At 33.1% G+C, this 288,358-nt stretch overlaps 24 protein-coding genes and 1 pseudogene across 30 annotated transcripts in view; 12 read left to right on the forward strand and 13 right to left on the reverse strand.

Moving 5' to 3' along the window:
- The first annotated feature begins 8,090 nt into the window (after window positions 1-8,090).
- On the forward strand, window positions 8,091-14,478 carry LOC123882977 (protein STRUBBELIG-RECEPTOR FAMILY 6-like). The gene is made up of 16 exons (XM_045931649.1): window positions 8,091-8,463; window positions 9,431-9,560; window positions 9,653-9,724; window positions 9,842-9,910; window positions 9,997-10,068; window positions 10,166-10,237; window positions 10,649-10,720; window positions 10,816-10,881; window positions 10,979-11,041; window positions 11,132-11,439; window positions 11,587-11,864; window positions 12,119-12,390; window positions 12,634-12,763; window positions 13,071-13,207; window positions 13,685-13,841; window positions 14,116-14,478. Exons 1-16 carry the CDS (start codon window positions 8,373-8,375, stop codon window positions 14,263-14,265), a joined length of 2,139 nt encoding a protein of 712 aa, XP_045787605.1. The 5' UTR covers window positions 8,091-8,372; the 3' UTR covers window positions 14,266-14,478.
- A 1,181-nt stretch (window positions 14,479-15,659) lies between these two features.
- LOC123882978 (26S proteasome regulatory subunit 7) lies at window positions 15,660-19,390 on the reverse strand. The gene is made up of 10 exons (XM_045931650.1): window positions 19,167-19,390; window positions 18,334-18,415; window positions 17,920-18,011; window positions 17,756-17,833; window positions 17,531-17,592; window positions 17,275-17,419; window positions 16,975-17,193; window positions 16,707-16,888; window positions 16,308-16,483; window positions 15,660-16,108 (listed from the first exon to the last, which is right to left on the reverse strand). Exons 1-10 carry the CDS (start codon window positions 19,248-19,250, stop codon window positions 15,951-15,953), a joined length of 1,278 nt encoding a protein of 425 aa, XP_045787606.1. The 5' UTR covers window positions 19,251-19,390; the 3' UTR covers window positions 15,660-15,950.
- A 1,054-nt stretch (window positions 19,391-20,444) lies between these two features.
- Window positions 20,445-23,863, reverse strand: LOC123885358 (26S proteasome regulatory subunit 7-like). Its single transcript, XM_045934634.1, has 10 exons — window positions 23,688-23,863; window positions 23,382-23,463; window positions 22,767-22,858; window positions 22,603-22,680; window positions 22,378-22,439; window positions 22,119-22,263; window positions 21,818-22,036; window positions 21,549-21,730; window positions 21,145-21,320; window positions 20,445-20,990 (listed from the first exon to the last, which is right to left on the reverse strand). Exons 1-10 carry the CDS (start codon window positions 23,769-23,771, stop codon window positions 20,833-20,835), a joined length of 1,278 nt encoding a protein of 425 aa, XP_045790590.1. The 5' UTR covers window positions 23,772-23,863; the 3' UTR covers window positions 20,445-20,832.
- A 3,948-nt stretch (window positions 23,864-27,811) lies between these two features.
- Window positions 27,812-31,818, reverse strand: LOC123884734. The gene is made up of 8 exons (XM_045933908.1): window positions 31,353-31,818; window positions 31,199-31,263; window positions 31,001-31,099; window positions 30,337-30,384; window positions 30,119-30,188; window positions 29,893-29,964; window positions 29,001-29,126; window positions 27,812-28,159 (listed from the first exon to the last, which is right to left on the reverse strand). Exons 1-8 carry the CDS (start codon window positions 31,560-31,562, stop codon window positions 28,013-28,015), a joined length of 837 nt encoding a protein of 278 aa, XP_045789864.1. The 5' UTR covers window positions 31,563-31,818; the 3' UTR covers window positions 27,812-28,012.
- Window positions 31,819-33,266: 1,448 nt separating this feature from the next.
- Window positions 33,267-36,931, reverse strand: LOC123885397 (O-fucosyltransferase 36-like). Its single transcript, XM_045934673.1, has 3 exons — window positions 35,489-36,931; window positions 34,698-34,947; window positions 33,267-33,683 (listed from the first exon to the last, which is right to left on the reverse strand). Exons 1-3 carry the CDS (start codon window positions 36,679-36,681, stop codon window positions 33,507-33,509), a joined length of 1,620 nt encoding a protein of 539 aa, XP_045790629.1. The 5' UTR covers window positions 36,682-36,931; the 3' UTR covers window positions 33,267-33,506.
- Window positions 36,932-38,966: 2,035 nt separating this feature from the next.
- LOC123886675 (PKS-NRPS hybrid synthetase cheA-like) lies at window positions 38,967-41,486 on the forward strand. The gene is made up of 2 exons (XM_045935971.1): window positions 38,967-40,757; window positions 40,896-41,486. The coding sequence occupies exons 1-2, from the start codon at window positions 38,967-38,969 to the stop codon at window positions 41,484-41,486; spliced, it is 2,382 nt and encodes a 793-aa protein (XP_045791927.1).
- A 1,447-nt stretch (window positions 41,487-42,933) lies between these two features.
- LOC123886676 lies at window positions 42,934-43,326 on the forward strand. The gene has a single exon (XM_045935972.1). It carries the CDS (start codon window positions 42,934-42,936, stop codon window positions 43,324-43,326), a length of 393 nt encoding a protein of 130 aa, XP_045791928.1.
- A 519-nt stretch (window positions 43,327-43,845) lies between these two features.
- Window positions 43,846-45,429, reverse strand: LOC123883174 (protein MAIN-LIKE 2-like). Its single transcript, XM_045931910.1, has 2 exons — window positions 44,836-45,429; window positions 43,846-44,734 (listed from the first exon to the last, which is right to left on the reverse strand). Exons 1-2 carry the CDS (start codon window positions 45,256-45,258, stop codon window positions 44,246-44,248), a joined length of 912 nt encoding a protein of 303 aa, XP_045787866.1. The 5' UTR covers window positions 45,259-45,429; the 3' UTR covers window positions 43,846-44,245.
- A 3,635-nt stretch (window positions 45,430-49,064) lies between these two features.
- On the reverse strand, window positions 49,065-72,289 carry LOC123883173 (DNA-directed RNA polymerase III subunit 2-like). The gene is made up of 37 exons (XM_045931909.1): window positions 71,819-72,289; window positions 71,573-71,694; window positions 70,882-70,974; window positions 70,568-70,640; window positions 70,353-70,440; window positions 70,211-70,263; window positions 69,796-69,860; window positions 68,968-69,073; window positions 68,753-68,863; window positions 68,386-68,445; window positions 67,656-67,700; window positions 67,442-67,492; window positions 67,180-67,278; window positions 66,245-66,304; window positions 66,070-66,162; window positions 65,282-65,383; window positions 65,096-65,206; window positions 64,757-64,873; window positions 61,083-61,199; window positions 60,892-60,972; window positions 60,158-60,262; window positions 59,997-60,077; window positions 59,779-59,910; window positions 59,621-59,665; window positions 58,565-58,642; window positions 58,357-58,496; window positions 58,173-58,254; window positions 56,729-56,850; window positions 56,502-56,634; window positions 56,286-56,416; window positions 53,095-53,220; window positions 52,963-53,018; window positions 51,069-51,139; window positions 50,703-50,787; window positions 50,085-50,188; window positions 49,623-49,751; window positions 49,065-49,350 (listed from the first exon to the last, which is right to left on the reverse strand). Exons 1-37 carry the CDS (start codon window positions 71,882-71,884, stop codon window positions 49,300-49,302), a joined length of 3,384 nt encoding a protein of 1,127 aa, XP_045787865.1. The 5' UTR covers window positions 71,885-72,289; the 3' UTR covers window positions 49,065-49,299.
- A 4,586-nt stretch (window positions 72,290-76,875) lies between these two features.
- On the forward strand, window positions 76,876-77,466 carry LOC123883175 (RING-H2 finger protein ATL16-like). The gene has a single exon (XM_045931912.1). It carries the CDS (start codon window positions 76,931-76,933, stop codon window positions 77,381-77,383), a length of 453 nt encoding a protein of 150 aa, XP_045787868.1. The 5' UTR covers window positions 76,876-76,930; the 3' UTR covers window positions 77,384-77,466.
- A 20,779-nt stretch (window positions 77,467-98,245) lies between these two features.
- On the forward strand, window positions 98,246-99,939 carry LOC123884751 (RING-H2 finger protein ATL3-like). Its single transcript, XM_045933940.1, has one exon. It carries the CDS (start codon window positions 98,644-98,646, stop codon window positions 99,580-99,582), a length of 939 nt encoding a protein of 312 aa, XP_045789896.1. The 5' UTR covers window positions 98,246-98,643; the 3' UTR covers window positions 99,583-99,939.
- A 4,687-nt stretch (window positions 99,940-104,626) lies between these two features.
- On the reverse strand, window positions 104,627-107,118 carry LOC123885031. 3 transcript variants are annotated; one of them, XM_045934255.1, is made up of 3 exons: window positions 107,048-107,118; window positions 105,743-105,910; window positions 104,627-105,422 (listed from the first exon to the last, which is right to left on the reverse strand). In XM_045934255.1, exons 2-3 carry the CDS (start codon window positions 105,812-105,814, stop codon window positions 104,994-104,996), a joined length of 501 nt encoding a protein of 166 aa, XP_045790211.1. In that variant the 5' UTR covers window positions 105,815-105,910; window positions 107,048-107,118; the 3' UTR covers window positions 104,627-104,993. The 3 variants fall into 3 exon arrangements, with proteins under 3 accessions (XP_045790211.1, XP_045790210.1, XP_045790209.1); XM_045934254.1 differs by lacking the exon at window positions 107,048-107,118 and adding an exon at window positions 106,865-106,993; XM_045934253.1 differs by lacking the exon at window positions 107,048-107,118 and adding an exon at window positions 106,016-106,181.
- Window positions 107,119-109,484: 2,366 nt separating this feature from the next.
- LOC123884620 (ubiquitin-conjugating enzyme E2 34-like) lies at window positions 109,485-116,197 on the reverse strand. Of its 2 annotated transcripts, none has more exons than XM_045933759.1 (10): window positions 115,900-116,197; window positions 112,787-112,916; window positions 112,518-112,572; window positions 111,381-111,419; window positions 111,181-111,244; window positions 111,033-111,094; window positions 110,896-110,935; window positions 110,687-110,714; window positions 110,181-110,272; window positions 109,485-110,074 (listed from the first exon to the last, which is right to left on the reverse strand). In XM_045933759.1, exons 2-10 carry the CDS (start codon window positions 112,841-112,843, stop codon window positions 109,795-109,797), a joined length of 717 nt encoding a protein of 238 aa, XP_045789715.1. In that variant the 5' UTR covers window positions 112,844-112,916; window positions 115,900-116,197; the 3' UTR covers window positions 109,485-109,794. The 2 variants fall into 2 exon arrangements, with proteins under 2 accessions (XP_045789715.1, XP_045789714.1); XM_045933758.1 differs by having other exon boundaries at window positions 112,787-112,913; window positions 115,900-116,196.
- A 6,943-nt stretch (window positions 116,198-123,140) lies between these two features.
- LOC123883121 (exocyst complex component SEC10b-like) lies at window positions 123,141-133,043 on the forward strand. The gene is made up of 24 exons (XM_045931846.1): window positions 123,141-123,526; window positions 123,628-123,837; window positions 124,529-124,603; window positions 125,032-125,133; window positions 125,290-125,340; window positions 125,421-125,526; window positions 125,607-125,726; window positions 126,669-126,760; window positions 127,149-127,317; window positions 127,396-127,472; window positions 127,580-127,678; window positions 127,779-127,869; window positions 128,434-128,519; window positions 128,600-128,770; window positions 129,282-129,335; window positions 129,432-129,560; window positions 129,665-129,757; window positions 129,845-129,991; window positions 130,213-130,310; window positions 131,290-131,374; window positions 131,818-131,876; window positions 132,069-132,167; window positions 132,251-132,334; window positions 132,493-133,043. Exons 1-24 carry the CDS (start codon window positions 123,425-123,427, stop codon window positions 132,560-132,562), a joined length of 2,469 nt encoding a protein of 822 aa, XP_045787802.1. The 5' UTR covers window positions 123,141-123,424; the 3' UTR covers window positions 132,563-133,043.
- An 8,090-nt stretch (window positions 133,044-141,133) lies between these two features.
- Window positions 141,134-147,740, forward strand: LOC123884376 (pectinesterase-like). The gene is made up of 3 exons (XM_045933461.1): window positions 141,134-141,820; window positions 142,163-142,688; window positions 146,768-147,740. The coding sequence occupies exons 1-3, from the start codon at window positions 141,263-141,265 to the stop codon at window positions 147,457-147,459; spliced, it is 1,776 nt and encodes a 591-aa protein (XP_045789417.1). The 5' UTR covers window positions 141,134-141,262; the 3' UTR covers window positions 147,460-147,740.
- A 9,506-nt stretch (window positions 147,741-157,246) lies between these two features.
- On the forward strand, window positions 157,247-160,872 carry LOC123883352 (pectinesterase 3-like). Its single transcript, XM_045932127.1, has 2 exons — window positions 157,247-158,611; window positions 160,028-160,872. Exons 1-2 carry the CDS (start codon window positions 157,528-157,530, stop codon window positions 160,711-160,713), a joined length of 1,770 nt encoding a protein of 589 aa, XP_045788083.1. The 5' UTR covers window positions 157,247-157,527; the 3' UTR covers window positions 160,714-160,872.
- Window positions 160,873-164,799: 3,927 nt separating this feature from the next.
- LOC123884089 (alanine aminotransferase 2-like) lies at window positions 164,800-171,279 on the forward strand. Its single transcript, XM_045933098.1, has 15 exons — window positions 164,800-165,133; window positions 165,981-166,031; window positions 166,122-166,172; window positions 166,731-166,796; window positions 166,883-166,944; window positions 167,469-167,547; window positions 167,641-167,745; window positions 167,860-167,970; window positions 168,382-168,519; window positions 168,632-168,706; window positions 169,099-169,219; window positions 169,322-169,476; window positions 170,288-170,362; window positions 170,507-170,710; window positions 170,853-171,279. Exons 1-15 carry the CDS (start codon window positions 164,954-164,956, stop codon window positions 170,967-170,969), a joined length of 1,590 nt encoding a protein of 529 aa, XP_045789054.1. The 5' UTR covers window positions 164,800-164,953; the 3' UTR covers window positions 170,970-171,279.
- Window positions 171,280-174,689: 3,410 nt separating this feature from the next.
- On the reverse strand, window positions 174,690-179,833 carry LOC123884827. The gene is made up of 5 exons (XM_045934060.1): window positions 179,678-179,833; window positions 178,990-179,569; window positions 177,520-178,009; window positions 177,235-177,316; window positions 174,690-174,986 (listed from the first exon to the last, which is right to left on the reverse strand). The coding sequence occupies exons 1-5, from the start codon at window positions 179,720-179,722 to the stop codon at window positions 174,765-174,767; spliced, it is 1,419 nt and encodes a 472-aa protein (XP_045790016.1). The 5' UTR covers window positions 179,723-179,833; the 3' UTR covers window positions 174,690-174,764.
- A 22,328-nt stretch (window positions 179,834-202,161) lies between these two features.
- On the forward strand, window positions 202,162-203,450 carry LOC123884576. The gene is made up of 3 exons (XM_045933700.1): window positions 202,162-202,434; window positions 202,733-202,854; window positions 203,116-203,450. The coding sequence occupies exons 1-3, from the start codon at window positions 202,267-202,269 to the stop codon at window positions 203,222-203,224; spliced, it is 399 nt and encodes a 132-aa protein (XP_045789656.1). The 5' UTR covers window positions 202,162-202,266; the 3' UTR covers window positions 203,225-203,450.
- A 1,125-nt stretch (window positions 203,451-204,575) lies between these two features.
- On the reverse strand, window positions 204,576-215,698 carry LOC123883349 (1-phosphatidylinositol-3-phosphate 5-kinase FAB1B-like). Of its 4 annotated transcripts, XM_045932122.1 has the most exons (13): window positions 215,404-215,698; window positions 215,123-215,281; window positions 213,855-214,748; window positions 212,631-213,374; window positions 211,275-211,428; window positions 210,856-211,200; window positions 209,625-210,488; window positions 209,208-209,539; window positions 208,676-208,799; window positions 208,430-208,603; window positions 206,425-207,897; window positions 205,562-205,828; window positions 204,576-205,234 (listed from the first exon to the last, which is right to left on the reverse strand). In XM_045932122.1, exons 3-13 carry the CDS (start codon window positions 214,514-214,516, stop codon window positions 204,914-204,916), a joined length of 5,460 nt encoding a protein of 1,819 aa, XP_045788078.1. In that variant the 5' UTR covers window positions 214,517-214,748; window positions 215,123-215,281; window positions 215,404-215,698; the 3' UTR covers window positions 204,576-204,913. The 4 variants fall into 4 exon arrangements, with proteins under 4 accessions (XP_045788078.1, XP_045788076.1, XP_045788077.1 ...); XM_045932120.1 differs by having other exon boundaries at window positions 208,430-208,799; window positions 215,404-215,655; XM_045932121.1 differs by having other exon boundaries at window positions 213,855-214,744; window positions 215,123-215,655.
- Window positions 215,699-235,674: 19,976 nt separating this feature from the next.
- On the reverse strand, window positions 235,675-237,056 carry LOC123884739 (protein LURP-one-related 11-like). The gene is made up of 3 exons (XM_045933912.1): window positions 236,594-237,056; window positions 236,102-236,332; window positions 235,675-235,991 (listed from the first exon to the last, which is right to left on the reverse strand). The coding sequence occupies exons 1-3, from the start codon at window positions 236,825-236,827 to the stop codon at window positions 235,857-235,859; spliced, it is 600 nt and encodes a 199-aa protein (XP_045789868.1). The 5' UTR covers window positions 236,828-237,056; the 3' UTR covers window positions 235,675-235,856.
- A 28,005-nt stretch (window positions 237,057-265,061) lies between these two features.
- Window positions 265,062-266,311, reverse strand: LOC123886678 (annotated as a pseudogene).
- Window positions 266,312-275,579: 9,268 nt separating this feature from the next.
- On the forward strand, window positions 275,580-279,818 carry LOC123885695. The gene is made up of 3 exons (XM_045934998.1): window positions 275,580-276,331; window positions 278,212-278,375; window positions 278,481-279,818. The coding sequence occupies exons 1-3, from the start codon at window positions 275,710-275,712 to the stop codon at window positions 279,555-279,557; spliced, it is 1,863 nt and encodes a 620-aa protein (XP_045790954.1). The 5' UTR covers window positions 275,580-275,709; the 3' UTR covers window positions 279,558-279,818.
- A 1,549-nt stretch (window positions 279,819-281,367) lies between these two features.
- Window positions 281,368-285,189, forward strand: LOC123885864 (translation initiation factor eIF-2B subunit alpha-like). Its single transcript, XM_045935204.1, has 5 exons — window positions 281,368-281,782; window positions 282,720-282,872; window positions 282,967-283,108; window positions 284,353-284,594; window positions 284,739-285,189. Exons 1-5 carry the CDS (start codon window positions 281,453-281,455, stop codon window positions 284,943-284,945), a joined length of 1,074 nt encoding a protein of 357 aa, XP_045791160.1. The 5' UTR covers window positions 281,368-281,452; the 3' UTR covers window positions 284,946-285,189.
- A 2,201-nt stretch (window positions 285,190-287,390) lies between these two features.
- LOC123883859 (AT-rich interactive domain-containing protein 4-like) overlaps window positions 287,391-288,358 on the reverse strand; it is a 9,544-nt gene continuing 8,576 nt past the window's right edge. Inside the window, exons 14-16 of the mRNA XM_045932797.1 lie at window positions 288,355-288,358; window positions 287,981-288,071; window positions 287,391-287,898 (exon numbers count right to left, since the gene is read on the reverse strand). The exon at window positions 288,355-288,358 is cut by the window's right edge and continues 97 nt beyond it. Of these exons, the coding sequence (XP_045788753.1) occupies window positions 287,776-287,898; window positions 287,981-288,071; window positions 288,355-288,358 (218 nt within the window). The 3' untranslated portion in view covers window positions 287,391-287,775. The remainder of the gene's footprint in view (window positions 287,899-287,980; window positions 288,072-288,354) is intronic.

Raw genomic sequence — 288,358 nt, forward strand, 5'->3', positions numbered from 1 at the left:
CTACAACCTATAAAGAAATGTCATGCATATCATACACGACACGAACATTTATATTTGTAATAATTTGAAAAATAGAAGTAATTGAATATAATCATATATGGTAGTGTCGTGTTGGTGTGAGACATTGACACATGTCGGACACCTGACACACCTTCAATCTAAAATATTGGTACTACATAGTCTATATAATTGTCATTTTTTTTGCAATAAATTTCTTATCTCTTGCCTAATGATATCTCTTGTGGTTGAGTTAGGTTCAAATCTAAAATATTGGTACTACATAGTCTATATACAAAAATTGATGAAAAAAAATAGAAACAAAGAAACGAATAAAGAAAGAAGGGAGATCGCGGTGTTGCCGCCGTAACAACCGTCGTGCGTGCGGTGGCGTTCATCTCTTTCAGTGTGGTCTCACCTCCACTGTCATACTCTCTCTCTCTCCCCCTCTGCTTGTGTGTTTCTCCTTCTCTCTTCCTCTCTAGTTTTTTAGATCTGTGCTTTTTACATGATTGCAAATCGCAGAATAAGAAAGGGATGGAAGTTTACGGCCGCAACTCCACCACGTGTGTCGGCGCGTTTTGACCGCTGTACTCTCACGCTCTTTCTCTCTGTTTATCTCCCCCTATTATTTATCAATTTGTTGATGTGTAAATTTTATAGAATGAAATCATGAATCTAAAAATTGTTCCAATTTTGTGAAATCTACAAAATGAAATTGAATTTGGGGTTGTTGATATTAACAATAAGAAATTGGTCCGAAAAGAAAAGAAGAAAAAAAAAAAACACACTAAAATTTGGTTTTGGATGTAGACATCCGGTTAAATAATCGGTTTTCGTATATGGATAACCAACCAGATGTAAATGGATTGGTTAAATACCACTTTAGAATTATCCGGATTTTTAAGACCGGATCTGGATGTGGTTATGGATTTGACAATGTAATCAGTTATTTTGCACACCCCTAATTTTATGATGGTACGAGAATTCATCATAGATCTATTGCAAACTTTGCATTCAAATATCCGGCCTTGAACACTAGGGTATGTATGATAGATCTAAATTGACTAGTCCAAACCCAAATTCTAAAATGTTGAATCTTGTCCATCTGTGAGATTGAATGATCACCATTTTAAAATACTAATAATACTATTTTAAAAATATTCAAACCGATGAAACATATGAATCATAGTTTAACTACTTTAATTAAATAATCGGTTTTCGTATATGGATAACCAACCAGATGTAAATGGATTGGTTAAATACCACTTTAGAATTATCCGGATTTTTAAGACCGGATCTGGATGTGGTTATGGATTTGACAATGTAATCAGTTATTTTGCACACCCCTAATTTTATGATGGTACGAGAATTCATCATAGATCTATTGCAAACTTTGCATTCAAATATCCGGCCTTGAACACTAGGGTATGTATGATAGATCTAAATTGACTAGTCCAAACCCAAATTCTAAAATGTTGAATCTTGTCCATTTGTGAGATTGATTGATCACCATTTTAAAATACTAATAATACTATTTTAAAAATATTCAAACCGATGAAACATCTGAGTCATAGTTTAACTACTTTAATTAAATCATTCAAATCAGAATAAAACTACAATTGAACCGTCAAATTAACTGAACTGCAATAAAATCCGGTTCAAGGTTCAACCAGTTGAACCGTCTAGAGCACTTTCAAGAAGAATTAACATCTAATGTGAAGTACTCAACTTATGTATATGTGTTTGACCATGATCAAGACCATGAGAATGCAAATGAGAATCAAAAGATGCTAACTAGATAACTAGATAGACTCATTGATAACTTAGTTAAATTGGTTAGTTCATGAGTTGGTAAAATTTAGATAGCTGGCTTCCAGCTTCCAATGATATCCCAAAAGCTTGGATTCCAAACATATATGATCTGAAGAAAGATATGTGTAGGTGACAAACTTAATTTCACCATGAAATATTTGATTCATTGCTGGCATCTAGGATCCAACACCCTAATTCTGCATTGGTTTGAGCTTGGTCAAAGTATGGAAAATATGTCAAGAAAATTTGATTCTACTTATATATGAAATAATTGTTCAAACACATGTCATTATATTTTCCAATTGCATCTAAGCTATTTATTTTACATTGATATGTTCATTATACAAACCAGTTTTTATAAAATTAATGGCATAGATATCAGAGTGGAACTTCTGATAAATTTGATTCTACTTATATATGAAATAATTGTTCAAACACATGTCATTATATTTTCCAATTGCATCTAAGCTATTTATTTTACATTGATATGTTCATTATACAAACCAGTTTTTATAAAATTAATGGCATAGATATCAGAGTGGAACTTCTGATAATTTCTATTATCATATAGTGTTTAGATCATCTAAAAATAATTTATTATTCTATTCATTTTAAGAACATAAGTTTATAATTAAATAATAAAAGCATATTAAGATAAAACATGCATTAATCCATTCCATGATACAGTGATAATTTTCAAATGGTTTTGAGTGTTCTGGCATTAATCCAAAAACATATGTATTGCCAATAGAGATGCACACCATGCACACCTTGCACAGATGAAACGGTTAAGTGTGTGCGCTCTTCAACTCTAACGAAGTTTGGACCGATTCTATATACATTATCGTTGGTTTTTTAATATGGTCGAATTTCACAATAACTTTAAGTGGAGCTATGGTTGTTTATTGGCATGGTTCGAAAGTTATGTTCCGAAACATACCCGGCGGAAACTATCTTTTTTGAATTGGGTTTAAGAGCAAAAGTCAATTTTTAAGGCGCTTATGAGCAACTTAGGAGGTCTAAAGAATAAAATTCTATCAGAAGTAGCTTAAATACTTAATGCAGTGACCTTTCAAATTGAGTGTTGTAGGAGACTAATTTCAGACCCGGCCCAAACATACTCAAACCCTTATTTTAAGTCCACCTACAACAAATATATTGAGTTATTTTCTCACCCCCCATAATACTTAAAAGTAAATTACACTACTCTCCCTTCTTTTGCAAAATATAATAGAGAGAAAATTACACTCCCTTTCTTTGAGAGAAACTTGAATTTCATTCTCTCCCTCCTTATAGTAAAACATATATTCTCTCTTTTAATAAACACTCTATTTTTGAGTTATAAGGATTGATCATCTCCAGGCTGGAGCAGTGCTGACCATTAACAAGTGCAGACAGCTCTATGCTGTTGGGCCTTCATTTTAATGAGACCTCCAAAAAATTATTATAAGGTAATAGACCTTTAAAAAAATAAAAAGGCTCATTTAAAAAAGGTCTAGTTTTTTTTTAATTTGTTTTTGTTAAAAAAAATTAAAAGACGCAATCCAAGGTTGAAGATTATTAGTGTTAAAAAAAGGGCAAATGTAATAAAAATAAGAAATTCCCTTCTCTCAACACATCACCGAGAATACGTATTAGCAGTCACGGTCTCGCTTTCATAGTCTCACTCTCTCAACACACATGAATATTTTTTATGTTAGTTACATGGGTGATTTTTTTTATATTATTAATGTTATTTACAATTTCAATGAGAACTATTTTAATTATTTTTGCATTTTTAATATATGGGGTCAAGCTACCAAATAGTCAGAATCGGCCCTGCTTTTCAGACTAACGATTTGAATGATAGTGGAGGTAAAAACATTCTTGTAATCAAGGGTTAACTCAATCAAGTAAGAGTTGTCTCTATTTATTTATTCCTTCCTCACTTATTGTATATTTACGAGAAAAATAAACACAAGTGGTGGATTAGTCAGACTCATTAATGGGTCTACTTATTAAAATGAGTTTCATTAACTCATCACTTGTGTTTTATCTCTCGTAAATAAAAAATAAATTAAAAGTAGATAAGTGGAGCAAAACCGACTTCAATTCATTTGTCTATATCGAGATTGTTACACTAAACATTTATGTTACCCGGTTTCAAACTTTGAATTTCACATTTATGTGTGTGGAATTTTCAAGTGAGCTACTTCATCCTCAGACAAACACATGTATGTAGTTCAGCCCCTCAAGTCATAGCGGGATGGGCCGAGTTACTCCATTTAACAACTCTACATTTATATAACTCACAATATTTTTACTTAACCCTTTAGCTCAAGTAGTTAAGTTACCCATCCCTTCCCATAAAATACAATAGTTTAATTAATTCTTTTTTATCAGTTGATTGCACATAATACAATAGTTTAATTAATTCTTTTTTATCAGTTGATTGCACATAAAATTAATTAGATATCATTTAGACAAATAACTTAAATAAATTACTTTATAAGTTTTTTATGGAAATTGTCATCTCCTTTATAATTAGCTAAAAAACATGGAACTGAACTGGACAAATTAGGTAGCAAGAGACAGGACAAAAAATATGGAACTTTTTTGTCCCTCACTGAACTACATTACAACTTTTTGTCTACCGTACAACTATAAAAAATATGAAAATGCTCATTTTATTGTTGAATATAAAAATATTATCGTTCTATATCTCTCCGGTATAGTTTTGTTTTGTCCTGTATTATCTTGTTTTGTTAGTCCTTACTATTTTAAGTGTGCTATAATAGAAACAAAAATCATAGGATGGTTGTATAGTGTTTAAAACTGAACACTGAAACCATTTTTGGAGATGATATAAAACTGCTATATAATATTAGATGATATTGTGAAATTGAAACCAATTTTCTAATCACAAATCTGTGATATTGATGTTGCTTGCATAAACACAACTCATTACGCGCAATGCTGACCTTATTTTTCAACATATTTAAACCTTTGTATCACCTTCATATGTCAATGTCTTACTCACCACCACCATATATTTTTTTTAATTGGCATATTACTATATTAATATATATATATATATATATATAATACATCATGGTCTCCAATATAATCATTCCAATACTCAAATTAATTATTGACCCGTCATTGTATTGCAAGAAAAGAAAAAGGAATTATAATATAAGGCCTTGTGTTGTGTTTCTTTAAGAAAATTGATGATGTTGGTTAAAAGGTCTTTCTTTCTACCATAATAAAAGATTAACAAAGTATCACGCTAAAGTAAGAAATAAGATATATTAACATTGCTTTGTTTTGTTTTACAATTTTTCCTATAAATGTTTCATTGTTTTGGTGAAGATTCAGTTTATTTCCTTTTAATTTTGCTTATGTTCACACTTGACAAAAATTATTACAGAGTTTTAGAAACTTTGAATCATTTATTTTTTAATTGTTATTTTTTATTCGATCTCTCTAGAATAAAAAATTTCGGTGGTTACAGGATCCTCTCCCGTTCATATTTCATCGGAGGTGGTCCAATTTAATCTCCACCTTTCAATTTTTTTTTTATTTGAGTGAACAGTGCACAAAAAAAAAATTGAATGTAACAGGAGGTATATTTAGGAGGGTGTATTGGATTGAGATTTTATGAGACAATTTTGGCAAAAAAAATCTGGATGATTTTATTGAATTATATTAATTTTGTGAGATTTTAAAGACTTTTTTTACAAGACATTTTTACAATCAAGATTTTTAACACACGATTTGAATGAATTTTGAGAGATTTTTTCAAAAGACTTTTTATTTTTGGGAATGCAAATATTTAAACAAAAAAATAAAAACTCTTACTTTTTTTTACGTATATGTTTCTAATCGGTAACGGACATAAGGGGGGACAAGTAGGGGTTGAGCCCCCCCCTCTTGTCAGTCATATTTTTTTTCTTCATAATATACTTGTTCTTGATACATACTACATAAATTGATATTTGATAAATGTGTTAAAAGATTAGTAACGACCGTTTGGTGCAAAACATGCACCCACAATATAGTAATTGTAACAATTTACTTTAAAATATTTTGATAATATATATTATACACTATTAAAGTCCAAATTCAATTCTTCACAAAAAAAAAAAAAAAAAAACAGTCCAAATTCAATTAAGTTAATTCTGATTGTTTGCTATAAGTGAAAGATTATTTTCTTGCTATATGAAGATTGTGAAAAATAGGTCGAGAAATAAGATAGAAAATGAATTTCAAACTAATTAATACGGTTCAGTTGTTGATGAATTTTATGATATAGAACAATGTCGTGTACAATTTAGATAAACAACGTAATGCATTTTTTATTTTTTATTAACCATATTTAAGTACTATTATAATTATTATGATTTATTTAATTTTTATTATTTAATTATTTCGGCCCCCGTTTCATAGATTCCTGGATCCGTCCCTGTTTCTAATCGCTAATAAAAATGTCACCACCACCACCACCATTGATGGGAAACAGAAGCAGATGAATGTGACGAAAAAAATTCGTTTGCTGTAAAAAGTTGTAATGAATCAAAAGTTTGTGAAAAAGATGTAGAATTTGTTAAAATATTTTTTTGCAAAAAAAATATATTTGATAGGTAATGAAGAAGAAGAAGACTGGTACAATGATGATGAAAGTAAAAAGTCTTGGAGAGTTCAAAAAAGTCTGAAGGTTTTTGGTGAGATTGTTGAAAAAGTCTATCAAGTGTATTTTCAACTAAAAAGTCTCTCATAATCCATTCCAAAGACGAATTCATCAAAATCGGTAGACTTTTGAATACCAATATACATTTTAAAAGTAGTAACAAATCTCAATTGAATACCAACGGATTTTGTTGTCCTGAAAAAAAAATCATGTTTATCTTAATTAAATACCACAAGATTTATTGAACTTTTGTAAAAGTCTTGATAGAATACCTCAAGATTTTTTTGTCATAAAAAAGTCTTTTAAAATCCCATGAAATTCCAATCCAATATACCCCCCTTAATTGGAGAGGATATGCTCTCGTGTTAATGGTATGTTCTTAAATGTCGTTGATGATCATATTTTGCAATTTTGCAATGTTGTTTAATAGTGACTAATGACTAATCTTGAACCCTTAACCACTATTTAATGTTGGGGTGCTCGCGGTGCGGTTTGGTTCGGTTTTGAGAATAAAAGTCATCCTAACCGCGAGATAAAAATGCATGTTGTTCGGTTTGTTTTTAAAAAGTCATCCAAACTAAACTAAACCGATTCTTTTCCTTAAGAATCGGGGTGTTATAACTTATAAGTAAATATGAACTATACTAGAATCTTTTTCCTTAAGACTATTTTTGTCTTTCACAAATTTTAGACGGAACTATTCAGTCCATGATAAAAATAAAATTCAAATTAATCGAGCTTCATAAATTTTTGACGGGTCAATTTAGTCTCTAACAAAAAAAACTTAAATTAGTTTCTGATATTTTTTATACCGGGTATAAACTAATATGCGACTTGTTATGACAAAGGAATTAATGTGTTCACACTATGTAAATATCATACTCCCTACATGCAATATATCTATCAACTTCTTATTTATTTACATTGTTAGTATAGTTATTGATTTTTTTTAAGTAGCTTAGTGACTAGAAAATCTACCTTAAATGTAAATAAGTGGAGTGTCCCGGGTTCAAATCTGAACTTCTGAACATATAATGCGATTTCTCTACCAACTAAACTAAACTTATAAATTGTTTAAAAAAAAAACAAACTAAGCTTATAAGAACGTTATTGAAATATTTTTTTGAATATATAAATAAATGGTAAAACTTACTAGGATACCGTAATTGTATGTTCTTTACTATAAATGTCTTCTTTTATACAGAAAATATCTTTACCTTTACTATGATCTACAAAGAATCTACAAAAAAGACAACTAAAAATTTATATTTAAGGATACTTAATGTATTTGATTTTTTTTTTTATGATGATGATATTGTTACAAAGTTTCTATCGTCGTTAGCAATGACTAATCTTCGTCGGGAAACCTGTGGGGCAAACAAGGTAGGTTTTCTCTTACCAACTGCATTTTCTTCATATGCATGAGCCAAAAGACCTGGACCAATTCATAATTGTTATTTATTTGATCTTTATTACATTAATTTTTGAATGAATAATTCCTTATATTTGCTATAGAGTATTGAACCATAATTGGTAATATTTGGCAATTTTGGTAAAACCTCTGCACTGTTTAGTTTTACTTAAAAAAATAGCAAAAATAAACTTGGAAAGAACAATAACAACAACGTTAATTTATATAGAATTTAGACAGTGAGATAAGGTTAGAAAATAAACAACATACGTGTCCTTGGAATCTACTACCTAAATCGTGCTTGCCAGCTTTACTCTTACTCAGTTATGGAACCAACATATATAAACAACAACGGAATGAAACCCATTTATTAAATATTAATCAAAATCAAATTTTGACAAAAAGGGGTGCATTGAATATTTATTTTACTTTCTGGGTAGGAAGATTTTTTTGGTTCAAAGATTGATTCAGTGAGAAAACATGTCGGTGGATCCATGGCTGATGCTGATGTTGATGTTCATCAGCAGCACTTGTACTCTTGTCATCAATGGTGACACAGATCCAAATGATGGTAAGTGTTTCTCTTTCATTTCACATCTTTGTGTCTCTTTTTGTTGCATTGTGTGCTAGAGTTAGTTAAGACTAGTTCTTTATTGCTTTGTCTTGTTCTTTTTATTTCATTTTGTTTCTTTTGATTTTTAATTATCAGCTTCTGTGGATTGTTCTGTTAATTTCTTATGAGATTAGTTTGATTTGGACAAAGTTTACTTTTTGGTTTTTGTTTTTATTGGTTTTTGTCTTGTTGGATTAATGTGAAGTTTTCTAATTGATCTGTTTAGTGGCGAATTTTATTAACCTCATTATAACTGTTTATTCTGATTGATTAGGTTCCTTATGCTTTATTAACTAATGATTTTAACAAATGATTTTTTTTTTTTTGTTTATGATGGGTTTGAGCTATTTGTGATTATTGCAATTCTTACTTAATTTCTGTGGATTTTGAATGTATGTGTATGTATCTTTAATGTAGAAACAATTTAATCTAATTATTCCATCTTGCTAGATTTTCTTGTCAGAGTGAAGTTGACTTGTATTCGATATTTTTATGTTTTCTATCTTATGTTCTAATTCATCCTTCCTGTATTATGATGAAATGTAACAACCTTATGTTTGGTCCAGATTGGATTAGTTTCTAGCTTATAAGAGCTTCTCAAATGCAATAATTATTTGTTTTTTTTTTTTTACTTGAGAAAAAGCCTTTATAAGTTTATAGGTGCTTATAAACGAAAGTTAGATGAGGGAGATTCTAGAAATGTTGACTTATATAGGTTGATTTCAATGATCAATTTGTTCCCTTACGGTTAGAAGTAATATGTTTGTGAATGTTATCATAGTGGTTTCAAATTTCAATCAATTTGAGAGGAATTTATATATCTTGAAATTATGTAAAACGGACAGGTACTGATGTATTAGGGTACATATTTCCACTATATATGTTTGTGGTTTGCTTACTATGTTTTGGTGAATGTTCAATGCAGTCTCTACTTTAATGTCTTTGTTTCAAAGCATGAACTCACCGTCCCAGCTAAATTGGCCGGCCAATGGCAATGATCCTTGTGGACAATCTTGGACAGGCATCACTTGCTCAGGCAACCGAATCACCGAAATGTAAAGTCACACTCTGTCACTTTATAAGACTTGATTGTTATTTTGTTTTGTTTCTGATTTTGATGATTTTTGTTTTTCTTACTTCTCATCAGTAAGTTACCTGGTCGTGGAATATCCGGAACTTTGAGTTACAATCTACAATCCCTGACAGCTCTGACCAACCTGTAAGTTAGGGAGCTTATATTTAAGGATTTTTTCTTTTCTTTTCTAAAGGGGGCCTATAATTAGGGACAGAGGGAGTATGTTTTAATATTGTAACCGATGCTTTGCAACTTTTGCAGAGATTTGAGTAACAACAATCTTGGTGGCACTATACCGTACTCGTTTCCTCAACAAACATTGCAGCACTTGTATGTTTCTATAGCATATATTGTTACTTTCATGTTATTTTTGTTCTGATAATGTAATTCCTAATAATTTTGTTACTTTATTGCAGAAATCTTGCTAATAATAATTTCAATGGAGGGATACCTTATGTTTTTTCTGATATTCCTTCTCTTATAAGCCTGTGTGTAATTATCTTCTTTGACTTCTTCTACTTCTCATTGTATAAACCTTTTCACAATTATTTGGATTCATTTTTAAAATTATTTTTGATAATGTAGGAATCTTGGTCACAATCAACTCAACCAAGGACTGTCTATGAGCTTTCAAAAGCTTACTTCCCTTACTACATTGTGAGATTTCTTCCTGACACTTCAACCATGTAAAAGTCGTGTAGATGTCTATCAAGTTTTGCCTTGTTTGGATGAACAACTTAACTAAGTGCTTATTTCATGAGTGCTTATCATAATTTAAGTGCTTCTTCTCTTTCTATAACAAAATAAATTAAAGTCAAACTGTTTTCATATATGTAGTGTTTTCATAAACTATCCTTGAGAGTCTAAACAATATGCGTTTTTAACGAGTAATGATGGAGGCTATGTTTGTTTGGTTTTTATTATAGAATATGCTAGAATTTGGTTTGATGACGAGTCAGGGTCACAGGGCAATGTATGTTTGTTTGAATATGCTAGAATATGTGTTTTTAACGAGTAATGATGGAGGCTATGTATGTTTGTTTGACAAATATCTATTACTTGTTTCAGGGACGTTTCTTCCAATTCTTTTACTGGAGAGCTCCCTCAGACTATGAACGCACTATCAAGCATAAACACCATGTAAATGTCCAATCTCGTTTTTTTTTTTTTTTGTCAATAGTTATGTGGTATTGATTACATTCTAAGTTGACTCGTTTATGTGTGTGTGTGTGTAGGAATCTACAAAACAACCAATTTACAGGAACCATCAATATCCTTGCTGATCTTCCTCTTCAAAATTTGTGCGTCTTTTTTTGTTGTTTCATATAACAGCTTTGAGATATCTTTCCCTGTATTTCCATAGAATTAGTTGTATTTAATTTATTAAATGTTTCTCAGGAATATCGAAAACAATCATTTTACCGGCTGGATACCAGAACAGTTGAAAAACATAAACCTACGGTAAGCATTGCCATTATGAGTGATTTCTTTAAGAATGTGTTTTTTCATCATACATTGTATAAACTTTAAAATGGTCAAATTTAATGACAGAAAGAATGGTAATTCGTGGAGCTCTGGACCTGCACCCCCACCTCCTCCTGGTACACCTCCAATAAACAAAAACAATGGTAATCACAAGTCTGGTGAACCTAAAACCTCGTCAGGTTCTGGTTCAAGTGACGGAAGCAAAAAATCCGGTATAGGAGGTGGTGCCATTGCTGGAATAGTGATCTCGATCTTAGTTGTTGGCGCAATAGTAGCATTCTTTCTGGTGAAGAAAAGATCCAAGAAGTCGTCTGGAGATGTGGAAAAGCTAGACAATCGACCCTTGGCTCCTCATACTTCAAATGAAGTGCATGGTCAGAATCTTGTATACTCTTGATAAATCCTTTTTTTTATCTTTGATGAGAATGTTTCTCTTGTTTTACGTCACTTTTATATCTGATTTCATAGAATTTAACAATGTTATTAGTCAAATTGACATATTAGTATCTGTCATAATGTAGAAATGAATTCAACGCAAACTTCTTCTGTAATTGACTTGAAGACATTTGATACTTCTGCGGCCTCAATAAATCTTAAACCCCCTCCTCATAAATCGTTTGATGAAGACGAGTCTCCAAAGAAGCCCGCTGTTGTCAAGAAGACCGTAGCACCTCCTGCAAATCTGAAATCATATTCTATTGCTGACCTACAGATTGCTACGGGAAGCTTCAGTGTTGATCAACTTCTCGGCGAGGGGTCTTTTGGACGTGTATACCGTGCTCAATTTGATGATGGAAAGGTATTCCTTATCTATCTTGCTGAAAATCTGCTTCTATGAACCAGTTTGGATTAACTTTTAGCTTATGAGAACTTCTTGGTTAACATAAATTTATGATTCTTGTGAAAATAGTCCTTATTAGCTTAAGTGTTTAATGGAGAAGCAGATTACAACTCATACAAGAATTTTCTGTAGTGAACCAATGTCTTGAACATATGTATCTGCATATAAATGGTTTTGATTTTTTTTTCTTTCTATTGCTGAAAACATTGCAGGTTCTTGCTGTGAAGAAGATAGATTCATCTGTCCTTCCTAATAATTTGTCTGAAGATTTTATGGAGATAGTTTCTAATCTTTCCCATTTGCATCATCCGAATGTGACGGAGCTTGTAGGTTATTGTTCAGAGCATGGACAACACCTCTTAGTCTATGAGTTTCACAAAAATGGATCACTGCATGAATTCCTTCACCTCCCTGATGAGTTCATTAAACCGTTGATATGGAATTCACGTGTCAAGATTGCTTTGGGAATTGCACGCGCTTTAGAGTAAGTTGTTTGCTATTGTTGATACATGATCTTGATAATGCATTTTTAAACAGGTTTTAGGTTTAACCAAGTTACACTTAATATGAAATTGCCACTTTATGGAAGAAACTACGGATTTTTAAAGACAATAGAAGTTCAAACAGATATTTTAACACAAGAAAACACAGTGTCGTGCATCATGCATCAATTTAAATTATTTCGCCCTAATAATTAATAGCCTAACTCTATTAACTTATCTCTTAGGTACCTACATGAAGTTTGTTCGCCATCAATTGTTCATAAGAATATAAAGGCAGCCAACATATTGCTTGATACTGATCTTAATCCTCATCTAGACAGTGGATTGGCCAGCTATATTCCAAATGCAAACCAGGTATTTTATAAGTGACTTAAATGCGGTTTTGGTCCCTGTATTTTAGCCGATTCACGATTTTAGTCCATTTCTAAATTGGAAAATATAGTCCTGCAGTTTTTGAAATTTTTCCCACCACGGAATTTGGGGCTTATTTTTGCTGATATGTCAAGTTGAATAATGAGCTGACAAGTCACGGTGATGTTTGCATTTTGTTTGATATATGTATGGATTTTGTTTGACAGTGCTCTTGCTGCTTGCAATTTCTCCTTTTGCCTAGTCGCATTTAATTCAAATACTAAAATTCTAACTTGTGTCTCATGTTCAGGTATTGAACAATAATGCTGGATCTGGATACGAGGCTCCAGAAGTCGGGATGTCTGGTCAGTATACTCTTAAGAGTGATGTCTATAGCTTTGGAGTTGTCATGTTGGAGCTTCTAAGTGGACGCAAACCATTTGATAGGTGAAATATTTGAATACTTTAGGCCTTAAAGTTACAGCTTTTACACTTGCATGCTTCCTAAAACAATACATGATTACGTGGACATATTATACAGTTCAATTTACAAATTACAACAATTCAATTATTTATGGCAAGTAGATACAGATACAGTGTCATGTACCTTTTAGTTGGGCTGAACAATATTGAGTACAAAGGTTTTAGACGATAGATAATGGTACATAGAATAACAAAATATTGATGGGGAGGTATATCTACTAAAGAGAAAACTAGAGTATGTCTACTCTATTCGCAATTTTACTATTTTTTATTCTTCTTCTTTGTGATGGTTCACTCTTGCTATCTATGAGGCAGTGTTTATGTCTTCTAATTGTTTTTGAATGTATGTGGAAACTTATTGTTATTACTGTGTTTGAAATTATGCACTGGTATAATATTCTAACTTTTCATTTTCTGATTATTGAAACATTCCCTCTACAGTTCAAGATCAAGATTTGAGCAGTCGTTGGTTCGATGGGCGACACCTCAACTCCATGATATTGATGCATTGGCTAAAATGGTTGATCCTGCACTAGAAGGACTATACCCTGTCAAGTCCCTTTCTCGATTCGCTGATGTCATTGCTCTTTGTGTTCAGGTAATGTCTCAAATTTCTGTTATGTTTTTTTAATAGCAGAAACGATAGTCTGTGAACTTGGATTCACACAGTTGGAGATCCAGACCGTCTAATCTTGAATTTATTATATGGTTTACATTTTGACTTTATGTTTTTTATACCTATTGTGAAGTCAAAATATAAACTTTCTTAGTCAAACGACTGGGTTGCGTGAATACAAGTTATCTAGATCCGTTTGAACGATTAATGCTAATGCATTATTATATGGTTCTAATTTATAACTTTTTTGTGGCAGCCGGAACCTGAATTCCGACCACCTATGTCAGAAGTGGTTCAAGCACTAGTTCGGTTAGTGCAACGAACCAACATGAGCAAACGTACATTTGGAACTGATCAAGGAGGATCCAACCGAGGAGGTGATGACCAAGACACCCTAGACATGTAAATGGAAACAAAATCCTTGTGTTGATAGAATGGCTTCAAAGGAATATAATATGCGTCTCATTTTCATCGTTTCTTTTTAACCCTTCGACAGTTTCTTCGAGTGAGATTGATTTGTACCATTGATCATTGAGGCTAGACAAACTATTCATGTATTTTACTCAGCTATTTATTTTATTTGTTATATATAAATCTCAATAATTTAATTGTTTGTAAACTTGAAGCTTTTTTTAATGGATAGAGGGAGGGTCAAAGTTCAGAGAAAGGAAATATATAAACTAATTGAATGTGTAGTAGCAACTCCAGTGCAATCGGCTAAAAAACACGAACGGACTTGCTCATAATAAATTAACGAATCATTGTAACATTCGATATTAGCCATTTGCACAAGAATTGACTTCACGATATGAATGACACTTATCCTTCCAACCCATTTGAAGCAATCATCCAATCCTTTGCGCCAAATTCTGACAAACCCCGGAGAAGTTTTTTAGGTTTTTGACAACTACGTGAGAGTCAACGTGAAGTTCAATAGCTCGAAACTCACAAGACTAGGCCAGCCTCAAACCCTCTGAAACATCCCTAGAGACCCAAAATTTTAGAAAATCCACTAATTATTTCCTCGTTATAATGTCGCAACAACCCTTCACAACCAGCGTTCAACTGACCTTTAGACGCCCGCCACTATTAAGCTCGATACAATCTAACCTAAGGGAGGTGGCTACCAATTATCATAAACTAGACTGCACCTTAGTACTAGTACTACAACTAGGCAATGTTGCATCAACTTAGCTTTTTGAGTAACAAAATTATTAACCTTAATTACTTCAAGCGAAGGTTTGAAAAGGAAGGTGGAAATACTCAAGAGCTTTGTTCAAAAGCTACTCATAATTGAAGCTTTGTTTTGACGGTTGCTTTTGGGTTGTTCATGGCTGTTGGCTACAAATCTTAACAAAGCTTTTTTTTGTTTACAATGAGTTGGGAATCAAACCCAAGACTTATAGCATACTACCCAAACCCCTACAAAGTTTTTTTGTTACATGATGCTTCAAAATGGAAGATTCGTTTAAGATAATAAACTAATTAAAGCATATTAGCATATCAAATTATCAATTGCTTACGAGAAAATTGAGTTATCATGTATATTAGAATGTAGTGCTATATTACACGACAATATTTACCAAAATTGCACATGATTGTATTATATTCTTAACTATTTATTACACTCTTTTTCAACTCTTGTGAATTATATCTCTCAACACCGTTCCTTAATGGATGGAATATTAAATCAAATATTCTAGATACTTCTCAAAATCAACTAATGTTCTTTTTGTTTCACCGGTCAATATATTTTGGATGTATCCTAGATTGCAGCTTCGATATAACCACAAGGTGCAAAATGTGAAAAATGAATTAAGTTTCAAACAAATGCTTAGCTACATTTCCAAACAGTGCAAGGTCAAAAGGTTCAATATAGCAAAAAGTCTCGAACAATTTTGGATGTAACATTACAAATCATTTGATACAGAAGGAGACCTTTAAGAGTCTGCAAATGAAATATGCATTCAACCAGACTAGTTTCATAAACTGCTCACCAAAGAACCATATGCCCTTAAATAATTTTCTCTTAAGAAAATAAATATTGTTCATGCATGTTATGGTCTCTGGGAAAGTAGATGAAAAAATAACTCAATTGTAGACCATATATTTGGGAGTGGCACTGAACTTCTGGTACCCTTTGATGACTTTATTCACTGCATCAAGGAAGTCTTTCTCTGTTACAGTCTTCCTTCGGGCGCGGATAGCATACATACCAGCTTCTGTGCATACACTCCTTATATCAGCTCCTGGAGAGAACAAAAAATATCTTGGTCAGAAAAGAAAACTAAACATTTCATGACAGAAAGCAAGTAGCAAAAATACCTCAAAACCAGAACAAGTTTTGCTTAGAAAGGATTTAAGCCAGAATATCAAAGTATTTAAAAGATCAATGGTCAGAAGGTAAAAGCTAAATTAAAAATTGCCCAGTTGTTAACTTGTTCTTACCGGTAGAGTTTGGGCAAAGCCGAGCTAGAAGTTCAAAACGAATATCCCTTTCACAGTTCATGGTTCTTGTGTGAATCTTGAATATCTGTGTCCTACTCTCTAAATCAGGAAGGCCAAATTCAACTTTACGATCCAATCGTCCAGGTCGTAATAGTGCTGGGTCCAGAGTGTCGGGCCTAGAAATTTTGGACAAAAGCCATTAGCAATAAAGCTAGCATAATTATGGAAACTAGCAATGCAACCTTGATTTTATCTCTATTTATTACAAGAGGGTTGGCAGACATTATGACATCAATTATACGAAATACGACAGTGAATACAGATAGTGAGACACTTTGTAGCCATATACAGTTAAATAGAGAACAAAGGAAAAACCAAATAGTAGTAAAATCAACCAACCTGTTTGTTGCCATCAAAACTTTGATGTTTCCTCGAGCATCAAACCCATCAAGCTGATTCACAATTTCAAGCATAGTTCGCTGAACCTCATTATCACCACCAACACCATCATCAAATCGTGCACCTCCAATTGCATCCACTTCATCAAAAAACACAATGCATGCCTTCTTTGAACGAGCCATCTACAGGAGGTAACAAATTCTGTCAATGGTACCAATCAGGGAACAATGATCAAAGCAAAGCTTGAAAACAAGACTTAAATATTTACCTGAAATAGTTCACGAACCATCCGAGCTCCCTCACCAACATATTTCTGAACTAGTTCACTTCCAATGACCCTAATAAAACAGGCATCAGTTCTATTAGCAACAGCCCTGGCTAGAAGTGTTTTGCCAGTTCCTGGTGGACCATAACAAAGCACGCCCTTTGGAGGATCAATTCCAAGCTTGACAAATTTCTCTGGATGAAGCATGGGAAGTTCAACAACCTTGCAGAGAAATAAAAAAAATTAGTGCCACGTAACTTATTTCCTTTGGTATATGAAATGTGGAAATTTTCAAAAACTTACTTCACGCATCTTTTCAATCTGTTCCTTACAACCACCAACATCATTATATGTCACATCTGGTTTCTCTTCAACTGTCATCATTGTAACACTTGGATCAATTTTTGGAGGCAAAGGAATCTGAATCTGATATTTGTTTCTATCAACACTGCAATGATAATCAAATAAAGGTTAAACAAACACAATCAAGGTAATGATGTTGTTACTCTTCTTTCAATGGGTGATATTTTATCATAAATGGTTATTTTTGGATACATACCCAACACGCATTCCTTCCTCTATGTCTGTGGGGGAAACCTTGTCTCCGAGCCCAACAACAAACTGTTATCATCAAAGCAAACGGAATATTAGACCGAGCGTAAAAAATGCGTGAAAATCTTGGCATATTAAACAGCACATAAACAAGTGATGCCTGACATTTGCAAACAAATATCAATATAATATACAATGGTTAAATGAAAATATTGAAGTGATGTATAAGCACCTTAGCAATTTGCTTCACATTGATAACATATTTGGCATCCTCGGAGTTTGGATTTATAATTTTTGTGCATCTTGCAACCTGTTCAATAAATACTCATTGTTAGCCATTCCTACAAATAATAGAAGCGCTTCGAACAAATTCTAAAAAATGAGAAAGAAAATCACCTGAAGAGGCTGCTCCTCCTGCATCATCTGCTTATCAGAAACAAGATCCCACTGACTTGGTGCAGCTAAACCAGTATCAGACTCCTTGATACCTATTATTACAACAGGAAGTTAAACATCTAAGGAAGTGTGCATGTGTTAACAGCATCCAACTCTAGCAACTAAGACAAACCACTATGAAATATGAATGCCACGAAAATAAAACGCCTAGAATTAAATTTGGAGATAGATATATACCCAATTAAGGGACTACTTGTAAGCATGAAAATGAAAATAGACAACAAAGGGGCATAGAATAGGCCACAATACCAAGGGAAAAAAAATATAAGATGTATTTTTGTTTGGTTTAAACAATTTCAACCATGTACAAAGCAATCAAGAAAAGCAGAAACAAACTAAACCTTTTTCACATACCACATAAGTCATTCACTTTCTTTGCCATATCTTTGATTTCCTTCTCCACTTTTTTTATGCCTGTGGAATAAGGTCCCAAACCCTGCAGAAAGTAGAGCAAATATTTCATACAATGACTGATAAATGCACTAATAATGAGAAAACTACTGATTAGAGAGAAGCATTTTCAGTACAACAACTAAGAAGGCCGGCAGGTAAAGTACACAGTTCAAATCCCATCGGGAACAGTTGTCATACAGCCATCAATACCACTTTAGTAAATAAATATTCCCCCTTTACCCAATTTTTTGGAATCAACATGAGCAAAACATCACCATAGCTTTCTATATGACAGAGCAAATAGACTCCACTAAATACATAGCTAAGCTACGCACACGAGTAGCACTCAGTAACTCTCAATTAAACCTATTCATTTCATTGGCCACACTTAATCGCCATATAAAAAGTTTTGAACTTTACATCATATAACCACGTAATACGTAGTTTCCAAGTATAGTGTTCATGGCTAATGCAATCCCCAATTTACATAAACCCACACCCAACAAATCAAAACAAAATCTTTCTTCCGCATACACCTTCACCTCTATAGAGTTATAAAACTAAAAAAAAAATTTAAAAATTGACCTTTAAGTAACCCTAGATCCAAAATCATAAAATATCCCAAAAAAAAAACACAAATTGATCAAAAACCCAATACCCACGTACTTAAAAATAAATTGATAACAAATTAGACCATATTCCAACGAAATAGAACCAAAAAAAAGTAAGTCTTCAAATTGGTAAACCTAAAAAAACAGAATTTGACAAAATTAAGGTTTTAGAGAGAATTTTACATAGGTTTTAAGAAGAGCGATGTCATCCTCGTCGAGTGGGCGAGGATTCTTTTCGTCCTTCAATTCTTCATTATCGATCGCCATTGATGGAGGTTGATTTTTGAGTGAAAAAGAAAAAGAAAGCTTCGATTTGGAATTGTGTGTCTGGTCTTTGATATTTATAAGCGAGTTTATTTTTTGAACAAGAAATAAATAACAAAAGATGGTAACCCAAAAAAAAAAAAGATAACAAAAGAAAAAAAAAAGATTTCTATAAAAATATATAAATAACTCCTTCAAAAAAAAATATATAAATAACAAAGATTTTTGTTTTTTTAAGAGATACAAATAGCAAAAGATATCTTTTTTTTGTCAAGGCAAAAGATATCTTATTATAGATTATAGATTATAGATGATTCCAAATTTTGCATCCTTCATTATAATTCTACTAAAAAAATATAAAAAATATTGGAAAAATATAAGATAAATACAATAAAAAGATAATATACTTAAAAATATGAATAAAATATATTATAGATATGTTAAAAAAAAATTCCCCACAAAAAAAAAGCATAAAAATAGGAAAATCTACTACTCTATTAAGCTACTAACTATATATTAAAAGTAATTATAAGACAACATTTTTTTCGTTGATGAAATATAATATTTTAACATCTACTAATAATCTACCAAATATGATAACATCAAATAAATTACTCCACGATTATCAAAAAAAAAAATTTACTCCACCATCTATTTAAATAATTAAAAGCCAAGTAAGCGTGTCATGTCATCATTTTTCACAGTCAGTGTCTAACTTGCCATATGAGGGTCCTAAGTGATGGAATCTTCATATTGCAGAGGGATCGCAAAAAAATAAAAATTATGAGGGTTAAAACAAAACTCGCCTACTTTATATGGGTAAAAATTTATTTACCCTATGTTTTATTCATTTTAGAGGATTTAAATCCAAATCATATTCCAAAATTGCTATTTTAGTCATGTGGGTAGAAATGGTGAGATTTTCTTTTGGCACCCTATGTGTTTTCTCAGGCGCCCTTCTAACTTATCAAAATACCCCTTAAGTAGCTGACACAATCCATTACATAAGTAGTGGATGAATAAAAATTTCTAAAGTTTGGATGATTTAAGATTTCACGCGCCCCACAAACCCTAGGAGAAATTTACAATTTTTGCCATCAGCTACTTATGTAGCGGACAACCATTTTACACGAAAAAAACAGACGAGAATTACGTTTGAAAGAATTAATAAATGATTTACATTACATTGGAACATTGTTAGTTCAATAGGAATAATTTTATTACATTCAGCAATGAATATTATAACATAAAACAAATTCAAAAAAAAAACAAAAATACATTCGGTTAGTCATAGTGATCAGTCTTCTTGGGGTAAAAGGCGACTTTTGGGGGACCCGGACAATCAGCCCTCTGAGTAAAATTAAATATAGCAAACAGTCTCAAAACAATTTTGGATGTAACATTACAAATCATTTGCTACAGAAGGAGACCTTTAAGAGTCAACAAATGAAATATGCATTCAACCAGACTAGTTTCATAAACTGCTAACCAAAGAACCATATGCCCTTAAATAATTTTCTCTGAAGAAAATAAATATAGTTCATGCATGTTATGGTCTTTGGGAAAGTGTAGATGAAAAAATAACTCAATTGTAGACCATATATTTGGGAGTGGCACTGAACTTCTGGTACCCTTTGATAACTTTATTCACTGCATCAAGGAAGTCTTTCTCTGTTACAGTCTTCCTTCGGGCGCGGATAGCAAACATACCAGCTTCTGTGCATACACTCCTTATATCAGCTCCTGGGGAGAATAAAAAGTATCTTGGTCAGAAAAGAAAACCACAACAGGTTTTGCTTAGAAAGGATTTAGGCCAGGATATTGAAGTATTTAAAAGATCAATGGTCAGAAGGTATAAGATAAATTAAAAATAGCCCAGTTGTTAAGATGTTCTTACCAGTAGAGTTTGGGCAAAGCCGGGCTAGAAGTTCAAAACGGATATCCCTTTCACAGTTCATGGTTCTTGTGTGAATCTTGAATATCTGTGTCCTACTCTCTAAATCAGGAAGGCCAAATTCAACTTTACGATCCAATCGTCCAGGTCGTAATAGTGCTGGGTCCAGAGTGTCGGGCCTGAGAAATTGTGGACAAAAAGCCGTTAGCAATAAGGCTAGCATAATTATGGAAACTAGCAACGCAACCTTGATTTTATCGGTATTTATTGCAAGAGGATGGGCAGACATTATGATATCAATTATAGGAAATATGACTGTGAATTTCGATAGTTGAGACACTTTCATGATAACATCTACAGTTAAATAGAGAACAAAGAAAAACCAAATAGTAGTAAAATCAACCAACCTGTTTGTTGCCATCAAAACTTTGATGTTTCCTCGAGCATCAAACCCATCAAGCTGATTCACAATTTCAAGCATTGTTCTCTGAACCTCGTTATCACCACCAACACCATCATCAAATCGTGCACCTCCAATTGCATCAACTTCATCAAAAAACACAATGCATGCCTTCTTTGAACGAGCCATCTACAGGAGGTAACAAATTCAGTCAAATGGTACCAATCAGGGAACAATGATCAAAGCAAAGCTAAAAAACAAGACTTGAATATTTACCTGAAATAGCTCACGAACCATCCGAGCTCCCTCACCAACATATTTCTGAACTAGTTCACTTCCAATGACCCTAATAAAACAGGCATCAGTTCTATTAGCAACAGCCCTGGCTAGAAGTGTTTTGCCAGTTCCTGGTGGACCATAACAAAGCACACCCTTTGGTGGATCAATTCCAAGCTTGACAAATTTCTCTGGATGAAGCATGGGAAGTTCAACAACCTTGCAGAGAAATAAAAAAAAATTAGTGCCACCTAACTTATTTCCTTTGGTATATGAAATATGGAAAATCTCAAAAACTTACTTCACGCATCTTCTCAATCTGTTCCTTACAACCACCAACATCATTATATGTCACGTCTGGTTTCTCTTCAACTGTCATCATTGTAACACTTGGATCAATTTTTGGAGGCAAAGGAATCTGAATCTGATATTTGGTTCTATCAACACTGCAATGATGATTAAATAAAGGTTAAACAAAACACGGAAACAAGGTAATAATGCTTTTACTCTTCTTTCAATGGGTGATATTTTATCATAAAGGGTTATTTTTGGATACATACCCAACACGCATTCCTTCCTCTATGTCAGTGGGGGAAACCTTGTCTCCGAGCCCAACAACAAACTATTATCATCAAAGCAAAAGGAGTATTAGACCGAGCGTAAAAAATAAATGAAAATCTTGGCATATTAAACAGCACATAAACAAGTGATGCCTGACATTTGCGAACAAATATCAATATAATATACAACGTTTAAATGAAAATATTGAAGTGATGTATAAGCACCTTAGCAATCTGCTTCACATTGATAACATATTTGGCATCCTCGGAGTTTGGATTTATAATTTTTGTGCATCTTGCAACCTGTTCAATAAATACTCATTGTTAGCCATTCCTAAAAATAATAGAAGAGCTTCGAACAAATTCTACAAAATGAGAAAGAAAATCACCTGAAGAGGCTGCTCCTCCTGCATCATTTGCTTATCAGAAACAAGATCCCACTGGCTTGGTGCAGCTAAACCAGTATCAGACTCCTTGATACCTGTTATTACAACAGAAAGTTAACATCTAAGGAAGTGTGTATGTATTAACAGCATCCAACTCTAGCAACTAAGACAGACTACTATGAATGCCACGAAATAAAACGCCTAAATAATATCAACTATTGAGTCGTTCCTTCAGTTTAGAATTAAATTTGGATAGAAATATACCCAATTAAGGGACTACTTGTAAGCATCAAAATGAAAATAGACAACAAGGGGGCATAGGGGTCGTTTGGCCCAGCTTTTTTTTGAGCTTATACAAACAGCTTATGCAATTTTTATATATTATTATAAGTTTGTCATGGTAGTTTATGATAAAATAGCTTATAAAATTACAATTTTCACTAGTGTGAACTTATAAAATAGCATAAAACCTAATTTATATTGCATAAGCTCTAAAAAAAGCTAGGCCAAACTAGCCCATAGAATAGGCCACAATACTCTTTGGTTTAAACAATTTGAACCATCTATCTACAAAGAAATCAAGAAAAGCAGAAACAAACAAAAACGTTTTTCACATACCACATAAGTCATTCACTTTCTTTGCCATATCTTTGATTTCCTTCTCCACTTTTTTTATGCCTGTGGAATAAGGTCCCAAACCCTGTATAAAGTAGAACAAATATTTCATAAATGACTGATAAATGCACTAATAATGAAAAAATTTCAACTTTAACATCACATAACCGTATAATTAATCAGAAGGTACAGTGTTCACAGCTACTACAATCCCCAGTTTACACAAAACCCACATCCAAAAACCAATAAAAATTTGAATTGAGGGTCAATCAAAAAAAGAAAAAAAAATTAAAAAGATGAGATTTTTACATAGGTTTTTAGAAGAGCGATGTCGTCCTCGTCGAGTCGGCGAGGATTCTTTTCGTCCTTGAGCTCTTCATTATCGATCGCCATTGATGGAATAGAGGTTGATTCTTTGAGTGAAAAAGAAGAAAGTGTCGAGATTTGGAATAGGCTATTAGTCACATATATTTATATTTATAAGCGACTTGAACAAGACATAATAACAAAAAGATTTTTATAAAAATAAATAAGATATTTGTGTTTTTTACTTTTTTTAGAGATATCATTATTTTTTTAAAAAAAAAAAAAACTTATAACATAGAAGTAATTATATTTTCCCTTTTTTTTTACAATTTTGAATTTTCTTGAGTTTTTTTTTTTTTACAATATTAGCAATGAGGATCGAACCTAGGACCTTATGCATACTACCCAAATTTCTCAAACAAACCTATTGGCTTCAATTTTCTTGAGATTGATATCTACTAATAATAATAATCTAATAAAATTAATTATTCTAAGTTTACTAATTTAGCCTCATTAATTTTAATAATATTTCAAACATTCTACACTTATAGGTAATTTTATTCGATATTTGAGTTTGTCGCTATATTAATGTAGAAAAATTATTTTAAATTAAATATTTTAAAATTTGTTATATAATATTATTAAAATATAAGTGAAATTATTGTGTTAATTATTTTTTGTAAGTTTATTTATTCAATTTTTTATATTTAAGTGAAAACTAACTGTCCCGTGTATATTTTAATTAAAAAATTTATTATGAATATTTAGGACAATTTAGTAAGTTTGATACTAATTAACTTTATTATATTATTATTAATTATTTTTTCCCCTATTTTTAGGTATAGATTGTTATGTTTTATTCCTATCTATAATCTATTTTGTTCTTATTTTTAAGCATATCATCTTTCAATATTTTTTTTTATGTATATTTATTTTAGTGAAATTACGATGAAGGATACAAAACTTGCAACGTGGTTATAAGTAATAAGGATAAAATAAGAACTTTGGTGGTAATCGATTTTAATATATTAGTAATAGATATCAATATTATGCCAACTCCATGTTTATTCTCAATTTTTTTTAAATGATTATTTAATTTGACATAAATATTTCAACAAACATTTGTTTCTTTTTATTTATAAATGATGATTTAATTTGTTTCTTTTTATCAAACTGATTTTCTTCTTCTTTCTATTTAGCACATATCTCTCAACAAACTAGTATATTTGCTTCGTGATATTCACTCTCTATTGTCTACTTTTTTATATACTTTTTATACTAATCGAATATTCATCTCACCTATTATATTTACTTTTAAGAAGATATTTGTAAAATTTAATAATTTTCATCTAATATATCCAGGTCCTCTGAAGTGAGTAATTCACTCTAGATTATAAAGTGGGTAATCTTAGTCATTACAAATCAAAGGTAAACATTATAGAGCTTCTTCAAAAAAAAAAAAAAAAAACTATTGATTTTCTCACCTTATATTTTACTATTCACTTTAGAGGATTTAAATTCAAATCATATTCCAAAATTGCACTTGTAGTCATGTGGGTAGAAATTCTAAGATATTCTTTTAGCACCCTACATGTTTTCTCAAGCGTCCGTCTAAATTATCAAAATACCTATGTTTGTTACTTAAGTAGCGGATGCAATATGTTACATAAGTAGCAGATGGATGAAAATTTCCAAAAGTTTGGACGAAATAATATTTCACACCCCCAAAAAAACTATGAGAAATTTTACAATTTTTGTCATCCACTACTTATGTAGCGTACGACCATTTTATAGAGAAAAAAAAAAGAAGAAGAAGACAAAAATTATGTTTGAAAGAATTAATTGACGATTTTCATTACATTGGAACATTGATAGTTCAATAGGAATAATTTTATTGATTTCATTAAATTCAATAATAAATATTATAATATAAAACAAATGGTTAAATATGCAAAAGGTCCCTGCACTTACGAGTCATTTGATTTTTAGTCCCTGCATTTTTAAAACATTTCATTTTGCCACTGCACTTTCATTTTACTTTAAAAATGGTCCCCATACCCTTTTTTTTTGTTGAAATGACACATTTTTGCTGATCTGTCACTGTTGGCTGGACTTTAGAGTTGATGACTCGTTTAATTTTGCAGTGAATCGATGAAAATACCCTTAAATAAGTAATTTTTTAAAAGTAAAATAAAATTGACACATCATAAAAAAATGTGTCACTTCAACAAAAAATGGGTTCAGGGACCATTTTTAAAGTAAAATGAAAGTGCAGTGGCAAAATGAAAGGATTTTAAAATGCAGGTACTAAAACTCAAATGACCCGTAAGTGCAGGGACCTTTTGCATATTTAAGCCTAAAACAAATAAAAAAAAATTACATTCGCTTAGTCATAGCGATTTGTCTTCTTGGGGATAAAAGGTGACTTTTGGGGGACCCCGACAATCAGCCCTCTATGAGTAAAATTAAATTTTGGCGGATCTCTTTTGATTAGCCATAACGTTCTCATTAGGCCTCAAAAAGTCCATCGTCGATTAACATAACTATCTCAACTGTCGTTACCAAAGAACATGGATGATATCGTTATGACTAATTGATATGAAAATAATAAATAAAATAAAAAACAATAAACTATGAGAGTATGTGAGAAGAAATGCAAGGAAAATGTTCAAATTTATAGATTTTTGGTTGAATGTCATTCGCCGAAGCAAAGTGGAAATCGCCACCGGTGGCCAATCAAAATTGACCACCGTCCTTGACCATTGACTGTCATCAAATACCCAAAAACTTTAACCATTGATCGTCCACTACTTAAGTAGCGAACTATCCAGTGCAAAAAACCGCTGCTTAAGCAACAGACTCAATCAGAACAGGATTGTGTGACCCAAAACGCACCAGCGCCTGTATAAATAGGGGTAGGTGTTTAGATATCATGGATGAGATATACTTACTTAGGCACAAATTATATTTGTTAGACACACTCACAAAAAATTTAAAAGAAATAAAGATAAAGTGGTTAAAGTGGAATTGATGTGACAATTTTATTTATTTATTTATATTATTTGTATGTGTGTGCCTAAAGCTTATGTCCAAATGGGTGTGCTTTTATGTCCAAATGAGTGTGCTTAAGTAAGCGTATCTCTTGATTGAGAATTTGATTTTGAACTTAATTTAAAATGGGTTAAATATATTTTTGGTCACTAGTTTCCCATAATTTCGTTTTTAGTCCATGCAGATTTTTTCCGCATTTTTTAGTCTGAAGTTTTTTCCGTTATTGTTTTTAGTATCTACTTTTAATCAAACTCTTGTATACTTTCACATTTTTAAACGGTTTTTTTGTATTCATGTCTATAATATTATAAGAACACATCCTATAAAATTTACAATTTTTAATGTCAATTTAATCTATTTTAAAAAAAAAAAATTTCAATTTAATCTAAAAATGTCATTTTTACCCCTTTTAATTGTTTTCACTTTAGTATTTTCAATGTACTTCACATTACTTGTGTGAAGTTATAAATGTGCAAGCTGCTCAATCTTAGGCTCTTAGCCATGGTTGCTGTTCATTTTTCTATGTGAGAACATATCATTTCACTATGAAGGTTTAGGGATAAAAATTACAACAAGTACTATGTTCTGTTTTTTTTTTGTAATTGGCAGATTTTCTCTCTTTAGTTTGTGTACATCTCGTGTAATTGGCAGATTTTCTCTCTTTAGATACACGTCCAACCTAATCTTTCTTGAAGACCAATGATGTTAGATTTTGACTTCAAAATTGCTTGCCTCATCTCAAATTTAATAGAACTAACAATTCAGGATGAATAATTCTTGTCCCTAACTCAACTCTAACATTCAACTAGACTAATAATTCTTTAAACTTCAACTTGTCACTAAACCCAAACTAACTTTATTATAGCAGCATCCCACATCCCACAAAAATAATAATGGGATCATACATATAAACCTATTATATTGAAAGCTAAGTTTAATAAATGATGTCTAGAAACAGTTAATTTTTAAATATAATAACAACTTAGAGGTATGTTGTTTATTATTTATTCACAAAAAAATGTTATTATACAAACAGCCCGTGTAAATGTGTAATGGCTCTAATTTGATAAACTGCATTGCAAAAACATCATTTGATATTTATACCCAAATCACATTAATATTCACCAAAAAACAAAACTATTTTTGTACAACTTCGTACTGTCAAAGATTCTTTATTGACAAAGAAATTCATTGATAAGTCTGAGTAAGTTGGTGTCTCCCTAAAAACGAGTCAAAAAATGTAAATGCAAAAACCTGTATTACAAATCTGGTGGTAACTAAAAAATAGACTTTTCGTATTTGATAACATCTTTGGTGTTCAAATCATATATCTTGCAAATTTCTTCGATGGTATGTCTACTAAGGCCATCGTTCCCATCTTCTCGACGAACAAGATTCTCAAGCTCTTGGGATGGACTCAATACCTAATTGATCCATCATTTAAAAAGAAAAATAACATATAAGAAAGTAGACAATGAAATATGAACGCGCTAGCACATAAAATAGTATTATCATATTTGTTAAGAGTTGGATTATATTATAAAGTGGACAAAATTGTCGACTTGTTCCTTAAGCAAAAAGTGCATAACCACAAGATGTAGAGAGATTGTTCACCAAAATAACAAGTTATGGGATTCTGTGGTTCTGTGCATGCATGTGAAAGACCAATGGTATGGTCAATAAACTTGTAGCTCAATCGGCATGCCTATTCTAAGACTCGATGGCAATAAAAAGAGTAAATCACTAATCTAGTCTCTCAAATTATGTGTCGGACAATTTGACCACTGAATTAATGAAATTCCAAAATAATTTCTAAGCTTGAAAATCCTCAATCACTCGTCTTTTTGGGTCAATCAATCTAGGTCCTAATCACCCTAGAGACTAATGTGATCAAAGATTTCATTTTCAAGGACCAAATTGTTAGACCACTATAAGTTTAGAGAATAACATGGCGATAAACTAAAAAAATATAGATGATTACATATCTGATGTACCAAAAGATAAGAAAGGTGACGACAAGAAATGCAAATTACATAATTTTAAATTGGTCAGCAGTAAATAAAAAAGTATTGTAAACCAACACAATGAATGAATATGCCAAAAGCTTTTAAAAAAAATATTTTAGCTTATGCATGAAATAATTTAAAGAGACTAACAAATGCGGAGCATATTTGTAATTGTTTAACACTTTCCAATATCTCAATTAATATTAGAAAAGAATTTCCAATATCTCAATTAATATTAGAAAAGAATATGTATACTTACCCAATTTGGTTCACGTGAAACAAGACTTTCATTTTTGGAGTCATCATGCTCAGTTTCCTTCTTATCGGTGCAAGTATTTGATGACTTGCCGCTATCTGAGACTAGTTGAAACAGCTTCTCACTTCCCTGATAATTGAAGATAAAACCGAGCAGATTATTAAGCAAAAATCAAGATAAAAGAACTTAGAAGCCAAGCTCCAAACAATATATGAAAAACCAAAGGACTATAAATGACAACATCCTAATGTAAGGACAACATCAATGAATAATCCTCCATGACAAATTGACAACTATTCAAGAACAGTATAGCTTCTTTAATTTCCTCAAAATAAAACGATTTTCGTTTAGCATTGGTAATTCTGTGATTTACAGTACCACCACCCTAAATTTAACGCAGATATAAGTGGGTCAATTGGATTTACAAATAAACATCTTGTGAAGATTAAAGGAACAATAAGCTTCAATATATAGCAGGAAGCCCTCATTATTTCAAGGAATAACCGGCATCCTTGGACAGATTTGAAGTCTTGTTTTTCTGAGTTTGGCAAGAATAGTGTAATCAATTGCGAATCACATAAAAATAGAGGTTTGTTCAAATTCCGCTATGCAACAACTGAGCTATGGCACCACTATTTGACAACATTTTCTACGAAAATGCATATTGCGGGACAACAGTGATTAGTTCAAATTCCACTACGCTATAGCACCACCGCAGTCACTATTTAAAAACACTGACATCTATAAAAACAAAGCTCTTAATTGAAAATTTGAATGTTGAGACAGGCAAAAGGAAAGTCCCTGATTGCGATGGCAAAAACAGGCAACATAACATAAATGAGAGAGGGAAAATAATAAAATGCAAGTGCCAAGCACATTTATCAACAGTACAAACCTGAAGGGCCCTCCAATGAGAATACGAGCGATATAAAATCCAGAAGAATGGGACATTAGGCAAAGGTAAAACCTGAAATTTAAAATTAATATGAATTATTATCCAGTGAAGCAAAGAAATAACTAAACATTAAACTAAAGGGCATAATCACAATCTATAGAATAGAAGAATCATTGCAAAAAGACATACTATATACGCAATTAACATTCACGGAACACATACGTACGCTAAATGCAGATGACAATGGAATCAATGAAATTGAACCATAAAAGAATTTCCTGTGTATAATTGTGCCCCTGTCAACAGATAATAGTTCATATTATATCATATCAAATAAATATTAGCAATTAAAAATAAATCACCAAGCTGAAGTGACACATTTCAGTTTAACACAGTAATTTGTTCCAACAACATCATGTGTGAGGAAAGAGAGAGAATTATTACCTCATCGCAATATGTCTTAGTCTGCGACGAACAAGTTGAGCATTCAAGCTGCAAAAAAATCACAATTGACGTAAAACAAAAGCTAAAAGAAGCAAAAATACTATGATAAATTTTGTTCTTCATCCACATTATGTCCCCACATATGACATTAGAATCAAAATTATTCCACAGACTTTACCAACTTCAAAATCTACAAATAGATAAAAACTAAGCTGATTCTCTCAGAAAAGCACCAAGAATACACAATCATGTCTCTCATTTCACAGTCCATACAGTTCCACATTAAACATCAAAGAATCGAACATGGATTGAATAACATCAAAAACTGAAGAGAAGTGCTAAATATTACCAACACTTCACACAAGAAAGGTAATGTTAGAAAGGTGTTTTACTTTTTAAAATGGAAAAAACCATCATTTCTGTTTTTGCCGGAAACCAAAGTCTACATGTGCACTAAAATGGGTCTTAAATATGCCTCCGCGTGTTTGTCTTTTACTTGTTCGTAACAATTATCATTTTCCAAAACTAAATAAGAAAACTATGTATCTATGATCACTCAATATATCCATCACAAATAAGGACCTAAGAACCCTAATGCGAAAGGAACATTTTTAACAGCAAAAAAACCAAACAGAACAACACATTATTATGATTAAATACCAACCTTGATGGGTAAATGACTTCAACACCAGTAACTTCCTTTGATATAGATTTCAAAAAAATCTCTGATGGCTTAACCCTAGACAAAAGCCATAACCCTAATCTGCAAAAACCCAAAACCACATTTAAGAATCAAGAACAAAAATTTCCCAAAAGAACAAAACTTGACAATAATAATGAAGCAAAAAAGAAAATCACTGACCCATGAATCTTCTTCTTGAAAGATCCATCAGGTGCCTTTTCCAAACCAACCCAACCATTATTCATCTGCATCAAAATCATAATAAAAATGAGGAATGAACAAGAAAATGAAATACCCAGAAAGAGAAATTTGCAAGAAATGTTAAAAATGTGACCTTGTTAGCGACGTAATCAGTAAAAAGTTCAGCTTTTGCGTTAATGGGTTTATCACCAGTGTTAATGGATTTCCATAGTTGTTTGAGAGATGAAGGCGATTGAGATGAAGCGGTTGAAGAAGAAGAAGAAGCAGAGAGAGTGTGATCAATGGATCTGGAGAAACACCAGTTTCTTCCTCGAATTGGGAAAACGATCAATTTGGCTTTCATGGTGAAAAATGAAAAACCCTAATGAGTGAAAAACCCTAATAATGAAGAAAGTGAGAAATGTAGGTGGTAGCGGTGAAGTGAGGAAGAAGAAAAAATGAGATTGAAAAAGAGAATGTAATGAAGAATGTGAAAAGCGGCGGGGTTTGCGGTTGTGGTCCACAAATGGAGTAATGTAGCCTTTTGCACTATGAATTGGTACTAACGTATTGCTTCTTTTCTTTTTTTTACTTTCTAGATTGTTCCAAAACCTAACGATGTGTAATCTTTGCATCAATGTATCTAATTTATAATATAGATGTATTTATAAATCTAATTTTTTTTTCTTTTTTAATAAATACTAGAATTTTCTTTCATTCTTGCGACATGGATATATATTTGCAGGACGTGAATTCAAAAACTTGCGACTCTCAACTCGGCAGAACCATACCCTGACTCATCTTTCATTCTCGCAACATGGATATATGTTTGCAGGACGTGAATTCAAAAACTTGCGACTCTCAACTCAGTGGCAGAACTAGAACCCTGACTCAGGAGGTGTAGACTACTAAAATTTATAACGGTGATATTTGAAAATCTTTCATTCTCATACACTTATTCAACGCCTCGTTTTATTTGTATGTCTCTTCTTTTTTTTTTTCTTTTCACAACACAATTTATGTGTATTTGAGGCAACGTTAACAAGTGGTGTAAAGCGGGAGAGTTAAAGTGTAATGTAGATGCTGTAATTTTTGGCCAAGTTATAGGCTACAAAATTGGCATGTGTATCCGAGACGAGAAAAGAGATTGTGAAGGCCAAGTCGTTACGGAAAGAGGTAAATATACCACCTCAAGATGAGGTTGAAGCTATTGGATTATATTATGAAGCAATATTGTGGCTAAGAGAGTTGGGTATTTGGCGCGTTACCATCGAACTTGATTGCAAATCGATAGTGGATGGAGTCGTTGTAAATCTTACAAATGTAGCTGAATATGACTAATCTCCACGAGAAACCTGTGGGGCACACAAAGGTGGGTCCCCCCCCCCCCCAACCGAGCCAGGAATCGAATCCCCTGACCACATATTTAAGGGGACTAATACCCTTACCTCTTGGACCAATTCATCATTGGTAAAATTTTAAGCCACTAACTATGGATGTATTGGTCCACAATAGATCGTATAATATGTGCTACTTTCCAACTATAAAATTTTCCTTGTTGTTTATGGATCAAAGAGATTAATGGAGTATGGAACTTCTAAAATGCTATACCATATATCAACATTGACGGAAAATTGTTTTTAGGCTCCGTAAGTTAGTTTTGCTCTCAGGCTCCCCAAAAATCTCAAAATATCCTCAATTTGGACTCATGATGTTTTGTATATATATTATGGCCACAAAAAATGGATCTGGATTCACTGCGGTGCAAAGAGCACGCAGTTCCACACCTAAGAGTGGTTGAGTAAAGGTTTGGATGGGTGAAATCCACTTTGGACACAGTATACTACTAATGCACAACATTAACTTTATACCAGAAATTATAGGATAAAAGCCAGAGATTCAATGTGCTTACATTAACTTTACAGTGAGATGCTTTCATAATGCTAAACATTTTCCCTACATTTTCAAAAATATTAAATACGTTTTTGAGCTTCTCCTTCTGTTTAATGAAACAGTTGAAAGCTATATATGGGTAAGGTTCATTTCAAATGAGAAGAGAAATGGGAAGTTGAAATGCCACAACTGTTATGTGGCAAAATTCAGAATCATCGTGTATATATTTTACAAATTACAATCAATGTGAGAAAAGAATTATGTATATAACAAGCAAAAGTTATCAATAAAATCGCTAATTCTAATATCATACAAGACTACTCATATGAGAAAAATACAGCCAAACCTAAGGTAGGACAATCAAATGTCTGGTCCTGAGCCACTACACAAGAAAACCATCATTATCTTTGATCTTTCATTCATTTTCCGCTACAATATTCGGTTCTTCACCTTGGCAAAGGTACTCATCACACAACGATGCTGATCCCCAGTCCTTTCTCAATCGCAGGATGTCTTCGGTGAAAGTGGAACCTGGTGCTCCAATGAACACACTAGACATGGCACATATAGTCTTGTCCAGCATAGCTTCGACCTTCAGTGTGAAAATATTCATAATGAACATCACCAAATATAAATTGAAAGAGAGTAGTTTTACTATTTCCTACTAATAGTTAAACATGAAATAGCAACTAAGTGGTTTGACAGATACACATGGATGAAATTGAGTGAGAAACTGAGAATATGAGTAGAGGTGATTTAAAAATTGGGCACTTAGCTTTTGTGCTAAAGTTTTTACCTACAGTTAAACTAAGCATTATTCTTTAAAAATATACCAATGATATACGAATATATGAGAAGATAGAAAACAGCCAAATCAATAAAGAGAGAAAAGGTGTAAGCTAGAGAAGAAGTATTATATTCTTATTCAATTATAAGTTCATACAAAAGTCCCAAATTGTTTTTAGTTCAATTCAATATGAACATTATCCTTTCATTATGAGCCTGCAAACAATTCCGGCAACTACACCAAATCAACCCAAATTTGACTGGATTCTCAAACTTATTCTCAGGCCTGAAGCCAATCCCACAACAAGACAAGTTAGGCGACTAATGGCAACTCTTAGAATTGGGAGTTGGGCCTAACTCGACCCTTGAAAACCGGCTTGTAAAGTGAGGATAGCCTCTACTTATAAATCCATCTTCAGGCTATTTCACATCCGATGTGGGATTTCTTAACAACAGCAAAGTTAAATACCATAGGGCCTACAGTTCTTAAATTTTTATTTTCCTCCAGACAGTTTTTTATAGCAGCAGGACAGGCTGAGAATAATAAGATTTCATTTACTAAGCAAGCTATGGTAAAAGTTTTAGTCTTGAAATCATGAAAGAGCTTGAGTCATGAAATGGCAGCATGACGAGCTTGAGTCATGAAATCAGTCTTTTGTAAATACAAGATAAGACTACCTCGAATAAACACACAATGAATCCAACTCTTCTCTAAGCTATGGTAAAAGTTTTATAGTTCCAAGTTACCAATTTTCAATTGTGAATTGTAACCTTAATGATCAGACATGAAGAAAAAAAAAAGGAAGCACTGTCATCTCACCTGTGAATCTCCCTCAATACCATGTCTGTATAACAAAGCATCCCACTTTTCTGCTGAATTCCGGGCTGGCCGAATTACAAGTGGAACAGGCTTGCCATTTAGCACAACCAGTTTCTGAAGCAGACCAGTTTCACTTTCTGCTGCATCCGTAGAAAGATATATGATGGGTGCATCGGCCCTTTCAATCACCCTTAAGATGCAATCTGCTGCTTGAGGGATGGGGTAAAAGCAACTTGGTTTTTTAGCATTACTGTAAACATAAAAATGGATAAGTAAGTCAATCTGATAAAAGGGAAATAGAGTGAGAAAATTGCAGGATAGTTTCTCACGAGACAAAAGCCTTACACACATCACTTTTTACATTATTTAAATAAGATTGTGCTGAGCATTGAATGAAACAAACAAAAAAATAATCATGACTCATGAGCCATGAAAATGCAGTTGGCAATTCATTCGAATTTGGATCCCTGCAGTCAGAAATTACATGCACTCACGTAGTTAACATCTCAAAAGCGTTGGATCAAGATAGAACCGCTTTGACTTCATGTTTGCTTTCAAAGCTAATTCTCTTAGCTTAAAATCAGAGCTGATCTTGATTCGACAAATTTGAGCTGTCGACTATATAAATGTGAGGAATCACTGATCACATGGTATTTGAATTCAGTTCATTTTAAAAAAATATAATGCAGAAGCAGGCAAGAGTTTACTCTAACACATCAAACTCAGGTCATCAATTCATACAGCCCATAATCTAATGCGAAATTAAAAGAGAAAGGGAATAAAAGTTGCACCAGAATTTCAAAAAACCATGTCTCCGAAAATGCAACGCAATGAAATTCCTTCCAAGGAATGTCTGAATAAACCGCTGAGCAGTAAGCAAAATAAGGCGATTAGGTTCAATCAGAGTCTTGCATTGATGAGCAATCGGTCCACCCGGTTGCATAACCCATTCATGCTCCACTTCAGCATAAAAAACATCACCAATCGCCATAACATCATCATCATAAGAAAACTTAGCCAAAACATCCTGAACAGTCTTCTTCTTCGGATGCCGAGTATCCTCATCATCCCAAACAGCCTTAGGTTTACTCATCGAAAAACCCAAACCACTCAACTTCTTCACCTTCTCATCATCCAAATAACAAGGTTGCGGCAAAGCGAAATAACAAAGAAACTTATCAATATGCATGTGATTCTTCTTAACATTAGAAAATTCATCAAAAGAAATAACAACTTTTTTCCCTAAACATTTATTAATATGATCAATATCAACAACTCTATCATATTGATAATCAACTTTAGAACTTGGAATCACCAAAACCCTATTAAGAAGAGCAGCAAAAAACATATGCTTTTCCAAACAAATCAAATGGTTTGACATTTGACCCGAAACACAAATAGCTACCAAAAATTTCCCATTTTTAGGGTTCCATTCAATTGTTTTTCTCTTTGATAAATTCTGATCAATTGTTCTACACCTATCATAATTTCCACTAGTAAAATTCAATTTTCGGAAATTGAATTCAGGATCAATCAATTTGCCTGTTCTATGCGGATTCAACAAAATCTGTTGAATTTCATTGTTGATTGAAATTTGCTTATACAGTGCAGATTTCAGATCTTCGATATCGGAATCGTTGAAAGCGGTGGAAAGAGCGAGTTGTTGTTGACGCAAGAGGTAAATGGCGCGTAATTCAGATTCCTTCATTTTATCGGAAATTGAATCGGAGATGAATGATGCGGTGGAGAAGTAACCACGGAGATTAGGAATTGAGAATAGGAGAACGACGATGAGGATAACGAAAATGGCGATAATGTACTTTTTCTGGAAGGTGAAATTGGTTCGCCGGAGTCGTGAGTTGAGATCTTCGACGTGAAATGCTGCGGCGGAGGTGGTGGTGATGGAGGGAGGAGTTCGAGGTTTTGTTGAGTTTTGGTTGATGAGGTGGTGGTGGTCGTCTTCTTCGTCGGAAGAGGAATCCATTTGTATTGGTTTGTGATGAGCCACGGTGGCGATTGAGTCAAGGAATGAGTGGGTTAGTGAGTGAGTGTCTCGGTGGTTAGAAATAATGTATAAGTAAGCGAGTTAGGTGAATCGTTGGGGTTGGAGAGAGTGAGTTGGAAGTGTGAGCGAGTTAGAGATTTGATGAAGAATGTGAGAAGTAGAGTAGAAGCAAAAGAGAACGTGTCGGTTGTTCAAAATGAAATGACAATTTACTTGCACTGTTGCACATAAAACATATTATATTTTACATTCATATAAACTAATAATATGATTAAATACATTATATTTTCAATAAATTTATAAAATAAAATTTATCTTATATTAAGAATTGGAGGGAGTATTTCAAAACACACATTTGACTAGTGTATTTAAAGTTTGGAAGTTCCTACAATAAATTGCATGCTCTCCAAAAGTGTTGAGACACGTTTTATGACAAACAATACAAACCTCATCCTTAGGGAATAACTGAATCATGAGGCGGTATTTAAGGATAGTATGATACTCAACCGGGGACATGTGTTGGCCTAACCCATCAATGGAGATAGCGAGGAGAAAGTCTTGAACATTTGCCACTTTCAAACACCCAAAAACTGTATTTTGCTTTATGGTCATGACAAAATCAACTTTCATGTCAAGAACAATTTTACCAAAAAGAATACTCGCCAAAACATGTTGAGCTTTAAGGGAGACGGTGTCCTTGCTAGCAAAGTCGGAATTGTATCCCAAAGACTGTCTAAAACATTGTCAAAATTCAAGTCCAGACCACATTATTCACTGTCTCTCAATATATGATCTTGCAAAACCCAAGAGTAGGCCCTGGAAGCCACAAAGGCATATGAGGTGGCCCATACTGCTGAATACAAACTTAGCCCCTCAAACATAATGAGTAAAGAAGCAATCCTCCATTGAAGGTCTCCAAAGAATGGCCTCCTCAACCACATGTTTTCAACCGCCGCTCTCAACTCTTTATCAAACAAAATAGTTGCCTTCTCCATGTAATTGGTTGGCATGTTCTGATGCTGAAAAAAGTTTGGCGATTACCCATGCATGACCAAGGTAGAAGAAGCTCACTATATGGATCTCTTAACTTAGGAAAAAGATGAATTAACTCGACAATTCTGACAACTCTTTTCACGACAACATCCTCAATAAAACCTCTATCTCGACTGACAGCACCTCGAAAATAATATAAAATTAATAAAATCATTGTAGATCAAAAGAATTAAGAAACAAACTTACGCGTGACCAACACAATTTTGTAAGATCTATGTGAGTTTTAACCAATAAAAAAAATATAAAAGTGTGTTAAAATGTAAGTACGAGAGAGTGTGTTGCTAGCTAGCAATATTCATTGTATGTTTATTTTTGCAGCTTTTTTTTTTAACAATAACAAAGTTATATAATTTTATTTATCAAAGTAGAAACAATACAAGACAGAAGCAAATCCAACGTTTGACGAGGAACACAAAATTTTGACGTTCTAACCAAAATGTATGAGCAACAAAATGATATTTTCTCTCCCCACCCCCCACGTTTCTTTTATACCCCCCTTAAATCCCAGTTTGCCCTTCGAAAATGACCAAATTTTCGGTTAGCAAATTCGGGCTTTACGAATCGAAAAAATAAAAACTTCGGGTTTTAAAAACCACTCGCTTCCTTCTTCGAGTTTTACGAATCGAAGTATGTTTATATAGAAAGCAACCTCTCACATTCTTCATCACTTTCAATACTTCATCCCCACACTACCAAAAGAGATCCCAAAATCCAATCCGTTTTTCACTCAAATCGCTGCTTAAAATCAAGTTTGGAACGTTTGCTAAGGGTTGGAAGGCGATTTGAAGCACAATATTAAGGTAATCTTCCATTTAATTTCTTTTATTTTCAACTGTCATATATGCTAGGTTGGTAGGTTTCTGACACAAAATCGTTCGATTTATAGAAATCGAAGGAATCCTTCGGTTAATACGAATCGAAATGACTGGAACTTTTGGTTTTGTGTTGGTTTAAACGTGTTTGCTTGCCAAGCCTAACCGAAGGATTCATTCGGTTGATACTAACCGAAATTACTAGAACTTTAATTTTTGCACTGTCTTTACTTGCCATGACTGTCTGTTTTGCTTGCATTGCATTGCATTGCCTTAGGTCTATCTGTTTTGCTTGCATTGCCTTGGCTGTTATGGATTATAGAATGTGCTACCAATTTTATATGTATTAAGTATTATATGTGGCTAATTATGTGTTTATCCCTCTTATATTATGTAGTTATGGCGGGCAAACGAGAGCTTGTGCTAGGTATCTGTGCTCCGGGAATTGTTGAGGTTCCACCTGATAAACCTCCATCTAGACCTGTTGCATATGAGATTGATACATCGGATCATTTTTACACTGAAATGGTAACCCCTGACCGAGATGAGTTGATTAGATGGGCTCGGGAGATTGCCTTAAAGCTAAAGTTTGCAATTGTAATTGGCAAATCCGACAACGGCAGCGATAAGAGGAAGCAATATTTCAGGTTGGATTGCGAGCGGGGAGGCCGGTACGTGTCAACAAATAAGAAGCTAAAATCTGATCAAACCGGCATGAGGAAATGCGGCTGTCCATTTCGACTCCGTGGTTATTGTCATGCCGATAAAACATGGCATTTGACCGTTGTAAACGGCAAACATAACCACGAGTTGGACAAGGCAGTTGAAGGCCATCTCATTGTCGGTCGTCTCAAACCGGAAGAAAGGCAATGTATGGAGGAAATGTCAAGGAATCTGGTTCCGCCTAAGAATATAATGTCCACATTGAAAGATAGGGATCCAAACAACAAGACAACGGCAAAGCAACTCTACAATTTAAGTCATCGATTAAAACTTAAAATGAGGGCATCAATGACTGAAATGCAACACCTCTCCAAAAGACTTGTCGAGAACGGGTATTTTTTCAAACATAGAACGGTTGTTGCAGACGGATCCGAACATGTTCAAGACATTTTCTTTGCACATCCTAAATCTATAAGTTTGTTCAATTCTTTTCCTACTGTGCTTTTGATGGATTCGACATACAAAACAAACAAATACAAAATGCCGTTATTTGAGATTGTCGGATTCACATCAACTGGGAGATCTTTCAATGTTGGATTTGCTTGGCTTACCAATGAAAGAGAAGACAACTTCACTTGGGCTCTAGAGCAGTGTGTCAGTCTCTTAAGGAATGAGGATGTTAGACCGAAGGTGATTGTCACCGATAGGGATTTGGCTCTGATGAATGCAGTTTCCGAGGTATTTCCAACATCGGCTGCAATGGTTTGTCGTTTCCATGTAAAAAAGAACGTGAGCTCTAAGATGAAGGAAATTGTGAAAATCAAGAATGGAGAGAATGAGAAGCAGACTGATGTGTGGGATCAAATCACCGATGCTTTTAATGATGTCTTAGAGTCGACAACGGAAAAGGAATATGCTGACAATGTTATGGTGTTTAGGGAGCTTTGTGCGAGATGGCCAAAGTTTTTGCGTTATGTTGAAGAGACTGTCCTAGACACTGATAAAGAAAGGGTTGTCAATGCTTGGGTAGACCAACATATGCACATGGGGAATCACACCACGAATAGAGCTGAATCATGTCATGGTGTGTTGCAAGGTTACTTGAAGGATGGTAACGGTGACTTGGTGAAAGGATGGGAAGCGATAAATAAGATGTTGATAAGTCAGTTCACCGAAGTACAAGGTGAATTCGGTCGGAGTATGTCTGTTGCAGAACACAGATACGATGATGATCCTCTTTACGCATTCTTGTTTTATAAAATCTCAAGAAAGGCTATGGATCACATTTATGACGAAGCAAACAGGGTCGAAGAATGTGGTATGGATAGCAAAAAGTGTGGCTGTGTTATGAGAAGGACATACGGGTTGCCATGTGCATGCTTGATTGCGAAGAAGATCAAAAATAACAAACCTATCCGACTTGATGAGATTCACCCTCAATGGAAGAAACTGTGTTTCGAAGATGAGCCGGCACCGGGCGACGTGGCTGACGATTATGATTGCTTGGCTGAGTGGAAAGCAATTCAGGTTATTACACCTTCATAAATATAATGGTTACATTTCGTATACTTTTTTATTATGATTTTAATTTTACATTATGTGTATAATGTTACACTTTGTATACAATTAATTTTAATGAGTTTGATTTTTTTTCTTTCTTTGTAGGAACGATTAAAAACAGCCGATGTTAGCGTGAAGAATGATATTAGGAATCAACTTCGTCTCATAGCATATCCAGAAACCACCTCTGTGAAACCTCCGCTTCAAAAGGCCAAAACAAAAGGTGCTAGAAAGAAAAAATCAGTTCGTGTCACAAGATCCACGAGCAGGGATAAGTCTCGGTGGGAGCATGTTGATGATCATATTGCAGCTACACAGGCATCTCAGTCGAAACCAACAAAGTCAAAGCCGTCGACTTCACAAACAGTGCCTGAGGTGCCTAAAGAACTCGTCATCAGTACTTTGACTCCAGCACCTCCAGCACCTCCTGAAATTCCTTTTATCAACCATATGCCGAAGTTCATGCACCCATTTATCGAAGATATTATTGACGTTGAAGGTGACGGTTATTGTGGATACCGTGTGGTAGCTTTGCACCAAAAAGGAAATCAACAAGATTTTGAGTTGATCAGACTGAACATGGAGAGGGAGCTGAGATTGCATAAGGAATCATATGTGGAGTTGTTCGATACTGAGCGTTACAAGTATGTCACGGATGCACTTTTCCCACCACCGAGAAGGAGTAAACATGCATAAGGAATCATATGTGGAGTTGTTCGATACTGAGCTGAGATTGCATTATTTTTTGAAATGGTAGCTAAGCGCACTATTTTTTGAAAGGGTAGCTAAGCGCATTATTTTGTGATGTATACCATGCCGATTATGCGTTGTAACATATTAACTTTGTATGCGCAATTTACTCATGAACTTTGGTTATGAAATGTGGTATTATTGTATATTGAACTTTGGTATTATTGTTATGAAATATGAATATGAAACTTTGGTTATGAAATGTTGTAACAAATTGTATTTAGCCTGATATAATATTGGAAATGAATTGAAAGAAAAAACAGGTTTTGACCTCGACGATTTTGAGGTGGTTCTGCAAGTGATTCTGCATAGCCTGGCCTTGTTTCTGCATAATTCGAGCTTTATCAACCGAAATGTTCCAGTAATTTCGGTCTTTATTAATCGAAACTTATGTTTCGGTTTCTGCGGGTCGAAATAAATTTAAATTTTGCGAAACAGAATATAGGGGGTATAAGAGACTTGATGGGGGGGATTGAAGAAAGGTAGGTATTCATGTGAAAAATGATCGAAATTGCACCGACAATTTTTTGTGGTCGATATTGCACCGACAATATTTTGTGGTCGATATTGCACCGACAATATTTTCGTGGTCGATATTGCACCGACAATATATGTGGATATTATTGATTTCTATGTATTATAAATACGTATAGGGAGAGTTAGAAAATAATTGAAATCGTTTTCTACAAAATGAGTACTTCAAAACGGTTTGTTAAAAACAATTTAGCGACTTCTTATCCATTTTCAATCAAGTTTCGCGGTAACGACGAGTTGTTCTGCGTTGATTTGAAAAACACTTTAACAACTCTTCAAACTATCAAAAATACGATTGAAGCCATGTATCGCTTCAAATACGCTAGACAAATCAAAATAGACAAACTAGCGTATTATGAGTCATATATCGATTTGGCAGCTGACCATGTTGGAGGATATGATGATGCACCACGGAAATACGAATGGAAAGAGTTGAAAGATGATGAAGATGTGAGAAAAATGTTCGACTGGATTGAAATTGATCCGAAATATCCACGTTTGTATGCTACCTTATGTTGTTGATTTTCCGTTTATGTTTTGATTTTCCGTTTATGTTGTTGTTGAATTTTATATTATGTTACGTAATTTTCAGTTAATGAATGTTTGAATTAAAATTGTAAGTTGTAAGTTTTTTAATTAATCAATTTAAGAATTAATTAAACACAATTTAAACTTCACCTAACTCATTTAAACCCTATCTACCACATTTAAACTTCACTTAACTCATTTAAACCCTATCTACCACATTTAAACTTCACCTACCACATTAACCATCACCTACCACAATAATGTGCAACAATATGATCTATAAATTAATGTACATTACCACATCTTTTTTCAACACTCAACTCACAAAAAAATGGATGTCTCACTCACACAACGCATGAGATCTACCCTTGCAGCAGTTTACTTCAACCACGAAAAACCAATTTTGTTTCGCATTAACGATGATGAAACGTTCGATGGTCTGAAACAACAACTGAACGAGCTGAATCGTACCACCAACAACCAGAACGATAACAGAACAGTTTCAAGTCTCAAGTACCGTAAGCCGTCGATCGGTTCCGACGGACGCATTACCTTCACCGATATGATGCTTGAAAACAATGATGATATTCAAACTATGTTCTCAATTTTCAAGCAGTATAGCAACAGGGGGCCTATCGAATTAGATGCAACGCTGACAAGATCTGTCGAAGCCATCCTTGCTAGCCTTGTTCGTCCGGAAGATCGAAATCATGTTTCCATTTGATGCGTTGTAACAATTTCATTCCGATGTAATTCCTAATTTCCGTTTATTGTGTTTGATTTGTCTAATTTCGTTTTAGTATTAAAGTTCGTTTCAATATTAGAGTTTTATCGAAACAATTTTAATAAATTTAAATATTACAAGTTTATCGAAACAATTTTAATATCGAGTTAAATCCTACCATTCTTCAATCCCCCCCATCATGTCTTTTATACCCCCTATATACATGAATTTCGCAAAAATATAACTTATTTCGACCCGCAGAAACCGAAACATAAGCTTCGATTGATACAACCCGAAATTACTGGGAATTCAAACAATTTCGAGCCGTATAAACCGAAGTATATCAGGCCAAAAAACCAGTCAATGTAGTCTCTGCCTTGCACCACCTCTACACATTTGAGGTCCAAACCTGTTTATAACACATTTTAGTATGTTATATATGACAGAGCATCAACATATTAACCATCAAATCTAAAAATATTTTAGCGATTAATAAAAAACGTAACAACCGGTAACAAATTACGAATTAAACGATACTAAAATACGTAGTGTACTACATCCGATTGTCATAATCAAAGTTACATCAAAAATAAAAACAAACATCAGAGTTTATAAACAACCACGTCAACATTAAAGTTACAAAAACAAACAAAGTCTACCCCCGAGTGTGGTAGTGTGTCCCCTTCCCCCGCTTAATTCGCCTATAAGCAAGTATCGGATTAAACAAATTCAGAATCCGCTGCAAAGTACCATGAATTGGAGTTCCTTCAACCGCCTCACCATCGCGAACTGCCCTTTCGACCTCAACCTTGACACTCCGGCAAACTTGCATTAGATTCGGGTCATTTCTTGCTTCCGCCGCCTCTATTAACACCTCTAAATTAGGTGGCCTTGGTGGTGATTCAGGAGCTTCTACGGGTCACATAACTGGATGCGACACTCTATAAAACCATGACATATATCCGGGTTCAGTGTCCCACGGGCTTGTAACAGGCCGACCCCTCATCTCTTCATCTATCATCCTCAGCTCCAACTCTTCCGTAAACACACGATCTATCTCACACAAGTTCATCCCCGGCGTTGCAGACATACTCGGGTTTCTTGGAATGCCTTGCACATGTTGAAATTGTCTTAGCACACGTTCCGGCAAATGCTTGGCTTTCAATTTACCACACCTTAACCATCCAGAAAACCAACATGCATTTATCAAAGGTCGCACTTGTCGGTGGGCATCATACGGGCTGAACACGCAATCGTAAGTTTGAATATTGTCCAAACTGCTTCTATATCCAGCTGCATCCTTATGTCCTTGCCCATGAACAACCTTTGAATTTAGTGGCATGTTCGCTGTATATCTAGGAGCCTCCACCCACACACTAAGTCTCGGAAAGTGCGCAATAATCCATCCCTGAAAGTATGACGAACAAGATTCATTATAGCCAAACATAGTCTATGTGACAACTTAGACAAATACAAATAATATCTTATATAACGCTCATATATTTTTACCTGAAGAAATGACATGTAGCCAGCCATCTGAGTCGTGCTAACCGCAGACCCGTGATCCAAATAATGCTGCAGATGAACAAGAGCAGCAGTACCCCAATTCCATTCATGAACGCATGACAAATCTTGAAAGTACTGCAAATACACAACATCCGCGTAGTAACTGCTCTTGTTGCTGAATATGGTACAACAGACCAAATGTAGCATAAAAGCCCTTACGCTCCTCTCCCTGTAAAGCCTAACAACATGCGCCGGCTTATTTTCAGCAATCGCTCTTTCGGCAGACGTCTGGTTTGTTGTGTATAGAGTTTGCAGAGTACTATGCTTCAAATGTACCCCGTTGGTCTCGGCAAATGCCATATCAATCTCCTCTCGCTCAACTCCTAGATATGAACTAACCATGTCAGCCCCTTCTCCCCTTGACATCTTCGTATGGTTCAAAAACTTTCCTTGGATTGGAAGATGTAACAGACATTGTACATCGTCCAATGTGATGCCGAGCTCACCTAACGGAAGGTGGAAAGTACTTGTTTCCGGATGCCATCTTTCAACAAATGCCCATATAACCCCATAGTCAAGTACGCTAAAATTGACACGGGTAAGTGTAACGACCCATTTTTCGTATTCGTATATTTTATTAAATGTTATTTTATTTATCAATTGGCTTTTATTATTTTAGTGAGCGGCGAATAATTATTTAGCCGAGCGTAAGTTATTAGACGCGAGAACCGTTGTTTTGGGCTTAATGGGCGTGAGAGGCATTGGGCCTAAGCCATTTGGGCTTGGTTCATGACAATGGAAAGTAGTATAAGTAGCAAGTCAAACACATGAATAGTATCACAATTCATTTCTTTGAGTTTTGAGTGAGTAAGAGCAAGAGCAAAGCTAAGCTAGGGTTTTGGCTAGGAGAATCACGAGCAAGAGAGGAGAGGAAAGGCTTGGATCATCATCTTTGCTTAAGGTAAGAGATTAGAATTCATGATTCTTGAGTGGCAAGGAAAGGGGAGAGTGTCTATGTCTCCATTCCCGAACTCTCCCACTCAATTTCTTTTAGACTTTTGATTAAGCTTTTGTATGTGAGTGTGATGTTCATCATCATCACTTTGTATGTGTTAATCACTAGCTTGATTTCATGAAAAATATGCATGTGTTTGGATCATGTTGAAAAAGTTTATGAAAGTTGCTTAAAACCCAAGAAATTGGCATGATTTTGATTGTTAGAGGTATTTGGATGTTTGGAAGGGATGATTAATATTCCTTGATACCATATATGCTTGAAATAGCTGTTTATAAGAATTTATAACATGTTTGAATGAATTTTTGAGTTGATTCAATGTTAAACCGCCTTATTGAAACTCAAGAACAGATATTTTTCTGGTATAGTTCGCTAAGCGACCAGGAGTTCGCTGTAGCGAACATGTTCGCTGAAGCTCGCCAATGCTCGCCATGAGCAGGTGATCCCCTGGTGATGTTCGCGTAGGCTCGCTAAGCCTTCGCTCAGCGAATAGTTCGCTGAAGCTCGCCAATGCTCGCCATGAGCAGGTGACTTCCTGGTGAGGTTCGCCATGTCTCGCTGAGGCTTCGCTTAGCGAAGGCCTCGGTGACAGCAATTTTTGTTGATGTTTGTAAGTGTGATTAGGCACTTGTAACATGGTTTAAGAGTATCCTTACATGATTGTTGATACATGTTGATACTGTTAATGCTTATTGTTAATCGTTATATGATTGATAAACGTGTATGCAATAAGTTGTAGCTTAAAATGAGCAATGTGATGTTTTGGCATTAAATTGTAATGTTAAGTGAATGTGTTAGGATTGTGTTCCCGCATTCATAAAAGAGTAGCTTCGAGCTAGAGAATATCATATGGTTGATATGTGTATGCATACATGCATTCATGATTGTATGTGAACATTGGAAACTTGGGTTCCAATAACGAAAATGGATTATGTGTCCATAATGAAGCCGAGGATCGGATTAGATGAATCCATGAGTCCGGAGTTGCTATCCAACAGGATATAAAACTGTGTTGGCTTATCCAAGGGAGATAAGATGGTTCGGTAAGTTCCGACATATCCAGCAAGATATAAAACTGTTCTTGGTCCACCGTTGGTGAGACACCTTGGTACCACATGCATTTAGTTATGTCTAGGGATGGCATGACAGTGAATTGATTGGCATTAGATACCTTAGGGTAAATGCGCATATATTTGATAAATGATATGTGACATTATCTGGTTGAATTGTGTTGAACTTTATTAATTGATAATTGTTTAGTGAGATGTTTTGGCGTGAGTTAGAATATGTATGATGTAGTTCGAAAGTGTAAGACCTTTCTTATGCTCGTATGTTATGCGATTATGTTTTCTAACTCTCTGCTTTGTGTTATTTGCTGGACCTTTGGGGGTTCAGATATTCAGGCTGAGGACTGTGCCGACGTTTAGACTGTTGTTTTAGCTTGGTGTTGAAGTACCTTTTGGTGAGGAGACTTAGCATAGATTTCTCCTTTTAGTACTAGCTTTTGACTAGAGGTTGTAAATAGTAAATGCTCTGGTAATGTAACATCGAGTCGGGGTTTTCGCTTGGCTTTCATCGTATATCGGTGTTACCTTTTTGATATGCTAGTTCTTGTATAAGTGACATCCTTAGGGATGAATATGACTTATGTATATATATATGTATATATATGCATGCTTGGTGTGATTGAATCCGCTGTTGCTTTTCATGTTAAACTTCATGACGCTCTGTGTGTATGCTTGTGTTTTAATTACCGCGTGACACTCTGCCTTTACACTTGTTGAAAAGTTTTTAAAATTACGTTTTTAAGGGTAGTATGGGTTAGGGTGTTACAGTAAGCGGCTCCAATCCCGATGCTTCAATTGGATCCCAAAACCACCTCTCACTACGAGGCGGTTTGACGATGTTTATATCCTTTTTACCGCTAGCTTGGCAACGCAGCGTGCTCTTTAAAACCTGAAAAATTCCAACAACACAAAACATTGAAAACTTAATTAACATAATCACAGTATTTAAAACAATTAATATATTTAATAAAACAATTAATACACTTAACGGTACCTCGTGATCATCTGGTTCTGCATCCCATATCGGAACCGCCCTATGATTTCCGTATTGTGTTAATAATGACATATCACTTGGTCCTCCTCCATAACCCTCATTTGCTGCATCTCGTCGTGGTTGCCGTGGTCGCTGTTGCGGTCTCCGTCGTGGTGGTTGTTGCGGTTCTTCAATTTGCGGTTCATCAGGTTGCGGTTCTTCAGGTTCGCCATACTCGGCATCGTGATTTAGAAATTGATCCGCGTCAAAATCATCATCCTCAGCAGCATTTTATGCTTGGCCTAAACGTGACCGTGTACGCGTACGCGAACCACCCGCCTCAACATCATGTGTCCCTCGCGCCGGAATTGGTCCTTGCTGCTTACTACGACCTCGTTTGGCAGGGCGATTTGCAGCAAGCTCTCTACGAGCGGAAGCATTTGCATTGCTTGGCTTGCCATGTCTACCTCTCCCAACATTTTCTTCCATATTTATCCTAACATGGAAAAATATCTTCACACTCAATACAATCTTATAAACTATGATAAATTCAAACTATAATTCAATCAACATTTAATCCTAACACATATGGTTAACATTATTCATATGGAAGCATATTGAATTTTACTTACATATTTTGTCAAACACTTAGTGTACACCATAATACCATCTAATTGCATACACAAATTAAACCTAATATCACATGCATTCATGTTAACATCTAACTAAACTAACAACTAACCATTAATCAACAATTCAAACATAGAATTTTGAGATAGAAAATTACTCAGGGAGGGAAAAAAACGTAGAAAAGAGTGAATGTGATAAGAAAAACATGGAATGAGAAAAGAGTGAATGTAAATGCATGGAACTTACTTGATTAAGAATGGTTTGAGATAGGATGTTGAAGTTTTCCACAAAATCGCTCTCAAGAAGAAGAAGGAGTGGTGTTGTTGGTGTTTAGAAGAAAAAACATAACTGAGAGGAGAAGTTCAGCTTCTGTTTCTATATCAGTTAACTTCGGTTAACAAAACTCGAAGGGAAAAGCGATCGATTTCTATTAACCGATTTTTTTTAAAGTTCGATTCGTATAACCCGAAACACCGTGCAGGGGCAAAAACGTAAGTAAGGGGGTATAAAAGAAACGTGGGGGGCCTAAAGAGAAAATATCCAACAAAATTTTGTTAATTTAGAGTGAACAATTCAATTTAGCTTCAACTGTAAACCATTTCTTTCACCTATAGTGAAATTCAATTTCAACATAAAAATGAAACCATATAAGTCAAAATAACTTATCTTTTTACAAAGTGCAACATCAACTAATAACCCTACAAAATTATTTCTATAGTGAAGTGTCTAAACAAAATTCTGCTTCTCGATAGCTGCATGCATTTTCATAATGGGACCATCTCTTAGGCATCATCTAGTTTTAAGCGTGGAACAATATTCATTGATTGGAGTTCCTGAAATTTTGAAATAGAGATCAAATTGATCAACATGCATTAGTAATATAGGTCCTCATATAACTAAACTAAAATTGTTTTTAATATGCAAAACTACATAAGAAATCCTTTAACTTAATTTAAAGTTTCAAACATCTCTTTAATCATTTTTCGTATCAAGTTAGTCGTTTATGTTAGCAATGTCGGGTCAAACTTCATTTTATTTTATAAAATATATGCTATTCCTACTATAGTAATTAGTATCTAAAATATTATGATTTCCAACACATTACCTGAATCAAGAGTTTGCATGCATATGGTAGCTTCACGGTAGAAATCTTTTCTCCATTCTTACAATATGAACAAATACCAGTTTTCAACTTATGGTTGTAATATCCTAGCAACCCACATTTTCTACAGACCTGTGTAAAAAGGGAAACTATCATCAGCAACTATAAAATTAAACAGTTTTATTAAAACTTATATTCAGAGCTTTCCCAAAATCAAAGCCTAACAATTAATTTCATAATCTTTCAAGTGGTTACCCTTGCCCATATCTCAACATTATTCATAATTTAACATAATTGAGCGCATTATATTTGGAACCTATATTGTCTACAAAAATGTCTTCCCCTCTAAAGTTGTAAACAATTCTACCTGTGATGTCCTATAAAATAAATTGAAAATGGTACAAAAAGAAACTGTTGCTACAGACATATGATGTAATATTAATTTGAAAGTCTAGATTTTTTAACCTGAACTTCATAAGGATCACTAGATAACATGAGTCGCTCAAAAATCAACATACTAGCACCATATGCAATTAAGCAATCACGTTCCATTTCTCCTACTCGTAGACCTAAACATATAAGGAAAAAAACTGATGTTAAACTCATCATTAACCAATCTTTATTAATGAAGGCAACATTGAAAGTGAACATATATGAAAGTAACCAATCTTAATAGACTAACTAATTAAGATGGAGGCAATTTAAGAGTTAAAAGAGAAAAATAAATGAAAATATATGCTCTGGAAACCAATGATAAAAATTAGTGTGATTTATTCAGCAATCTAAAAAAGTTTAAATATAAGGAATGCATTTAAGTCTAATTCCTTTAGTCAAGGAATGATAAGAAGGAAATAAGAAATACACATAATAAAGGAAGATCTAAATAAGATAAAATAAAATCTAGGAGAACATGATATCACCATTTACAAGAAACAATAAATAAGCCGAGGCAATTCTTAAAAACTAAGAGGCTCGCATAATTCTTGGAACACATCATTTAAATACAGAAATTAACAAAATAGCAGAAAATATTTTATAACATGTAATAAATTCGAAAACACATCAAAAGCATAAATTCAACACCTCCATTATTAGCTCTCCCTTCTGTAGGCTGTCTAGTTATCAAAGTACGCGGGCCATTACCACGCGCATGCATCTTATCGAGCACCTGATCATCAACAGAGGTTTTGCTAGTAAGTTTATTGATACAGGGTAAGTTACCACTACGATGAGGAATACCTTTCCGTAAGCAATATATTACAATGCCATCGGATTAATAGGTAATAAAATAAAAAGAAACGTCTTCGTATTCATTTAGATCACAATACTAACAGTAATATTTCACCACTTATGCACATCAAGTGTGAAAGGACTGCTAAGTATTTTTAAAATTATCATACATTTACATTAAAACTAATCCAATTCTTAATAAAATGATTTCGAACTCACCATATGTTTTAATTTCTGGTAGTATATTGGCCCCATAAAAATATATGCTTGTAATGGGCAACCCGTAATACCTAAAAATAAATAATTAACCAAAACACCTCTTAGATTGATAAATCCAAAAAGGAATACCATACTGCTGGAGTATAACTAAAACATTTAATCGTGAATGGAAAATAAGATTGATAATTTAATACTGTTCAGAATAGCCCCATAACTTAGCATGTAAAATCTCATATAAATGCAACTGTGCTTCACGATGCTGTGAAAAATCATGGATTAGGTTAACATCACCTATAATCAGAGCACTCGACAAAGACACATGAATTGTTTCCTTATTTGGTTAGTACGATTCTAGTATTTGTTTAAATAAGGACTGGTGCGCAACGTTTTGCACCAAATAATGCCTTCATTAGTCTCTACATTCCTTGTTCGCTCATTTCTCATAATACATTGTGTGAAAAAAGTTACGATTTTACTATCCTACTCTATTAAATTTCTGTCTAAGTAGATGCTACCTTCTTTGAGTTTGTTCCCTTCTTTAGATCCTCCTCCCCACCTCTAAGAAACAATGTTACTGCTCGTTAGTGGTTTTATCTAGATATATTATTTGTCAAAACATAAGCTAAGGCACCAACCTTGCCTCCTAAGCCTAACCTCGAAAGGTAATTTCTTGTAATCCCTATACTTGTGAGTTGTGATTGTAAAAAAATGACGAGGGCCGGAATATGATTGTGAGTTGTGATTGTACAACAGACAAGCACAAACAATAGGCAGCTCCAGACTTCTAGGCAGAGGAATACAAGCATAAACATAATTATTTCAGAACGAGAGAGATACCAAGGTTGTCTGGAAATAAGAATAGTTTAGAAAAGCAGAAAAGAATAGATTGGTACTACCTATATCAGAAAAGACGAATTCATTTTTGTAGACCTTAACATAGGAAATTCAAAGGAAAGGATGCATGATTTGGACCAATACTAAGATGGGCGACCTTTCCCTATGTTATCAGAGATATTGAAAAGAGTGAAGTAGGGTAGAAGAAACTATTTCCCTCTTTGTTTTTCTTCACTTGCATGTGATTTAAGTGGTACAAGGCTGCTTAACCACTTTTGTATATCCTATGTTACATCTATGTTCGTGGGACTATAGGTTAAGCACTTTCCCTTCTAGGATGACTACGGCTATGGCTGATCAAATTTGTTCACTTCATAGTGTGGAACTTAGAACTATGTTCCCCTTCCTCCAACAAAGATAGTAGTGGGATGTTCGTGAATCTTGATGACAGGCTTAAGGCTCAATTAGTTGCTAAAGGTTATCCCAGGTTTTTGACTTGAATATGGTGACACCTTTTCCACAAAATGCATTCACCCATGGTAATCTCAATCAAGATTTTATATGGATCAACCTCCTAGATTTGTTGCTCAAAGGGTATCTTTTCAAGACAAGTTTTTCATTTTTACAAATCTCTATATGGCTCCAGCAATCCCCTAAGGCTTAGTAGGGTAGATTTAGCACTTTGATTCAATAATTTTGTAAGATACAGAGTGAGGATGACTACCCGGTTTACTTATACTTAGTTATACATTGACAACATTTTAAAACAAAATTATTAACATTTTAAATTTTTTAAAATAAAACATCTAGAAGGGATATGATTCCTCTGGGGGAGAGAGGCGATGCAATCCCGTAATTTTGTAAAGTAAGCGTGCAATAGAAATTCAAGAGGAGACAACCTTGATCAATGCTAAGCCTATTGACACTCTTATGAATCCTAATGCTAAGCTTCTGCATATTAGGTAGAACCACAACCACTCTAAACAAAATATATATCCATGAAAGAAAAAAAAACACTCATCGACAACTAGAAACGAGAATTCTTAAGTGAAATGAAAACCTGAATAAATGAAATCTTTCCCACTGTAGTTGAAGCCATGGTTCACAAGAGTTTTACTGCCAGAGTAAGAAAACCATGAGAACACTGATATAGATAAACCATAACAAAGTTACCAAGATTGAAATACAATACCTTATGGTTTTAACATTGTCAGCATGACCACTTTTTTCCCCAAAAGCACTGCCATAATGAAATTTACCACACGAAACCCCTGCTTTCCCTCCAAGAAGCTCTATCATCTTTCCAACTGTCATTCGACTGATGCCATAAAAAATATTAGTTCACATCCAGAAACATGTAACATTGTCCAAAAAGATTACTTAAGCATTGACACACTACCACTTAGCACAAACTCCTTTTAGGGCCCAAACACATACATAAAGACTGCATATTTATACATCAAATAAGTGGATCTTATATATACAATAAATATTATTAGAAATGCAACTATTCCTATGATCCCAAGTTTCATTCTTCAGGAGTATGATCTCTGACGGTGCATAACGAAAATCATCTTTCGAGAGAGATCAACCCCTTAAATGAATATTTGTTACCTCGAAGGATTAGTCTATGCAGTTGCATGTGAAATGGGGATACTTGGTTTACCTAAAACCAATACCAATGATTCCTTACCTTCCATTATTTCTAACGCTACCTTAATAGTGATGTAGGAGGATTTCTTCAGTATTTTATTATTTTAGTTAGATTTAGTTTTATTATATTTTAGGTAGATTTCTTATTTTTATATTTCACCTAGATTAGTTATTTTTATATTTTAGGTAGATTTGTTATTTTTATTTAGCTAGGTTTGTTATTTTTATTTTTACAATCTTTTAGAAGATTTGTTATTTTTATTTTTCACTACTATTTAAGGTAAACTATTGTAGCCTTGAAGGGAACTTTTCATTCAATAAAATTATAGAGAATTTTCTCAAATTTGGTGGACTCCAAATTACTCTTTCGGTGGACTCCGAAACCCTATTTTGACAAGTTTGTGTTTGCGGCTTGTCTTTATCCATTAGGTTTAGCGTTTTGCTAAACCTAGCGCTTCCGTACTGCGTCAGTTGGCATCAGAGCAGGTTTCCCCTGTTCTTTCGTGAAGTGATCAGATGGGAGATCAACCGGTGACGAAAACAGAGTTTGATGGTGCCATAGCGGGTTTAACCGGGGCCATCACCGCTCTGACAACACAGATGACGACGTTATCCAACAACGTTAACAACAACAGAATCAATCCGAATAGGGGAGGAGAACGAATTCCGGTTATTAGGGTTCGTAATAACAACCAAACTATTGTTACCTACATAAAATCAGAACATACGCGTGGTGAATCTGATTTGGAATACTATGAGCGTAGATACTACAAAAGGTTGAAGGATGATTACTACACGTTTAAAATCTCTGATTCGACATATCGTTGTCCGTTTTGTTGCAACAAAGATTACTCCTTGTCCGACCTTTTGAGACATGCTTACAGAATGTCAGGTAACTTGCGTAAGACGATTAAAGATATTGCTAAACATTCTGCTTTGATAACGTATATTAATTGGTATGTTAAGGTTAAATTCGATGAAGCATGGAGCCTCATCAATAATTCCAACAACAACAATCATGCCAACAATTTTCAACTACGTCACATAGCTAATGAAACCCTAGATGATAACCAACCATCTCATCCCGAGAAACTTGACGATTCTGCTGATAAATCCAAACCAAAAGAAACTGAAGTAGTTGTTGAACCAGATGTTTCAGTTGAAGGTGAAGAATCCAAAGATGAAAATAAAGAGGCCGATGAAGTCGAGCAAGTTCACGATGTTATTAGAGATTCCCAACACGATGAAGTCGTGGATTTTGAAATCGATAACACCAAATCAGCTATGGTTTCAAACGTCATCAATCCCAATGTGCAATCTGCTCCTTTAATCTGTGTCCAAACAGAGGCGACGCCAGTCACAGATTGCATAGTACCAGCGTCTAAATATCACAATGAATCAATGGTTGCGTTTGAAAGGATCATGGATGCAGCAACCGAGATTCAAATAAGTGAGAATGAGCCACTTGAAGTTGATACTTGGAGTTCTCAAACTTCCCTCATTCAGCACCATTATTATTACCTAATTAGTGAACTTGATGTTAGTGACACTAACTCATACATGTTAACTAAGGTGGGTCAAACATCCTTCTGTGATAAATTTCCAACTTTGTATGCCATCTTTGAGGAATGGGACCCCGGTGGTAATTTGGATGTGTTGGCACAAGACGGGTCCTCTCACTTCACTCAATGGGATCCAGGAGGGTGGTCTCTTGTTCATTGGAGGAATCAACTTGCAAGGGAAGCTCCTTATCAAGATGAGAACTCGGGGTCGAGTTCTTTTGAGGTAGAGGAGACTGATGTAGGAGGATTTCTTCAGTATTTTATTATTTTAGTTAGATTTAGTTTTATTATATTTTAGGTAGATTTCTTATTTTTATATTTCACCTAGATTAGTTATTTTTATATTTTAGGTAGATTTGTTATTTTTATTTAGCTAGGTTTGTTATTTTTATTTTTACAATCTTTTAGAAGATTTGTTATTTTTATTTTTCACTACTATTTAAGGTAAACTATTGTAGCCTTGAAGGGAACTTTTCATTCAATAAAATTATAGAGAATTTTCTCAAATTTGGTGGACTCCAAATTACTCTTTCGGTGGACTCCGAAACCCTATTTTGACAAGTTTGTGTTTGCGGCTTGTCTTTATCCATTAGGTTTAGCGTTTTGCTAAACCTAGCGCTTCCGTACTGCGTCAAATAGTTGCTTTTTATTTGAAACATAAGTTTTTCAAAGATCCCAGTATCTCTGATACTATACTAAATACTACTAGTACTACCAATGTAATCAGCACTAACAGTTCAACAACCATTATCAATGAGGGACTGCAACCCTGGAAATGTGCTGAATAAGGTGTTCTTGAAAGGTCATAATTTAATGACTATACACAAGTTTTCTATTAACAGATATACATTCTATAAAGTTCATAATTTTATTGATGAGTTGGAAGATAGCATTAATTTTAAGTTAGAATCCTGCTCTGTTCTCTACTGTCAAGATAAACTGCACAAGTATTGGGCTATGGGTTATAGTAAAGCTATCGGACTAATGAAGTATCTTTAAAGGCTAAAAAACTGGAGTAGCACATATTATTTTAAAATTAGAATGATTTCATTGAGAAAACAGAGGAGCATTTGGAGTAATCAATAAACTAATTCTTTCAATCATTTACCGAAAATGAGGGGTTCCTGTAATGTTTCCACATATAACTAGTGAGAATGATATGAATTACCTCGGAAACCCATGAGGATTCATAATCAGATCTGGACAAATGCCTTTCTCAGAAAATGGAAAGTCTTCCTGCTGGACAATTGTTCCACAGACACCTTTCTGCCCATGTCTGCTACTGAATTTATCACCAAGCTAAGGTAACAAATACAGCCATAGAAATCAATCGACTATTTCAAACCAAGAACACAACCTCATAATAAACTAAACAAAACTTTACCTCAGGCCTCCGAGTGTGACGGGCTAGAACTTTGATACACATGTTGCTATCCTTATCATTGCAAAGAACTACTCTATCAACTACTTCACCTCCATGACATTTTTTGAATGATGAATAACTAGACTGATATGCACTGTATATAAAGAAAACATTTAGGAAAAACAGGAAGAAAAATCTTTTTAACACAAACATATCCACAGTTAAATTTAAATGTTAATAAAACAAACCTATCAGGCAAGTTAGCTGTGGATCCCGTACTCCTTGTGTCACGTGGTGATTGCATGTTGACATAAATGTCATTTGGCCTAATAATTTCGCCAGGAGAAGCAATTCCATCATCATCAAGTATCTAGAGAAAGCAAGAAAACAAGGAAAAAAAATTATTTACTTTCGGGAGAATTGATTTAGGGATCAGACAATATATTTAATCTCAGCAATAAAGTCAGACTATTATTTCCTAACTGGTAAATAAAGGAAAGGAGAACTTCCCAACCAAGAAAAGTATGATTTCCTAACATAAAGAACGTCTGTATACGCTGATTTCAGTTCCTGTGGGATGCTATAACTTTATAAATGCTTATGGAGAGGATGGGCAAACAAGTTTCTGAAAAAGTTGAAGTGCATACGCTGATTTCAGTTCCTGTGTGATGCTATAAGTTAGAATACTAGTTGTTTAAAAACCATCTTAATTGCGTCCACCACTAGCCGCCTTAATTGATGCTAACCATATTGTTTAGAGATTTGACCTAAAGTAGAGCTTATAAGACGGTTTTATAGGATTAAGTTAAGCACTAAGTCCATGTTCCATAAAGGTAAGCCCTACATTAGGGTAAGCACTCTAAATTTTGACCTTTAATTTAAAATCAAGTAATGGCTAGGATTTATTGGTATTAATTGTTAGAGTGAAACTTATTTGTTTGCTACACTGAAAAATTATTATGATTGTCAAAAGTCAAAACATACTTAAAATAGAATAGAATCAATTAATTATGGACATTAATTTTCAAAACAAGGATTCCCTCCCTTGCTTTATTTTTTACGCATAGAATATTAAGCAAAAATTAAAATACAAATGATTGAAAAAGAATACAAAATAATTACTTGACTAAAAAAAAAATTGGACTCGAAAAAAAATAAGCATGGTGGATTTTAGATGTAGAAATATCTCATGAGAATATTTTAACAGGTTCTCCTAATTATGGCGAGGAATTAAATAGTGAACCATGTATTGCAACAATTTTTTTTTCTTCTTTTTCTACTTCAGCAAATGAATTTTTTTTTTTTATTTTGTTGCTCAAGAACAATTATTTATCTTTTATACAATCATTTGCTTTTTTTTCAATCATTTATATTTTAATTTTTCTAAATTTTTATGCATATAAAGAAATATGCTAGAGAGAGGAATTCTTGTTTTGACAATTAATGACAATAATTAACTCATTCTATTCTATTTGAAGTAGGTTTTGATAATCATAGTTTTCTAGTGTAGCAAACAAATAAGTCTCACCCTAATAAAGGTTAAGATCGGGAGTAAGTTATAAGACTCACTCTTGGAGTCAATATATCCCCCCTCATATATATATACACATTTTTTTAAAAGTATGAGAAATATTCAATACATATGTAACATCAATTAAAAATTAAGTTCTATGTATATTGAAAGCAAATCACCTGCATATCGTTTCTAGCTCTATTGGGACGCATTAGTCGATCTTTTGTGCCATTCGGATACTTGTGTCTGACGGCGACATACCTAAACATTCAAGAACATCAAGCTTGGCGTTGCTACCTTCAAAACATAACAAGGAAATATGTTGCAACCAAAAAAGTGAAATCACAAAATAAAATAGCATACCTTTTCATAACTATACAGCGGCCAAAGCCTCGGTCAAGAGATGACTTATTCATGACAATTGCATCCTCAATATCATAACCACTGTAACTCATTACAGCTACAGTGGCATTCTGACCTGCTCCAAGCTTATCATATCCAACCTAAAAGACTATAGATTAATAAGAGTCCTTGGTTCGTCGAGAAATAAAACAAAGTAAAAATTACTAACCAGCTCAATTGATTTTGTTGTGAGCAAGGGTCGTTGAGGATAAACCAGTAGATAAAGTAAGGTGTCCATCCGTCGTAGCTAAAAATAAAAAAATGTAAACATCATCACTAAGCATGAAATATGGAAGTTTATCTACCATAGGACCATGCTCTACAAAAAAAATAGTGCAGCAACATAGTTACACTACACACGAAATGCAAGAAGAATAAACAGCTAGAACTTACAAATCATCAGGTATTGGAAAAAACCAAGGCCCGCATTGAAAAGTTATAAGAGTGGCACTCTTTAATTTACAAGCCGGTTTTGTAAGGATGGGTTGGACTCAAAATAAACACCCAAATCCTATGTTGAAGAATGATAAGGTCTGTAAAGAGTTAGGCCTAATATAAAAACCTAATATCAGGTCCTTGTGTGGAAATAAGGAGATTTCAGTTGACAGGATTGTTGAGTAGATTAAGAACCATGCTTGGTGTTGGATTTGAGTCTTTCAATATAATTCTTTGTTAGCCGTTTAAAAAAAAAAGGTCTTTGTGTATACTATTTTTCTTATATAGATATTCATTTCTAAACTTGCACCTGACGCCCTGACTGCAAAAGCTTTTAGGTTAATTACATGATTGATACATTACAAGACCTCTACAATCACACGACTAGCATGCAATGCAAACTTCACAATAATCAAAATAAAAATAGTAGAACATATACCTTGTCAAACCTTGCATAAAAGTCCAGGCAATAAAGTTCACAATAACATAAAAGTCCTCACTTCAATATTGAAACAACTCAATTGAAATTCATGCAGCATATTGTTTTGAAAAGAGACCATGTGATTCGGTATATTTCCAAAACAATATTCTCAGACATGAACCTATATGTTTGTATTTAATTCCACACACACACACACTAAAGAATAAAACTATTAAAAATTGACTCATTAAAAAAAGAAATATAAATTTAATAAATTTGTTTACAAATATCCGGAAAATATTTTCATCAAGTTTGCTGATCATTCAATAGTAGTATTTAACCTACATAAACAACAAACTTTTTACTTGCCTGGTTATATGCTATATTTCCCATAGCTTGTTTTCCCATTGCACACTACAGTAAACAAAATAAAAGTTATTTCAAGTTAGAAATGAACACCATCTATTAATACAAGTGCAATATCTCAGTTACTGCCTTAAATCCAAAGGGAAGCAAGGAGGGAAAACCTGATAAGTGTTTCTGGGAGATTGATTATGATGAGGGTATGGAATTAGCCCCGCACAAACTCCTAAGATAGTGAAAGGCTCAATCTCAATATGGGTAGTTTCCAATTTCGCTTCATCTTCATATAAAGCAATCTATAAAAAAAATATGAAGCTGACTGGTTGTAAGGAATAAAATTTCAAAGACAAAAGAAGCTAGATGTAATTATAGCAAAACATACCATAGCATTGTTTTCCTCATTGACATCAAGATACTCAATCAAGCCATTACGTAAAAAGTCCCTAAATGTGCACACTCCATCCTGAAAGCACATTTGAGTTAATATTCTCATAAACAGCTTTCATTCTTTATTTTCAAGATAAAAGCATACGATATGATTACCTTTAACTCTTTCATATGATGAGCTTTGACTCTTGATATTCCCTTGTCAGCAATGACAAGAGGACGGCAAACTCTACCACCATCTGAAGCTAAGTAAACACAACACTGAAAACATGTTTTTGTCATTAATATCAGTTTTAACCCCACAAACCTTCTAACATTACAATAGTTGAAGGAAGCACAATAAGTATAGATTGAGTAACACATAGCTGCTGGCAATGGAAAGCAATTGTTGTAAATATAAGTAGAATTGCATATGTGATTATTAGGAGCATAATAATTATTATAGGTAGAATTGCATATGTGATTATTAGGAGCATCATAATTATAATTACAATAATCAGCATTAGTGTATTTACTATTTCCTTAGTTCTTAATTTAGCATTTAATAAAATTAGTCTATATATACATATTAAAGCTTTGTACACTTCAACTCATTCAATAATATTCGAGTTTCGCACTCAGAAATAAAAACTAGAGTGAAATAGTATAGTCTTGGCATTCACTCTGCATGAGTACAAAAGTTAAAATTAGACTATTTCAACATAAGAATAATATGTACGAACAAAATAACTATTACCATATTTTTAAATATGAAACACAAATTGAAACATCCACCAAATAAGAGAACTCACCAAACAAAAAAATGATTGAACTGGAAAATATGAAATAGTATAAAGTATGAAACAACAAGAAAAAATGGAAAAAGAATCAAATGCAACAGAAATATTCACCTGCTTTTCATTGACATAGACACTCACAAACTCGCCAATGAGACAAGCTCTCCGCAACTTTCTCAATGCAGTAGCAAAACGCTTGAACAATAAACATTAAGATTTACAATAAATGAGAAATAATTATGAACACATATTTGAATTAGATAATAAATGATAAATACATATGATAAAAGGCAGACCAATAATACCTGTGGTCTTCTGTGCTTGCCAAGGATCAAACCATTAAAAATGACAAGAAAGGAATCGGGTGTATGAAGCTCTTCTCCAGAGAGATGTTCCATGTTTTCAACACCCAAAAGATAGCACTGTAATAGAAATAATATAACGTAAAAAATGTAAAACGCCTAAAGTAACCAACAATGTATATGGAATCATGTTTTATCTTACACCTATTTTGAACAATACACATCAAATTGAACCATAATAACTAGTCAAATAAAAAAAATGAGTTTTATAGCGCAGGAGGATAAAGAACAACTGGAGGGATATATTGACTCCAAGTGTAACTCTTTAGAGTTACTCCACATCCTAACCATTGATTTAATTTTAATCCAGGGGTTACTAATTACAGGCCACATGAGTCTACTTCAGACGATTTTATTCACAAAGAGTTTGCAATTGGCCGTTTTCATTGCTCTAACTCAATCTCAAATTCCCTTGTAAGAAAACCTGAGTCTATCACATATGAGCTATAACTATTTTTTAGTTTAAAACAAATAAAGGCCAGAATCTCAGTTTCTCACCACAAAATTTCAATTGCCTTCATGTTTACATTAGTTTTATGTAGTAAAAACTAAACTTTGACAATTTATGAAACAAGTATGCATAACTCATGATTATACCAATTATAAATTGAATCAAATTTATAGATTTCACACAGAAATAATCATGGGGATAGGCACCGAACACTTAGACAAGAGAGAGCCACCCGTACCCATTGTTTGGGGCATGAAAACATGGATTAATTATTATCGGAAAAATCACACCGTTACAAGAAAATAGTTTGAACCCTAGCTTTTTCAACGAGGGGAATTTGAGATTCCTTATTGACACTGCTGATTGCAAATGTGATCTAGTGATATTTCGTGAAAAGTGGCCTCACATTAAAAACCATAGTAGTTAATCCCGGATCGCGGAGCGGCCAGCCCCAAAACTGGGATAGCGGCATCCCGGGGAGCGGGATGGCCGGGATGCTGCTATTATTTTTTATTTATTTATAAATTACATAAATAATACTATAAACATATAATTAATGTAAAATTAAACAAACATCTCAAAATCCATAAAACATTCATAAATTAAAAATTAAAAACACAAATCTCAAGCCTACAACACCTTCTTCATCTTTGTCAAAAAAAAAAGAAAAAAAAAACACCTTCTTCATCATAAAGTAACTAAAAGTTACCAACAAACGTCAAGCAACATAAATAAGCAAAAGTCAAGTCTCCAACACTTAGATTAATAAAGTAACTAAAAATTAAAACTCGAGTTCATCATCAAAGTCTAAGTCTAATCATCCGAGGTTGAAGAAGAAACAACAGATGAAGGTTGAAGAAGTTTGGATCTTGAGAGTGAGAGAAGATAGTACGATAGCGTGAGAGAAAGAATGAATTGCGGCTAGGGTTTAGTTAGGAGTAAGTAACAATTTTAAAGGTAAAAAACCAATTTTACCCTTACTAAAATGAGTGAGATTTCAAAAATATCCTTTAAAACCCATGAAAACAAAATCTCAGTCCTAACCCGGGACCCGCTCCGGTCCACTGGGAACCTGTTGGGATCCCACTGGGAACCTTAGCTGCGCCACTCCATCCCGTCCCGACAGAGCTCCGCTCCGCTCCACCGGGATCCCACGGGATTGACTACCATGTTAAAAACATATCTAAAACAGTAGGATTAAAACTAAATCAATGGTTAAGAGGTGGAGTAACTCTAAAGAGTTACTATTGGAGTCAATATATCCCTCCTCGTATATATAAGAGGCATATCAAGTGAGAGGAAGCCTTGTTGTGAGGGATGAGAGCATTAAATATTAAGCATTAGATTTAAAGGAATGGTTAAGATTTTGTTTTCCCTTAAAATAGCAATATCCTGTATCTTATTCTCATCTACTGCGTGCGTACATGCTTTCTCCCTCTTCTCTCTCACACTACCTTTCCCCGTTCCTCTTCGTTTTCATGCTACCTTTCCCCCACTTTCAACCATTTCATTTCTCTGCTCACTATATTCTAAGCCACTGAAAATTGAGATTCTTGTATTCCTAATTGCATACTATTTGTTTTCTCTGGGGGATAGTGGTTTTTGAAAACAAATTCTTATCTAGTAATAAATCTTTGTGAGGGTTTGGACGGACTTTGTCAGCGTTTGGCTGCATATAAAAACGTTTCGGAAACACGAATTTATGCCTCGTATTTTTCTTCCATTTTTGGTATTCTTATTTCTCCGAGTTAGTATTTGGGTTTGGATCTCTGAATCAGTATTTGAGTTTGACTCTCAAAAATTGGTTCTTCTAATTCCATTTTCGTTGAATTTGGGTCTTCACATCGGGATTTCACATTGAATTTTGGTTTTACTCCCAGGACATGGATCAAGAGATTCGGGAAAGAAGAATGAAAAAGTTAGCAGGCATGTGGGGGAGATAACAAGTTGAGATTTAGGTTAACAGAATATTAACCATACATTTAAATCTAATGGTTAATATAAAAAATATAGTTGCGACACTTTTTAGACTGGTAGGTTGGTCTAGTGGCAAGTCTGCATTCATATACAAAGCAAACTAGCAGAATTTAAACAATCCCTATTGTTCCGCAATATGCTACTTAGTGCAGAGTGTTGTTTAATAGCAACTATAGCACTGTAGCATAACGAAATTCAAACAAACCGCCATATTCCACGATCCACGATTTAAAACACCGATTTCGTAGCAGTTTCTAAACTTTAAAGTCTTTTAAAAAGCAGCTTAGAGTAATCATAGAACATTGGAAACAGTTTATTAAGTGTGCATGCTATTAGAATAAAAACTCAGAAAAGGAAAACTGAAATTTCTGAATATTATCTATTCTAAATTCTTTAATCTGTAACAGTTAGATCATCATCAATGTTTATTAATTCTCTCTTCTCTCTTCTCTAAATTCTTCATTCTCTATTCTCTCTTCTCTAAATTCTTCATTCTCTTCTTCATTCTTCATTCTTCATCAATCTCTTCTCTCTTCTCTCTTCTCTAAATTCTTCATTCTCTATTCACTAACCTTCATTCGCTTAGATGCTACCTTGCACCCTCTGTAACTGTCTAAAAACAGTTACAACAGTGCTTATGCAGCACTTCACAAACTAACTATTTAGTACTTATGTGGCACTTTACATGATGTTATGAACAACTAACCCATGCAGTTATGGTGCTTTAAAATTGCAGTTCCTAAAATACCCAATCAAAAAGCCTTAATGTTTATTATAAGGGTTCTTTGGAACTTTTTTCTCATTCTGAGGTGCGGCGCTTTAGCAGCCACCATAACCACACTACACTAAACTGCTCAGCTACTGCTTGTCTTATAGTGACCAGGAGCTGCTATAGCAAGCTATGGACAAACTTATTAAATAGAAATTTAGTCACAGTGAAAATAGTGAGGAGTTCATGAACACCAATAAATTGTTCACAAAACAGTCATACTATTAAACAATGCCTTTTTCCTGGTAGATTACACAACAATGCCATAATTCTCAAATTGTTCCTTTAGGTGTTCAATTGATATATATGATTAAACAACCAAGCCATTACAAGCTATAGTAGCTAATCACAACTAGTGATATTAATAAAAATAAATGAAAATATTTCATCATCCAGTGACATCGAACACATAAAACGTACCAGAGAAATCAGGGGGGCCTCCTCTTCATCAGTAGTGACATGAGTCATCAAAGCCAGGTTCTTTACCAGTCCACAAGCTTCACCTTCAGGAGTATCACAGGGACAAAGCATGCCCCACTATATCAAAGAAGAATTTAGAAAAAAAAAGGTATAAGTTCATAAATAAATAATTTTTTTAAAACAAATTAGAATAAAAGGCCTAAGCAACATAAGAGTACAACAACAATAAAGCCTTTAGGTCAGCTACAAAGATCAAACAATGTCATCCAGTTCTATCCAAAAACCAAGGCAACATAAGAATGATATATAAAGAAGGCTCCCAACTGGATTGGAGCTTACCTGGCTAGGCTGCAAAGCTCTGGGGCCGCTTACTTTCCTGGACTTCTCAAATTGTGGCTGGACTCTTGTCATTTGGCCCAAAGCACTTATAAATGATAACCTCTGTAGCACCTGGAAAAAAAAAATCCATTAGAAGAAATATTTGGAGATAGAAAGGAAACATTAGAAAGGGAAACAATACACAACCTGTGTCACTCCACTCTTGTGCATCTTGAACCTTTTAACGTCAAAATTACCAGTTGAAAGAGTCCTTTCCATACCAAGAGTGATAGTATCTCGACTAAGAATCTATGAACACACACAAAGAAACTAAGTAAATTGAAATCCAGAGATACTAAGATCAGGTTGGATTAACAAACCAACGACACCAAAAATGAATACATAGGATGATGAAACCTGTGAAGTATGCCTTTCATGTGTACAAACAAACCGCATTTAAAAGATTTTACATTGATGGATGTGAAAGAGAAAAAAATGAATAAATAAATTTCCAGTGCCGTCTATTTTTTGGAGCTTCCCAGGAAAATACAGCTCTATCAAGATCAGAGACTTGCAAGTAAATCACACTCCATATGTTTTTCTTAAATTCATCTGTGCTGAGGCGTGTATTACTGGTATCCAACAAAAGTATATTTGCACTTTGATGCATGTTGTAATTGGTAGACAATCATAGATACGGAAAAACAAATTCAGTAACTTGTGGTTTTTATGAGGAACAACTTGACAAGACACCAGAGGAAATTCCCATGCATAATAAGCATAAATAAATGAGTAAATAAATAAAGGAATCATCTTGGCCAGATATGTACAAATAAATATGAGGAAAATGCATGAAAAGAGAATTGAGTAAAAGGAACTCTTAAAGTGTGACCAGCCGGAGACTTATGAACAGCTTCAGCAAGATTGGATTTGATTTAAGAATGGTTTGATTTCTTTCATATGATGTTTGATTATAAATATTAAAGAGAGCTTACAGTAAGGAAGTCAAACTTCTTAGCCTTGTCCGACTTTTCCAACAATTTGTCAGCCGCAATCCTAATTTCAGTTGTCATCGACTTAAAAAGATCCTAAAAGAGAAAGAAGAATAACTTATATGTGCAAAATATACTTGCAGAAGGTAGATGCATATTAAAATAAACAAGATAGTACCTCAAAAAGAAGAGAGATTAACTGGCCAGATAACTCCAATCGCTTGTTACCCACATAATCCTATGAGTTGAAAGAAACAGTCAGCTGATAGTAACTATTGCCAAAAGCCCACAGTCCCACACATGCATGCACAATTCTACACATACAAAGTACATGTTATATGGTTTAAACTTAGAACTATATCAGTTTCGTTGAGAAAACAGACCATCTCACCACAATCTCCAATTTTCTAATTTGTTGTATGGTTAGTTAATTTCTACAAGTTCTAGTGATAGTCGTTTTGATGTTCCAACCTAAATAATGATGGGCATCAAATAAGCAACAAGCCAAGGACCTCAAGATGAATAAAAATGCCACGCTCAGGTCATTGGATTTAGAACAGAAAATTAGCTTGATTTTCCTTCGGATAGTTGTTATACAAGAAGATTAGCCCGATTCTCCTTTCAATAGTTGTTAAACAAGATGTTGTGTTCTTGTGAGAGTTGTGCCTGACTTAATCCTACAAAACCGGCTTGTAAGCTGAGGATTGCCTCTACTTATAAACTCATGTTCAAGCCATCTTACATCAAATGTGGGCTTGGTGCGTAGATATCAATGGCGGGTGGCCCGATAGAAGAAACCTGATAGCAGGTGGCCCAACATATCTTGGAGGAAGCTCTGATACAGTCTTAGAATTGGGAATCAGACCTAACTCAACCCTACAAAATCGGCTTGTAGGTGAGGATTGCCTCACTTATAAACTCATCTTCAAGCAGTCTCACGTCCATTGTGAGACTCTTAACATCATTTGACACTAATTTAGTTCCAACACCTCTTATGAACCATTTGAAAGTTTCAACTAACAGTGATAGTGATAGGCTATAACAAAAAATTATGACTATTGAGTAAAACGAGTTCCAGCAGCCAAAGATCAAATGTTAAAAAGAAGATACTACCTTGTCATCCATCGCATCCTTATTTAGAATTGCATCCATTATGCGTCTCATCATAACAGCAACATATATACATTTCGGCCGAAAATTATCTTCGCGCACCTAACGACAACAGAAGAAGCAGCTAATCATACCAAATTTAACACAGCTAAGGCAAGTTACATGCATTACAATAAAATGAAATCAAGTTGTACAGTGATGAAACTTTAAGAAAAAGAAACACCATTAAAACTCAAAAGATACTTATAATTTAAAGAAAACTTACTGGTACATTTGCAAGAAGTACATCTCTTAGGATAGAAAATGCTCTACTTTCCTACAGAAAAAGTTCAATTAACATGTCAGAAAATTGTTGAGGAAAAACAAAAATCTCCACATTATTGTATACATAGAATGAGAATGTACAAATAAACAATTTCATTACATGGAGAGGAAGAGAGAGAGAGAGAGAGAGAGAGAGAGAGAGAGAGATTTGAAACCTTTTCAGCTTGCATGTTATTAAACATGGGATGTTTTCCTTTTGCCTGATGTGCACACATGCAATAAGCAATCAATTAGAAACAACACTAAATGTTAATTAACTATACTTACGTAAAATTAGAAACAGAAGTATATAATTAAAATTGGAAACTGCCAATGAAGTATAATTATCAGTACATTACTGAAAAAGTATGCCCATAACTTACTCTGCAATCTTCCTAGAACAATCCATATAGAATAAAAGGAATTATTCACGTAAGAGAAGAAAACAATCTATAGAATAAGCAATCATCCTAGAACACGACATTGAAAGGAACACAAAAACAGAAAGTAATAACTAAAAAGAGCGCAACAATGCCGTTGTAAATCAGTTGGAACATACAATTCAAGCTCAGAGATGAACAGATACACAGACGGAGGAAAAGGCAATTTTGACTACCATACGTCTATATAATGTAAATTACCACTTTGCAGTTTTGATCAAGCAAACATTTAGAAAAATTCTTTCAAGTTGGTACTTGTTTGTTAGGATGGATCATTAGGACAGGATAAGGACAACAACTACTCAATTAGCTAGTTAGACTATTTAGTTAGTCGTAAGGCATTAGGAAGGTGATGCATAAAAGAGATCAGAATTGACAGACAAATATTGTAATTGGATAAATTTTGTGTGAAAGGAGAAATCAAGGAGAAATCCTTTGTGAATGGGAATAAGAAAGAAAAACTCGCCTGTTTATCAAGGTACTCCAATGCTTGGGCTTGTGTAGATACACCAGCTTTTGTACATTCCTGGTTAGAGGGCAAACATATTTGACAGATCACGGATAGCATAAACAATAATACAATATGCTTTGTTAAGCTATGAAAGAGCAGATAAGTATGTAATTATTATACAAGCCGTTAGCTTCTACCACCCTTTATAATTTAATGTGTGCAAACAAATTTTTATATTTGACAAAGAAGGCATTTGGAAGAGCTTATCTATAATTTTAAGTTACCTTAATTCTCAAAACATAAGTATTTATATTGATGTTTGGAAGTCCTTAATAAGTTGTTTATCCTAACACATCCAAAGCCAAATATACAAGTCAATTACCTCTATGGATGGCATAAGTAGGAAACCGTAACGAGGATCTCTTCCAATCAATTGTACAACTTCTTGATCGTTCTCCATCCCCATAGCTTTCATGACAACCATAAGAGGAACCTATTGGATATAACAAGAAGAAATAAAAATTACCAAAACATAATTATAATGCAATCAAAGGGCTAAAGGTGGATAAGACCAAATGAAAAAGGCCTAGTAAAAACCTTTTTTTGAAATGCATTCAATTCTAACCACATCTTCTCCTTTTCCATCACAATGGTAGTTTTTGTTTTTACTTTCTCTGTGCTGCTTGTAACAGATGCAGTAATGCTGAAAGCCAAAATAGGAACCAAAATATACTTTTAAAGTAATATGAAATAGGACAACCGGTAATCTAATCTAAGATAGAGGAATGCACCACCACATACAAAGCTAATAATAATAATAATAATAAAAGTAGAGAGTTTGCGGAGAGATAGAAGAAGAGCAATGAGCACAAATGAGTGATTAATCACCCTAGAAACCAAAACTAGAAAAAAGAAGAAGGAAGAAATAAAAAGGAAGAAAACAGCATCCGAAAGAAGTTTATGAAGAAAGGAGAAGAGGAAGCAGTTTGGAGGACACCAAATGGCACGGGAGGAAAATAAATTACTACTGGATATGAACTGAAAAGGAAAGAACTGCAGAATGATATACAGAGCTTATAGCTTTAAAAGAGGAATTTCAAGCTTCTCAATTTACAGATGGAAGGCTACAAAAAAATATAAAAAACACTGCCAGATGTAAGAGGGAAAAAATATAAAAAACACTGCCAGATGTAAGAGGGAAAATATAATACCTATTGTAAGAGGGAAAAAATCATCCAAATGGATGATACCAGAAAATGAACCTTACAATTATTCTGAAAACACTCTGACTTGCCTACCAGGTAATGGTACGATAAAATGGGAAGTAAGGAGAGGACGAAAATCATAATTTTATTCATGCTGGTATGTATATGCATAAAAGAAAGATCAAGATAAGCCTTCATCATACCAGAAGGAATTACTTACTTCTTTTTCTTGTCGGTATCTATAATTATTCTATTCTTCGAAAGTTGTTCTTGTATTAAAATTACCTGAAACAGATTTGTGGAAATTTTATCCAAACAAAAATAAAAATTGTCTAGAAGAAAGATAAAGGGAGACATATTTAGTTGAGACAAGAAAACAAAAACAAAAGATACTATCAGGGATTCTTTAGTAAAACACCTAATCTCACGCAAGTTCGACAAGTCAATGAAAAATGTATATCAGTTTATTCTTGTAATGATATACATCAATTATTTCTGAAACTATTTCTTTAACCATTCAACAAATAACTCAATTTTTTTCAAAAAAAAATAATTTCCCAAGCAGTTGGTCTTGAACAGATTAAATAACAGTCAGCGCCTCTAACATTGAGAAGTATTTAGAATCAGAATATCACCTTCTCAGTCCCTTTGATTACAAAATATCCTCCAGGGTCAAGGGGACACTCGCCTAATCAAAGAAAAACTAAAGGTAAGATTTTATTTAAAATAATGAGAAATGCAAAAGATTAATAAAACAATTAAATAAATAAAACGAACCAATTTTTGCAAGCTCAGCTTCGTCCCTCTTATACAAAACACAACAGCAACTCCGCAACATAATAGGCAATCTTCCAATAATAAGGCGCTGTGGAAAGAAGAAAAAAATGTTATAGTTAATAAAATATATCATTGTCAAATTCAGATGATGATGATGATGATGATGATAATAATAATAATAATAATAATAATAGGGGTCAACTACGGTCAACTACCTTTGGCACTTTATTTAGGTTATCAGGACTTCCTTGAGTGTATTCAATATCAGCATATATCGGAGCCGCGTACCTTTTTATTAGATAAAATGAAGCATAATTCACAACAGGTTAGGTACAACAGAAACAAGTAACATATGGTCTGCCTACAACTTCCAATCAGTAGTATACGTAAACTAAAAGAAATGGAAACATCATGGAACTTAACAAGCAAATTAAGAGAATACTTTTGAGCATTGTTAGAAATCTATCAATAGCGTAGCAGTATCCAATTAAAAACATTAGATCATTATTCTAAGGGAAACAATTCATACGTTGTGTCAGATAGCCGACATGTCTGTGGGCTAATGGTCTCGACACTACCATCCGTTATTAATGACGGTTCACCAACTTTGACATCCAGAAACCTGCAGAATAGGTCATGTTGTACATTAGCACATTAGTAAATCAACTTAAAGTGGTTCAAGCCAGCCTCACGAAATAAAGAACAATCGAAAAAGTCGGCTCCAGTTCAAATTAATCAACTATCATGATTCATCAAAACTAACATATTAAGAAAATAAAAGGACTCAATCATAATCATTTTTTAAAACTTGTACCAAATGCAAACCACCAAATTAGTCTCTGACTTTGTATGTAACTCTCAAATAAGTCCCTGAGATTATAATTACCTCAAAATGGTCTCTGACTCTATTAAACTGACAAATTGGTCCATATATTTAACCACTTATTATCAATTAAGTCCCTATATTTTAACAACTTACTATCAATTTGGTCCGTAAGTTTATTCATTTATTATCAATTTGGTCCCTAACACATCTCCGAAGGACTAATATGAGTAAAATTTGATAAAGCCAAAGATCTATTTGAAATATTTATAAAATCAGGACCATTTCAGAGTGTCCTACAAAGTCACAGACTCATTTGGTGGTTTACTGGAATTTAAATTTGTTCGTTCGAATAAGTAACTTCATAGGCATTCAAACAAACACAATACAATCATACCTTAGATATAAATGCGGGTATCTAGTGGCTTGAATGCGATCATTAGCACGAACAATTTTCTTGATATCAGTTCTAACAAAATAGTTAAAAGAATCCAAATGTTGCTTCACCAATCCTCTAACCTAAAAAAAAAAAAAACAACGAATTCGGTGACGATCATCGGTTAACGAAAAGAAAACTGTTCATTCATTCATTCATTCATCGTGACACAATAATAACGAATGAGTTAGTTAGTTAGTTAATTACCTTGAGGAACTCGGGAACGAGTTGAAATTTGTCAACAGAAGGAGCCTTTGGAGACTCCTTATCCATGGTAGAATGAGCAAAAGTATTGCTCTGGGTTGAAGAACGGAAATGTAATGTAGTCTCTTCTGCAAAACAATACAGAGAGTTATGGACAGAGATTAAGAAGGTAGAGACGAAGGTGCGATTTCGGCGGAGGAATGGCGAGATAGTTGCCGCAACGACGGAGGTGAAATTGAATTTAGACGGCGGCAGAGGGAGAAAAGCGGTTGCGGATTTGAAGCTAGAGATTTTTCACTAAAAGAGAAACCGTTTCACTTTTGTAAGAGCCCTATTTCTAAACGGACCAAAATTGTTCAACTTGGAGATCAATTAGTTGATATATAGTTTTAAACAAAGTTATCATATAGGACCGGTCATCCAACCTGCATGCTTACTAGTTCAAGATTCAACTGATCGGATGGATAGAGGTTCAACCGGATCGAACCGTTTTAATTAATTTTATATTTTTATATAATTTTTATAATATATAAAATAATATTAAACGAATAACTATATACTATTCATAGTTTTATACTACTAAAATCCCATTAATTTCACATTATTAAATATATTAAATATTTGGTTTAAATGCAGTTTTGATCCCCCTATTTTGAATTTTTTGAAGTTTTGGTCCCCCTATTTCAAAAATCAACTTTTCAGTCCCCCTATTTTAGATTTTTTGTACTTTTGGTCCTCAATTCATTTTGAGTCAATTTTCATGATGTGACAGATGACACATGGACACTATAATTACATGTGGCATTATTATTTATTTTATTTCAATAAATCATATTATTTAAAATTGTTTTGATTACAGTAAATAAATAATTAGTTGGATTAATAAAATATTAAATAAATAAATTAAAAGAGATTAATCACAAAAATCCCTATTTTTCATAGAATTTTTCACCATCATAGTTGTGTTCATCCTCTCTTCTTCAAATTCAAATTTATTCGTCTATCAACAAAAAAAAAAATCCAAATTTATTCAACTTCATCACCAACCCCACCAAAACATTTCTCCATTTCTTCCACTTAACTCCTCGTAACCAAAAATCTCACTAATGTGAACAAGAAATTTTTTCATGTTTTTCAATCAGGAAATCGTTCATTGTTTCCCAATGTAGTTTCCATGTGTCATCTGCCACATCATGAAAATTGATTCAAAATGAAGTGGAAGACCAAAAGTACAAAAAATTTAAAATAGGGGGACTAAAAAGTTGGTTTTTGAAATAAGGGGACCAAAACTTCAACAAAATTTAAAATAGGGGGATCAAAACTGTATTTAAGCCAAGAGAGTATTTGGGATACCCTAAAATTTATAAGCAGCCCAACAAACATTGTATGCGTGCCTAATAAAGCAGGCTCAAATAGAACCACCATGGATAGGGTGGATTCTAGCATGGGACACTTAAACATGTCTCCCACATGTGGGAGAGCTAAAATACTTGTTATAACAAGTGGAGCCGGTAATAAAAAATACTATTTATATATATTTTTAAAACATAATTTATTTACAAATATTCTGGTTATAAAATTTTCAATATTCTAGTTAAAACATAATTTATTTCCGTCTCTTCCTCGTTCTTTCATTTTCCTTCTAGAATTATTTTGGAAGTCTATCAAATTTGTCATTGAATCCTATGAACGCAAAAAAAAAAAAAAACATTGAGGTCTCTATCCTCCTTGTACAATATCTAAATTTGAGATTTGTTTTTAGATTTAAGTTTTAAGGTATTCTTTATTGAAAAGAAGTTTGGAAAATCATATGAAAATAGATTTCGTAAGATTTATGCGATTTTAAACATTAATTTTAGTGTTAAAAATGTCCAGAAAAGTCGGGTTTTAATATGGGTCAACGGGTCTGTTTAGACCCGGCTGGAGGTTGAAGACAACACATTTTTGTCAAAAAAATTAATAACGTAAGCGTATATATATAGTCGGTATAAAGACATTACCACTAGCAAACTTTAGCTTAGTGGATAAGGTTACTCTCCATTAACATAAGGGTCATGTTTCGAGTCTCGTTTTTGCCATTTTTATTACCTCTATTTTTTTTTTAAATTATTCTGTCTATTTTATTTTTTTTGTAAGCATTATTCCGTCTAAGAGAATATAGAATACTTGGCCTCAAAAAATTATGTTGGCCTTTAATGTAAATTATGTCCAATGTATAAATGTTTTCAATAAAAAAAAAAATTAAAATATATTAGTATGACTCATATTTATATACTGAATATTTGAGGCTTGTTTTTCAAGCTTCGTTTAAAACTCGGGCATAATAGGGGTATACTTCAGTTGTGTAAATGACCGATTTAGTTTGATGGTTTGAGTCCAATGAAATGATCATCGAGCTCAACTAATTGAAATGACTTTGGTCATGAAATACAAAATTTCTCAATTAAATTGTTCAACCTCACATAATTGGAGTAACGATTAATTAGGAGTTTGAATTTTGGCAATTTAACGGTTCAGCCTAAATTAGTTTAATTAATTGTGACTCGAGAAACCTAGTTCCTATGAAGTTAACGTCAGGTCTCGACTAATCTGATTGGCTATGACAAATGAATCCAAATTTTCTCAATCACACAATTCAATCTGACCTAATTGGACTAACAATCAATTAAGAATTCGGAATTTGACAATGCAACGGTTAAACATGAATAATTCGCCTAATTGTAACTTAAAAAATCTAGTTCCTATGAAATGACTGCAAGTCGCAACTAATTGGACTTATTGAGATCAAATAATCTAAATTTTCTCAATCAGGATATTGAGTCTCACTCGGTTTAACTAGCAATAAATTAGGAATTCGAATTTTGACAATTTAATAATTTAAATAAAACTAGTTTGAGTAACCGTGACTTAAGAAACGTAATTTATATCAGATGATCCTCAAATCTCAACTAATTGAACTGATTGTGACTAAAGAATCCAAATTTTCTCAATCAGACCGTTCAATCTCATATAACTAGACTAACAATCAATTAGCTAGGAATTGGAATAACAATCTAACAGTTCAATCTAAACTAGTTTGACTAATTGTGTGACTTAAAAATTCAAATTTTCTCAATCAGACTGTTCAACCTCACCTAACTAGACTAACAATCAATCAGAAATTGGAATTTCGACAATTTAACGATTCAATCTAAACTAGTTTTTTTAACTATGACTTGAGAACTCCAATTTATATAAAATGATTCTCAAGTCTTAATCAATTAGACTAATTGTGACTAAATAATTCAAATTTTCTCAAATAGACCGTTCAATCTCATCTAACTAGGCTAACAATCATTTAGGAATTAGAATTTCGGCAATCTAACGGTTCAATCTAAACTAGTTTGACTAGTTGTGACTTATAAGAAATATAGTTTCTCTAAATGATCCTCAAGTCTCAACTAATTTGATTGATTATGATTAACGAATTCAAATTTTTTCAATCAAATTGTTCAATCTCATCTAATTGGACTAAAAGTCAATTATGAGTTGGAATTTCGACAATCTAATAGTTAAGTCTTAACTAGTTTGACTAACTGTGACTTAAGAAACCTAATCTCTATGAAAAAATCGTCAAGTTTCAACTAATTCTACTAATTGTGACTAAAGAATTCAAATTTTAAATAATTTTTAAAACAAATTTTCTCATTCAGACCATTCAATCTCACCTAATTGAACTAAAAATCAATTAAAAGTTGTCAATTTGAGTGGGCTAATTTAGCTTCTTAAAAAAAAAAAAACAATTTAAGAGTTGGAATTTCAACAATATATAAATTTAAATATTAACATATAAGATATTGTTCAATTTGTTTTGATGAGTATTTTCAAAATTTTAATTTTTATAATTTTTACTAATAGAAAGTTAAAGATATTAGTGATCAAAATTAAATTGTATATTGACATACATGCAGTGGTCAAACAAAGTTTTATAATTAGGGACGAAAATAAGTTGTACTTATTAATTTTTGGTCTTCTTCAACCTTCAGCCGGGTTAAAATATGATCCGGATACCTTGTTCAAACCCGGTTCGCTCTGGACATTTTTTAACACTGAACTTAATGTTTACAAGTTTTTAAATCATACAAAGTATATTTCCAATGATTTCCAAGTGTATTTTCAATAATAATATCTTCAAACTCATATTAAACAACAAGTCTCAAAACGTGGAGCTTATAAAATAAAAAAAAAAGTCTCAAAACGTGGAAATAAAAAGAAAATGAATCAGATCTATGTTGATGAGGGGAAGAATTTGTGTCTTCTTTGAGTGATTTGTTTGAAATAATCAATTTGTTGTGAAATGGGAAAGGAAGGTGAACACAACAACAATGATAGTGCAGAACAAGAGTATATGACGACAACAAATTTTTTGCCCCAGTTCTTTGAGATTTATGTTTGTCGAACTCGGTTATCTAAGTTATTGTTAACTAGCACAAAATTTTTTATGGGTTTGTTCATCTTCTTCCATGGTTAGTATAGGACCAGGAGGATGGGGAGGTGGGGTGGGGGAGATGAACCTGGAATTGCTGACATTTTCTTCCATGTTTGCCCGTGATTTTTTTGGTAGATGTATAAAAAAAAAGTGAAATAGATTATTAAAGTAAAATAATAAATTAAATATAAAAAACCTGCTATTGTACTGTAGCAGTAGGTTGCCTATACTGCATTACAGCCACTTAAGTGTTTTTCAATCCATCACACGGCTAGAAGTTAATCTCCCACCAATAGGAGACATGTCTAGGTCCCCCATGCTAGAATCCACCCCAATGATAGTGACAACAATAATAACATATTTTAACACTCCACAATTTCCATGTTTTAAGTCTTTAAGTCATATTTAATCTAATACACATATGATTTAGCATCCTTACCCCAACAACCAAGTTAGAATATTCTTAAACCAAAGTTTTTCTTACTTTATAATAATAAATATATAAGGTTCACTTGACATATTATATTTTTTATATATATATATATATATATATATATATATATATATATATATATATATAAGTAATTAAATGTTCAATTTTGATATCTCCACCTCTTCCCTTTTCTCTTAGCTCCACAAAACCAAACATGTCAACAAAAACCATCCTAAAATTCTTCACAATGATTGCATTCATGGCAAATTCATTTCAAGAAAACATATTCAAGATTCTTCATAAACTCTACAACAATAATCATTTCTATGTTGGTAATTCAATGAAGGAAATAGATCAAAGTGAAAGTGAATGTTGTTCAGTTTGTTTAAGCCAAATGTGTAAAGGAGAAAAAGTTAGATTATTACCTTTATGTAATCATAGATATCATTCTGATTGTATTGGTGTTTGGTTGAAGAATAATACTACATGTCCTCTTTGTAGAAGCAAAATCATTGACCATAGTATTAATCAGAATCAGCAAAAACAGGTTAAGCCTTTTGGAGAATCTATGGTTGGTCTTATACAAAGTTTCTCTGATGTAATTGTAGCTATTCTTTATATGATTCTTCCTTCTAGTATCACTGAAAGTTTCCCTATTGTTCATTGATGCTTTTTTGTTCATAATTTCACATAGTTTATGTAATATGCAGATTAGTTAATCAATCAGAATTAGTCTTATTCATGCCTCAATTGCATATATTTAATTTGATTCTTTTATTATTTATTTAGTTTCATATATATATATATATATATTTCCATTTGGATCCTCTTCAGTAAGCTATCTCTGCAGTCAGAGATCGTTGTTGGATGATTTTACTGACTACACTCTGACTGCAGAGACAATAGAGGATCCCAAATTTTAGATCTAAGGACTAATTTTGGTATTGTGCCCGTTAAATTAATGTCAAAGACCCAAAAAATTGGGATTTTGTTTTTTAACAGCAAAAATATGTATATAAGGTATAAGGATTTAGGGGAATAAATTTGGGATAGTTGAAATGATGATATGTGTAAGTAAGTATACCTCCTTATTCTAGATGTTCATGATAAGGATTTTTTTTTCTTTTTGCATTTTTTGAGCATGCATTGCATATTGTTTAATAAAAAATTCATATCCACAACAGAGAGACTGCAGGTTGGTGGAAAGAAAGCAGTGTTTGGCTCAAATTCTTCGGATTTCCTGCTCTAACTACGTCATAGTTAGAGTTCTCAACCGTCTAATCCGAATAGTCGGTTGATTTAGATCGTCTGATCTAAAATTAACGGTTCAGATTTATAACCGCATGAAACTACGTGAATTGTTCACAGCATGAAATCCTGATTCGAAATTCTTTTAATATTTTCTCTCCAATTTTAAAGATATTCAATAGTAAGGATGATTAGTCAGGAAAGTTAATAATAATTAAAAGTGGTGGAAACTTTTAAACAAAAAATATCCGATAGAGATTTGAAATTAATACTAACATTCTACTAATACACGCATAACTCATAAGCAAAAAACACTTTTTAGATTTATTGAAAAAATAATATATCGGTCAGATATATTATTGATCAGATACATTACTTTTTCAATGAGTAGTTTTCTGTGTCGCGAGGACTACAGATTAAGCTATCCATTTCCATTCTAAAACCTTGCTATCTGTCGGTCATTATTCATTGTAGCATTCCCTCTGCCCGCCGACATGTTTGTGTTCTGTTTTCAAACATTTATTGTTACAACATTTCATGATCATGTGCCAACAACCTTGTTCACAGCCTGTACCTTATCCTCTCTCTACGCTATTGCCGTGAAAAATTTGTGTGGATCTGTGGCTGTTTTTAAAAAATCTTTAAAATACTAATTGTTAATTGTCTAATGCAAATGCGATCTAAAGCATGTTAAAACCATTTGATGTTAAAATTGATCCTGAAACCAATAGTTGTGAAAACAAAACAGAAATATGGTAGGATCATGATAGTACTTCTTCCTTCCATCTCATTTATTTAAAAAATAAGGCTTATATGCAATTTTAATTCTTCAAATTTTACGATTGTTTGATTTTGACCCTTTAAATTTTAATTACTCGATTTTGATCTCCAAAGTTCTACAATTGCTCGATTTTAATCTCTAAAAAACAATTGGCACATAGGAGAAAGAACTTTGAGCCCACATTTCTTCGAACACAACTATAATGCACTATAATTTATAAAAGAATATGAGGACGCACGTGGATAGACAAGTCTGTCCATGTTGGTAGTTTCGAAAAACCATTTTTTTTGCTTATTTACAGTTTTAGTCGTTCCATTTTTATTCACTCACACGATTAGTCTCTCTATTTTAAAATCATCAAATTTTTATATATTATCTTCATATTTTTGGACTATAAACATATGATATATCATATATATAGATTGAAATTTTTAGTTTTTTTTTTTGTTATTCCATGAATTTTGATAATTTTACATAATTAAATTGTATGGCACGAGTCATTTAAAATATGTCGCATCAGCATTTTTAATCCAAAAATTTGAGAAAATTACCAAAATCGGATGATTTTAAAATGTGGGGACTAAATTCGGTGAATGGGTTTAATTAGTTCAATTGGTGTGAAATTATAAGGATATTGTATTCTGCAGTGATAAATATTGATTTTGTAAAATTGAATTTGACAAAAAGTGACCGAAAGATAAAATAATTTAGTCTTCGTGAGCAAAGCTCAATTGATAAGGATATTGCATTTTATATGCAGAGTTGTGGTTCGAACTTGAAATCTCCAACTTATTCACATCAAGAGATGAATATCTTGCCATTAGACTATTTGACCCAAAAAAAGAAGATAAAATAATTTATTTTTATTGTTTCAAAAAAAAAAAAAAATTAGATACATTGAGTTGAAGAATAAATTTGAGTACAAAAATCAATTGTAAAATAAAAAACTAATTTTAGCTTCAAGGTAGAATAAATTTTAAAGACAAAATCATTTTTACTCGAGTGCAATCAAACATGTCAAAATTATGAACCTTTAGAAATCTATTTTGGCTCTTGCAAAAGCGGAACCATACATATATAATAGATTTTTGTAAGTCTTATCTCAACTAACAATATCAAAAGATATTATAAAAATGAACATTTTCATTTGGTTCGAACCCAAAACCTCACGATTATATACATATAAATTTCATCTGATATTTATTACTTCATCTAAAAAATATGGAAAATTCTATGGTACATTTTTTATTTGGACTTTTTTGATGCAGTCTTAAATTTGGCCAATGAGAAAGTGGTGTTGATTGGGTCAATGACACTTTAAATTATATGGTACATACTATTTATGTGGTACTTATCATGTATTTTATATCTATTAATATTGCAACTTAGTCCCTGTCATATTAAAAATTACAAAGTTATCACAATCTTTAAATTTTTTATTTTTTTTGACAAAATCTTTAAATTGTTTTTAAATTTTAATTGTTATTGCAAAAAGAGAAATGTTAACTTAACAACTTTTTCCAAATACCATTCCTGTTCATTTATACCTTCATATTCTTTTTTATTTTTCATTTCCCTTCCTTCGTATCTACTCTCTGCAATTCTCTCTTATTCTCCGACCAGCTTCTCTCCAGCCGCCGTGTCTCTCTCTCCGACCGTCTTATCTCACTCTCTCTGACCACTGTTGATGTCTCTCACTCTATGCTTTTCGAGGTGTTTTATTATTATGTCAAAGAGTACAATTTATACATGAAAAATAGGAGAACATTAAGCATATCTCTATGTTGTTATCCCATGATTATTGCCTTGACTATAGCATATTGGTTACTAGCTGTCATTTAAGGGATTTGTTTCCATTTGTTGCAATCCTAATATCCTCCCTTTTAGCAGATTTCTCGTCCTTATTTATCATAGAGTCAACACCTATTAATTGATTTTGATTTGGTTCCTTATCATACCCCCTCAAGCTAGTGGGTGGACTGGGATACACGCCTAGCTTGCTTCGAAACTTGAAGAATGAATCCTTTGCTAGTGGTTTGGTGAAGACATCTGCAATTTGGGAAGATGTAGGAGTGTAGCGAGTAACAAGAGCTCCCATGGCTACTTTTTCACGAACGAAATGGTAGTCAAGCTCAATATGTTTGGTGCGAGCATGAAACACCGGATTGACCGACATATGAAGAGCACTAATATTATCGCAAAACAGTTGTGGAGCACGAGGGAGAGAAACATCTATGTCTTGAAGAAGATAGGTAATCCATGTTAGTTCAGCAGTGGTGTGAGCCATGGAGCGATATTCTGCTTCGGTGCTAGAGCGGGCAACGGTGGGTTGCTTCTTAGAGGACCAAGAGATGCAATTGGCACCAAGAAACACACAATAACCTGTAGTGCTTCGTCTTGTCACGGGACAACCAGCCCAGTCTGCATCACTAAACCCATACAAGGAATGTGGAGTGTTATTGAGGTAACGAAGTCCCCAATTTTGTGTGCCTCTGAGATAGCGCAAAATACGCTTAACTGCCTTTAAATCTGTCACAGTGGGCTTGCTGAAGTGTTGACATGCACGATTGACAGCATGGGTGATGTCTGGACGAGTGAAAGTCAAATATTGAAGTGCACCTACAATGCTGCGAAATTCAGTAGCATCAACAATAATATCATCGGAAGATGATGACTTTTCTTTAAGAATCTGTGGTGTGGCAATGGATTTACATCCAAGCATTTTTGTTTTCAATAACAGATCATTAGTGTACTTTTGTTGAGTTAGAAAAAGACCATCCTTGAAGCGAATGAATTCTACACCCAAGAAGTAGTGCAAAGGCCCAAGGTCTTTAATGGCAAACTCACGACCAAGTTGTTGTACAAGGTTTGTAATAAATAAATCATTGTTGCCCGCAACTAATATGTCATCAACATATATCAAAATCAGTGTGGTCACTGAACTTGTTTTGAGGATGAAGAGTGAAGAATCCGCTTTACTACAAATAAAACCATGATGGAGCAAGAAAGTGGATAAACGATCAAACCATGCACGAGGTGCTTGTTTTAGCCCATAAAGAGATTTCTTTAATAGGCAAACATGGTTAGGTGTTTTAGGATTCACAAACCCGGGAGGTTGCTCCATAAATACAGTCTCCTTGATTTTTCCATGTAAAAAAGCATTTTTTTACATCAAGCTGTCTCATACTCCAATTTAGAGAAAGAGAAAGAGCAATGACAAAACAGATGGTGGTGTGTTTGACAACAGGGCTAAAGGTTTCATCAAAATCAATCCCAGGAACTTGAGTAAAGCCCTTTGCAACTAACCTTGCCTTGAAGCGGTCGATGGAGCCATCTTCCTTGAATTTGATGCGATAGACCCATTTTGATCCGACAACATTAGCATTGGTAGGTCGTGGGACGAGCTCCCATGTCTTGTTTGAATGTAGAGCACAAATTTCTTCTTGCATCGCATTAACCCAAAGAGGATCTTTAAGGGCACTTTTTAGTGTTTTTGGTTCAGAGTATTGTTTGGGCGATTCTGTAGCAAGAGAAACACAATCTTTGAGATAAGACGGTGGCCGACGCGGTCTACTTGACCGACGCAACTCTATTGTAGAAGTGGTTTCAGTTTGGTTCAATTCACTTTCTACCATTGGTAACTGCTGCTCGGGAACAACCTCTTGTGATTGTTGCTCAGTTTGAATGTGATCACCTATTTCTTGGTTATGAATTGGATGTGCACCAGGTCCTTCTTCTTGATTTTGACTTGGATGTGCACAAGGTCCTGTAAAACAATTTTGATCACAGAATAAGAATGTGTTAGCATCATATGGAATTGATTGATCTGTTGGAAGATCTTTATTAGCCTCCAAAGTGGAATCAACTAGCTGGCTGCTGGAGCTAGTAGACAATGTTGCACACAACTTAGAGTCAAACCATTCATCAACATTTGGAAACTCAGTGAGTTCTAGATTTGGAGGAGAGACTACAACACTTGATGGCTTGAAAGGGAAAGTTGTTTCATCAAAGACAACATGACGAGAGATGTAAACACGTTTGGTCTTTGGATCTAAACATCTGTACCCTTTATGCATTGGACTGTATCCTATAAAAACACAAGGATAAGTTTTTGCAGAAAACTTATTCTTCCCTTGATACCTTAGTGAAGGAAAGCACTGACATCCGATCACCCGCAAGCCACTGTACTGTGGATGTCGTTTGAAAAGCTTGAAGTATGGGGTTTCATTGTTCAATGTAGATAAAGGCAACCTGTTTATCAAATAAACTGCTGTGAGAAAGACTTCGACCCACAAAGGTAATGGAATATTGGCATGAAACATCATGGTTAATCCAATCTCAACAATGTGACGATGCTTCCGTTCTGCAGTGCCATTTTGTTCTGGCGTCCCTGGACATGAAACATGAAGCTCAATGCCGCAAGTGTGCAAATGATTTATAAAAGAATTTGAGTTAAATTCTCCTCCCCCATCACATTGAAAGATCTTAATCTTTCTATCAAGTTGATTTTCTACTAGTCTTTGAAACCTTAAAAAACACTTCAAAAATTCAGATTTTTTCTTTAAAGGATAAATCCAAGAGAACCGTGAATAATCATCTATAAAAAGTGCATAATATCGAAAATTTTGATTAGAAGCTGTAGGTGCAGGACCCCAAAGATCACAATGAATTTTGTCAAGAGGAAATTCTGAAATTTTATTAGAACTTTGGAATGGTAATTTACAACTTTTGCCCATTTGACAACTAACACAAACAACAGGTTTTGATACCCACTGTGTTACTTTTATTTTTTCTTTCAACAAAGATAGTATTTTGAAGTTTGGGTGTCCAAGTCGTTGATGCCAAACCGTGGAAGATGAGCCTCCTCTTATTGCACTTAGAGCCTCTTGACAGTCTCCTTCAAGCGTGTACAATTGTCCTTTCTTATGCCCCCTTGCAATCATCCTTTGATTCTGGTCCTTAATAACAAAGCCAGAAGAAGTGAATTCAAAACTACAATGGTTATCAGAAACAAATTTTCCAACAGAAAGCAAATTATTCTTTAAGTCAGGAACCACAAGGACATCTTTTAATTTTAAGTTTCCAGTAGTTGAAATAACATTCACATCACCGGTATGTGTTATTGGTATGCTATTTCCATCACCCACATATATTACATCATTTCCGCGATAAGGCTTAACATAAGACAAATTACCTGCATCATTTATCATGTGGGATGTAGCTCCAGAATCTACAATAAAGGACTGGTCCTTTGTATCATTGAGAGCAAGAGCAGCAAAAGCTTGTGGGAAATCTTCCGATTGATAAGAATAATCATACCTATACCAGCAATCAACAGCTTCATGGTTTGGTTTCTTACAAATTTGGCAGTCACTATTACTCTCATTGGGTTGGGTAGTTGGACGTGATTTTTCTCCCTTTGAGTTGCGGTTATGCTTAAAGAAGAACTCGTTGTTTTGCTGTCTATTATATCGACCTGCAGGAGTGAAGCCTCGTCCTTGAGAGTTAAAGTGACCTCTGCCGCCACGTGCGCTTCGACCTCGACCGCGTGCTCTTTGGCTAAAGAAAGCTTGGGCATGCTCCATTAAGTTCTTTTCTTCATCCTTTCGGACATTTTGTATCTGCTCATGTCCTTGGAGAGCTACTAGAAACTGACTAAATGAAGGGTAAGGTGGTTTAGTAAGCATAGCAACACGAAAAGTTTCATACCTTGATCCAAGGCCATAAGCAAACTGAAAAACTTTGTCTTGGTCAGAAACTGGTTCTTTTATAGCAGCAAGATTGTCACAAATTGATTTGAACTCTCGAAGGTATTCATCAAGGGTTCGTGACCCCTTTTTGATTGTCATCAGCATGTTTTTCAAACTTCGCGCCTTCTCAATCGTGGCCGGCAGTAGTTGTTCTTCAATGGAGGTCCAGATCTCATACGCAGTATCACCATCAATTATGGTCAGCACTTCTTCCTTCATGGTTCCAAGTAGCCACGAACACAGGAGACCATCATTGGTGATCCACTTAGAATAGTTTGGATTTGGACTCTTTTCACCTGTATCACCTTTAACTTCCTCTTCTGGTTTTTCTTCACATAAGAGATGGTGGAGAACACCGAGACTTCGAATTAAAGGTGTGATTTGATTGCGCCACAATATGAAGTTGTTTGGGTTCAGTTTCATGGAGATAAAACTTGAACATTGGTGGAATGATTGGATTGTTAGCTCTGGTTCTGTTTTTGGGAGGGATGTGTTGGTGGTACTGCTTGATGACATGGTGTTTTTGGCTTGCAGGTTTACAAGCTCTGCTACCATAAAGAGAATTGCAGAAGCGATGTTTTATTATTATGTCAAAGAGTACAATTTATACATGAAAAATAGGAGAACATTAAGCATATCTCTATGTTGTTATCCCATGATTATTGCCTTGACTATAGCATATTGGTTACTAGCTGTCATTTAAGGGATTTGTTTCCATTTGTTGCAATCCTAATATCCTCCCTTTTAGCAGATTTCTCGTCCTTATTTATCATAGAGTCAACACCTATTAATTGATTTTGATTTGGTTCCTTATCAGTTTTTGCTGTAATTTTTGCAGATGGAATCAAGCAAGGGGAAGAAAGGATGAAATCAAAATCAGATCTTGAAACTAGTACTGTTCTTGTTTTGGGATCAAAATCCGATTTTGACAACTACAGTCAACAACGATGAGGGTGGTGGTGTGAACAGTGGTGGCGGTGTGGACAGTGGATGAAGAAAGTTGGGCAGCTCCATGCCTCCATTTTTGTAGGGAACAAAGAAAGAAAAAAAAAATTGATGGAAGAAGAAAAAGCTGTTTTTACCAAAAAAAAGCCCTTATTTTTAAAATTGAAATGACAAAATTGGCCATGTTGTGGTATATTTGTTTGAAAAGTGTAGTTCAAATAACACATCTCTCGTAAAAAACTAAAAATCAATTAAAACAAGGAGATAAAGTATTCAATTTTGTAAGACCAAAAAAAAAAAAGTATTCAATTTTGTATGAACCAAAAAAAAAGTATTCAGTTTTGTAGTATTAGTTTTTTTTTTTATTTTTTTTATAATAATACTGAATTAAAAAAATAACAAGGACATAGAGTAGTTCAACTCAACAATCTCACTTTAAAAAATATATTAAAAAATTATAAAAAGAATATAATAAATACAATAAAAAAATGATACACATAAATAGCAACAAAAGAGATGAATACGATCAACTCAACAATTTACTACTAATATATTAAAATTGATTACCACAAAGTTACTAATTTATCCTTATTACTTTTAACCATGTTGCAAGTTTTATATCATTCATTGTAATTTTACTAAAAAAAATATAAAAAAATATATAGAAAGAATATAAGATAAATGCAAAAAAAAATATATACTGAAAATATAGAAAGAACAAGATGAGTACAAAAAAAAATTATATAGGAATCTATGCATAAAAAGAGAAACAAAAAAAAACAATAAAAAGATTAGAGAGTTTATTCAATAAAAATAAATTATGGAAAGAATATAGAAAAAATAAATTGAATACATAAAAATAGGAATAAAGAAATAGAAATATAAACGATAACTATATTAAAAAATAATAATAAACATAAACAATATTTTTTATCAAAACCATATTTTTCATAAAAAATAAAATAAAATAAATAATATTACTACCAAGTTTACTACTCCCTCCGTCCTAAATCTTTAGTTTTTTTAGTTTTTTAATTTTGTCCCTAAACTTTAGTCCTTTTAAGAAACCAATGTATATTTAGTGATACTTTACCATTTGTACACTTACAAAAGTTAAAACATTAATTAAATATATTTTTTCTTTCTTAATAAAGTAAAGGTAAAAATGATTTTCCTTATCATTTTTTAATCTCCGTGCAAAACTCCAAAAAGACTAAAGTTTTGGGACGGAGGGAGTACTAACTATTAAAAATAATAAAATAAAGTTAATTAATATAAAATTTCCTAAATTAACATAGATATTCCTAATAAAATTTCTAATTTTTTAGTGTTAAGAAATATATACGGGACTATTATTTGTCACTTAAACATAAAAAATTGAATAAATAAGTTTTACAAAAAATAACGCAATAGTTTCACTTATATTTAAAAATATTTTATAACAAATTTAAATATTTTATTATAAATAAATTTTCTATATTAATATAATGATAACCTTAAATATTGAATAATAGACACAAACAAGCGCGGAACGCGCCCTGTTTGGCCGCTGGTAGATATAAAGAGCACACAAAAAAAATTGGCGTAGACTTTTCATAATACCAACAATTCCCTTGATTTTATTTTTTTTAGCAGCAAATTTTTTTTATTAACAAACTCACCATAACATAAGACATGGCTTTTTTTAGGACAAAAAATCTTTTATTAACAAACTCATTATAACAAAATATTTTATTAACAAACACACCATAACACAGACAGGCGCGGAACGCTCCTTGTCTGGTCGTTAGTTAAAAATAAAATAGTCAATTCTATAATAAAAAATAAAAATGAATAAAATAGTCAATAAAAAAATTATAGAAAACATAAGATGAATATGCATAAAAATATGAATATAGAAATAGAAACAATATACTATTAAATATTAATAATAATACAATAAAGTTAATTACTATTAAATTTACACGGGACCATTATATTATGGTATAAAATTTATTTATAATAAAATATTTAAAATTTTTTTATATAATATTGTTAAAATATAAGTGAAACTTTTGTGATATTTTTTGTAAAACTTATTAAATGAATAAATTTGATTATAATTATCAATGATAAATTATCCAATTTTTTATATATCTCTCACAAATAACAGTCCTGTGTATATTTTTTAATAAAAATTTAGAAATTTGATTAGGAATATTTAGGATAATTTATTAAATTTGATAGTAATTAACTTTATTATATTATCATTATTATTATTAGTTAATAGTATATTGTTTATTTTTATTTTTGATGAAAAATATTGTTTATGTTTCTATTTTTTCTTTTTACTATTATGTTTCTATTTCTATATTCCTAATTTTATGCATATTCATTTTATTTTTTCTATAATTTTTTTATTGACTATTTTATTCTCTTTTTCTTTTAATAGATTATTGAGTTGATCGTATTAATCTGTTTTGTTGCTATTTTTTTGAGTATGAATTATTCTATTTTGTTCTAATCTATAATATGTTTTGTTTATATTTTTAAGCAAATCATTTATTTGTATTTATCTTTTATTCTTTATATATATATATATATATATATATATATATATATATATATATATATATATATATATATATATATATATATATATATATATATAGTGAAATTACAATGAATGATATAAACCTTGCAACATGGTTAAAAGTAATAAGGATAAATTAGTAACTTTGATGGTAATCGATTTTAATATATTAATAGTAGATAAATAAAATTATTAAAATGACAACTATTACAGCCAGATAAATCGAATTATATACCCGACGGAGTGCAACAATTAAAACATGTTTACCATAACCCAACGGTTAAGTATTCATCTATTGTCCAGAGCATGCGGCTTCAAAATCTGTTGGTGCCAGAAACATTTTTATTTTTTTGTCCTTCTGAATTTTGAAGGATAAGTTGTGCTGACAAATACATTATGTGATTTTTATAAACGAAGAGTTAATAAAAATATATTAAATTAAATAAATCTTAATCTTCGACCTTCAGTCGGGTTACTTTGACCCGTTTCAGATTTGCAATCTCTAGCGTTAGACCCGGCCGTTTCAAGTTCATTTAGATGTTGAAAGTAACGATTAGTTACCCATAAACATCACAAAAACCATTTGCAATACAATTATGATTTTAATTTTGATTCAAATCATCTACGACAAAAAACTTAAAATTTTCAAAACTTGAAAACTAGATATTGCCACCGCCGCATATGCCACAACTGACGATGACTAATTTCACCATATCAACTGTTAATGTTACTCGATTTATTTGAAATCTTATGATGAGTTAGACTTTTTGTTTCTTTTTTTTCGTTTTCACTTTTATTATCCAATCACCTTTAAAGAATCTTGCTCACAGTTATTATTAGTAATATCCAAAACATCTGTTTTGGTCATCATGTCTTCAATGTTTTTTTCCCTTTTTTTCTCTTTGACAATTACTCACATTAATTTCATAAGATTATTATTAACTGTGAGGAATTTTTTCCGTTTTTACTCACATTAATTTCCATTTTGTAAATTATTATTAACTAAATGAGGGACTGATGTGCAATAAATAAAAAACTTCTAAGATTCACCATGAACTTGCGCTGATGTGGAATTAATTGATATTCTATTGGTCAATTAAATGGACTGCACCAAAACAGTCCAAAACAGGACTGCACCATAGAATCTCCCAAAAAATATATAATGATCACATAGCTGAAAACCCTCTTATGAGTATCCCTCATAGGTTTATACTTTATATCGGTGCTACAAATGAGAGCACATAGGCTGTTGAAGTTGAATCTTTATCCATCAAAGTGAAGATGTGGGAACCATTGGGATGTAATCAATGTATCCAATTAATTAGTCTTCTTTCGGTCTCAAAAATTTACAAATTCTTTAGTGCTTGAGTTAGAAAACAGAATTATTATTTTTTGGTAAAAGAAAGAATTATGGTCCAATGCACTTCCATTTTAATGGAAAATCATATAGAGGAAAACAGAGTTAAAGGTTTTCTCCAAAAAGTTAAAATTACACCATCATTAGGGTTGAGGATATAATCATTTTGTCCAAGAATATACTACTAAGCCAATTCTAGCACAAATTATGGCTGAAAACGTGTTTGAAAGGGCTATATTTTATGGTATAAAATGTATAATGTTTATGTCACCCATAAAAAAATGTATAATGTCACCCACTTTTGCTGTTCACCCATAATTACACCATTTAGATTTCCATCTCACTCACAAAAAAAGATGAAAATGAGCTTCTTATGGTGCATCATTTCTACCATCATGAAATTAATCAATGAGCACATGTTATATCTAATTTTAATTGTTTTTCTAGATTCTAGTATTGTTTACTATGAGTCTTGTCCGACTCAAATTAACCATTTGTTGTTTGTTGATATAACAAGAATCTCTATCTCTCAATTAATTTTAGTGTAGTCATTCTTTTTTCTTAGGCTTAGGTCATACATATTTGAATACTATATCTTCACCCATAAAAAAAAAATCATAAAAAATGCCATATAGTATATCAAAGAAAAGCCATGCAAAATAAAAAGGGAGTATTTTTTGTTGATTAAAACAATTTCATTTTGCTTAAAAAAAAAAAATTCATTTAAACAAAAAATTAAATTGATTACGTCAACAGAAGTAATATAAGAATGACTTAGTTGGAACTACAATTTGTATTTAAGTAAAGGTTTTAGTAAACTTTTTCAACAACTTTTTATTTAGGTTGATTTGGCATCAATATGATAATGCGCATTACTCATGCACGCATGTCACTATGATTTTTAATTTTATTTAGTTTATCATATGTATCTCATTGCCACTTCCTTGAATAAATTAGTATCAAATTAATTAATGAAGAAAATGTCCATTATTATCTGCAGTTGATTTCATACTCATCCAATATATATGAATTATTCTTCAAATAAAATAATATTACTACATTTCTACAACTTTGATAATGACAACCAAGCATTTCAATCCTTATTAGATACTTAGATGGAGACAACTATATTTAGGTTTTAAAAATAAACCGTTTACTTTTAAAACTTTATTAAAATATCTGAACCACAACTTGACCAACCATTGTGCTAAGAAGGGACACAACAATTAATTACAATTCCATTGGTCCGTCTTCTTGGTCCACCATATATCACGGCTTAAAACTATCAGAAATTTTAACGACGGTCGATAATATTTTTTAAAAGTTAAAATCATAATTCTTTTTTTCTTTATGGCTAAAACAACGATTTTTTATGTCAACTTAATATGACTTACATATTTATACATTTATTTATTGTTGTTTTAATTAAATTCCTTGTTCTATTTTATCTATACTAGACGCTTACTGTTGTAAAACGGTTTACTGACTTTATAAAAAACAGAAAAACGAATTTTCAAAATTGGCAACGAATTAAATTATTGGCTGAGTCGCGTACTAGGTCGCTTTCTTTAAGACGTTTCGCGGAACTACTCGAAGAAGTGCACTGTAGTATATCGACCGCGAAGTCCCCAGGATAAAACAGCCGTTTTCAAAGAAAATACCGATAAACTACTGCACTGTAGTATCGGTCAGAATAACACCAAATATGGTACGAAATATCGAACCACTCTATTGATATACGAATATCAATTCTACGGTTTACAACCGTTCAAATTTTGAAACAACAAAAATTTAACGAAGAAGAAAAAATAGAGAGGAAAGAAAGCAGTTTCTCAGAATTCAGAGAAAAAGAAAAGTGATCTAAAACTGAAGAGAGTAAGTGGTATTTATAGGCAAGCAGGGAGCTGGAATCAGAGGATTTTCAGGAGCTGAATTAGCTCAGTCAAAGTTCCAATCGTGGCACAAAAATAGGGACACGCGGGACACATCATTGTTGACCGTTTAACAGATAGAAATCCGTTCAAGACTTGGTCGAAGCACATTTAACATGTGCGAATTAAGGGACACACATAAAAGAAATTTAAATTCAAAAATCTCTTTTTTCTTAGTATTAAAAAATTAATATATCACCCAAGCCCAAGCCCAAGCCGAGCCGAGCCGAGCCGGCCGGTCGGACGGACGGCGGCGGCGCGCGCGTGTGATATTCGACATTGTGTGTGGTCTCCCTTTCTTACAAAAGTGGGTACCCCAAGGGCACACCCTTGGTTGCCAACTTGTGATATATAAACACTACCAAGTGGTGTGATTTTTCCAATGTGGGACTCAAAAGAGTCTTTTTTCAATTCACACTTCACATGGTTCTAACAAATGTGTTTACTTCAATACCAAGTTTCCTCTTATTCCTTCATCATGTTCCAACACTTACCCGTGCGATGCACGGGTCTTATGCTCTATTTTATATTATAATGTCAAAAAATTATTTGTATAAGTCGTAATTTAAAATTGAAATAATAGGTATTATCAAAATAATAGTAACAATAAAAGTTATCTAATTGTGATATAGATGTTAAATATGTATTTATACATTTAAAAAACTTATTTATTTATACATCACATTTGAAGTTACTTTGGTATTTTCTTCGTTAACATTGGTTAACAATATTTTTAACTCATTCTTTAAAATAACTTTGAAAATGACAACATATAATTGACCATGAAAAACAATTGGCGTTGAATAATGCATGATTCTCAGTTGGATAAACTACTTCATTATCGAATTTGTCATTTATATTAATTTGAATTTCATTGGAGCAAAGATAAACCAACTTAATTCATTCTCAAAATCGAATATGATAAAAATCATGCCGGACATACCAACCATTAGTAATTTTTTTTTTTTTTTACTAACATTAGGAAATAGTCCTAACAATTGACCAACTCCTTATATACACAAATAATGGACAAAAGATTATTAGCAAAAACATTAACTATTTTGAACAAAAAACAATAAAATACACAAAATAATAAAATTAAAATGGATAATAACCAAAAACAATTATAATTATAATTATAATTATTAGTACCACACATTAAATGGATGTAAGTGATGTGGCTAAATGAAAAGTTTTGATTGGTTTGTGGATTAAGGTTTAGATAGACAATTGGACAACTATCTAGGATTTATATATATAGATATATCTTTTTTGAGGTAGTAGCACTTTGCTACTCCTCCTTTTTGGCTAAAAAAAAAAAATTGATATTGAAGTCTTATTTCAATCGTAAAAATAAAGATAAGAATTAACTTATACTCTCTCCGGCCTTAATTATGAACAATTTTCTTTGGTAGTAAAGAAATAAAAAATTACATTATGAATTTTATCAGGCCTATGCGGCCATGGGATTGAATCCTTCATTAACAAATTATATATTGTCATGCAAAATCTAAATAGTTTTTTAGCTTAATTTTATTTTGATTTTTTTTTTATCTTAGATGGAGTGATAATTCACTAAAATTAAACTCACATATAATTGTGAGATCCCGGATTCAAACCCAGATTTTGACGTCCAACCTAAAAATTTCGACATTTTGTCAGTTAAATTACAACTTATGGAATGATTTTCTATTTTATTATACTCGCAAAAATAGTCTACGTTTTAAAATTAAACATTTTGGTCTTCATGTTGAGACTTCTAAGACAACTTTAAAACTGTGAGCGTGGATCATCAAACACTTCTACTCGACACATCAACACAATATTATCATTTTGAATACGATGAGAAAATATAACTTTTGGGTCCAAAAGTCACCATTTTAGACAAATATTATCATTTTTCGGACAAAAAGATGGGATAGGACCCAAAATTGGGACAAATATGATACTTGATGGATCGATCATTTCAATTTAAAAAAGAATAGATTATTTTTGTGAGCGTGATAAAATAAGGGAATAAATATGCAATTAGATAAGAAATTTTTCAATAATTTAATTCAATGTGGCGCTTACGTACGTGTGAAACTCTTTAAATAATTTAATCAAATGTTACGCCTATGTGTCTTCTCTTTACAACCTAAAAGTACATGATTTGATTCCCACTAACAACAAAATATTTTAATTTGACTTTAATTTTTCTTTTTTGTCATTCCTTTTTTTTAACATTTATTGTTAAAAAATATAGATATTAGGATTGCCTTTAATTTGAATTACATACAAGATTACATTGAATTTTTTATCATTTATTCAATGCATTGTCAAACAAAAAAAAAAACGAATAAGATAACAAAACAAATAATTCAAATAAACAATGTAACTCAGCCTATATAGCTTCTAATGGTTCATATTAGGATTAGGATGAATGATTAGTACATATTAAGATTATGATAAGTAACATAAAACAAATATTAGTATAAGTTTTAGGAAATAAAATCAGAGTTTGATTGTTATATAAAAATTAAGTTAGTTATATATCTTATATTTCTTGGTTTTTTTTTTCCATAATGTTAATGGATTAATGCTGAGCTATTTCTTTAATTACAATTACGATCTATAATTTATAAAAAAAAAACCTAATTTTTATATAACAATATTATGTAGAAACAATATTCAATCTTTTTTTAGTCAAATTACAAGTCACAGACATTTTTGGTTGTAAAGAGGTTGTCTCGATTAAGATGTAATACCTAAGGTTATAGTCTTAATTGTTTAACTTTTTACAAGAACTTTATTTAGTTCTTCACAACGTAAGAAATTACTCTCTTCTATTAGATCAAATCACTCTTGAAATTTTAATTGAACTTTTTACAAAAATAGTTAAGACGTGAGACTTAAAAATATGGTCTCAATTGCTTTACTTTTTACACGAACTTTATTTATTTCTTCACACTATAAGAGATCACAATCTTCCGTTAGAACAAATTTCTTTCGATATTTTGATTGATATTTTACAAAAATAATTAAGTTGTTAGACCTAATTAAGATTATGATCTCAATTGTTTTACTTTTTACACGGGTTTGATTTAGTTTTTCTCTTCATCAGAGATTATCCTCTTCCGTTAGATCAGATCTCTTTGAATATTTTCATTGAACATTTTACAAAAATAATTAAGACGTGATGCCTAAGGTTATGATCTAAAGTGCTTTACATTTTACACGGTTTGATCTAATTATTCATACCGAAAGAAATTATTTCCTTCTGTTGGATTAAATCACTCTGATTGTAGAAAAAAAGATTAAATCACTCTTGAAATTTTAATTGAACTTTTTGCAAAAATAATTAAGACGTTGATCTTAAGATTATTGTCTCAATTGCTTTACTTTTTACACGGACTTGATTTTGTTCTTCAAATTGTAAAAGATTACCCTATTTCGTTTTACCAAATTTCTTTCAAATAGGGTAAGAGATTACCCTATTTGATTTTGTTGTCTCAATTGCTTTACTTTTTACACTGACTTGATTTAGTTCTTCACACCGTAAGATATTACCCTATTTTATTATGTCAGATTTCTTTGAATATTTTAATTGAATTTTTTAGAAAAAAAATAAATTAAGACGTGAGACTAAGATTGTGGTCTCAATTGCTTTACTTTTTACGCCGACTTCATTTAATTCTTCACACCATAAGTGATTAACCTCTTCTTCATATCAAACTCCTTTTGATATGTTTATTGAAACTTTTTACATAAATAATTAAGATACGAGACCTAAGATTATGATATATGTTGCTTTACTTTTTACACAGTCTTGATTAGGTTCTTAATCCCATAAGAGATAACCCTCTGTCGTTAGAACAAATCTGTCTTGATAGTTTAATTGAACTATTTACAATTACAACAACAAAAATTCATCAAATTTTTGCAACAAAATAAAATAATTAGCAAGACAATAATAATATACATATATTTGTACATTAACGTCTAAAATTATTATTTCTAACAAAAGAAAAGTCCAAAATTATTATATTTTTATGAATGCAAGCTAACTCATGCATGACGTTGATTTGAACCCCCAATTTTTCAATTCTAAAACATTCATTAATTATATATATTACAAGTGTTTGTTAATTTTTTAAAAAAATTGAATTTCTAGCCCGTGCTTGGCACGGGTGTCCAAACTAGTGTTAATATATGTCCTTAAGAAACGAATATGAAAAAACTTCTTCTTCTTGTACCAAAAAAAAACGAATATGAAAAAATTATTTTAAAATTTATTTAATATTTTAAATATTTATATTATTAAATACAAAAAAATTATATTTAATTACTTTCAAATATGTCAGGGCCGGCCTAAGGGTAAAACAACTCAAGCAGGGATTTTAAGTCTGTGGAAGAGAACAAAAATTAGTACTAAGAAAAAAAGTTCCTTATAAGTCATACGTTTATTAGTTTATAGTAAGAAAATACAACGGAGAAAACAAATTATAAAGATGAGACAACAACTTCGCAACTCTTCTAAAATTCAAACAATTATTTTTATCTTCACTTTAGACCTTATATAGTGCCCGAAATATGTCAATAGGATACATGTTGGAAAGATAATTACTTTAAAAATCTTATAATTACTTAAAAAGTTGAGATGCATGCAAAATCAAGAATCCATGGTTTGCTAGATGGCCAACACTATCTAAAAGTTGGGTCAAATATTGAAGTTCAAATGTCAATTTAATAGCAAGTTGTGTTAATCCAATACATTATCACTTATGATAGATGGCTTAATTAGTTTTTGTTTCTCTTTCAACCCATTTTTTAAGTTGAAAAATCCAAATTCAATTCCTTTTTAGTAGATATAAATTCATTAGACAGGTCAAGGGGAAGTTAAATCCCTATCATTAACAAGCCTAATTAGCAATTAACAAAATAAAGGTGTAACAAAGATCCCGTGAATTGTCTTGGAGCAGTTGATGAAATGACAAAATGGGGTTAGAAAGTCAGAATTTTGAACCCACCCCTTTATTCTTTCTTTTGAAGTGAATAGTAGTATTAGTATTTTAATGACTGTATTGTCTGTATTCAAGTTCAATTTTTCAACTTTGTGAGTTTGTGTTCTATTCAATTTGTGACTCTATATCTTTTAAAATTATTTTACAAATTTGTTTTCTATTAAGAATTTATGATAATACATTAATATTGTTGATAACAAAAAAAAAATGTGTGTTAAGGATCATTTGCTATTATCACGAGGTTGAACAATAAATGGCAGATTTGAAAGGATTTGCTCGAAAGATCGAAAGTTGTGATGCCCTCAATGCAGAGATGTGGGGAATGTACATTTGCATATATTTGGTTTGGGAGCACAGGATCACTCGCCTAATAATGGAGAGTCATTCTAAGATGTTGGTTGACATGGTAACAGGGACCTACAACATCAATGGAAACACACCCGTTTTGATTAAGCGCAATCGTGACTTCATGGTTTTTTTTGAACAAGCGTGACTTCATGGTTTTGAATTGACATATTTAAATAAAGCATTTTTGGCGTGAAGGAAATATATGTGCGCTGATTGGTTGACTAATTTAGTGTAACCATGAGTTCTTTCAATGTTCATGTTATGAAAATTTCTCTTTCAGCGCTTCAAAGTTCTATCTTTGATGACATCTTCGAAACTGCATGCCTAGAAGAATTCGTTTAATTTCGTAGTTTTTTGTTAAATTTTACCCTCTTTTTTTACCAAGAACAAAATATTGTGTTGCTAATTAACTTCAAAAGAAAAATAAAGATCATGTTGCTAACATTATTTTATAGTTTTTGATAATATACATGAAATAAGCAAATGTTTCCCTCGTGATGGTAGAACGTAAGGGTGCTCAAACTAATATGATTCAAATAAAACTACAATTAAATAAATTTTTTTCTTTTCTGTATGACGCAGTTACTGCAAATAAATAAATAAATAAATAAATAACTTGCATAAAATTGATAGTTATTGTACGTGTTTGAATGTTTTTTTATGAAAATAGTTTGAATCATTTTTTAATTCTTAATTGTTACTGAGCTATCTAAAATAAATCCAAAATAAATCCATTTGAATATTGAAAAATAAATCCAAAATAAACCTCCTTAATTTAGACCAAACCAAATCAATTTTTTTAAATTAGTTCTCTAAAACTATTTTTTTTTTTAAATGTAATATATATTAATAAAGACAAAAGTGAAATATGGGGTCAAGTCAAACCCTCAAAAACTAACAAAAACTATAACTAGGAAGGCCAAGTCTATTCCTAGTAAGCTACTCTCTGCACAAATAGGAGGTGAAGTCCACCAAGTGTATTCATTCATAGCCAAACCTAAAGAAGCAAGCTTATCCGCGCAGTGATTACCCTCCCTATAAATATGAGATATCAAAAGATTCATCTAGCTAGCTTTAACCAAACAGTTCTTCCATCTGAATTTTAGTTGCCAAGGCACAATGCTAGGTGACTTAATAGACAAGAAAACTAACATAGAATCACTCTCAATCCACAACTGATTCCATTGTCTATCAAATGCACATTAAATAACAAGAATGGCTCCTATTAGCTCAGCAAAAAGAACATTGTTGATACCTAAATTCAATGCAAATCAGCCAACGGATTCACCTCTATAGTTTCTAAAAATACCCACACAAGCAGTTGGGCCAGGATTCCCTAAAAATACTCCGCAAATTGTATTTTAGATCAGACAAAAATTGGTCTAAATTACACCGCAAAAACTCCAATAAGATACAGAAAGTATTAAATATAAATTTTGAAAAGTACAAATACAAATAAAATTAGTTTATTTAGTAAAAAAATATACAAATAAAATTAGTAAAAGGGACAATTTTTCTCCAAAAAAGTTAAAATTGAAAGTGAAATGAGAAAGTAATTACTAGTCATTTGTACTATCCAAACAAGTCTTTGACCATTGACTTCAATGCCATCACCTTCTTCCTTATGTTCAGAGACAAGTCCAAGTCTTTAGTCAAATCTTCACCTTCAACCTTATTCTTCTTCTTATTCCATTCACAAAATTTCTCTTTATCTAGTACCAATTTTTTCTAACCCAATTCACAAACCAAACTCAAATTTTCCTTCTCTTTCTCATTTTCATTTTCACACCCCCCTTTATTCTGCAACACCCTCTTCTCCATTTTCAATTTCCCTTCAAAATTCAGAAACTTTACACTGATTTTTCATCTGGGTTTTCTCCATTCGTGTTTAAATTCAATTGGGGTGTTCTTAAATTTCCATCTAAACCCTAAAGTTTCCATCTTTACAAAAATTCATTTTCACAGGTAACAAGCAAAAAAAAAAAAAAAATCATGGGTGCAACTGCAATATCAGGAACAAGTGATACATTGGGTGAATCTAATGCAATTGAATTAACAGGAAAAATCATGGTGGTTGCTATAATTTTTCTGTTCATGGTTGTTATGTTTGTTCTAATACTTCATCTTTATGCTAAATGGTTTTGGTGGCGTTTTGAGGAAAGAACAGTTCCTCAACCACAAAACCGCCGTCGTCGTCGACGGCGGTTTGTTTTTGCTCCTGGTCAAGATCCTGTTGTCTATGGAACTCACCAAATTGGTCTTGAAGCTTCAATTCTTAAATCTTTGCCTGTTTTGGTTTTCAAACCTGAAGATTTCAAAGATGGTTTAGAATGTGCTGTTTGTCTTTGTGATATTGTTGAAGGAGAAAAAACAAGACTTTTACCTAAATGCAATCATGGGTTTCATTTAGATTGTATTGATATGTGGTTTCAATCTCATTCTACTTGTCCTCTTTGTAGGAATTTAGTTTCTGTTGAATCCTCAAATGGTGAAGAGAAAGAGATGAATGTGTTAGTTTCATCAGAAAATGGTGAAAATTTGAGTCCTATGAATGGTTTAGAGTCTTCAAATTTTCCTACAAATGTATTGGTTTGGGGGAATCATCAAACACAAGTTAATTCTTTTAGTGTTTGTTTGGATGAAGGAAGTTCTCAACAACAATCTTATTCAACATCATCATCATCATGTTCTTTAGATGGTGAAAATGTTAACAATAGTAGATGTAATGGAAATGGAATGTTGGTGATTGATATACCACAAAATGAGTTTAGTTCTTCCTCTTTGTCATCTTTTGATAGTAGATGTGTTGAAGATGAAATGAAATCACCAATGTCATCAAGGTTGAGATCATTTAAGAGGCTTTTAAGTAGGGACAAAAAGTTAAATCCTTCAAGTCCTAGTTCTATGGATGTTGAACTAGGCTCGAGCTAGCAGAGACTTCTAAAATCGTTATATTGCAGTCACAATTGCGGGATTTCTAAAACTGTTATATTGCGGTCGCAATTGCAGTTGGGGACTGTAATTTAAGAGTTATGCTACTTTCCTTCCAATACTTGTGCACATAATGATGGTTAAGGATTGATGCTATATATGATGTCTTGTTATTTATTCAATTTAATTTTTTGTTAATATATGTGCTAGCACATTAAGTGAATCATTTGAAGTGATTATATTGTATAAATGACAGGTTATTTAGTTTATTCAGAAGATGAGATTTGTAGTGTTATTGTTAACATTTTGAACTTGCAATTAGTTTGACTACTTTTATGGATGAAATGGAATGAAATACATACATTTTGAACTTGCAATTAGATTCAAATTTTTTTCCTAGTTTCAGATGGGATCATTATAGATTGTGGGTTGTGGCAAGAGATAAAGTTCAGATATGATGCTGATTGTGCTCCTAAAAATGAATAGAATTTGAGAAAGATTAGGCTTTGTTTAGAATTTGAGAGAGCATGCAAAGGCATTACAATAGTCAATAGTGGCTGAAATTTCAATTAGGTTAGCACCACAACCACTAACAATCATCTGTCGTACATCCTAAATTATTTTAAAAGAATAAAAATAAAATATAAAGAAAGTTTGGGGGACTCCAAACTCAAAGATAAAACAAAGGAAGAAACAAAGAGCACTCATTACATGGTGTAGAGTGAATATTCATTACATGAGTTTAAATATGTAGTAGTTTTGTCCATAAGTAGCTAAAATGGTAGTGATGAATCCTCATCATGACATGTTATCTGAGCATGTTTAAGGCGATTTCTAGGAAATAATGTAAAGAAGTTGAGTATATTGAGTGAAATTTAGCCGTATATTAGATTGAGTGTTGCGCAAGCAAAACAGGGGAATAAGTGAGTTCATACTGCGCCAGGGCGCAGGAGGTTGCGCATGGCGCAATGCTAACTCTTTTTCAGACTCATCTTCCCCTGAAGGCTGCGCCATGGCGCCAACTGGCTGCGCATGGCGCAATGGAGAGCTATTTAATTAGGTGTTTTCTCTGTAGGCTGCGCCATGGCGCCACAAGGCTGCGCATGGCGCATTGTTGAGCTTTGGTTGATGGAAACTGCACTGTAAGCTGCGCCATGGCGCAGGGAAGCTGCGAATGCCGCAATGTTGCCTTGTTTAGGAAGTTTCCAACGCTGTAAGCTGCGCCACGGCGCAGAGGAGCTGCGCATGGCGCATGATGAACACCTGAGAATTGATTTCTTGATCTGGAAGCTGCGCCACGGCGCAAGAGGCCTGCGCCACAGCGCAGCTGTAACTGCCTCTTTGCGCCAGGGCGCAGGGGCCTGCGCATGGCGCAGGTGCGATTATTATAAATACTTGTTCTGTTTTCTGGTGCAGGTTCGACTTTTTTTAGATCCGGAATTGAGAATCAAGCTCTATCTTGTACTTTCCTCTACTCTTTTAGCTGAAGATGATGAAGATAATGCTCGATGAAAGCCAGCTGGTGATTATGTGCAAGATCATGGCACACTAAGCACCAAGATTGGGAGTTGGAGGTGAAGACTATGGATCAAGCTCTCGCGTGAATTCTTCCTCAATTGTAATCGGTTTAGTTTATTCAATTCAGAACTTCTTAGATTGTAATGCTTTTGTGTCTTTTAGCTAATTACACAAATGATTTTAACAATTGAATGCATGTGAGAATATGATTTAGTTGTAGAATTGAGAATTATGAGTAATCAATTTGTGTTTAAGAGATTGAATGTTAATTGATTATGTTAATTGAATCCTGTTTGTCAAAACCTCAAAGAATCACAAATCACTTAAGAGAATAAGGATTTGTGATTGATTGAGAGAACTGGATTGCAAGAGATTGAATCCACTTATAATCGATTGTGTGTGAATTCGCGTGTAGCTTGTGAAGTAGTTTGATCCGAAAACTCTCAATCATTTCAAAACCGTTGAAACTAAGAAATCATAGATTCTTCTGAAAATTAATCCCCAATCATGTTTAAAAATAGTGTGTTAAAATACGATATTCGCGATACGAATTCATCCAATCCCTGAGGACGATAACTCTTAATTGTACTACTTGACATCCTTCGTACACTTGCGAAAAGATTCATCAGGTAGCTACCAGTACCAGAGATACTATTGAAGTGGTCGGGGTTCAAATTCCGGATTTCACATTTCTCCACATTTAATTGTGTGAGAGTCTAGCCACTAGGCTACTTGAAAAAAAAATATGTAGTAGTTTTTTTTTTTTTTTTTTAAGTTTTGGGTTTGATTTAATTCAACCTATAAAATAAAATCGTAAATGATGATTGGTTCTATTTATAAACTCATATTCAGGCATTATTTTATCTGTTATTTTTAAATTTAAATATTTGGTTTAGAAAATTTTGTCATTGAAGAAATTATCGCGTCGAATCGCGGATGAGATCGCTTTTTTTAAAATGTTTTGTGACACTGTTTAAAATTGTGCAAGATAGACAATCAACCACGTCATCTTTAGGATAAAACAGCTCAGTTCAAACTGATACTAAATAACTTCTGCACTGAAGAAATTGGTCAAGAATTACACCCTCTGACTAATATGGCCACTCTGATATGGTATCAAACCACTCAAATATGGCGCATCGACCACCCTAAAATAAACAGAAAAGAACAAACTTGTTCAGCACACACAATAAAAATGTATGCACTTATAACATACAAAAAACTTATAATTGATTATTGGGTCTAACTCATCCTTAAAAAACCGGCTTGTAAGGTGATGATTGTCTTTACTTTATAAACACATATGTCATCTCGCAACCGATGTGGAACTTGTTAACACCCCCGCTCACATCCAGCGCTATTGGGCTTGAGGCGCGAATATAAATAGTGGATCGCCCGATCAGTAGTTGACAGCAGTCCAGTGGATCGTGGATAGACTCTAATACCATTTTATAATTGAGTAAGCACTAATTATTAAAAATAATTAAATTATTTTTTCAATTTCAGATATTAAAAAATTAATACATCAAGAGTTATAACGTTTTTTCCTGTGGAATTTATTGATTTTTTTTCTTTCTAAATTCACATTATACACATTAATTTTCAACACTGTTCATTTCTTACTAAATTTCAAACAACTTTCCACCAAATTTCAACCTTGTTCCAACATATTGAATAATGTGATTTTGAATAAACACTTTTTTAGTACATGATGATGATACCTTTACCTTAGAACACGGATTAGAAAATAAATGAATAAATTAGTAGCCAATTTCAACATCAATACAGCATATAAGCTAATGTTTAAGGTAGGAGTTCACCCTCTATTCTATTGTTTAGATTCCCCTTTCTCAACTCTCAAACTCAAGGGACCCAAATCCGACAAAAATGTTTTCTTACAAATAATCTTTTATTCTCAAATATAATCTCTCAAAAAATTATTTTTGTTGACTATTTAATATGCATACCATATTTATCATTATTACTATTATTATATATGATTGGGAAATTTTGTAAAAATAAAAAATCGGAAAAATATATTATCCATCTTAAAATAACTAATATTTATTCCTACCTTAATATTTAGATTCTCTTAATTTATAAAAAAAAAATGTGAGTGGTTAAGTCTCATATAGAATGTGAAAAAAAATATTAGATTTATAAAAAAAGTGACTCATTCACCTAAGGTTCTGTTTGACCCTACTTTATTCTTTTCCTTAAAAGTAGTAAACAAGTAAAAAATTGTGTTTGACCAAATTTCTCCTTATTTTCTACTTCTGTACTTTATTTCTATGATTCTTTTAAGGAGAAATATGGTCAAATACAATTTTCTACTTCTCATGTGACATCTCACTCTCTTGTGATCTTGGAACATTTGACCCGATTTTTCGCTTACCCAACACATTTACCGGCTTATTTTAATATATTGATTATTATTTTTTTAATAATACTCTCTAATTATATTATTTGCATCACTCATGATTCAATATCTTCAACTTTATATTTTTACGATAAAAGTGAAGAATATTTTAGTAAAATAATTTTCTCTCTTATTTCGGTTTCCTAGACAATGGCAGGCACATGTCCATTTTTTTTGTTAATAATGTTGTCTTTTCTTTTTCACACATCCCTTGGTTATTGACTATTGCTACCCAATATAGTACTACCTTTAGTTTTTTCCTCCTAACCTTGACCCTTTAGGTGATTCACACTGTGGATCAAAATCATATGGCTTAAATTTTATATCTATCTTTTAAAAAATTACTGTATTTATCATTTTTTTTAAAATTTGGAGAAGGGGAATTTAAAATTAAAGTAATTGACTAATCGTTAATAGGTTCTGTGGTGATTGGCGTTGAACTTGGTAGGAATGACCGCGGTTCAATCCCCCGCAACTGCGATCGGGAGAAGGATGAAACTACTTGATGTCATAACTAACCCCTGAATTAGATTCAACTGGTGGTGAAAGCCAAAAAATAAAATAAAATTGAAGTAATTGGATTTTTTTAATACAAGATTTGAGTCATTAGATTTGCCCCTTCTGTACAAAGTACAGGCAAAACATTATAGTATGTGATTTGCAGGTCACATGTAGTAGACAACCTTGAAAGTAAAGCAAATTGGAGTCTCTTGCCTTCATAATGCCTAATTTTTGTCAAAGCCTCAATGCCTTATTGTGTGCTTCCACTTTACCTAAAGTAATCAAAACTTGTAAGATCTTAACCTCTAAGAAACCCCTTTCCATGTAAATTTTACTATATACCTAATGGCGAATAGATTCTGTCTCATGAAAATTTTCTCCATTCGAATTTAGACCATTCATATTTTTTTGTTTGGAGGTTATTCAATGATAAAAAAATTGAAAAGTCGAGATCACAATTGGAGCCCCTCCAGTGGAGTTGACACCAAAGACTGAGACTATTGCAGAGCAACGTGATAGGAATGACACACGGTTAAAAATTGAAAATTCGAATCAAATATTATAAAAAAAATAAATAAATAAGTCGAACCAAACATATGCTAGATGTTAATTACTTAGTCTGATTTTGTTTTTCCTTAATCAAATACTACCAAATACAAATCATATTCAAAGTAAAAAAAGTACAAAATCATTCTTCTTGCTAGGGTCTTTTCTATTGCATTAGTCAGCAAAAATCTCTCAACAAAGCCAATGCACAAGACCCCATTCTTTTAGCCAAAGATTAACCAGAATTTGCACTAACAGACGTGAACTCCGGATATGACACTGACACTAATACGTAGATATTGATAATTTAAGAAAATAAAATGATCGAATGTAACAAAATATGTCAGTATCTTGTCCGTGTCAGACAATGATACGTGTCGCCTTCAATCTAAAGCGTTCAGTGTTACATAAATAGTGATACAAAGATTCAACTAACCAGATAAAGGGGACCATAGTTTCGAACAGGATGCGAACTATTTTGTTCATCTAGAGTCATATAAGGTATCTCATTCTCTTCTATCTTTGTAGGTTTAAACAAACTTGTCATTAGAGGTCCAGAAAATGGACGCTTCTGTTGTTTTCCATGATCATAACCTTTGTAGGAGTTATGAACTGGACCAGAAACATGACCATGTTTTTTCTCAGAAACTTTTGATTTAGGATTGTTGTTGGACTTAGATGTTTCTTGAACCTTGTTTTTCTTATCAAATTTCAACCATGAAGTCAATAAACTTTTCCATGATTTCTTTCTTTTGGTCTCTTTCTCTGATCCTGGTTTTTTAGATCCTTCTTCAGGGTACACTGATGAACTCTTTAGCTTTGATTCATGTCCATGTTCCTTTGCTTCCTCCAAAAACTAGTAAAAGACAAAACAAAAAAATATATAGTGAGAACTATGTCCATGTTTCGCGCGTGTTTAGATAAGCGGTGAGTTTGACAGAATCACAATGTGCCAAAGTGGATTCCGACAAAAACTACATTTTATAGCTTCAACAAAATCACAGTGATTTCGCCAAAGTCAGTGGCAATCCAAACTCGCACGAAACTTTCACATTGTAGAATCACACAAAACTAAATACTTATACAAATTACAAACCCTGTAATTCTGACAAACTCACCGTAAATCCAAACATGTATTAACTACGATAAAAACCAACAATTGAAAAAAATTAGTACCATGGAAAAGTCTTGATGCAGATCAAATCCATAATCATCAAAATGGCTTGGTTGTGCTGAAGATTTGTTCATGATTATCAACAAAAACCATAAACTTGAGAAGAATAAAATTTGCAAGCTATGAAGACCTCAAGAGAAACTCTTGTTTGGTATGATATGTTACTTCAGCTACACAAAAGAATAATGTCTGATTGTAAAAAACAGCATTAAAATGAGAAATAATAGCTTCTAACCTTTTACAGCAAATTAATACACATGAGATTTGGAATTTACTATGTTGAATGTACAAAAGGGAAACTTCAACAACTCTTCAAAAGATATCAATATCACATGGTGAGATATGGAAATGACAGGAACTATAAAAGGTATTGCAATTTTGAACTTTTCATTCACTTTTTTCTTATGAAAGAAGAAATTGCCTGAATATGAAGGTGCATTAATACAGTGATGATTTGTCTTATATAACACAGTACATCAAAATTAAAGATTCTCTGTATCAGATCAAATTACTTGAGTAATATCTATTGCCAATAAAAATAATAACAAAATTGAATCATTCGGGAGAACCCGAATACAAATTCAATTCATGAAATGAATAATTTATTGGCCAGATTTTACTTATTTCGTCCCTTACTTAAGAACTAGAGGATTAACACAGAAAAAATACTAACAAAATGGTAAAAAAAATCCATGAAAATATTGTAAAAATATAAAATCAAATAAGATAAAAAAAATGGCAGATGAAATTCATTTGAGGAGAGTCTAGTCTCATAATAGGTTTAGAGATTCATAAAAGTTTGTAATCACCAATATCTGCGGATAAAATAAACGAGTATTTCTTGTACACGCAACCGGACAGGGTTAAAGTATATGTACATGTACCCTATTGACTTTTAACAAAAATAACTGTACTGTTTCATTTGTATTTACCCGTGAGGGTATGAAGCGGCCACATGTAAATTTATTATCAAACGAGTACGATAGTCAGAGATTAGTGCCCGTGAATATCCATTGACATCTCTAGATTTTTAGGGAACTAAGTTATTTGCCAAGTAATTGGAAGAACAAAAGGTGAAGGTGAGTTGAGTCCAGAGACTCGGCAAGACTAAAGAAATTACTTACATATTACTCACTAACAACGTCTTCCTATCGGCAACAGAAGTTAAACTATAGCTTCTTACGAACTAGACCAACATCGAGCAACTTTTTTTTTTTTAGTGTATCAAGAACCTTAATTGTAGAATAAATTTTGATCATATCCTATACAAAATATCAGCAAAAACTATTCTAAATGGATGAAGTTACCTCTCAAAGAAGAACTGAAAGTTATTGAATTAATTGGAGTTAGATTATGAAAGTAACGTTTAGCAACAGAAGTGGAGAAACATTATTAATCATTATGGTGTTACAATTTCTTCCCTCATTTGGGACCATATTTAATCAATCCGTTTTACTTTACCTTTGCTTTTTGAAGCTGTTGGAAGCTCGAAGTAATAGCAAGCGTTAATCCTACAACAAAATACAAGTATCGTCACATAAAATTCTGAAATCCACCATATTTCTGAAATTCACCCGAATAATTTGGAATTCACCAAACTTAGAAAAATCTCTATAATTTTATTGAATGAAAATGTTGCGCTAGAATAGTTTATCTTAGGAAAAATAAAAATATAACAAATTTGCCTAAAAGATAGTTAAAAAAAATAACATCTAGCTAAAATAAAAATATAACAAATCTACCTAAAAATAGTAAAAAAAAATAACACATTTAGCTAAAATAAAAATATAACAAATCTAAATCCCCAAAAAAAAAAAATATAACAAATCTAGCTAAAATCAAATCTGCACTATTTTCGTTTATGCGTCACTTCATCTTCAATTTCTTTCTTTTTATGACAAAAAAAATTCCTTTTTTTTAGCCAAAAAAGTCTTCTTTTTTTTTGATAATTATGAAGGAAAAAAAAGTCTTTAGCCAAATTAATTTTTTATTCATTCATGCTCTTTTAAAAAATAAAAAATTACGGCACTTCTTCTCTTCGTCTCCACATTTTCTTCTCTTCGTCCCATTTTAATGCTATCGTTTAACATTCATCATTTTCCTTCCTTCGTCTCCATCATGAGTTTTGCTTCTAGTAATCCAAAAAATGAACAAGTAAGCCACTCAGAGGGGGCGCCGGACGTGGCCATTTCGAGTATAATCCACCGGAAGAAACTTCAAACAAGTAAGCTAAAACTCCAAATAGGCAAGAAACATCGATTGTGGGTTACTCGTCTATTAATAGGTAAGGTGGCAAAAAAAAATCTCTCTTTGATAATGATTCTACTTGTCCTTGTCTCCGTCAAAGGGATCCGTCAAATTCATAATTGCTTTGAAGTTTCATCCGGACAAACAAGCTTACCGCCTTTCTGAGAAAAGTGAAGCTGCAAAGGAGGCAAAGAAGGATGAAATAGAAACAAATTTCATGGCAATCCAGAAGGCATATGAAGTGTTGATTAGTCTCGTAAATATTCTCAAGCACGAACCTTTGTTCTAGTTGCAAGACACAGCCTTTATTAATAACATAGAGACTAAATACATCATATTTTAGGAGGGTGTATTGGATTGAGATTTTATGAGACAATTTTGGCAAAAAAAAGTCTTGATGATTTTATGAGATTTTGTTGGACTATATTGATTTTGTGAGATTTTAAAGACTTTTTTACAATCAAGATTTTTAACACATGATTTGAATGGATTTTGAGAGATTTTTTCAAAAGACTTTTTTACAATCAAGATTTCATAACACTTTATATATTAGGAAACTTTTGTATATTAGGAAAATTTTAAAAGAATCAATAAATTTTAATAAAAGAAATTATATTTTTTTGGGAATCCAAAGATTTTAAAAAAAACCTTACATTTTTGTTACGTATATGTTTCTTTTTTATTTTGGTACATTTTTACGTATATGTTTCTAATCACCAATAAAAAGGTTATCACTACCACTACCATTGATGGAAAATAGAAGCAGATGAATGGGTGACGAAAAAACTTTGTTTGCCGTTGTAATTAATCAAAACTTTGTAAAAAGATGTAGAATTTGTTAAAATATTTTTTTGCAAAAAAACATATTTGATAGGTAAAGAAGAAGAAGAAGAAAACCGGTATAATGATGATGAAAGTAAAAAGTGTTGAGGAGTTTGAAAAATTCTCAAGGCTTTTGGGGAGATTGTTGAAAAAGTGAACAAAGAAAAGAAGAAAAAACTGGGTGCAGTGATGATGAACTGTGAAAGTAATAAAGAATAAGAAGAAATTTTATACATATGAAAGTAAAAAGTCTTGGAGAGTTCAAAAAAGTCTCAAGGTTTTTGGTGAGATTGTTGAAAAAGTCTATCAAGTGTATTTTCAACTAAAAAGTCTCTCAAAATCCATTCCAAACAAGAATCCATCAAAATCGGTAGACTTTTGAATACCAATGGACATTTTAAAAATAGGAACAAATCTCAATTGAATACCAACGGATTGTGTTGCCCTGAAAAAAAAATCTTATTTGTCTTGATTGAATACCACAAGATTTATTTAACTTTTTTAAAAGTCTTGATTGAATACCTCAAGATTTTTTTGTCATAAAAAAGTCTTTTAAAATCTCATGAAATCCCAATCCAATACACCCCGTAAGATTTTAAATCACAGTCGCAATCTTTGATATTATAAAGAATCAGTCAAATACGATTGCTACGACCACACTCACGGTTGCCCACATTTTTGAAAAAACTCTTAATATATATAATATATCCATTCTAGAGTAGAGTGTATACTATAATGGAGTCCATAGTCAAACAGTGTTTTAACCAACCAAGACTAGAAGAAGACAAGCCTCAAAAACATTATAAGAGGAACATCATGACATGACAAGTGGCAACATAGACACAAAGGAGTAAAATCATATCTTTAACACAGCCTCCATGTCCAATATTTCCTATACAAATCCTGTTAGACATGACAACCTAAGCAGAACATAAAGAACTAGTACCATGAAAACCCTTTACGGATTCTTATACCCGTAAGAGATTCACAGCTGAAGCAGAGGTAATGCCATAACAACTCCAAAGATGGAGAAGAGCAAAAACATCAACCATGTTGGAAATGGTTGTTTTTTGTTTCTCCTCACAGCATTCAATCCTTCTACCTTTTTCATGTCTTCTCCGGCTGAGTCTAAATTCGTTTCTGAAACAGACCTTGAACTTTTATCCTGATGAGACTCTGATGAGGCATGCTGTTCTGAAGCAGCTTGCTCTTGCTGCAGGTTGTAATTATCAACGTACTCGGGGAACATTTTCCTGAATGTTGCACTGTATGGAAACAACAGCATTTAATTGTGGAAGACAAATCACAGAGATATTACTCAATGCTCGATTCCATCATGAATGGCTAGTGCAATATAATGGTTATACTTACTTTTTGCAATTGAAAGCGAGTGAAGATTTTGCTAGACGCTGCTTCTCGGCAGTAGTGGTGGTTACACTGCCAGTGGTTGGACTGGTGTCCATCTGTAAAAGAGAAGTCAGCCATATATATCAAAAGCTCTAAAAATAACATAACACTGCATCTGTCATGAAGTATTATCGATTGCCTATCATTTGCCATTTAAAAAAAAAATGTATTTAATGGACTCTATCAACAACTGCACTACCGTTATCAACACCTACAACTAGGGAGTCCACCAAGTTCTAAGGATGTATGCTTTTGTTTAGCTATAATATAATATGTAGAACAAAGACAAGACTAATATGGCTACTCCGAACTTTAACTCCCCTTCCATCCTCACCAACCCACCCAAAAAATCGCCAAATGAGGCAATTTGCAAGAGCGATAATAACTTCTGAGCACACAATTACCATACCAGAGGGTAGAAACTAGAGTTCAATTAGAAATTTAAGAAATATGAAGAAACCATAACATACCATGAATGAAAGAAGCCCGGTAAGTATGCTGCATTCATAAATTGGAAACATCAGTACAAAACTATAAAGTAATCATCAGCACCTACTATTAATCTCAGATACATATCGCGTGAGCAAAAGAATACAAACAAATTTCAAAAGTCAGAATAAATAAAAACACAAAAGGGAGTAAACCACGGAAAAGAACTTCAAAATGTGAGCATTCTGACCTTGATACAGACCACATTGGATTCCAAGTTTCAGGATGAACTGCAAAAACAGAAAACCCCGTAGAAAAATTAAACTGTAGCAATATGGGTAACTATGATAAAAATTAGTTTGTCTTCAGATAGTTTAAAGAACTTACAATCACTCATTGATAAACAGATCTTTTTCTGTGTCATGAACCTTCCATTAGGTGTTGTCATGCTACATCATAGAAAGTATGAACTTGGTTATAACAGACCAAATGAATGAAAATTAGAATGATCAAGCATACAGCAGCAAGAAGTCACCTGATTCCAGGAGGTTTATATGGATATTCTGGAGGAAACTTAATTTTTCCATAGTAATATCCACCTAAAAAGCAACCAAAAAACATAAATACAATATAAATTGAGATAGCAATAAATTGGGTGTTGGGACATGCAAAATTAAAGCACGTTATGGCTGAAGCCTAAAAACAAAATGGCATCTGGAATATTCAGCGTTAAACCTGCAAAAGGTGTTCCCTCGCTTCCTTCCAATACATAATCTGAGACATAAACACATAATAAGATCAGCAACAAGTATCAATCACTCCTTGACCAATAAATTAGAATTAAGTTGCTGACAAGACAATACAATATTTTCCTTTCTTACTGACAATATAGAAGCATTAAGGAAAGAGCGCTTAGGAGCAAAAGCAAGGTTGCTGCGTTGTGACCACTGACCAGTTAGCAGTGTTGTCGAATATCTGCCATCGCAGATATCGGTGGCGGAATTTCAACAGGGCGCCGTAGAGAAGTGGTGGTGTGGCGGATTTTGCATGGCGGCCACCACAAGGGTTACAGTCATGGTGGCGTTGCGGAAAAAGAGAAAATAAAGCGGAAAAGGTATTTTTTCTCACAAAAAACACGGGCTAGGACGTGTAACCCGACCCAACCCAAGCTCAAAATGGGTTTAAATTCTAATAAACCCTAAAAATAGATATTTTACCAGTTTACTCTCTTCTTTCTACGCACTTCGCTTCTTAGCTCTCTGCCCTGCTCTCTTCCTCTACGCCGTGTGCAACTACTTGCGGCCACCACCACCACCCAACTGCGACCACCCGACGACCAAGCTGCAACCAGCAAACCACCACAAAGCTCTATGTTCTCTCTGTTTTCTATTTCTTATTGATGAGTATTCTGTTTCTTCGTTTTTTTCTCATTTATTTCTTTATTTGCTTTTATTTCTTCATTTTCTGGTTTGTTTTGTTTCTTCTATATTTAATTCTTTATTTTCCCTGTTTAAATTTCTTAAGTATTTTTTTTAATTGTTTATTGACACCCAGTTTTTAAATTATTATCTTAAATCAACTGAATTTGGTTCTTAGTTCTGTTTTTCAATTGTTCTTTTATTTATTTCTGTTGTTTTTATGTGCGAATATATATAATACATAAAATAAGTTTTTGTTTGTCCGACGTGCATCAGCCATTTCCCGTTAGGCCTTCCGCTATATGTTTATGGTGGATTTTGGCTCGCCGCCATTAACCACCATCCACCATCGACAACACTTCCAGTTAGTCACGGGTTCAACAACATTCATGAATACATGTACCAAAGATTCAAGATGAACCATATATGAAATGTAACTGTGAAACAAACTTACGCCACTCAAGAATATCACTTGGTGAAGGGCGAGCCACAATATGAGAAACTGGCTCCTGCAAATACAATAATAGAATTAAGCATTATCTACTTGAAATACTCTTTAAATACCATGATCTAGGCAATTGATACAGACCCAAAAAATCTACCTTAGTAAAATACATGTAGATTGATCAATCATAAAAAACGTATTAAGAAACTATAGACGCATTGTATTAAGAACAAAAATAAATAGTGGCTAGTTAGAAAAACAAAAGATTATGTACTTACTTTACAAAGGGCTCTATACTCCTTCTGAAGACGCTTAACGCATGCTTTCTCCGCCATTCAACTAATTCAGAGCAGTATCAAGAGGCACTACACTATACTCTGTTTCTTTATTCTCAAAAGAAATTTCCTGCTAATCATTGATTAAGAACGTACACATCAATATATTGAAAATATAATTAGGACCTCATGATAAGCAACATTACAAACAAGCACCGTAACAAAAAAAGAATGGAGTAACTAAACCATAAAAGGTGGTGCAGATACACATACATGCACAACACGACGTGCATAAACACAATATAAGCTGTTATCAATTCAATATATGATCCACCGCATTTTTTAGTATTCAAGAATTAGTACAAGAGCAAACCTAGAATAAGGTGGTAATAATAAGCAATCTCTGTAAAATATTATAAATCGAAACAAACTGGTACCATAATGACGGTAAAACAGAGTTATTAGAAGTAGAGAAGTAGAGAAATAGAAGGAAAGTCGAAGAGAATTCCAGAGAGTTTGATATGAAATGTTCTTGTACATTCATTCTGATTGTATGATAGTGGAATTGTGTAGTTATAGTACAACTAGATGTAATGTAACTAACTCCTAACTGAAACGCCAGCTGTTTCTAACAGAATTCTGACACACGGAAAGGATACTGTACATTCCCAATAGGAGTAACTTCTAAGTAAAATATGAATATGGTGGAGATATACGTGCACTGCTAACATTACACGAATACACACTTGTACAATATCATCATTTAAATTTTAGGATCAACCTAGGATGTTAATAGCGGCGCTATAGCGCTATAGCATAGCGTTTTACCACCTCTCTGCTATGCTATAAGACTGCTTTCCGCTATTTAGAGAAGCGGAAATAGCGGCCGCTATTTGCAGGAAAATAGTGTTTTGTTAGCGGTGGCGTAGCGTTTTGGTAGCACTATTTGGCCGCTTTAGCGTTTTGGAGGGAAAAAAAATTGATGAAAATCTTTATTTTGGAAATAAATCATAAGTGAGGGGTATTTTGCACTTTTCTACACATCAAAAAGCTACCAACACATCACAACACGTGATTTACTTTTCTATTTGAGTTGTTTCTTCTTTCTTTTCTCACATCACGCTCTTCTCCCCTTCTCCTTCAACGGACTCCTTCACCAAATCACCTCTTCTCCTTCAACATCTCCTTCACCAAATCGACTCCTCTGTTTCCTTTCTCCAAATCAACTGCTCTTCTCCTCTTCTTACAAGGTTTGTTCCTTTCTCAAACCTTAATGTGGTGGAGCTTAGAAGTGAAGATGAGGCAGAAGCAGATGTGGTCTCAAGGGCTTCAAAAGATTAATGGCTTGTCATTATTTTGTCTACTTTTAGAACTTGCTTATGCTTTATTTTAATGGGATGTCATTTTGAGTACTTCTAGAATTTTAATGGTATGTCATTTTGAGTACTTCTAGAATTTTAATGGGATGTCATTTCGAGTACTTCTAGAACTTCATGGAATGTTATTAGTCTTTATTTAAAACCTATTTTGATGGTAAATGACAATATTTAGTATAATTATTAAGTAAGAAAGTCCTTTTAATTTTGTGTATTTTCCTATTTTAGTATTTATGTTTGTTGGAATTTATGTTTAATTTGTACATGACCGCTATACCGCTATAGCGCTACCCGCTATACCGCTATACCGCAATAGCATTTTTGAGGTTCGGCGCTACACGCCGCTATCCGAGATTAACAACATAGGGATCAACATTATTTAGTATGAAGAATTGATACAAGAGAATTCATGAATTATGTGGCATGAAATCAAGGGAGCTGTCCTTTAACTATCTCTAATGACTAAAAGTCAATCTATTAAAACTGGTGATCTCATTTGTAAAAGGACTCAACAAGATAATTCCCTTGTTGTTTAAGATTATAACATCTGGCAACATGACTGAGCTGGTACCAACAGTCAACTCAAATGCAAAAAAGAAGACGCCAACTTAGTCAGAACCAACATAACTGCATCTGCATGTATATCTTCTTTTTTGGTGTGATAATCGTTTGTGAATTTTGAGGAGGATTAGCTATCCAGATGACTTTATAAGACCCTCCAACCAGAAACTAGAAATACCACAGAAGACATACAACAAATGATAGGTTTGTGTATGAATTATGGAATGGAATGGAATGGAATGGAAATAGAGTTTGTATTGATGAGAATAAGCAAATACAATATGAAAACAGAATGAAGAAAACAAAGTAACAAACTAGCAGAGAGATTCTACTAGCCCCAAAGCACTAAGTGCCCCAAATCACTATGAAAGTGATCCACACAAACTAACAAAATACGTGAATGAATATTCTCTTTCTACTAAGCACTATATATATAACCAATTCCTTATGCAGCACATGCACTCCTCATGTATTCTTTGCCACCTCATCGTTCCTTTCCCTCTCCTACTATAACAAAAATTATTTTTTAAGTTCATTGAATAACTGATGCATAGGTCAGACACATCAGTTACTCAACGAATCTAAAAAGTAATTTTTTTCTTATAATAGGGACATGAGGGAGTAGATTATAAAACCTAGTTAGAACAACAATCACATCTGAACATCAATAACCAACAAAGTAACAAACCACAGCAATCCAAATCCATTCATCTCTCAATATAAACCTATCTACACCGACAAATTCTTATTGTGCAGAACCTTGCCCAGTCTATACAAACATTTCACCTAAATTATAGAATTCCCTTGAAATATACCTTTCAATGTTATACCTATAACTGAAGCAATTCCACCTAAACACCATGATCCAAACAAAAATTAGGGTAAATAAAAATTGGGGATGGAGGATGGTAAATTAATTCTAGGGTAATAAGCATTTCCCATTATTTCCCACAACGAATCTCAAAATCAACAATGACCCATAAATCAAAAATTAAAAATTTACACAAACAAATAATAAAAATCAAGCCTTGGTCAAATCCCACCATAAAAAAAATCTAAAACAAAAAATCCCAAAATCAAAAAATATAACAAATCAAGCCTTGCGATTCAACGTGAAGCTGGAATTATGAAATTCGATTTCCACGCGAAATGAAAAGAAGAAGAAAGATAGAAATTTACCTGAGATCTGATTTCCCCAATTTAATCAGGTGAAGAAAAAATTGGTGGCAAAATCGTGTAATTGCGCGTAAATTATTTGCCCCTTTCCAAAACGGCGGCGTTGAATAATGAAAGAGAAAGAGAGAGAGAGAGAGAGAGAGAGAGAGAGAGAGAGAGAGTAGAGATAGAGTGAGTCTATAACTGCGTTTTCATTTTTCGTTTTGTAGAAAAAATAGAATCGATTATAGAGAGAATCGATTTTAGATCGTCGCTGTTATACACCGCCAAACAACCCTCTTTCGCAATCAAAGTGTAACCTGACTTTTTATCTAGTTGACTATTTTAACCCTTAAGTTACTTTGTAGATATTTTGGAACACATAGGAACAGTTGTACTTTTGATTCATGTTGACGTGTTATTTTAGTCATCATGACTTTTTGGTCCATTGTTTGATTTTTTGTTGGGGGCTGACAAATATTTAATTTAAAAAGTAGTAGTACAGTATAAAAAAATTATCTTTCATTTTTATAATTCATTTTTTTGAATTTTAAATATAAGTAAAAAAAAACATTTTTTAAATTTATTTGATAATTGATGAATCTGAAAAATTGTTTTTTTTTTTCAAGTAGCCTAGTGGTTAGATTCGCACATTTAAATATGGAAAAATGTGGAATTTGGGATTTGAACCCCGGCCACTCCAATAATATTTCTGGTAGCTACCAATTGAGCTACAATTATTATGGTATAAAAATGACTTATTTCTTATATTGTATTTAAAATTGAAAAGAGAGCAAATGATAATAAGTGCCATAATGAACCATCTTCATAAAGGCATAATTATTTATTACACCCATTTAAATTCTTTAAGTGAGTAATCTCATTCAATTTCTAATATTATTTCATACTTTCCGATTATTTAAACAATTCAACCACATTTTTTAAACATCCATACAACTCATCAAAAACTCTTAGATGGATCTCACCGGACCTACCAAGTTTTTCCACATTTACGTATATTTTACATTAATATTATATTGAGTAAATGTAATTTAATTTTTTTTTTTAATTCTAATTCATTACCATTCATTGCCAGCAAAGCATAAAAGATACGAACGTTGTTTCATTTTTATAAAAAGTAGTAGTACAGTATAAACAATTTATCTTTCATTTTTATAATTCATTTTTTTAAAACTTTAAATATAAGTAACAAAAACATTTTTTAAAATTTATTGGATAATTGATGAATCTGACATATCGTTTTTTTTTTGTCAAGTAGTCTAGTGGCTAGATTCACACATTTAAATGCGGAGAAATGTGCAATCCAGGGTTCGAACTCCGGACACTTCAATAATATTTCTGATAGCTACCAATTGAGCTACACTTATGGGACAAAAATGGTTTATTTCTTATACTGTATTTAAAATTGAAAAGAGAGCAAGTGATAATAAGTGTAACAATGAATCATCTTCGTAAGACATAACTATTCATTGCATTATTTCATACTTCCCAATTATTTAAGCAATTCAACCATATTTTTTAAATATTCATACAACTTACCAAAAACTCTCAAATAAGTCTCACTGGCCCACCAAGTTTTTCCACATTTATAGTTTACATTAAGAGGAGTGCTAGCAACACACTCTTTAACAAACACACTCTAACACACTCTTTTCTATTGGTTAAAATTTATATGGGTTCCATAAAAATTATATGGGTCCACATTTTTTTATGGGACCCATGTGAATTTTAATCAATAAAATAGAGTGTGTTGAAGTGTGTTTATTAAAGAGTGTGTTGCTAGCATTATTCTTACATTAATATTATATTGAGTAAATGTAGTTTAATTTATTTTTTTTAATTCTAATTCATTGTCATTCATTGCCACCAAAGCATAAAAGAACGGTGCATATGCAGATGAACGTTGTTTTTTTATACACGTTCTTTAAATCTCAATTATCAGTTCAGCCTGACAAAAACACATTGAAAACAGTGTAGGAACTCTTGAAAAGTAGACGATAATGTTGCTCTATGTGTTTCAATGTAAGTTAGTGCTTAAATATATTATTCTTTATAAGTAAAAATTCATTAATTTTTTGTCTTTACGGCTAAAACAGTGACATAATTCTTTGAACAACTCGAGGATGTGCATGGATGGGAATAAGCGGGAGATGGTGTAGCGTTTGTTTTATTGGGAGAATGAGTTGGTTCTTAAATGTTGTGTTGTTTTGAGAAAAAAATATATTTTTGCAGGTAAATGTACCTAATAGATGGGTTTGACACATTGATTTCAATGTAAGTTACTCAGTTAAAAGTGCTTATCATTTTTCATTCATATCAATCTGTTGAAAGTGGTGGTATTATTTGGAATAAATATGTTTTTTTAAAGGTATCATTATGTGCGTGAAGATTTTTAAATAACAGATTATTATCAACTAACCCACAATAGTTTTTCTTTGGTGGTTTTTGGGTGTTTCCTTAAATGGTGTTGATGAAAATGACGAAAACGTTGACAAAAATGATGAGTTTTTGGATTTTAATTTGTTTTTTTACAAATTTTGTAAAAAGAATAATACAAATTTTGTAAAAAGAATAATAATGTCAATCCAAGTATAGAAACAATTGGAGGAGGTATCTAACGATTTGCCAACTCCCCTGATGGTTTGAGAGTAGTAGCTTGACACTCAAAATATCTTAATGAAAATATATTTATCAATGTTATTTGTGAATTTCTTATCAACTACGTACGAACTACCAACAAATTATTTCTCATGGATAAATGTACGCATGAATAATGTAATCTTATAATGTGGGTTAGTTAAGATTGAATTGAGTCATACCATTAGAAAATAAGCATAGAAATGAACACCAGACACGACACTGACACGTCGACACCGATAATAATTTGAAAAAATAACATAATTTAATATAATCATAAGTGTTAGTGTTGAACACTGATGCATGTCGATACACGCCTAATTCGAGAAATATACATGCTTCATAACTAACAAATACTTTATGCATAGATAAATCTTTTCAATATATTGTAAAGAAATTTGGTAAAAATAGATCGAGTTTCACAATGCTCAAAATAATGTTTCATTGTCTTAGTAAGTATATAAAAAAAAATTGTTACGTCAATCTTCTATTTGTTTACTAGACAAAATTTTGACAACATGGACCAATCTTAGTAACGGACATAAAATGTAAGGATTTTAAAAACTTTTACTTTATAAAAATATATTCAGGTCATCTCAAAACCGATGTGAGACTTCTTAACATATCTCATCCCTTGAGCAAAAGAATACAACCAAATTTAAAACGTCTAAGAATAAATAAAAACACAAAAGGGAATGTGAGCATTCTGACCTTGATACAGACCACATTGGATTCCAACTTTCAGGATGATCTGCAAAAATAGAAAATCCCATAGAAAAATTAAACTATAGTAATATAATATGGGTAACTATGATACAAGTTATTTTAGAATGGTCAAGTATAGTTCAGCATAAGGAGGTTTATATGGATATTATGGAGGAAAGTTGATTATTCCATAGTAATATCGACCTAAATACAGGGCAATATAAATTGAGATAGCAATAAATCGGGTGTTGGGACATGCAAAATCGGGTGTTGTGACCAGTTATCAGTGGTGTCGAATATCGGCCAAGGCATCATCGATGGCAAAATTTCAATAGGTCGCCACAAAAGGCTGGCGTGGCGGATTTCTGGCTATGGTTGCTGCCACAAGGAGGGTTATGGTCATGGCCGACACAATTGGTGTTTTATTTATTTCTCCCATTTTTATGTATAGAATAAGTTTTTTTGCTTGTCCGCCATGCTATTTTTGGCTCCCCACCATAAACTCCCATCCGATCGACAACACTGTCAGTTAGTCACGGGTTTTACAACATTGATGAATACATGTACTGAAGATTCAACAAGTTTCTTTTTCCCCTTTTGGACATTAGAGCACAACATAAAGCCATATATGAAATGTTCAACATAAATCCATATGTGAAATGTAACAATGTGAAGCAAACTTACGCCACTCAAGAATATTACTCGGTGAAGGAGGAGCCATAACATGGGAAACTAGCTCCTGCAAATACAACAATAAAAGCATTATCTACTTGAAATACTCTTTAAATACCATGGTCTAGGCAATTTATACATACCCAAAAAATCAACCTTTGTAAAGTACACATAGATTAATCAATCATGAAAAACTTATTCAGAAATTATAGGCACATTATGTTAAGAGGAGAAAGGTAAAATATAGAGATAATGTGTTCACTGCCATTCATGCTATTCATGTTTTATCAGCCACAACATCAAATAACCAAGCCTAGATACATTCACAAATACACCCAAAAAAGAGGAGAAAAACCAGTGATCACAGAACAAGCATAACTATTTAGATGTAAAACAAAATAATCTAATTAAAAACAAATCAATAAAAAACAATTTGTAATTTATAAATCGGTTTCAAATCAGTTCTGAACTGGTTTAGAACTAAACCATTTTTTATAAAAGTGGTTTTATGAATTGAACCATACCAAACTATTAATATAGTTCAGTTCATTGCAGTTCATGAGCCGTGAACACTTATGTGAATCAAAATAAGTAGTGGTTAGTTAGAAAAACAAAAGACTATGTACTTACTTTACTTTCTTTTGCACCACTAAGAAGCTCAAGAACTCAAATTTTGAACCCTCTAGATCTGATCCATATCCTAGCTCTACCAGACTACCACTACATGTGAAACTCCAATGCCAAGACAAACGAAACCCTTCTTTTGGATCTCAACAATATAAGTCGAAAGTTCTGTTTTGTTGATTTTTTTTTTAGTAAAACTTAATTTTGTTTCTTAAGAAGATTAAACAAGATTATTATTATTTTTTTGACATAAACCAAATTAACTCATTTCATTCATAACAATATATTCAATACAAGATGACATATGATCATGACAATGGAAACTAGCATATGACAATGACGCTCTAAGAAGATTAAGCAAGACTATAAAAATGCAACATTTAATATATATATATATATATATATATATATATATATATATATATATATATATATATATATATATAGGGGGCACTTCAAGTGAGAGGAGTGCTTTATTGTGAGAGATGAGAGCACTAAATTATGGCCACTAGATTAAAATCAACGGTTTGTATATGTTTTCCACTAAAATGTGCATGTTTCAGCCAAAGCACACGAAACAAACTAACAAACGTTTGGACTTCATCCCTTTCCTCTAGCGCACACAGAGAAAACTCGTTCAATTCTCTCTTCCTCCGTTCACAATCAGATCATCATTCCATTAATCTTGAAAAGAAACATGGTTTAATTTTCATGAAAAAAATAAATAAACTATTATCCCAACTTCACTTTAGTGGTTGGATTAAAAAGGGTGCGACTCATTTTAATAGAAAATTTGAGTAGATTCAACCAAATACCTTGCCCAAGAATTGGAAAAGTCAAATTTGAAAAACAAGTGTATGAGTGGTACAATGAAATAGGTGGTGGGTGAGGATCAGATCTAATCTAACAATAAAATTCCAATTGGTTCTTTGAATGTTTTCATAATTACCCTAGTTGAAAATATGTATGTTTTAATTTTTAAATTTGGAAAAACAAATATACAGATCGTGGCTGGTGAATTTTCTGATGATTTAAGTTTGAGGTGGAAGGCAGTTTCAAACAATTAGTAATTGGAAGAGAAGGGGGAAATCGGAAGAGACGGGGAAGGAATGAAAGAAGAAGGAAATCAAAAAGAGATCACATGTGTTGTGCCTTTTTATCTTGAATTTAATCTTGACCGTATATTTTGATCCAACAGTTGATATTATATCCTCTCATCTCTTACAATAAAGCACTCCTCTCACTTGAAGTGTCCCCTATATATATATATATATATATATATATATATATATATATATATATATATATATATAATTTTTTTTTATAGGGAATGAGTTATATGATTGAAGCATCATCTGTCCAATAACTTAATACCATTATCCAAAAACTTAATATCATTATCGTGTCAACTAATTTTTAAAAAACTCAATCAAGCTATTCAAAAACATTTATTTTTTGTTTTTAACAAATCAACGATGTCAACAAAAAAAAAACTCTCCTATTATGGGCTCGTTTGTATTTGACTTATTTTTTAACTTATGAAAATAATTAATGCAAATAAATAAAATTTTATGTTAATTTATAAGCTTCTATTAGTAAAAATTGTTTATATAAGTTATTTAAAAAACTTATAATATTGCATAAAAGTTTATTTATTTATTTATTTCGCATTAACTAAAAAATAAGTAAATCCAAACGCATCATATATATATATATATATATCCCTCCTATAAAAAAAAAGTGTCCACAAGTATTATTAGAGTCAATATGACTATTTGGTAAACTTAAACTATAAACATAAACTATAAACAAGCTGATAGCCGTAAAACTACGGTAGCTTTTGTAATCATAAAATGACATAAAAGTATATGTATTTATGTGAGTGAGTAGTGATGACAGTCAATTATATGATGTTTTAGTGTATGATTAAAGCTAAGTCAAGAACGATAAATTATACCGGAAGTTAGGGTGAGGACTAGTTGAGGCACACATGACAACTTTGCGAAGCAATTGAGCCTTAAGGGTAAGGATACCTAAGTATAAGTTACTACGAAAAAGTGGAACCGAATGGGGCGATGATACATATAAGCAGTAGAGGTAACCTAAACTAGGCTCTAACCAGTTTTTAATAGAAATAGGCGAAGAGTACTCCTGAACCTATTTTATAAAGACTAATCCTAAGAGAGGGGAACAAAGGAAATTAACCATCAAGTAAGAGTAAGTGAGAGATTCGAAAACACTTAACCACCCCGCATGGACAGACACACACCATTTTACTTTTCTAGTCATTTACTTTCCTGCTATTTACTTTTACCCGCACAACTATCTCTAAACAAACAAAGCGAATGCAAAACTATCTAATTCCTAAGCGAAACTAGTAATTTTGGCACAATCCCCGTGGAGAACGATAACTTATTACTTTATTACTTGGTTGCGATTCTGTGCACTTGTATTAAATAATAATGTTAAAATTGGAATAAAAGGTAAAAAATTATAAGTTAGTAAAAAAAGTTTATTTCCAAACACCTCTAATTTTATAAAACAAGCTTATAAACCGGTATAATAAACTATTATAAGCTGACTTGTGCATGAGTTTTAGTGATATTTGGTAGAAAAAAATAGTCTTGTAAGAAAATTGAAGATAAATAAAATTTTAAGAATATTGCTTCTTCGGTTCTTCCACAGTGGTTGTGTTCTTCGTCCACTTTCACTCAAACGCGTATTTTTCATTTTTTTAATTTCAATTTTCACTTTTACAGTTTTAGTTTCCATCCAAACGCGCCACAACGATACAACCGAACAAGATCGCTTTCAACAACTCCTCATAATCTCCGCTAGATCGGAAAATCGCCACCGTCGCCTCAACCACCACCACCACCATCGCACCGTCATGAGAGAACCCAGAGATGCAACCAAAACCGATGTCAAAACCACCAAACCCGCTACATCCACTACTTCTTTCCCTCTCATTCTCGACGTCGATGACTTCAAGGTTCGTTCATTCACACTTTCACTCTTTCAATTCTTCAATTTCGTTTTCGCAAATTTCAAAAATGTTATGCAATGCAATGAAATGAAATTCGATTATGTTAGGGAGATTTCTCGTTCGATGCTTTGTTTGGGAATTTGGTGAACGATCTTCTTCCGTCGTTCAAATTAGAAGACCTTGAAGCGGAAGGTGCTGATTCTCAACCTAATGTGAATAAATTCTCGCAAGCTACCAATCCTTTGTTTCCTGAAGTTGAAAAGCTCTTGTCTTTGTTCAAGGATTCTTCTAAGGAATTGATTGAGCTACGTAAACAGGTTTTTTTTTTGCTTCCTCTTTCAATTATCTAGAAATTTCTGTGTGGAAATTTTAATTTGGTGATTTAGGTTGATGCAATGTTGTTTACTGTAGATTGCAGAGAATAGTCGTCTGTTCAAATTCTGCTATGCTAAGTTGCTATTGTAGTGCTTCTGTAGCTGCTACTCCCTCTTGTTCCTATTATAAGTAGGAAAAAAAACATTTTTAGGTTCGAATATAGGTTAGATACATCAATTATTCAATAAACCTAAAGGGTGTGTTTGATTCGTAACCGGACAGAACAGTAACAAGATAATACAGGACATGACAAAATTGTACCGGAGAGATATAGGGTGATAATATTTTTATATTAAAAAATAAAACGAGTATTTTTCGTATTTTTTATAGTTGTACTGTGGACAAAAAGTTGTAATGTGGTTCAGTGAGGACAAAAAATTCCTATAAGAAAAAAAAAATTCATTTTTAGGTTTGAATATGGACCAGATACATAAGTTATTCAATGAACCTAAAGAATGATTTTTCCCCCCTTATAATAAGGACTGGAGGGAGTATTTGACAACACTTTGTAATAAATCGCAGATTGGAGAAGATAGCTGTTTGTTTTGCAAACGCTTTAGGGCTATTTGAGAACATTGGGTTGATGTATTGATTATATTGTGTTAATGTTATTTTTGTTTTTTTGGATGGAAGATTGATGGGAGACTACATAATCTTAAGAAAGATGTTTCTGTTCAAGACACTAAGCATCGGAGGACACTAGCTGAGGTTTGTTTATGAACTATTTTGTTTGTGTTATTATATTGAAATTTGCAAGTGTTTTTGGTTTTAAATGTTATGAAATATAAAAGGAAAGAATTTTGTTACCCTCATGATGTTTGAAAACTTGTTTTCCTTTTATAATACATTGGATTGGATTGGATAGGTCTCCCATTTGAGTTTTGTTTTCTTTCTATTTCTGGGGATGAAAATTGTTAGTAACACACTTTTTATCAGTCTCGTTATTCAGTTTCCTCGTAATTTGATCACCTTTTGAACGGACCTATAATAGAAACTTTGTTGAAAAGAGTTGTTGCTACAATTCCTCTTTAGAAGAATCGGGGCGTTCTAAAACATGTTATGTAAACAGGGATTGATATTTTGGGATTTTTGAATTGGAATGATTTTTTAAATATATGCTTCTGTTTCCTTTTCAGCTGGAGAAAGGTGTAGATGGGTTGTTTGAAAGCTTTGCGAGGTTGGATTCACGTATTTCAAGTGTTGGTCAGACAGCTGCAAAGATAGGAGATCATCTCCAGGTAGGGATTAGAGTTCTTCCACCCTTCATCTGTGTTTGATAGAGGAACTGTGATCTCACATTTACTTGTATTATGATGCTTTATTGATAAGTTGATTACTCCTTTCCTTTGTGTTTGAAATATAATCTCATTTGCAATTTTATTCTTTCTTGCCAGAGTGCAGATGCTCAGCGAGAAACTGCCAGTCAAACTATTGAGCTGATAAAAGTACAAACCAGCCAACTCATTTGGTTTATACCATCATTCATGTTGGAAAATTTACCTTTATGGTTGATTAATTTCTGCAGTACTTAATGGAGTTCAATAGCAGCCCTGGTGATCTGATGGAGCTTTCTCCTCTTTTTTCTGATGATAGCCGTGTTGCTGAGGCTGCTTCAATTGCCCAAAAATTGCGTAAGTATCAAGAGATCTCTTAAATTTTATAATGCTTTGGCCAAATTATGCCAGTGCTGAGTCAATTCTTTTAATTTCAGGGTCATTTGCTGAAGAAGATATTGGAAGACATGGTATAAATGTCCCATCTGCAGTGGGAAATGCAAATGCTAGCCGGGGATTAGAAGTTGCAGTTGCTAATTTACAGGATTACTGTAATGGTCAGTATTTTACGAAAAATCTTGTACAAATTAACTTTCCATTAAAAATGAAGAAATATAGTCCGCATGAATTTTTTATGTTTATTCAGTCAAACTGAATAATTAAGGGAACAAAGGTTATACATATTTCCTGTTAAAACTGTTATGAACTTATAATGTTGTCCATCCACAAGAATTACATTAATGACAAGGTACATGATTCAGGATCTAAGATTTTTGTGATCCTCCAAAAGATGATCAACTTTGTCAAGGTGAAATTTCATAGACAATTTGACTTATCAATGACGTAGACAGATTTCAGTACTTATTAAGTAGGCTCTTGCTATAGGGAAACTAAATAGGTTTGTTGTTGATCACACATGTATCTCTATGGTCTTTTGCATGCACTGTATTCCATACAACTTACAAAAACAAACAATACAATTTAACTTTACTAAACAACACTGAGGTAATGTTTGAAAATTTTCCCTTAAGGAGTTCATTGAGCTTGTGTTCTGCTTTTATCCATTCTCTGTGTTTTTTTTCTATTGAAATGCAAATATCTAATTTTGAAGGACATGTTTGTCTATTGCCTCTGGTCTTTCGTAAATATGGTGTGATCCAAATACAAATAATATTGAGGAATGTGTGATCAAATACAAAGAATATTGAGGAATTGAATTATATAGAAAATTTTATTTACTATCCCTCTCTCTCTCTAGCCTAGAAGACATATCAATAGTTAGCTCAATTGCACCTTTCCTTTATACCAAGGCCCACGGTCAGTCTTGTACCTCTCTCTGCTCTTTAAGAACATAAGAATAAATAGATCCTTTTAGAGTAACTGTCCTTTTTACATATGGGTAAGACCAAAATATTTTGCAGCAGTCCATGAATGATAAAGTCTGACTTTTAGGTTTCTCTAGCAATAAAAGTTTCATAACCCTTTAACCATTTCTGCAGAACTGGAGAATAGACTGCTTTCTCGGTTCGATGCAGCGTCGCAGAAAAGAGAATTGACCACAATGGCAGAATGTGCCAAAATTTTATCTCAGGTAATAACATTTGTTATAACTGATTACCCCTCTCCTGCCGCCTGCTACTCCATCCCTAATAATATATGTCCATTGCTTGTTATAATTTTTTTTTTGTGAATTTGTCAATATTGCATAGAATTAGTGTTGTATTCATGGTTCTGCATACATATTCAAATCACATTTGTCATGGAGCACTCTTTAAATAGAACCCTGACTTTGGTTTATGATTTGTACAATGTTGTGGTTTGGAATGTCTCTCCTTTGCTTCCCATGCTTGCAGTATATGCTGCTCACTTGCTTATAATAATGGAGATAAAACAAATGCTTTTAAAAATGTATCAAATGTTTAATATTTGATTTGATAAATAAGTGCATCTATTTAACTAAATTGCTGTCTGCAATACAGTTCAACAGGGGCACAAGTGCCATGCAACATTATGTGGCAACACGTCCAATGTTTATTGACGTGGAAGTAATGAATGCAGACACGAGGCTTGTTCTTGGTGACCAGGCTGCACAAACTAGCCCTAATAATGTTGCTCGTGGGCTTTCCTCCTTGTACAAAGAAATCACAGGTTCGAAGGATACTTTCTTCTCTTAGTGAAGCGATTATTTTCGTAAAAGAATCAGCAATGACAGGTAATTTGTTGCAGATACTGTTCGTAAAGAGGCTGCAACAATCACTGCTGTATTCCCTTCACCGAGTGAAGTTATGTCAATTTTAGTTCAGGTACCATAAAATGATCCTCACTGAGTATTGTGACTTTGAATAGGTAGTTTCATTTGGTGCTTTCATAAAAATGAACTTGTAATTTTTTATTGTTATTCTGGATGCAGCGAGTTTTAGAGCAGCGAGTCACCGCCATTTTGGACAAACTATTAGTTAAACCATCTCTTGTAAATTTACCTTCCATGGAGGAAGGTGGGCTCCTATTCGTGAGTATAATTAACCATCTGACTTCATTACTATCATCCAAGTGCTAGTTTAGACCGCAGGCTGATCTCTATGTAATTTGCATTTGGTTTGAGGCTGCAGTATCTTCGAATGCTAGCAGTGGCGTATGAGAAGACCCAAGAACTTGCCAGAGATCTCCGAACTGTAGGATGCGGTGATTTGGATGTTGAGGGTAATGAATTGACTTTGAATGTGCCTGATTTTGATGAACTCATCTCTAAAAGGAATAGTGGTTTAGAACATAGATGCAAATGGTACTAGAAGGAATCATTTATCTTCCCATTAGACGTATTTTATGACAATACTTGAGTATTCAAAAAAGGTTTTGTTTTTGTAGTGATACAATGATTCTGGCTTTTTTCCTTTTGCATCCTTACAAAAACCAAAAACATGAATTAGAACCAAAGTTTTGAGATAAAAAATAAAAAGCCAAAAAGACCAAGATTATGGACGGAGGGAGTAGTTACTAATATGATTATAAAAACTGATTATCATTTTTAATCTCAGTTTCACACTTAACAGCTTGCTCTGGCAATAAATTTATTTTTATCAAGTATTTTTAATGGTAAAACATAGAAGTTTAATTATTATATTAGCTCAATGGAAAATATTATATTTAATCTGCGGATCCCAAAAGCTCTATTCTTGCCTCATTTTAACTTTTTTAGTTTTATATTCTCTCACCATCTCATAAATTAGCACCGATGTTTGACATGTTTTATTCTGTACATTTCAGGCCTGACAGAGTCCCTGTTTTCAAATCACAAGGATGAATATCCTGAATATGAGCAGGCAGCTCTTAGACAATTATATAAAGTGAAGGTATGCAATTGTGTAAAATTTTCCCTCGTTCCAAATTGGATTTGGTTTCAAAAACCTTTATGTGGATAAGTGCAATGCAGATGGAAGAATTACGTGCTGAAAGTCAGATTTCTGATTCATCTGGTACAGTTGGGCGCACAAAGGGTGCTACAGTAGCTTCTTCTCAGCAGCAAATATCTGTCACTGTTGTAACAGAGTTTGTGCGTTGGAATGAAGAAGCAATCACAAGATGTAATCTCTTTTCTTCCCAGGTAAATTCTTCCACGATTACTTGACCGAAAAAAAATTCTTCTACGATTGGAATTCGGGAAGGCATTTTATCTATGAAGAATCCTTTGCATTATAGTTGTTGCTTTGGGTAACTTCAATAAGCACTTTCTGTTCAGTAGGTTTTGTTTAGTTGGATTAGAAGTGTAACTGCCTGGATGTAAGAAACATGATATATGAAGTTTACTTTATCAGATATAAGCTTCAGCAAGTTTTATTTTTCTTCCATCCTCCGTTGTCTCTTTCAATTCAGTTTTAGCTAGTGAACAGATTAATTATATTAAATCCATTTAATGTCAATAAAACATTTATCTAAGTTTGTGTGTTATAGTATCATCAAAATGTATCATAAAGAATTCATCAGTCCTTTATATTCCTATGTGTCTCCGGCACTTACAAACTTTTTGGTAATTAAGATGCTAATATTTTTTCTGAATTTGATAAATTAATCCTTGGTAAGTGCAATTATAATTTAAAACTACTTTTGCTTTACAGGCTGCTACACTGGCTACCCATGTAAAAGCAGTGTTCACTTGCCTCCTAGACCAAGTAAGTACATTTCACATTTTGTCACCATTCAGATATTTGATACATTTAGTGGGCAGGAGCTCATTCTTCTGGGGTCATTCATGATATATTTTACAGGTTAGTCAATATATAGCAGACGGTCTTGAACGGGCTAGAGACGGTTTGACTGAAGCAGCTAATTTGAGGGAAAGATTTGTGCTGGGTACTAGTGTTAGCCGTAGGGTGGCTGCTGCAGCCGCATCTGCTGTAATTACATGACTTTTTTTGCATGTTGTTGTTCAAGTTCTGTGTAGTATGAAATTAAAGGACATTAAGCCAAACATAATGGAGATTTACTTGTTGATATGCAGGCGGAGGCTGCAGCTGCAGCTGGTGAAAGCAGTTTTAGATCTTTCATGGTTGCTGTACAACGTTCGGGAAGCAGTGTAGCTATTATTCAACAAGTATGATGAGTATTAATGATTTTTAATATTTTTTTTGACCATAAACATAAATAAAACCTCATAACAAATATGAATTCTTCTCTACAGTACTTTGCCAATTCAATATCTAGGCTTTTGCTTCCTGTGGATGGTGCACATGCTGCTGCTTGTGAAGAAATGGCTACAGCAATGTCCAGTGCAGAGGCTGCTGCTTATAAAGGACTACAACAATGTATTGAAACCGTCATGGCTGAGGTCAGTTGGTACTGTAATATGGCGAGTGATATCCAGTGTTCAATTACTTATTGTAAAACTTCTATCATGAGACTACACACTATCCACCCACTCCTAATGGCTACCCTGTCTTTGCATAGCATAATTTATCCGTATAATAAATTTAGTCTGGATATTTCTCATGTACTTTTATATATAAAAGTCTTAGTTCCTAATGTATTCCACAATAAACCCCTTTGCAGGTAGAGCGATTGCTTTCAGCTGAGCAAAAGGCTACAGATTACAAAACAAATGATGATGGAATGGTTCCTGACCACCGGCCAACTACTGCCTGCACAAGGTTGCCGAGACTGGAATAGTTGAAACTAGCATTAAAAATGATGACAATTATGTTTTCTATAATTTATACTACCTCTGGTCCTTTTTATAAGAGACAACTGGGTCAACAAAAGTTGACGTATTTAGGCCAAATACATCAACTTTTGTTGAGCCAGTGTCTCTTATAAAAAGGAGCAGAGGGAGTATATCGCATGGATGTGAACTTAGTTGTTTTTACTTTTGAATATTTAAAATTTTATGATTTCATTCTCGATGTGTATTTTGACATAGCAGTGTTTTTGAAAACTGGGTTGATCTTTGAACCAAGAAAAGGAAAGATCCTATATTTTGTGTGTTCAAAACAACGGAAATATCCAAGGATTGGAGATCAAATTGTTTTTTTTTTTTTTTTTTTGTGTAAACTAAAAAGAAATATATAATAGGTTTCAATCTGTAGAATAAAACACCCAATATATATATATATATATATATATATATATATATATATATATATATATATATATATATATATATATATATATATATATATATATATATATATATATATATATATATAGCTCCGGTTCACTGGTTTCTAAGCTTCTGGTTTTAGATGAATGGCCAGCCTGGATAAAATATCGGCTCCTGATTTTCCTTCTAATCAAGTTTTTAAAGCAGGGCTATATAGATTATCATGAGTACCGATCTCGTTGCTGTTTAAGGACCAAGATTAATCTTATGTATCATATGTGACTTGGGGATGATTTATTTTCATATCAGATGATGCCTTGAAGTGATATTAACATTGTTAAGAGTCTCACATTTGATGAGATAAAGCATGAACATGAGTTTATAAGTAGAGGCAGTCCTCACCTTACAAACTGGTTTTGTAAGGTTGAGTTATGCCCAACCCAAAATTCTAAGATTGTCATTTCTGCTATATCTATTTGATCTTTATAGTATTATTAGTTCCTAACCACTATACTGGGTTTCCTTGTCAGGGTTGTGGCTTATCTTTCGCGGGTGCTGGAGTCTGCATTCACTGCTTTAGAAGGTCTTAACAAACAAGCATTTTTGTCTGAATTGGTATGGTGTTTTATTTCTGATCATTGACTATATATTGTTTGATGTTTTCTTAACAAATCAAATTGTTAAGATTCAAGAAAATTACTGGATCTTGGATTGAGCATATTTGTTTGAAATGTATGAACAAGACACATTGCACCAAAACTATTAAATGAAAATCAACTCAGTTAAGATAGCCTTTTGATTAAGCTAACTGTGCATTGGTTCCAATACATGTTTTACACTTCCATAGTTCCATCAAGTGATCTGACTTGTACTGAATAATCATCATGGTGTACTTTGTTAGTTTTATTACCAGTTTAATGTTAAATTATAGATACTAATCATACGGCATGATTATTTCTTAGGGTTTTGAGATGGTTATGAACTTATGATAAATAGTGCTATTTTCAGTTTGTTATCCTAATTTCTATCATAATAACATAGTTAATCTGTCATTTCAGGGAAATCGCTTGCACAAGGTTTTGCTAACCCATTGGCAGAAATATACTTTCAATCCAAGGTATTTTCCCTGGTTCTTTCATATTACACACCACAATAATACACTGTGTTGACCTGGAAAAAGTTGTTAACATTCTAGTCGCAAACTGATTTTCCTTTGTGTGTGTAAGTTGTAACTTGCAAGGGAGGTGTTTTTGTCCTCAATTTTTCAGTTGCTGTGCTGACTGTTGTATGTTTATGAAACCTTTTGTAGTGGGGGATTGCGGCTGAAGCGTGACATTACTGAGTATGGAGAGTTTGTACGCAGTTTCAATGCTCCTTCTGTTGACGAGAAATTTGAATTGTTGGGCATGTAAGCTGAACAACATATTTAAAAACTGAGTTTTAGCCTTTGCCTTCCATTATATACAAACTGATTCTGAACATTTTCTGTAGAATGGCCAATGTATTTATTGTTGCTCCTGAGAGCCTTGCAACTTTGTTTGAGGGCACACCCAGCATTCGGAAAGATGCACAAAGGTATAATTACACTGGACATGAGACTAATCTGCACTCTAATTAAATCTCAGTTAGGATTTTCATTACTCACAAGACAACCCTCCCCTGCAAATAAAGAAATAATTGAATGTTGTTGATCTTGTTTGCTGATAAAATGTTCATTCCTATGTGATCTCCAGATTTATTCAACTTCGGGACGACTACAAGAGTGCCAAGCTTGCATCCAAATTGAGTTCCTTGTGGTCTTAAGAAAAGTGGGCTTGTGATCTTAACTGCCTCTCAATCTTGGTAAAGTATACATTTCAACTTTTTTCTTTGGGATATGAAACTTGCTCTCAGACCAAACCGACCCATTTGGCCGTGTTGGAAGACTGGCGCTGTTAGAAGATATTTTGGTAGTTTCCCCTCTTACAGAACGTATCTGAATGCATGGCTTGGAAAGAAGAACATGTAGAGCTGTATTTTAATATATTCATTGTTTATTTCAAATTCCAAAAGTTTCCCTTTGTGAGAGTATTGTGTTTATATTTTTCATATTTGAGTTGTTGATTTTTAGTGCTAAGTGAGTGAACTCTGTTGAGACTGAGTAAATATAGGTTATACTTTACCTTTAATTAATGTGTAACTTTAATTTCCATGTGCTGTTTATGGATTATACGTTGTAATATGGCATCTCTCTTGCTTTCTTTTTTCCATCTCTCTTTCTCACTAAACAGGAACTGTTTTCTTATGAACTTCTTATTCAATTTTTTTCCCATCTCTTTAGGCCTCATAATCTTATACTAAGCTTATATATAAAAATACTCTTTAACATTTTTCGCCTTTGACTATAGAAATCAAATTACTTAAGCGTTTGCTAATAAACACTTGATTAAGCTTTCTATTCAAACATATCCAAAATATTGTAAATGCATGCCATTATGTTAAATATTTATTGGTCATTTCAAATTCCAAAGTTTCCCTTCGGATGCTTAGTATTATGTTTAGGCAAATGCTAAATAGTGCCCCCGAGGCACTCTTTAAGCCCTTAAATAGTAAGCTTTTTATAGAATTTTTATCGGAATGCGTAAAGTTAACGCATTGGAAATTGTAGTGTTTAACTTTTTGAATAAAAAGTTTCTTTAAATGGAATGCTTAAAGAGTGCCCCGGGGGCACTCGTTAGCAAGACCCGTTTGTTTATACTGTATTTTTTATATGTTTTGACACACAATTGCTCAATTTTAATCCCATAAATTTCAATTCCCAAGTTTTATAAGTATTGATTTCAAGCCTCCAAGTTTTATAATTGTTTGATTTTGGCCCTTCAAGTTTTAATGGTTTAATTTTGACACTCAAATTTTTCCAATTGACACTCATCTTTTATAGGTTTGTTCATAAAATTTAGTCTCAAATATCTATATGTCATGATTTGATTTGATGCATGTGTAAACTAATTTTACACAATCGGTGTATATAAATTAAATCATATTATCATTTTATTTTCAATTCAAAAATTTAAGAGAAAAAGTAATATGTACAGACAGTGTAAAATAATTTTGCACCGTTAACCAATAGCCCTCATGTTTTCTGCCACATCACTCAACTTTCTTAATATGACATGACAAATTAATAGTTTGTCTTGGATGATCAACTAATTTACACTGTCAATACATTTTTTTTTACGATACTGTAAATACATCTCTATTAAACTGAAAATTTAAAATCACATATTTCATAGTATGCATGTGATATGTGTGTGTGTCGGTGTAAATATTTTAAATGCTCTTGAACCGTCATGCCATTTAAAGAGGATCATTTTCCTGTCAACTTTTGTAATAATAGCAAAATGTAGTTACATATAAAGTGGAAGAAAATAATTCTTTTAGCAATAATTTTACCCGCAATAAAATTTCTAAATTATACTAAGGCAAATTCTATGGTACATATGCTAATTTCTAATGTACCGGTACATTGGATAATTAAATTAATAGGTAAATGAATATTTTTTAAAGTAAATTAATTCTCTTATCATTAAAATAATTATAGCAACTAAATATTTTTCATCAAAACTGTCAAAAATATAAAATTCGATATTTTTTGAATTTTTATTCATCATAATAGTCAATATTGAATTTTTTAGAAAACAAATATTAGAAAAATTCGTATAATGCTTATAAACAATAAAATTGTGTTTTTTCTTGTGAAATTATTATTTCTAAAATACAATAATCGGCTAATAGTTTTTTAGTTCATAAAAATAATCGCTAATTTATCAATTTACCGACCTGATGTACCGGTACATTCAAATTATTCGAATGTACCGTAGAAGCTCCCAATTAATTCACAAAATCTATCAAGGCTAGGAAATGGGGAAATTAGTAACAAAATTAAATAAAATATTGACTCTATAAAATAAAGTTTGTTACCTATAAAAAAACTTCATGATTAATTGCTTCATTTACTCAATCAAACAAAACCAAAGTTAATCATCATATATACATATTGATGAACAAGTAATATAGTGGAAGTGTTTTATCTCTTCTTCCCTTTTATTGCATACAGATCCAAAATATGGTATGCTTTCACTATCATATGGATGAGATTAAAGTTAACTTTTGCTATTGTCTCCAATATGAAAATATAGTGCACAAAAGTTATGTTTCTACCTTATTTCATTTTTTCAAATGTATAAAGTCATTGACTTTTTTCACAAATTATAAACTATTGTTCTAGTTATAGGAAAAATGGAGCGACACAAAATTTATGATAGAACCAAGCTAAATATGATCTAATCTAATTCTAATCACACTTGGTGGTTAGGATAAGAGATTTAAGTAATGAAATAAAACAAAGGAGAGTATGATCTCAACCACCTATCATAACTAACATGAAATTTGGCGTGTTTGTTCAGCAACACGAATTTCCTGCACACTGTAAGAGACATTGTGATCGTTGGTCGATATTAAATATTTAATATCGACAAACGATAAATATTAATGGTTTACATTTCAAACATATTTTGATTACTTTTAAAAAAAAAATGCTATTATTGAACTCGGGATCTCATAAGGTCAGTCACAAATCTCCGACTGCATTGCATGGAGTTAGTGAGTGCAGACAATCTGCATTCCTTGGTTTAGTATGTATGTCCAATTCATAGAGGGATATGATATGAACAAAAAAAAGTTAAACAAACAAATACTTCGTTCTATATTTGTTAATTAGTTGCCACGATTTGTTGCAAACGTTGAATGTTTTTAGTTTGGTTCAGTTAGGATATACGATCATCCCTCTGATCTTAAGTATTTAACCCTATTTTTAAGTCAGATTCATCAACTTTCTTTTATTCATTTTTGCTTATAATTAATATTAGAATAAATATTCATATTTGTGTTCGAAAATATTTAATCAGATTGTTTAGTAAAAACGAGGGGGGCTTTTCTCTGCTGTAAAGTCCAATTATTTTTGCAAATGCTAGAGTTATTTATGTTGTTCAAACTATATATACTTCAACATATAAAAAGTTTTATCGTACACAAATCATAGCTCAACGGGCAGAAATGCCAAAATAGCTAATGACGGACGTCAGGATTGGGGTTCGAACCTTGACCACTTCATTCTGTGTGTGTGAGTTTTCAATGACTTTTCCATTTCGTCTATTAAAAAAAACATGCAAAAAGATTTAGAAAAATAACATAAATATGTGGCAAAATTAATTTAAAAAAAAAGAAAGAAAGATCGCACATGGATGATGGATCCCATCGCGAAGGAAAAATAAGATTTTTGAAAAAATGACAATGTTAAAGACAAAAGTCACAACAACATATCTAGATTGATTAGTTCTTTCCAAAGGAGTAAAATGCGGTTAAAAGGCTCGTGGATGCTAAGTTTTGAAATTTGGATTGACTTATAAGGGCCAAATTTTATAGAGATTTCTTTTTGTCATCCTACCAGTTACTTGCGCGTTCTATAAGTTTTTTATTTTACCATTCCGCTATTTAAGTAGTAGATATGTAACCAAAATTTTTATAACATCCGCTAATTAAATGGCGGACATTATAAAAATTTTGGTAAGGTATTTTTTACTCAAAAAAATCTCATTTTTATAACGTCTAATACTTAAGTATCGGAAAGAATTCTGAATGGTGCAATGAAAGTCTCACATTTAAAGTAAAACTTTCATATATAAAGAAAATGTCTCATATTTAAAGGACAACTTTCATATATAAAGCAAAAAGTCTCACGTTTGAAGTACAACTTTCATATATAGTTAAAATATTACAAAAGTTATAAATATGAGAAATTTTATAACATCCGCTACTTAAGTATAGGACGTTATAAAAATCTCGGTAGAGTGTGGGATCTCAACTGATTCAAAAACTAAGAAATTTTAACACGTTCGTCACTTAAATGTCAGACAGTATTCCGAGCACTATATCTGAACATTGACTTTTTACACCATTGGCTATCCCCTGACATTTTTAATGATTTCCTCGGTATTTTTGCTCTTTTTTTTTTCTCTAATGTATTAGATGAACTTGTCTAGGTTTGTTCTACTAATGATATTTTATAGGTGGAATCAATTATATGAGTCTTATTCAAGATCATCTTCCTTGCAGAGAGGTTGGGGTTGTTCCTTTGGAGTATGATTAATAATTTACATTCTAGCTTCTTCTAAGGCATTCCGAGAAAAAAAATTATAAAGTTAAAGGAACATTCCGAAACATGCAAGTGCCAGATATGTCATAAAAAAAGAGTCTATGAAGATCTCTAGGAGGAGTCTCCAAAACATGCAAATCAAAAGAGTTTAAAGATAGACTAAAGTTAGTTAGCCAATCAGCTGATTTGTTTCCTTCACGCCAAGTATGGTTGATATGAACCTACCAGTTCATATTTTTTAGATCACGAATACGTCGAACCAAGGTAAGAATGTTTACATTAATGGTCCAGTTTCCTGTTACCATATCGACTAACACCTTTGAGTCACTATCAACTTGAATGTGTGTAATTTCTTGTCTTATAGCCAAATTCATACTAAGATACACGCTCGACATTTCTGCATGGAGTGCATCACAAGTTCCAAATTTGTGGACATAACTAACTAGACAAACACCGCTATTATCTCAGAGAAGAACTCCACAACGTGAAAGGTTAACTGAACTTTTGTGTGTGCCATCACAATCGAGCTTGACTCACTTTAACCATAAATATTTATCCTTCAATCATCAAATCATTTTACTCCCTCCGATTTTAAATATAAGCAAAAAAGCAACTTTGTACGTTCATTGAATAAAACATGTATTTGAACCACATGTTTTATTCAATAAACCTAAAAAGTTTTTTTTTCTTCTTTATATGCAAAACCGGAGTAGTATTACTTCTAGTTAAATGTACTTCAAATTATATATTCCTCATAGATTTATGTAGTTACATTTTTTTTTTTTCTTTTTCTGATATACCTTCAAAATTTCCACAAAGTTTATTAAACTTCCTAGTTCCTATAAGTTTACGTTAAATGAATTATTATGAATTAAAAATAATAGTGTATGCCCTATCAATATTCTATGCAAAAATATATTTATATACAAGCAAATAAAGCGGTTGCTAGTTGCTACTGTCTCATACTCTCATTTTATTATTTAACAGAATGTGATATTCTTTTCTTCTTTTTTTTTGACGAAAAAATGTGATATTCTTAGAATAAAAAAAAAAAGTGATATTCTTATCCTAATCCCACAACAAGCACAATCTAATTTAAAATTGTTTGTATTCATAATAAAGATAGCAATTTTATTCTAGCATGTTACTAGAGGAATTTCATACACACACGGTTGGTGGTTACATATCAAAAGATGAAAAAGTTTCAACAATATTAATTGTTAAAGATGACAATAATTCGTTGATTAATCTCAATTAACGAGCAAAAAAAGGTGAAGATTAAAATAATGCAACTTGAGTTGAATATTATCTTTACACATAAACAAAACTAAAACAAATAATTATGAAAGATTAAAATAATGCTTTTCTTGACCTTGTTTTGGCCCGTGATTCTACAAACTTTCTCACGGTTTTGCTTTATTTTTCTTTAAATAAATACTTTATACTAATTTAAATCAGAGATATATATTCTTCCAGCAGTTCAAAAAATTATTGTCAGTATTAAACACCATACATAATAATCTCTCTAACCATAGGTGGTTGATGAAGGTGTAAGTTTAGAGTAGTGGAGATTCGATAGTTGTCTTACAGCAGTAGCGGAAGTAAGGTGGAAAGATCTTTGATTAAGAGGATTTACCACTTACTCAATTTACGGTGAAAAGTTGATCAGTGCGCTTTATCGTGAAGTTAATCAATATGTAGATACATTAATAAATAGAATTGATCAGTGCGCTTTAATTGGAGATTTTTTTTTTTTTTTTTAGTTTTGTTGAAAAATTTGTGAGGCATATATACAAGGTTTCAAGGACTAAGGTGGATTGTCTCCACCAATCGAATTTTTTCATGCGCAAGAGACAATGTTTAAAGTCGTGATATTATTTCTTATGCATTTTTTAATTTTTTTAATTTAGTATTGAGTTGTATTTTGAATATTGTTTGAAGGCACTCACCCAAAAGTTGCCCCAATATTATATTTTGAGAGCAATTTAAATCCAATTATCAAAAGGAGGTAACTACAATATTATAGATGAATAGAAAAGTGGTAAGAAAAATTGAAAACAGGAAAGAGACTTTAGTTAATTTAAAATATGAATTCAATCTCCATGATCCAAGGAGAGGTTCCTATTTGCCAACCTTTACTTTGTTCCTTCATTTCAAGGACAGCTAAGTTATCAAAATATTAAAATCCCTTACTCAAAAAATTGTATTAAAATCTCCATCTCCTCTGTATTTTTGTCTTATTTGTTGTTTTCTTAATTCAAAATACCTTATACAAAATTAATAACCAAAAAGGGAAATTAATATTACACAAGGTCAAAAAAAATATCAATTAAGAGAAAGATACCTGAGAAAGAAAAAAAAACGGAAATTTTCCGGACTAAAATTTTTCATAGAAGTCTCGCACTTAAGTTCTGTTTAGTAAAAAAAAATTATAAGTTAACCGATTGTCAATGGTTGATATTTTATAGCTGAAAAATTAATATAATGAAATTAAAGTGTTTAATAAATTTAACTGTTGGAAATACAAAACGACATAAAATTACATGGTTAGTAGGTAGTTATTATATTTTAAAAAAAAATAAAGAAATAATAAATGAAAATAATAAGAGTAAAATTGGAATAAAATGTAAAAAACTATAAACTATATAAGTTCATACGCTACTTGAAATAACATATCAAAAAACGATATAAGGTAATTAAATAAGTTTGTTATCAAACACATAAAGTTTTATTAAACAAACTTATAAATTAGTCCCAATAAGCTATAAGTCAGCTTATTAGACTTACCAACCAGAGCCTTTAGGCAAATCAGTGTTATTATCGTAAGATTAGATTTTTTTTTGTTACCAATAACATCATGATTTTGTTGTTGGTATGATCCAGATAATATCTACGGTAAAAATTGATCTTTTAAATCAAATGAGACTATATATAGGGACAAAGTTTCCCTCAAAATATTTAGGGTAGGGTAATGCAACAGTGGACCACTTTCACTATGGACAAGTGATCTACCGAATATGAATTTTACAAAATTTACTATTGGATTGAAAGTTTATATCGTATAGATCATCCATAAATTTTTTAATTTTTTTTTTTAAAATCATTTGATGTGTTATTGAGACCTATCAAGATTTACGTTATTTAATAAACCGTTAATCTTGATGTGTGCCTCAATAACATATCAAATAATTTTCAATTTTTCTAAATTTTTCTATGAATGATCTATATAATCTAAATTTTCATTCCAACGATAAATTTTATAAAATTCGTATTCGTTATAATGTTATTCGTGACTGATCTACCATGGACCACGAATTTACCAAATATATAATGATATATTTTTAAGACTGAATTCGAATTCAAAATTTTGATTAAATCGACAAAAACTAAAATATTTCATCCTAACACTATTGAATACGAAAATCATTATCATAAGAAGGATGATACTATATATTTAACTATTTAATCTCAAACCTCAATTGTCACCGACAATAATTTATGCTATCACTTTCAATTGTAGTTGCACTAACAGGAAATCCAAATCTCACTTGATGTGTTATACTAACTTAATTACTAACTGTTATACTTTTTAAGCTTAATTAGATTTTTAGTCCTTTAAATTTCTTTTTAAAAAACAATCTATTTAAAAAAATAAATAATAGATTTACAATAACAATCTAAAATTGTTTCATATTGTCATCCAATCTAATTCAATCATGTCAAAAGTAGATTATCTATTTTTCTTTTTGACAAGGTTAGATTATCTATTTTTGTTGACAGAAAAAACATAAACCTTATAATTTTAAGAAAAAGCAAACCTCTCATTCTCACACCACTTGCACTGATAGAACTAGCTAGCCTTTTTTAATTATGATTTTTCTAAATCCACATTATTCACATGTTATTCCATTACTTATCATAGTACACATTGCACAGTAAAATGTAAACTTTTTATATATAAAAAAACATTTTCAATTAAAAATTTATTATAATTAATTAATTGATATCAATGATTAATCTTCGTCGAAAAACTGTAAAATACACTAGGTGATTTTTTTTTTCTTCTAACCGAATTTTCTCTATACACAATATTAAAAGATCGATGCTCTAACCACTTGCTTGAAGATTCATAACCCAAATTACTAATTCATTATTTATATGATTAATTAATATATTAATCAACAACAATTGTACAATTATTATTCTAATTCCAACAATATAAATAACTTGTTCTTCCCCTTTCTTTCTACACCACACCTTTCTCCTTCTCCTTCATCTTCTTCTTCCAATACATTTCCTTACAAACCAAAATGATGAACAAAATAAAACAATCTCTTGCCGGAATCTCGAATTCCGGCAACAAGAAAAAACTCTTCATCTCCCTTTTCACAACTCTTCTCATTGTAGCTTCCATTATTGCCATTGTTGCATCAACAACAAAAAATTCCAACAAAACCAAAAACAACAACATTTCTTCATCTTCTCTTTTACTCTCTCACCATTCACACACCATTATCAAAAAAGCTTGCACAACCACACTCTACCCTGAACTCTGTTTCTCAGCCTTAGCCTCTGAGCCAAACATAACTCACAAAGTCACAAACCACAAAGATGTAATTTCATTGTCTCTTAACATCACAAAGAGAGCCGTTGAACACAATTACTTCACCGTCGAAAAACTTCTCTTGCGAAAAACTCTCACAAAAAGAGAGAAAACTGCTCTTCATGATTGTTTAGAAACCATTGATGAAACACTAGATGAACTCAAAGAAGCAGAGGATGATCTTGTACTTTACCCAACTAAAAAGACACTTTATCAACATGCTAATGATCTTAAAACGCTCATAAGCTCCGCCATTACCAACCAGGTAATTTTTTTTTTTTTTTAAACTGCAAAAGTTAGTAGCATAGTCGAATACATTATATTCATTTTGATCGGATAATTTATAATTTATATTCACTAATAAGTGGATAGATGTTCGAGCGCAAGAGATTAAAATGTAGTATTAAAATTCTAATCCATAAAACTATAAACACAAAGATATATGTATCTGGGCCAACAATATATGAATTTGGGCCAGATACATATATTATTTTGTTTATATTTTGTTGTAAACGGAATAATATGTGATAAATTGTGTGCGTTTATTTATCTGTTTTCTTTTGGTGTTCTAACGTTAACACTCGTGTCTTTCCGCCTAACAAACTAGGTAACTTGTTTGGATGGATTCTCACACGATGGTGCCGATAAGCTTGTAAGGAAGGTTCTAGAAGCAGGACAAGTCCACGTGGAACACATGTGTAGTAATGCATTAGCCATGATTAAGAACATGACGGACACAGATATAGCTGAATTTGAACAAACCAATACGGTGTTAGGAAGTGGAAAAAACAATAGAAAATTATTGGAAGACGAAAATGGGGTGCAGTGGCCGGAGTGGATGTCAGTAGGGGACAGGAGGCTACTTCAAGGGGCAGCGGTGAAAGCGGATGTGGTTGTGGCAGCGGACGGAAGTGGGAACTTTAAGACGGTGTCCGAGGCTGTGGCTGCTGCTCCTTTAAAGAGTAGCAAGAGATTTGTTATTAAGATAAAAGCTGGGGTGTATAAAGAAAATGTGGATGTGCCAAAGAAAGTAACTAATATAATGTTTTTGGGAGATGGTAGAAGTAATACTATTATTACCGGTAGTAGAAATGTTGTTGATGGAAGCACCACTTTTCACTCAGCTACTGTTGGTAAGTTTTTCTTCACTTCACTTTTATTTTTATTTTAACTTAAAATACATATTTATAACTTATAGTACATATTTCATACTCATAATATGAGATCAAGATTTACTACAGTAAATTATCACTATTTTCAATCTGAGCTATTAATTATATATAAGACGATACATATTAGTTATGCTATAAAATCTCTAATTATATATAAGACGGTCTTAATATAGTACTACGTGAAAATTGTGTTAATATATTTTTTTCAATTATTGGATTTGTGTGGGATTTTATTCTTGTTATTTTACTTGATCATGGTTTCTCAAAAAAGAAATGAAAGATAATGTTGTAACGGTCGTATATATATCGGTGTGGATTTCCTGCTGTCAATATTGATGCAGTTTTCACGCGGTAGTCATTTATGACCGTTTGATCTGACATGTACGGCAGTGATTATTTTCACTAATTTTATTACTTTATTAATTTAAACCGTCTGATCAACAATCAACAGCTGAGATCGAAAACCGCGTGAAAACTGCGTGCTTTTCGACTGCAGCAAATCTCAATCCGTATATATATAATGAGTCATTGTTTAAAGGAATGTCCCTACATGGATACTGAAATGGTCATGTGCATGTGGGGTGGTGTCCTTGGAATATGCTTTGTTGGTTTGTTTTCACATTTCAATGACACAACACAACTAGGACTTAATTTAGAAATTTCTTGCTAAATACCAAAAACCATGTTTCAATAAAAACCAGAGTGCATGTTCTCAAAATAAACTAAATTATAAAATAGATTTTTTTTTACGATTAAATTATAAATTAGTATTTAAAAGAAAACCATTCATCCAAAGGTGATCTATTTACTTTTATAAAATGAGTTCTTCTTGTGTTGAATAATATACAATTTTTAAAATTTTCGCTTGGAGACATTAGTCACAAGATAAAGTACCAAAAGTCTTAAAGATTACTATATTTAGGATCCGAATTTGCTACGGTAATAAAATCACACAATTTCAATCTCAGCCATTGCTTCTTGATTGGACGAATCTGATCAAATCAGCTATAAAATTCATCAAAATAATCACAACCATACATAACAGATCGGACAATCTACAATCATAAAAACTTTGTGGAATATTACAGCAGGAAATCTGCTTCCTATATTTTGTGCAAACTAACAAAAGTGCCCACCATAAAATTGGGATAGCATACAACAAAAATAGGAGTGTGACATCACAAAATAGATATTGAAAAAGTTGTTAAGCTAACCAATTTTGACTCATATGTGTGTGACTTGTGATATTAAAATTTTAAATGATTAAAACCATTTTAGGCAAAATTGTAGCCAATAGCTTGAGTTGGCTAATAGCTTCACATGGCTGGACCTAATAGTGATTAAATATGGTTACACTAATTAACATGTTGAGAAATTTTTTTTGTAAACAAAGAAAAACATTTAGAGGAAAATTATGTGTGTTGGGTATTATATAATCACTTTAACACCTATAATTTGGGGATATAATGTGGTCCCAGATGTTTGAACAACAATTCTAAGGTTCATCATAATTTTTATTTTGACTAAAAGATTCATTTTAATTGTTATAATTATAAGACAATCTGTTTCTTTCAATCAAATGGGTCAGCATGCACATGTATTGTTGGTTGTTGGTTGTTTCTTGTTCTGATATTTGCTTGCTCAAATATTTGTTTTTTTTTCTTTCTTTCTTTTAAATATTTAATAATTAGAAAATTCACTTTAAAGGTGAATAAATGAAGTGTTTGACATTTGAACCGAGTTTTGTATATATAGTGTAATATTTCTGCCAACTGAATTAATCTTATGAGGACAAATATTTGGTCTTTTAGTCACTAAAAATCAGTTACTATTGACTTTAGTCTTTATCTTTTTTTTTGGTCAAGTAGTCTAATGACTAGAAATTCCACCTTATAGGTGAATAAGTGGAGTGTCAGGGTTCGAATCCTGACTCCTGCATATATATTGTAATGTTCATACTAACCGAGTTAAGCTCACGGGACCATCTTTATCCATTTTTAATCTTCATAGTTTTAATATATTTTAGTTTTTATTTTATCCTCACATTTTTTTTGAGGTATATTCTCTTAATTAACTAGTTAATTTATTTTTAAAAAATATTACAAATTTAATCTTCAACTATAACTTTGTTGTTAAAAATTACTTTTTCTTTTATAAATAAAAGAGTAGCTAGTAGAAAAGAGTATACCTTTATTAAAAAAAGATGTTATATCTGAAAAGGGTTGTAAACTTGTAATACAGCTAAGACAAATATTCATTAAATTTGGCTTTATATATTCGATTATAGTTCTCAATCTCTTTCAACTTTTGTCTTCACAATTAAGTTTGAATTTTCAATCCATGAACATTCCATGATGGTTCCTAATTTCCTTCAATCATGCATGGCTCCCTATCCATTATAGCCACACCCTTGCATGACATTTCTATATTAATTCATTTAATTCTAAAGTTCCCCTCCCTTTCACATTAAAATCTTTAGTCCACCTATGATTATCTTATGTCATATAAAACATCTTAGAAACATATATCATCATTAGTCCAAAAAAAAAAAACAAAACTAATATCATCTCATTATTTAGTTATTAATTAGTATAACTAAAACCAAAAGTCCAATCTTATATATCTCATTAGTCAAAAAAATCTTATATATCTCATGTCATACATGCATATCTTACTTCTCTAATTGTCCTATATTGTAGATGGTTCTTTCCACTTTATCAAATCTTAGACTAACCAAATAATATATATTTACACATATTTAATTTGTTGAAAAAATTAATTTTAAACTTGAAAAGAATTATTTTTAGGCATGTTAAATTTTTAGTGTCTTTATTTTTTTTTATATTTAATTAAAGTGGTATTAGTATTAGAAGTATGTCTTTGAAGTTTCTAACAACAAAAAGAGTATTTAATTTCAATTAATACTTTAATTAATTAATATATGTTTAGAAGATAAGGTCTTCTTTATATCTGTCCAAAAAAAAAATCATGTCTATGTCAACAATAATTGACACAAAGTCCTTTTGGTGCTGTAGTTGTACACTTGTACTATGGACTTATCTCATCATCATGTCCTCTCAAGTTTCAACTTGTCCTTAGAAAAAGTTTAGTTTATTGATAACAAATTTAATAGTCATGCTAGATTTTAAATGTGGAAGTTAATTGCCACCAAAATTTGTGTTCTATTTACTCAAAACTAACCAACTCAACTGTTTTGGTACCTATATTTGAATTCATTTAACCACCATAGTTTAATATATAACATTATTCTTATAGTAGTACGTTATATTAAACATACGGGCAATCTCAATCAAGAGATTTCTTACTTATAATTAGTCAATGAATAGAAATTTAAATATGATTTACTAGAGGAGTTATAATGTCAACATTTCAAAATCTCTTTTTGTTGGAATGAGCCATATTAATTTGATGATGAACATGCCTCATCTTTTTTCTTTTGGATTGATACTTGGGAGCTTCAATTGAAAGTTTAGATTCATCCTTGAAATAATGAGATCCAATTTAAAAGATTAATATATTTAAAAAATGTTCGTATATACCCATATGTTTGAAATTGAACTTCTAACCACCAGAATGGATCCTCCGTCGAAGGATTTTCACGAGAGGGATGTAAAGCGAAAAACCTCTTAATTCATCAACTCCCTCTCACTAAAACTTTGATCGACTAAAATCGAGCAATCTAAATTTTAAACTTAATATTTTAAACTGTAAAAAAATAATAAAAAATTATTTTAAAATATAAAACGTCTGATTAAGCAATATTAAGTAGTCGATTGTGTGCGAATTGTGCCGGCACACAATCATGACAAACAAGTTGAATACAACTCATCATCAAACTTTATTCACAAGCACTTACAACTTACTAGTGTGCCCACATAATTGCTTTTTAAAATTTTTGTCCCTTTATTTTATTACCCTATTGTATTGTCAATTTCCACACATTCCAAAAATAAACATGTGAAAATGAAACCAAAACTAAAAACATTGTTTTTCTTGCATCCCTTTAAATGTAATTGCAGCCATAGTTGGAGGGAACTTTTTAGCAAGAGACATAACATTCCAAAACACAGCTGGCCCTTCAAAGCACCAAGCAGTTGCCCTAAGAGTTGGTGCTGACCTATCAGCCTTCTACAATTGTGACATTATAGCATACCAAGACACACTTTATGTTCACAACAATAGACAATTTTTTGTAAATTGTTTCATCTCTGGTACCGTTGATTTCATCTTTGGCAATGCAGCCGTTGTGTTTCAAAATTGTGACATACATGCTCGGCGTCCTGATTCAGGACAAAAAAATATGGTCACGGCGCAAGGTAGAGTTGATCCTAATCAAAACACCGGAATTGTTATACAAAAATGTAGAATTGGTGCTACTAAAGATTTGGAGGGTGTGAAGAACAATTTTCCTACTTTTCTTGGGAGACCTTGGAAGGAATATTCAAGGACAGTGATTATGCAAAGTAGTATTAGTGATGTTATTCAACCTGTTGGGTGGCATGAATGGAATGGTAATTTTGCATTAAATACTTTGGTTTATAGGGAATATCAAAATACTGGAGCTGGTGCTGGTACTTCTAATAGGGTTACTTGGAAAGGATTTAAGGTCATTACTAGTGCTTCTGAGGCCCAAAGTTTTACTGCTGGAAGTTTTATTGGTGGGTCTAGTTGGTTGGGCTCAACTGGGTTTCCTTTCTCTCTTGGGCTATAAATTGGTTTTTATTTGAACCTTTATTTTTATTTTTTATTTTTAATTAATTGTCATCTATTAAGTGACGGGGAGTTATAAAGTTAACGGAATAAAATTGTATAAGAGAGGAGAAAATGGATAACAAGAGAGAGATCATTGATTAAGATGAAGTTTTTCTTTTACTTGTATTGGTTGGATTATTTTAGTAAAGTGTCATGTGCTCTATATGTGACTTTATTTATTGTGATATTGCCATTGTTTAAATGATGATTAATGTATTTTTGAGATTTTGGTTTGGTCAAGAATTAATTAAAAAAAAAAAAAAAGGACATGCAGAAGCATCACAACATTGATGGACATTTCAAATATGTTGTAATCTACTACATTAACGATCATATGCATTGCACTATAAATATATTTGAAAAACGGGAAATTGAGAGAAAATATGTCAATTGTTAAGAACCATTTTTTATAATGATGAGGGCTAAAATTAAAAAAAAATAAAAAATTAGACATAAATCAAACAACGGGTAGTAATCTCCAAGATAATAGCTAAGAATAAATGTCTATATCAAAAACATCTAAATGTAACTTAGAGAGCAACATATATTTGCTAAAGTATCGTCACATTGGTTTTCATGATATCACAGTTACTTATGTTTTTGTTAAGATTCATGATATTAGAGTAAAAGGAGAAAAAAGTTTGAGAAATTTGTAATGGAACTAATAGAATTGATACAAATGAATGTGTCAAATCACAAATGAGTACAACTTCTATCTTATATACTAACCAGTTAATGGACCTATACTAACTAGCTAATGGACCTATATATTAAAAAGAAAGAAAATTAAGTGAAAATATATGTGAAGAACCAAATTTTGTTTTGTATTTATAAATTTTAGAGGTAAAGCTACTCTGTTCCATGATCAGGTTCATAAGTCCCAACAAAGACTACGAGTAGTACTTAGTGTGTGTGACCTCAAAAAAATTATTCACCTAAGTCTTGCAAAAAGTTCTTTAAATCCTCCTACCATATATCTTACTTTCTTCGTTTCATATTGATTGTCATTTTATATTTTAAAAATTTGGGTTAGATATTTGTTTTGGTCTAAAGAAATTTGAGTTAGATTTAACTCAATCATACAAATGAAAAAAGATTCATATGGAGTGTTATTTTACTTTTTTGATGCAACATTATTTTTATTTTCAATTACAATTATATCCTTTTAAAAATATTCTATGCATTATTCTTATGTTTTTTTATATCAAGTAATCTAATAACTAGAAATTCACCTCTTAAGGTGTGTGGATTACTCTTAGTTATTGTTTCGGACTGAGCCAAGAACCGACACACGTGGCCAGCTTGCACAAAGATCTAGTCTATATTTAGTCTTCTCAAGTAGCTTTGCACACAAGCTAAGGGTAATGGACATCATAGTTCCTATGCACCTCTTATAGCCAACACTCTCCTCTCAACGCTCCTGAGACCGTTAAATCCCTCTCGACGGCTCCCACTGCTCCACGCCAGTTGTTGCCAGCTGTCACTGAGAGTTATAATCGTCTCCCTCTATATAAAGGTATGCTTTGACGCCAATGTACACAATTTCAATCACTTTCACTTCTCCTTAATTACAGACTGACTTGAGCGTTGATTTGCTAACATGTTTGCAAGTACCTTCCTCACCGTACCAGAAATCTATATCCACCATAACCATCTCAAGCCTCATCGTCGGAGTCATCTAGTTCTACTTTCAGCTGATCAATTATGATTCTGTCAAATGCTCTAATGATTAACGATAATTTCGTAAAATTGTTACATTTATTAAGCTATTTCCTCCCCTTAATCTATGTAATAAACCTAAATGTAATGAAGACCTAAATGTAATGATAGATTTGCATTCAATCTGGTTGGCCTCTTAGAATAAAATCAGGAAAAACAACTGGTACTTAGGTCCAAAAGAAATATATGCTTAGACACTTGGTGGAATGGTGGGTTGGAGAATTGCATGACCGTCTGTCTGTACATTACATTTTGTTTGGTCGGGTTTTGAATTATTTTTTTGGCAAAAGGACTTAGATTATTTTGATCGGTAGACAAGATACATTTTATCATCCGCATGAGTTGTCTACCAAACATCATAAACCTCAAACTTTGCCATATGTTATCCTATCTTGTATTTTTCTATTCAGTACTTAGTTAACAATATAATTGGTAACATTAAAATGTTAGTCTGAAAATATTTAGTTTGAAAGGAAAGTATTACAACATTGTTGCCCTAAAATAGTAATGAGAATAATAACATGTAGACATGTGGGGAACAAATGGCATGCCTTTTTAGCGCAATTAGCGGATAGGATACTGTATTCTCTTCATTGATTTGTGCTACGCGGGCCGGCCTGCTATTCTTAAATTGCCATTTGCCCATTTCCAACAATACTATTATTATTATATACTTCCGTTGAATTTATTTGTTTTAGTTTTCACATATGAGGATTTTTTTTTTTTTTTTTCTTTATGATAATAAAGAACTTTTTTTAATGGCGAATATAATAATAATAATTATTATTAATAATTAGGTCTCTTCACAAGACGAACAGAGACCAGTAAAAAAGTGTTGTATATAAGCGGAATACCGATGAAAATAACAACACAGACACTACCTAATAGTGGTCAACTTCTAATCTTATTCTTAGAAGGACACTCCTCAGCTTTCAGACCACCAGAGAACACATCAATACGACCCATAAAGATGTCACCAGACTCTAATTCTCGAACTCGAATCAAAAGTGTTCGGCCAATCAGAATCCAAAAAGCAGCTCCATGAGCCAAAATTGGCGAGACAACGGTAGAAAGAAAACCTAGGCAGATAAGTCTCAGCTTGCAGTCCGTCTCCAAATAGTCAACACCACAGTAGAGGTCAACCAGATACAAAGAATTCTGCAAATCTCAACAGATTTGAAAAACATCGGAGACTAAAAAAAAATCCTGCAAATCTCAACAAATTTGGACGCGGTCAGAGAATCAATATTGAAGCAGACCTATCACACACGTTTTGTCTCTAATTTTTTTTAAGATGTAATTTTAGTCAGTAAAAAAGAAGGATATATTTTTTTGGTATTACCAATAATGAATTGATTTAAGTGGTAATGGTCTTGGTCTCTTTAAGTATGTAGTCAGAGATTCAATTCCTGACTCATAAGTATGGAAAAAATTTGGTTGGGAGTGGAGAACCCATCTTTTGTGCCCCACAGGTTCCCTGACGGAGATTAGTTATCGCTAGGCGGTGAAAACTCTATACTAATATCATGGTAAATAAAATAAAAAGGATATATTTGGACGGTTGATATATATAAAAAAAACTGAAATAGATGGCATCTTATAAAAATAAAATAAAAATAGAATGGTTAACAAAGTAAGAGTTTTTTTTTTTTTATAATTAAAAATGTATTATATCGGAGTACAAGGGTACTCAAACCCTTACAATACAAAACATGTTATTATAGACTTTGGATACATGTTAAAGGATCAAGAAACCAATCAGAAAAAGATAATAACAAATTACGGCAAGAACGACCGCTAAACCAAATCCAAGAAATAGCCTTAACATCATCCAATAATTGGGAGGCATTCTGCAAAACTCCGTTAAAGACCACGTTGTTTCTAAGCTTGCAAATACTCCAAGAAGTAGCTAACCAAATCAAATGCCTTAATCGGCTAGCTTTTTTCGATTTAATCAAATTACCGAAAGATAAAAAATGATTCCATCCTTCCAAATTAGTCGGAATGCCTTGTCCTAACCATCTGTAAATGGCAATGAAAGAAAAGATGGGAGCAATCTTCACTATGCAGAAAGCAAAAAATGCAAGGAAGGTTATGCGGGTTAAGCAATATACCTCTATGGTTAAGAGCAGCCCGTGTCGGTAGTTTCTCTAGTAGTAATCTCCAACCAAATACATTAACTTTGGACGGAACATCGTTCTTCCAAAGCTTTTTGACAGCTATTGCTACATTTGAATCCAGAACAATGGTGTTGCAAGACTGTAACAACAAATTATAGCAGGAATTAACAGAAAAGAGACCAACTGAATCCGGAACCCAACACCATCTATCTTGAGTATTTGATGGGAAAATAGCGTCAACCAAAAGATTCTTAATCTCATCAAGTTGTTGTTCATCACAGCTGGATAATGTTTCAGTCCATTGCCAAGACCACACGGGAAGCTTGCCGTTCCAACTCAGCCTATCTGCAATCATAATAGTCTGATGTACTTCTTTAGCAAAAAGATTAGGGAATAAGTCACAAAAAGCAAGATTCATACTTCACAAACGTGTGAGTTCAAAATTCTCACAGCCAGTTTTTAAATCTTGAGCTATGCCCTTGACTCACGTAAGTTTTATCTTTTAAAATAAATGAAGTACAATGAAATAAAGTAGAGAGGAATGAAATAAGGTAAATTATTTGACATTTTGAAATTTAGTTGAATACCGATACTCCATAGATAAAATTAATTAATTAATATAAAAACCATGATATAGTGTTTCTGTGAGCTTAACTCGGTTGGTAAGTACATCACACTATATGTGTAGGAGCCTGATGGTGGCTCTGCAAGTGCATAGAATCACAACCAAGTAATAAAGTGATAAATTATCGTTCTCCACAGATATTGTGCCAAAATTAATAGTTTCGCTTAGAAATTTAGAAAGTAAAGTTGCTTTGCATTCACTTTGTTTGTTTGAAAGAGTTTTGCATTAGAAATAAAATAAATAACAATAAAGTAAAAGACGAGAAAGTAAAGAGCAATAATAATAAAAAGGTTGTGCGAGTAGATGCACAGGGTGGTTAAATGTTTCAAATTCATCCCTTACTCCTGCTTAGTAAGTGGCGTTATACTATACATCATTATCAGTTATAAGCTACCAGATTAATTTCTATTAAAATAAGCCTAGTATTCCTATACTTATTTCTATTGCAATCTGACTTAGGTCGAACCAATTAAGCGTGGATAGGTTTAGCCTTCGTTATTTCGTATCATTACCTTTAACGGGTTCAACCTCTAAAGAGTGCGTCCTAATCTTTAGAAGTTAAGAATTTAACAAGTTCTCTACCCTAACTCGATTTCCTAATATCATTGCAGAATTTAACTACGTGCGATTCTTAATCTTGCTCCCGTACCGTCAGATACTGAATTTAATGGTCTCATATTGGTAGGATGAAATGTCTTTTTAGTCTGGCCTATTAATTCTGTTGTCACAGGATCAACTAATTTCCTCTAGGTTCATTCAATTAATGTGATCAATATTAAAAATGAATAATTAAAGCTAAAACAAATATAGAAAATAACGTAATAACAATTGAGCATAAACTTTATCAAACCACCCAGGGTTACATGTCTCAAGCATTCGTAAGAGGGTTCATCTACTCGACCTAACCTAGGAAAAATAAATTACAAAGACAATAAAAGAAAAGACCTTTATTGGCCTTGGAGTTCATTGGCCCTCCTTGCCTCCTCCTTAGAGTTCTCCTAACTCTAGAGTGGATATTGAATAGTTCTCAATATTTATGAATGAATAATACTGAAAGAAGATGACTCTATTTATAGTTTTTCAGCTGGATTTGGTATTTTTCTGCGCACCCATCGTATCCATCGTGGCCACGATGGCATGTAATTTTGCCTCATCGTGACCATGATGGATCATATCGTGGTACGATGGAAGATTTGATCAGAATTTTCTGTTTTTCTTCAACTACCTTCATCGTGCCACGCAGGTATGTTATCGTGGGTACGATGTGTGCGCTGTTTAATACATTTTTGCCCTTTTTTTTTATGTTTTTTCACTTTTCTTGCTTCTGGGTCAAGTAACTTCACTTTTTCAGGTATTTGCTTGTTTTTGGGCTTCAATTGATATTAAAACTACCCTAAATTACTACTAAAAACATCATATAATTGACTGTCATCAAATCCTGAGTTTGAACCCGAGACACTTCACTTATTCACCTTTAAGGTGGATTTTCTAGCCACTATGCTAACTTGACAAAAAAAATAACATAGTAACTTGAAATTTGAATTTATTTTAATAAAAATTAATATAAAAATATGACATAAAATTGAATTTTGCTTATAAGGGTATGTAACTAAACTAGGGATACTGGATTGCTCACCATAAAATAATTGTAGGAATTGGTTTTTTAATAACCTCAACACTCAACATGAAAGGGGGCGAGACAACAATAAACACTTGACATTTGACACCCCACTTTTATGAAGACGAGCCGGTACTTGTGGAAGTGAAAGAATACAACAACATTTGAAGATCACTTCAAAAGACTGAGCAAGCCAACCTTGGTCATTTATAATCCGCTAGAGATATTAGATATTGTAAGCTGCAACATCAACATCTAGCTCTTCATTTGAAGGAAAACTATTTACATTAGATGGAAGCGACCGCAAGAGGGATGAATCAAGCTCAACAATTACGGTGCTTACAAAGATAGGAGAGAAATTCAAAGCTATATATAGTGGGCTTCTTTGAGATTCAGATGGAAGATATTTTAAACGCTACACTAGAAAGTTCGAAACTTGTGATCTTCTTCATGCTCAACTAACTGTCAGAATTATATACGAGGTTAGAGATTGTTTGGCGAGAGAATATATCTCATCTCGTTGTGGAAAGTGACTCTAAAATTCTTACAAACATGATCTCCATTAATTACAAGTTTAACGGGAATATCCAGATTTTGGTTCATCGCATCTATAAATCATACTAAAAATTTTGTCCCTCACTCAATCACAATTTTTTTCCTAAATAAAAGTTGTCTAAAATACCAAAATCATTTATGCAGCAGACATCGTTAGTACAAGAAAAATAATTGTTTAATATCATAAAAATTTATTGTGTTATTCTGTTATGCGTTGTTTTATCTGGTGTTTATCTTGGCACACTCACAAAATATCAATTTTTCATTTTATTCTTTTAATTCTTTTATAAATAATAATAATAAAATAATTTCAAATCATTTACATCATTAATAAATATAGAATAATTACACATGAATGAAAGACAAACAGACAATAAGCTACACCGCTAATCCTTTTTTAATAGCAAAACCATCCGCTTAAAAATAAGATCCATAAACCTAGAAGACACAATATTGATGCATGACATTTTGAAACTCTTTGCAAAAAAATCACGGCATTTGGCGTTAGGGAGCCAAAAATGTCAAATGGAAATGATATATAAAAACATGTTGATTATTATAATATATTTTTTCATGTTTGTCACTTTGCTTGAAGTAGCTTTGAGGGCCGCATGTCCCACCGACAGTCAAGTCCACAATGTTGGGTCTTGAGGGGGTCCGGGGGATAATCACATCGGGCCTTGAACAACTTCACAAGTGAGTTGGACAGTCCACACTTTAACCCAAAACCTTAAGTTGTTAGGTTTACGAGTCCTCTCACTTATAAATCATTCAACATTCATTGTTTCATCCGATATGAGACTCAACTCACACTTGAAATATCAACACACACATACATGTTTTCCTAATACCCATCCACCCATGCACCATAACACCCTTCGGCCTGAGAGTCGATCTTCCATTTTATAAGTCAGTAAAATTATTCACAACCACTTCTTTTTTCATATATTTATGTGCGTCTTAAAATATAAAAAAGAAAAATGTTAACATGTGTATCAAAGTCACATGTTAAGATTCTAAATATCTTAACATTTGAAATTTGTGTATTTAATTTCTTAAACATTAAATTTCTTTTCTAACATTAAATACAATTTTATATATTTAGAATATTAACATGTACAGGTGTACATGTTAACGTGACCCTGTAAAAAATTCACATTTTACTTTTACGTACTCAAAAAATGTGCACATGCTGTTATATGCTTTAGTTTGATGGTTTGACTAAAACTTAAGGCGTTTTATGAAAAGGAAAGTTGTTCTATGTAAAAACTCAAAACCGTTGTGATGATAAACTTATGGATTAGTAAAACACAGCTAAGCCCAGGGCCGGTTCCGAGATTTTGGAGGTCCAGGGCAAATAAAAAAAATAGACCCCTAATAAAAAGATTATATAATTTTTTTAAAAAAAGAACATCATTTATATAAAATATAAATAACATCAATAATATAAAATAGTTATATTCTAATCAATAATAACAAAATATATTTTCAAACTAATATCATTAAAAATTGATATTGTTTTTAATAAAAATTGCAACATAATTTTAGAAATTAATTCTTTATTTTAAAAGAAATAACAAAATATAGTTTAAGAAAAATAAAGTAGTAAAATTATCTATGGATTATAGAGTGATTGTATTTATAGAAAAAAAAAACTTATTATTTTATAAAAAGAAACACAATTGTATAAAAAAAAAAACACAATTTTTTAAATAATTTATGTAAAGTTTAATATGAATGGATACAATTATTTGTTGGTGGTAGTGGGCTCTCAATTCCCTTCATCACTATTTCTATTCTCTTAGAATAAAAGAAAACAAAACAAAAAAAGTATAACTGCTCCTACTCGAACACAGAACCACTTGTGTGCAGGAACAGGGTGCTAGCCAATGCGCCAAATTGAATTTCTTGTTATATTTTATCTTCATCAGCTACTTATTCTATTATCAAGATGATGGGCTTATAAAAAAAAATTGGGGCCCCAATTTTTTAGGGGTCCTAGGCTGGGACCCTGCTTGTCCTGGCCCAAAACCGGGCCTGGATAAGCCTCACTAACAAAACCGCGGCCATTTACTCTCTGCCAGTGCCAGCCTTTCCCAAACCGTGTGAATGATAAAATTCACACCTTAACCACATAATCATCACACTTGGCAACTTGCATGACCAAATTCTAGGTACAAACACCAATCACTCACTCCTAAACTAAACAAACAAAGAAATGTAAGTAACACACTCAACAATTATTCAGAATGTGCTTACTTTTGTTGGTTAAGATGCTAAGTATAGATTAATTATGTGCTGCCAAACACTATGATGTTAACTTGTTACTCATAATTATTAAAATAAAGATGCTAACCGGTGTCCCGGGGCACCGGTTAAGAAAATCAAAAAGAGAAAGTTTTGAATAGAAAATAACATTTTTTAAATTTGGGTCTTGTTAACATGTGCATATAGGGCACGTATCTTAATATAGAAATTTATAATTTAATGATACAAGACATTTAATGCTTGAAAAGTTAAAATGCACAAATTTTAAGACATAATTTCTATTTTTACTACCTTAACATGTGTCATATATGCACATGTTAACATTCTCCTTTAAATTTTTGAGGAGTTGACTGCACAAACTCCAATGTTAAATTACTATTTTTGCTCCTTTAACCAATATTTCGCGACACTATTTACCATTTTCCTAAAATAAAAATGAATTTGTTACCCGTTCTAGGTATTGTTCTAAGTGATAATAAATTTGAGTAGTAGTGAGATGTACAATCTCTAAATCTTATTATACATATAAAATTATACATATAAAAAGAAATTAAATATTTTTACCAAAAAAAATTAAATAAAAAGAGAATTCATCTTATATATCCTATAGATTCACGATTGTCGACACTAACCTAATTTTTCGATTATTTCTTATTAAATGTTGTATTAAAAATCTTTGTTTTAAGTTGTTGCATGTCTAAAGTATAGATCAAATTTAAAACTTTAATTAAATTAGAAGAAACTCGTGTTATCTGATCTAAACGATATTTGTTGCTTACTCTGAATCTTACTAACAAAGAAGCATCTTAGAGAGAAGTCAAGAACAATTCAACACGTTCTCATCCCAACAATCATTAATATAAAAAGCATTTACTTCCTCACCTAAATATTATAGTACTGCGTATCATCCTATCTTTCCCATATAAAAACCCAACTAAAGTCCCACAATAAACCCCAACCCAAACCAAACCAAACCAAATAAACAAAACAACAACAACATAGAACACTCAAACCTCAAAAAAGACACACATAGTTAACAACAACATTGTTCTGTTTTCACTTTTCACTGTACACACACTCTCTTCTCATCTTCTCTTCCAAACAGAGCACAAAACAAACACAATGGATACTATGAAATCTTTCAAAGGTTACGGCAAAGTAGACGAAATAGAACAACAAGCATTTAAAAAAAAGACACGTAAGCGCATCACAATCATAATAATCTCCACCGTTATTCTATTAGCGGTTATAATTGCTGCGGTTGCAGGAATCCTCATACACAAGCGCAACACCTCATCATCCTCTTCCTCTGACTCGCTCCCTAAAACTCAGTTAACACCCGCCACTTCACTCAAAGCAGTTTGCGAGGCAACTCAGTACCCTAACTCGTGCTTCTCCGCAATCTCATCTCTTCCAGATTCCAACACTACCGATCCTGAACAACTCTTCAAACTCTCTCTCAAAGTCGCCATTGATGAATTATCAAATCTCACGCGCGGTTTCAGTGATAAAATCAAAGCGAGTGGTGACACGCGCCTTAAGAAAGCGATTGAAGTTTGCGGTTCGGTTTTGAACGATTCGTTAGATCGGCTTAACGATTCAATGTCGACGATTGTTTCCGGTGAGAAGATTCTTTCTCCGACGAAGATTCGTGATGTTGAGACGTGGATTAGTGCGGCGATAACGGATCATGACACGTGTTTAGATGCCGTTGGTGAATTGAACTCAACCGCTGCGAAAAATATTCGTAGTGAAATTGAAACCGCGATGAGAAACTCGACGGAGTTTGCTAGTAACAGTTTAGCGATTGTGACGAAGGTGATTAGACTCTTATCGAATTTCGAGGTTTCGAATCATCACCGGAGATTGCTCGGAGATTTTCCGGAGTGGTTAGGAGCGGCGGAGAGGAGGTTGCTTGCGGCGGAAGGGAATGGGACTACGGTGATACCTGATACGCCGGATGCGGTTGTGGCGAAGGATGGAAGTGGTCAGTATAAGACGATTGGGGAGGCGTTGAAGATTGTACCGAAGAAGAGTTTGAAGAGATTTGTGGTGTATGTGAAGAAAGGAGAATATGTAGAGAATATTGATTTGGATAAGAATACATGGAATGTGATGATTTACGGCGACGGTATGACGGAAACCGTCGTAAGTGGTAGCCGGAATTTCATGGATGGCACACCTACGTTTGAAACTGCAACTTTTGGTAAATTTTTAAATTTATTTTCTCTATTATAATATGCATTCAGAAATGATATTTGTTTGATTAAGGCAAGGCAATTTATAATTTCAGTTTTTTTTTTTTTTAACCAAAGTTATTGATTTAGTTTTACACCGACTTTCGTATAGGTAGAAGTTTTTTAATTATCGGTTTAAATGCAGTTTTGATCTCTCTCATTTTTAATTGTGCAATTTGTCTCCATTTCGGAAATTTTGATCGATGTATGATTTTGACGATCTAATTTGATAACGTGCAATACGTTGTTCACTCCTAGTCTTTGCCTCTTGTATCATTTCAATTAATTTTCTTTTGATTCCGTACGCTTGTTCACGATTCATTTTAACACCCCATATTTGAAAACTCTAAAGTCTAAACAATTAGAACCTTCATTTTCATGTTAATTCACCATACAAGATGATAGGTTTAGGATATCTTTGGATTGATGATGAATTTGGCAAAATCATATTTATCACTGTGATTTTGATAAAAGTTACATTTTTGAGTTTCTACAAAATGATGGTGACGATATGAATTCGCCAAACTCACCACCAAATAGAAATATACACTTAGCTTAGTATGGATTTGTACAAAATTGTTGCCTTGTTGATTGTTGAAGGGACGAAATTGTTAGTAATCAACTTGCCTGTTTCATTATCATGGGAATAATTCAAGTTTAATGGAGAAGCATGTGGCATGTGCTTTAGTGGGAAATTTCTGTTTTGTTTGTCTGGAATCTCACATGGTTACTTCAATGCTATCATGTGAGCTTGATCTGAACTTAGGGTCCATGAAATTTGTTGCCTGACCCCCTCCCCCTTTCATTTTCTGAGCCACCAAGAATCATTGCTGTTTTGATTATGAAAGGATATTTTGTTTAGATATTTTTTCCACCTTCAATTTGCATACCTCCCATGTGGATACTAGTTTTATATCCACATCATCAATAATATCCTTACTATTCACATACGCAGTCTGGATACATCAAACGCGGTTTACCGGTGTTTTCAAATAGCTGCTATAGCATAGCGGAATTTGAACAAATCACTATTATTCAGCAAATGAACTTTTTAATAATACAAAGTTTTATCGAATAGCGGCTAGTGTGGCACTTTAGCAATGTAGCATAGCAGAATTTGAACAAACTATTATTTTCTGATATCTGCGGCTTAGGAGCTGACCTTTTCTTTTGCTTGAAACTAGATATTGATGCAAACTTTTGCAAGAGCTTTCCTAATGTTAACTAGTGAAAATTTTATTTGCAGCATCCCTTTCAAATAGGATTAAATTAAACCCAAATTGCACACCATACAGCATACATATATATATGATACAATAGTTCAACATAAGATCTTGATATCTGCAGCTGTTATACTAATTGGGATTCTGTTGATTTTTTTGCAGCTGTTAAAGGTAAGGGATTCATTGCTAAAGACATACAATTCAAGAACACAGCAGGTGCATCTAAGCACCAGGCTGTGGCATTACGATCCGGCTCGGATGAATCTGTGTTCTATAGGTGTTCATTTGTGGGATTTCAGGATACCCTTTATGCACATTCAAACCGTCAATTCTACCGCGACTGTGACATTACAGGTACAATAGACTTCATATTCGGAAACGCAGCTGTTGTGTTCCAAAATTGCAAAATCATGCCTAGGCAACCAATGGCAAACCAGTTCAACACCATCACAGCTCAGGGTAAGAAGGATCCTAATCAAAACACTGGAATTGTGATCCAGAAATCAACTATCACTACACTACCTAATGATAATCTCATAGCACCTACTTACCTTGGTAGACCATGGAAAGATTTCTCCACTACTATTATCATGAAATCACAGATTGGATCATTCTTGAAACCAGTAGGGTGGATAAGTTGGGTTTTCAATGTGGATCCTCCAAGTAGCATCCTCTATGCTGAATACCAGAACACTGGGCCAGGAGCAGCAGTAGACCAGAGAGTCAAATGGGCCGGTTATAAGTCCGCTCTCGAAGACGGAGAAGCTCTGAAGTTCACTGTGGATTCCTTTATCCAGGGTCCGGAGTGGTTGCCAAATGCTGCTGTGCAGTTTGATTCTACCTTGTAATTTTAATACATTACTGACACAATACCCTATAAATGCATGAAATTTATTGTCCTATCATACCCTTGTAAGTTGTAACTTGTATTGCACTCATTTTTTTTGACCTGCTTTTGAATTGTTGTAAAATTAGTAGTTAATGCAGTGTGGAAACATATTTCAAAACTAGAATATTTTAAACATATTTAAAAGACATGTAAAATTGTATTGACTTTTGATTATATAAGTAAACTTTTGCTGCTTCAATTTAGACTGATATAGGAATTTCTATTGATTGGATGATATACGCAATAATATTAACTACGAAGATTTAAGCCAAAGTTACCTTTTCAACTAAAGAAAGGAATTTTGATTTAATATCGAGAAAGTTTTTTCTTCATCATATTCAAAATGTAACGAGAAGAAGGTTTTAGAAATCTTTTGGTAGATCATAGACGCTCCGATCTATATAACTAAATATTTAGTGATTTTGATATGAATAAGAGACGTGATATGATCATTGTGAACATTGCTAGAGACAAATACTTGTGATTCTGTCATAATCTTTTCTACATTTAGTAATCAATGTGAGAAGATTTTGGTTGATGTCTTGAACCATCTGGGGATGCTGGAAGCATTTTATAGCAAAATTGAACATGGAGGGACCAGAGATTTGAAAAACCACTCCACATGATAACCATTAGGGAAAGGAGCTTTCAAGTTTGGCATATTGAACATGGAACATTTAGGGCATGTTATCCATATGCTCTTGACTTATGCAACCAATATCTCTCTCTTATTCATGAATAATATCAACATAGTCATACCAAAAATTTTGTAAAGGAAATCAGATTTGTAGATAAGATTAGGGCCTCTTACTAAAATGAGCTTATTTATCTTAGATATTAATCCCAACCTGAAGAATTTCATATGAAATGACAAATAGCTTGGCATGACCTAATCTTATGTTAAATCATTTTCATCATCCGCTAACATCAAACATTTTATTTATTGCTTCTCAAGTTTGGAAAGATTGATTTTGTAAATGTTGTTTTTCTTCTTTATGGGAAAAAGTATGGATCCACTTGTTTAATTTGACTAACAATTGGCCATCTTTTCTTATTAAAAATGACATCATAATGAATGTCGCTTAATTGCCTTATGTTCAGTAAATTGTGTTTAGTCCAGTGAAATATTTCTTGTAAGGGAAGGAAATTGTTACCTATGCGGCCAAAGCCTAAGACCTTACCCTTTTGGTTCCCTCCAAAGCCTATGTGTTATGAGCATGTCCAAATACCATGTGAGTGACTTGTAGTAAGTTAAGTGTTGAGTGCCTTTATAGACGGGACACATGATCCGCGTGTGAACCCGACTCCAATCCCTTCTTCCACCTGACCCTCAACTTGCTTTGTCAGAACAGGTTCACAAACCATCGGGCCGAGTTTTGAAAGTTTTGACTTCACAACTTTCAAGAAAATAGTTTTAAATTTGAATTCTTAACGAGTATTCCTAAGACATTTATCGTGATTAGACACATTATAGACATTTTGTCTTTTTTAAGCAATATATAGATTTTTTGTCTAAATTATAGTAATATATTTGAACATTTAATTTTGAATATCAACACAAATTAACATCATTACAAGAATTCCAAAAAAAAAAAAAAACGGTCTAGTCTTTTTTTTTTTGGTTACATAAGAGAAAAAAGAAAACCAAAAACAACAAAGGAATTACTCCCTAATAAATTCTACGCCCCAATCATCCTCCAAAAATCACTGGGCGGGGCAGATATCTTCACCAAAGGCGAGCTCGAGATGGTACTCATTTTTGCTAAAACATCCGCACAAGCATTTCCCTCACGTAGCGTATATGTAATAATCACCTCTCAATCACTATCTAGCATCTTCCGTATAGTATGAATCTCATTAGCAAAACGGTCATGCATTTCCAAATATCATTTAATTGGAAGATTTGTGATTTTTTTTTTTTTGTGTTTTTGGTATTGCGGAATTTAGTGGGATATATTTTTTGTGAAGATACGGAGAAGACAATATATTTTTACATGGAGAATACTCTCATGTTCTTATTTTTCTTTCTCATATATTATTCATAACAATATGACTATATATATATATATATAGATCTACATAAAAACAAATCATATATTTTAAATAATAAACTAATCCTAAATATTCAAAACAAAAAATATTAATCTTAAACCCTAATATTATTTTATTTGAAATATAAAATATAAAATATATTTTAATCTAAAATCTTCAAAATGGAAACCTTTGAAATCAACTGATCTGCTTTGTTCTCAGCTGGGATAGTAACTTGTTTAATAAGATATGTCTTCAAAATGGAAATCTTTGAATCACAGATGCAGGCAAAATCCAATTTCCATTGGAAATAAAATCACACACCTTTGAGCTAAGCATGTGTTGAATGTTGACAGGAATCTGAAGAGAGCTAGAGAGAGTAGAAACACATCAATTGTCTGTTCAAAAAATCATACACCTGCGGCCATTTACAAACATAATTTTCAGCACTTTATATATCATATAATATATATACATTGATATGTTGTTTCTCTTGTAAACAATGCACAAGAATAAAGGGAAAAAAAAATTGGTTTTATATTTAATTTGTCAACAATATGTACATTATCTTTCGATAAATATTCTTCAATTATTGAGAGAGACAACTCGTCTTTTAATTCTCTCCTCTTATATTCTACTCAATGCAGCATTATAGTGTTAGAAAATCATTGTGGCAAGTATTTAAAGTTATGTAGTCAATCCACGATATAAAATGTTTCTATATGAAATCTTCCAATTAAATGATATTTGGAAACATTGTGAAAAATCTTGGACCCCTCAATCCAAAATTATGATCACGTATGCTTTAGTTAATATTTTCGACACAATATGGCATTCTAGAAATCAAGCTAGATTTAATGGCATAAAAATTAATTGACAATATGCATTGCATCCATTATTCTAGAAATCAAGCTAGATTTAATGGCATTCAAATTAATTGACAATATGCATTGCATCCATTATTTCTAATCCCTCATTGTCCGGCAACAAAACCAAGCATCATGTCTCCAACAAAAAAAAACAAAGCATCATTCCTTTTGTATAACATATTTTCTCACACTAGCACGTTAGCAATTTATTGTCTTTGATTTTGTCTGCATTAACCATGAAAGCCAAAGATGAGTTTATGGTTTGATTGATTTCTATGAACTTGGAAAACCAAGAAGCCAATAAAATGTTTTCTACCAATTGTGGCAAAAAAATCAGAAAAATAATTCAAGCGTGTTTTAGCATAAACTAATTTTACAATCAAATTAGTCCATGTATACGTGAAAAGTGACATGAACGAACACGTCAACATTTAACATTTCATCATTCAACATCTAAATTTTACGGTAAGACTCATTTGATTAATCTGAAGTATTTTAACCATTTACAAAAAAATATTATGAACTAAATTAATCAATCATCAGAAATTCAACACGAAGGCTCTATTTGGTAAAAAAATAGCGGATATCTGATAAGATAGTTTATAGCGGATGCGCTTATAACGGATAGCTTATAAGTTAACTTTTTTATAGCGAATAAGCTAGCAGATTGAATTTGTAATGTTTGGTAAAATTAGCGGTTGAACTAGCTTTATAAGTGTGAAATGACATAAAAAATTAATATTTAATTTTTTTCAAGTAATACGATAGGGGTAAAATTGGAAGAATCGACATAAGCTATAAGCGCATACGCTACTTGAAATAATGTTTGAAAAATAAGTTATAAGCTAGTAAAATAAGCTATAAGTTCTTTTATAAAAACTGTTACCAAACCGAGCTTTTAGTTTATAAGCTACTGTAAGCTACTACTCCCTTCGTACCACAATATATATCGTTTTGACACTTTTACACATATTAAGAAAGATAACTAATATTGTATAGAAAAAAGAGATTATGAGTTAATTTATAAAATTGTACTTCATTGCTAATATAAAACGATGTATATGTAATAAAAAAAGGGAAGAAAAAAAAGGGTACAAGAACAGTATAAGGAGGTATATATTCGATAAAAAAACGTGGGGCGGCTCATGGACAAGTAAAAACGTTTCACCAAATCATAGGTTGTTTTGTTGTCTTGTGCTACAATACAAGAGCTTCTAGAGACACCACGTTATACTTTTCAACACTATCACACACAAAACCAAAACAAATCTCTTATATATACTCCCAACCAACCATCCAATGCGGAAATCCGCTGCAGACAGATTCAGGCACCTTTTCAACCGTTCACTTGTTTTTGTTCGGAATCAACAAAATCAACAGCATCATCGTCTTTCTCCTATTCCATTGTCTTCTTCTCCTTTTTCATCAATGGCTTCTGATTCACCTTTCCCTGTCACCGCTCAAAATATTAACCCCCAGGTTGTTATTTTATCTTTGATTTGACTTTTTCAGTGATGCCCTTTTTGTTATTTTTTGTTTTTAGATGTTATAGAGTTTAAAGTTTTGAGCTTTATAATTTTTATGATTTGGGTATTTTTTTTACCTTTGATTTATTGTTTTTCAGTGATTTTTAGTGATGCCCTTATTGTTATTTTTTGTTTTTAGATGTGTTTGAGCTTAAAGTTTTGAACTTTATGATTTTTTATGATTTGGGTTTTTGATCATGTGTAGTTTGATGCTTATAAGGGTTTTGGGTCTGGTTTTTTGTTTTTTAACCTTAATTTATTAGTTTGTTGATGTGTGACGTGGTTGGGGGTTAAGTTTTTGATGGAATTATTGGGTTTTTGTATATTGGGGGTTGATAAGGATTAAGGATTGTTCAATATTATAATGATGGACTGGTAGCTGATTTATGTAGTATTATGCTCAATTCAGTGTTTTTTGCGCTGCTTTTGTGTACTACCATGGGATCAGTGAAATAATTTGTGGCAAAACTCAAAAGACATGTTTTATTGTTAAGATTATACTTTCAATAGGAGCAAGTTTGACTAATAGTTTTATGGGATCATAGTGAAATCTTACGGACACCGTGAGTTTGTTGAAGCTCCAAAGTGTAGTTTTTGTCCGTGATTCTATTAAACTCAAACTCACCGTCAATTTAAACATGCACTTGAACTTTGGCTATTTAAGTGAATTTTTCTTATATCAACAAAGAGTTTCTTGATTTGTGAAGTATGATTTTGGATCAGAATAATTGCTCCACTTTATTGACACCAATATTTAATCTTCTGTTTCATGTCTGAAACAATGGATTTTTCCTGCGTAGGTTCTAAAATGTCAGTATGCTGTTCGAGGAGAGATTGTTACACTTGCCCAGGTACATATAGCTTAAAAATTTAAATTGTCTTTGCTGCTTAAAGTTTGAAATTGACGGACTCTTTTAACTTACGATGCTTTAATGCTGCAGAATTTGCAAAAAGATTTGCAGGCCAATCCAGGCGCTCATTCCTTTGATGAGGTACTTTTCTTTTTCAATCTCATCGTCTGAAGTAGAACTCTTTGGTTTTTGATTCTCGGGATGGCTTATAAAAGGCATCATTATGGTGCTATAAAGCTACTGATAGGGTCATTGGAAGGGTTGTACTCTCTGTGAGGCGACAACCTTTAGGGTATATGGTGTCAACTAAAACTGATGTGTCTAGGTTCTATTCCTACGATTAATTACTTATGTTTAATTCACTGAATGATTGTGATATTCCAATTTATATGACATGTTATCATTTTATCTAATGATCGTGATATTCCAATTTATAAATTGGTGTAGAAGTTCAAAAAATGGAAAATAGAGAAAACGTAAAATATACAATTAGAAGCATTTGGTATGAATGTGAATCCAACACAGCCATTGTGTTAAAATATGCCGTGGTTCTATCTTTGGGATTTTGTGTGAAAAATTGGCCAATGAAATGTACCTACCGCATAGATTTTCTTCACCAGTTCTACTCCATGAAGTTATATTTTTTGACATTTGTTGTTTTGGTTTTTCTCGTCTCACTTCTCTGTCATTTGAAAATAGATAATTTACTGCAACATTGGAAATCCTCAGTCTCTTGGCCAGCAGCCAATTACTTTTTTCCGAGAGGTTTGTTTCTTATAATTCTGTATAGTGAATACAACTGGCTTGATACAAATTGAGCAATGCTTATTTCATGTTCTCATCTCTGTCAGGTTCTTGCTTTATGTGACTATCCAGCTCTTTTGGACAAAAGCGAGACACAGGGTTTGTTCAGGTATTGTGATAAAATAAAACTAAGTAGCAGCATTTAGATTGCTAATCATAGTGGAACAATAGTCTTAGCGGTTTTGTGGATGGACAATGTATTAGTGCTTGAATAGTTTATCCATAGTATCAAAATTGAATTTGAACATGTCAATGAATATCAGATTTTTCTACTCCATTTTTACAATGCTATAGTTTATTTTGTGAAGCAAAGTAAAACTTGCTTTTGTTACTGATGATTCTGGTCTAACTTGTAGGTTTTAATTAGTGTTGTCAAATAGTGGATATAGTAGTGCTAGTGTACTCTATCGTAGTGGAATTTGAACGAACCGCTATTGTTCCTCAATCCGCTATTTAGTACAAAGTGTGGTCAAATAGATGCTATAGTGGCTGTGTAACACTGTAGCATAGTGAAATTTGAACAAACCGCAATTTTCCTCAAACCATGATTGACAACATTGGTTTTAATGTGTCCCTTGTAGTCTTTATAAGTTATGTTTTCGTTGTGTGGTTGATCTTTGACATATATTGCAGTGCTGATTCAATAGAGCGAGCTTGGCAGATTGTGGATCAAATTCCTGGGAGAGCAACTGGTGCCTATAGTCATAGTCAGGTACTGACTGGGTTATCCAATTTGGTTTATTTGATTATTATCCCTTTACTATTCACTGGACGGTCCATGAAATTGTTCATATTTGCATATCAGGGTATTCAAGGGTTACGTGATACAATAGCCGCTGGAATCGGAGAGCGTGATGGTTTTCCTTGTAATGCCGATGACATTTTCTTGACAGATGGTGCAAGCCCAGCAGTATGTTTCTACTTTTCGATAATTTTCTTTTTGGTTTTATATGTTTACAAAGTAAACTTATAATCATTTGAAAACTGTGTATGTTTTTAAAGACTATCATTTCTTTATTTTCAGGTCCATATGATGATGCAATTACTTACTAGATCAGAAAAGGATGGTATTTTGTGTCCCATCCCTCAGTATCCTCTCTACTCAGCCTCAATTACCCTCCATGGTGGCCACCTGGTAATGTTTTCTATATACAATCACATAATTCATAATTTAATTTAGGTAACTATTTAGTTGCATTTTTGATCAAGTATTTAGCAGTGTTGTTAATTGGCACTGCAAAGTGTAGTTAAAATTGCAATACTATAGTTCCACGATTTAGTACAAAGTGTAGTCAAATTGCTGCTATAGCGGAATTTGAACAAACTGCTATTCTTTGTGATCCGCAATTGACAACATTGGTATTTAGTAGGCTATATACCATCTTCAAGAATACAAATCTGAAAAAATGGTCTATGATCTATGTATATGTTGACAACTTGATAAGTATACGTGTAACTTGTTTCTTTGAAAATTTGATTTGAACTATGCTCTTATACAACTTAGGTTGGTTGGAATATCATATTGATTTTTATATTGTTTTTAAAGGTACCTTATTATCTAGATGAAGCAACTGGTTGGGGACTGGAAATATCCGAACTCAAGAAGCAGTTGGAAGATGCTAAGTCCAAGGGCATCAATGTTAGGGCTTTAGTTGTTATAAATCCCGGAAATCCAACAGGGCAGGTGAGCTACAAATTACTATGTAGTGTTAATATGAGAGGATGCATACTGATTAGAATGTGACGCCAAAGTTGATCATATTTGATAATATGGAATTTCTGTCATGTCTCTCTAGGTTCTTGCTGAGGAAAATCAACGGGCTATAGTAGAATTTTGCAAGAAAGAAGGTTTGGTTCTTTTGGCTGATGAGGTAACTTGACTATCTTTTTGAAGTTTATGACGTTGAATGGTATCGAAACTTTTTCAGATATCAAGATAAGATACTCCACTCTCACCCAGTGTTGTTAAATAGCAGCACTATAGCACTATATGCTATTTATTTAGTATAAAGTGTTGTGAAATAGTGGCTATAGTGGCGCAATAGCACTATTGTGTAGCGGATTTGAACAAACTGCTAATTTCCACATTCGCTATTGACAACACTGATCCCACCTTATGTGTGTGTGTCTATATATATATTGACAAATAGCACTATAGTGGCGCAATAGCACTTATGTATATATGTTTTGAACAACTGTTTTTGTTGAAACTATGTGTCATAATAATACCAATCTTATTCTGCGGATGAATTTCATTTTGTAGGTATATCAAGAAAACGTTTATGTTCCAGAGAAGAAATTTCACTCTTTCAAGAAGGTATCTCGATCCATGGGATATGGCGACAATGATCTCTGCTTAGTATCTTTTCAGTCCGTCTCCAAAGGTAAGTCGGTATATCATTCAACTTATTATATCGAGAGAGAATAGACTTTTATGCTAGCATGTGATCCATACTGATTGAAAACGTCTTTCTGTTTGGCTTCAGGCTATCATGGGGAGTGTGGAAAACGAGGAGGTTATATGGAGGTGACTGGGTTTTCTCCAGATGTGAGAGAACAGATTTATAAAGTGGCATCTGTGAATCTTTGTTCCAACATCACTGGTCAAATTCTTGCAAGTTTGATCATGAGTCCACCTAAGGTTAACCCTTCTCTTAAATACAAATTTCTATCTGGTAATAACTCTTCATTTTGTGCATATAAAGAATATTAAATATAACACAGACCTTGATTAAGATGGGTACACGAGCGGCACATTAATATATCAAGAGTACACTATACCGGTTAGTGTAAGGGGGGTGAATCGTAAAGTATTCTATTCGGATAAAAGTATACCCTCCTATAACAGAACTCTGAATTGTTTGATGGCAATGATGCATACATGTTATAGAATGTCCTGTGCCACAACATTTTCTCGAGCTTTAATATTTTGTGCCATTGGCTTGCTAAAAGCAAACCTGAAATACTCGTAGAAACATGTTCAGTACCAAGTATTCAGACTATAGGAGGACCGACCATAGATGCATGTTAAGGACTGGCCATCTAAATATGCCCTGCCGTAGGATGCCCAACCAAGAGTCCTACACTATGTCATATGTTTGCTGAGTTAGACATAGACAGGGGTGTGTGTTAAATGAGCAAAGACCATAATACAAGTTTGGAGCTACCTATGACCATCATACTTGATCGGTTAGATAAGGCTCCACAGGTAAAAAGATCCCCTCCACACACAATGAGTCGCATGTCCATCTTCCGTACCTCACCTAATTATTGCCAATCATGAGAGAAATCTGGTAGGGACTATGCACCTTAATTATGATAAACAGAATGTAATACACCTTCAAATTATTCCTAACAAAATTATTTGTTATTAATGAAAAAGACATGCATTACTAGTTTGATATTGAGTTCCACGTCGTGTAACATTGAGTGAATTCCATGGATATCTGCAGGTTGGAGATGAGTCCTACGAGTCATTTATGGCTGAGAAGAATGCTATTTTATCTTCCCTCACTAAGCGTGCAAAGGTTAGTTACCCGGCAATTTTTTTTAAGAGATTCTCTCACATTAGGAGGCCACAACAATCGTATCAGTAAAATATTTACAAAATTTTATCAACTCATCCCAACCAACTTCCTGATCACCTTTTGGAATTTATATTCTTTGCACAGTCACTGGAGGAAGCTTTAAACAAATTAGAGGGTGTAACCTGCAACAAAGCAGAAGGTGCAATGTATCTGTTTCCTCGGATCCGCCTGCCCGAAAAAGCTATCAAAGCTGCAGAGGCTGAAAAGACAGCACCAGATGCTTTCTATTGCAAACGCTTACTTAATGCCACAGGAATTGTTGTTGTTCCTGGTTCTGGTTTTGGACAGGTTTGTTCATTTACTGTTTTATTTCTAAATGCAGCGTCCTTAATTATAATTAGTGATTTTCTTAAGATGTGTGCATTATCTTAATCATAATGACAAATAAAATGAGGACTAATTGTATAAATTATTATTTGTTGTCTTGAAGGTTCCTGGCACATGGCATTTTAGGTGCACCATATTGCCTCAGGAAGATAGGATTCCGGCCATCGTCACCCGCTTGACAGAGTTCCATGAAAAGTTCATGAATGAGTTTCGTGATTGAGTAGTCCTTATTTGAGTTTTTTTCCCCTATAAATTTAGGGATGCCTATTTGATATTTAACTTTGATGAATTTTGTACTTTATGAAACTAGGCTCTCTTAATTTAGTTTCTTGATGAATAAATTTTGCTATAGTTCAACTTTCAACTTATAGTTGCACGTTGAAAATCCAAGACTTGAAATAAAATATACTATTAACAGTGACATGGGAAATTAATCAAAATTGAAGTTGCCATGTGACCTGTTCTTTGGCCCTGCATTATTTATTTAGCATGCAAATATATGATAATGATGTGAGAATGCATTTATTGAACCTTTGACCTGGAATTCAACCTTTCTCAGTGTGGAAATTTTAGATTTCACATCCTTAATATATTATAGGTAAAGTTTGTGTGTTACTGCAATTTTTTACTAATGCTATCAATCACTTGTAGGCTTTTAAGAAAGCATTTAATTTAATAGAAGTCCGTAGACTAATTATAAATCACAAGTCATAGTTCAAATGACAAAAAACTAGAACTTTGACTCATGCGGTGCATGGGTCTAATTAGGTGTAATATGTAAAATAAAAAATACAATACAAAAATTCTAAGAGCATTTTCAATAAGAGTAGTATAGGGAATTTCATGGACTAATTATTCTATATTTGTTTATGTGCTTATTTCATATTTTATATATTTTTTAAATAATTTTGGAACCCCATCATTTTGTTTACTTATTAAAAAAAAATTGGTGATAACTAAAGGTTAAAAAATTGATGATAATTAAAGGTTAAAAAAAAAATTAAAGACATAATCAAGAACATAAACTTAAGTAGACATTCATAAATAAATAAAAATTGTGATTAATTCCGCCGTTCAAATTTATTGAAACCAGGGTTAACATATTAGAATTCCTAAATTCTTTCATAATTGAAGCACATGTTTTAGCGATTGAAAGGTTTTATTGTAAGTAAGGGATGCAGGTTCGATGACAAATCTGTATTTTTTTAATATAAAGCTGCAATAAAAAGAAAGAGAAAATGAGAGGGGAAAAAATTTAGTTTAGGGTTAGCTTATGTTAGCAAGCTTATAATATAAGAGATTATCGGTTATTAATTGTTTAAATTGTGCAATGAAAATTGATGGTGCTTAATTGTCGTATGAAATCTTTCCTATGAAAGTTGATGGAGCTTAACACTTTGTGGACATAATTTAAATCACAATTGGTCTGCTAGTGCATATTGTATCAATTGATCATCAGTTAATATTAAATCTGCAATGTTAAAATCAAAATAATGAATGTGATTAGTGACATGACTATGGTTGTGTTTGGTTGTATTGCAAAAAAAAATTGATTTAGCAGAATTGAGTTTGATAATAACTTTCTAAATTACACGTGATAATAACTTTCTAAATCTCATATGATAATTATTCTCTAAATTTATGATCCGGTAGAAAAAAAACATTGATCAGGAAAGACATAAAAATATTTCGTGATGAATAATATAGTCAACAATAATTTTGATATGATATACTTTTAAAATTGATGGTGCTTATCAATTATTGCACATAATTTTAATCACAATTGATATATTTGCCATAATGGGAAATATTGCCTTGCACTGAAGGGTTGCGGGTTCGAATCATAGTCAAGACAAAATTGTATTATTTTTTAATAAAAATTGCAAGATAAAATGGAGGGAAAACAGGGAAAACAAATTAGGGTTTAGAGTTTTGCTTGTGTATACAAGCTTATAATATAAAAGATTGTAGAAATTGTTAGGTCGGGCGCTATGACCGTGGTTCGGCAAAAAATTGTCGAAATTGTTAGGTCGGGCGCTAAGACCGTGGTTCAAGCCCCTGCTGCCTTTTTTTTTTACTGTAGTTTATGATGGTTTTGTTTATTTCATCTATGTGAAAAAAAACAAATTTCAGGAGAACCAAAAATATTGGGTTTAAGTAGTTAATGAGTCTCCTCCCCTAGGTCGAATTGTTCGGGAGAACTCGTGTTTGATTTTTGATAGGAACAATTTTTGACTAGGTTTTACTTACCTTGTGGCTGAACTCTGGTCTCCTTCTTCGAGAACCAGAGGGTTAAAAACACAAAATAAATAAAGCAAAAATAATTGTGAGAGAATATATCTGAGATAAAAATTATTTGATGTCGAAGTAAAAATTTAAACTTTAAATATTGAAGGGGAGGTAACAACAAAGAAGAGAAAAAAAAATGGTTTGGGTTACTCTATTGGGAGGAAAGGTTGCATAACAAGTAAAGTTAGAGAATGAGAAGGTGTGTGAAGAATTTGATAGAAGAAAATGAGGATAACACCCAAATAAAACTAGAAAACAGAAAAATTAATTCACTTTTATTTTACTCAAGATAATGAAAAGTTGAAGGATCCGATTACTCACGCGCCCTATGTCTTTCTCTTTTTATCCTTTCGCTACTTAAATAGCGGACGTTATAAAAATATGGTGTTTTGAGGGTGTCCGCTACTTAAGTAGCTGACAGAAGTATTTTCATAAATTTGTAGGGCGCCAGAATGAGTAGGGTGACGTTGAAAAGTGAAAATGTAGTGAGTGTATAAGTGTAAGATAATGGACTTAGTTAATTTTGTTGGGGGCTTAAATATATAGATATTTCCTTACGATAAAAATATATAATAATAGTATTATTAAAGTCATTTTTTCTTTTCTTGCGAGGGCATAGCCCCCAAAGCCATGGCCTTGCATCCACCCTGAATTTAGTAAATGTTTGATGTTACGGTAAGTATATTAAAATTATAGTGATTCATTGTAATTTTCTAAAAGTTATTACTATAATTTTTTGAAAAATCATGATAAATCACCGTAATTCTAATAAATAAACCGAAATATCAAACATAGACTTACTAATATAAGGACAATATTAGGTAAAAACAAACACTTCTTTTTTATTTACTTTTTGGGAAGGGTAAATTGAAGTAAAAATGAATGTCACAATGTCACACCACGAGATCTAATAGTTTACTACACGCCTCTCTGCAATGCATAACAGTGAATGGCCATGTTCATGTAATTTCACCAGTCATAACAGAGAAACTGAAAAAGCAGAATACCCTTTATTTCTTACTCATCATATTTTTACTATAATCCTAATAGAAAATGACACATGCATGAGAACAACCACATAAAAACACCAATAACCATCACTTCCTTTTTCTAATTTTTCTGTTTTCAGAACCGTACTGTTCAGTCCATGAACCTTACCTTACTTGCATTTATCTTATACTAGTTCTTACTCACAAGTCACATATTCCATCATTTTTAATGGAAAATACTATTCCCATGTTCTTATTACAAGATTTTTTTTAGGGTTTAGGGAATGTTGGATGCATCTGTCCATATTATAGACCAGATACATTAAACATTCTATAAATCTAAGAAATAATTTTTTTTTGTTTACAGTGAGTTGGAGATCGAACATATTATAAGACTAAATTAATGTTTAAAATATTGAATACACAAATTATTAGAGAATGTTCTAAAGACAAATGTCGGTTTAATGTAAAATAAAATGTCGGCATGATCCTTTTAAAAACATGAAGAGCTAATGTGAAGCTATGAAACACTATAGCACACACGAGACTGATGCGTCAATATTGGTAATAATTTAACAAAATGAAATTTTTTTTCTTTTTCTTGACAGTTTTAACAAAATGAAATTTTTGAATGTAAATCATGAGATAAAAGCGATTAAGCTAACTTTCGATTAAAATCAATTTCATAAAATTAATTCAGTCAAAATCAATTTTTGTTAACACAAAACTAAATACATTTAATAGTTGTTATTGCAAGGGAAGCATCCACATGAATTGTGCCTAGAAAATTGAGAGTTATGCCTATGAATAATCTTTTTAGCATGTTGAGTTGATTTTTCCATTTGCTCTAAGTGCTGTTGCCTTGCTGTTTCTCTCCATTCCTCAGCTTTCCTATGAACCACTGACATCCTCTTCATCAACTTTTCTTCTAGGTTTGATCTCATCTTTTGGATTTTCACCTATAAATAAATAAATAAAGCATGCTTAGTTTCAATATTTTCAACTTTGAAAGTTAAGAATTTGCTTGGTAATGTGTAATGCATTTTTTTAAACAGATTTGTAGTTTTCAATGATTTTGATGACTATGAAACATTTTATAGTATTGTATTGTTAAGGTTTGAAAAGATAATATAGTAGTTTTCAACTTGGATTTTGTTTTTATTACCATTATTAACATTATTCTTATGGTCTGTATATAGTACATTGATTCCCTAGACTACAATTTATAGTCTAGCTGTCCAATATATATTTCAATTTTTTTAATAGTTCACTATGTGAAAAAAGTTAAATAAACAATGCTCCTTGCATGAAATCACTGTATAGAGTGATACTCAAAACAAAAACACTTGATATTCTTGAGTGGTCACGTGACCAAATGATTTGGATCGTCACGCTCACAAAAGTGAAATAAAATAAATAAATAATATTTTCTTTTTTAAATTATTAAATAATTTGATATTATTTTGTGAATGTGACTAAATCCAAATTATTTGGTCATGTGACCACATAAGAGTATCTCAAAAAACACTATCTAAAAAGTTAAATATTGTGCTACCCAATTTATATTGTTGAGTAGTATACTCCCTCCGATTACTTTTTAGACTCATATAATGTTAGACGTATCCAGTCCAATTTATTGACTAGTACATCCAACATTCTATGAATCTAAAAAGTAAAGTTTTTCTTATAATAAAAATCGGAGGGAGTATTAAGAGCAAACCACTTGGTTAATTCTTTTGTTGTTTTAAAATGCATATGACAATTCATATTGTGCAATAATGGTTATATTTGACGGTACATTTTGTATTCAAGTTGACAAAACTCTAGCTAACTCAAATACTCCAAGTTTGGCACTAATTTCTGTGTAATGTTCACATGTGCACTTCAATTAAAAATATCTAGTAAACATTAATTATTTTTATGGGTTTTTAAGGATTTCTTATTATTGAAATTAGGGAAGCATGTTGAGGAAAATCAGAAGTGGACTATAATATTGACTGGTCAAGAAGAAAATACTAATAATTAATAATGGTATGGTATCCATTAATTGGGGGTGGTGGCTCGAGGAATTAAGCCAACAACATGCCCTTCTATTGTAGTCAAAAGTTCATACTAGAATAGAATCTTATGTATTAGTACAATACAAAACTTGTACATGTATATATAATGTATAATGTACTATTATGTACTGAAAAATGGCCTTGGATTCTACATACTTTTGGACAACATGCTACCATATGTGTATCACACAAAAAAAAAAATGTCACCTAGATGGATCAACATTCTCTGCACTCGAAATGAAATGTCCTAAATTGACGGACCAGGATTCCATGTATTCGATTTTTGGGTGCAGTCGTGCAGTCATTTCATTTATAGCCATCCGATCAAGATCGGACGGTTATGATTTAAAACTGTATTTGTTAACTGAGTTTATTTAAACCGTTCGATTGTGATCGGACGGCTATAAGTCAACTGCATTGAAATTTTGACTGCACATGATCCATTTCCTAAATTGACACAATCTTTATCTTGAGTATTGTGAGATCCGGATTCTTTGTAGTGTGACTGCATGTAGTCGTGTAGTCACATGTTTCTGACTGTTTGATCTAAATCGAACGGTAAAAAACGTGAGACTGCATGACTGTACGTAATTACTGACTATATAGGATTCAGATCCTACCGTTCGGTCCATTTTTTAAGATTGGTATTTTGGATTTTTAAAATATTGACATCTGCGTATTTTTGTCAACCGGCATATCTTAATCCAACGTTCATCATTGCATTGATTGTGTAAATACAAGATACTCCGAACTACAATAAATCCATTTTGATAAACTATCGTATAGTATTTTTGACCTCGATAAACCCTTGGATCGAGATCAAAGATACATAGAAAAACTTAATGTTGGAGTAGTTGAAGCCACAAACATTTTTTTAAAACCATTGGATAATAACCAAAAAAGTCTCATAAAAGAGGTCTAGTAATGTGGTCAAAGATTCTAATGGGGTATAGGTTGGGCATGATCCATCACCAAACTATCATTAACAATAATAAACATATTGTACTTTAATATATTTATTTATTGTTATTTATAGCTTAGAATAGTTTTTGGTATGACATTATTGATATTTTCAAGTGAAATTTAATAATTGGTTAACTAAAAACCATTGAAAACTAACCAAAATTCATGAAAAGTAATGAAATACCTCAAGTTTTTTTGACCTGGCTTCTGCTTTAGCATTTTGGAGGTTTATCCAAGCTTGAATTTTTGCTTCTTCTCTTTGATACCTGCATCAATTTAAATCACAATATTTTAAAAACCGAACATTAGACCGGCGAGACCTATTGGTCAAGGTTCAACCACTTTAAACTGCTCGAATCAGGATAAAACTTTGATCAAAATGCTCGAATATATCGTATCATAGATAATATTGGTTCATGGTACCATCTGGTTCGGTTTTTAAAACATTGATTTTGTGAGGTTTAGTTACCTAAGACAACACTTGTTCTTCTCCTCTTCTTCCCAAGTTGCAGCTATACAATCAGAATCAGCTTTCAAACTAGCATTATGTCTCAAACTTTTCGATATTTCCTTTTCCTCCTCTTCACTTGAACTCCAATTTGGTGCAACCAAATCATACTTTGTTGTTCCATATTGTAGTTTATCAAAATGACACTCTTCTAGCTGAATAACATCGTTGCAATCGGCGTTAGATAATGCCAACGGTCCTGATCTACTAGCAGGAGTGTTATGGCGTGCAGGCGACGAACTCTTGAATGGTGTGTGACATCTTGAAGTTGTGGAACTTCCTAATGGAGTCATCTCTGTGCCAGCATCTTTGTGTTTAACTTCATGAACCACTTCTGTGAAAGCATCATTCATGGAATCACATGCTTGATTTCTGAATAAGAATCCTTCTTTTGTCGGTTCCGAATATCTGAATTTCGGTAAAATTGGCTCTATGCTGTCTGTGAATTTATCTGCATTGCAAAATAGTTGTTGAATTGATAATATAATTTGAACTTCATTATTTAGACTCAAGATTTTAGAAGAAAAAGGTCTGCAACCATAATTTGGGTCGCGGCATCGAGGTTTTAGGTCACATCGACTGCAAGCATTAGACTACAATTCTTTGTGATGCGACCATAGCCGTTACGACGGCCACTAGCCCTGTCATTCCAAAGCCCAATTGAAAGAGAAACTTGGGTTCTCTTCCCATTTTCATACATCAGCTAATGCTTGACATTGGAACAGAATGAGTACAAGCTCATCAACAGCTCAAAAGCTATGAAGCACCGACATAGACACAATCGCCGAACACAACACTAATGACACATTGACCCTAGTAATAATTTCAGAAAAATATATTAATTGAACGTAAACACAGGTATCAGTGTTGCATACAAACATATGAAGAACGGACACAGATACAAACACCAGACACGACATGGACACGCCGACGCCCATAATAATTTGAATTTTTTTACATAATTCAATGTAATCACAAGTGTCGGTGTCGAATACCACCAACATGTGTCTGACACCGGGACACATATAATCCATGGAGTGTCCGTGCTTTATAGATACCAACACACATTAGTACCAACACACATTAGTACTACATAGTTCAAAACACAAGGAGATTAGAAAAACTAGAATTTTTTTAACTTCAACCTACCTACAATTTTGGGTCAAGTCAATGAGAATTGAGTGCTAATAAACTCATGATAAATTAAGACAAATTCATAATTTGCCTTAAAGCAAATGAAACTAGTAAAGATGAAAAACTTTTAAGAAATACTAGTAAAAAAAAACTTTGGAATTTAAGAAAGACAAAAAGAAAAAAAGAAGCATAATGATAAAGATTGCAAAAAGTGTAGAATGATAATAACAAAGAAAGTAAATGCAAAGTTGTAAAGAAGAAAAAGGTCAAATTTTGAAGTTAAGATAATGAACCAACCTTTTAGTACTATGTCTGTTGGACATGAGATCCCATTGAAAGCTCCAACAGTACTATTATTGTGGTCCAAAGTTGAAGAAGAACATTGAAAATTAGGACCAACTTTAGACAACACTTTTTCTTCAATGACCCTTGATTTTACTGAAAAATCTTCACTTTTTTGCTTAAAGCTATTATCACATTGTCTTGAGGATTCTGAAGATGAAGCTTTATGAGCTGGTGAGTCATGACAAGAAGTGCTTATAAGCCATTTTTCAGCATCATCCCATTTAGATGGAAAACTTTTTCTTGGAAGATTGTTTCTTCCAACAATAGAAGAAGATGAACTGAAGCTGAAAAGTGGTCTACCAGGTGTAGAAGGTGCTTCTAGTTTTCTTATTTGTGTTATAGAATCATTGCTGAATCTTCTGTTTTCTGCATTGATATTTGGAAGTGGTAAAGATTTGACAAACTCAGATGTTTCTTTTAGGTTTAGTTTGCAAAGAGGGTCAATGAAATCATCAATAAAAGGGTTATTGTTGTTAATGTTCTTGTTTTTAGTACCATACATGTTCATGTTCTTGTTTTCAAGGGTTGGTTCCTGAAATTAGAAGGAAAAAAAAAAGATAGTTAAAAAAAGAAAGAAAAGATGAAAAGGAATTGAAGGTAAAAGATATGATTTTTAGTATGTTTGTGTAAGAAGTTGTACCAAGAAAGATGAAGGTTGAATGAATTTGTGGCTAGGGAGATCCATGGCCTTAGTTTGAGGGGTCACTGATCAGTGTTAAGGAAATGGAGTTTCTAACTATGGAGGGAAGTTACTATGGCTAGTTTGGTTGGTTACCTATCTTTATTGGTTAATAGCTTTTTATTTATTTTGACTTTTCATTATATTAGTAAGAAATTTCATTTTTATTAAGTAGTTTGTTGGCTAAAAGTTTTAAGTGTAAGGTAGATAAATGGGATGATTGAGTTCGAGCCTGACCCCGTACATATATAATGTAATGTCTCTGTCAATTGAATTAAATTCACGTGACTTTGTACGAAATTTCTACTGCATATAAAGTGAGTTCTTCTCTTCCAACCAATTTTTTAAACACATGAATCATAAATCAAACTTTTTATCACATATTTAAAATGACCAAAATTCTAATATTATAGGTAAAAAAAAATAATGTTATTGATTAATCAACAAAACTTTTAATTAATTATATAACAATAATACAATGTGATTTGATATTTATGTGTATTTTTAAAAAATGTGTAATATGAAGAATTAGAGGTAAAAATTAAAAGATAGATAGATATAAATACATTATGTAATATTACATACAATACTTATAATTTTTTATTTTTTAAAGACTCAATATCTAGCTAAAGGCATGACTAATTCGAGAACATTATTTAACCGGTGGAAGTTCATTTAAAGTTAGTGTCCTTCTACTCCGTATAGATTAGTCCAATACAACGGATGCAGATTATGTGCAATCAAAAATCATGACTGCATGCAGTCAGCAAAATCTGGAATGTCCGATTGAAATCAGACGGTTCAGGTTTTAAAGTTAGATTTTTTATTATTTTAAAAAATAAAACTGCATAAAATCTGTGCCGTTCAATTTTGATCGTACGATTGGAAATTACTGACTGCAGCCTGATCGCATGGTTCCTGAATTCATGGAATCCAATTCCTCTCCTCTCACCTTCACTAGATGAATTTATGTGAGTTTTACCGTACACGTTTAAACATTGAACTTAATATTATGATGATGTGTGAAGTTTGAACAGTGAGTCAGCAGAAATTAAGTAACCATGAGAAACAGTGGAACAAGATAGTGAAGAAGAAAAAAAGTACAGACATAATTGGAACCAGGGGACTAATAAAATGAGTCACATGTAAAGAAACCAAAAAGACAGTCCTATTTAGACTTTGCTTGTCTTCTCTCTTTCCTATATCGAGAAGAAGGATTGGATTGCATGAGGAACAAGACAAAACTGTTCATCATCAAAAGAAGAGGGATCTTTCTTTTAGGACAAATAATTTACTAATTTTATATATTTTTAATATTTTTTAAATGAAAATACTAGTACTACTACCAATGTGGAATTGGATGGCTGTCATGACATGACATAGATAGAAATCTCATAGGAGTAAATCAAAATCAAAGGAGAATGAAAAATGATAAAGAAATCATAAGTAGTTCAATATTGTCAATAAATTTCATCTAATCTAAATAGAATGTATTTATGAGTAAATTACATTTTTGATTTTTCTATACTAAAAGAAGTATAAATTATCCTATTCTTAAATAAATAAATAAAATCATGGGAGATTAATTCAATTGACGGAGACATTATATTATATATGCAGGAGGTCGGAGTTCGAACTCCGATCATCTCATTTATCCAAGAATTCCAAATATTAATGACTCACTCATTCTAGAGTTAGAAAATTTTACTCCTACTCTCACAAATCCTGTAAAAACCAATTTTACCCCAAACATTTTTAAGAAAAAAAATTATCATCGCTTTGTGTTTTCTCAAAGTTTGAATTTTCCAAACACATTTATATTCTAGAAAAGTCAAAATTTAAGTTTGCTTGAACACAAATGTATTTCGATAAAGTTGAATTCGAGTATATCAATAAATCTTAATTCAATTTTGCCGAAATAGAAATAAGTTATGACAAACATATAAGAAAAATGAAAGGTAATTTAGGTATTTTAAATGATTTGTGAGGGTAAATGTATAATTTAAATGTTAGGATGGAAATTATTTCAAAGTCAATGAGCATCTTATAAGATAGGCCCAAAAGTGAAGCCTGTCCGGCCTTTGCTTCATGGTCCCTTACATGACCTCTAACTTTTTGTTAGGCCTCTTTAGGAAACAAACATTAATTTTTTTTGACGGAAGCAAACAAACATTAATTGAAATATACCTATCACGTTAAAAACATTGCTATATACTAGTCCCACACCCGTGCGATGCACAGGTATTATGTGGTATTTTATATTATAATGTTGAAAAATTATTTGTATAAATTGTAACGATAAGTGTTGTGAAAATAATAATAATAATAATAATAATAATAATAATAATAATAATAATAATAATAATAATAATAATAATAAAGTGATGTACTTATCACTTCCTCCAACCAATATATTTTCAACCTTATCTTTTGATCCTTCTTCAACCAATTTTTTTATCTTTGAAACCAAACTATTTCCCAAAGTAGCAAGAATCTTATATCACACGGGATGATCAAAGTAAAAAAAGGGAAAAATTCAATAATAATAAAAAATATCAATAGAGATTTTGTGAAAATGTGAGAAGTATATCAAGATAGTACATCACTTTTTCATCAACAAACAACATATTCATAGACGTAACCTCAGTTTGGTTTGTATTTGTCTGTTACATTTCACACATGAACAATTCGAACTTTCAACTTTAGATTTGTTTTTCCAGCTACTATAGCAGACACGTGAGGGTAGATAGGAGCTATAGTTTGAAAGAGTAATTTTTTTTAACTAAAAACTAAACTCAATAGAAATGTAATTAAGTCAATAATGTATACACTCTTCGTATTTTTTTTGTGTGACTAAATTATAAACTCTTTGTTGTTTCTATGAAAATGGTTGACATTTAAATAGGATAAATGTTGAAAGAGAATTCAACTATGCTCATCTTCATTGTCACTAAGGAGTGTTATAATAATGTAGAAAAGTGTAACATCTTGTGACATCAATTGTTGGATAATTGGAGAGGTATAATTCAATAATAATGTAGAAAACTATTTAGATGTTACACTTTTCTACATTATTTTATATTATAAAATAAGGAAGTGATGTGGCATTATTGTGTGATTTAATTGGATGTAAGTGGGTGATGTAGATTAAGGTTAAGATGGATAGTAGGAGAACTATCTAGGAATTATATATATAGATTTTAAAGGTTTAAATGCAGTTTTGTTCCTCTTATTTTACAAAATGCATAATTTTGATCCTCTTATTTTATTTAATTTAATTTTGGTCTTTATATTTTATTTTGCGCAATTTTGGTCCCATATTTTAAAAAATTTAGTCATTTAATCTACCTCTTCATTTAACCTTCAATTTTGATGATCTGACGTGGCACATGATACATGTTTATGTTTAGGAAAAACACGATGAAGAAGAAGGAAAATTGGAGGATCAAAATTGAAGGATAAATGAAAAGGGGGACCAAAAATCGGAAATAATTTTCAAAACGCAAAAAAAGATAAGGGAACCAAAACTTCTCATTATTCAAAATAGAGTGACCAAAATTGCGCAAAATAAAATAGGAGACCAAAATTGTGCATTTTGTAAAATACGGTACCAAAACTGCATTTAAGTCTTTTTTAAAACAATTTTCTGATCTCTATACATAGTTTGAACCTCTATTATGGTGGCAAAGAGCAATTTCAACATTTATAATCTACATCCAAATTTTAAAATGCGGATTTATAAAATAAAGTTTTTGTTGCTAGACTGGTTTGGTAGATATTGATATTCATGGAATGTCATTGCCATAGCCTAGAGTAAACATCATTTAAAAATCAAGCATTAAAAAATTACAAATAAACATCACTAGCCATTCAAAAAATAAATAAAATACAAAATAATATTGGATTTTCTGTTCACACCAATTTTTTTGGTAGATATTCACATCATTTATTACAAGTAATATTATGAGTGAAGAAATGAGAGGAAAATCATGTAATTTCCTTAATAAAAAATGAGTACATAACCTCTATATATAGGAGAGTTACTTAGGATAGTTAAATACATTATATTTGTACATAGGATAGTTACTTACTTGTACTCTAAGTAACAGCTATATACTATCTCTTAACTAACATCTATCTTCTCCAATTCTTTCTCTTTATCTCTTTGAACCTCTTGGTGTAAATAACTAATTTTTTTGGGTGTAAACTAGACATACTAACCTTCCGATCGAATTGACATTTTGCATTGCCAAGTTTTTAGTTAGGGTTTGTCATTCAAAATAATATGAGAAGGATATTGGAAAGGGTAAATATTACCCCTTAATACAAAGACTTTGCTATTTAGTATGAACAAGAAAGCACAAACAGATAACAACATGCACACAATAACTCTATTATAATGTTAAAATAAATTAAATTATAGTAAACATGACAAAAATGAAGCATAATCCAGTAGTTAGTAGCTCTCACAACTATAATTTGATTTTTACGTTTCAAATGATTATATCGAGGAAGGAATTATGTATACAATTTTAAGTTGGTATCAAAGCCTCTATAAGATCTGTGAATCCACTCGTAATACCACACGTCTGAATCCCAAACTCCAAGCATACTTCAGACCTTCAAAAATACCCCACAACTCAGCCAATATCTCTCTACTTCCTACACTTGTTCACTCAGTCTCTGGAAATTAAGATTATGAATACCTCTATTGCGCCAACCCATATCGCATGACAAGCAGTAGCCCAGAAATCCGACCAAGTTGTACACTATTCTGATCACCACCAGCTCTTTGTAAATTATGACCAGTCCACTCCAATAGACTGAGATTGAAGAAAATTTCTTGATCTTGACTATCCACACTATTAAGCCACAAACCCATATTGTAGGCGCTTGAACTTGTTTTGCATATGGTTTAGAATACTTTCTAAACAAATTAAAATATGGTATATATAGATTCAAGAATTCTATCTTGTGGATATGACTTATAAAAAAATGTTGTAGAGGCACAATACACATGTACGTGTAATATTACAAAATATGATTACATTATTTACATCTTAATTATTTTTTATTTATTTCTTCTAAAAGAAATTGATAAGCGACTGCTTAGGATCGTCTTGAAAACAGGTAAAAGAGGAACTTGACCCTAACCGCGACCTGCCGGTAGAACCAAAGTTATCAAGATATAGAGGAACTTGACCCTAACCGCGACCTGCCGGTAGAACCAACACTATAAAGTTCTTATCTCAAGAACAATGTTCTTATCACAAGAACAAAGAAAAAGTTCTCACAAGAGAAACTCTCAAATTAGATTATATTCCAAGTTGTCCTTTGAGAAGTACATGATAGTCCTATTTATAACATATCCTTACATAGTAGGATTTATTGTCCACTATCATTCATTCATTATAGACCTTAGAAAATTCCCACTAACTTGCTTATAAATTCCTACTAGCCACTATAATGACTTAGTGCACCACTAGGAAGCATTTAGAAAGGCTAGAAGGAAGCTAAAGGTCATCTAAAAACCTTCTTAATACCAAAAACGAAAATTGCCATAAAAATAAAGAAAATTGGACTTAATTGTTTATTTATTTAGTCCAATATTATTAGACACAAAATAGTCCAATGATGCTTCTCAAGATGTGAATTGGGCTTCAAGTTGGGCTCAAGCATCTTCATCCAATTGTAAGAAATTGAGCCAAGTTGGTTCAGCCTCCGAAGGATATCGATATTCTTTTTCTTTGATCTTGATGACTAGACTTTGTAAGGCTTGATTCATCCTCATAGTCTTGGTAGGACCTCCTATCTCATGCAAAGGATCTTTAGATGAGTTGGTTCCATCAGAAATAGTATTAGGCTTCAAAATTTCCATGCTGGCCTGGCAAAAACATCTCATTGATAGTTAGTTGAGCTGCCAAGACCCCATCCTCCACCATCAACAAAATGTACTTATATTTATTATTTTACAAGTTGTGGATTAAAAATAATATAAATATTTTGTCAACAAAAAATATAAATATTTAACTATTTTTATCATTATTTATTGATGTCATTCTTAAAAACTACTACTAGATTAAATTATTAGATTATTTATTTTTCAAGGATTCTACTACTCATGAAAGAAATTCCTAGAAGTGACACTTTTGAAAATGCACAAATTTTTCAAAAAAAAAGAAGAAAATGCACAACTTTTATAAGATCGAGAGGATTAAGCGTACTTATTAATTTTTATTTTTAATGAATAACATTTTTACTTAATTGTGATTGGATATAGTGCCAAATTATAAACTAAGTAATTAAATTCAAGTTGTTAGTGAAACTCTCCTTAAGACAAATTATTGAGAAGAAGATGTTCGAACCCAAGATATCTAATATACTAATAAAAAATTCTTTCAAAATAAAAATAATACAATAAACAACTAAATGAGAGGCAGAGAGAGGAGCGCCGCCCCTAAGGCTCACTTAGGGCGGCCGTTTCGGTCACCGCCTTCACCGGAAGTAAGGCACAAACGGAGGGGAGAGTCAGCGGATAGCGGGGATTGGACTGAGGTGAGTTATCGACGTTCGAAAGCGCTCCGACAGGTAGAAAGAGGTCATGACAGGACAGAGCTGCATTCGCGTTATCAGAGAAGAAATCCAACGCTTTCTAATCCTGGGATCAATTCCTTGAACGACGATCAGCCGTGGCCCATCAATTTCGCACGCGATCACGTCCATGATAGAAGGAACCATTCGCGATTCAGCAGGGACCATCACCGCCATCGCCTTCGATCAAGATTCTCCCACCGGCGGCGATCGCACTCTGTTTTTTCCCGGCGGCGATCGTACTCTGTTTTATCTAATAACGATCTGAGATTGGATAATAGACTGCAGGCAGGACATCGGCAGAGCAGGGCTTCGCGCCGACAGCACGTTAGTCCCAATCGTTGGCAGCAAAGCAAGGATCGTCAACATAGGCGTGAGAATTCCCTTAGTAAACAGCAGCGTACCTTTGGCCATAAACGTGGTGATAATTGGAATCAGAATGGTAATGAGAAGGATGAATGTGGAGAGGATAATTATGAAACTGTCAAGTTGGGGTCTGAATTCAAAGGGTACGTTTCCTTCTATTTTACAAATTTCCCGTATCAATTATCAAACTTCTATCTTCGAAAGGGTTTCGAAGTATGTGGTATGCTGGAGGATGTTTTTGTTCCCAAAAAGAGAAATAAACGAGGCCAACCTTTTGGTTTTGTAAAATTCTCTAACGTGAGGGATGTTTCTAAGCTGTTACGTGCTCTTAATAATGTTCATTTTGGCCATTATTGTGTTCGAGCTAGAGTAGCCAATTTTGACCGCAATATGGTGTCGACGGGTCAGAGACGGATTACAGTGGGACCTGATTTGACGAAGGGTAATAATAAGTCTGTTTCGAAAGAAGGCAATGTTATTGTCTCGCAAAAAGAGACTTTATGTGGTGTTGATGTCCGTGTTGCTCCTATGGGACTGCAGGTTAAGAAAGGAGTTGTCATGGATGCTGACACGGAAACCAATGATTCTGGAGTTCCGGGAGCTATTCGGGTGGGTGAAGTTGTAGTTCCGGTAGGTGCACGTAAGGAAAAGGCAACGTGTCGTAAGGTCCAGATGCAGGAGGGAGGGATCAATCATAGTCCTACGACTCCGTTGGAAGCAACTGTTAAAGGAAAAGACTGTCAAAGTCTCATGCGGAGTTACAGGACTGAGGCCGACGATGTGACGTGGGCACAAAATGGATTGGTGGCGACAATTTGTAATGGTGAGGCGGTGTCAGTTGTGCAGAGAAGAATATTGGACGCCGGTTTTAACGTTGTGACCCTCATTCCTTTGGGGGCTGACAGGGTTTTCGTTCGAAGCTCGGCAGGTGACGATGTTTTGGCAGTGTTTGAAAGTGCTAAAGAGTTCTTTCAGCTCATCTTCTCGAGCTGGACGCGTTGGGATAATATTGTGCAGCCCTACAAACGTGGGGCCTGGGTACGTTTGTATGGTATCCCGCTGCAAGCTTGGAACGTGGATTTTTTCAAGTTGTGCGTTTTTGAATGCGGTAGTTTTTTACGTGCGGACTTATGCTCGGTGGAAAAGGAACGACTTGATTTTGCCCGTATCTTGATTGCAACGCCCGACTTGGAAATTGTCAACAGAGTAGAGTTTATTTTGGTGGATGGACTTCAGGTTGAGGTTAAAATAGTAGAGGAATGGGGTTGCAACCTTGGTGAGGATATTTGCCTTTTTGAGGATGACGGTGAATCGGAGGTGTACCAATCTGATCAAGAAGAGGACCAGGGGGACCCGGAAGTTCGATGCCATGTGGACACTATGGTTGATAATCTCGTAAAGGGTATGGAGGAAGGAGATGATAATGGGTCTCAAGAGAATTTTCAATTATCTTTTTCGCGAGGTGGCGTGGGGGGTGAGAATGAGGATGATGGAGAGGCTGGTGCGCATTCTTCAGCTCCAGGGGTGGAGCATTCTGTTCGGAGCACCGGTCCCGCCTCTGAGGTAGGAGGTTATCCTCTTTCTTCGGGAGGACAGGGTAGTGTTGAAATTTGCTCGCCAACTAATGTTCGGGGGTGTTGTAACGGCGTCGGAGGGCAAGTTGGGTCAGCCCCGACCCCAAAAAGGGGTGACCGTGCAAAATCATGCCCACCAAGTGTGAATCGATCTATGTTATCGGGGCCTTGGAGTCTGGAATGGTTGCACGACCTTAATCAAGGGGATGCAGGGGTGATTTTCTCTGCTAGGAAATGTTCCCTTAGAGGAGATCGTAAGGGCAGATGCCTGAAGAAGAGTGGGCAGGAGGACTCTAACAGGAGAAAAGGAGGAGGCGTGTTTCGGCATACGGTATCTAGCGTTAAGAAAATAGCCAGAATGCCTGATAAGGATCGTGCCGAGGTGTTAAAAGTTCTGAAAAAGAATGAGCGAAGCCGTCGAGTCGGGGTAGTGGTACCCAAGGCGTCCGGTGTGAGCCGTCAAGTTTCTTCTACCGTGTCCTCATCGGCGACTTCTGGCACTAACGATTGGCAGCACTGGGTGGTTATGCGGGGGAGTGAGCAGGTGGTTGCGGACGATGTCAGAGCGGTAGGGGAAGCTATAGGTGTGCACCTCAAAAGCGACGATGCGAACATGTTTAGTACGCTTTCTAGGAAGGGTAAAACAAAGCATACGACATCGGGGAAGACACAGGGAGTGAGTAGTGGTCGATGAAGATCGTTTCTTGGAATATTAGGGGCCTGGGGGTTTAGCGAAGAGGCAGGAAGTTCGTAAGATGATGGGGCAACAAAATCCTTTCTTATTGTGCCTCCAGGAAACTAAGCTGCAATCTTGTGATGATTTCATTTGTTCGTCGCTGTGGGGAAATTCTTCTTACGCGTTCTCCTATCGCCCATCGGTGGGTGCGTCTGGGGGCTTGTTAACTTTATGGGATTCAGCTGAGGTGGAGGTGTGGTCTTCTGAGTGTTCTGAATATGTGTTGTGGTGCCATGGTCGTTTCGTTAGGTCTGGGGAGGAGTTTTATTTGGCTAATGTTTATGCGCCTTGTGATTCTGGGGCGAAGCAGGCTTTGTGGGACTCGCTTTTAGTGAAAATGCAGGCGTTGGGGAGGTCAAGGGTGTGTGTTTGCGGGGACTTTAATGCTGTCATGAGTGTTGAGGAACGTCTTTCGGTTAGAGACGGGTATCGTTCCTCGGACCATATTCCTTTTAATCGCTTTATTGATGACAACTCATTGATTGATTTACCACTGTGCGGACGAAAGTACACTTGGTTTAAAGGGGATGGGCGTTCCATGAGTCGCTTAGATAGATTCTTGCTTTCTAGCGAGTGGTGTTTGTCTTGGCCTAATTGTACACAGGTAGCCCGTATGAGAGGATTATCTGATCATTGTCCCTTGGTTCTGGCTACTGATGAGGAGGACTGGGGACCTCGTCCCACAAGGATGTTGAAATGCTGGAAAGATATCCCTGGGTATAATATGTTTGTGCGTGAAAAGTGGAATTCTTTTCAACTTGATGGATGGGGAGGATTTGTGCTTAAGGAAAAATTTAAATGGATTAAGACGGCTCTGAAAGATTGGCATACGACTCACACCCAGAATTTGCCTAGTCGGATTGAGTCTCTGAAGGACCGGTTGGCTATGCTCGATGAGAAGGGCGGTGAAGAGGCTTTATCTGAGTCTGAGTTAGCGGAGTTTCATGGGGTTTCGTCGGATTTGCATTCTCTTTCTCGGTTGAATGCCAGTATCTCTTGGCAGCAGTCTCGATCTCGGTGGCTCAATGAAGGGGATGCTAATACTAAGTATTTTCACTCGATCCTGGCGAGTAGAAGAAGGGTCAACACTATTTCTTCTTTGCAGGTGGATGGCACCGCGGTGGAGGGGGTGGCTTCTATTAGGCAGGCAGTCATATCTCACTTTGCGTCTCACTTCAAGGCCGTTAATGTGGAGCGACCAGGGGTTGAGAATCTTTCTTTTAAGCGGTTACAGGCAACGGAGGCGAGCAGTTTGATCAAGCCTTTCTCTTTGGAAGAGTTAAGGGCAGCTGTTTGGGACTGCGACAGTTATAAAAGTCCGGGTCCTGACGGTATCAATTTTGGTTTCATTAAGGACTTTTGGCCTAAGATGCAAGTTGACATTATGCGTTTTATCTCGGAGTTTCACCGTAATGGTAGGTTGACAAAGGGTTTGAATGCCACTTTCATAGCTTTGATCCCAAAAGTTGAAAGTCCCCAAAGGTTGAATGACTTCCGACCTATATCGCTTGTGGGTAGCCTTTATAAAATTTTGGCTAAGGTGTTAGCGAATCGTCTGCGTCTTGTTTTAGGAAGCGTGATCTCTGCCTCTCAGACGGTGTTCGTGAGGGGTCGGCAGATTCTTGACGGTATCCTTATTGCGAACGAGGTGGTGGATGAGGCTCGCAAGTTCAAGAAAGATCTGCTTCTCTTTAAAGTTGATTTTGAGAAAGCTTATGATTCTGTTGACTGGGGTTATTTGGATGCTGTTATGGGGAGAATGGGTTTTCCAACTCTGTGGAGGAAGTGGATTAAAGAATGTGTGTGTACGGCTACAGCATCTGTCTTAGTCAACGGTAGTCCGACTGATGAGTTCCCTCTTGAGAGGGGCTTAAGACAGGGGGATCCGTTATCTCCCTTTCTCTTCTTGTTAGCTGCGGAGGGTTTACATGTGATGATGGAAACGATGGTGGAGCACAATCTGTTTACAGGTTACAAAGTGGGTGAGCTGACCCCGGTATCAGTGACGCATCTTCAGTTTGCCGATGATACACTGCTTTTTGGGACGAAGAGCTGGGCAAATGTTCGTGCGATGCGGGCTGTCCTTGTGTTGTTTGAGTCTATGTCTGGTCTACGGGTTAACTTTCACAAAAGTATGCTGGTAGGGGTTAATATTCATAATTCTTGGTTAGGCGAGGCGGCGTCGGTTCTGGGTTGTAAAGTGGGAAAAATCTCTTTCCTTTATTTGGGCCTTTCTATTGGAGGTGATCCGAGGCGCTTAGGTTTTTGGGAACCGGTTTTGAATCGTTTAAAGAATCGTTTATCGGGTTGGAGGAGTCGCTTTCTTTCTTTTGGTGGCCGTCTAGTTCTGCTTAAATCCGTGTTGACCTCTCTGCCTGTCTATGCTCTTTCCTTCTTTAAAGCTCCCTCAGGTACTATCTCTTCTATTGAATCTATTTTGATTAAATTTTTTTGGGGGGGTAGTGAGGATTCTAGGAAAATATCTTGGATTAACTGGAAAACTATATGTTTGCGTAAGGAGTACGGGGGTTTGGGGGTTAGGCAGTTGAGGGAGTTTAACTTGGCCTTGTTAGGGAAGTGGTGTTGGAGGATGTTAGTGGATAGGGAGGGCATGTGGTTTCGAGTGTTGGCAGGACGTTATGGAATTGAGAGGGGTAGGTTGTGTGAGGGTGGAGCGCGTGTGTCTACGTGGTGGAGGGAGTTGGCGCGTATTCGGGATGGTGGAGGTGAGATAGGGGGAGGGTGGTTCAGGGATCATGTTTCGAGACAGGTGGGGGATGGGTCCGACACTTTTTTCTGGACCGATCCCTGGGTGGATGGGACTTCGTTGCAGGAGCGGTTTGGGCGACTGTTTGACCTGGCAGTAAACAAATCGGCTTCAGTGGCTGAGATGTTTATGCAAGGTTGGGGGGCTGGAGGGGAGGCGTGGGTGTGGAGGCGTCAGTTGAGGGCGTGGGAGGAGGAGATGTTGGGGGAGTGTCAGTCTTTACTGCTTACCCTTTCTTTGCAGGATCATGTTTCAGATAGATGGTTATGGCAGGCTGACCTTGACGACGATTACACGGTTCGTGGTGCATATCAGCTTTTGACGTCACAGGATGCGGTTACTTTGGATGATGCGTCAGGTCTTATTTGGCATCGTCAGGTTCCTTTGAAGGTTTCCATCTGTGCCTGGCGACTTTTGCAGGACAGGTTACCTACCAAAGCAAACCTGGTTACTCGAGGGATTTTATCTGCGACGGCCCATCATTGTGTTTCTGGTTGCGGTGAGGTTGAGACGGTTCAGCACTTATTCCTTTCGTGTAGTACTTTTGGTGCCCTTTGGTCTCTTATCAGCTCATGGATTGGCTCTTTTTTGGTGACTGCTCAGACTCTTGCGGATCATTTTGTTCAGTTTACAGCTTCAGCGGGTGGTCTTCGAGCACGACGTTCTTTCATGCAGATCATATGGCTTGCTTGTGTGTGGGTTGTGTGGACCGAAAGAAACCATAGATTGTTCAGAGGCTCAGCATGTTCGGTGCATCATATGTTGGACAAGATCAAAACTTTTTCTTATAGGTGGTTGAAAGCGACGAGTAGTACTCTAGTTTTGAACTGCCATAGTTGGTGGTCTAGTCCTTTGACTTGTTTGGGCTTTGTTTAGTTTCTTTTGGTTCTTGTGTTTTTGACTCTATTGTAACACTTCTTAGTCTTTCGTGGCACGTCTTTTGCTGTGTAGACTATTTGATTCAGTATATATATATATATATATATATATATATATATATATATATATATATATATATATATATATATCTCATTTTGGCTTGTTCAAAAAAAGATATCTAATATACTATTCAATTTTTTTATAATTAGATCAAATCTATGGCTTATTACAATCTTTTAATACCAATTATTTGATTTTTGTTACAAGACCAATATTTGATCTTGAACATCGATATCAATTATAAAAACATATTTCCACCAATTAATTGACTTGACACATTTGGTAAGTGTCCATTTGAAACGGCGCCTTGCAAGCATGGACTACCATTTCGTATACGACTCATCCATTGATTATTTATTTAACTACAATAACAAAGTTAATCCATTACCTCAAATAAAAAGAAAAAGTTAATCCATTAATTTTGTACTATAATTTGTTAGAGATATGCTAAGTTCTCCTCACAATCAATACACATAGTGGCTGGAAATGTATCCTACGAATATATATCATAAAATCATATATATTATTGACATACGCAAGAATCTAGATTTAAATATGAGATTATTCACATATAAAATATGCGAGTTTAGCTACTAAACTACTTACAAGAAAAAAACTATTCATATAAGTCGAAATTTACAACATGAAATTATGTAAATTTTGGATGAGATACTTATGTTGTTAAGAAGCAATAATTAAAATGCAAGGCTTCTCATACAAGAAATGGTTTATTAAGAAATCAATCGTTAGTTGGTTCAGTGGTGATTGACGCTGAACTTGGTAGGGAGGACCGCGGTTCGATCCCCCGCAACTGCGATCGAAAGGAGACTGAAACCACTTGATGCCAGAACTGGCCCCCGAACCAGATTCAACTTGTGGTGAAAGCAAAAAAAAAAAAAAGATTAATTAAGAAAAGAAAATTGCACCCGACCCAACCGACTAATAAACCAAAGAATCTTTTTGTTTTTCTATTTCTAGGAAAAGTGAATCACAAACTTAATTCCTTAATTTTAATAGCACGTAAAGTATACTATCACTATCCCATATACACATAAAAAATTTGTATTTATTTCATCCATAAAAAGAAATATAAATGTATAAATGTAAATAGCACGTAAAGAAACTTATCATTATGAAACTTATCATTATGAATGAAATGCACTAAATTTGCTTGCGTCAAAAAAAAAAAAAGAAATATAAATGTTCTTTTTTTTTTTTGACGCAAAATATAAATGTTCTTTGAGAATCCGTAAAAAGAATTATCTCTTCTAAAAATATCCATAAAAAGAATTATTTTAAAGAATTTATTAAAAGTATATCTTTAAAAGAATTTATTTTAAAAATATAAATCAAATATTTGTTAAAGTGATAAATACAAAAAACACTCATTAGCATTTCTTTATTTAATTCATAGTTAGATGCAATGGCATTATGGCATGCTAAGTTAGGTATTTAAATTCCCTTTCAACAATAGGTTAATGAATTATAAATGCCAAGTGGAGTACGATAATTAATACGTTCTACTATTTCTTTCAATGTATCAACGACTTTAGTGCACAATAAACAATTAATCATGTACACCTCACACTGCATTTGCTTATGAATTTGGTTTTCCACTAATTTCCTTGTAGATTCGAGGTGTATATAATTAAGGTATCCAATTAAAAAAACTATGATGTATTGACAATGACATTGTTGTCACTAGCAATGCCGATGTCATCGTTATTAATATTATCATATTCTATCATCAAAAAATATATTATCATGATGTTTTGTTTTATTTAAAAAATCACGATCGATCATAATAATAATAATATCAAACATATACCGAGTCGTTGTCACAATATAATACTATATTTCACTTTGTTATTTTGGATATATAACTCCGTTATTCTTTTTGTAAAATTTATTTTGCATTAAGAGATCAAATTGATAGACTCTGATATTATATTAAATTTATATATATTTAACTTTATTGTTCATTTTTTGTAAAAAAAAAACTTTATTGTTCGATTTTTAGAAGAAGGATTTATAAGATAAATATATCAATTATTACGGTGAACATATCAGAATTATAATGATTTGGCATAACTTTTTAAAAACTACACTTTATAATTTCTATAAAATCATGGTTGATTACCATAATTATAATTATAGTGGATCACCGTAATTCAAATATACTATGCCAAACATTCAATTAATTTTTTCAATACTTTGATCGACCCACAATTGAGTGTTTACTTGAAGTGTTTTGTAATCACACTCATCCCACTTTTGTAGCTCCAATTTCAGCCACAAAACCACAAACATATAAGTTACTTTACCTAAATCTAATATTAACGATATAAATAAATTACCACAAAATAAGTGGAGTCACATTTCAATAACTTTTACACGAGTGCGAGTTTGATGACAAAAAATTGTGGGTTTAAATGATTTTATTTTTAGATAAATAATCTAATCAAAACTTTTCTTTAATTGTTTTTCCAGGGTATAATTATATACTACTTTTAAAAAAGTTAGCATGCTTTTATATATATATATATATATATATATATATATATATATATATATATATATATATATATATATATATATATATATATATATATATATATATATATATATATATATATATATACTCCCTCCGTCCCAAATTATAAGGGAAAATAAAAAAATCACACATATTAAGAAAAAGTAAACATTGATAATTTGAAGTATGTTTTTGTGGGTTTTTCTTGGAATAAGTTGCATAGGAAGATGTAAAAATTGTTGCAAATTTGCCTTGAAAACGTGAAAAAAAACAACACTAGTCTGCTGTTTTCCGCCCCGGGCGGAAAAACCTGTGTTTCAGGCGGAAATTTGAAGCAGGAAAAGGGGTGCTCTCTGTTTTGGCGCCCCAGGCGGAAATTTTGGTGTTTCAGGCGGAAATTACGCCTCAGGCGGAAAAAGCTGTGTTTCGGGCGGAAATCACTGCAGGGTATTTAAAGGGTCACGTTTTCTGTTTTTAAGGGCAAGTTTTGAGGGTTTCTTTCACCAAAAACGGCGGCTAGGGTTAAGAGGGTTACTCTTGGTTCATCTCTAGGTTTTGGGTGTTGATTCTTTCATCTTGTAATCACTTATCATTGAAATCTCTTGGTCACGGGAAGAGATTTGGGAAAAGGGTAGAATTAGGATTGAAGTCTAATTCTTGCAACTCTTTTGTATTGAATCGTTGTAATCAAGATTTTCATTGATAGTGGAACGGAGAGTGGCTCTCTCCCCCAGAGTAGGTCGGTTTTGACTGAACTGGGTAAACAATTGCTTCGTGTTCTTTACAATTTTATTACTTATCTTTTGTTCGTGATTATTATTGCTATTTCCACGTTTTGATTGCTTATTCGATTTGCTCCACACATCAAAAGTATTATTGGTGTGATTATCAATCCGAATTCACAACAATTGGCGCCCACCGTGGGGCAAAGGATCAAACGAATTAAGTATCATGGGTTCTAAGTGGGAGATTGAGAAGTTCACCGGTAAAAATGACTTCGGTTTGTGGAAGGTGAAGGTACGGGCAATATTAACACAACAAAAGTGTGTTGAAGCATTGTTGGGCATATCGAATATGCCAAATACTCTCTCGAACGCAGAAAAGAGCGAGATGAATGATAAGGCTTTGAGTGTCATTATCTTGTGCCTTGCGGATAATGTGTTGAGGGAAGTAGCTAAAGAAAAAACTGCGGCGGCTATGTGGACCAAGCTGGATGCGTTGTATATGACGAAGTCTTTGGCACATAAGCAGTGTTTGAAAGAACGATTATTTTTCTTTCGAATGGTGGAGAACAAGCCTGTGGTGGAGCAACTTTCAGAGTTCAACAAGATCATTGACGACTTGGCGAACATTGACGTGAATTTGGAAGACGAGGACAAGGCCTTTCATTTGTTGTGTGCTTTACCCAAATCACTTGAAAATCTCAAGGATGCGTTGCTTTATGGCAAAGAAGGTACTATCACATTGGATGAAGTTCAATCAGCTTTGAGGACCAAGGAGTTGACAAAGTTGAGAGACTTGAGGGTTGATGATAGTGCGGAAGGGTTAAATGTGATGAGGGATAGAAGTGAGAACGACGGTAGAGGAAAGGGGAAGAAATATGGGTCCAAGTCTAGGCCAAAAGGTGATAATGGTGGCAGGTTCAGATGCTTCTATTGTCAAGAACCGGGTCACTTCAAGAAGGACTGTCCTCAGAGAAGGGGCAGCGGTAGTTCGTCAGCTCATGTTGCCGTTGATGAGGAGGAAGGCTATGAGAGTGCGGGAGCACTCATAGTCACCTGTTGACACTCATAGCTTGTTGATCAGCCTGGAGAGGCGGTGGTAATAATACTCAACATCAGCCTGGAGAGGCGGTGGTAATAATACTCAACATCAGCCTGGAGAGGCGGTGGTAATAATACTCAGGATTACGTTCGAAACAACAACCTTATTACTGTGAGAATGCGGATGTGCTAGTGTGGTGAAGTTGGGAATCAATGGAGTTGAAGTCATGGACTTTGGATGCTCCGATCACATGTGTTTTGAGGAAGGAGTACTTTGAAGCCCTGGAGCTAGTTGAAGGTGGAGTTTGTTCATCTTGGCGACGGGAAAAGCTTATAAGGTTCAAGGTATGGTTGAATTTCTTTCACACAATGCGAGGTATTGTTCTTGAGCTTTGTTACTAGTTGTGATTCTCATGGTGTGGATAAGTTGTGAAACTTTGGTTGGTTGTTAGTGACATTGGTTGGTTTTAGTTGTACTAGTGAAATGAAGTTTACTAGGTGGTGGAACTAAACCGGGAAGTGTTGGAGACTAACAATGACTTGATGTGTGTTTCGAAGTAGTTGAAAAAGTTTTACGTTACAAGGTGGAAGACATGGTGGATATACCGGTTTAAGGCTTTGGTGGAGGAATCTCGGTTTGAGGTGGAGGTACACCAAAGTGGTATGGCTATGAAGACCTTGTGTGGAAGCAACGGTGATCAAGCTTGGTAACTTGCTAGACTGCTGGAGGTAGTTGGACACAAGGAGAGTTTGAGGTTGCAGCTTGTGAAACCACCTAAAAATTCCAAGGTTGGTTGGAGGCAAGCATATCTTCAAGAGTACGGAAAGCTACAATCCGGGGTTTGAAGAGGGTATGGTTTAGCTTGTGTATTGTCCTAAAAATCCGAGGGCAATTGGAGGCAAGCATTTTTCGGGAGTACGGAGAGGTAGACTCCGGGGGCCGAAGAGGGTGTGGTGTAAACAAGTGGAGAGAGCAGCACGGTGGTTGATGGGAAGTTGGCATCACCATCGTTTTAAAGGCAAGGTGGAGATTGTTGCAAATTTGCCTTGAAAACGTGAAAAAAAACAACACTAGTCTGCTGTTTTCCACCCCGGGCGGAAAAACCTGTGTTTCAGGCGGAAATTTGAAGCAGGAAAAGGGGTGCTCTCTGTTTTGGCGCCCCAGGCGGAAATTTTGGTGTTTCAGGCGGAAATTACGCCTCAGGCGGAAAAAGCTGTGTTTCGGGCGGAAATCACTGCAGGGTATTTAAAGGGTCACGTTTTCTGTTTTTAAGGGCAAGTTTTGAGGGTTTCTTTCACCAAAAACGGCGGCTAGGGTTAAGAGGGTTACTCTTGGTTCATCTCTAGGTTTTGGGTGTTGATTCTTTCATCTTGTAATCACTTATCATTGAAATCTCTTGGTCACGGGAAGAGATTTGGGAAAAGGGTAGAATTAGGATTGAAGTCTAATTCTTGCAACTCTTTTGTATTGAATCGTTGTAATCAAGATTTTCATTGATAGTGGAACGGAGAGTGGCTCTCTCCCCCAGAGTAGGTCGGTTTTGACTGAACTGGGTAAACAATTGCTTCGTGTTCTTTACAATTTTATTACTTATCTTTTGTTCGTGATTATTATTGCTATTTCCACGTTTTGATTGCTTATTCGATTTGCTCCACACATCAAAAGTATTATTGGTGTGATTATCAATCCGAATTCACAACAATTGGCGCCCACCGTGGGGCAAAGGATCAAACGAATTAAGTATCATGGGTTCTAAGTGGGAGATTGAGAAGTTCACCGGTAAAAATGACTTCGGTTTGTGGAAGGTGAAGGTACGGGCAATATTAACACAACAAAAGTGTGTTGAAGCATTGTTGGGCATATCGAATATGCCAAATACTCTCTCGAACGCAGAAAAGAGCGAGATGAATGATAAGGCTTTGAGTGTCATTATCTTGTGCCTTGCGGATAATGTGTTGAGGGAAGTAGCTAAAGAAAAAACTGCGGCGGCTATGTGGACCAAGCTGGATGCGTTGTATATGACGAAGTCTTTGGCACATAAGCAGTGTTTGAAAGAACGGTTATTTTTCTTTCGAATGGTGGAGAACAAGCCTGTGGTGGAGCAACTTTCAGAGTTCAACAAGATCATTGACGACTTGGCGAACATTGACGTGAATTTGGAAGACGAGGACAAGGCCTTTCATTTGTTGTGTGCTTTACCCAAATCACTTGAAAATCTCAAGGATGCGTTGCTTTATGGCAAAGAAGGTACTATCACATTGGATGAAGTTCAATCAGCTTTGAGGACCAAGGAGTTGACAAAGTTGAGAGACTTGAGGGTTGATGATAGTGCGGAAGGGTTAAATGTGATGAGGGATAGAAGTGAGAACGACGGTAGAGGAAAGGGGAAGAAATATGGGTCCAAGTCTAGGCCAAAAGGTGATAATGGTGGCAGGTTCAGATGCTTCTATTGTCAAGAACCGGGTCACTTCAAGAAGGACTGTCCTCAGAGAAGGGGCAGCGGTAGTTCGTCAGCTCATGTTGCCGTTGATGAGGAGGAAGGCTATGAGAGTGCGGGAGCACTCATAGTCACCTGTTGACACTCATAGCTTGTTGATCAGCCTGGAGAGGCGGTGGTAATAATACTCAACATCAGCCTGGAGAGGCGGTGGTAATAATACTCAACATCAGCCTGGAGAGGCGGTGGTAATAATACTCAGGATTACGTTCGAAACAACAACCTTATTACTGTGAGAATGCGGATGTGCTAGTGTGGTGAAGTTGGGAATCAATGGAGTTGAAGTCATGGACTTTGGATGCTCCGATCACATGTGTTTTGAGGAAGGAGTACTTTGAAGCCCTGGAGCTAGTTGAAGGTGGAGTTTGTTCATCTTGGCGACGGGAAAAGCTTATAAGGTTCAAGGTATGGTTGAATTTCTTTCACACAATGCGAGGTATTGTTCTTGAGCTTTGTTACTAGTTGTGATTCTCATGGTGTGGATAAGTTGTGAAACTTTGGTTGGTTGTTAGTGACATTGGTTGGTTTTAGTTGTACTAGTGAAATGAAGTTTACTAGGTGGTGGAACTAAACCGGGAAGTGTTGGAGACTAACAATGACTTGATGTGTGTTTCGAAGTAGTTGAAAAAGTTTTACGTTACAAGGTGGAAGACATGGTGGATATACCGGTTTAAGGCTTTGGTGGAGGAATCTCGGTTTGAGGTGGAGGTACACCAAAGTGGTATGGCTATGAAGACCTTGTGTGGAAGCAACGGTGATCAAGCTTGGTAACTTGCTAGACTGCTGGAGGTAGTTGGACACAAGGAGAGTTTGAGGTTGCAGCTTGTGAAACCACCTAAAAATTCCAAGGTTGGTTGGAGGCAAGCATATCTTCAAGAGTACGGAAAGCTACAATCCGGGGTTTGAAGAGGGTATGGTTTAGCTTGTGTATTGTCCTAAAAATTCGAGGGCAATTGGAGGCAAGCATTTTTCGGGAGTACGGAGAGGTAGACTCCGGGGGCCGAAGAGGGTGTGGTGTAAACAAGTGGAGAGAGCAGCACGGTGGTTGATGGGAAGTTGGCATCACCATCGTTTTAAAGGCAAGGTGGAGATTGTTGCAAATTTGCCTTGAAAACGTGAAAAAAAACAACACTAGTCTGCTGTTTTCCGCCCCGGGCGGAAAAACCTGTGTTTCAGGCGGAAATTTGAAGCAGGAAAAGGGGTGCTCTCTGTTTTGGCGCCCCAGGCGGAAATTTTGGTGTTTCAGGCGGAAATTACGCCTCAGGCGGAAAAAGCTGTGTTTCGGGCGGAAATCACTGCAGGGTATTTAAAGGGTCACGTTTTCTGTTTTTAAGGGCAAGTTTTGAGGGTTTCTTTCACCAAAAACGGCGGCTAGGGTTAAGAGGGTTACTCTTGGTTCATCTCTAGGTTTTGGGTGTTGATTCTTTCATCTTGTAATCACTTATCATTGAAATCTCTTGGTCACGGGAAGAGATTTGGGAAAAGGGTAGAATTAGGATTGAAGTCTAATTCTTGCAACTCTTTTGTATTGAATCGTTGTAATCAAGATTTTCATTGATAGTGGAACGGAGAGTGGCTCTCTCCCCCAGAGTAGGTCGGTTTTGACTGAACTGGGTAAACAATTGCTTCGTGTTCTTTACAATTTTATTACTTATCTTTTGTTCGTGATTATTATTGCTATTTCCACGTTTTGATTGCTTATTCGATTTGCTCCACACATCAAAAGTATTATTGGTGTGATTATCAATCCGAATTCACAACAATTGGCGCCCACCGTGGGGCAAAGGATCAAACGAATTAAGTATCATGGGTTCTAAGTGGGAGATTGAGAAGTTCACCGGTAAAAATGACTTCGGTTTGTGGAAGGTGAAGGTACGGGCAATTATTTTAGGGATTAGCTTTTCTAGAAATCCTATTTTCAAAAATATTATTTCTATAAATGTGTTTGATAAATTCTTGATAGTTCTAGAAACTATAAACTACTCTTCTAGTACTTTTTTTAATTACTCTAATAGCTAGAATTTCATTCTTAAGATGAATAAATGAAAAATTTCATATTCGAACTCATACTCTTACAAAAGGACCATATTTGTCTAGTTTATATTGCACTAAATTTTAAATTTGTTAAAACGTAACACGTCGACCTGTATCACTCTCGTAAGTGTTTTTTTTTACAAAATCACTCTCGTAAGTTATTAAGTTAAGTAATTATTTTTGAATAAAAATATATAATTATAAAAAATTTCACTAAATTTTAATTTAACCTATTGATTCAACAAATATCATCTAATTTAATATCATTCAAATAAACAATGATTGGCCTACTAATTAATCAATACTATGGCCTTATTACCATGGGAATGGAGTAAGAGTTCCCTGGGCAACACAATGTCAATAAGAGATAAACAAATGTTGGACCCTACAAACTTTATCTTTGTCCTATACACCATCCGCCGTGACAATATATAAGCGAAAGTCACATTTCTAGGTTCATTGCATATTTAATGTATTTGGTCTATATTATAAGACAGATACAATAAATATATAATGAACCTAAAAAGTTAATTTTTGCTTATATACTGTCACAGAGTAGTACTTAATTAATTAATGCATCGTGACAAGACATGATAATCCACAATAATTGAACTATTATTATATAAACAGAAGTAGATAAAAACTATGCTCACTAATATCACTAACATAAATTTCATTATTTTTTTCTCTCCTTATTATCACCTAGCTCCTCTTCCTCTCATCTTTCATGTTCTTGAAGAATTAGATTAATGGCTGTTCACTGCAATTCAATAGCTCAAATCCCACTTCAGAAATATAATCATTCATTTGTGAAATATTCAAACAATTTGTTGTTGTCCAAACGATGCTATGGTCCACAAAAAAAGTCATCAGTTGGTCCAATAGTATTGAAAATCACAGCATCCATCAAGAACAAGGTTAACATCTTATTATCTTTCTTAATTATATTCTTTAGTGATCACATATATATAGTAGTCAATTTATATACATATATAAAAACTTGAATTAAATATGAAAATTTAGAGACAAAAATATAAAATTCTTCCCTAGTTAATACTCCATCCGTTCCAGATTTCGTCATGGACGGAGGGAGTACTAACATACATCAATTTCATTTATTTTTAGAGGTAATTTATTTTTTTTCTAGTAGAAACTAGGCTAAGACTGAGATTATGGAACTTTTTCATAATTAGTGTCTAATTTGATAATAAACAGGTTTATGAGGATGAATCTCAAGGCATGATTTGCTACCAAGATGAAAATGGAGAAATAATTTGTGAAGGGTATGATGAAGGGCCTTCTTGTAGACAAATTTCAAGACCAATCCAACAATCAAGGTAACATCATAATTACTTTTATCCGCGGCTTTCTTAAAAATCACACTCTTTCCGATTTATTAATTAATCCAAGCAACGAGAAAATATAGTTCTTTTCTCGTGTCCAAATGGATAAATTTAAATTTTTCATACAACTTCGAACGAGTGTGGTTTTTAAAAACTATGAGGTGACAAAAGAAGCTTCGACATAATATTCAACTAAAAATTTTGTAGTTTTTATACATACTTTGTCTTACTAAAGGAATTTTTTGTTGAGCTTAGGGATGTGGAAATTGTGAATCTTCTAAAGAAAAGTTGGTTTCAAATTGCAAAAGGTGAAGAAATTGATGATGCAGTTGAAGGTGGTCGTTTGCAAGAGGGTTTAATTTGAATTTCACAATCAAATGGTTTAACTTGTTTTGACTAATTAATCTGGCTTTTGTCACACTCTTAGCTTTGATGTTTGAATAGTGTGATAATAATATGAGTATGTATTATAAAGTGTGAATAGTGAATCAAATAGCACATGATGTGTAGTAGGTTTGTTCCTGCAGCACATTTTTTATTTTTATTTTACTTGCAAGCTGTGCAAATTAATAATAGCAATGTTTTTCTCAGTTGCTTTTTATCAATTATAGTTGTATAATATAATTTTAAATTATCTCCAATAATTGAAAGCAAATTAAGATGATTATTAAGTCTGCATCGATGAAGAGAAGTTGAAAACGTGTAATTTCTATAAAACCAACTTGTAAGATAAGATTGTTACGATAATAGATGATTCAATGAATTTTAAATAAACTTGGATATTATATTATGTTTTATATTAAATCTAATTTATTCTTTACAAAATTTACTTATAAAATAAGACTTATCTTCTTCACTTATAAACTTGAAATGTCATAGTGATGGGTATAGTCAACACACAATCTCTACTTTCCAAATAACTACCCTACCAACTTCTCATTTGCATCCCATCTTTCCATCATCTACCTTATTTTGTCTCTGCTAGTTTATTTTGTAATTTTTTTTTTTGGGTAGATAGACGAAATGACAAACCATTATAAACTCACATACACAAGTGGATAAATCGGGGTTCGAACAACGATCATGTCATTCAGCCTAACACTTTCAGCATTTTTTGTCAGTTGAGTTAAGATTTGCGGACAATTTTCTATGTTAATTTTAAGTCTCAAATCTTATTAGTACACTAAAATGAGCACATAGAAAATTTAACAAAATAAACGGAACCTAACTTAACTTTTGGATCTAAGGTCAAATGAGAAGTAACCAAAGTAGGATCCAACAGCTGCAACCTGCATGTACAATGTTGTCCATGCTAACAAGAACTCAGCAATCTATGACTCACCTCTTTGTATAAGTCAAAACCTACTTGTACCATCTTAGAAAAACATTGTTTCCTATCCGGATTAAGGTTACGTCGTGGCCTCATTTTGAAATCATCGATCCTCACCTTGAGTTCTGCAAAGCAACATATGGAGTACAGGATGGTTTTGAAATCATCGATCCTTGCCTTGAGTTCTGCAAAGCAACATATGGAGTACAGGATGGTTTTTCGACATGAGGTTGCTCCGTCAAAGAAAGTGAAAGGGTATCTTCCATAATTGATCACTTCAGATTATAACAAGGAGCACCCTAGATCGAAAATCTCCTAAAGCATTTAGGACAAGCGCGTTCAATATGAAATAAAAAACATCTGAATCCAAAGACATGACTGAAGAGCAAGTCTGAAAAATTATACATGTATATAACTTGATGCTGGAAACATGACTATATGTTTTTTTGTACATACATAGATTTCATCCAGAGGTCATCAAATACTTTTTACCTCAGACAAACAAACACCATGTGGCTTCTAACAGCCCCTCTGTGTATATACCTTTCTATGAATTTTTTGTAAATATCTATAGTTGACCAAATTACAATTGAACCAAAAGAATTCCTATATAATTTGCAAAATCATAAACAAAAAATATGGAGGGAGTCGATGATTCCCAAAAATGGAAGTAAAATTTACAAAAAACCATAAAAGAAAGAATCATTCAGCTAAAGTCCTAGACTATGTATTGCTTTCTTTTTCTTTTTCTTCACCTAAATCAGACTGAGAATTACTAGGTATCATAGATGGCGGAGACCATTGATCCGGAAGCATGAGAAAGTAAGTTGTCATTGCTTTCCTAAACCTTTTCTTGTATTGCTTTGGTGATATAACTGTTGGTGATGTGTTCTTTGGTCCTCCAAGGATTCCTGAAGCTTTCACCCATGTTTCAAGATGCTTGTCCCATGTATACTGCCTCATGAAATCAATTATTCCGAGAACTAACTCGTGCTTTTCTTCATCCACTCCAACTAGTAATGAATAGTCCATTACATCAACTGACTGCAAAACAGGAAAAAACAGATGCATGCATGTCAAATGGACTTACGTGAATAAAACCCCCCACAAGAAAAGCTTATGAAAACAACTTATGACATGTTCATAAATTGTTTTCAGCTTATTTCTTTAAGCTCTCTTGGATAACTTATGAAAACAGTTTGACTTTATTTTATCTGTTGCTAGAACTTATATATAAACACTTATACGATAAGCGCTTATTCTATAAGCACTCAATGAAGTTATTTATCCAAACAGAGCTTAAGAAACAAGAAAATGAAATGATACAGTTAAGTATAAAAAGAATGATGTGGGTGAAGATTTGAAACTTACTGCAAGAAAACCCGTATCATTCCAGACCGCTCTTTCTAACAGTCGTTTTGCTTTGTTTCCCACAAAAATAGGAGAAGTTGGCATTGCTTCAATCAAGTTCTGGTCCAGCAGAACTTTGTTTTTCCCTGTACTATCTGCGTTATACCGAGACCTGGAAGATCCTTTGAGATCATAAAGTCGTGTCACGGTCCTCCTATATAGAAGATTCTCCATAACCAAAACATCCATCCTTGTCTCTTTACCTCCTTTAAGATGCTTTGACGTAACCTTTTTCCAATAGAATGTCATAAAAAAATTATGTGGTTAAGATGATATACACACATACACACAAAATTTCCAATACACTCAAAGAGATGATTTATTGCATGATTCTTCCATTTTTATTTTTGTCATCGTACAATTCAAGACATTAAAAATCATTTCAAGTTTCAGAAACTTGTATAAAGCACCTCCAGAAAATCAAATGAACAAAACAAAGAATGATTTTTCTTTATTTTTTGGTTGAACAAGCTTTTTTAGAAAAATATCTTGTAGTGTAGATGATTAATAGTCCAAATGGCTAGTTTTTTTTTTTTTTGAAGCAAATGGTTAGGTGTTGTCAATGATGAATTGTGTACATATGAGATGCTTTGACAGAAGAAAATGGTTGTTTCAGACTTCTGTTACCTCATGATTATGGGAGATACCTTTTAAAAGGTAAATGACCATCTAAAACTTCATTCGAAAATTTAGTTAGGCATGTATCTTGCTTGGTTTCTAATAAAATTTCACAACTAGTCTCGGTAGTTTCCATTTTTGCAAACGAAATATGATGACTTAAACAAAAACTAGAGAAAACATAAGTCATAAAGACAAGTTGCTACCTGGTATATGCCAAGAATCTTTGCCAGGCATGTTGGACTTCCTGTTCCTATGGATTCAGAAAGGTACTTGAAGTATTCAGGACCAAATTTAATGAACGATTCAAGTTCTGTTTTGGTAACTTGTTTGATGATAAATCGATCATCCAAGGTTTTTGCAAAGAATACATTACTCTTCCCACCTTGAGCTCTCCATTTCTTACAGCGACTTAGAGACCTTATGTAGTTGAGCTCTGAAGGACAACAGACTCTTCTTAAGGCTTCAAATCGCTTCGCATAGTAACCAGTCACAGAATATTTTACCTTTCCAAGGGGACCGTCTTCTCCGAAGGAAACTCTAGCATGCATAGCTTTACTATAAGACAACGAGTCCAACATTGACGAGTTACGAGACCCAGACATGGACAATATCATATCGTCGATCGACCCGAAACTTTTCTGAGAATCAAAAGCAGATTCATCGGCAGATGAAAACGACTGGAAGGCAACAGAGTCGGTAAAAAAGGATGATGCCAACTCAATTCCTTCTTTCGGTCTCTCTCCTTCGTCAGATAATTGGGAATGATACTCCGGTAACATCAAGGCATAAGCTATAATACTCGAGGGTTCATCATCATATATTGGAATTACAGTCTCATTAATACCGATTGGCAGAAGCATCCTTGCACCACCTTGGAGTTCCAGCTTCCCGAAGGACGATACAAAAACAGGATTGTAGTCCGCTAGTGTTTCAATCTTCTGGCTACTAGCAAACAAATTCTTGTTAAATTGGCGATAAAAGTTTACAAAGGGCATTCCTAACCAGCTTAAAGAGTCTTCTATATTATCGTGACCTTTAGGAGCAGAAAAAAAACTCTTGGAGCTGCTCTGGTCTTCTGTGCGATCCCCAAGATAGGATGTTTCTCTTTGTATAGTGGGCGTTAAAGCATCTGCCATAGATATATCAGGGTTTACAGATGTGCTATCCTTTTGGTTTTCACCTGTCCATTTTGCATCAAGTGTATCAGACAAACTAGGTACGACAGGAAATGGCCCCTCAGAGAGAGCTCTTCGAACACCCAATTCAGGTTCTATAAGGTCAGAATGGTCATTTGTGCTTTTGCTGTTTGAAAGATTAAGTTCTTCTTTCTCGTTTTGCTTATTTTTGGCCATGTCAACTTCTTGATGAAATGCATCTGACTGAGAACTTTTGGCATCAACTACTCCATGAATAGAGTCGGCACTACTGAATCCCCTTCCTGCCAAGGAGACCGCAGTCGTCACGTTTTCATCATTAGGTATTTCCTTATCCTCTGAAACTGGACTGCTTTGACCAGATTCATTGTTGGAATTAGCTAAGCTGTCTGCATAAATAAGGCGGTGATCCCACATGTATGATTGGAAAAGTAACTGCCTCCACAATCGATTAATTTCCAGAATGTCAATCCCAGGTTGGCCATTTCTCTTTTCTTGGTTCAAAATCTTTTTAAGAGTTTCCTAAGTAAACAGAAGAGAGAACCATTAAACCACAAGCCTTTAAAGATATGTACATGTTGCTTCAATAATAGAATTCATGGTCTGTTGCTTCAATAATAGAATTCATGGTCTGTTGCTTCAATAATATTTGAGCTTATCTACTAGCATAAGCACTTGTGAGACTGTTTGGGATAGCTTATAGAAACAGCTTATCTGTTATCCATAAGCTGTTTTCAGCGTAGTTCCATAAGCTATATTGGAGAATGGAAACAGCATATTTATATGTTGTATAAACATAGTTTGACTTTATTTATCTTTGGTTATAGAAATAGCTTATACATAAGCACTTATATGATTAAGTTGTTTATCCAAACAGGGCCTTAATATGTCTTCCACCCTATATTATAAATTAATATTCTAAAACAAGAATGATCTTATATCTCTAAGACTAAAAGTTACTGAAAACAAAATTAACCATTGTACTTGTACAGGGACACTAAGGAACTTGAATGAATGAAGCTATAAATTCATGTATAATTACCGAGGACCTCACCTCAAATTCCAGTTTCTCCCTTTGCAACAACCCTTCCAGATCACCAACTTGGCGTCTTAATTCAGGTGTTTTATGGCCACTATTGCCTTGGGCTACACCCGGAGATCTTTTCTCTCCAATTTGACTAAGACCATTGAGTACTTCGGAGAATAAAAGCTCTGCCCGGTTGACCATCTGTAAACAACCAGAAATTAGATTCACTTTCATACAACCAAATTTTAAAATCCAAGACTTCAAATATTGAACCTCGTTTGATTCTTTTTGTATCCAATCTTCATTCCCGTAATCAAAAATCAGTTTGTGTGGGGGAAGGTAGACAGAGTGTACATCAATTGATGCATATCGAAAACAAGCAACCATTTTCCCAAATCTGCAGGAGAAACATGAACATGGTGAATTAATGCATCTCTCACAAAGGAGGTTATAAGATTATTTATCTTACATAATCAAGTTCAATAAATATACATTGACAGTGTAAATAAGTTTTACACAGACGTCCAAACTTATTTCACCATCCTACTGGTGTAAATAGGTTCACAACTAAATATTATGATGTGGCAAGGTGGTGAAATATGACTATATATGTGTGTATAACTTGTTTACACTGTCGGTGCATAATTATTAAACACAACCATGTATCTTAAATCATGAAGTTCATTTACCAATAAAATAAAGATCAAGGTCACATGCATGAGAGTTTTGTTATAAATGGTTAACATATAACTTGGAAAAACTGATTGTTTAGTTCAAACACAAAAATAGGGGAGACTATAATCACCCATAAAAACGAAGACAATCTCTGTGTAGAGAATGGCCACAGCTTGCCACCCTGCTGGCTGCAGCATGGTTTGAGAAACTGAGCTCCAAAAACTTTCCAAATGATAAACCCCAAGCAGCATCAGACATTACTATTCTCTGTGTGGCAGGAGGAAAGCCATTGATTCTTGGACATCGCAAGCACCTGTGCCACATCCAAATCTTTCCCTCCCTTTCACCAGGAAGGATAATTTCTGGTAGTTTCTTGACTGATATGGTAAGTGTTCCCTGCCGATGAGTATAACAATGCACATGTGCTTCTGATGGCATATCACAAGAATGGCATCGATAACTCTGCAAAGTAAAGACATTTATTAATTGTAAAAATTGTTGACATAGTTCTAACAAATACACATTTTTCCCGTAACAGACAATTTACCTGATCAAATAAATGGTCTCGCAGAAACCGACCCAATGGTTTATCAAAGCTTCCATAGTATTTAATTCGAAATAGATGGGACCTCTCACACACAGTTCCCTTCCATACACACCGCGAGGACAATGACACCAAAATGCTTTGATGGTCAGAGGGTGATGGAGGAAACTCTTCTTTTTGAGGAACTTCTTCATTTGTGATTACAATCTTCTCAATATGGTTTTGAGCATGATTTGGAGATAACGACTCTGAACCACTTAATTGATTTGCGTAGATTTGGCTATGATCATTTTCATTTTGAGATTTTCCAGCTAAAATGCCTTGATATATTTTCTCTGCAGTATCAGAATCATTTACAAAGGAGTCATCCATGACTACCGGAGTGTTATCCACCACAGAAGTTTCTTTCACCAGAGGTTGTTTGGAAAGAAGATTATTATGGTACAACTCGGGAATGTCATCTCCTGAGCCAACAATGGAGGAGTACAAGATACTTGAATCATCAAGAATTGTTCCAGGTGGCAGTGATCGAGAAGAAACATTAGACAAGGATCCTGTATTGCAAATTGAGGAGGCTAGTTCAGCAACTGTGACACTTTTCGTTCTTCGTGGTCCAGTGTCAGGTTCAAGGGCCTGGGGATTTTCATTGCCAGGAACAGTAAAACCAGGAACTGTTGAGATGGACCTTTGAATAGATGATGACTTATTCGGAAGAGCCAGACTGTTTAATGGAAGTTCTGGTAGGGAGACTCCTTCATCAGCAAGAAAAGATGTCTCCATCGCCAAATGGTAAGCTGCAAAAACTGCATACTGAACCACATGCTTCACCTTTTTCAATTCATCCATGTCAGCTCCTCTAAGTAAAATCTGTTTAATTATAAACACGAGAACTATGAATTCTTACACTCCAAATGACAAGCAAGTTATAATAAAATGACATCTAAAAAATCAGTAAACATATTAGCAGCGTTGTCGATTGCTGAATTGTGTATCACGGTAAATTACAGTTTGTTCAAATTCCACTACAGTGCTATAACGCCATTATAGCTGCTATTTGACAAAACTTTGTACTAGAAGAAGTACATGATTACAATCATCCATGTGGTTTGGTTGCATAGCACAAACGGGTTATCTTTTTCCTTGAAAGATTATCTTTAATTTCAACTGAGTTGCCTTCATATTTTGTTCTTACTATGTTAAAACTACATAAAATAAATAAATAAATAAGACTTACTGTGCAACCTAATGGTTTTGGGCAACCTTCAAAAAACATCAATGTTTTCACTGGTTTTTTCCCACCCTGACTAACAGGAGTTAGGTCTTCGGGAAACTTTTCAACATGAAATATTTCACAGTAACCCAACTTTTGTGATGAAAGATGATCAATTGAAGGCACTATTTGAGTGCCTGTGCAACGTGCTATGCGCTCTAAAAGAGATCTCTTTACATTCAGAACCAGTGTTATGTCTTTTGCAAGAAGATACTCCTGTGCATATCGAGAAACTGATTTCTCTACCAGAAGGATATGTGGTTTGAATGAAGCTAACTTTGCCACTGCCATTTTCAGATGGTCCGTTTCCTACAAAAAGAGTATAAACCATTAGCATAAACTCATAACAGACCAAGTCTTAAAAAGTAGCACACACGATCAACCTGCTGCAATAGGGTATCTACACTAGACAAGAGATTGGTAACACGCTGATATTCAAGAGCCCCTCCAAGGATCAACATGCGAGGTTTATCCACTTTTGACGTCATTCGCCGATGAGCCACATTTTTCTTACAAACAACTCCTTTAACCACCACACTGTCAGAACATAAATCCAATAAGTCAAGCAAATGGAATACTAGGACTGTGACATAAAAAAAATTCTCTTTGCCCCATGGTAGAGTTTAATAATATATTGCAGGTATAACAGGAAATAAAATCTAGTGATCAACATAAAATCATGCGAGTTAAAATCAAGTATCCCAGTGGTGTAAATTTTAGTGAAATTTATTAAAACAACTTGTCTACAAGTTCTTATTATTTCTACTATTCCCATGTTTTGAAATAAAGTAAAAAGATACAGGAGTGAAATAAAGTAAAACAGCTTCCATTTGATTTCAACTCCCACCTTCTAATTTGTTGTTTTTTTAATACGTTACCAAATCTCCTGTATCTTTAGAGAGGTTTGTGTTAGGAACCCAAGATTTGAATTCCATAACAGTTTGTGTTTTTTTAATTAACTTCTATAATTTCCCTTTATTCTATAATCCTAACAGTTTGTTTTCAATGTTTTCATTTAGTTTATTTTCATATAACCAGAGTCCAGAAGTAAAATATACAAAAGCAACAACACCATTCCTCTTGAATATATTTGTTTAGCAGGTTATGACAGGTGTTTTTCCACACTAAGACACACCATGCATTTATGAATGAGAGAAGCAGGATCATGAGGTCTTAATACCTGTGTAGTCAATCCCAGATAGCGGAGCGGCCGACCTCAAAACTAGGATAGCGGATAGCGGGATAGCCGCTATTTGAATATTTACTTTTATCTAATTAATTAATTTATATTATATTATATATATATATATATATATATATATATATATATATATATATATATATATATTCCAAATTATTATTATTTTTATATTATTTTTATCATTTATACTATATAAATCTGAATATTTTTATACTAAAAATGTTCAAGTAATTATTTTACTATACGTATTATTATTATTATTATTATTATTATTATTAATATTCTTCTATTATTTTTTTGACAAAAGGTATGTTATTTTACTGGGATAGCGGGATAGCCGCTAACCCGGCTGTAGCGGCCGCTAAGGCTAACTGCACCGCTCTCAGCCATCCCATAGCGGTGAGCAACCGCTCCGCTCCACCGGGATCCCGCGGGATTGACTACCCTAAAAGCCATCTAGAATGACAAATTGCAACAACTGATCTAGAAGAATATGAAACAAAACTATATAGAACATCGTATAAAGCATGAAATTTACCTTTCAATGCGGCTCCCACATGCTATGCATTTGACTTTCGAATAACCAGCCGGGTCCATCCCTCCGCCTTTGCTCATATCTGGTTTTAGTAAATTAGCAGCTTCCCATGACAGAGATATGATTATTTCCAACCAACTGTTTTCGTTATTGTCTTCAACCGGTAGGTTCTCAACTTGTAACAGCTGCGATACCAAAGCCCTAAAATGTCCATCAACTACATTCTTCATTACCTTCTTGTGCTCCTCATTTGACCTATCTTTGTGTCGAAACTCCCCACTTCCAAAACTATTTGAATTGCGCTTATAACTCCACTCTCCAGTGTTATTCCCACCATCATCCTCATCGTCATCAAACAAAATAGCTTCCCGATCATCTTCTTCATCTTCTGGTTCTGGAGGGAGCCACAGGAGTCCATTATTTTCAAAATCAACAGGTTCAGCATCAACATCCTCTGAAACATATAACGAGGAAGGTGCTTCATTTTCATCACAGATATCAGGCTCATCTTCATTTTTTGCAATAACTGGTCTTCCGTCCAAACCCCCTGCATCAAAATTGTAATTTGAAGAGAGTTTTGCATCAATATTTTCTCCATCGGGATGCACTTTCTGTGAGCCATCAATGTTGCTTATCCCATCAAGCACAGCTTGTCCATAGTAGCTATTCACTTGAGGATATTGCCTCGTATCGGAATCAGACGGATATACACCATAATCATCCTCCTCATCATCATCATCATCACTCCTGAAGGAAGATAAAAGCATATGATCCATGACAATCTTAGAAAAACTAGCAGCACTCATTGGGGCAGTAAAATCATTGGTCTAAAAAAATGGGACTTAAAAATGGAGGGAGTAAAAAAATGAGACTTATAGAGAATGCATGCCCTAGTTAAATAAATTACAGATCCTTTAGTAAATAACATCTACACATTGAGATTTGTGATTCCTAAATCCTGGTGACTATGATGCCCATTAGAACAAGAAGATTTATTTGATCACTTATCCGATCCCCATCGCAATTCAAGTTATTAAATTAAATATAATGTACGGTTAAACTCCTTTGAATTTTTCCATAAACATGATGAAGAATATGATTTATTAAAAACAATATACAAACAAAACTACATTAAAAATGTCTGATTAAGGAAATATCAATGTGAACAGTCAAGCATTAGTTGAGTTCTTTCTGCTATCGATGAATGCAAGAGAAATAGTGAAATACCTGCTCATGGAGAACTCACATTGCTTTGGTAATGAGTCCCCTAGGTCTTCTACAGGATCAATATTCCTCCCTCCTAAGGATGACAAACCTCCTAAGGATGATAAACCTTCCCTATCAGTTTCTTTTCCCTTCTTAGGTGATTGATATAGTTTATTCACGCATGAACCCTGTTGTATTTGATGATAAGAACCAACTGAATAAGGCATGGAGCAAAGAGTAACATTACTACTATTAGCAGTGGCACTAGATTTACTACTAGCCACACTCGAAGCCGACATTGTACGATCTAGATTAGAAACCTGACCACTGTTATCAAAAGAGACTTTGCCCTCCTCCCATTGCGTATAACAAAAATTGCATACACGGATCTTTTCCCACTCGTCCCAAGAATTCCTTTGGCTGCTAAATGGGGCAGGAACCGAGTTTGTTGTACACTTGGAACAGAAAATTCGTCCACAAAGACGACAATGGTGTCTGCGATTAAATAAGGTGAATTGGGAATCACAATCGTAGCATACTGCACAACTGTGATCCGGCATCCAAAAATCACGAGACACGTTTGCTGGCTCAGATTGCCAGGGTATCCATGATTTAATAATGCTGACAAGCTCAGAAAAGGTCTTGTCTAATGCATCCATCGACAAACAATCTAGCTTCCGCATTCATCATAATTTTCCCATTTGCCAATCCTAACAGACCATGTTCAGAATAACAAGATATAAACAACTTTGGAGATCCCAAGTTGCTATACTTGTAAGTCGCAACTCAAGTTCTGAAATCAATCAGGCAATCTGTGGTTCTATGCAACAACTTTGTCAGCGAATCCGAATCCACACTTGAATAAATATCAATCAAAATTCACCTCTATCAAAGTAGTCAAAATCAATATCCTACCTAAGATCAGAAAGATCAGTCAAATTCGTAAATCACAAGCACATAACACATATAATAAGATCCTACCAGAAATATTAAAATATATTTTAATACAAATATATGATGATATAATTAACTAATAGTATAAAAATGTAAATATAATTTCAGTAAGAATAGAGTTAATATTTTATAGTTATTTAACTATCACACTTGTTGGTTTCAAGAACAAGCAAATGAAGGATAAAGGAACCCTGATTGTCCTACAACTCAACAAATCACTCTTCACTAACTATATAACAGTCTCAACAATATATTAATATAATATATTTCAAATTTCAAAAAACCAAACTCAAATTAAATGCAATAATAAAGAAAGACAAAAAAAAAAATCATACCTTTCTGCATAATCACATCAAATACAAGAAAATGAAAAAGGCTTCATTCAAAATTGCCAACTGAAAAGGTCAACCCCATCTCCAAAAAAAAAAAAACTAAATTCTTGAACCGATCAAACAAACCCAGATGAAAATTCAACCATATAGTTCCATGAAATGCTGATCAAAATCACAAATTTACACACAAATCACAATTGGATCTCCTTAACTCAATCAAAATAAAAAAGGGGATTTTTGGGAAGTAGCTAATAGAGATTATATGAAGGGAAAATAACACCGACCCAGAAACGATTCGTTGAAGAATCAATCATCTATAACTTCAAATTTGGATCTTGATTGTCCACAAAATTATGAGTAATGTCTGAAATTCAGGGGAAAATTACAAAAAACAAAAAAAAAGAAAAAATTTATGAAATGATTGTAAGAAACAACTCTCTACAATTCTATCCATTTACACCAATTTGGAAAAAATCAGATTTTTTTTTTATTGAATTTGAGTAACGCGTTTTTTTCATTTTGCTTCTTGTTTTGTTCCATCAATTTTTCTAATTTCATATACCAGTGACCATTTTTTCCATTGACCAATGACAGAGACTTTTTTTTGATAAATAAATAAAAAATAAAAATAAATTAATGTTTTTTAATAATTTTTTTAACAGAGAATGGTTTAAATAAATAATAAAAAATTGTAATTAAGGTTTTTTATTTCACTAAAAACGTACATGTTCTAAATTTTTTACTATTTTAAATAATAAAAAAATTATATAAGAAATAAGAAGCTCAGTCTAAAATTCGGTACATAAACAATGATATATTCATTTTTTTAAAATGAAATTAGCTGAAGATTTCTTTATATATGTTAAGAAATAAAATAATAAATTTTTTCATAAAAAAAATTAAGTGTAATAATTTTATATATAATTATCACTAGAAATTAAACATTCTCATAAATATGAGCTTAACAATTTTGATAAATAAATTATGTCAAAAACAATTTTGATAAATAAATAAAATTCTATATTAAAATTTCAAGCAAATTAAAATTTTATATTTCTAAACTCCCTTTTTATGAAAGGGAGAAAAAAAATAGTATAATAGTAGTATTATTTATCCACAAGAATTAGATAAAAAAAAACACTATATTTTTATATTTTATGTGGAGTAGTTTTTTTTCCTTCATTTTTTCATTTTCTCAGCATGTCGTTTTTTAGAGTAACATGTCACCTATGTCTTGTCATAGTTTATAACAAAAAAAAGTCAAAACAATAATGAGAATGGAATAAATCTTGCTTTTTCTTTATCTATCTTACAAACTTAATTTAATTAACTTATGTTTTAAATTACGGTAAATTCTAATATGGACCACTTCATCAAGTGGTTTATGGTGTACCAGTCATGAATAACATTATAACGAATACGAATTTTATAAAATCCACCGTTGGATTGAAAATTTATATCATATAGATCATCCATAGAAAAATTTAGAAAAATTGAAAATCATTTTATACGTTATTGAGACACATTAAGATTAACGGTTTATTAAATAACGTAAATCTTGATGGGTCTCAATAACATATCAAATGATTTTCAAAAAAAATTAAAAAATTTATGGATGATCTATACTATATAAATTTTCAATCCAACAGTGAATTTCGTAAAATTCATATTCGGTAGATAATTTGTCCACGATGGACCACTTGTGAATGTGGTCCACCGTAGCATTTGCCTTGAAATTACGGTATGCTCCGGCAATATCACATAGTAATATTTTAGTCTTCATAGAGATATTGTCCATTTGATTTAACCATTTGTTATTTGGTTTTCTACGACGGAAAGAGAGTTAGTCAGAAAATGAGTTTGCTTTTGGGAAATAAGTTTTCTTTGCAAAACACAAATTTATATTTATAGATTATTCTTTCAAAGTGTTTAATGTTGGCATTTTCGTGTATTGATAGTCTCAACATATTTATAGTTGAGAGAATTGATTGTATTTTAGGAGAGTTACGCAATATTGTGGACAATTCTTTAGTTCAGGTGATAATGCGCCTTCAGTTATTAGTTTCCAGTCATCCGCAATAACAGTTTAGATACCATATTCAACAATGTTTAGTTCGGAGTACTAAATAATCTTAATCAATGAGATTTGCTAACATACATCTACTTATTTTAAAGAAATACTTTAGTCAAATAAAAAATAATTAAATACACTCATAAGGTGCACTTCGTTAAATTATTCATTCTAAGAAATACTAGGTTATAAGAAATACTAGGTATAAGTTAGTTAGTAACTTTTATAACCATTTTTCTAAAAATACACCCACTTGTTTTTGAGGAGTATAATAAATTAATACAAGTGATCACCAAAAATGCATGTAGCTAAAATTCTGCTTCATATATGTAACCGAACCTATATTTGTAGGCAATCGTTAAATATTGTGGATAAATGATATAGATTATTGCGAAAATTTCACACGTTCAATTTAATAGTCGAGCGGCTGAGATATGAGATATGTTCCTAATATGTAATAATATATATATTTGACGTGCAACCTAATAATTTCGATATTTCTAATAGTTAAGTTAAGATTTATGACTACATCCAAAAAATATATATTCCTTTCAATTATTAATTATAAAATGTAAAATTACAAAAAATAATAAATATTAAAAAGAAAACAAATTAGAGTGAACAAGGTTGTCATCATAGTCTAAAAGACAAAAAAAAAGAGAGAATCAATTGCTTATTTATTTACCACCCAACATGTCTTTCTTCTTAAGTAGCATCCCATGTTTCCTTTTCTATTTGCTTTTTTATGTTTCCATTTTGGTACTCGAGTCCTTAGGAGTGTCACATTGAGTATATTAAAGTGTTAATTTGTCATGTGATTCTTTTATATATTGGATTAGTTTTTTGGGTAGGACTTTCCTTATGTGATTAATGTTGACGCAAAATCCTTTTTGATATGTGTTTTAATGACAACAAACCTTATGGAATAAATGTTAAGTTTTATGAATGATGATCTACTGATGGTTGCACTTGAGTTTTTGTTTAAAGACAGATAATGATAAAAGTGGACGAGCTAGATGCCACTCACATCAACAAGTGCATTTTATATACTCAAACAATGAAAGAATTGGAGTATCATCAGATAATTACAACAATAGTATCACAAGCTTCATGAAGATTTTTAAAGACTGTTGTTTGAATCATACGAGGATTCATCGAACGTTCAAGCAAGAAAGTGAACTTCATGGTTAATAGTCTTCATCTTCACCACAAGGTTTACAATGGGAATTAAATATTCAAGGAAGATTAAGAGGATCGTAGTTGAAGAATCAAGATGGAAAAACCTGCATCACAAGCTACAAAAGAATATATTTGATGTTGTGTGACAAAACTTATATTGAGTTTTTTACTACATGCTTTGAAGAATTACAATTGCAATTAATATCAAAAGGAATGATGCATGTACGAAAGATCGTCAAAAGCTACTCAAAGTATCATCCTACCAAAGCTTGTCAAGATGACAATGTTTGAGAATAATCTTCCACGATGTTTTCAAAAGAGCTTATGCACAATGCATAAAATTTTAATCATTCTCAATGATGAGTACACTCACGCCTCCACTAAATAATCTTAAAGATACTCATTGAACAAACAACAATGTGTGCAAAACGTCAAAGAAGAATTATGAGAAGTTTGCAACAACAAAAGAATTCAAAGTTGATTGACCAAAGAAGATATTATCTTCTCATAAAGAAAAGAAATATTATCAACTCTTATGAAACAATGTTCTCATCATGAACATGTTTATTTTCCTCAAGAGCATTCATATCAGTTCAGCACAATTACAAGAATCAACTTTGAAGAAGAAATCATTTCAAAGGTTGAATTATTTATAAGTCAGTAGAACGTTCTCAGAACGGTCTCCCAAGTTTGCGTGTTCAAGGATAATCACTTTTCATAAGTCAACTTGGTACAAGACAAGAAAGAACTTTTAAGTTGGACTTATTAAAGGATCATAACAGTGCAAATAAGTCATTTAAGGTAAAGAATTAATTTTGGTTCTTGAGCTTACTCGAATAAGCTTCTTTAAGGAATAATAACTTCACATCTTGCAACAAGGCTTTATGTTCTCCAAGAATATCATTAAAGAAGTTAATCTAGACCAATGAGAACTCAGCAACAAGTACATACAGCTTGCATAGAAGTTTCACATCTGATCCAAGTACAAGCTTATGACATGGGTGACTACATTCTCCCATAAAAGAGTACTTATCTCACTATTCATGTGTCCTTTGAAGGACAAGTGAACAGTTGCTACTCTATGCCTTTATTGAGTGTTTACAGCTGTTTGACAACTTGCAACAGCTCTTTAAGCACATGGGGATTATCTACACCAGTACAGAGAATGATCTCCAGAATTCTGGAGAATGATCTCCCAGATTTTTGCACTTATGTGGCAATCTTATCCAAAGCATCCCAATCTTATTTCCACACATGGGGAATATATTTGCAACGGATATATGTCAGAAACAACTCATTTACAGTTGGCAAAACGAATATCTCTGTCATCTAGTACTATGTCACAGTCAGAGACCATCGGAAGAATGATCTCCCAGATTTTTGCACTTATGTGGCAATCTTATCCAAAGGCATCCCAATCTGATTTCCACACATGGGGAATATGTTTGCAACGGATATATACTCAGAAACAACTCATTGACAGTTGGCTAAAGAATATTTCTGCCATCAAGTACAATGTGACAGTCAGAGACCATCGGAAGAATGATCTCCTGAAGCATCTAAAGGACAAATTCACATGGACTGTTTTGTTTCTCTCACAACAGCTATTTCTATACTCTCAACGGTTATAATTGATGTTCAAACTACAGAGGGACATCTTCATCTATAAATAGCATGGTTGGTTGCACAAGAAGAGCAAGAGTTCAAGCTACAAATCATAAAACACTTGTTTTTGTCTACAAGTCATAAAACTCTTCTACACTCAAAGATCTTCATTCTCATCTATACTTCTGGTATATTGAGTGTTTTTATTTGCTTCTCAAACTAACCTTTGAGTTTCAACAAAGCAAATATCTTAAGAGACCACTTTGGTACACAACTCACTTTTAAGTGGTTGTATCTTTGTCTCTTCTTTTTCACTCATACTCCAAGCTCTCTAGAAAAATAGGATCTATATTTCATGAGTATTTTGAGTGTAATTCATTTGTAAGCTTCACAACCAGTTAGGTGTGATTAAAAGCTTAGATCCAAGAAACCATTGATAAATCCTTAGGATTCTCTCAAATCAATTGGGTATAATTGATTGAGGTTACCTTGTAAAGGTAGAGCAGCTGGTTATAGCTGGTTACTTTGTGATCTTGGTTTAGATCGTAAAGGGTCTTTGATTTGGGCTTAGATCAAAGGGAAGTTTCTGTAATCTTGGTCTAGATTATAGTGGATAATCTCACGCAAGTGGGGACTGGAGTAGCCCATACTATTAAGGGGTGAACCAGGATAAATTCTTTGTGTGATTCTCTCTTCCCTTACTCTTTTATTTGTGCAAACACTAACTCACACAAATCACTTTATTGCACTTACATTCAAGGAGAACGTTCTCCGGTTAGTCTAACCATTTACTATCATAGTGTGTTATTGTGCTTAAATTGTTTTGCAGTTAAATTTTAAAAGGTCACAATTCAAACCCCCCTTTCTTGTGACAAACATTGTTACTTCAATTGGCATCAGAGCGCTGCCTCTAAAAGCTAAGCATCTAACAAGTGCTTGAGGAAAAGATTCAGGAATGAAGTAATGTCTAAACCTGCAAATCAAGAGGAAAAAGAAAGCACGTGTCTAATGGTAAATGAAGAGGTAACAAATTCTAAACCTTGTTTTTTATGTATAGAAAGGGATGTTGAATTTGATAGTCTTCTAAAAGACTCAATCTGTTTATAAAAAAAAATGTACATTTTTAGAAAATCAATTGTTTAAGATAAAGAAAGAAAATGAGAAACTACAAATCTTGAATGATAAATATTTTAAAACTATTCAAGAATTGCAATACTCTCATTTGAAAATGTTTGAACAACAAAATATTAGTAATGAGAAACAATTCTCAAATCAACTTCCAAAATGTTCTAAAATCCGTGAAGAGATTGTTGTTTTGAAAGAAAATGTTTTAGATTTGAAAAATGACACAACAAGGTTTATAAATTCTATACGAACTTTTCAAAACATAAAGGAATTACAAGTAGTAACTTTTGGAAAAACTAGTTTAGGTTGTAAAACTTTTCAAAAACAAGAGCCATCTGAGAATTTTATTGCTCATCATAAAGATCAAAAAATACAAAGATACAAATGCTCATATTGTTGAAAATATGGTCATATTGAATCCTTTTATTTTAAGAAAAAATTCAAAAGAAAAGAACATTCTCAGAACATTCTACAAAGACATTCTTACTCCAAAACTTCCTATAAGAAGAGATCAACTTATTATCATAAGAAGAAATCTTATAAGAAGAATAACACTAACCTCCAAGGACCCAAATCATTATGGGTACCAAAATCATTACTAACTTGTGTTGCAGGAATGTTTCCAAGTAATCAAGAAAAAACTTTGAAGCTTGGAAAAGTAATACTCAATGAGTATGACTTTAGAAAGACAATATTTCCTCATATTTAAAAAGGAGTAACGGTGAATCTGCGGCCTTTGGAATCATTGACCAAAATCAAACCAAAGGTACATGTATCATTAGTAAAAATTTTTTTGCATAAATTAAAGATGATTGATATGGTTAAAACTCAAACACATAACTTCTCTACATGTTATCAAAATTAAAATTGAAGTTATTTCACATTCATTCTTCTGATCATGATCTTTCTTTTAAAAATCTTTGTTTATATAATTAGATGAATTTTAAAACCAAATCATGTTTTCATGTGTTTTGAAAAAGACAAACGATTTTGGCATAAAAAGAGTTTGTCAAGTAAGTATGAAAACTATAGCAAATTTATTCAAATTTGGTCTAGTAAGATATTTTTCAAACAAACTGATTGAGAAAAGGATTAAGTTTATGAAACTTGTATTTATTATGACAAGAGTAGTGTTCATTTCAAAAATTCTTTTTCAACCATAAATTCTTGAAACTACTTTATACTAATTTATTTTGTCTTTTCTAAACTACAAGTCTTATGACTTTGTAATACTTGAGAATTTATTCAAAGATTCACTTGGAATTTATTTTTAACGCATAAGAGTGATGTCTTCTATACCTTTTGAGCTCTTTGAAAAATGATTCAAATTTTAATCTCAAAAGTCATTTTGTATAAATAGTGATCATGAGGAGATTTTGAAAAACCTTCTTTCAAAACATGTTTTGATCAAAATAAGTATTTCACTTTATTTTTCTTGCTTTAAAACTCTACAAAAGTATAGTTGTTATAGATAAAAAATAATTGATTGAAATATTTTTAATCTAGACTTGAAAAACACTTTTGAAAGAAACCATATATATTGCATGCTATGTTTTTGAATCATGTTTCTATCTTGAGTAAAATCCATGCCATTTTAAAAATATAGAAATTCAATCATATCATAATTTTATATTTTTGATGTAATTATATTTTTTACATAGTAAAGAAAACATTGAGAAAATTGTTTTAACATAACAAAAGCATAGTTTTAGGGATACTACCCTCTTTACATTCACTAAAGATTATAGAATATACAATCTCAAAACTCATATTTGAAAAACAAATGCATATTATTTTTGATGAGTCAAACAATAAGATAAGACATGTTAATGGTGTTAATATATTATAATATCATATCTCCATATTTTAATAACCTTCTCCATTGGAAATGGTATTGGTACAACACTTTGAAATTTTGAAGAAATTAATTAATCATGGAGATGTTTAATGCTTTTGGTACTTAAATGAAAGAATCTTCCTCGTCAACTCTCAAGAAGGAAATGATCAAATCTTGCATTATCTTTGACTTTGAAAATGTTTTTCATATATATACATATATATATATATATATAAAAAGGAGAATAATTTGAAAAAGAAAGTAACTTGAATGAGTCACTTGAAGTTGTGTTCCAGCAGATCATTCTAAGAATGTTCTCCCTACCAAAACAAAGAAGTTTTACTTGAAGATAACCAATTTCATTCCTACCCTTCTTTTACCTTTGCATCTCATTGATTTTACCATTGACATTAATCTTGGATTAATCTCTTTTCAAATCTTTGCTATGACATTTGAAGGTTTTACTTTTACAACCTACCCGATTAACCAATCACTCTTTTCACCATTGGTGAATTCTACCCCAAGAATCTTTAGAATCTTTTTTATCAGTTTTGAACTTTTAAAGGAATTGGTTAAAAACACTATTGATGGAATGAGAACTAAATTTTCTTTTGAATAAAGTAAAAGATGAATATACATATGGATGTCATTCTTGAAAAATCACAACGTTCTTAAGGAAAATCAAATGGTGATGAAATCACAATGTTTCTGGCTACAACATTGTGTCATGAGTAAATTGTTCTAAAAATTAAGGTCCTAGTCATCCATATTACCTAAAGTTACTCTACAAGGATGATATTTCTTAGAGAATATCTAAGAGGATGAATTTACTCAACATTGGAGAATGCATTAAAGGATAAATCTTCTCTCCTCAATCATCAATCAAGGGTCCTCTATTTACAATGATGAGCATATGGTGGAATTACAAAATAATTAAAGATTCTCTCATTATTGAATCTCACTTGAGGAAATCCATCTAATGAGGTACACTTTTGAATCTTATAACATTTGCATCATAATAAGCTTGAATATCTTTATGCAATGTTAGTATGTGATTGATTGGATAATCTTGATATCTATAATGCATCATGAATTTTCTCCATGCATATATATAACTTTAAAGCTTAAATGATACATCATTTTTTGTCATGATTTGTATATGCATATGCTAAATTCATAGCTTAAATGCAATAAGTTTTGCAATCTTGATTCACACATACTATGATTTCTGTTCACACATTGCAAAATTATCTCTTTAAATTATCATGATAAGTGAGAAATGAATAAACATCATTGTTGTGCAAAATCACCTTTTAAACCCTTATAAGCAATACTATTTCAAAAAGATTATACTTATATTGCTATCTAAATTTTGTTGTTTTACCAAGTTAGATTTTCTCCATATACTTGGTCATTTTTTTTAAATGATCAGTTTTTATTTTGACTTGCCAAAAGACAATTAAATTAACACTTGTCTAATTTTTTTTTTCTTTGTCTTGAGAAAAATGTTTTAAAAAATTGGTGCATTAATTACATCGTTGATTAATATTTTTTTAAGTGCAAGACATGTTATGTGTTTAATGAAAACTTATTCTTAATGATCAATGAATAATTTTTGGAGTTAGTCTCTTAATTATCCTTCATGATAGGCCAAAAATTTTAAAACAATAAAAATGACAAAAACTCATGATTTTGATAATCAATTGTATATGTCGTATTTCGTTATTACATAAGCTTGACTGATAGTACACCTTTTATGAAAAATATTATTTCTACAAGTCTTATGTATGAACACTTATCTCAATATAAAGCTTTGGATGAAACCATTTTTGTTACACATCTTGATTAATATATATATATATATATATATATATATATATATATATATACATTGCTTGATGCAAGTGTAACTTGTTGAATATGGTTTTCAAAAAATTGAGATTTTGATATGGCTTTATCAAAAGATCATTTTTCAATGATTTTAAACGAATATCCATTTTTTGTTGGATTTTTCTTTGAAGGATTTTAACAAAAGACCAAATGACCGGTCTTCATGAGAATAACTTATGTTTCTACTCTCCATAAGATTACAATTTGGTCTAAGAAGAAAAATTGTTACACATTATCTTTTTAAACTCACAATTTGACTATTTCTTAACATCAAAGTGTTGATTTTAATGTTTGATCATATTTCTAGACTTGTGTGTTATGTTGTCAAAGTTGACACGTGAACAAACTTTTTTTTTACAATTAATCATTCTTTCAATATTTTGCTTTGAAAAATAATCATCTTCAATGTGAGAATATTCGAAAAAGAGAGAAATCGTTTTTGACATGTTTTCAATTTACTCTGATTTCACAGCTTCCTAATATGCGTCATTTTCTTTCTAATTTTAAAAGTTCATGGACAATTTTCAAATAATCTTTTATTCTTTAAATAACTACAACATAGTCTTGTTCATCATTTTTAGAATAATCATGTTTTAAAGGAAATGTTACCTCTACCCAAGAAATTGAAACATTTAGAGAATATCTATCTCATAAAATTTAGGGGGAGTTTTCTAAATTTTAAAATGTGTGTTTCTTTACAACTTTCATTGTCATTGAGATCAAAACCACTTTTTCTAAAAATCGAGAATGTATAGCATCTATTTTTTTTTAAAATCAATTGCTTGCATGTGTTTACATATAATATAATCATTATTCATGTTATGATTGAAATATTGATTGAAATTATTATTAATCATCGTACATGATATGTGCTTTAATGCTTAAATGCAAACTTGATAAGTTGATATGTGAAAGAACTTCCCAATTATCTTATTTCTATATGCAATATATTCTTACTTTTGATCTCTATCATTGCACTTCAAATTTCATACTATTTTTAATACTTTTTGATAGATGACAAAAGGGGGAGAGATATATATGATGGGAGAGAAATGTGAGATGGAACTAATCAATGAAGAATGTTATGAATTAACCTCTTGCATGTATTTAGGGGGAGTTTAATTAAAATGATAAACATTAAACTCTTGCATGTGTTTAGGGGGAGCTTAATTGCATATCTATGAACATTCTTGCATTTGTTATTATATCCATCCATAAAACATAAGATTTATTCAATAGGTTTGTCATCATCAAAAAGGGGGAGATTGTTGACGAAAATCCTTTTTGATATGTGTTTTAATGACAACAAACCTTATGGAATAAATGTTAAGTTTTATGAATGGTGATCTACTGATGGTTGCACTTGAGTTTTTGTTTAAAGACAGATAATGATAAAAGTGGACGAGCTAGATGCCACTCACATCAACAAGTGCATTTTATATACTCAAACAATGAAAGAATTGGAGTATCATCAGATAATTACAACAATAGTATCACAAGCTTCATGAAGATTTTTAAAGACTGTTGTTTGAATCATACGAGGATTCATCGAACGTTCAAGCAAGAAAGTGAACTTCATGGTTAATAGTCTTCATCTTCACCACAAGGTTTACAATGGGAATTAAATATTCAAGGAAGATTAAGAGGATCGTAGTTGAAGAATCAAGATGGAAAAACCTGCATCACAAGCTACAAAAGAATATATTTGATGTTGTGTGACAAAACTTATATTGAGTTTTTTACTACATGCTTTGAAGAATTACAATTGCAATTAATATCAAAAGGAATGATGCATGTACGAAAGATCGTCAAAAGCTACTCAAAGTATCATCCTACCAAAGCTTGTCAAGATGACAATGTTTGAAAATAATCTTCCACGATGTTTTCAAAAGAGCTTATGCACAATGCATAAAAGTTTAATCATTCTCAATGATGAGTACACTCACGCCTCCACTAAATAATCTTAAAGATACTCATTGAACAAACAACAATGTGTGCAAAACGTCAAAGAAGAATTATGAGAAGTTTGCAACAACAAAAGAATTCAAAGTTGATTGACCAAAGAAGATATTATCTTCTCATAAAGAAAAGAAATATTATCAACTCTTATGAAACAATGTTCTCATCATGAACATGTTTATTTTCCTCAAGAGCATTCATATCAGTTCAGCACAATTACAAGAATCAACTTTGAAGAAGAAATCATTTCAAAGGTTGAATTATTTATAAGTCAGTAGAACGTTCTCAGAACGGTCTCCCAAGTTTGCGTGTTCAAGGATAATCACTTTTCATAAGTCAACTTGGTACAAGACAAGAAAGAACTTTTAAGTTGGACTTATTAAAGGATCATAACAGTGCAAATAAGTCATTTAAGGTAAAGAATTAATTTTGGTTCTTGAGCTTACTCGAATAAGCTTCTTTAAGGAATAATAACTTCACATCTTGCAACAAGGCTTTATGTTCTCCAAGAATATCATTAAAGAAGTTAATCTAGACCAATGAGAACTCAGCAACAAGTACATACAGCTTGCATAGAAGTTTCACATCTGATCCAAGTACAAGCTTATGACATGGGTGGCTACATTCTCCCATAAAAGAGTACTTATCTCACTATTCATGTGTCCTTTGAAGGACAAGTGAACAGTTGCTACTCTATGCCTTTATTGAGTGTTTACAGCTGTTTGACAACTTGCAACAGCTCTTTAAGCACATGGGGATTATCTACACCAGTACAGAGAATGATCTCAAGAATTCTGGAGAATGGTCTCCCAAATTTTTGCACTTATGTGGCAATCTTATCCAAAGCATCCCAATCTTATTTCCACACATGGGGAATATATTTGCAACGGATATATGTCAGAAACAACTCATTTACAGTTGGCAAAACGAATATGTCTGTCATCTAGTACTATGTCACAGTCAGAGACCATCGGAAGAATGATCTCCCAAATTTTTGCACTTATGTGGCAATCTTATCCAAAGGCATCCCAATCTGATTTCCACACATGGGGAATATGTTTGCAACGGATATATACTCAGAAACAACTCATTGACAGTTGGCTAAAGAATATTTCTGCCATCAAGTACAATGTGACAGTCAGAGACCATCGGAAGAATGATCTCCTGAAGCATCTAAAGGACAAATTCACATGGACTGTTTTGTTTCTCTCACAACAGCTATTTCTATACTCTCAACGGTTATAATTGATGTTCAAACTACAGAGGGACATCTTCATCTATAAATAGCATGGTTGGTTGCACAAGAAGAGCAAGAGTTCAAGCTACAAATCATAAAACACTTGTTTTTGTCTACAAGTCATAAAACTCTTCTACACTCAAAGATCTTCATTCTCATCTATACTTCTGGTATATTGAGTGTTTTTATTTGCTTCTCAAACTAACCTTTGAGTTTCAACAAAGCAAATATCTTAAGAGACCACTTTGGTACACAACTCACTTTTAAGTGGTTGTATCTTTGTCTCTTCTTTTTCACTCATACTCCAAGCTCTCTAGAAAAATAGGATCTATATTTCATGAGTATTTTGAGTGTAATTCATTTGTAAGCTTCACAACCGGTTAGGTGTGATTAAAAGCTTAGATCCAAGAAACCATTGATAAATCCTTAGGATTCTCTCAAATCAATTGGGTATAATTGATTGAGGTTACCTTGTAAAGGTAGAGCAGCTGGTTATAGCTGGTTACTTTGTGATCTTGGTTTAGATCGTAAAGGGTCTTTGATCTGGGCTTAGATCAAAGGGAAGTTTCTGTAATCTTGGTCTAGATTATAGTGGATAATCTCACGCAAGTGGGGACTGGAGTAGCCCATACTATTAAGGGGTGAACCAGGATAAATTCTTTGTGTGATTCTCTCTTCCCTTACTCTTTTATTTGTGCAAACACTAACTCACACAAATCACTTTATTGCACTTACATTCAAGGAGAACGTTCTCCGGTTAGTCTAACCATTTACTATCATAGTGTGTTATTGTGCTTAAATTGTTTTGCAGTTAAATTTTAAAAGGTCACAATTCAAACCCCCCTTTCTTGTGACAAACATTGTTACTTCAATTAAGTCATAACAATTGGTTCTTTCATTGAGAGTTGAGTTATGGAAAAAGTTACATATAGATTGGATTAAAGTGCTCCACTGAATATCGATAGGTGATTGAAGTCATCGAAAAGGAAAGGGCAACCTTTGAGTAAGTGTCGATAGAATGAAAGTCGTCGTTGACGTCGACTCTTAAAGAACGTGACAATATTATCGAATGTATCAAAGTGTTCAATGTAGTACTTAAAGCATGATGCTCTCCCATTTATGAGACTAATCTTTATATGAACAAGTAAGTATGAAAAATAGAAGGTTTTTTCTTCTCTACCCTCACATAAATTGACTAGGCATGTATGAATGTTAATTCCACAATTGGCCGAATTACCGTATATTTTATTATTATACTAGAGTTAACTTGCCCTTCAAGTCGTCGGTATAGTTGTTGAGGCAAAATCCATTTTAGTGTTTTAATGACAACAAACCTTATGGAATAAATGTTAAGTTTTATGAATGGTGATCTACTGATGTTTGCACTTGAGTTTTTGTTGAAAGATAGATATTAGCAAATGGATGAGTTAGAGGCCACTCACATCAACAAGTACATTTATATACTCAAACAATAAAAGAATTGGAGTATCATCAGATAATTACAACAGTAGATCACACGCATCAAGAAGATTTTTAAAGACTGTTGTTTTGAATCATAAAAAGATTCATCAAAGGATCAAGCAAGAAAGTGAGATTCATATTTAATTGTCTTCCTCATCACTACAAGGTTCACAACAAGTATTGAATAATCAAGGGAGAATTTGAGGATCATAGTTGAAGAATCAGGATGGAAAAACCTGCATCACAAGCTACTCAAGAATATATTGATATTATGTGACAAGGCTTACAATGAGTTTTTTTGAGTTATAAGCGTTGAGGATTTACTACTACAATTAACATCAATGGGAATGATGAACTCATTAAGGATCTTCAAAACCTACTCAAAGTATCATTTTACCAAGGCTTCTCAAGATGACAACGTTTGAGAATGATGGTCCATGAGTTTTTCAAAGGAGCTTATGCACAAGTAATAAAAGTTTTAATCATTCTCAATGCCACAACTAAAGAATCTTAAAGATCATCAATGAGCAAGCAACCATGTGTGCAAAACATCAAAGAGGAATTGTGGGAAGTTTTGCAGCAGCAAGATTTCAAGTTAATTGATCAAGATCACGTGTCTCACTCCTTGAAGAAAATCTTGAATGCTAGTTCAAGAATGCTCTGAGAACATTCTACAGTTCATGCTTCATTTTCTCCAAGAACGAGCTTCATAGCAAAAATACTTATTTCTTTAAGTCAACTCTGTTCAAGACAAAGAAGCACTTTTATCTTGGTTTTAACTCACAAGATCACAACAGTTTATGATCAATTAAGGCAAGGAATATTTGGGAGAAAAGTGACTTTCCCTTTGGCCATAGTTAAGGATCAAGCACGTGCAACATGATAAATTCTCAAGGCAAGATCTCATCAGGTGTTTCAAGTGTGTTTAGACAAAGTTTACATAGACCAATGAGAATGGGACAACACATCTTCAACTCATAGTTGTCCTGTAATTTCAATTTCATTATTAAATGAACATTCTCCAAAGAGATTAATTTTTAATCAAGAAAGAAAGTACTTGGAAAGGACATCATGAACAGTTCCAAGAAGGACAATACAGCTGCTTCATCTACATATTACAGCTGGTTTCTGTCATGCATCAAATCTACTCCAAAAGAACAAAGTCATATGTTACCCAGTCTAGAGAACACTCCGAGAACGATGCCGAGAATGACTGTCCTTTACATTTGAAGATGCAAACTCATCTACAGCTGGCCAAAACGTGTTTAAATGATTTGTAACGGCTATACTTGGTGGAAAAGCAATGGACAACTATCTACAACTCACTACAAGCTGTCAATACTGGCTCTTTTATTTGAAAAGTTGAAGAACTGCCTAGAGAACATTTTGAGAAAGAACAGTCAGCACTTATCTCTTCAACAAATCATCATGAGCTGTCTTATTTGAAGAAACTAGCCGTTAGAGACTTCCTTTGGGACCAAGGAACTGAAGACACAACCTCAACTATAAATAGAAGACATTGGTGCCTTTGAAGACCAAGAGTTGAAACTACAAATCATCAATCACTTGTTTTTGTCTACAAGTCATAAAACTCTTCTTTTATCACTCACACTCAAGATCTACATTCTCATCATACTTCTGAGTTTAGAGTGTTTTTATTTGCTTCTCAAACTAACCTTTGAGTTTCTAAAAGCAAATAACTCAAGAGACCATTTTTCAACATAACCCATTTTTAAGTGGTTACATCTTTGTCTCTTTATTTAAATCTCTCACACTCCAAACATTGTAATCTCAATACTAGGATCAGTATATCATTTGAGTGAACTAGGAGTTTTTTCCATTGTAACAAGCTTCTCAATTGTTTGAGTTTTTGTAAAAGCTTGAAGATCCAAACCATCATCATTTGTAAAAGATTGGCTCAAGTCAATACGTAACTATTGATTGAGTGACACCTTATAAAGTCTGGAGGACTTAGGTAGATCAAGCGAGTGAAGCTTGGAAGATTATGATCTTGGACTAGATCAAGGAAGAAGTGTAATTTGAGATCGGTAGTATCTCATAGTGGATAATCTCACAGGAGCGTGAGGACTGTAGTAGCCCATACTATTAGGGGGTGAACCAGGATAATTGTTTGTGTATTGTTTCTCTTCCTTATTCTCTTTTATTTACTGTAAACACACATCACACAAAGCACTTCATTATATTTAATTTGAATTCTCACGCAGTATAGAACGTTCTCGGAACAATCTATTTTATAGTAAAGAACGTTCTCAGACCAAGCTGTTCTATAATTCACTAACATTTATCCAAGTATACACTTGAGATCAATTTTATAGAATGCAGGATTAATTTTTAAAAAGGGTCACAATTCAAACCCCCCTCCCCCTTTCTTGTGACTATTTCTTCCACTTCAATAGTCTCCTGTAGGAATGCCAAAACAAAAAGACTTTAATTAAATGAGTTTAAAGATGGTAAATTCTAATATGAACCACTTCATCAAGTAGTCCATGGTGGACCAGTCATGAATAACATTATAACGAATACGAATTTTACAAAATCCACTGTTGGATTAAAAGTTTAGATCATATAAATCATCCATAGAAAAATTTAGAAAAATTGAAAATCATTTGATATGTTATTGTTGAAAATCAAGATTAACGGTTTATTAAATAACGTAAATCTTGATGAGTCTCAATAATATATCAAATGATTTTAAAAAAAATCTAAAAAATTTATTGATGATCTATACGATATAAACTTTCAATCCAACAGTGAATTTTGTAAAATTCATATTCGGTAGATCACTTGTCCACGGTGGACGACTTGTAAAGATGATCAATTGTAGCAATAGCCGTTTAAAGATACAATGATATAAATATCTATTATTAGATTTCCTTTTCTGAGTAAAAATATCTACTAGTATATTATATTGTATGCGGTCAAGTTAGAGGAAAAATATTCCATGCAGTAGTTTTTTGACACAATTTTTTTAAGCAGTTTTAATTACATCAGAACCGTTTGATCTAACATATGGCAATAAGGCGGGGATAGATTTTACCATTCCCAAATTCAAATCTATAAAGTTTGAGTTTTCCCAAATTTGTTCAAATTCTTAACGAGTATGAAAAGAAGAACCCCAAACTCATATCCAATAGGGTTCGGGTATCCTATCCTCATTCAGTCTCACCTTTATATGAACTTGGGTTGGATGTTGGTATTTTTTTTATTAAAAAAGAGGTAAAAGTCTAAAAAAAAATTTGTTTCGACAATATAATTGTTTTAAAAAAAGAATATAAATAAAAAACAACTTTATTTAATAATCAACTTAAAAATAAAAACAAACATCTTTAAGACTTTATTTAAAGGTTTATAATTTAAGAGATGTAAAATATAATTAGCTATAAGCGGGGCGGATTTGGGGATAAGTTCGAGGTGGGTATCAATGTCCTCATTACCCACCACACCCTTGTCTTTTAAAAACAGGGAAAATCCAAACCTGAACTCAAATCCAATCGAGATGTTTAAAGAATTATTTTACATAGTTAATTTAATTATAATTAAGTTTGAAATTAAGTTATTTTACTTCGATAAATTTATTAGATGTTTATATTGAACCTAACTTATCATTACAAAACCAGTTTATATTACGCAAAATATGTTTTTTTTTATAAACTTTTACTAGATCTTAGTATATTTTCTATGTGGGATTTGAATTTTCAATACACTATCTCATCTTCATTCAGGGGTGGACTCAAACATAAATTATCACTAGGACAAAAATATTTAATCCAAGAATTAAATTATCTTAAATTTACTAAAAAGTTATCTAAAATTAGTCGTAAATTAAATTTACAACGAAAATTTAGTTACAAGACGATCATTTAACAATTAATCACCCATCTTTACTTAATTGATTCTTCCCATATTTTATAGCTGTGAAAATACGTTCAACACTTACAAATGCCACAGCCAAAACCAGAGCCAACGATCAGTTGCCACAAGCAAAACCATAACTAACTTCATAAACTTTGTACACCACATCAAAAGTAGTGCACTTGTTTGTTTTGATAAACTTTGCACAAAAGTCTAAAAGTCCTTCCAACTTTAATTTGTAAAATTGGGTCACCTAGAACATAATTCAAAAAATATTTCAATTTCAATATGAAATCGAATTTTTGGTGACAAAAATATTTTTTTTGGAAATGGAAGCCAACACCTATGTTTCCACTAATTTGACAAAATTTAATCAATTATTGTATAATGTACTGTACAAACAAACACCTATGTAGTATGTAGTAGATTTTACGTCACATATTGATTCAAATTTAAGCCAATAAACAATATGAGATATTATCTGTATCCAATTAATTTATTTTTATCTAATATTAGATATGAGATTTCGTCATCATATGCAAATTTTCAATATGCCACTTGGATCAGGGTTGGCAATTTTTCCATAGTTAGCCAAGGTACCTAGTGTGTTTGGTATATTTAAATTAGGGTATGCTAACAAATAATCTAAAAATATTTGTTATTTTTTTAAAATACAAAATCAAACACTAGTCAAAGTAAACATGGACCTAATTTTTTTTTTGAAGAAGCTAAAATGAGATATATATTAACTAAAAATAGTCACCTCAGCACAAGGTGTGCCTAGATGAGCTACCAGAGTTTACAAAGAGACAAAAAGAAAAATATAAAGATCAAAATCATACAAGACCCAAACATAACAAAGGACTCGACCACCAGCTATGGTAGTTTAAAACCAAAGTAATATTCTTTGACTTCAACCACCTATACGAAAATAATTTGATCTTGTCCAATAACTGAAGAGAAGTGCTAGTTGAGCCTCTGAACAATCTATGATTTCTTTCCGTCCATATGACCCATACGTTGACAAGCCAAATAAGCTGCAAAAAAGACCGGCGTGCCCGAGAACCGCCCAATGATGATGTGAAATGAACGAAGTGGTCCCGGATAGTACTGGAGTCCGTCAAAGAAATGTCAATCCACGTGCATACCAAAGCCCAAAGAGAACCAAAGAAACTACAAGAGATGAATAAATGATGAGCAGACTCTGCCTCCCCACAACCAGCTACGCACACCTGTGCTGAAGAAGATATGATGCCTCGAATAACCAGGTTTGTCTTTGTAGGTAACCTGTCACGAAGTAGACACCATGCAAACATGGACCTAATTAAATTAAAAAGTGACATATGGACCGATTCATTTCACTCTCAAGTACGCCACACCATATTATAAGGTATTGTCCGCTTTACATGTTGTGTGAGGTCTTCATGATTTTATCCTTTATATAAAATGTGTCTCGTTTGATTGAAGAGTGTCAATGCTATATAAAAAAACTAAAAGTAAACTATGCTTTATATAATTCCAGGTACAAACCCAATATATATTTAAGTTTCAAGAAAAATAATTGCGACTTTAGAAAAGATTTGGCTCAATTTTTGAACGGAAGTAGAACCAAATTTACATATTGATTCGAGTAATCTCGATATTAGATGGTCCGTATATAAATGTTCTTTAAGTCTTAAAGTTTTCTACAACTATGGTGAATCTCCAAATCTTCGCTTTTAGTATTCTTAAAGTATGTGATTGTATTGACCTAATATCTCAATTGAGTTGATGACCTATCTAAATTTTGAAATACTTATTTCACCACAATTTTTCTTCTAATCTTCAATATAGAGTTTTTTTTTCCATCTTCAATATAGAGCTGTGTGATCGAATATAAGCATTCAACAAAATCGTTCGTGTGATAATTTTTTTACAAAGTCACTTTCAACAAAGTAAAGCTATTGAGCAATTAATACAAAAGATTAATATATGTCATCTAAGAGATGAATCTTTGCATGATACAATTGGGATGAAAAGTGATACAAGTAGGAAGAAATTTGCTTTAGCACACTAAATACAAAAGTGGCTTCTAGGTAAAAAAAAAAGGTTCTATAAAAAAAGTGCTTTAGCCTAATACAAAAAAAAAAGAATTTAATTTTTATGCACCGTCGGTGTAAAGTTATTTTGCACATGCATCCAATAATATTCCGACACATCATGTATGGTAATTAAAAACACATGATGTGTCACATTCATTAAATGATGTGGCAACATGTTATTGGATGCATGTGTAAAAAAAATTTACACCGACGGTGCACAACAATTAAACTAAAAAAAAAATGCTTTAGATTGACCAGAAGAAACAGTTGCACGCAAGTTACAACATTGGAACCACTTTGGTTACAAGCACCACAAGCCATTTCCAAAGCTTAAACTTAATCTTTGTAAGCCAAAAAGCACTTCCTCAAAATTCAAATCATATTTGTGTTGTGCACTACTCTTTTTATTAAAATATTTTTTACATTTTACTTTTGATAAGGTTATAAGCTACAACAACTCCCATAATTAGAGAAAGATCAATGTTTGGTTCCACCACCATTGTGAAAACATCATCTCCTAAATCAATTCCACAAGTTGACTTCTTTCTCCTTAGCTGCTCATAGGAAAAAACAAAAATTATTACATGAAGTTTAAACTTTAAAACATATATATTATTTACCAAACTTTGCTAAAAAATGTTAGAAAAGTGAAATGAAATCTTACCTCAGCAATTATCACTCCAAACTTGTCAGATATTTTGTAAGATGATTTGCAAGCACTTCTTTTTATTTTGTAATTATATGGTTTATTTTGGTCCAATCCAAGTTCAACTTCATAAGTTGAATCCCATTTAGAGATGCTATAAGTTTTAGAAACTCGAAAACTTGGTCCTTTCCGATCATTCCTTGTCGCCGGAAGTTTGTAACCCTCCCAAAACCTAGATAATTTATATTGCTGCACACACAAACATACGTACACATGTTAAAATTTACTTATCTAAAAGGCCGAAAACTTAAAAAATTTTAAATTGCAGTTGTATCGCGATTTTCTATATTGCAAAAAATTGTAGTAAAATACAACTGATGCAGCATCAATTGCGTCCGTGATTTAGTGACATAGACAACAAATAAAACGGTGTTGCAGCCACACTTACGGCCGCGAACAAGTTTTGCTAGTTTATAGAAAATTGACATATAGTTATGAAAATTTTCTTACCTTTTTAAGTATAGCAAACAAAGTATTTCCTCTTTGATCCATGAGATGAACTTGATCTCTATGATTAGAGTTATAATTATCAACTCTATATGCAATTTGACCATTGGAATCAAAGACTGTACATCCTTTTCCATTCAATACAAGAGATTTCATCCATAGAGTGAAAGTCTCTTGCTTGGAAGTGATATTGTAAGTAGGAGATGAAACTATTGCTTGAGGATGAACTTTTCCCATGGTTAAAATTTTTATAAGGATTATACAAAAATAAAAGGCTTTTATATACTAAATATAGGGTTAACCCTAGCCACATGAAAGTATTTAATCATATCATGAAATGATTAGTGGTTTAAGAAATAAAAGTCTACATTAGTAATTATAATATAGGAATAATTATTAGTGGTTGAGATGAAGCAAGAAAACAAAATAATTAAACAAAACATGTATGATATAAATTACAATATCATGTCTACTATGCTTTTGTCCTTCATATTCGATATAATATCTTGTAATGTTAGTTGGAATTTACCAAAATTCCACACCGGCAACCATAAGTAGTTTAATACAAATTTTCCATTCAATCTTATCAATATGGTCCCACTTTTGTGGCTGATGTTGAAATGAAGGCATATTATTATGGATGGATCTTATACCATTCAACTTTTATATATTTATATAATATATTTCTTTTTGTAGTGGTAGGATGTAAAAGCTTTTCATTGGTGCATTCTTTGAATATTTTTCTATAGTTTATGTCAATGTTGATGGAGCATTAAGGTTTTAGATATTATAGCATCTTTTGAATTTTGATCCATGTATAGTTGATCCACTTTTTTTCTTTGACAAGGAGTTGATCCCACTAATTAGCAAGATGTATATTTATTTTGTTTGAAAAATCACTATTCTAATGGCAGAATGCCCTGCATGTCTTAGAAAATAACAGTGGAAATTCCATAACTAGAGAAAAAGTCACTACCGTTGTCAAAACCGACACTCAGAAAATAAATAGTATATAAAAATTGTTACAACATATAGACTTCACTATCAAGTCTCAACCATCCCATGAGCTCAGTACACTCATACTCCAAAGTAAATATTTGAATTATATCTCATAATACTCTGAAACAAGAGCATAAAAGAAAGAAAATGACACAAATACAAACTTAAAGTGTTTTCAAGTATTACGTTTGGTGTGTTGAAACAAAAGAACTTGATGAGGTCTCTATATATAGAATTGAGCTCTTTCACCCTTCACTTCTCTAAGCAATGTGAAACTTCTCCAATATAATTTTCTTGATTTTTTTCTTTCATTAGCAATGTAAGATTCACATTGCAATCAACATCAACACATATGTCTAAATAGAAACTTTATTTTGGAAACTGTATGATGAATTCTTTGAGTTTTAAATGGGTCAATGTTCCAGGACCACAAGAGAGGAAGACGCCACATCCTAACCCAAAACCTTAAGACATTAGATTAATGAGTCACCTCTCTTATAAATCCAACATTCTTCTCATACATAGTCGATGTGAGACTTAACAAACACAACCAACTCTATGGTGTTGGGCCTCAAAAATTAGGGGTCCAATTGTCTTCTTTTGATGGCTAGGTAGTTGTTATTAAATATTTGATTTGATAATACAACAATATTCACTATAGATCTCATGGTCGAGCAATTCCCTGCAATTTTAAACATTATTTATTTTATTTATAAAAGACACTTTAGAGGGATTCCAAACTCCTCTTTACATGAACCATTTCATCTTTTATGATGAATATATTTTACATAGATATAATTTTGTAAATTTTGAAATTTAAAAAGTGTGTTGTTTTCCTACAGACATGATTTTTAATAATTAGTATTATTTTCAAAGAAGAAAAGAAGACCATGGAAATATAAACAAGTAGTTATATATGGTAAGATTTAGACAAATTTCAAGCTATAGTTTCAAGTAGTTATGGTATTTTCGGGTGTGCTTGATCTGCTAAAAAAGAAGGGACTAGACAGGACAACTCCGGTTGTACTGTGTTTGATTGTAAAACTATTTCAGGGATTGGACAAATTTGGAGACAAGGGACAGCACAAAAACAAAATTTGTTGTCCCTCACTAAACCACATAACAACTTTTTGTCTCAAGTACAATTTGTCTAAAATACCAAAATATCATTTTGTTCACCAAATATCATATAAAACAAAAAATTGTTCAATATCATAAAAATTTGTTCTATATTGTTGTGCCATATGTTGTGCTGTTATGTCTTGTGTTATTCTGTCCAGTACTTAATCTTTAACGGATCAAACACAAGGCTTAAAGTATTTTTTTTCTTTGCAAAGCAATGTGGGACTTAACACAACAACATATTCAACACCCACCATCACACCTAGCGTGGTCCTGGGTCAAATGCCCACATTGCAGTCCTTAACCCGGCTCTGATACCACGTTAACAATCCATAGAAAGAGAAAACATAAAGTGGCTAGGGTTTCATTAGGAACAACCAAAAAGTGTTTGAGTACAAAACAATAGAAAGATATAAATACTAAAGTATAAAAGACTAAACTACCCTTAATATAATATATTATTTATATATTATATAACAGCATGTAAATCTTTTATTTATCTACCGTTGATATATAACAATCACAAATATGTCGTGTGAAATTGAATATTTATTGAAATCCTACCTTAAATAATGTGAAGAAAAATAGAAGAAAAAAAAATACTTGTATTATATTATAAGTAGTATATAAAGAGTTAGTTAAGTCAATAAGTTTGGTCTAGTAGTGAGAGATTTAGGTAGTATGCATGATGTTCTAAGTTCGATTCTCATCGCCAACATTGTAAATTAAAAAAAAATATGTTGGTTGAAATTTTTTTTCACCACGATAATTTTAATCTTTTAAATGTATTGAGAATTAATATACCTTTGAGATTATTTACAATTTTCTGTATAAAAAAATTGTAGTCGAAAAGATTTACTAAGTTTATCCCTAAAAAATTATAATTGTGTGAGAGGATTTACAATTTTATTTCTTATAAAAATTGCATGTTGAGAATAATAAAATATTTTTTTGCTAGTTGTTTGCGTTTTTGTTTCTTCTTAGGTAGAAATTTCTTTGATCTTATTATTTTCTTGTCAAATAACCGATTATCCCAAAACCTTAAGGTGTTAGGATAGAGCCATATCAATGGTTTTATATTATTTCTAACACGCCCCCTCACGCAAGAGCCCACTTGGGCTTGAAGCGTGGATAATGCATAGGCTCACCTACCATATGCTTAAATTCCACTTTTTAATTAGAAAGTGAGGGGAACGGGGATCGAACTCTAGACCACTTAGTCATAGAGGCTCTGATACCATGTCAAATAACCGATTATCCCAAAACCTTAAGATGTTAGGATAGAGCCATATCAATGGTTTTATATTATTTCTAACATTTCTCAACATCACCATGTCAATATTAACATATATGATTAAAAATGTCATGTGGACTACGTACACTCATATTTTTTCCTCTTCTCTACCGTCCAAACACCATAATAGGGATTTTACAAAGACTAAAATATTTTATAAGACTTGTTTTTATTATAATTTTTTGAAAAACGACTACTAATTTACTATACTCTCTCTGATTATTATAGATAAGTTTAATTTTTTTAATACATTAAAGACTGATATATATTTGGTCTATAATATAAACTAATATTTTTTTTATGATTTGAATGTATTTTGAAACTTATGTAATTTTGATAATTTGGATGTATTTTTTATCTTATTATCTTGTGATAAGAATCGTTTACTTTTATACCATTGAAGTTGTATGAGTTGTAAATTTGAGGGTTCATATTGCCTTATAGGTCACTCATCGTATTGGAAAGGAGAAGATGAAGTATTTTGTCAGATGTCAAACAAATTTAAGAATTTAGTTAGCAGTTATCCCCAATCATGTCGGGAGTCCAACCATTAGATTGATTCGATGGAATGCCCAAGGTGGTCTTGGTATCATCCTGAATATGGATGGAAGTAGTATTTGTAATTCTGGAGTCTTCAATTTTGGAGAATTGATTCGGAACTCTGATGGTGCATGGGTTCACGATTTTGTTCGTAACATAGGATTTTCGAACATCTTTTATGCGGTATTATTGACATTATACCACAGGTTAAGTTTGGCTAACTTTGGTGATATTCTGACTCTAAGACTGTTATCAAATTGTTATTTGAACCTGTTAATGCATGCGACTATCATTCATAATATCAAAGAGCTCCGCAGGAACTGGAGGGTACTCTTCAAGAAGGAAATACCTGTGCCGATGTCTTAACTAAGATTGGAGCTTGCAACCTTAAGATTTTAGGGGTAATTTGACTACTTATTCATTTAAGAATACATGTATATATATAAGTTGTTTTTATACAGCATGTAAATTAAATACTTCAATATTAAAAAAATAAAAATTGGCCACCCGAGGCATCATCGTCCTAGAAGCTCAGTCTTGTGTGGCCGGTTGTGGGGGCATGGAATCAACTCAGCACTTATTTCTCTCTTGTCGTGTCTTTGGCTCTCTATGGTCGTCAATTAGGTCGTGGATTGGCTTGTCGTCGGTAGATCCTCCACTTCTATCAGATCATTTTCTCCAGTTTACTTATTCATCAGGTGTTTCGCGAGCTCGACGCTTCTTTTTGCAGCTTATTTAACTTCTATGCGTTTGGATTATTTGGAATGAAAGAAATCACAGATTATTCAGGAATTTAGAGATGTCCATTCCTCAATTACTGGATAAGGTTAAACTTTATTCTTACTAGTGGTCGAAGACAACACATTTCGATATAGTTTCAAACTTTCATAGTTGGTGGTTGAGTCCGTTTACTTGTCTGGGCCTAGATTCACTTTGTCTATCACGTAGTTCTTCCGATCGTCTCATTTGTAAACTTTTGTAGTCTTTCTTGATACATCTTGTACTGAAGAGATCAACTATTTTGTTTGATTAATATATTTCATTTTTGCTTGTTAAAAGAAAAACAATTGAAAATGTGGTTTTGCTGCTATGCAATATTATAATCTTATTCCAAATTATTTTGTTAATTAGGCACTAAATTGTCTTATGAGCTTAACTCAGTTGGTATAATATTGCATTATATATATAGAGGTCGGGGTTTAAACTCCGATCATCTAACTTTTAATCAATAAACTATTTGACAAAAAAAATTATGCACTAATTTATTTTCTTTTTGACTAATTAGGCACTAAATATATATATATTGGCCATTGCTTATATATATATATATTGGCCGCCAAAATGACACACAAGTTTTGGGATATGGTTATTAATTGTGTTTTAAGGGAATAAACTAATCAGCATTTTGGAAACCATCAACCAGGCTGTGGGGTATTAATACCTTGGCCAACTATGAAAATTGGCAACTCTTATCCAAATGGCATATTGAAAATTTAAGTATATACTCCCTCCGTCCCTATTTATAAGAGTTAGTTTGACAAAAAATTTATCATTTTTCACAAGATTTTTTTGCAATTATCAATGACATTGATTATTTCTTTTCAAAAATACCCTTATTTACTTTACATATTTTTTTTAATAACATTTAATTCTTTTTTGTAAGTGGGTACTTTATTAATTATAGGAAAGTCATTATTAGTAAATATGAAAAATCAATATAATTTGTCAATTAAATCTGTCTACTCTTTACTGCAAAATGGTAGAACTGCGTGGGAATTGAACACAAATGTATTAACATCTTTGCAGGGGATGTGGAATAACGATATCCCATCAAAAGTTGGTGTTTTTGGTTGGCGATTACTTATTGAAAAATTACCTACAAGAGCAGCTCTTGCTTATCAAGGTATTTTATCTAATTCTCATGATTTATCTTGTGTATTTTGTTTCAAGGAATTAGAGGACTGCAAACATCTCTTTTTCAATTGTAACTTGATGCAACAAGTGTGGAAAAGTATCTATCAATGGGTAGGCTGTGCGTATATCATCATTATGAGGAAGGATGGAAGCATTTTAATTTCTTTGGTGATATTGTTAAATCGAAAAAGGGATCGAAAGTGAAACATTTGATATGGCTAGCAACCACTTGGTGTACTTGGAGGGTACGGAATAACATCATTTTTAGGGGTACTATATTTGATTGTAATCAGTTGGTAGATCAAATTAAGTTCATTTCGTGGTTTTGGTTTATTGGTCGGTCGGGTAGAGATTGCTCCTATTTGTACTATGACTGGTGTATTAATCCTTTAGAATGTATTCTTAGCATTTGAGGAATTTCATTGTATTGTAAGGATTTGAGTACTTCTTGTACTCCTTATTAATACAATTTTTTGCTTATCAAAAAAAAAAAAAATTTAAAATAGATTAATGAATGCAAATCATAAATCTCAAATTATTAATTTTACTCAGCAATTTATCATTTGTCTTAACTTAATTTCTTCCTTTTATTTACTAAGTTTTAGAAAAGTGAAAATCACTTGGCATACTCACTTGAAGAAAAGTGAAAATCATTATTAAGAACTTAATTAAACCATTGACTATCTTTACTCCCTCCGTGATATTATATAAGCAAAAAACACATTTTCTAGATTCATATATTGTTTTATTAATGTATTTGGTCTATAATATAGAATAAATACATTAATAAAGCAATAACCTAAAAATGAGTTTTTTTATTTATATAGTGTCACGGAGGGAGTAAATTATAAACAACATCGAACGCCATTCATTTAATTTGTCCATGGTACAAAAAATCTCACGAATAACCTTGATTTCCACAATCATTAGTTACTAGTTTTTGGTGCTGGATTGAACGTTAGCTCACTCGTTTGATTTGTAAAACAGCAAGTACATGATAAAATAAAATAGTACAGGACATGATAAAATTGCACCGGAGAGAAATAGCGAGATAATATTTTTTATATTCGAAAATAAAATAGATATTTTTGTATTTTTTATAGTTGTACTATGCACAAAAAGTTGTCATGTGATTCGTAAAAGATAAAAATTCTTGTTTTTGTCTTGTCTCTTACTACATGTTTTATATTGTCCCATATATAATCGGTTTCTGAATCAAATAGGGTACATAAAAAATTATCAAGTCCTCTATTATTTAGCGTATCAAATATTACACCCATAAGCTTAATTATAGGCTATGCTTACCCTGTGGTTTGCTTCCTTTGTCTAATTAAGTATAAACATAGTAGTTGGTACGTACGTAAGATTAGGACAAATTATAAATTTTCAAGACAGTGTCTTTGGATAACTTTTTTTTTTCTTCCTTAATTTGTAGGTCCATGTAAACAAACAATTGTCATTCATTTCTAACATTTGACTCCTTTTCCGGTAAAAATGATGTGGTTCCTTTTTCAGTTATTTCTTTTAAACTAAAAGTATCTAGTCATTAATCGAATCCAAGATCAAATGGTCAAGGGATTCAAGTATCTACTTGTGCCATACTATGTTAGTCTTTTTCGGTCAATCTTTGTTTCATAAATATGATGCGTCAAAATCATGTGCAGTAAAACAACCTATTATCAAAGTCAACTTGTTAACTAGGCAATATATTTATTGGCAGCAAAAATACTCACGTTTTAGGATATGCTTGTTAATTGTGTTGAAGGTAGGGTGTTCATGGTTCATGAACTGCACTGAACTGAACCACTTATATGGTTCAGTTCAGTAATTGAAACTATTTTTTATAAAAATCAGTTTATTTTTAAAATCAGTTTCAATTCAGTTTAGAACCGACTTAAAACCGGTTTATATTTTAAAGCAGTTTAGTTTCAGATAACTTGTTTTAAACCGATTTTTTTTATTAAAACCAGTTGATTTTTGAAAAGACTGGTTTTAAATCAGTTATTATTTTTTTTTTTGTTGAAGAACAGCTTTTTTATTTTGTAAAGAAGAACTTATTTTGAATACCAAAAAAGAAGAACTTATTTTTATTATTAATAGTTTTTTGTTAATTTTAAAATATTTTATTTTTATTTAAATACATTAACATCAATTAAATTATTAAATAATAAAATAATTATATAAAGAAGTGGTGGCTGCCGGTGGCTGTGGACGGCGGACCGGAGGCGGGATGACGGCGGCGCTCCGGCGACCCAAGGCGGCGACCGGTAATGTTTCCGGCGAAATGTGGCGGTTCGGCAGCGGAGCTCCGGCGGAGCATGGCGGCGGTCAGGTGACTATTGGGCGGAGCTCCGGCCTGAGGTATTTAATTAATTTAAATTATTATTTTTATTAATTATATAAATTTATCTATTTTAAATAAAAATTGGCATAGATGGTTTTAAATAAAAATTTATCTATTTTTATTAATTATAGTATAAATACCTATCGTATTTTGTACCGAGACCAATCGTATATGGCATTATGGCCACTCTAATATTCTGAAACAAGAAAAGTGACGGTGGTTCTGCAAGTGCACAGAATCGCTACCATGTAATAAAGTGATAAGTTTATCGTTCTTCACAGGGATTGTGCCAAAGTTACTAGTTTCGCTTAGAAATATAGTTGCCTTCGCTCTGTTTGTTTGAAAGGTATCTTTTGCGGGTAATAGTAAATGACAGGAAAGTAAATATTGAAAGTAAATATTGTGTGTGTGACCACACAGGGTGATTAAGTGTGGTCGGATCTCTCCCTTACTCCTGCTTGGTGGTTATTCTCTTCTTTCCCTCTATCAGGAATTAGACTGTTGAAAATAGGTTAGAAGCAATATCAAGCCATATTTCTATTACAAACTGTACAAAGCCTAGTTAGTGGTTCTATTTAAGTTTCATTGCCTCAGGTACTACTTTTTTGTTAAAAACGTTGGTATCATTACCTTAGTAGCTCCATGTGTCATAAGTCGTCACGTGTACCTCTAAGTAGTTATAACTCTGTCAGGTAGAAATTATCGTGCGTTCTAATCGTATACTAAGACCTCAGATACTGAATTTAATGGTCTCAACTTGGCTCTAGCATACTGTCATTCGTTCGGGATTACTAACTTCGTTTCCTATGTGATATCCACTAGGTCCTTAGATTTTATTCTAATGTGATCAATATTAAAATAAATATAAAACCGGACAATAAAAGAGTTTGCAATCAGAAAGCAAGTGAATTTATACCCAAATTGTACAAAATACAAAACCAAGCATTCGTCAGGGAGTTCCTCGACTCCACCTAATCTAGGAAAAATAAATTACAAAGACAGAAAGAAAATAACCATATTGGCCTTGGAGTTCCTTGGCCTCCTTGCCTCCTCCTTAGAGTTCTCCTAACTCTAGAGTGAATATTCAATGTTTCTGAATATTTTTGAATGAATAATAGTGAAGGAGAAAGACTCTATTTATAGTTTTTCAGCTGGGTTTGGGCTTTTTCTGCGCGTCCATCGCACCTATCGTGGCCACGATGGCGTGTATTTTCGCCTCATCGTCGCCACGATGGATCATATCGTGGTACGATGGAAGATTTCTTCAAGATATTTTGCGTGCTTTTCAAGTCATCATCGTGCCACGATATGGCAAGTCATTGTGGTACGATGGAATAGATTTGTTGCAGATTTTCTTCAATTTAAAACCGCCTTCTCATCACGCTACACTGGACTTCATCGTAGGTACGACGACTTGCGCTGTTTATTACGTTTTTGCCCCCTTTTTTTGCTGTTTTTTCCTCTTTACTTGCTTCTGGGCCAAGTAACTTCACTTTTTCAGGTATTTGCTTGCTTTTGAGCTTCAACTGCTATTAAAACTACCTAACTTACTACTAAAAACAACATATAATTGACTGTCATAAAAAAGAAAAGATGAAAAGAGCATAGAGAAAAAACAACAATTTAGAATTATGGAGTAAAACAACATTTTAGAATTATGGAGTAAATTGTAACTTAGGGGAGACCTCTATTTATAGAGGAGCTATGAAACTGAAAAATAGAGAAAAAGGAGCGAGCTGAAAACGTGCGCGTAACATATCAATTTGTAACGAATAAGCTCTGAGTCAGCACACGTTAAACACTTTTATTTTTCTTTTGTAAATAGTATAGTGACTAGAATTTCACCTTTTAAAGGTGAATAAATGGGAATAACAGAGTTCAGACTTCGGTCCATGTAGCCAACTGAGCTATGCTCAGGAGGACCCTTGCATATTACATGAATAAGGGTTTAGAGTCACACATTGTATTGAGCTTTTGGATTGAGTGTTCAGAGTTACACATTGTATTGAGTTATTTGTTTATATAAGTTAGTTCTAACCTAAATATTTTAAGATGGTATCTCTAAGATTGTTGAAACACTCGCTTTCATACCTTAACATTCTTACATGCTTTTTTGTTAACAAAGAATCGGTTGACCTTGTTAACGTCCATGACACACGTTTAACAGATTGGGTGAAAATTTTCTCCAATTCATCCATTCCCCGTATCCTATTTCTTGAATTTATTTTGCTTAAATTTGAAAAATTGAGACATACTTTGGGATTGGTTTCACTGCTGTTGAATGCTATTTTACTTGGTTACAGTATAAACAATCAATGTTAATTCTTTTATGCAATTTCATCCTCATTATATGCAATTAGATGATCATTTTCTTATTCTATTTTTATCAGTATAGTTTCATCTTTGTTATTTTTAGGTTTATGTGTATGCATATTGTTTAATAATCATTTTGCTAATTCCTGTTTTTATAGCATAAAATGTAATTGTGTTATTCTAGATTGAAAGAACATGTACACTTAATATGTGTCTCCCTCTATTGTAAAATCTAGTTTTGATTCCAGATGTTCAAGTGTCCAATCTAGGAAATTCACACATTATGTGACATAACTTACCAATCATTCATCCTAATTTTCTTCTTTTGCGAACCAAAATAACACCTGCTACCACACATAATAATAACTATGAAAATCAGATTCCGGAGCTATTAAATGTTAGGCTTTTTGTTTTTGTCGATGTAAAACATCTACTTAATTTGTAGATTTCTCATTTGAGAATTCAATTCAATTTGCACATCTTTGCCATGAGGAGCATCTTGCTCCAAATTTGTACTGCTAAAGAAGTAGTCCGACAAAGGAGATTTCGATAATAAGCAGCATTTCAAAAATCGATGATCTGTTATGTAAAAAGTCAAAAGTTTTATTATAAAATAAAAATGGAAAAATAGAAGAACAAATAACTTAATGGCTTAAATGCAGTTTTGCCCCCCCTATTTTGATTAAATCAAAATTTTACCCCCCCTGTTTTAAAACGCGGACTTTTACCCCCCTATTTTATAATTTTTTAGATTTTGCCCCCCCCTAAATTTCTGCTTTCAAGTCACAACTTCAAAACTTCGCACACAACTCAATTTGAATCAATAATTCACCAAACAGATATCGAAATGACCGTAATCGAGTTATCTTTCCACAGAATCAAACCCCACTAAATTTGGAGTTACAAAGAGAGATTAATTACTGTTTTAGTGAAGGTATGTCCCCCAAAATTCTGCACACAATCTGCTTTCGAGTCACAACTTCAAAGCTTCGCACACAACTCAATTTGAATCAATAATTCACCAAACGGATATCAAAATGACCGTAATCGAGTTATCTTTCCACAGAATCAAACCCCACTAAATTTGGAGTTACAAAGAGAGATTAATTACCTTTGTAACCCCACTAAAATGACGTTCACTAAAACTGTAATTAATCTCTCTTTGTAACTCCAAATTTAGTGGGGTTTAATCTTGTGGAAATATAACTCGATTATGGTCATTTCGGTATCCATTTGGTGAATTATTGATCCAAATTGAGTTGTGTGCGAAGCTTTGAAGTTGTGACTCGAAAACAGATTTTGTGCAGAATTTTGGGGGACATACCTTCACTAAAACAGTAATTAATCTCTCATTGTAACTCCAAATTTATTGGGGTTTGATTCTGTGGAAAGATAACTCGATTACGGTCATTTCGATATCCGTTTGGTGAATTATTGATCCAAATTGGGTTGTGTGTGAAGCTTTGAAGTTGTTACTTGAAAGCAGAATTTTAGGGAGGCAAAATCCAAAAAATTATAAAATAGGGGGGTAAAAGTCCGCGTTTTAAAACATGGGGGGTAAAATTCCAATTTAATCAAAACAGGGGGGGCAAAACTGCATTTAAGCCTAACTTAATTGTAGAAATAACCATGTCTCTAGTGAGTGAATAATCAACTTCTTGCAGTGATTTTATTTTTAGTAAGCCTATGTCTTTGATTTTATCGGTTAAACATGTGTTAAATACTTGCGGAATTATGGAAAGATAATCTTTGACAATGTATATTGTGGTAGTAACTAAAAAAACCACTTTGTTTACCGGGTGGAACAATTTCTTGGCCAGACTTTACTTATCTCGAGGCCGAACTCTGAACTACTAGGACCCCTTTCCCCTAGGAACTAGAGGATTATAAACCAAAAAAAAAACCACTTTGTTTACTTAGAAAGGGATTAAATAAATTCATATAGTATTAATCACTAGGTTTGGTCTAGTGGTGAGGGAGTTGGGTAATATGCATGAAGTCTTAGGTTCGATCCTCATTGTCAGCATTGTAAAAAAAACAAAATCACATAAAAATTTAGCACTTGGAGTACTTGTAATACTCTCATAATAGTATTAAGGTTTAACGTAAAATTCATTATGTTGTTAAAGAGTAGTTGAAAATTTAAATATCTTCATTCTTAGGGTTGATCTTTGAAAATTAAAAGTTAACGTTTAATATGTTTTGATTCTTGTCTACTCGAAATACGATTCAAAGAACACTCTTTCGTACTGCATTTTGCAAGAAGAAAACTTTCAAATAACAAAGAAGTTATTTCAATCCGAAAAAGTATGACTTTGCTTAAATCACCAAGTCTTTCATGACTTTGTGTAACATTTTCAAATGAGTATATATACCATGAGATTATTTTAAAAAATCTCCTAACACTAAATGACTCATGTTGTTAACTTTTTCTGGATTTGTTATAATGTTTATAATTATGTTAACTTGCAGGAGACATGACATTGCTCGGATTCTGTGAGCCCATTTGTGATTTTGTTCATCAACTGCATATTTGCTATGGTTCTCCTTGCCATGGTTCTCATTATTATGGCAAGTGCTTTGGTTTTATTGATCTCCGCGCGATATCTTTGCTATGATTAATGGAGGGAGGATTGACTCAATCACCGATAACTCTGTCTCTGATTGTCTCAAGAAATATTTATGATAAAAAATCTCTAACACTAAAAAAATATGACAAATTCTCTTATGTGGATGTTAGGTTTGTGAGGTTTGCAAGCTCCCCCTAAGATTGATACTCCTTAAAGCCTAAGCTTTAAGTTTTATCCATGATATTTTAATTTAGTATAAGATTAAGATAATTTGGAATAAAACAAATTTCATATCTTTCTTCAGAGTGAGAGGTTTGCAAGCTCTCCCCCTAAGTCTCATAAGGCTAAGTTAAAATTGCACTCTTAACTTATCCTTACTTACGAAATTTATTTCAGTTTCAACTAACTTAGTCTCCACATTGAATTACGTAAAACAACTTAAAAGTAACAACTTTTAACTTAACGGATAAAAGCGAGAGCGTGGTTTCAGCTTTGAAACTTATCACTTATCAATTAATGCGTAACTACTCCCCCTTTTGTCATTATCAAAAAGTAAAAAAAAATGAGATAACCAAGACAGTGAAAGAAGAAGAGTGGTTGTTACAAAGGTGAATTTATTTCAAAAACAAAAAACAACGCGCTAAAAGGTTTATAAAAGGTGAACGAGTTAACATGCATTCTTCACAGAAAAACAAAAATAAACGAGTATATCACGAAAGATCAAGAAGAATGAGAAGGTTTAGTTCACGTATCGCAGAGTTTCGGAGAAAGAAAGAAGAAGAAAAACGCGAAGAAGATGAGAAAGATAAAAAAGACGACAAGAAACCACAAGAGGCTGAGATTATAATCATTTCATCAGATTCTGAAGCTGAAGAAAATGAAGATGACGCTGACTATGTTGAGTTCTTGGCTGGCTATGTTCCAGAAGAAGAACAAGAAGAAGAAGAAGAGCAGAACCCAGATCCCATAGAAATTTCATCAGAGGATGCTGAGGAGAAATCTGAGATTTCTTCTGAGTATTATCCATCTGACTAGGATTAGGTTGTCTTTTTCTTTTTTACCAATGTACTCAACATTGTTAGATCATTAATAAAAATTTTCTTTTTAAAATCATCTTGTGTTCTTATGTTCTTGTTTATCAAAGAAAATTAGCAAAAAATAACAAACCACATAACTAAGTTAAAATCCAAAATAAAATTGGTCAGACAATATAAACATAAAGTAAAGAAAATAGGAATATCAAGTTCAGAAGATAAATATCATGAAAGATATAAAGTGCAAAGAATCCTAAGGTTTCTTGAGAAAGGCTAAGAGCTGGTCAAATTTGTCATTCAGAGACCCCACGTTGGAAACTAGACCATCAACTTTAGATTCCAAATTGAGGTGAGCTGTCCTTTGCCTTTCCAACCCTTCTTGTTGTTCCCTCAGAGCTTCTTGAAAAATCTGCAGCTGATCTACAACCACAGGTGCTTGATCTTCAACCAAAGGTGCCTTGCCTTTATCAGAGGAGGGTTCACCTTCCTCTGGATAATCAATCATCAGAATATCAGCATCTGTAGCATCCTCTTGGTTCATCTCAGGGATTTCTTCAGCAAGTCTTGCAGCAGCTTCAGCTAGACGTTCATTCTCAATCCTTTGATCCTCAAGGCTCTTGAAAAGCTTAGAGTCCACCCAACATTCCTTAAACACAGACATATGCCTTGTAGTAGCAGCAATAGCAGCAAACTTAGCACGCTCATGCTCTTCATGGTTAAACCCAGTCAGTCGTTTCAAACTTGCTCTTGCTAAGCTGTCCTTCAGCAGATGTACCAAATCCAAATCCCGTTGCCCAATCACAGTCTTGATCTCATCACCCATTGCATCCAGAGCTTTGCAGATTTTAGCCTTGATTAGTGACACCTCCATATCCACATCAGAGGGACACACCAAAAACTTGTCCTGAATATGGGATAACCTAAGTAAATCATCATACAGCTGATTGGAGAGGTTACCAAAAGGGTCAGAGGATGAGGGTGAGATATTGGGAAAGGTAGAGAGTTTTGATGGTTCATTAGCAGGGTTGTCAATGATAACAACTTCTGCTTCTGAAGGGTTAGGGGCACAAGTATGAATGCTTGGTTTAGGATTGGGTTCAGGAGTTGATTCAGAGGAAGAGATGTCAGATGTTGATTCATGATAAATGTGTTCAGGTGATGGTTCAGGAGATTTATGTTCAGGGGATGGTTCAGGAGATTTAGGTGAAGAGGGTTGTTTAGCGGGAGAGGTTTGTTCAGCAGTTGGGATATCTGGTTGAGGTTCAGATGGTGGAATATCAGGTGATTGTTTTTGTGGTTGAGGTTGAGGTAGAGGTGATTTTGGTTTAGGAGGTGAGGAAGATTTGTGGGTTTCATGAGTAAGAGGCTGATTATTGAGGGGGTCAGGGCTGAGGTGTTTTTCAAGTTCAGAAAGTGGGTTATCAGAAGGTGAAATGTTGGGAAGAATAGTTCTAAGTGGCTTGGTAAACCCTAATCCAATTTCAGCTTCGTTAAAGATGTACTTAGGAGACTTACCTTTGGGATCAGGAACTTGTTTCTGATGCATCCTAGTACTCAGAGTTTCTTCATCAGACTCAGTTTCTGAATCAGACTGAGATTCAGAAGAGTCACTATCTTCACTTTCTTCTTCATCATCAACAACAATAGGCTTCTTTGATGAAGTTGCAGCAGCTTTTCCAGACAAATCTTCATGTTTCCTCTTTGTTCTTTGCTCAGCAATAGCTTCTTCTACCTTAACCTTCTTCTGAGCCAGAAGATCTGGTTTTTCTTGTTCAGCTTTCCTCTTAGGTTTCCTCTTAGGATTATACATGTTTACAAGAGCTGGAGGGACCATACTCCTATCAACAGTATACCCTTCTTTCCTAAGAACTTCCCAGATAATCTTGGATGATGTGCTCAGCATCCATTTCAGAGATTACTGGGTACCCATCTACATACAGACGATCTTCAAGACTGGCTGTAAATTCTTGTGTAGGTTGAACCAACTTTGATGAGATGATGCGCATCTTGGTCAGAAAACTTGCATTCAGAATCTCAGGAGTGAACTTCTTTTCCACAAGTTCTGGATGGAATTTCTTCAGATTCTGAACAACATGACCTTGATAAAGAAGGTCTGAGAGTAATCTTGGATAAACTATGGCTGTTTTCCTCTGAGATTTGCTTGAGAAGATTGCTTCACAGATCCTCTCAAAGAAATATTCTCCTAGATTCACTTTCATTCCTTTCAGAAGGAAGAAGATCAAGTGACGATGAGTCCAGGAGATTGTATCAGTACCACCAACTCTTGGACTGATAGCAGCTAGTATGATCTTGAACAACACTCTGCAGACATCAGTCAAACCCTTGACTTTACCCTTCAGTTTCAGATCTGTACATATCAGAGCCAGAAGATCATCTCTATACCTTGTGTCCTTCTCAAAAACATCTAACTCTATCCCAGAGTTATCCAAGCCAAGTAAAGCGTTGAAATGAATAGGCGAGAAAGCCAGATTCATACCACAGATATTTGACCTAATCTGTTTTCCAGTGAATTCCAGTAAACCCATTTCTTTCCTAGATTTACCTTTTAAACTTGGATTTCTTTCAATAGCAGCAAGTTCTTCCTGCTTAGCTTCAGCCTTATCAAAAACTTTAGCTTTCATCCAGAATTTCTTCAAGAGATCTGGGTAAATAGGACCATTAAGCATGTTGAAGTACTTATCCCAACCTTGAGTGGAGAAGTACCGTTTCACATCGAACCCATTTGCCTTCAAACTATCAAAGTCTATCATCTTCTCAGAGAGAAAGATGAGTTCAGATTCTGGAAACTCCATTTCGTTCCCAACGATTTGAAGATTTCTAAACATGAACGGAGGAATTTTTGTTGATGAAGAAGATGAGGAACCGGCCATGAAGGAGTTTAGGTAAGGGTAGGAACTAATGAGAGAGAAAGAAAATTTTGTTGAAGGTTTAGAGAGAAAAGAAAGTGTAGGTTGTGAAAGTGAGAAGTGTGCAAGTGTATTGTGTAAGTTTTATTTAAATGCACACAGTTAACACGAAAATAGCAAATTTGGGAAGTTACGCTAATTGACAGAAAGTTGAATACCAAAAATCATCATTAACCACCCACTACCTGACACACGTAGACCACGTGCAGAAATTTACTCGGTAACTGCTATTTTAATGGACAACTGTTCAGTAGCGAATACTAAACGTTTCCCACTTAAATAGTTCAGAGCCTCTGAGATATTTAAAATTCTCTATCAGAGTTAAGTACTTCAGAGCTTGTGTTTCAGATGTTCTGAATCATAAGTTCTGATATACATAACCTCTTACACTTTAATTGCCAAAAAAAAAAAAATTTCATTCAGAGATTGAAAACATGTTCAGATGTTTCTTTATAAAATCAAATCTTTCAACAGGTAAGGCTTTAGTAAATATGTCAGCCCATTGATTTTCAGTATCAACAAACTTAATATCTATAATGCCTCTCTGAACATAATCTCTGATAAAGTGGTGTTTGATTTCAATATGTTTGGCTCTAGAGTGTAGGATAGGATTTTTAGATAAATGAATGGCTGCAGTATTATCACAATATAAAGGAATATTGTGACTGCTTACCTGATAATCTTCTAACTGATATTTTAACCAGAGTAGTTGTGTGCAACACTTAGCTGCTGAAATGTATTCTGCTTCTGCTGTAGACAAAGCTATAGTAGTTTGTCTCTTACTGGCCCAGGAGATAAGGTTTTCACCAACAAATTGACAATTGCCACTTGTGGATTTTCTTTCAATTTTATCTCCAGCATAGTCAGCATCACAGAATCCATTTAGCACATAATCATTGGATTTCTTATAGAGAAGTCCAAGATTAGTTGTTCCTTTCAGATACCTAAAGATTCTCTTTACAGCAGTAAGATGAGATTCTCTAGGATCTGACTGGAATCTTGCACATAAGCAGACACTGAATAAAATATCTGGTCTAGAGGCTGTCAGATAGAGTAAGGAACCAATCATACCTCTGTAGACCTTTTGATCTACTTTTCCTTCATCTTCTGACTTGCTCATGTTGGTAGTTGAATGCATAGGAGTGTTCATTATCTTGCAATCATCTAGGTTGAATTTCTTCAGAAGTTCCTTGGTATATTTTGATTGATGAACATAAGTTCCTTCCTTCTTCTGATTGATTTGAATTCCCAGAAAGAATTTCAATTCTCCCATCATGCTCATTTCAAATTCATCCTGCATTATCTTAGAAAAATTCTTGCACAAGGAAGCATTAGTTGAACCAAATATAATATCATCAACATAAATTTGAATGATTAAAATGTCTTCCTTGGTTGTTTTTCTAAAGAGTGTGCAGTCAACCTTCCCTTTCTCAAAACCCTTTTCAAGAAGAAAATTACTGAGTCTATCATACCACGCTCTTGGAGCTTGTTTCAGACCATACAGTGATTTCTTCAATTTGAAAACATGTTCTGGGTTTGAGACATCTTCAAAACCAGGAGGTTGCTTAACATACACTTCTTCAGAAATAAAACCATTTAAGAAGGCACTCTTAACATCCATCTGATACAAAGTTATTCCATGATTAACAGCATAAGATAGAAGTAACCTGATTGCTTCAAGTCTAGCAACTGGTGCAAAGGTTTCAGTATAGTCAATCCCCTCTTGCTGACTATAACCTTGTGCGACCAATCTAGCCTTGTTTCTTACCACTTCACCTTGCTCATTCAGCTTGTTTCTGAATACCCATTTTGTTCCAATAATGTTCTTGTGTGAAGGTTTGGGCACTAGAGTCCATACATCATTCCTTTGAAATTGATTCAGCTCTTCTTGCATTGCTACAATCCAAGCATCATCTTTCAGAGCTTCATCAATCTTTGAAGGTTCCATCATTGAGATAAGACCAACTAAAGATTCCTCATTTCTCAGTTGAGATCTTGTCTTCCTTGGACTATCTTTGTTGCCTAAGATCAGTTCCTCTGGATGTGATGATTTGTATTTGAAAGTATTTCTTGGGGGCTCATCATCTTCAGACTCATCAACAGCAAGTTCAGGAGTTGCTTCAGTTCTTTGTTGTTCAGAGTCTGTAGGAACTGTTATGTTCAGAGGTTCTTCAGAGAATGGATGTTCTGAGTAGTTTGGAATATCTGAATACTGATCCTCTGATACCTGAAATCTAGACAAACCTTCCACAAGCTCTGACACTTGGTCAGGCTCTTTGTCATCAAATTTGACATGCATAGTTTCTTCCACAGTGTGTGTTTCAGAAATATACAGTCTGTATGCTTTTGAGCGTTCAGAATATCCTATAAAGATACCCTTATAACCTCTAGCATCAAATTTCTTTAGATGGACTTTATTGTTTAAGATGTAACAAGTACATCCAAACTGATGAAAATAAGAAATGTCAGGCTTTCTTCCTTTGAACAGTTCATAAGCAGTTTTGTTCAATTTAGATCTGATATAGATTCTATTTTGAACATAACATGCTGTGTTTACAGCTTCTGCCCATAAAAATTTTGCTACATTAGTTTCATGCATCATGGTTCTGGCCATTTCTTGCAGAGTTCTATTCTTCCTTTCTACAACCCCATTTTGTTGAGGAGTTCTAGGAGAAGAGAATTCATGCAAGATGCCATATTTTTCACAAAAGTTTTCAAAAGGTTCATTTTCAAATTCTCCACCATGATCACTTCTAACTTTTAAAATAGAGTAGCCTTTTTCATTTTGAATTTGTTTGCAGAAGATGCTAAACTCATCATAAGCTTCATCTTTTGTTCTTAGGAATTTTACCCAAGTCCATCTACTGTAATCATCAACAATTACTAATCCATACTTCTTTCCATTGATAGAAGCAGTGTGAACTGGCCCAAAAAGATCAATGTGAAGAAGTTCCAATGGTCTTGAGGTAGAAACAATGTTCTTAGGTTTAAAAGATGATTTTGTAATTTTTCCTTTTTGACAAGAACCACAAAGTGTGTTTGAGTGATATTTGATTTTAGGTAAACCTCTGACAAGGTCAAGCTTGCTAAGCTTAGAGATTAACCTCCAGTTAGCATGGCCTAACCTCTTATGCCAGATCCATTTTTCTTCACTCAAGGTCAAAAGACACATCACTTTTTGTTCATTCAAATCAGAAAGATTAATTTTATAAACATTGTTCTTTCTCAGACCTTTGAATATAATGGAGTTATCAGATTGTTTAGACACAGTACATGATTCCTTATTAAAGACAACTACATAACCATTGTCGCAAAATTGACTTATGCTCAATAAGTTATGTTTGAGTCCATCTACTAACCAGACATCATTAATAGATAGGGAAGAATTACCTACTGTACCTGTACCTATTATCTTTCCTTTTTGATTACCTCCAAAGCCAACAGATCCTCCTTCTTTCATAGTCAGCTTAGAAAATAGTTGTTTGTCACCAGTCATATGCCTTGAACATCCACTATCCAGATACCATGAGTGATTCATGATACTTCTTTGAGTGGTAGGCTGTATGAGAAACAACTTTAATCATTGCGGTAGAACTCTTCATCACAGTTAATGATAAAGTCATCCCAGTATTCTTCCTCTTCATTTTTCAAGTTCTGATTGTTAACTTGAGAACTTGTCAGCCATTTGTCTAGGACATAAGCCCTCCTTCCTTTGCATAGGACTTGTTTCCATACTCTAGGTAGGACATATCCTTTTCTAGTTGGTAAATCTGAATGATACATTATTTCAGCTTTTGGTACCCATCTTCTGGGTCCACGCTTGTTAGTCCACAAATGCTTACTATGATGTTTAGTGTTAGAGAAAGATCTTGGTTTGGAATAATAACCTTTTTGAAACCTTTTCTTTGTTTGAAATCTGTTATTATTCTAGGATTTGGATTGTTTATGATTCCAGGGTTTGTATTTATCACCAATCCCATGTTCTGATTGATTATATCTACTGACTCTAGAATCATAAATAATCTGAGTCCTGTACTTCATCTGAGATTTGAAGTTTGAATTTTTTCTTTTAAAAACTTCTGATCTTTTAGATTGACTAGCTTCAGGTACTGAAGTTCCTTTGGATCCAGAATTTGAAGTCTCAGATGTTGAAGCTTTCAGAACATTTGAACTAATGTTCTCAGGTTCTGAACAACTTCTATCTTCTGAACTTTTCTTTCCAGATCCTGAGGCACTTGGTTCCTCTGAGCTGTCAGCTTCTAAATCACTCAGATCATCATCGTCATTTTCAACAATACCAGGATTCTTTTCCTCTTCACTTGGTAGAACAACATAATAAACCCAAGATTTTCCAACCTTTTTGGCAAAGGTCTTTAGCTTTGAATATGTTCTACCATATTCATAGCCAAGTCCTTCTCCTCTATGTCTCAAAACATTATAAATTCTATTAGCAGCTTTGCTCTTCCCAAGGTTGAGATGCACAAATTGTTGAAGAGCTATTTCCTGCTCATCAATAGGTTTGTGACAAACAGCACAACCCTTTTCAAAGTCATTTACTCTATTCAGAGTTTCTTGATACAGACCTTGAAAATGTTCTGCTTGTTCAGTCAGAGTGTTAAGCTTTTCTTGTAAAACTTTTTGTTTACTTAACACTCTGAGATGTTTCTCAATGACCTTGTTAAGTGCAGTTATAAGTTGAGATTTAGAACAGTCAGAAAATACCTCATCTGTTACTTCTGAATCTGATTCTGATTCATCCTCTGAGTCTGCATCTGAGTCAGTTGAAGCCATCAGGGCTAGATTTGCCTCTTCTTCTTCCTCAACTTCTTCCTCAGATGATAGCTCTTCAAAAGTAGCCATCAGACTCTTTTTCAATTTGCTCTTGAATTGTTGCTTCTTTGAGCTGTATCTTTTGCTTTTGTCTTTAGCAGACATTTCTGGACAGTCAGCAATAAAGTGTCCTGGCTTCTTACAGTTGAAGCAGTTCTTCTGATCATCCTTTTTGCTGACAAAATTTCTGGAGCTGTTACCTCTGAAGTTTCTTTTGTTAAATCTGTTCCATTGCTGAAACTTGGTGAATAAAGCAAACTCATCTTCACCCATTTCCTCCTCTTGACCATCTGCAGAAGATTCCTCTTCAATGTCAAGAAGCTGAGTCTTAAGAGCTTTAGAAGGAGTCCTAGTTGACTGTAAAGCCACAGACTTGGACTTCTTCTTAGCTTCTGAATCAGCATTCAGAACCATCTCATGGCTTCTGAGATTGCTTATCAGAGCCTCAAGACTCAGAGTTTTGAGATTTTGAGCTTCCTCTATTGCAGTGACCTTAGGTCTCCAAGCAATAGGAAGACTTCTCAGAATCTTCTGAACATGGTCATAGGTGGAATAACTTCTCTTAAGAGCTTTAAGACCAGATACAAGGATTTGAAACCTTGTGAACATAGTCTCAATGTTTTCATCTTGTTGCATAGTGAATAGTTCATATTGCCTTATCAAGAGACTAGCCTTAGCCTCTTGAACCTTTTCATTACCATCATAGGTAGCACACATAGAATCAAAGATAGATTTAGCAGTAGACTTGTTTTCTATTCTGACATAATCTTCATGTCTAATAGCACCAACAACAATGTCCTTTACTCTATGATGCTTAGTGTAGGTTTTTAAGTTAGCTGGTGTGAGTAACTTTCTATGCTCAATGGACAATCTTCCATGTTCATTTAAGTTTTCAAAAGTTACTCCCAGCTCAACCAAATCCCATAACTCATGATCAATAGCAGTAATATTGCTATACAGTCTTTCCTTCCACCACTCAAATAATGATGCATCACCATTGAATATAGGGGCTTTCCTATTGCCACTATGTTCATGTGATTCATTACTTAAGTAGTCAAAACCAAAAGCATTTCTAGGACCACCACCAGCACCACTGGCATCACTGGCTTCACCAGTTGTTCTAGTGCTACTATCGTCTCCTCCAGACATAGTGTTCTCACAAGATCTTTACTGTCTCACTGTTAAGTGAAAGTAACAGACCAGAGCTCTAGATACCAATTGAAGGTGTGAAAACACAAGAAGGGGGGGTTGAATTGTGTTTTAGTCAAGTTTAAAACTTTTTCAAGTTCTTAACTTAACTACAACAGCAGCGGATAAATAACACAATAAAACAAGTTAAGAGAGAGAGAGAGATTACACAAGCAATTTATACTGGTTCCTCTCACAAAACGAGAGTAGTCCAGTCCCCTTGCACTTTCAAGGGATTTCACTATAATCACACAAGATTACAACTGCTCAAGCACACAAGCAAGAGACTTCTCAACAATGCTCAAGCACACAAGCTTAAGACTTCACACTTAAGCACACAAGCTTAAGACTTCAAGTACTAGATATTATAAAGTAATGGAAAGTATACAATAGCTCTTAGTCAGAACCTAGAAGAACAAATACTAAATATTTGAACTAAAAGTGCAACAACACAGTTCAGAGGTTCAGAGCTTTGTATGAGGAATTCAGAGTTTTGTTCGTGCGTGTTAATAATCCTTGATATGTTATTACAACTGATTCCTTTAGAATATATACGACTAGAAAAGAGTCGTTGCAGAGATGACCGTTGAAGTTGATAATCTTTTGTCTTCAAGCAGCCTGTCTTGATGCAGTTTGGTTGTATCCAAAACTAAGTAAGAGTTTCAGGTACTTTGACTACTGCAGAGAAGACTTTCCTTATTCAGCTAACATAACTGATGACCCACGTTCTCAAAAGAGAACAGACAGAAAGAGATTAGCTGTTCTGATCAGGCTTGAAAGGTCCTTTTCTTCATTGGTAGAAGAGTTGACTTGCAAAAGAGAATCTTTACAAACTTCAAGAAGATCAGCAGAGTTTGATGAAGCTAAGACCTTAAGAAGTTCTGAAGACTTCATCGTCTGAAGTGTACAACTTCTGAGTCTCACAATCTTCTGATCGCTTACAAACTTCTGAAGTCCTTAACTTCTGATCATTATTCAGAGCTTAATTGAATCTAAGTCCTGCACACTTAAATTAAATTTTTAGTCCTTCCAATTGTTTATTAATACTTTGTTATCATCAAAACCTTAATAGATTTAGGGGCAAACATTTTTAAATCAATTTTGTTCCAACACCGTAAACAATGATTTTAATAAAAATGTGATTTTTATTCAATTCAATTTTTGCATACTTTTAGTTTCCATTTAAATAAAAAAATGTATTTTATGTGCATTGATCGACATAATAGGTAAATAAACACCTTGATGGATTTATAAGTACTCTCTCTGTCTCAAAAACGATTGAGAAAGGCTAAGAGAACGCGCCAGTACACCACATCCTGAAATCGTTCTCATAGCCTATGTCAACGTTTTTTTTTTTGCATTTTTTTTTTATACCGATGAGGGTGCATTACACAATGGCTTTTAGGCGTTGCTATAGAATGAAAATGTTGTAATTAAAGAAAAATAATTTAATAATAAATTTTACTATATTTAAGGATGACTTCATGCAATTTTTCTTATTTAAAGGTGTACAAAGTAAACGTTGTTGATAGCATAAACTATATATGGTTTTAAATTGTGGTCTGCATTTTCAATTGCGGTGTGATCTTCAATTATGTGTACCACCACATCGTACCGCATCAGGAAGCCTATTTTTGGTGTAGTCTATTTTTCTTCCAAAAATACCCTTCATAACAATTACATCTATGCCATGACAAAAATAATTATAACTTCCCTTCAATTTCTTTTTTTATCTTCCAACCGCCACTTAACAATTTTTTGTAGTGTTCTTTATTTTTTCACAGTTTATGCAAGATGATTCAATGATCATCGATTCAAGTTTTTTCTTTCTTAATACCCATCTCTCACATTCATTCTTAATTTTTTTATGTTTCTTTTTTTTCTTAAAGGCATGAGTTAAAATTGGAAGAGAGATGTGGTGATGGATAAAGATTTAATTAATAAGTTTAATTGGCAAGGATAATTGATGAACATTGATGGATTCTCATGTTAATTCATATAGTTTTTTTTAACAGTTATATAGTAATGTCTATTCTTATTGATCTTTAATCTCTGGCTGGTTGACCCACGACCATAAACCGGGTCAAACATGGGTCGCCGTCCAGCGTGAATATTTCCTTTTCACATGATTTTTTGTGGGTTTCGATCAAAATACAATTTCTAGTGATTTTAACACAAAACTATCAAGTATTAAACATCAAAACATGAATTTTAAAGAGAAATTCGTAAATCCCATAAACAATAGTTTTTCTTTGATTTCTCCTATATAATTGTCGAAAAAACACAATATCTTCCACCAAAGCCATACAAGTTTTCACTTCAGTTTATTAAAAATTAAGATTCGAAAAATTGAAAAATAAGAAAACGAACATGATCCAAAAATAAGAAAAAGAAGAATATTTTAGGTTATTTTATCGTTCTTTATTTCGGTATGCTTCACCACATGTCTTAGATATCTTTTTCTTTCAATTGAATGAAAAAAATTGAATTAAAAATTAGTGGGTATTTTGTAACTACACTATTTTAACATAATATTGTACAATATTTATAAACCTATCAAAATTATTGACGTGAGCGAGTGTATGTACCGAAGAATTTACCATTTTTATAACATAAATAATGGATGAAAAATATATTATTATAATTGGGGTGCGTCTGATTCGCTATACATGTTTTTAGATTTTTGGTAGTTGTTTTGGTTTCTTTGGGTGGAGTACGCTCCGTATTCTTCATTTCAATCATTTGTGGTTTAAGTACATCCTTTACTAATTCCAATTTTAATATAAATAAAAATTTCTTTGCTGTTCAACAAAAAAAAGGACATCACTGTTAATAGAAAGACGGCTAGGGTTTTAATAGAATATCATTGCATTAGCTTAACATTACAAAAAATTACTAGATAATATATATATAAAACCTAATGAACTACCAACTAACAGGCCCAATAACATAGCCTATTATTTTATTATCCAACACATACTCTCAAACTCATTATGCATCAACAAGAAGTATTATGAGTTTGTTAAACAAAATACGAAAATAAAATAAACTACCAAATAAAATAAACTTCTAACATCACCCCTCAGGTTAAAGCTTATGAAGCTTTAAGCTTGTTACAAATTAGCTCTGACAATAAGTCAACCCAATTAAGATTACGATCAACTGAGAGCAGCAATTTACCATCAAAGAGGGGGCAACCAAATCAAATTAATCCAACATCCTATCCAATTCAGTCCAAGCTAACCAAAAAACCAAATCAATCGAACAAATTCAAACTAAACCAATCATAAGAATCAATAGGGAGAAGTACAATCAATCAGAAGAAGTGCAATAGGGAGAACTGCAATGCAATTAGAAGAGAAGTGCAGTAGGGGAAGAAGTGCAATACAACCAGAAGAAGTGCAATAGGGAGAAGTGCAATGCAATCAAAAGAAGTGCAATAGGGGGAGAAGTGCAATACAATCAGAAGATAAGTGCAATAGGGGGAGAAGTGCAATGCAATCAGAAGAAGTGCAATAGGGAGAAGTGCAATACAATCAGAAGTGCAATAGGAAGAAGTGCAATGCAATCAGAAGAAGGACAACACGGGGAGAAGTGCAATACAATCAGAAGTGCAATAGGAAGAAGTGCAATGCAATCAGAAGAAGTGCAATGCAATCAGAAGAGAAGTGCAATAGGGGGAGAAGTGCAATACAATCGATTAGAAAAACCAAATTGTGAGCACTCGACTCACCAAACAACCAAAAGAGAAGAATCAAACCAGACCAAATCAAACAACACAATCATACCAAACATTACCAATTCCTTCCAAAATACCATAGTTCACAGCAATGCTGCAGCAAGTCGTCACTACTTCCATGCCTAGCAACCATATCATGTTAAAAAGTTCCACATATTGCCTTTCCAAACACAAGGAAAACAATATCCAAACTAATAAGAAATCCACAATCGACTATTGCAATTTGTGGAACAATGAAAATTACATATGATTGAATTAACCACAATGTTCGACCAATTCCACCATGATAGCTCATCACGTGCCAACAAATTCAATGCATCTAAAAAGCCACCAAATTATTTCTTCAAAGCCAATCGATTTACCAAAAACATGCAACTTTCATTGTTTGACCGAAGCATGGAATAAATTTAACTTCAACTTCAAAATTTCCAACTAGCAAGCCTTAATTAGATTCAACACTAAAGCAACGAGAAACCAAAATCCAATATTGAACAAAAGGAATAAGATCAAACAGAGGAGAGAGAAGAACAAACCAAAATTGCAGCATACAAACTTAATCAATCATCAAAGACCAAATAAGCATGACTCAAACAACAATAAAAAGTTGACAAACAAAGCAACACTAACCCAAAGATTGACTGATGCAATTATCTATGACAAAAAGTAACAAAACATAACTTACTAGAAACCAACAATATGAAAGCAATTGTTAGAATTTCCACGACAACAACAATAACACACAGCAACGACACTTTATTCTCCTTATTCTTTCTTTTCTTTCAATATTCCCAAGCAAACATCAAACGCACACAATAAACATATTCCCACACTTGGGAATTCGACATCGGAAGCGACAAGTGGTTCAAGTTGGATCGAACCATGCTCTAGATACCATGTTAACAATATAGATATACAAATAGGAAAAGAGAAAGACGACTAGAGTTTCAATAGAATATCATTGCATTAGCTTAACATTACAAAAAGTTACTAGATAATATATATATAAAACCTAATGAACTACCAACTAGCAGGCCCAATAACATAGCCTATTATTTTATTATCCAACAATCATGACAGAACATGATTGAACAAGTAGGTGAGTCACACGGCACAACTTCATGTTTTGTACATTGTCTATACAAGTTTGCACGAATCTATCAAAAAACGATTTTATGCACAATTTAACTCGTTTTTAACTCCTAAACTCGTACTAGTAATAGCTTACATCAGATAAAAAAGGCTATGGAACACTGTATTAGCTGGAAACCAAGATCCCTGGGAAAATCCGCAGGTAAACAAGAAATTTTTAGTTATGGACGTTGAATGTATAAATAATATGTGATGACAAGCTTATCCTATGAACTAATTTTTGGGATTGAGATTCAAGCATATTTAACACAAAATATGCTTAAAATACAATCAAAGTGAAAATAAAAACAATATAAATAAAACAACCTCTCTCATGAAATTGTTAATAAAACAACCTCCCAAATTAAGCTGCAACATTCAAAACACAGGGGAGAAGGCCACTGTAATGAAATTCTTTCCTTTGTGCCTGAAAATATGAAAAGGAAGACGATGATCAATTCTTTGAGCCGAATGATCATACAACAAGGGAGGGTATTGAAAAGTGAAAAGCTTCGAAAGAAACTTACTTTCAACTAGTCGGAACCAAGCTTTCAACATAATAGTTGGCACAAAACCACTGTATTAGATTGCTATGTATTGTAATTTTCTCTCCTCTATCATATCTCAAGTTATAGAGAATGGCTGAGTGGTCTTCTTCACACACCATTATGAGTGTCTCGCCATCATTAGAAAGACATAATGGGAACAAGTTCAATGGAAACAAAATAGGTTCATAATTAGCAATACTTTTGTAACTAACTTTAAGGAATTGAGTCCATGACTCTTCAAATCCAAATTCCTTCATCTGCCATATGATAAAATGGGTACCATTAAAATCATGAAAAAAACATAGAGAGTCCATCAACGCAACGAGTGTGGGTTCGACAGATACCACTAGATGATCGCCAAGAGGCCGAGGGGGTAGAAATTGACGGTATGTCTCTGTACTCAAATCAAGCGAGACGATGACAAATCGGTTGATATTAATAACTTCCCAATCAAAATTATACATGCTCACATTTGGACTGGCCAACCAGTTAACGGTGCCACTCACATACACACCAGGATTATTAATACCCTGATGAGAAGTTGGATGATGGGAAAAGTTGTCCAAAGGAACAACAGGGAAACTATGAATATGTCTCCAAACATTGTCATTGTCACCCAAATTTAAAACTCTCACCTCGTTAACCAATCGATGGAAGGCCACAATCTTATAATTTTTGGTTGAATTATCATAACCAAACCAAAATTTCCAACTGCAAGCTAGTGATGGTGTGTTTATCTCGTCGTCTTCGTCGACGTGAATAAACACTATATTTTACTAGATAATGTCTTGGTTGATGGGTTCCACAAATATAGAAAAATCTCTTGATAATTATTATTATGATAGTGGCTGGTAACAGAGCCGTACAAGCAGAGCAGTCCGTTGCATGAACCAACGACTTTCAAGTAACTCCAGTAGGGAGGGTGAGGGGCATCAGGTTGGTGGAAGAAAGAGTCGCGGAAGCAAGGTTCATGGAAGTAAGGATTGGCAGGAAGGGGTGTTGTTTTGATGGAGATTAAACTCGTTAAGGGGAGACGTATGATATTGAATTCATCATAGATTAATGCAAGGTGTCCGTTTCTTGCTGATCGCTTAAGGTGTAGTTTGATAAACATCGGGTCACAAGTTATCAGAGTCTTCCATGACTTGCAGACGCACTTCAATTGCATCAGAGACTTCACATTAAGGAATGATAGGATTTCTTCGATAACGTTATCAGGGAGGATCACCATGCTCGAGTGCCGCCTATTAATGTAAATAATATTTACTTTATTACTGTTAAATAAATTGTACAATGCTTCCATCAAGGATAGAGCTTCCATCAAGGGTTGGCATCTTGAACAATTGGATGTAAACAATGCTTTCTTGCACGGTGATCTAAATGAGGATGTATATATGTCTCTCCCTCCTGGCTTTCCTGCCACTAATGAACCCAACAAAGTTTGTAAGTTACACAAATCCATTTATGGTTTGAAACAAGCTAGTAGGCAATGGTATTCCAAGCTATCTTCCTCTTTAGTTTCTTTGGGATATACTCCTTCACTATCTGATCATTCTTTATATATAAAATCTACAACTGAAAGCTTTACTGCACTCTTGGTATATGTTGATGATATTGTTCTTGCTGGAAACTCTATCCATGAAATACAAAATGTAAAAATGTTTTTGGATCAGAAATTCAAGATTAAAAATCTTGGAAAATTAAGATACTTCTTAGGTTTGGAAATTGCAAGATCTGACACTGGGATTTTTGTCAATCAAAGAAAATACACACTTGAACTCCTTGAAGATGCTGGTCTACTTGGAACTAAGCCCTCCTCTATTCCCTTTCATCCTACAACTAAACTCTCCAGCACTGATGGTGCTCCTTTGGATGACCCTTCTTCTTATAGAAGACTTATAGGAAGGCTGCTTTATTTGACACATACTCGCCCAGACATTAGCTTTTCTGTTCAACATTTGAGTCAGTTTGTTTCTAAACCTTTGGTCCCTCACTACAATGCTGCCATGCATATTCTTAAATATCTCAAATCTGATCCGGCAAAAGGCATTTTTTTATCTGCTTCTAGTTCTTTGAAGATCAGTGCCTTTGCTGATTCTGATTGGGCAAGGTGCCCTGAAACTAGAAAATCTATAACAGGATTTTGTGTGTTACTTGGTTCCTCTTTAATTTCTTGGAAGTCCAAGAAGCAAAATACTGTGTCTAGATCTTCAACAGAGGCTGAATACAGAGCTTTGGCCTCCTTAACTTGTGAAATTCAATGGTTACAATACATCTTTCAAGACTTCAAGATAATATTTTCAAATCCAGCTTCTGTGTTTTGTGACAGCAGGTCAGCTATTTACTTAGCTCACAATCCTACTTTTCATGAAAGGAGCAAACACATCGAACTTGACTGCCATGTGATTCGTGAGAAAATTCAATCAAAGCTCATTCACTTACTTCCGGTGCCAAGCACCTCTCAACTTGCTGATGTCTTCACTAAGCCACTCAATCATCCTGCTTTTTCTTCTTTTTTATCCAAGTTAGGACTATGTTCTATCCATAGTCCAACTTGAGGGGAGCTATTAATGTAAATAATATTTACTTTATTACTGTTAAGTAGTGGATACAGCTGTAGAGTTTATCACATTAGTTAACACAGCTGTACAATTTATTTACATTGATTAGATTACTATTAATATTTATTTTTATTATATTTATATAACAGAGCAGTGCTAATCCTATGTAATAGCACATACTCATTCCTTCATCTTATATAATGAAAACCATGCTTCCTATATCGAAGGCTTACTGTGTCAACACCGCCACTTAGCTTCAGGGTAATTCATCAGAGCTAAGCTACCGGGATTGTTGAAGAACAAGAAACCTTTGTGTTGTTTGGTTGATAGATCTGCAAACCCTAATTGTATATATATATAGATATATTTATTTAAGAGATTCAATTCTCTAATTTATTTTTTTTAGAAATTCTATTATTTTTTTTTTTTTAGAAAATCTAATATTATATATATTTTTTAGAAATTAAACTCTAAATTATATCCACATCTCATAATGATAATGTCTCTCCCACCCCCCCCCCCCCCCCCCCCCCCCCCCGGACTAATTTTAGCGTGCTTGACTACGGGCTCCTCTGGGCATTTGCTGAAAGATGGCATTCGGAAACAAGTACATTCTACCTTCCATTAGGTTAGCTGGGCATCACATTGGACGATGTCCAATGTCTGTTGCATCTTCCAATTGAGGGAAAGTTTATGAACCATGGCAAAATGACAATGGTTGAAGGGGCTGACATGGTTAATTCATTTCTAGGAGTTGACTGAGATCTTGTTTTGAGACATTTTGCCCGAACCAACGGGGTCCATTTGAAGCATTCCTTCGTGGAGTCTATTTATAGTGAGAACCATAAATTAGCTGATAAAGCCTAATTGAAGACATCTATGCCATGACAATTACATCTATGCCATGACAAAAATAATTATAACTTCCCTTCAATTTCTTTTTTTATCTTCCAACCGCCACTTAACAATTTTTTGTAGTGTTCTTTATTTTTTCACAGTTTATGCAAGATGATTCAATGATCATCGATTCAAGTTTTTTCTTTCTTAATACCCATCTCTCACATTCATTCTTAATTTTTTTATGTTTCTGTTTTTTCTTAAAGGCATGAGTTAAAATTGGAAGAGAGATGTGGTGATGGATAAAGATTTAATTAATAAGTTTAATTGGCAAGGATAATTGATGAACATTGATGGATTCTCATGTTAATTCATATAGTTTTTTTTTAACAGTTATATAGTAATGTCTATTCTTATTTTAAGAGTATAGGATAAAGTGTTTCATTTTTTCAAAAAACGTGGAATAGAAGAGAATATTTGGGAGTTCATATGGCTTGAATGATAGGCTTCCTGATGCGGTACGATGTGGTGGTACACATAATTGAAGATCACACCGCAATTGAAAATGCAGACCACAATTTAAAACCATATATAGTTTATGCTATCAACAACGTTTACTTTGTACACCTTTAAATAAGAAAAATTGCATGAAGTCATTCTTAAATATAGTAAAATTTATTATTAAATTATTTTTCTTTAATTACAACATTTTCATTCTATAGCAACGCCTAAAAGCCATTGTGTAATGCACCCTCATCGGTATAAAAAAAAATGCAAAAAAAAAAAACGTTGACATATGTAACGCCCCAAAATTTAGGAATAATTATTTCGTTATTATTTAATTAATCTCCGTAGAAATATATGTTGAGCCAATTAATTAATGAGAATTTAGAGTAGAGGAGATAAATAGTAAAAATAAATAACTAAAAAGTTTGGATAGGGAAATAAGTATCTAGTCAACCAAAATTAAGAGGAATAATTGGGAGTTACTATCATTTATATGTTATGAATAGCATTCTAAAATCAAATTGTAACTTTCTCAACTTAGTCACACGACCAGCTCATTCCTTTCATTTGTCTTGAGCTCATTCTCATTCATCTAGTGGAAAATAAATAAGCCATAATTACTCAAAATTATCTTGGGTCAGTTACAATTGCATTGAACCTCACTTCAATTTCAATTGCCTTAGTTTCATTTGAGACTTTCATACGTTTTCTAGGGAGTTGATACATATTGCCACTTGCTCTCATTACTATATTTAACCCTAAATCAAAATCAAGCTATTCATTGGTTCCCTCTATATAAAAATGTTCTAAGACCATCAAACAATACTCTATTAGCAATTTCGTTTCAAATCCATGGGAGCATTGAGGTTCACAACACGTGGTGCTTTGTTTTAAATGGTCGGATCATCAAGCAGAATTTTGGAGTGATGGAAATCGTGAGTGCAACGCAGGATACGAAAGTGGAATCTATAGGTTTACTAGGAAGAAAAGGTAAGGGCTCTTTCCCCATACATTCATACTACGTAAGGATTGTGTTGTGAAGTGGTAATAGGGTCTTTTATCTTTTAAAAGAAATAATTAAAAATAAACTAATAGAAAGAAACTGGTTTTGTTTGAAGTGTGTTGTTGTTTGAGAAGTGAGTTGACGATGATTTGGTTATGATATATTTAGTTTGTGGTTTGTTAAAAATTCATAAGAGTTCAGTATATAAATCAAGGGAAATATGAATAAAAGTATAGAGATGAGTAAGTTATCTGTTTTGTCGCTAGTCATATTGATTTAGTGTAGAAAAGGACTATATTCAAAATATCTGATTTAGAATTGACATAGTTGAATCAAATTTAATTGAGTTGATACTTATAAGGTGTGTGATTATGCCGTTGTATTAATAATAAATTTCCGTTGTTGCCGTTTGTCGTGTTGCTATGGTGGCCGTTGAGCTGCCGTTTGTCGTGTTGCCCTTGTTGTTGTTATGAGTTGTTTCATTTTATTAATTGTTGAGTTGATATGCTTATGTTTGATCGTCTAAGAGAGATAGTTTGCCATTATGTGCCCAATTGTTTATCTGTTGAGAAGTTATTCGACTACTTTTTCTTGAGAAATAAATAATTATATTTTTTTTTTTTAGAAATCTTTTGATTGATAAAGTGTTTTGTTATTATTTTATGGCATTTTTCTTATTGTGAGTATGATTCAATTTGAATAAGGAAATTGACCCTTACAATTAACATTTTAGGTACTCAAGGAGATGATCATGATTGGTGTTTTTGCTTGATGCGTGCGCGGGGATAAACAATTGGGGGTTTTTATTAACTTGTAATTTAAATGAAACATTGTATCATTGTACAAGTATTACTTGTAATCGCATATAATTATTCTTCTTTATAAAAACAAGAATTTAGTTATACTCTTTAAGATAATAAAGTTTTTTTTTAAAATTATTTTATTGTTAAAAATATGGGCTGTTACAACATAGGCTATGAGAACGGTTTCAGGATGTGGTGTACTGACGCGTTCTCTTAGCCTTTCTCAATCGTTTTTGAGACAGAGAGAGTACTTATAAATCCATCAAGGTGTTTATTTACCTATTATGTCGATCAATGCACATAAAATACATTTTTTTATTTAAATGGAAACTAAAAGTATGCAAAAATTGAATTGAATAGAAATCACATTTTTATTAAAACCATACTCTCTTTATTTAAATTAATAAAGAAAGTGTTCTATAACATGTACTAAACTATCAAACCTATAGATAGATATATAAAAACTAAATTTAAATTGACCATTGTTGAACCAACAATATATCTCATCGATCTGCACCTATTATTTCATATTTTCTCCTATTGTATCTCTTCTTCTTCTTCTTCTTCTTCTTCAATTTTTTTTTCTTAGAGATACAACTATTTATTTCTCTCAATGTTTACTCCATTGGGGTATCTATGAATTAAAATCAAGAATAGAGATTAATAATGAAATTGATTAACAAACAATAAGAAAAATAAATAAAGAATAGACATTACTATATAACTGTTAAAAAAAAAACTATATGAATTAACATGAGAATCCATCAATGTTCATCAATTATCCTTGCCAATTAAACTTATTAATTAAATCTTTATCCATCACCACTAGAGGTGGGAATAGGCTAGGCCGAGCTAGGCTTTGCCAAGCCTGAGCCTGGCCTGTCAAAAAATCGAAGGTCTGAGCCTGACCTGTGGCCTATCATAGGCTTAAATTCTAGGCCTGAGCCTGGCCTTTTGAAAGTCTGATGTGGCCTGTTAGCCTGTTTAAAAGTCTATTTCATATGAACATATTTAAATAAATAATTATATTTATTTTGAAATATACTTATGAACTAATAAAATAATGTTCCATTTGATATTTTAGAGAATTTGACTATATATGTCATCATATTTCAATTCTAGTTTATAATAATACATTTATATATGTTAAAAACTAATGTAGATTAATAAACTTAAATTACTTAAAAAGTTAATAGATTTATAATTTAATCAAAGTATAAATTTTAATATATAAATAATAATCGTAATAAAAATATTATTCATGTTAACTTAAATAGGCCGGCCTAGTAGGCCTCAAAGGCTTTTTTAATGGTCTGCGGCCTGACCTTTTTAGCTAAATAGGCTTATAAAAAAGCATTGGCCTGCTCTATTTAAAGAAATAGGCTGGCCTGGCCTGAGCCTATGTAGGCTAGGCCTTAAGGCCATGTAGGCCGGCCTGGCCTGTTCCCACCTCTAATCACCACATCTCTCTTCCAATTTTAACCCATGCCTTTAAGAAAAAACAGATACATAAATTAAGAATGAATGTGAGAGATGGGTATTAAGAAAGAAAAAACTTGAATCGATGATCATTGAATCATCTTGCATAAACTGTGAAAAAATAAAGAACACTACAAAATATTGTTAAGTGGCGGTTGGAAGATAAAAAAAGAAATTGAAGGGAAGTTATAATTATTTTTGTCATGGCATAGATGTAATTGTTATGAAGGGTATTTTTGGAAGAAAAATAGGCTACACCAAATTTGGAGTTTTCCCTTTATTATTGTTATAGAAGATATTGTAAAGGAATTTTTAATATTATTCTAGACATGCCTGAAAAGAGTTTTTCAAAAAATTTAAATTTGAGGAAATTTAAATCATTTTAAATTTTTTTAAATCAACAAGGACTAAAATTTTGCAAGTAATAATATTTTTATGAAATCGAAAAATGGAATTTGAATTACTTATACATAGGACCGGTTTGGATTTGACTTATTTTATAGCTTATGAAAATAACTTATGCAAATACATAAATTTGTGTTAATTCATACCTTTTCACCGATAAAAATTGTATTTTTATAAGTTGTTTTCTCATAAACTACCTTGAAAAGCTTATAATAATATATAAAAGTTTATTTATTTGCATAAGTTGTTTTGCATAAATTCAAAAATAAGTCCATCCAAACGGACCCATATATAGTCGGTAAAAGTTGTTGGATATTTTCAATTGAACTAGGTTTCTTAACCACAGTTAGTCTAACCAGATGATATTGAAATGTTTGATTGTAAAAATTTAAATTCATAAGTATTGTTAATCCAATTAGGTGAAATGAATGTTAAGTCTCAACTAATTTATCCAACCGTGACTAAGGGAATCAACTTGGCCTAATTGAAATGATAAACACCGAATTTCCACAATCTAACGATTAAATATCATATTGTTAGACTAACAATTACTCAAGAAACCTAGTAATTATGAAAGAATTGTTAAGTCAAAACCAACTATATTGAAAGGGACTATAAGAAGATCGAACATTTCAATTTAGTTGTTCAACTTGACCAAATTGAAATGAGAAACACTTAAAAATTTAAATTTTGACAATCAAACAGTTAAATATCAGCTAGTTGGATTAACTATGACTTACGAAACTAGTTCATATGCTTCAAGAAAAAAAAAACTAGTTCATATGAAATTACTATTAAATCTCAACTAATAATGTCGAATGTGACTAAGAAATAAAAATTTATAGTTCAAACCCTACAACTTGAAACATATATAGTTCATATGAAAACCTAACTAATTGTATTTACTTTCATTAACGAATTCAATTTTTCTCTATCACGTCCTTCAATATCATCTAGTTAAACTAACAATAACTTATGAATTTAAATTTCGACAATCAAGCATATCAAGAACAATATAAAAAGTTCATTTACAAAATTGTAGTATTTTTTAAAATGAGATGAATCAAATATTAATTATTTAAATCAAAATATCTTAAAAAGTATAATTCGGAGAAGGCAACAATAAATTTAAGAACAACGTTCGTTTCACTCCGAAACGAGCCATAAGATAAAAGTAACGAATATTTTGACATAAAAATCAAATTTGAGATTCTTATATTTGGACAAACTTTTTATAATGCTCTATACATATTTGTAAAATCATCATAAATACACATCGACTTAACAACATTACTAAAATTGCACGCGTATAAATTTTGTAGGGATGAAAAAATTAAATTTAGTATTTTTGCTGAGACAAAAAAACTTATTTAACCTTATAAAATATTACGAATCACTAAAAATGAACAATATTACAATAAAATATACACATATTAAAAATTATAAGTTTTTATCTTAAAAAAGTAAATGTATTTTAATAATTATATATATATATATATATCAATGGTTAAACTGTAAATAAATATTTAAAATTTATAAACTAATAATGTTAAAAAAAATGAAAGGTAATAATATTAAAATATTGAAACCATAGTTGCATCCAATAATGATAAAAAAGTTGTTAAAATCATACTTTTTTTTTAAGAATATATCATATGTGTTATTATATTATTTTATAGGATATCTATACATAATATTAAAATATTTGAATCTTGTTAAAACAAATGTTAAAATTATAAGTTGAAAGATTTGATGTCGATTTGATTTATTGTGGAACATGATTGAAGATACATTTGAAAATATTAAAAAGTAGTGTTTAATTTATAAAAAAGAAAAATAGTAGTGTTTTAATATAGAAATTAAAATTTAATAAAGAAACAAAATCTGCTTTAAATGCTTGCCACTTGTTAACCATCTCAGCGATGTACCGATACACGTCCACGTAATATGTGTACCAAAGTGTTCACCAAAAAATATTTAGGGTTCAAATTATTCATTTAACCTACCTCTAGTGATCCAGCCTGTATTTTATCCAAACTCGTTCAAATTTACATCTAATCATATTCAAATCTAGAGTGATTTAATTCAGATATAAATTTATGATTAACAAATTCATAATCCGTTGTTGTATATTGCCTTAAAATTGAAAGCAGAAAACAAAACAGGTTTTAGGGGTTGCAACCTGCGCTAGGCGCAATGCCCCCTGTTCTAGGCACAATAGTTGAGCACGGATGGAGCCTGCCTCCTGGGAGCTCCGCGAGGCGCAATGTTTCCTGGAGTTGGCGTGGGCACGCACATATAAATAAGTGTTGTGCGTTTTTCTTATGCTTGTAAATAGGGTTTTAGGTTTTTTTTTTTTTTGCCAATACAAAGGTTAGAGATATAAAGAGAATTCTCTTGGGCATAAGTTGGGGATTGATTTATCACATTGAGAAACACTTTCATATTGAATTTCTTGACTACGGAAAGAAATTCGGGCAAAAGGTAGTTGGTCACGGGAAGAAAATCAGACAAATGGTAGAATTAAGATCAAGGATAATTTTGGTAATCTCTTTGGAAAATTTGTGGAACAGAGAGCTACTCTCTCCCTTAGAGTAGGTCATTTTTTACCGAACTGGGTAAATAATATTCTGTCTTCTTTATTCTTCTAAGTGTTTAACTTTTGGTTTGTGATTAATTATCGTTTTCGCTTTATTTGGTTGCTTTAACCGTCAAGGTTAATGGTGTGAAGTCTACGAATTCACAACATCTGTAAATATAACCCATTCAAAAAAAATAAGTGATTTATTTTTTAAAAAAAAGTATTTAATAATATAATTTAACACTTTTTTATATGTTATTATTAATTTAAAAAGTATTTCCTTAAAAAAAATTAATTGAAAAAGTATTTGAAATTTTGAATTTAATTCAAGTGTTAAAATTTGATATCATAGAATTTGCTATGGTGAGACTGAGATCTATATGTGATCCTCATTCTTCTCAAGAACCCTAATCTGCAAGCAATGTTATGTATGCATGAAATCTTCTCAAATCAATGGTGGGACCTAAACGACACTTCCTCCCAATAATCCTCATCACTCTCGCCGCATTCATTTTCTACACTTACCACAACACTTCTCTCCCATCTTCAATCATTGATTCAAACCCTAATTTCACTCTCAGAAACCCAATTCAAATAAACCCTAATTCCATCATTTCCCCCAATTTCACTTTCCTAATCAAAGTCCTTGCCTTTAATCGATTTGATTCCGTTTCTCGCTGCCTCCGTTCTCTTGCTGCCGCTGATTACCTCGGTGATCGTGTCCATCTCCATATCTACATTGATCATTTTGCTTTTTTGACTGATGATGATTCTGTTGATTCGAAGCTGAGTGAATCGCGGAGGATTTTGGAGTTTGTTGATGGGTTTGATTGGAAATTTGGTGAAAAAGTTGTGCTTTATAGAACTGGGAATGTGGGTTTGCAAGCACAGTGGTTGGAAGCTTGGTGGCCTAGTTCAGATGATGAGTTTGCTTTTGTAGTTGAAGATGATTTGGAGGTTTCTTCGCTTTATTATGAGTTTGTTAAGACGGTGATTGTGAATTTCTATTATAATGCTTCTAATTATAGTCCTTCCATTTTTGGTGTTACATTGCAACGTGCAAGGTTTGTTCCAGGTACCATTTTTGTTTTATTTTCTTTGCTTTAAAATAAGGTAGAGTTGTTGCAATGGTTGGAATTGTTATTTACATTGTGATTTATAGTTATAGGCAGAGTTTTAAGTTGTATTCTCGATTCTTGGTATTGTAGAGATTTGCAGTAATATGCGGCCGATGCAGTATCAATATGGTTGTGTTATAGTCGTTGGAACATAAAAAACCATTTTGTTGTGGTCTAGATCGCGGCTGTGGACATCTTTATAACCTTGGTTATAGGTTCAAGTTATGCAATCAGTCATTTTTAAATACAAGATCATTATATAAGGCTTTCTACAATGCTCACGAGGAGTGTAACTCTTCTGTTGATTCCTACATATCAGGAATTTCATAGGATAAGATTGTCCTTTATTTTTGCTTTAAAATATGTCACCTGGTTGTTGATAGCTAATGGAGATTAGATGTCGGGTGAATTTGGTTAGTGGGTACTTCGTGGATAATAAGATATTGGAGAGGAAAGAAGCAAGGCTTTCCTTGTGTAAGCGAATCCCCCATTAAGGATAGATATAAGAGTGGTCAGGAGTGTGTGCAAGGCTGAGCATAATGTATTGTTTGTTGCCTGTGCTATTTGTGAGAGAGATAGAATAAAATTGGTGGTCAGGGATGCTTAGCATATTGGTCATTGTTTGCCTGATATATGAAGTGAATTACTTAGCTAGAGTCGTCATATTGTTATTTGTCAATTTTGCTAATGATATCTGGGGGAAGGAAGCTGCATATTATTACTATTTGACCTTGTTTCACAAGGGGTGTTTACTATGATCCTCTGTTGTAGTGGCAGTGACAGTTGGATCATGCGTTGATGAGTCTTTTGTAGGATAAGAAACTTGGTATTATGAGAAGCCAATGTTTCAATGAACAAGAGAATATGGGGTTTTTTGTGTTAGTTGTCCTTGTTGTCAATCTCTCAAGTTAACGCAAAATCATACAAATCCACAATTCTAGGTATCAAAATTAAATTAAAAGTTGTTGTGTAAACTTCAGTACACACACACAGACTCGTTTCAACTTGCATAGATTCATGAGTTTTAAGATGATTGAATGAGGCTTCAGCGTAACGATTAGTTTTCCCCTATACCTAAAATGACAATGGTTCAGTGCTTTTTAAAACCCATTATACATTGGCTGAATGATAAGGCTCCACTGTTAACTAAACATTAACTTCACAGTTGTAGCACTTGAATCCATAGATGCATCTAACGCCTCAGTGTTGTGAACGCATATACAATGGAGGTAAATGATATTGTATTGAGTCTCAAACCTATAGCCCATAAGACAAAGTCATGAACCAGAAAACATGAAGAAACTATTGTTGTTGTAACCTGCAAGCTTGCAATGGACCCAACAGACCATTGGGGTAAATGAACCCAAGTTACCCAACTCCAATGAGCTGAAATTTTGCTTACTTAGCCGAATCCGGCTCACAACAAGGGGAACCCAATTCCACCATCCTTCACTCTTTATTAATTTTGAAATTTCTGGCGATTTGTCAATATGTCTATCGCTTTTGAACTTGTTATGTAACTTACGTTTTCTTGTATGCTACGTTGTGAAAGTATCTTGTCATTTGTGAACCTGTCAATCAATTTTGCATAACGATGCTATGTTTGTGTATTCTGGTCTGGTCACAACTAAAGTGCCACCAAGTTCAATCCTTTTTTTTTTGTGTTATTGTCAAGTTTGGTTAATGAGTTACAAAACTCAAAAGTCAAACAAAGGTTAATACCTTTTTTTGTGTTCTTTGCGTTATTGCTGCCTTTGTAATTGTATTCTACTTGTTCATTATCTTGTGAATTTCTATACAGTAATGTTGACGATGCAAATTGGTTTCTGGTTTGCAGGTAAGCATGGCAATAAATTGCAGTTGGATGACCAGACACGACTTTTTTTATACCAGTTGGTTGGTACGTGGGGGCAAATTCTCTTTCCAAAGCCATGGAAAGAGTTCAGATTGTGGTATGACAAAAACAAGGCAAAGGGAAATAAACCATTTCTTGAAGGGATGGTAATAAAATCTTCAAAGAATAAATGTCTTGTTCTTCGCTCTTATTCAATTCTCAGGTATACATGAGCAGTTCATTCCTAATTTTCGTTCTGAAAAATTGTACAGGTGACTACAGGATGGTATAAGAAGATAGGGGAGAAAATATGGACACCTTGGTTCATCAAGTTTATTCAATCTCACGGTTACTTTAATATCTATGCAAATTTTTTGCATGAGAGAGCATTAAGTGTCTCTCACAGAGATGCTGGAGTAAACTATGGGAAAACTGCTGGACCTGATTCTCAGTTACTAGAAGAAAGATCCCTAGATTTCAATATTTTGGAAATGCAGCCTTTGAGTAGTTTAAAATGGTTTGACTTTTGTTTCAGAGAAGTACGTCCCGGAAGGCATGTGAGGAACGTCGAAGAACTTGGAGCTTTGCTTCATTCTCTACAGAAACGGGATAGTATTTTCTTAGTTAATCTTTTAGGGGTATCAGATGCTGTAGTAAGAAACTTACTATGCCACTTTGAGAGGCTAAATATAAGAAATTATATACTCATGGGTCCTCCATCTGATTCCTTATTCGATCTGGCTAGGAGGGGACATCCTGTAATCAATGTAGACCAATTTGTAAGTAGCATTGGGATGAATAAATTGACTTTGCAAGGTTCGAGTTTAGAGACCATAAAGGGTATTGTGGCAAAGGCTTATGTAATTAAAAAGTTTATTGAAAATAAGTATAACACATGGGTTTTGGATGGGAGCATGCTTCTCACTTCTGATGTATTGCTCGAGTCTGGAGATCCCAAGGACGACTTCTGTGTTGCGAACAATTTGGAACTCTTTTATGCTAAAAGCTCACCGTCCAGTGAGAAAATCTGGACTAATGGCTTTGTGTCGAAAGTTGTTGCCATGGCAGACTCTTTGGGGAGAAAAGACTCTACAACCCTGAGTTTTGTGTATATTGTACCAAAATTATTGGAACAGAACGGTGCGAGTATTAGAAGAGTCGACGAGACTTCTTTTGGCATGAAGATTGGGTCAAGTGGTCTTGGTAAATCTTCTCTAGGAGATAAAAAATTGGTATATTGGTCAACTGAGATGGAGCTGAATTCGATTCAGAAACGGCTCGAAGAGTTGAATTTATGGAGTATAGACAGTGAATTATCATGCACAGCTGTGATTTGTCACAAGTCATAGCTTTTTATGGCAGTTAGAAGCAGTTCTACATTTTACTTTTCTTATAATATTTGAGTTTTTTTTTTCTTCTTTCTTTCCAATTTAGCTTATATATATTCTTTGTTCTCATTTTGTATTATCAGTTGTATCAAATTAACTTGTCAATATGAGGCTTAAGATGGAATGGAATTAAACAGTGAGTTGAATTTTGTGTTCAGGATTGAAATATTTGCTTTTATAGTAATCTTCCACTACAATTTTGTGTCCAGAATTTTGTGTCCAGAATTTTGTGTTCAGGATTGAAATATTTGCTTTTATTGAAATATTTGTCCTGTTATGTTATTCTGCGTTTCCCCCATCTGCCAAAGCTAGCCACAGTTACAGAAGACATGAATCAATTCTGTCAACCGCATAACCAAACACATACGAAATGAATTTTGTTTAAATTGAAACACAAAAAATATAAAAGAATGACACAAAATAATGACTACTTTGGAAACAATTCCTTGTTTTTTAAATTGTTAAGAGTGCTAGAAACACTCTTTTTTATCAGTTTCTCTGCCGTCTCTCTTTAATTGGTTGAACTTAATGTGAATCTCTAGTTTTGAAAATAGATCTTACATAAAGTTATAAAGTGATTGTTAAGAGAATGTTATAAGGAGAATTTTGTTTGTACTCCTTCATAAATTGTTTTTTGTGGGATTTCCACCAACAAAGGATTTTAGAGGAGCAAAGAAGATACACGAGAATAAAAGAGTCGATACAGAAATATTATTTCATTGAGGGATATTTTAGGAACATTTTTATTTTTAAAGTGAAAGTAGTTAAATTTGATTATAATTGAGATCAAAACACCAAATATGTATTTTTTGTTGTTTATATATTCGAGATTAGAGCGAATACATACATTGATTTATTGAACCATTAAGATGATACATTTTTTTTTTATATGAATTAAGATGATACATTAATAAACATTTTAAGTGGTTATAGACTTACATTGGTTAAAGGGAGCAAAGTAAAATGAATAAATTTTTTGAACAAATAAATAAATTAAGGTTATGCTATAAATTATAAGTTTATTTTTTTCGCACAAAATTATATATTTTTTTAGATTCTTTAATGTGTTTTTAAAAAATTATAAATTTATTAAAATACATCAAAGAAAATATTCTTTTTATGTAAACTGATAAAAACATGCTTAAAAGTAGTTCAGTTGATAATTACCTAAAAAAAATTAGACTAAACAACTAAAAAAATATAGAAAATGCGCAACATCGTCGCGAAACAATGATTAAGTAAATAAAAATAAATTTTTAAAAGTAATGCATTTAATGTTTTAAAATTTTTTTAAAAAATATTTTTCTATTTAAAATTTTTGCATTTATTTTTATTTTCTTAACTATTATCGGAAGTCACTATTTATTCAGGGTAAATTCTAATATGGATCACTTCATCAAGTGGTTCATGGTGGACCAGTCATGAATAACATTATAACGAATACGAATTTTACAAAATCCACCGTTGGATTCAAAGCTTATATCATATAGATCATCCATGAAAAAATTTAGAAAAATTGAAAATCATTTGAAATGTTATTGAGACACATCAAGATTAAGGGTTTATTAAATAACGTAAATCTCGATGAATCTCAATAACATATCAAATGATTTTCAAAAATTTTTTAAAAATTTATGGATGATCTATACGATATAAACTTTCAATCCAACAGTGAATTTTGTAAAATTCATATTCGATAGATCAGTTGTCCACGGTGGTCCACCGTAGCCTTAGCCTTTATTCGGCATTACCCAAAAAAAATTATTGTATGATTTGAAAAAAGAAAAATGACAGTGCAATGAAATTAAATTAGGGATTCTGAATTTCTGATAGCAACAAAACGAAAGAGAAAACGCATGGAAAGTGAAGCTCCAACAATGGAGAATAATCCTAAAATTTCAGCCTATTACCAAACGAGGTTAGCGCACTTCGGCGTCGTCAGTACAGAGTGGTTAGCTCAGGCTCAATCCGCAACAAACCCTCTTCCATCATCATCAACCGATTCAGATACTGATAAAGTTACCAATTTCTCTGTAATCGATGAATTCAACCGGTGGCGTAGTCATCCCGATTTGGCCGAAGCTGTTGCCGCAATTCGTGCCCTTGCTGCTGTTATCAGCTCTAGCAAAGCTTCTACTATGATGCAACTCGAAATTGAACTCAAAAATGCCTCTGATACTCTTAAAGTTTGCATTTTTATCCTTTTCTTGTTTTTCTTAATTTAGTAAATTAAGAGTGTGTTTTTGGTTAGAATCTGTTTGTGAATAGTTTTTGGTTAGAATAGTATTTGGGAAATGATGCTGAAAATGATACTATGAAGTACTACTAGTCTAGGAACTATAAAGTACGGGCACAGACACGGATACCTGAAACGATACCGACACATAGAAGTGATTGAATGTAACCACGTGTGTTAGTTTCAGTGTTATACAATGGACATGTTTGACACTTAGACACCTTATATATGAAATGTCAATGCTACATTATGGATCTGTTTGGACTGACTTATTTGAGCTTATTTACTGGTATAAGTTTTGTGAGACTGTTTGGGAGAACTTATGAAAATAGATTATGACAATTTTCATAAGTTTTTTCAGCTTATTTTCATAAGTTCTCCAATATAGTATATGAAAACAGATTTTGGTATATATAAAAGCAATTTATCTTTATTTTATTTGTTGCTATAAACTTAGCTTATGTAAGCTTATACATAAGCGCTTATCATGATAAGTGCTTGTGCTATAAGCCGCAAATAAGTTGTTTATCCAATAAGGTTTTTAGGAAAGTTTATTAAAAAAAAAAAGCTTGTTTCATAAAAATAGTCTATGACATATTCATAATCTGTTTTCGGCTTATTTCAATAAGGTTTTCAGGATATTTTATAAAAACAGCAGTTTAACTACATTTTGTGATAAACCGTAACCCTTTAATCATACATATAAGCACTTGTGTGATAGACCCTATAGTCAATTAAATGTACCCTAAATGAGATATGAAAAAAAAATAATAGTGTTGAAAAATAGGAAGTGGTAGTTTTTATTTCTTTTATATTTTTGAATTATCTAGTTTTGTGATGAATTTGTTATGTTGAATGTGGGTTAAATCTAACGTTTACATTAACAGGCATGGGATACAACCTCTATCTCATTGACAGCGGCATCTGATCTGTTTATGAGATACGTGACAAGGACCTCTGCTTTGGAATTTGAAGACTTCAACTCTGCTAAATCTCGCTTGATTGAGCGTGCTGACAAGTTTGGGGAAATTTCCTACAAGGTTTGTTTCTGTGTGTGTTGTTCGTTGTGGTGTTAACTCTTTCTTACTCCTGATGGTGCCTGAATTGGTTATTTGTTTGTTTTTTTTTTTGTAGGCTCGCAAAATTATTGCAATGCTTAGTCAAGATTTTATATTTGATGGTTGTACCATTTTGGTTCATGGTTTTTCCAGAGTTGTCTTTGAAGTTCTTAAACTGGCTGCACATAATAAGAAACGCTTTCGGGTCTTCTGCACAGGTTTTTTTTTTCTCTCTCTCTCTCTCTCTGTCTAAACTCTTTAGTACATGTTTGCACATTAGCATATGCCTCAAAATTACTGTTCACGTTTATACCTTGTTTCATAATGGCTGGTCTGATCCAATGGAAAACCGACTTTTTCTTACTTCTGCTAAAATCATGGTGTAGGACTCAAAATAGTGTTCAGATATTAGCCAATGTGATTGTTTAAAACAAGTTCCTGGTTTGAAATTCAGTTTGCTTGTAATCTAAATATGCAGTTAATGCGATGGATTTCACTGTTTGTTAGGAATGGGTTAAGTGAATATAATACAAGTATACAACTATACAAGTAACTAGACTCATATTTAGGTTTTTTGGGAGTTAAAAGGGAAAGGAAGTTGAGGTCTACGTCGGAGGAGGGAAGAGAAATCCCTCACCTAGTTTGAGAGTGTTTTCGGAGGGAAAGTAAAAGCTTCTAAGTTTTTTTTTTTTTTTTTTTTTTGACAAATATTTTTAAGTTATAACCAATATTTTATGTTTCTGGTGTATTATAAGAAGTGGGAAAGGATTTGAGTAATTTTTCAATCCCTCCAAAACTGTCCCTTCCCCTTTCAACTCCCAAACAATTCCTTAATGTCTTATGATTTTGTATCAAGATGTGGGTTCAGGCTCATTAATGGAGAAATCTTTCACTTTTAGCTACCATTGACTGCCTAACATTAGTTTCAGACCAAAACTCAAGACCTTTGCATGTAATCATCTTAGTTTCATGGTAATTGACCGATTTTCTCAAGATAGTAATATAAAGAATATTTTTTCCAATGTTTAGAAGCTTGGTGGAGATAGTTGGAGCTGTATTTATTAATTCTATTGGCCTGCTAATTTGGTCATGTTTTTAAGTCTTCTGTATAATTTCCTTAACATCCCATGGTCTCCCCTCTACGGGGAATTTGTCTCTGTTAATTGTTTTCTGTTGGAGTTATGAGTTTTAGATAAAAGATGAAGAATTATGATTATGATGTAATATGGTATAATAAACTTGATACAAGAGGCTAAACACTAACCCCTATTTATAAGGATACAAGACTCCTAATCCTAGGATACATTCTAAGATAAGAAACTCATCCCACAAGATAAACTTAGATACTCTAACATACTATCAAGATATTATACGACATTTTCTTATCTAACATTTTCATTATTACCAATTTGAGATTCAAACTCTATAAATTATAATAGTTTTACTTTCCCTAACTTTGCAGAGGGGAGACCAGACCGAACAGGTTTAAGGTTGTCCCATGAGCTGGCCAAGCTCGATGTTCCTGTGAAACTGGTGATAGACTCTGCAGTGGCTTACACTATGGATGAGGTAGACATGGTAATTGTGGGGGCAGACGGAGTTGTTGAAAGTGGTGGTATAATTAACATGATGGGGACATATCAAATTGCATTGGTTGCAAAGAGTATGAATAAGCCAGTCTATGTGGCTGCCGAAAGCTACAAGGTACTTTTCACTAGTTACTACCAACACTTATCAATCTAATATTTCAGTTGTTAGTACTATAGAATGCCTGCATCATTCTGTGAAGTGTTATATATTAAATAGGAATTGATCTTGTCTAATTACATGTTCTGTTTTACTCTGCAGTTTGCTCGTCATTACCCTCTGGACCAAAAGGATTTGGTGCCGGCCATACGACCAGTTGATTTTGGTGTACCTATTCCATTGAAGGTTGACGTTGAATGCTCTGCCCGGGATTATACTCCTCCTCAATATCTGACTCTGCTTTTCACAGATTTAGGTGTTCTTACTCCATCAGTTGTTAGTGATGAGCTCATCCAGCTATACTTATAATCACAGCATATAATTTTCGTCTAATTTTTTTAAACGTTGGCTTAAGTTCATGATAGTTTCTCTTATGAAACAATTTTGTAATACAAGTATGTGCGTTGGCAACTTCAGTATCACTGGGGATAGTTTTTTTTTTAATTGTATTTGTTAGGCTAAGGTTCGAAGAAATGCAAGGGCTGCAAGTTCAACCCATATAACTGAATGTGAATTATAAATAATTTAGTTCAAGATACACTTGGACACTAAATGTGAATTCCTAGCTCCTTGTTGTTTAAGTAAGGACAAACATCTCACTACAGACTACAGCAGTTCACATTTTAGTGTGTCTGCATCCCATTTCATATCTTCTAGCTTTATGGTTTTGTGTTTTTAGATTTGAAGTTCTTAAATATAAAGGGTTTCTACAGTACACAAACACAGGTCAATAATAACCTTAAAATTTCTCTTACGTTTTGTTAGCCTGTAAATTGAGAAATAAAAATACAAAAAGCATTTGATGTTATGAAAATTGAAAAACATTACGGTTATACCAAGTTTTTAAATTGAATAAGATTAGTTTTTGAGGCAAAACATTAATAATTATTAGCAGACATTTTTATTGAAAAAATTAACATAAAAATCAAAATTAAAAATCAAAATTTCTCTTATGTTGGTGTCTCGGAGGTTAGTATGTTGATTTATAATATTAAGAATTTGTTAGTTTTATATCCAATCTTTGAAGTTATGTTTGTTTGATGACAAACAAATATAAGCAAATATGATTGCTCATACTTGGTAGTCACCATGTTTTTTATTTGATTCCTCTTGTATTGAAACTTTGGTGAATAATGAAATGAGTTATATTTGTGTTGATAAAAGGAAAATTTCTCTTGGTTAAAAATCAAAATTAAAACATTCAAATAAATTATACACCTACAGGCTACAGAATAATTTCACGTTATTTTTCTCCCTCAAAATAATTTTTTTTTAAGTATTAACCCTCTAAGTCTCGAGGAAGGGAGATCCGGTAATCTAGAGTTCAGCTGTGAGGTAAGTAAAGTCTGGCAAATAATTATTCCCACCAAGAATCAAACTCGGATTCTCCTGAACGATTCGTCTTAGTGGAAATTTATTAATCACTTGAGTACAATGTCTTAGTTTAAAATCTTACAACAAAAAGTTATTCTATTTTAAAAAATTAACATACAAATCAATTTGCTCAATTGCAAATACTTACCTTCCGAGAGAAACGAGACTAAATTGGTTGAGAGTGTTTCGCGGTCCCTACTTTTCTCGCGCGCTTTTTGGGATTTTAAAAATACCCTCCTCGCAAGATAACCAGCTAATATTAAAGGGGTGTAAAATCTAGAAAAACACAGCTAGCTACTTAAACTGCGAACTCAAAGGAGCGCAAGATTTGGAGAAACATAGTTCACTACTTACAGTGCGAACTTAGCGAACTCAGTTCGCACTTTAACCAACGAACCTTGTAAAATCTAATATTTTTGTCCCTTTTATCCTTTCTTCACCCCTATGAAAATATTTTTATAAGGTTCGCTAGTTAAAGTACGGTTCATATTTTTATAAGGTTCGCTAGTTAAAGTGTGAATTGAGTTCACATTTTAAATAGCTAACGGTGTTTTTCCATACTTTGCAGTTTGCACCCCTTCAACACGTTAGTTATCTTGCGAGGAAAGTATTTTGGAAATTTCAGGGGCCATACGAGAAAGACAAGGGGCGCAAAAAGAAACACGCGTTGGTTGAAATATAATGTGGACACCAGATTTCATGATAGGGGGAAAGTGACAAGCATCTGTTTTAGTTTTCATAACAATGGTTGCGCATTTGTGGCTGCAGTAACAAGCTAGAACAGCAGCAGAATTTCAATCATCAAAGGGGAGGCAGCAGCCCTATTCTAAGCGTTGCGCGTGATAATGAATATGACAATGTGATAATTGAAAGGGATGCTCAAGATGTTGTTGACGCTATCTCTTCGAATTATGTTGGTGTCTCGGAGGTTAGTATGTTGATTTCTAATATTAAGAATTTGTTAGTTTTATATCCAAACTTTGAAGTTATGTTTGTTAGATGACAAACAAATATAAGCAAATATGATTGCTCATACTTGGCAGTCACCATGTTTTTGATTTGATTCCTCCTTGTATTGAAACTTCTGTGAATAATGAGATGAGCTATATTTGTGTTGATAAAAGGAAAAAAGAAAAAAGAAAACACTTCCATTCTTTCTTTACCGTAAAAAAAACTATAATGCTTTTAACAAATTGAGTGTCCACATTATAGTCTCCTTCACCAGTCATTTGTCTTTATAAAATTATACTTTTTTGTTGAACTACAATTCTAAAATTATACTACTTTTTGTTGAACTACAAATCTACATGATCACTACTCAAGTTATTCTAAATATTTTCCTGAAAATGAATGAGTATATGCAAAAATGTCTGCATGAAATAGAAAGACTTCAAATTATCTATTAGATTAAATCATATAAACATGCTCAGTACCTAAGTCTATACATTTTCCTTTTGATACAGTAGAACAGTGGGAATAAAGTCAACTTCAAATCACTGCTCATAATGGAGAGCTTGATCGTAGTCGAAACTGGTATCAGTTCCATAATATGAATTAGGAAATTTTGTCCCCCTTAATCAAGAACAAAGGTAGAAGGGGTTGAGGAAAGCCTACTCCTAATGACATTCGTGTCGATTAAACCTAATTCTCATTTTTTGAATCCTATATATTTCCCTAATCTATCTAAAAGATAGTGATTACAGATAAATCAACAAAGGGACGAACTAGTTGGCCCCTATTCCAGAAGCGGGTGGAGGAAACTATATCAAAGGGGCCGCGATGACATTGACCCTTGAGAATATCCATTGGCAACACTTTGTTTTTTCTTGAAATTTGTAACACTACAATGAGGACAAATATATTCCAGCCCATCTGTTTTTGCATAATCCTGCAGAAGTTGTGAATGAAAAAAATGAATCCTTGATAAAATTAATACTCTTCATGTATAATTGTAAATGATGATGCCATACCTTAAATGCACCAAGACCCTGCCTTCTGTCACAGCCGAAGTGGGCCCACTCGCCACATATGCCGCAATTCACCCAATCCCCAGCAGCACTACTGTTGAACAGTAAAAAGATTGTAAAAGTAGATTAGCTGCTGTTAGTTTCTAATCATCATGAATTGACTGATATTGGCATTGGCTTGAAAGTTTTACAGGGATCATAAATGACTTCTTAAAGATTGTAAAAGATTGTAAAAGTAAAAAGATTGTTGAACAGTAAAAAGATTGTAAAAGTAGATTAGCTGCTGTTAGTTTCTAATCATCATGAATTGACTGATATTGGCATTGGCTTGAAAGTTTTACAGGGATCATAAATGACTTCTTAACAGTTTTACAAACCTGT

The sequence above is a fragment of the Trifolium pratense genome, linkage group LG5, assembly GCF_020283565.1.
Source record: "Trifolium pratense cultivar HEN17-A07 linkage group LG5, ARS_RC_1.1, whole genome shotgun sequence".
In the NCBI taxonomy this organism is placed as follows: Eukaryota; Viridiplantae; Streptophyta; class Magnoliopsida; order Fabales; family Fabaceae; genus Trifolium; species Trifolium pratense.

Bases quoted from the DNA above. Each gene is read 5' to 3' on its own strand.
- LOC123882977 (XM_045931649.1), top strand. From the start codon at position 8,373: ATGTCGGTGGATCCATGGCTGATGCTGATGTTGATGTTCATCAGCAGC. The intron at 10,721-10,815 runs GTAAATGTCCAA...GTGTGTGTGTAG, and splicing joins CTATCAAGCATAAACACCAT to GAATCTACAAAACAACCAAT. The intron at 12,764-13,070 runs GTATTTTATAAG...TCTCATGTTCAG, and splicing joins ATATTCCAAATGCAAACCAG to GTATTGAACAATAATGCTGG.
- LOC123882978 (XM_045931650.1), bottom strand. From the start codon at position 19,250: ATGGCGATCGATAATGAAGAATTGAAGGACGAAAAGAATCCTCGCCCA. The intron at 17,834-17,919 runs GTGATTTTCTTT...TTTATTGAACAG, and splicing joins AGGAGGAGCAGCCTCTTCAG to GTTGCAAGATGCACAAAAAT. The intron at 17,593-17,755 runs GTGCTTATACAT...TGATGATAACAG, and splicing joins ATGTGAAGCAAATTGCTAAG to TTTGTTGTTGGGCTCGGAGA.
- LOC123885358 (XM_045934634.1), bottom strand. From the start codon at position 23,771: ATGGCGATCGATAATGAAGAGCTCAAGGACGAAAAGAATCCTCGCCGA. The intron at 22,859-23,381 runs GTATGTGAAAAA...TTGTAATAACAG, and splicing joins GAAAGTGAATGACTTATGTG to GTATCAAGGAGTCTGATACT. The intron at 22,681-22,766 runs GTGATTTTCTTT...TTTATTGAACAG, and splicing joins AGGAGGAGCAGCCTCTTCAG to GTTGCAAGATGCACAAAAAT.
- LOC123884734 (XM_045933908.1), bottom strand. From the start codon at position 31,562: ATGAAAGCCAAATTGATCGTTTTCCCAATTCGAGGAAGAAACTGGTGT. The intron at 31,100-31,198 runs GTCAGTGATTTT...GGGTTTTTGCAG, and splicing joins TTCAAGAAGAAGATTCATGG to ATTAGGGTTATGGCTTTTGT. The intron at 29,127-29,892 runs GTTTGTACTGTT...TTCAATTATCAG, and splicing joins CTCATTGGAGGGCCCTTCAG to GGAAGTGAGAAGCTGTTTCA.
- LOC123885397 (XM_045934673.1), bottom strand. From the start codon at position 36,681: ATGGATTCCTCTTCCGACGAAGAAGACGACCACCACCACCTCATCAAC. The intron at 34,948-35,488 runs GTGCAACTTTTA...TTATGTTTACAG, and splicing joins CATGGTTTTTTGAAATTCTG to TAATGCTAAAAAACCAAGTT. The intron at 33,684-34,697 runs GTGAGATGACAG...TTCACACTGAAG, and splicing joins GTATTGAGGGAGATTCACAG to GTCGAAGCTATGCTGGACAA.
- LOC123886675 (XM_045935971.1), top strand. From the start codon at position 38,967: ATGGCGGGCAAACGAGAGCTTGTGCTAGGTATCTGTGCTCCGGGAATT. The intron at 40,758-40,895 runs GTTATTACACCT...CTTTCTTTGTAG, and splicing joins CTGAGTGGAAAGCAATTCAG to GAACGATTAAAAACAGCCGA.
- LOC123886676 (XM_045935972.1), top strand. From the start codon at position 42,934: ATGGATGTCTCACTCACACAACGCATGAGATCTACCCTTGCAGCAGTT.
- LOC123883174 (XM_045931910.1), bottom strand. From the start codon at position 45,258: ATGTCAAGGGGAGAAGGGGCTGACATGGTTAGTTCATATCTAGGAGTT. The intron at 44,735-44,835 runs GTAAAAATATAT...TCATACTTTCAG, and splicing joins GCTACATGTCATTTCTTCAG to GGATGGATTATTGCGCACTT.
- LOC123883173 (XM_045931909.1), bottom strand. From the start codon at position 71,884: ATGGATAAGGAGTCTCCAAAGGCTCCTTCTGTTGACAAATTTCAACTC. The intron at 60,973-61,082 runs GTATTATTGGTC...TTATTGTTCAAG, and splicing joins GCAAGCACAGAAGACCACAG to CGTTTTGCTACTGCATTGAG. The intron at 56,851-58,172 runs GTGATTTGCTTT...TGCTTTCTCTAG, and splicing joins GAGCTAGAAACGATATGCAG to ATACTTGATGATGATGGAAT.
- LOC123883175 (XM_045931912.1), top strand. From the start codon at position 76,931: ATGTCAACAAAAACCATCCTAAAATTCTTCACAATGATTGCATTCATG.
- LOC123884751 (XM_045933940.1), top strand. From the start codon at position 98,644: ATGGGTGCAACTGCAATATCAGGAACAAGTGATACATTGGGTGAATCT.
- LOC123885031 (XM_045934255.1), bottom strand. From the start codon at position 105,814: ATGAACAAATCTTCAGCACAACCAAGCCATTTTGATGATTATGGATTT. The intron at 105,423-105,742 runs GTACTAATTTTT...GTCTTTTACTAG, and splicing joins TGCATCAAGACTTTTCCATG to TTTTTGGAGGAAGCAAAGGA.
- LOC123884620 (XM_045933759.1), bottom strand. From the start codon at position 112,843: ATGGCGGAGAAAGCATGCGTTAAGCGTCTTCAGAAGGAGTATAGAGCC. The intron at 111,420-112,517 runs GTAAGTTTGTTT...TTTATGTCTCAG, and splicing joins AAGTGATATTCTTGAGTGGC to ATTATGTATTGGAAGGAAGC. The intron at 110,075-110,180 runs GTAAGTATAACC...GTTTCCATACAG, and splicing joins CTCGCTTTCAATTGCAAAAA to TGCAACATTCAGGAAAATGT.
- LOC123883121 (XM_045931846.1), top strand. From the start codon at position 123,425: ATGAGAGAACCCAGAGATGCAACCAAAACCGATGTCAAAACCACCAAA. The intron at 123,838-124,528 runs GTTTTTTTTTTG...TTTGGATGGAAG, and splicing joins TGATTGAGCTACGTAAACAG to ATTGATGGGAGACTACATAA. The intron at 125,341-125,420 runs GTACAAACCAGC...TAATTTCTGCAG, and splicing joins AAACTATTGAGCTGATAAAA to TACTTAATGGAGTTCAATAG.
- LOC123884376 (XM_045933461.1), top strand. From the start codon at position 141,263: ATGATGAACAAAATAAAACAATCTCTTGCCGGAATCTCGAATTCCGGC. The intron at 141,821-142,162 runs GTAATTTTTTTT...CTAACAAACTAG, and splicing joins GCTCCGCCATTACCAACCAG to GTAACTTGTTTGGATGGATT. The intron at 142,689-146,767 runs GTAAGTTTTTCT...ATGTAATTGCAG, and splicing joins TTTTCACTCAGCTACTGTTG to CCATAGTTGGAGGGAACTTT.
- LOC123883352 (XM_045932127.1), top strand. From the start codon at position 157,528: ATGGATACTATGAAATCTTTCAAAGGTTACGGCAAAGTAGACGAAATA. The intron at 158,612-160,027 runs GTAAATTTTTAA...ATTTTTTTGCAG, and splicing joins GTTTGAAACTGCAACTTTTG to CTGTTAAAGGTAAGGGATTC.
- LOC123884089 (XM_045933098.1), top strand. From the start codon at position 164,954: ATGCGGAAATCCGCTGCAGACAGATTCAGGCACCTTTTCAACCGTTCA. The intron at 168,520-168,631 runs GTGAGCTACAAA...ATGTCTCTCTAG, and splicing joins CCGGAAATCCAACAGGGCAG to GTTCTTGCTGAGGAAAATCA. The intron at 169,220-169,321 runs GTAAGTCGGTAT...GTTTGGCTTCAG, and splicing joins TTTTCAGTCCGTCTCCAAAG to GCTATCATGGGGAGTGTGGA.
- LOC123884827 (XM_045934060.1), bottom strand. From the start codon at position 179,722: ATGGATCTCCCTAGCCACAAATTCATTCAACCTTCATCTTTCTTG. The intron at 179,570-179,677 runs GTACAACTTCTT...TTCTAATTTCAG, and splicing joins TTCAACCTTCATCTTTCTTG to GAACCAACCCTTGAAAACAA. The intron at 178,010-178,989 runs GTTGGTTCATTA...TTTGCAATGCAG, and splicing joins AACAGACATAGTACTAAAAG to ATAAATTCACAGACAGCATA.
- LOC123884576 (XM_045933700.1), top strand. From the start codon at position 202,267: ATGGCTGTTCACTGCAATTCAATAGCTCAAATCCCACTTCAGAAATAT. The intron at 202,435-202,732 runs GTTAACATCTTA...GATAATAAACAG, and splicing joins CAGCATCCATCAAGAACAAG to GTTTATGAGGATGAATCTCA. The intron at 202,855-203,115 runs GTAACATCATAA...TGTTGAGCTTAG, and splicing joins AGACCAATCCAACAATCAAG to GGATGTGGAAATTGTGAATC.
- LOC123883349 (XM_045932120.1), bottom strand. From the start codon at position 214,516: ATGCGGAAGCTAGATTGTTTGTCGATGGATGCATTAGACAAGACCTTT. The intron at 209,540-209,624 runs GTAAATTGTCTG...TTTACTTTGCAG, and splicing joins GAGACCATTTATTTGATCAG to AGTTATCGATGCCATTCTTG. The intron at 205,235-205,561 runs GTAAGTTTCAAA...CCTGTTTTGCAG, and splicing joins ATGATACGGGTTTTCTTGCA to TCAGTTGATGTAATGGACTA.
- LOC123884739 (XM_045933912.1), bottom strand. From the start codon at position 236,827: ATGGGAAAAGTTCATCCTCAAGCAATAGTTTCATCTCCTACTTACAAT. The intron at 236,333-236,593 runs GTAAGAAAATTT...TTGTGTGTGCAG, and splicing joins TGTTTGCTATACTTAAAAAG to CAATATAAATTATCTAGGTT. The intron at 235,992-236,101 runs GTAAGATTTCAT...TCCTATGAGCAG, and splicing joins TTGGAGTGATAATTGCTGAG to CTAAGGAGAAAGAAGTCAAC.
- LOC123885695 (XM_045934998.1), top strand. From the start codon at position 275,710: ATGGTGGGACCTAAACGACACTTCCTCCCAATAATCCTCATCACTCTC. The intron at 276,332-278,211 runs GTACCATTTTTG...TCTGGTTTGCAG, and splicing joins ACGTGCAAGGTTTGTTCCAG to GTAAGCATGGCAATAAATTG. The intron at 278,376-278,480 runs GTAATAAAATCT...AAAATTGTACAG, and splicing joins AACCATTTCTTGAAGGGATG to GTGACTACAGGATGGTATAA.
- LOC123885864 (XM_045935204.1), top strand. From the start codon at position 281,453: ATGGAAAGTGAAGCTCCAACAATGGAGAATAATCCTAAAATTTCAGCC. The intron at 282,873-282,966 runs GTTTGTTTCTGT...TTTTTTTTGTAG, and splicing joins TTGGGGAAATTTCCTACAAG to GCTCGCAAAATTATTGCAAT. The intron at 284,595-284,738 runs GTACTTTTCACT...TTTACTCTGCAG, and splicing joins TGGCTGCCGAAAGCTACAAG to TTTGCTCGTCATTACCCTCT.